General features: G+C 43.3%; 1 protein-coding gene across 2 annotated transcripts; it reads right to left on the bottom strand.

The window, feature by feature from the left end:
• Positions 1-122628: 122628 nt before the first annotated feature.
• On the bottom strand, positions 122629-282818 carry LOC146805523 (interleukin-1 receptor type 2-like). Of its 2 annotated transcripts, none has more exons than XM_085620517.1 (9): positions 282432-282818; positions 274421-274551; positions 256291-256552; positions 199514-199694; positions 182466-182640; positions 163574-163639; positions 160079-160214; positions 133759-133904; positions 122629-123907 (listed from the first exon to the last, which is right to left on the bottom strand). In XM_085620517.1, the coding sequence occupies exons 2-9, from the start codon at positions 274500-274502 to the stop codon at positions 123780-123782; spliced, it is 1176 nt and encodes a 391-aa protein (XP_085476643.1). In that variant the 5' UTR covers positions 274503-274551; positions 282432-282818; the 3' UTR covers positions 122629-123779. The 2 variants fall into 2 exon arrangements, with proteins under 2 accessions (XP_085476643.1, XP_085476644.1); XM_085620518.1 differs by lacking the exon at positions 256291-256552 and adding an exon at positions 207599-207635.
• Between the last annotated feature and the right edge of the window lie 5540 nt (positions 282819-288358).

Genomic DNA, 288358 nt, shown 5'->3' with positions numbered 1-288358 from the left:
TTGGATGTTTGGAGTTCATGTATGGGGGAGGGAGGCTCGAGATGGCTGTGGGGTGTTTGTCTATAGAGAGGGAAGTTGGCGGAAGTGCATTGCGCTATTGAAATGCTTATTCATGAGAGTCCAATGTTGGGGTGACGGTGGGGGTCTATTGCTGTATATTTGGGTTCATGGGACAGGAGCTACATTCTGATTTGTGTGGCTATTCAGATCCTGGGTGGTTGACGAGTGATGGCTGAATATGCACGTATGTCGAAGGTCACGATCGTAACTTGGAATGTCCGAGGGTTAAATGATGCGAGAAAATGTAGGAGAGTGGTGGCCTATTTAGAGCAGCATCAGGTGCAAATCGCATTGTTGCAGGAAACGCATCTTAGCCCCCGGGCTACTTACGCTTTCGCGAGCAAATGGGTGGCGGTGCGGAGCTTCTCTTTGTATTCAGGGTACGCCAGGGGTACGGCGATTCTGATCAAGAAAACGGTGCCATTTGTGCGGCTAGGTGAACATACGGATACTGAAGGGAGATTTGTCCTGTTATGGGGTAGGCTTGGCACTGACACGATCATGATAGTAAATTGTTATGGTCCAAATGTGGATTCGCCTGCTTTTTTCACAATGCTGCGGGGTAAGATACTGAACACCGGTTCCATGCATATCATATGGGGCGGGGATTTTAATGTTACAATGGGCCCAGGGCTGGACAGGTCTGATGGTAGCCCACAATACAACAAGAGTGCGAGGGACGCTATGGCGGGAATAGTGGAGGAAGGGGGACTAATATATAGTTGGAGGTTCGTGCATGCTGGGCTTCGGGAGGGGACACACTTTACAGCGTATGCCAACACTTGGGCCAGGCTTGATTACTGCTTTTTGTCTCGGGATTAGTGGTGGATTTAGGTAGAGTGACGCATTTGCTGAGGTCTTATTCGGATCATTGTCCGGTTCTGGTTCAGGTAGCAGTCCCGGGTTATGGGAGGGCTGCACCAAAGTGGCGTATGCAACCCACGGCACTGTTGGATCCACTGTTCAAGACAGAACTAGGAGAGGAGATAGCGGAGTTTTTTCCCCGCAATAATGGGTCGGTTGATGGTGTTGAGACCATTTGGGAGGCGTTTAAGGTGACGGTCAGGGGATACTACATCTCAAAGAGTTTTGGGGTACTGAAAGCCATAAGAGGCTCGCTCACCAAATTAGAGTCCGAACTTAAGGAGCTAGATATTAGGATGGCCCGGGAGCCGATGGGTCCTATCCACAAGGAATTTAGAGAAAGGCTTACGCAATATGAGCAGGAAGCAGATAGAGAGTCTAAATTCAGGGGCAAATATTGGCAAGCCCGTAGATATTGTGAAGGAGAGAGACCGGGCCGCGCCTTAGCGGAGATAACTAGGCATTCGCGGGGTACTACGCACATATTAGGTAGCATTATGTTGGTTGAGCGATGACCATAGGTAGTTTCTTGGAGCTCCATTCGAACTTGATGAAATACGAGATGCGATTATGTCTCTGAGTAATGGTAAGGCGTCAGGTCTGGATGGGCTACCAGCGGAATTTTATAAATGCTATATAGATGTCATGGCCCCAGTGCTTCGGGAGGTGTATGAGGAATCCCTGGAGGTAGGAGTGTTGCCGGGGTCAATGAGGGAGGTGGTGATTACCTCCCTGCTGAAACCAGGTAAGGACCCGGCGGACTGCGACTCGTATAGGCCGCTCTCTCTGATAAATTACGACGCCAAGATATTGGCGAAGGTGCTGGCCACTAGACTCTCTCTGCTTATGACTAAGATTGCCCTTCCAGACCAGGCGGGGTTCGTCCCGGGGAGATCTACTGCTAGTAATTTGCGAACGCTATTCTCTTTGATTCACACGATAGCGCCGGAACTGCCTGTTGCGGCCGTATTTCTTGATGCTACCAAGGCATTTGACTCGGTTGAGTGGAGTTACTTGTTTGCTCTTCTTTACAGGATGAGGTTTCCCAAAATCTTCGTTGCGTGGATAAAATTGCTCTACACTGACCCGAAAGCGAGAGTGCTAATTAATGGTGAGATGTCAGACCAGATCCCACTAACCAGGGGTACCAGGCAGGGGTGTCCACTATCCCCATTGTTATTTGCTATAGCGATCGAACCTCTGGCATGCCGCATCCGACAGTTGCACAAGCAGAGTGCCTTTAAATGTTTCCAACGTCAGATAGATGTGTCCCTATATGCGGATGATTTAACGCTGTATGTGGTGGATCCGCAGAATAACCTCAATCCACTGCTCCGAGAATTTTTGGTGTTTGGGCGACTATCTGGAATCAGATCAACTGGAAGAAGTCACAGTTTTTTCCCCTGACGCTTGCGGTGGGCCGATTCTCATTGGACTACCCGATCGAATGGTGTGATTCGGATCTTAGATATTTAGGGCTTCAGATTTCAAAGGTTCGTGAGGAGACGTTGCGCTTGAATTATGGTACTGCCATAACTAAGTTGGCAGAGGATGTAACTCGTTGGATATCGTTATCAGTTACCATGGCTGGCAGGGCCTCGTTGATCAAAATGGTGGTGTTACCTCGCTTTTTATACTTCTTCCAGAACATTCCGTACTATCCAGGTGCGTTTTTTATCGGACATTACGCTCCGATCTACTGCGACTGTTCTGGGCTGGTAAGCAACCTCGACTGGCGTGGTCGATTATCACCCAGCCGTATAGCAGTGGGGGATTTGATGTTCCTGATTTTCTAGCGTATTATTTGAGTGCGCAAGCCCACTTCGCTTACCATTGGTTTGCACCCACGGCATTCATGCCGCAGCTGGCGGTGGAGGACTGGATAGTTCGACCTCTGCCACTGAAAGGCATTATTCAGTGCCCCGTAAGTGTACTTGAAACACCACGCACTACGGTTACGTGCACGGTCGATGCGTGGCAGCGAGTCCTACACAGGATGGCACTCAGTTTTTTGTATGCACCGACCTTGCCGCTAGTTTATCATCCGGACTTGTCTTTGTTGCAGGAAGGAGGGTTCCAGGGGTTATGTGCTAAGATAAAAGTCTGACATTGGGGCGACCTCTTTGTGAACGGTCAGTTCAAAACGAGAGAGCAATTGTTCCGGGGATATCAACCTACTCCGCTGGATGTCTTTTATTATATCCGGCTGTGGCAGGGTCTGAGGACGGTTTTACCACATTTTCCAGAGGAACCTGAAATAGTAAGGCCTTTGCAAGTTCTGCTTACCTCTACGGATGGCAGGCACTTAGTCTCTCAACTGTACAGTAGTATTCGAGAGCACAGTGGGAGAGTAGAATGTACAGCGCTCAAGCGGTGGAGTGTTGATTTGGGCAGGGACATAGCGGAGGCACAGTGGTCGTATTGTTGTGAGCTCACTTCCCAGATATCCTCCAGCTGTAGATTGCGGATTATTCATTACAAGTTTTTGCAGAGATTGTACTGCACATCTGTTAGAAAGCTTAGATTTCACCTATCGGACAATGATAAATGTAAGAGATGCCACTCGGAAGGAGCTGATTTTTTACACCTGGCTTGGATGTGTCCAAGGGTGGCTGATTACTGGACGCAAGTATTCACTGCGCTGACGGCTATGTTGGGTGATACGATTGAGAGGGACCCGCTCATGATGTTACTGGGCTATACTATGCCGATACCTAAGGTGAATCGGAAATTTGGGAACATAGCACTGTTGCTGGCAAAGCGGAGGGTTGCATGTAGGTGGGGTATGTTATGTTATGTTATGTTAGGTGCCATTTGTAAAGCGCACTAACGCCGAAGCTTCCTGGCGCTGCTAGACAGGGAAGGAGAAAACGGAATACAGAGCAACCTAACATAGGGGTGGGAAGAGATGGGTCTTTAAGAGTTTTCTGAATGAAAGAAGAGAGAGGGAAGATTTGATAGACAGAGGGAGGGAGTTCCAAAAAGTGGGGGCCAAATGAGAGAAGCGGCGACCACCAAATTTCTTGGTTTTGTTTTTAGGGATAATTAGTAAGTCATTGCGGGCAGAACGAAGATTGCGTGTGGGGCGGTAGGGTCGGATGAGGGAGTTGAGAAACCCTGGACTGGGGCAGTGAAGACATTTAAAGGTGAGACATGCCACCTTAAAGGCGACCCTTTGATTCATTGGGAGCCAATGGAGGCTGTGAAGCAGGGGTTTAGCGGATTGCCATCTAGGTAATCCGTGGATCAAGCGGGCTGCCTGATTTTGTACGACCTGAAGGCGGTTAAGCAGATAGAGTGGGAGACCGTGGTAAATAGAGTTGGAAAAATCAAGACGAGAGAGTACAAGTGAGGTGACAGATTGAGTGAGTGCCGCAGAGGGGAGAAGGTGACGGACTTTACGAATCCTCCGAAGTTGGAACATGCATGATGAAATTACTGCTCCAACTTGGGCTTTGAGGGAAAGTTCAACGTCGATAATTACACCCAGACTTTTTATTGCTTTAGCTGGGGTAGGAGGGGGACCAAGCTCCGGCGGCCAGAACTGAGGGCCCCAATGAGTGTGGCTTAGGCCGGGGAGAAGGAGCTCAGTTTTTCCTGGGTTCAATTTTAATTGATTCTGGTCCATCCAGAGTTGTATGTGGATCATTACTGCGTGAGTCTAGCAAAATATAAAGCAGCAATCCTTTGCATATCTCTGCTATAAGTCTCACCATATTCCTGAAAGTATGCATGCATGTGTCTGTTTCTTTTGCAAGAAGCATCATATTTAAAATAAACATACCAATAGATGTATGCCTGTATTTGTCTAGCATCTTCAGATGCATAACACATATGAGAATACATGTGCAAATAGAGACATACCTCAGTCACAACACTATAGAGACCTTAAAACTTGACAGACCTCTTTACAATTGAAACAGACACTGAAAATTATGCAGTATATTTGAAGTGTACCTTTCAACACACTCATACAAAGTAGCCTAGTCACTAATCCCTCTGGAAACAATCCATTTGAGGAGGGATTGAATCAGTGGCCGGAGATACAAATTAAATAGAAGCGGAGAGAGGGAGGAGCCCTGGGGGACTCCACAGGGCGTAGAAGATTTTTTGGCCGTATAAGGGCCCAGGCGAACTGCCTGTGTTCTTCCAGTAAGGAAGGATCTGACCCATTCGAGAGCAGGGCCTCGGATGCCAGCCTGCCCGACATGGTGGAGAAGGATGTTATGGTCCACCGTGTCGAACGCGGCGGACAAACGGTAGGGGTCGAGCACCGAATTTTAAGGAATGGGTAGAGGATTTACTGTATTGCCAGGAACAGAACACAATATACGCTGACACACAACCATTGAATAGCAGGGCTCAGGACAAATGGGATCCGTTTAGAACGTACTTGGCAGCACAATCCAGCTCTGCTGGAGGGGATAGGCAGGTAACAGCGGGTGCAGTACCGACAGACATAGAGCCCAGTTAGGAGTGGTCATTGAGGCTTTGCAGTGGTGAGGAAGCGAGGTGTCGTAGTGGAAACTGTAGCGCTGAAATGTACTGCCTGTGGTGGGACTTAAGGCAGTGACGTCACTCACATTGTGATGGGGTAGGAGATTGCTTTTGTTTGCCGAGCTCAGGGGCTGACGGGAGAGCAGAAGAGGTACATGGATCTGGTATGAATGGCTCCTTATGGGACATGGGAGATAGGCCGCAAAGGCGGGTAATGTGGAAGTACGCCACGCAGGCATCGTGAAATGGCACATTGTAGGTCGGCCCTCTCCTGCCGCTTTCTCTCGGGGCTACTGATCGGGGGGCTGCTCACAGGCGTATGGCCTACCTGGCTCAGGGACCTGAGTTGGGGGATATTATAATTGTTTGCCCATCGTGACTATTACACTTCTGGACTTCTGTAGGATGGTATGCTTCTGTACATCCAAACCCCAAGTTCGATGTTTGCCGCTGGCACGCAGAGTAGAGGTGCCTAATGGACAAGTGGCTCATCTCGTTGCCCTGGATTGCAGTGCATTGCGCAGATTCGATATCGGGAATGTTCTGTAGGTACTTGCCGCCGGACCTCCGGGTTGTCGGTCAATTGGCTGTGTAAAGGGTGGATAGTGCCATCGGGGAAGAGTCATTTGTAGCCGGCCCGTGTGGTTGTAGGCACGAGGCTGTAAGACTGTGTAATGCTGAAATAAAGGTTTTGGAACTTTAAAATAAAAAAAAAAAAAAGAAAGGGTCATTTTTCACTGCGATATTGAGGTGTGACCACGTTGCGCTTTGCAGCGTTTCCTGTCGCGGGCACTAGGCCAACCCGCACAAGTGAGGTACCGTCTTTCTTGGAAGACTTTGGGGAACGCGGAGTGGGTGGAAATTTGTGGATCCACGCAGATTCCGGAACTTTCCACCACAGAAATGTGGAGAAAATGTGTTTTTTAAACAATTTTTTAGGTTTGCAAGGGATTCTGGGTAACAGACCGTGGTGGCAGGCAGTCAAGTCACCCCATCCTGGATTCCCCTCGGTGTCTGCTTTTAAAAAATGTATAGGTTTGCTAGGTTTCCCAAGTTGCCCGTGGAGCTAGGGTTCAAAAACTACAGCTAGGCACTTTGCCAAAAAAGGGTCATTTTTCACTGCGAAATTGAGGTGTGACCACGTTGCGTTTTGCGCCGTTTCATGTTGCGGGCACTAGGCCGACCCACACAAGTGATGTACCATTTTTCTTGTAAGACTTTGCGGAACGCGGGGTGGGGGGAAATTTGTGGATCCACGCAGATTCCGCAACTTTCCACCACGGAAATGTGGGAAAAATGTGTTTTTTTGGACAATTTTTTAGGTTTGCAAGGGATTCTGGCTGACAGACCCTGGTGGGAGGCAGTCCAGTCACCCCATCCTGGATTCCCCTGGGTGTCTACTTTTCAAAAATGTATAGGTTTGCTAGGTTTTCCAAGGTGCCCGCAGAGCTAGGGTTCAAAAACTACAGCTAGGCACTTTGCCAAAAAAGGGTCATTTTTCACTGCGAAATTGAGGTGTGACCACGTTGCGTTTTGCGCCGTTTCCTGTCGCGGGCACTAGGCCGACCCGCACAAGTGAGGTACAATTTTTCTCGTAAGACTTTGGGGAAAGCGGGGCGGGTGGAAATTTGTGGATCCATGCAGATTCCGGAACTTTCCACCATAGAAATGTGGGGAAATGTGTTTTTTTTGGGCAATTTTTTAGGTTTGCAAGGGATTCTGGGTAACAGACCCTGGTGGGAGGCAGTCAAGTCGCCCGATCCTGAATTCCCATGGGTGTCTACTTTTCAAAAATGTATAGGTTAGCTGAGTTTCCGAAGGTGCCCGCAGAGCTAGGGTGCAAAAAATACAGCTAGGCGCTTTGCCAAAAAAGGGTCATTTTTCACTGTGATATTGAGGTGTGACCACGTTGCGTTTTGCACCATTTCCTGTTGCGGGCACTAGGCCGACCCGCACAAGTGAGGTACCATTTTTCTCGTAAGACTTTGGGGAAAGCGGGGCGGGTGGAAATTTGTGGATCCACGCAGATTCCGGAACTTTCCACCACAGAAATGTGGGGAAATGTGTTTTTTGGGGCAATTTTTAAGGTTTGCAAGGGATTCTGGGTAACAGACCCTGGTGGGAGGCAGTCAAGTCGCCCCATCCTGAATTCCCCTGGGTGTCTACTTTTCAAAAATGTATAGGTTTGCTAGGTTTCCAAAGGTGCCCGCAGAGCTAGGGTTCAAAAACTACAGCTAGGAGCTTTGCCAAAAAAGGGTCATTTTTCACTGCGAAATTGAGGTGTGACCACGTTGCGTTTTGTGCCGTTTCCTGTCGCGGGCACTAGGCCGACCCACACTAGTGAGGTACCATTTTTCTCTTAAGCCTTTGGGGAACGCGGGGTGGGTGGAAATTTGTGGATCCAGGCAGATTCCAGAACTTTCCACCACAGAAATGTGGGGAAAATGTGGGTTTTTTTACAACTTTTTAGGTTTGCAAGGGATTTTGGGTAACAGAACATGGTGGGAGGCAGTCAAGTCACCCCAACCAGGATTCCCCTGGGTGTCTACTTTTCAAAAATGTATAGGTTTGCTAGGTTTCCCAAGGTGCCCGCAGAGCTAGGGTTCAAAAACTACAGCTAGGCACTTTGCCAAAAAAGGGTCATTTTTCACTGCGAAATTGAGGTGTGACCACGTTGCGTTTTGTGCAGTTTCCTGTCGTGGGCACTAGGCCGAACCACACAAGTGAGGTACTGTTTTTCTCAAAAGACTTTGGGGAACGTGGGGTGGGTGGAAATTTGTGGATCCACGCAGATTCCGGAACTTTCCACCATAGAAATGTGGGGAAAATGTGTTTTTGTTGACAATTTTTTAGGGTTGCAAGGGATTCTGGGTAACAGACCCTGGTGGGAGGCAGTCAAGTCACCCCATCCTGGATTACCCTGGGTGTCTACTTTTCAAAAATGTATAGGTTAGCTAAGTTTCCCAAGGTGCCCGCAGAGCTAGGGTCCAAAAACTACAGCTAGGCACTTTGCCAAAAAAGGGCCATTTTTCACTGCAAAATTGAGGTGTTACCACGTTGCGTTTTGCGCCGTTTCCTGTCACGGGTACTAGGCAGACCCGCACAAGTGAGGTACCGTTTTTCTCAAAAGACTTTGGGGAACGTGGGGGGGGTGGAAATTTGTGGATCCATGCAGATTCCGGAACCTTCCACCACAGAAATGTGGGGAAAATTTGTTTTTTTTTACAATTTTTTAGGTTTGCAAGGGATTCTGGGTAACAGACCCTGGTGGGAGGCAGTCAAGTCACCCCATCCTGGATTCACCTGGGTGTCTAGTTTTCAAAAATGTATAGGTTTGCTAGGTTTCCCAAGGTGCCCGCAGAGCTAGGGTTCAAAAACTACATTTAGTCGCTTTGCCCAAAAAGGGTCATTTTTCACTGCGAGGTGTGACCACGTTGCGTTTTGTGCCGTTTCCTGTCGCGGGCACTAGCCCGACCCACACTAGTGAGGTACCATTTTTCTCGTAAGCCTTTGGGGAACGCGGGGTGGGTGGAAATTTGTGGATCCATGCAGATTCCAGAACTTTCCACCACAGAAATGTGGGGAAAATGTGTTTTGTTTTTTTTGACAATTTTTTAGGTTTGCGAGGGATTTTGGGTAACAGAACATGGTGGGAGGCAGTCAAGTCACTCCATCCAGGATTCCCCTGGGTGTCTAGTTTTCAAAAATGTGTAGGTTTGCAACATTTCACTAGGTGCCGGCAGAGCTAGTGTTCAACAACTATAGCTAGACACTGCGCAAATAAAGGGTCCTTTTTCATTGTGAAAATGTGGTGTGTTCACGTTGGGTTTTGAGCCGTTTCCTGTCGTGGGCACTATGCCTACACACACAATTGAGGTACCATTTTTATTGGGAGACTTGGGGTAATTCAGATGTGTAAAGCAACTGTTATTACCTATTGATTTTTGATGCATTTCTGCCTTCCAAATGAAAGACATTGTGTAAAAAAGAAGTCATTTTGAAAAATGACCGATAATTCTCATGCTAGTATGAGTATTCCCAATTTCGAAAATGTGCAAACATGTACTGTTTCTAAACTCTATAATTTGTTACCATTTCAGAAATACATAGGTGTCTTTCATACCGATTTTTCCATGTATACATTTTCCCACAATAATTGCTATATACCCGGAACATAATAAAAAACCATTGCAAAATGCTGCTCTGTTTTTGACTCTGGGTTCGTCGGGTTCTTGGTGAACCTACATGTCCTATATATCCCCACAACCAGGAACGTCTAGCGGAGGTAAAGGTGTATTGATTTCAAAGAGCTGTCATAATTAGAAGAAGTTACAGGTGAAAACATTGACACAAAAGGCTGTTTTTTTCAACTAATATTTAATTTGTCCTATATTTATCTGTTAGTTTCTATAAAGAAACCTTAATGGATCTACACAAATGACCCCTTGCTGAATTAAGAATTTTATCTACTTTTCTAAAATGTATAGCTTTCCAGGATCCATTATTGCTTTCACACCCATTTCTACCATCAACTGGAAGGAGGTTGAAAGCACAAAAAATAGCAAAAATAGGCTATGTCCCAGAAAAATGCCAAAAGTGTGTAAAAAATGTTGGTTTTCTGACAAAATTCTGTCATTCCCAAAAGCTGGGGAAATGGTGATTTCAGCCCCACAAACCCTTTTTTGATACCATTTGCAGAGAAAAACCCAGACGCTTTTATTTGCAGCCCGTTTTTCCCATTTTTCACAAAAAAAAAATATATATTTGCTGAATTTTGGCTAATTTCTGGGAACCCTCCAGGGGAATCCACAAACCCTGGGTACCTTTAGGATCCCCATGATGTTGGAAGAGAAGGACGCAAATTTGGCGTGGATACCTAATGTGGTCAAAAAGTTACAGGGGCCTAAGCGCACACTACCCCAAAAATAGCCCAAAAATGGCTTAGCACGGGGAGGGGTTTAAACTTTTCCGTGTCTCTGATTACTCTTGTTGTGGACTGATATGAGAATAATAACGAAAAGGTGTTTCTGATTCCCACAATCCCACCAAGTCGCTTGTTCTGGGTTGTCTAATCATTGGTATCTTCGAATTGATATGGAGAACGAATGAGACACTGATGCAAGTCGGATAGGGGTTCGGGGTACTGAGGTGAGTTTTTTGGTACACCACAATTCACCGAGGTCCTGGTTCCTGTGCATAGTTCTGTGCATGAGCAGAATCCCTGCAAAATGGCACCTAACGATCTTCTTGCTTCTAAATACTTACTGACGCATGATAACCACACAAACCTGGCAATAAGAATTGTGTCTGGAGCAGTGGGTGTCACGTACTTGACGTTCAATGAGGGCGACACAGTCCCCATTGCTTACAAGTCACACTTGGACACTTCGGCTGAAATGCGCTTTTCCACGGTCGAAAAAGTCTTGACTGCAGTGCAGATGGCGATTCTGAAAGTGAGAGCGCTGTCGCAAGGGAAACGCATGTTGGTTGTCGCACTGTATCCTGCCCTAGAGGCAGTGACGAAAGCCAGTGTACCGAATTCAAAAGCTTTGCATCCACGTTGGATACAATGGGCCACTTCTTTGACGTCTCCGGTTGTCATTTACATCTTTGATGCCTTGTTGCAGACTCAGGAGTATTTGCAGTATGAATTTGTTCATCCAGCTCCTCTGTCCTTGCGCCCTCTTGAGGAATACCATTGTATCATTTACACTGATGGTTCGGCGCAACCGGTGACGGGATCTAAGCACGCATATTCAGCGGCCTGCACAATAGTGGCTGGTACTTTCGTGAATTGTGAATTCAAGTCTGATGTCCTGCACAGGCAGACATTAGGGGACTGTACCGCCCAGTTGGCAGAGCTTCGTGCTCTGGTGCTCGCACTGGAGTTTGCTGCTCCTTATGTGGCTGCTCTTATACTGAGTGACTCTTTTTACTGTGTTCAGTCTTACAACGACAATTTATTCTTTTGGTCTCAAAATGAATACCGTGATTCCAAAGGTAGCACAATCAAGCATAAAATGCTTTGGGTTCGAGTTGCAGAACTTAAACAAGGTCTGCTGCTCGTGAATGTAATTCATACTCTTGGGCACCAGCGTGTAGGTGTCCACGCTGTTGGCAACAGTTTAGCTGACAAGGCAGTGAAAACAGCAGTGGCAGCATATCTAGTAGCAGCAGTTACAAGATCCAAAACTAAGTTGATGATGACATCTTGGCAGCAAGTGCTGCAACGGAGAAGGGTGATAATTGCCCTCGGGTTTTCCCTTCTAAATACTCTTATCATTTAAGTCCTGATAAAGTTCCCTATGTGAGAATAAACGACGTTGGTGACAGATTGATTCCCAACGTGGACTGCAGACTTGCCTTGATAACAGCCACCCACGAAGGTATGGCTTCTGCCCATGCCGGCGTTTCGGCGACTGTTACTATCTTACAATAACGTTACTGGTGGCGTGGATTGTATAAACAGACTTGTGCTTATGTCCTTAATTGTGAGATTTGCCAAACAGATTAAACCTTCAACTGCTGCGCGTCCACCTCAGACACAGTTGTACATATCTAATAAACCACTCGGTTGTGTTTATTTAGATCACTGCGGTCCTTTCTTCTCTCATACTGCGTATAAGTACATCTTAGTTGCAGTGGATTCGTGCGCACGTTTTGCGATGGGTCTGGCCACAATGGAGTGCTGATGCTCGAACTGTGATTTGGGTGTCTTTGTGGGACTTTTTGCATGTGGTACCCTCCATTCAGACCAGGGTCCAGCATTCTCCTCTAAGGCGTACAAGGATGCCATGAGATCTTTGGGGGTCCAAGTCAAATTTTCGTCTCCATATCGGCCTGAGGGCAATAGTGTTGTGGAGCGAATGAACCATGACTTAAAGCAGTCCCTGACAGCTAGGGTTTTAGGTACTGGCAGGAACTGGTTGGCCCTTTTGTGTGACGTTCAACGTGCACTTAATAATCTCCCTAGAAGGTCTCTGGGTGGGCGGACCCCATACGAAATGGTCTTTGGCATAAAGATGTTTGTCCTGGACCTTGATGGTTTAGACATAGCGGCGTCGGCCGCACCCTTTGACGTAGATGATCATTCTGCTGTATTACAGAATCTACAAGAGACCAGAGACAGTCTTGCAAAGGAACACTTGCCTGTCACAACTGATGCTATGCTTCAGATTCCGGTAGTTGGCTGGCTAGCTCGAGTTGGTGACCTGGTCCGTGAGAAGGTGGAGAACAAGAAGGAGTTCAGCCCTTCTTATCATGCTCCAGTACCAATGCTTACTGTGAAGGGTACAAGGACAGTCATTTTACCTCCACTTCCTGGTCGCAAGGATAACAGATACATCTCCATTGACAATGTCAAACTACAACGAGTGGCCGATTCTTCTTAGTATGACTCCAGTGGTCTCTTGTCCAGCAATGCTGAGAAAATCTGTTTTGGCTCTGACGACTACCAACAGGCCTGACATAGCCATCGAGATGCATACAGTTACTAATCCTTTATTGCCTCCACCAGTTGGTGGTCCAGTTGAAGATACTGAGTATACTTATCCCACAGATGTGTAGTTGCCTGGTTTACAATCAAGTGCAGTTGACCAGTGACGTTTTTCATTTGACACTAACTCTATGACTTCCAATGCCCCATCGAATATTTCTATTTTTGCTGCTTGGTTTAAAAGACATTTTTTAATTTCTCCTTGGACATACATTTGGCTGGTTCTGATATCTATTTTTTTGTTTATGTCAATTGGATTTGTGGTTGTATTTTTTCATCTAGTAAATGGACACTATCTCACCAAAAGATCTACAATTAGATTAATTGATGAAACTTTGGCACCCCACTCCTCATGAAGAGGGACCAGACTTTTGTTAATATTACTGCTTGGCCTGTGTTAGATGGGATTGTATGGGATGCTGTTAAAATTCAAATTCATGGTCGCACAGAGGTGATTAATGTCCCCAATGTACTTCATGTTTCTATGGGGAATGTTGTAAAACTAAACATACGCTCTGATGATTGGGATGTCCAAGCCGTTGAGGCTCTTTTTTCTGATTTGAAATAATATGCTGCTTTTGATGCTGAAGATTTGTATTTAGACACAGCAAATTATGCAGAGTTGTTTTGTTACCAACACTATGGCAATCATTTCCTGCATAAAGCAAATACATTTAGGAATATCGTCAATTATACTCAATGGGAACATTGTCCGGCACAAATTGAAGGCAGCTCCAAAACTCTAGTTAAAAAATGTACATATTTTACTGATTTCAGTGTATCTGAACCTGAAGCCTTTTATGTTAAAATGGCTGCTGAGTCAGCTTCCAAAGTCAGACTGACCCACACTAAATTATTATATTTGAAGTCCTTTATGGACGACTTAGCTATAGGGGGCTATGAGCTGTGGAAAGATACCATTGACCTTAAATCTGTTTGGGGTTCTAAAGCATGGAAGGTACAAGGCAACGAGGCAATGCATCATGCATGCCTTATCCCAAACCACATGCTGTTTTTGAATTTTACCATTTTCCAGACCACCTGCTTTGGATTGGCTACTTCTAAAAGATGAATTACCCTACTATTCCTGATCTGGGCGCTTATCCCAAATGGGATAATCACACGGATCTGCCCCTTGATGAATTGCAGTCCTTTATTATGGTAAATAGACATAATATCGAAAAAATAATATCGAACAACAAGAATATCGAAGTTAAAATATCGAGATAACATTAATATCGAAGTGTAGAATATCGAAGTAAGTAATATCGTGTTCTTAGTGTTTAGTAAAATATCGAAGTATGAAATATCGATGTAGTAATATCGTTTGAAGATAATATCGATTGAATAGTTTTTTTAGAAATATCGAAATATAATATATATATTGTTTAAAATGTGTATTTAGTCTATATTGAATAAGTAAATTGTTTAATCATATATGTATAAATACTTTATTAATGTTTAAAATATAATTAATAGTGTTAAGTAATTTATTGTATGATATGTTTTAGGAGCGGGATGTTGGGTTATTAGGGGATAAGGGTGGGGAGTGTTTTAAAAATATTAGTGTAAAATCAGATAATAATTTAAAAATATTAAATAATAAATAATTATGAATAGTAAATTGTAATGAAATTTCTAAATTAAATATTTATAATTTAGAAAAAAATAAAGAAATTATAAACATTTTTTAGGAGCGGGATGTTGGGTTATTAGGGGATAAGGGTGGGGAGTGTTTTAAAAATATTAGTGTAAAATCAGATAATAATTTAAAAATATTAAATAATAAATAATTATGAATAGTAAATTGTAAAGAAAATTCTAAATTAAATATTTATAATTTAGAAAATAAAAAAGAAATTATATATATTTTTTAGGAGCGGGATGTTGGGTTATTAGGGGAGAAGGGTGGGGAGTGTTTTAAAAATGTTATTGTAAAATCAGATAATAATGTAAAAATATTTAATATTTAAGATTTCTAAATTTCGAAATTTCAATAAAAATTCGAAATTATATAATTTAAAATTATAATGAAATTTTAATTTTGTTTTATGAGTGGGGTGTAGGGTTATTAGTGTATAAGGGTGGGGAGTGTATTAAAAAGATTACTGTAAAATTGGATAATAAGTTATAAATATTAATACTAAAGAATTAGAAATGTTAACATTTTAATTTAATTTTGTCAATGTTTTAAAAAAAAATTCAAATTAATTTCGAAATTATTTTTTTGTTTCATGGTTGGGAATTTGGGTTATTAGGGTGTAAGGGTGTGGATTGTATTTTAATAATTATTACAAAATTATAGAGTAATAAAAAAATATTTAATTGGGAATAATTCAAATATGTGAACATTTTATGTCAAAATCGAATTATATAATTTTAATTGGAAGTTATAATTTCAATATTTATGTTGTATTTATGGGTGGGATGTGGGTATATTAGGGGAGAAGGGTGGGGAGTAATTTTTAAAAATAATAGTGTAAACATAGATCATAAACAATTCAATTTATTAGTAAATATTGTGAAATCTTAAATTTAAAATAAAAATTATAATTAAATAATTGTATATTTGCAATTTTTATGGAAAACATATTGTACATATTTTTTTTGGAATTATGGTGAATATGGGATAGGGGTGGGTATTGTAACTATAGTATTTTTAATTGTAATAGTTTTTAAATGATATCTCATAGTTAATAAATGTAGATTATTAATATTTTAAGTGATCTTATAACCAGCACCTTCTCTCAGTTTGATCTTTCTGGAGCGGGAATATTACATTTAATTGGGTTAGTGTCCAGCACCTTCCCTGAGTTTATGTTAACTGGAGTGTGAATAGTAAATTATATAGGGTTACTGTCCAGCACCTTCATTGACTTTATTTTAACAGGAGTGGGAATAGTAAATTATATAGGGTTACTGTCCAGCACCTTCTCTGAATTTATGTTAACTGGAGTGGGAATAGTAAATTATATAGGGTTACTGTCCAGCACCTTCATTGACTTTATTTTAACAGGAGTGGGAATAGTAAATTATATAGGGTTACTGTCCAGCACCTTCTCTGAATTTATGTTAACTGGAGTGGGAATAGTAAATTATATAGGGTTACTGTCCACCACCTTCCATGACTTTATGTTAACTGGAGTGGGAATAGTAAATTATATACAGTTAGTGTCCAGCATCTTCCCTGAGTTTATGATAACTGGAGTGGGAATAGTAAATTATTTAGGGTTAGTGTCCAGCACCTTTCCTGACTTTATGTTAACTGGAGTGGGAATAGTAAATTATATAGGGTTACTGTCCAGCACCTTTCTTGAGTTTATGTTAACTGGAGTGGGAATAGTAAATTATATAGGGTTACTGTCCAGCACCTTTCCTGAGTTTATGTTAACTGGAGTGGGAATAGTAAATTATATAGGGTTACTGTCCAGCACCTTTCCTGACTTAATGTTAACTGGAGTGGGAATAGTAAATTATATAGGGTTACTGTCCAGCACCTTCCTTGACTTTATGTTAACTGGAGTGGGAGTAGTAAATTATATAGGGTTACTGGCCAGCACCTTTCCTGAGTTTATGTTAACTGGAGTGGGAATAGTAAATTATATAGGGTTAGTGTCCAGCATCTTCTCTGACTTTATGTTAACTGGAGTGGGAATAGTAAATTATATAGGGTTACTTTCCACCACCTTCTCAGAATGTATGTTAACAGGAGTGGGAATAGTAAATTATATAGGGTTACTGTCCAGCATTTTCCCTGAATTTATGTTAACTGGAGTGGGAATAGTAAATTATATAGGGTTACTGTCCAGCACCTTCCTTGACTTTATGTTAACTGGAGTGGGAATAGTAAATTATATAGGGTTACTGTCCAGCACCTTTTCTGACTTTATGTTAACTGGAGTGTGAATAGTAAATTATATAGGGTTAGTGTCCAGCAGTTTTCCTGACTTTAATGTAGGTGAAATGGGAATAGTAATTTGTATAGGGTTAGTGTGCTGAATGTATATGTATTGTGTTAATGAAGTATGTTTTTGGATGTAATGTTGGAAAAAAATGTGATTATTAACATTTAAAAAAAATTAAATTAGCTACATTATATATGTGAGAGTTATAAATTATGAAATCCAATGACACATTTTATATTTTTATATAAGCTTTATTTTTGTTGAAGAAAGTAGACAGAATTTTATTTTTTTATTTACAGAATGGAGTATACATTAGTAGAGATACAGCAAATATGCATTCATTTGTGTCTTTTAGCAATGTTTTAAGGAAAATAAAATGTATTGATATTATCACATTTTATAACAGAAGTATTGATAATTACAAAAAAACATACATAACATTTATTACTTTTTAACATTGTTTGCAAATAAACATATTCTTACAGTATTCATATAATAATGTTTTTGTTGGCTATATACATAAAAAATATCATTGCATATTTAATTTCTGAAGAATATTGTTTCATTTTTATTTTGTTGTTGTACATAATTAGTACATGACAAAAAGTATATTTTTATGCTATGTATTTTTAATGATGATTAATAATATTATTGTAGGAAATGTTAATATTATTAATTTTTATATTTTATAATTATATGAAAACAAATTTTTGTAACGTACATTTTGTAAATAAATGTTAAATAATAAAAACATTTTCTTATTGTTTGTACAGTTGTGAAAAAAAATTACTGTATTATAATCATAATAATAATGTATTTATAATTATTATGAATATAATTTTTGAAGGTATTGTTTATTAGAAAATAATTTTCAAAAAATTTAGATACATTTATGTTATATTTATATATGATTATAATGTTTTTATGTATTTACACTGATTTAAGTAGGGATTTTCATTTGAATGGGATTATTTTGTAACCGCTTCATGTTATTTTGGGTCATTTTGGACTGAGGAAGCTCGCGGTTGGAAGCTGCGTCGCGTTGAGCAAGGTAAGGGGTGTTTTAAGTATTAAGTGTTATTAAATACTTATGTTTAGGGTAGTTAGGATGTTTATAGTGTATTGATAGATAATTTAAAATGTTTTGGGTGTTTTTGACGTGTTAGTAATGATTTAGTTACGTCTGGTTGTTTACTGGTTGTGACGTAGTTTTCGAAGTAAATATTGTGATTAAATATGTGTTGTTTTGAAATGATGTAATTGTATTTATTAAATGTATTTGGGTGTGATTGTGTGGGTGGGTATGTTTTGTTCTGTTTTTCAGGTAAATGTTGATCGATGTTTTTTCGAAGACCAAGACGCGTTTTTTTTTTTTTTAAAGTGTGTGTTACTTGATTTAAGTAATATTGTTAACACACTTTTTAACTTTTTACGGGATTTCATGGAGCGTTTATTTTGATTTTTCAATTCTTTTCGGGTTTTTGAGGGTTTGGATATTATGATGGAAAGAGAGACGTTATTTTTTTTTTTTTAAAGTGTGTTTTACTTAATGAAACTAATAAAGTTATCACACTGTTTTTTTCACCGGGATTTCCAGGAGCGTTTGTTACAATTTTGACCTATTTTTCGGGTTTTTGAATGTTTCACGTTTTTGGATTTGTCGAGGATGGATTTACATTGGATGTGTTGATTTTTTCATTTTACTTGGTGGAATTCATCTTGTATGGCTACATCAATGGTAAGTTATATTTTGTTATAATTTGGGTGGGAAATGTTATTATAGTTTATTGTTATATATATTATATTTACAGAAATAATATTTAATTGTACATATATATTTCCTATAGGAAAATGAAATGTATCTGACAATTATATATTATTTAGGAAAATATAGTATTAATATATGATTGCAATTGTTTATTGTATTGACCTATTTCATTTATTAGCTGTGTGTATGTTAATTATAAAATGCTTTTGGCTATTAGTGATAGGTAGTCTAGGCCACTTGTTGATGGGTATAGGTTTACTTGACTTTGTAGTAGATCAAACATTTGTTTGGTTTGTTTAGTTAATTTAGGACCTATTTGAGTAACAGATTGTTGCATCCGTGATTCTTGGTAGCTTTGTTCTTTTTGTAGAGATTCCAGGAGTTTTTGTAGGGTAGGTTTCCCTCTGCTTGTAGTTGCTTGGAAGGCATTATGCCATCCTTCAACACTATTGTTTGTTTTGGATTGTTTATTTAAGGTACTCAGGTATACATTCCACCAAGGAATGTGGAACTTTGGTTGTCTTCTATGTCCTGATCGATGTAATCTTCCCACCCAGGTGTCCTCAAAGTAGTCTAGGAGTTGGCTTAATTTGTCTTCGTTCTTTTTGTAATAGGGACTTTCTATTAGAATATTATAGTGTTCTGCTACATCTGTTACAGGTACGTATGCTAGTGCTATTAGTTTTTTAACCTGGTAGGCAAAAGTACTATCTGTAGCATATTGTACACTTAGGGTGGACTTTTGCAGATGTCTCCATAGACTCTGGTTAAAATGATAATAGCAACCTTGGATTGCTGTGTGTGGATAATTTTTTAGTATTGAATTGATCATGGCTAATTCGAAATCAATAATTATTTTTTGTGGGAAATAATTATTGGTTTCTTCTTTAATTTTGGTTAATATTTCTATGTATGTTGTTTGCTGTTTATTTGGTAAGAGGGCATAGATGAATGGAATGTTAGAATGTTTGTACAATCCATGCACTGTGTACAGCTGGTAAAATGGTTTTGGACAAACTTTAAAAGTTCCATCCATCATCCAAGTGTCACAGTGTTGTAATTTCACTAAATTGTTTGCAGTAGCAAACATAATTATTCTTTTATCAGGAGATTTGTTGTCAAAAAAAATAAATGGTTCATTAGTGTGAGTTATGCTTAATTCTGGGGGAATGATTACTGTCTCAAATGTTTTAGGGGTAGGTAAAGTTTTGGTAGTTAGTTTTTTTTGTCTAGCTATAGTTCTTTTTAAACAATCAATTGGGGGTAATTGTGCTGATGCATGGTGTGGTATTTTTATTAATTGTTCTTTGAGTATTTGGGTGGTGGGTTTATCAGTGCTAGTACTTGCTTCTTTAATGTTTTCAAGAGCATTTCTAACTTCTATCTCTGTAATATCGGGGGGGTGATTATGTTCTTTTACAGAAAGAACAGTGGTTTCTTTTGTAATAGCTCTACCATAGCATTTGTTTGAGTAGTATTTGCTACATTTCCAAAACATTTTCAGACCACTTTGCTTTTCTTGTGTATATACATAACCCATATAACATAACAACATTTTATTTTTTTGAGACGTTATAAATTCAGCACCTTCAGTCATGTTGTTCTGTATTATGCTAGGGGAGATGAAAAAATATTTTGTAAATATAAACAATGTTATAGATATTTTAAATATATTTACATTTTAGTGAATATACTTACAATGTTTAATTTGATGTGTTGAAAGATGTTAATTAGCTGACTTCAAGCTTTCAGTTTAATCTTGGAGATAGATTATCTGTTGATAAGAGAAAAAAAAATTGTTAATAGTTGGATACATTTTTTTGAATGTGCTACTGTTTTAAGGGGGAAAGTAACATTCTGGCTGCGTATTTTAGGCTGTTTAATGATTGAGGTTTATATACTTACTTATTTCTTTGGTCCAGTAGGTGATTGCGTAGAAGGTAGTTTTGGATGGTTCAGTGGTTTTCTGTAGAGGAGAGAAATAAGGAATAAATATTTTTTAGAATTATTTTTTTAAATTAATAGTTGTAGGTGGGTAGGAAAAAGTAAAACAATACTTACATTGATTAATATTAGAGTTGTGGGGGTGTCCAAAATATTTCTGTCTTTTTAGAAGGTATCTATAGAGGAGAAATGAATGTAATTAAATGAAGTGTAGTACATTCATTTATAGAAATAGTTTCAGCTGTAGCATTCTAGCTTAGTTGCTTTATAAATAGAGTTTAACTTACTTTCTGTAGTTGTTAAATTTTCTTTTGGACTGTAATTCTTCTTTCAGGAAACAGTTGAGTAGAGTTTCGTCTTATTTCTTCTTTTCAGTTTGTAGTGTGAAAGAGATGTTGAAATGTAGTGTTTTTATAGTGTGCAATTAATTAGTTGCTTCATTTCATTGGTTTAATTTGAAATGTGAGCATGTCATTGGTCCACCTTAATTTTTTTTTTATTTTCTGGCTGTTTGTTTCCTTGTAAGGAAAACGCTAATTAGCAACTTATTAGTAGTAAGTTATTGTTTATTTGTAGTATTAAATGCTTTAAAGATATTTTTAAATGTGGTTTAATGCATGTATAATAATTATAAAATTATTTATGTAGTGAAATGTATTCATATTGTTTATGGAATGTTTATTTTTAAATGTATGTCTTTGAATGAAAATTTTAATGTTATTTACGTGTTTTATTATGTATTACAATGTTAATGTATGTGTTGTGCTTAAAGTATATTTTCTTCATAGTTTTTTAGATAGTCGATATTGTGAAATAATCTATATTTTGGTTGTCTATATTTCTGGTTTCGATAATTTTGTCATTTACATAGTCATTTAAGAGTAGACGATAATTTTGTTAACGATATTTTTAAATTCGATATAATGATATACGATATTTTGTAAAGACGATATTGTGTACTCGATATTTTAGTATTTTCTTAAATAAGTATGGTGAGTCGATAATATTGTAGTCGATAATTTAGCAACGATATTTTAAGTAGTCGATATTTTGGTAATCGATATTATGTCAGTGATCCCTTTATTATACATCCTTCAATATTTCCCAGTTAGATCCTGAGGGATGGTTAGTATGGCAGAAGAGTTTGGATTCTTGTCAACATCATTTTCTGGGTTTGCTCCCCGGTTATACTACACAGGTTAGAGTGGACCTCCGATTTGAATCTTCCCATTCAAGTTATGTCAAACATGGCTGCAACATTCCACCTTGGCGGCAGTTAAACAACATTTATCCAAATTAAATGACAAAGTAAATTTGAATGATTTTGTTAGAGGTCCTGTGGGTGGCAGGTCCAAAAGATGGGTGTATGCTGTTTACAACGAAGTTTGGAAACTATCTCAAATTGAAGCTGCTTCTAGATTAAGGGCTATTGATCAGGCCAATTTAGAAAAAGTGCTAGCTGTCGTCGATAATAGCATTAACACCCTTTCTTCCAGAATTGACACGTTAGATAATATTGTTTCATCTGTTGTGGATATTGTACAAGATGATATGTCTGTTTTATACCATGGTCAAAATCAATTGCGTTCTATAATGCAGTTTGCATGGACTTTACAAACATTGAAGGCTGGAAAAGTTCCCTGGGACTACATGAACACATCATCTTTATTCCTGCCGTTTAATCTGACTGATAAACAACAGTTCATGTCCATGAAGGATGCAACATACTCATTATTGCATATTGAAAAGTTAGAACCTTTACCATTCTCTGTGGCCAAATCGAACTCAGCTGTGCAGCTTATCCATGGATTAATCACATTACCATATCCATTGTTTAAGTTCAGTTCATGTATGAAACACTATTCCTTAGGCAGGTTTGAACCATTGGGTACCGCTTTCCTGCATGAAGTTTGGCCGCTCCCATTTACATACAGGTGCCTGAGAGAGGGTAAAGAGATTTACTTAAAAGGAGAGGAATGCACTTCCACACCTGATCACTCTGTAGTCTGTTGGAACAACCAATTGCACGGCGCATGCAACGTTCAAGCACCAAATTTATCTTGCATTCTGAAGGGAAATCCTGTGCCAGCGATTACACCCACTTTCGCGTTATTAGCTAGCGGTAGTTATTTACTTCCGTACATTGTAACTGTCTCACAACGAGTAGTCTGTTGTAAGAATGTCCTTTTCCCACCCCCGCATGGGAGACTAGATGTATCCATCTGGCCTTCCATACCAACCTTGAAAGCAGAGTTCAACAAGATGAGCAGAATAAGGGCTCTATTGTCTCAAAAAGAAGTGGCCCTGACTTCCTCCAGTGAAATGTTTGTCCTTCACGTAGCAAACACCCGCACCGAGGTGCATGCGCTTTTAAATACTGATCTCCCTCTTCATTTCGGTGCTCTGATTCATACAATATTCAATGCCTCGTCAACAACTGGCTTGGTGTATTTTTTCAAAATTGTGGGCTCCGGCCTTGTGACCTCCTTCCAAACAATATTTAGTGTGATACCGTCATTTTTTCATTCTATTTTTTCCAGCATCTTCGGCGGGCTTCCGTTGATTCTCGCTTTGACTGCTGGTGTACTGCTGTTGGTTTGCTTGCTCCGCAATGGCTGCATGATCTGTATCACACGACAGCCTGCCCCGGGTGCTTCAACTGTGCAACCGGATGCTTGAATCCTATGGAACATTACCACTGGCCACTTTGAGCGTAGACTATGGATTATCCTTCCGGTTTTCTTACTTTACTTGCGTGCAACCTATTTTCCATTGCCTAGATTGTCCATTCGAATGGGCTCTGGATTTGTGCCTTTCGAACACGGCGTCTCCTGCCCTGGATTATGATCGACTAATGAGTCTCTTAGTGGCTCATGAGTTGGACTGTTCTGGTATCGGGATTATGGCCTGTGGAGCGGCGCATGGAGTCCTAGGGAATTGGGATATATATGCGGTTGCATATGACTTCCTAGCGCGAAGTTATCTTGAAGAACACGCAGGTTGTCCTCTGAACGTACTAGAGGCTCCGGTTATCGAGGAACATGTATGTTCATTTCTTTTACTTGACTGGATGGCTGACTCTTTTACTGACCATTACAATGCCCTCCTCTTGGAGGCAGTTGCAACTTATTGTGCCTACACATTGATGGATTAAATTCACAGTAGTCCTTCTTCCGCACATCCTAATTTTGAATTTTCCTTTGTACTCCACATTGGGCGGTCTTCCGCCCCTGAGAGATGTTTTAGTTTTTATTTTTTCCCAACAAATTTTTCGAACTTTCACTACCAATCATAAGGCTTGGCAATTTATGAACTTGGTTCTGTCTCACTCGAACTTGAACTCTGCATTCCAAAATTGCTTCCCTGTTCTGTTCGTGGTCTGATCAAGGGAGGGTGTAGTAGACACAGGGTTTTACGTACACACATTGCTATGTCAGCATAAGCGTTTTAGAAGCTAAACGCCATCTTGCCACTTTGCTGCTTTTGAACACGACACTACAGGTAGCTGTTATTACAAGTAAAATTGCTTGCTTGCTTTTTCTTCACATGAGAACGGCCTGTTGTTCACATCTCTAGACGTGCACCGCGACCTTAGTCTGAACACTGTGTGCAGAAGCCGTCAAGGTCAAATAACAATTTATGCTGTTGAATTCAGGTTGATCGGCCCAAGCTCTAGACACAACATGCACACAGCTGCAAATATCTGAAACTCGAGTGCCTTTAATATTGCACTTTGCATGCATGATTAGAACTTGGAGAGAACCTTTCTAGACACAGAGAGCAGAGCTGAACCTGTGATGTGATTCACCTAAGCTGATCTTAGAGATATGGGGTTCCCCATTCAAACCTAGAGACCTTCTATTAGTTTATAAAAATAGTATAAAACTAGTTCACTAGCCAAGGGAGGGTGGTTCACAAAGTATTATAGGATTTTTTTCTACTATCATTTTTAATATGATTTCTCCCTTCATTTTCTATGGTATTGTAACAATGCTAATAGTTTGTATTTTTAATCATTTGCCTGTTTATATTAGCCAAAGTACTGCACCTTAGAGCATGTAGTTAAAAATAAACATTTTAAAATTTTCCGTGTCTCTGATTACTTTTGCTGTGGACTGATATGAGAATAATAACGAAAAGGTGTTTCTGATTCCCACCATTCATGAGAGTACTCTAAGTCGTTTGTTCTGGGTTGTCTAATAATTGGTAGCTTCGAAATGATATGGAGAATGAATGAGAAACTGATGTTAGTCAGATAGGGGTTCGGGGTACTGAGGTGAGTTTTTTGGTACACCACAATTCTCTGAGGTCCTGGTATCCCCTGCATAGTTCTGTGCATGAGCAGAATCCCTGCAACACCTCCATGTGATCGGAGGTGACTTCAATGACGTTATTAACAGTGGACCAATCTGGGACGGGCAGAGAACCAAGGGATACCACGCCACTTGCATGATACGCCAATACCCTAGGGCTCACTGACCTATGGAGATACTGTCACCCCGACACACGCCAATACTCCTACCATTCTGGGGCGCATAACGTATTCTCCAGGCTGGATTACGTTTTTGTCCCTGGGGACAAAATAAAAATAGTGGGGCAGGCAGAGTACCTCGCTAGGGGACTGTCAGACCATTTCCCTCTGCTAATCCGATTGGGGATGCAGGAACAAGATTGATGCCTTGAGTGGCTCCTCAATGCATGGGATCTTCGGGAGGGCAGAATACTTTGATGTATCAGGGCAGATATGGAGATGTACTTCAATGAAAATGAGGCCTCAGTCACATCTGGGGTAAAAGTATGGGAGGCTTATAAGACCGTCCTACGGGACAAAGTCCAAAACTGGATCACCTGGGAGAAAATGAATAGGTGCAAACAGCTAGAGGAACCACAGCAGAACACAATGGCTCTTGAAAGGCGGATCATAATAGCAGGAGACCCTGGGCTCACCCAAGGGCTGAGCACTATGTGCCAAGAATATAAAAACCTGGCCATGGACAATGCAAAAAACTAGAGACTGGCGATGCTACATCGACTTTATGAGGTCAGAGACAAGGCAGGGAAACTGCTGGCATGGCTCCACAAGAAACAGATGCAGGCCAGGTGGCCCCTGAAGTAAAGGATGATAAGAGAGAAACCCATGCCACAGACACCCAGATCGCCTCAGCATTTGCTGACTATTACAAATTCTTCTACGAAGCACACCCCTTGGAGAATAGTGCTGAGATAGTCCGGTACTTGGAATGCATCCCGATCCCGGTGCTGAGTGATGAGGGAATGGCAGAATTAGAAGCCGACCTGACAATAACAGAAATTCAGGAAGCAGTAGCTAAGTTCCGACCTGGAAAAAACCCCAGTCCTAGTGGCCTACAGGTTGAACTATATAAAAGATGCATAGATCTGCTAGGGCCACACCTATTACGCCTTTTTCAGGATGCACAGAGGGAGCAAATTCTACCTAGAGACCTACGGTCTGCCACAATTGTAGTGGTACACAAGGAGAGAAAACCACGAGACCGCTCTCGCTATTAAACACCGAAGTGAAAACCCTGGCCACGATTCTAGCTACACAACTCCTAAAGCACATAACTACCCTGGTGCATGGCAATCCCTTGGGGTTCATGCCTGGCCGCGCCACTAGATTTAACCTGCGTAGAGGACACAACTGGCTGGTGAAGGGCAGGGACTGTTCCACACCCTAACCATGTCTCTCTTTAGATGCAGAAAAATTGTTCGACGCTGTACACTGGCCGTTCCTTGACCACTCACTTATTAAATTTGGCATTGGACCTAAATTCTATAACTGATTCGAATTGCTCTACAGAGCACCTGTGTCCACCGCCCAAGTGAATGCAGTGACTTTGCAGACTTTCCCCATTGGTCTGGGTATGAGGCAGAAATGCCTGCTTTCCCCGCTCCTCTTTGCACCTACCCTGGAGTCACTGGTGTGCACAATCAGTTGCCACCCACAAATATGAGGCTTCCAAATGGATGGCAAGAGAAGATCTCCCTCTATGCAGATGACATACTCCTTCATGTTACAGAACCCGAGACTACTGTACCCACTCTGTTTGACACCACAGAGAAATATGGGAGGTAATCGGGATATAGAATTAATTGGCATAAATCGAAGATATATGACCCTAATGATATACCACCTGAGCTGCCTTTGCCTGGTGAACTGGGTACTGTTCCTGATGGATTTCAATACCTGGGTATATTTATCACCCCACATAGAGAAATATGTAGACAAAGAAACCTGGGTAGGACAATAGCAAATTTTAAAAGGGATGCAGAGAGATGGCGAGACATTCCGCTCACTTTAATGGGAAGGACATTTCTCTTTAAAATGATTAAGTTGCCACAACCAATATACGCCCTCCAAAACACAAATCACCAACTCCGACTGGCGGTGTTTACTGGAATAGTGCAAGAAATTCGGACACTTCTATGGCAGGGAGGGAACCCATGAATAGCTCTAAAAACATTGCAACATAACACATATTACAGTGGCATAGTGTTGCCAGACATAGAGGCATATTACTGGTCCGCACACCTCACCCCCATCAATGACTGGATCCATAAATCATATGACCACCCCACATATAGGCTAGAGAGGGAGGTGATAGGGCCCAAAAAAACACCTACACTACTGATTTGGTGGCAAAGGGAACTGCACATTGCTGCCGACAACACTAGTCATCCTAGAGGCTTAGGATAGAGCCGCATATACTATTGGCTGGGCAAAATTATTCACAAAAAATACGCCTGTGTGGACGGGAGGATGGTTCCGGGAATCGGGAAAACTAAAAGTCTTTGAGAAGTGGGACCGGTTTGGTATCTCCCTGCTTGGTGATGTGATTGAAAAAGAAGATCTGAAAACCTGGCCTGCTCTAAAAACGGAATACGGGCTACATAAATCCCAATTCTTCAAGTACATGCAACTACGCCATGCATGACGCTCAGCAGGATTATCATGCTCTGGGCTCCCTGAATATGCCCCTCTCGAAGGGAGACAACTACAAGAAGACCTGGTAAAAAAGGAGATCTCCTCTATATGCAAAACAATAAGCAATACCATGCCGGATGGCCTTGGGAAATTACATGAGAGATGGGTGGAAAATGTGGGACGCCTGGAAGACATAGACTGGAAGGCCACCCTGACGCACCCTAGAGAACTGGCCTTCAAAACATGATTGCAACTGGTCCAATACAACATGTTACACAGGATCTATTATGATAGAGACAAACTGTATAAGATGGGGAGGGCCGACTCGGCACTCTGTCTTAAATGGAAGATAATAAAAGGAGACTTCGACCATTCAATATGGGTTTGCACTAACATCCAATTGTACTAGAAGAAAATAGTGGAGGAGTTGGGAAAGATAATGAAAACACCCATACTGTCGAAGGACGATGTTCCCTGGGGCGTGCACGATTCTAGAAGGGTCCACCTCCAGGCAGCTCCAAATCTGATTGACGTTATGACACAGATGGTTAGAGTGGCCAGGCGGGGGAAAGGGTGTTGGGTAGGGATCAGCAGGGAAGGAGATCTGTAATAAAGATACCAGGCACGTTAACTAAATGGAAATCTGACACTAGTTTACCATTACTTTACTACTAGCTAAATATAATCACCTGAATCTTGCCTGCTGTATTGCCAAACATTTATTGGAATAGGAAAGCTATGAATAAATAACATAGAGAGATTACAAGCCTTGCAAAATCATCGATATGCAACGATATGCTGCAATGTCCAAAAATGTGCAATGTCCAAGAGTTCCAACTAGTAAAACAAGTATGCAGCCTTTGTGCTCATAAACGTAGTCAAGAAAATGTTCATGCCAAACCAAAATAGGAACTAGTATGCTCTTACCCCGTACTTGCCGAGTATTGACTTCTCCAGCTCACCGAGATTGTCCGGGTAGTCTTCTGCTGCCTGAAGTTATTTACCGTGACATCGGGAGCCGCCGCAGGAGGCGCCGCAGCAAACGCTTCCATTGTCCAAGCGAGGGAATAATTTAGTGTAGTCAAGGGAGCGGTCTCCTTTTATAGGGGAGACCCGCCCAAGACGGTCGCGGCAGTTCAAGGACATTCTGGAAGGGGCGTGTTATAAGGATACGGAGCCAGCAATGCCAGTAACAGTTTGAGATCCTGAATGCACAAAACCAAAATAAATAAAATTATGAAATAAGGACACTAAAAATGTACAAATACCTGGGCACAACCAAAGTTTGTTTATGTTCCTTCAGATCCATGTAACAGACATCCTTAGACATATTGACGTGCAGTGCTATGCATTGTAGCAGTGTCTTTTTGGCAGGACCACCAATACCGGGCCAATGGGGTGGCACAGTGCATTTTGCCACAGGGTCTGTGCACGTACCTGCCGCACTTGGTGTGTTTTGTGGCAGTGCCCCTAGAGCCGCAGCCCATAGCCATGACAGTACTCCCCCCTCCCAAGCGGACTCTAGGGGCGGGTTTGCAAGGGTAGGAGTCATGAAAACGTCGCACCAACCGAGGCGCATGGATATGCTCCGCAGGTTCCCAGGAATCATGATCAGGTCCATAACCCTTCCAAGAGACTAAATACCATAAACGGGAATTGAGTCTGCGAGAATCCAGAATACGATGGACTTCGAATTCTTCTTGCCTATCAATCAACAAAGGACCAGGCGGGGAGGAGCACGTCTGGGTAGCTGGTTTTAGTAAGGAGGTATGAAAAACAGGGTGTATTCATAGCTGAGGAGGCAATTGCAGCTTAGAAAGCCCTACTTTGTCTCCCACTGTATATTGCGGGTCGGGACGACGATGTTTATCAGCTGCCTTTTTATATATGTCCTTTGCAGTGCCCAACCGTTGAATTATTTGAGAATGAATCTTTTGAATTTGTTTAACTCCAGCTGTGACGGATGGAACCAAACTTTGTCTATCTGGAAGAAGTACAGGAAAATAGGTGGGGTGAAAACCATAAGTGGAGTAGAATGGAGAGGTGCACAAGGATGTATGGTGAGCTGCATTGTGCGCAATTTCTACCAACCATAGCAATTGAACGCATGATTCTTTTGCTGACGTAACATAACACCGTAGGTATTGCTTTAAGGTCTGGTTGAGTCTCTCAGTTTGGCCATCGGTCTGAGGATGATAACTGGTGGACAGATTTGTAGAGCTCTGCACCATTGAGACCAAAACGTTGCAGTAAATTGAGTTCCACAGTCGGAAATTATTTTCTTTGGGATTCCATGTAAACGTACAACGTGAAAGAGGAGAAAATTGGCCAGTTCACTGGATGTGGGTAGTTTCTTGCATGACACAAAATGCCCTAATTTTGAGAAACTGTCTATTATGACCAGGATGCATGTATGGCCTTGATCGCACGGTAAATCTGTAATAAAGTCTATGGACCAGTGTTCCCATGGTCTTTGTGGAGTTGGCAAGGGCATTAATAAACCTCTTGGCTTTCCATGCTCACTTTTGTTGCGAGCACAAACCTCGCAATCAGCAACCCATTTCAAGATATCATGTGGTAATTTGGGCCTTCAAAAATTCTGCTGAACTGCTGTTGTAGTTTTTAATTTACCAGGGTGTCCAGAACATGGATGATTGTGATGCCAATCAAAGACTGTCTTTCGTAATTGTTCTGTGGGTAAAAACAAGGCTGTTTCATGAAAAGGTAAATCTTGAATTATTTGTCTATTAGCACCTTGTGCTAACCAGGTTTTCCAAGTGTGAACAGGAAAATGATCTCGTACTTCGTCTAGAAAATCTTCAGTTGAAATCAGACAAAGAACCTTTTCTGGGTCAATTATAGCTTGTGGTTTTTCCATCAAAGGTATAAGAGTTGAGTCTTGACAAGTTAAAGCATCAGCTTTTTTATTCTCTATTCCTGGACGAAATGTAACCAGAAAATCATATTCCGAGAAAAAGAGGATCCACCGCAACAGACGTGGAGTTAGTACCCGAGCTGTTTTCATAAACTGTAAATTCGGAAGGTCTGTGAATACAATAATTGTATGTCGTGCTCCCAGTAAATGATGTCTCCACTCTTTAAAGGCTTCTTTTATTGCCAACAGTTCTTTCTCAGCAATAGTATAATTCTTTTCAGCTGACAACAACTTTTTAGTCATAAAGGCCACAGGATTTAGTTGTCTGGTGCTTACACTCCCTTGTGATAAGATAGCACCAAGTGCTGTATCTGAGGCATTGGCTTCCACGATATATGGTTGCTCAGGATTCAGATGAACAAGAACAGGAGCGGAAGTAAAAGCCATTTTAAGCTGATCGAATGCTTTCTAAGCTTCTAGACCCCAGCGAAATGGGACGTTTTTTTCACAAAAGATCGGTAATAGGTGCAATTGTTTGTGAAAAATGGTTGATAAATCGTCTATAAAAATTCGTGAAGCCCAGGAAACTCTGAACATCTCGTACTGTTTTTGGGCTTGGCCAATTGAGAACTGCGTGGATCTTTCTTTGTGCCATTTGGAAGCCTCCAGGAGTTAATATGACACCTAGAAATTCAACTTGAGTAACATGGAAATCGCATTTGCTCAATTTGCAGTAAAGGCCATTTTGCTGTAATTTTTCTAGAATTGTTAAGACATGTTGTTCATGAAGTGCATGGGAGTTGGAATAAATTAAGATGTTGTCTATATAGACAATAACAAATTTGTCTAGGAACTCTTGTAAAATATCATTAAGAAAAAATTGAAAAGCCGCTGCGGCATTGCAAAGATCAAACGACATTACGGTATAGTCAAAAAGGCCATACCTGGTTTTAAATGCCGTTTTCTATTAATCTTCGGCACTAATGCATACAAGATGGTAAGCACCCTTTAGATCTAGTTTTGTGTACAACACGGCTGATTTTACTTGATCCAAGAGAACAGGGTTGAGAGGAAGAGGATATTTATTTTTTACTGTGATTTTGTTCAGTGCTCTGTAGTCAATGCACGGGCGAAGATCGCCATTGGCTTTTGGTACAGAAAATAGTAGAGAAGCTGCTGAGGATTAGGACGGTCAAATGAAACCGTTGGCTAGATATTTATCTAAATATTCTCTTAGATGATTGTTTTCTTTTTCGGTCAAAGCATACATTCGACAATTTGGGATTACAGCACCAGGCTTTAACTTGATTTGGCAATGATATGCCCGATGAAGAAGTAGGGTATATGCTTGTTTTTCGTTGAACACACCTCCGAAACATTCATATTGGGGGGGCAAAGTAGTTTCTTTTTCTTCTGCTGTTTGCCACAACATGACTTTGGTCTTCTAACTCATCTGAGGACACAACACATTTTGTTTACATAATTCCGAGAGACCAGTAATTTTTCTTTGGACCCAGTCTATTAGTGGATTATGAAATTGTAACCATGACATTCCTTGAATAAATCTGTACTGAGGGGCGTCAATGAGATTAAATGAGATTTTTTCTACATGTCGCATAGTAGCGACAGTAAACTCCAATTGCGTGATCTTGGTTTGTTTGGTAATGGCTCCTGAAGTTAGTACACGTCCATCTACAGTTTGAACTATTTCTGCTTTCAGCTTTAACATACATGGCAATAATAATTCCTGTGCTAAAGTGGAGTCCACAAAATTGCCAGTTGCTCCGGAATCGAGGAGTACAGTGATTGAATGTTTGGTTTTTCGTGAAACTACTAGAAGCATATCCAGAATGAAATGAGCTACGTGCTTACTAGTGGAAAAATTTATAGAGGGGATTTGCCAAGCACTCAAAAGATCCCCCTCTCTTTTTTTGAGGCTCCTAGTTTTCCGTTGGAGTTACAGTTCTGTTAATTGTTTTTGTTGGTTGGGTACTTTTATTCCGTGGTTTGATTGGACACTCTCTAACAAAATGCCCCTTTTTGTCACAATAGAGACATAGTCCGTTTTTTTGACGTGTTTATTTCTCATCTTTCGTTAGAGCCGGGTGTACTGACCCAATTTCCATGGGTTCACTGTGGTTGTCCTGAGATGGAATGCTAAAGGCTGGCTTACTGCGTTTGAAAGGATACCAACTACGTTCGAAATGCCTTCCATTTCGTTCAGCCAATCTATGGTCAAGACGCAAGGTCAGATTGATAAGTTCAGTACAACCCTTTGGCTGAGGATCTATCTGTGCTAGGCCATCTTTTAGTTCATCTCGTAAGCCCTGATAGTATATTGCGGCCCTTTTTTCCTCTGGCCGTTTGGTTTCTGATATGAGACGGTTAAAATGTGTCAAATAAGTTACCAAATCACAATTGCCCTGCTGTAACTCTAACAATTCTTTGTCTGCCGAAAGAGTCGCTGCCCTCCTTACAAACACTTTTTCAAATTCATTAACAAAGGCATTTCAGTTATATAAAATAGCATTGTCCTCACGAACTAAAGGGACAGCCCAGGAGGCTGCATCACCAATTAAATAAGAGATCAGAAATGCTACTCTAGATTGTGAGGTTCCGTGTGAGACGGGACGGCACTTTTTGAGTAGTGACGAATATGGATGAGTTTGGTATCTACGAACCGCAAATGACGAGCATAGTGGGTGTACGAAGTTTCGCTATGCAGCCACGTATGGTTCGTCTCGTTTTTGGGTTTGTTCATCCGAACCCTCGGGTTCCATTTTAGATACAGCATCCATTTTGTTTCTTGCCCTCAGGTAGTCAGCGAACGGGCTTTGTCCGCTTCGTGACCCTGGAACTCTCAAGCTTACACGAAGGACACGTGTTCCTTTGAGGTGACTTTTACGATAAGGGAAATGACACGACTAAGGCAGATGGCCCCGCTCGAGGCTCATCTTGCCGCTCCGGTCTATTGTTTCAGCCACGCATACATTAGACACGAGGTCTTTGATCCTTCTATCAAGTTTCCTTATTGCCCCTAACACTCTTTTTCTAACCTGTTGTCCATCCTTGTCCTTTCCTTGCAGCTGTTTTCTGTCCTTCCTCTTAATGTGTTTATGGTTGGGATGGAATGTGTTTGTTGTGGAGGAAATATGTTTTTACAGTTGGGAACCGGCAAGACTGGTGTAATTATGTTCCGGCACCCTGAAACATGAACGCGACCCTTTTGAAGTTTATTGTGGGAACTGAGTTGTAACCTTTGTTCGCCATACTGTGCTATGGCAAAAACTTGTATAAAAGGAGCGACCCACTTCTACGAATTTGAAGCAGTCTCCGAGAACCTACACGTTGTGTACTTCTTGTGACCTCTGTATCCCTGCAGTAAATAAACGCTGATCTCTGACGTCGCTGGAAGTGTCCCGTGTCTCTGTGTTTGGTACGCCAGAACAGGTAACCCACGAAGGTTTCAGGTGTTGTTCCCTGGCACCGCTGGGTCTTAGAAATAACCCAGTCCTTCAGTTGGCGCCCAACGTGGGGCCGACATCAACGGTACCGGTCCAAAGCCCGACGATCGTGAGGAACTTCGTGTGAAATCTCCGAGGGAAGGTGCACCCCGCTTCATCGATCCAGTTGTCGAAATAAGTGGCCCGACGTCTTTTCCCGCGAAGATCCCCGCCTCCTGACGGCTGCGACGGACCGATGCCCTGACTGTCGACCTGTTTCGGCGCCTGGCGTAGTCCTTTGTACGGCGAGACGATCGACGGGCCTTCCTGGTGACGCCAGTGTTCTCTCAGTTAAGTATTTGTGGGTCGCTCCCAGTATTGCTTTGTTGTTTGCATGGTTCCATAGCATTCGTGGTTCTTAGTTGTTGGGTTTTATTTGACGATTGCAATTGCCAAAAACCGAGGGTCTTGCATTTTTTTGCGAGGACATCGTACTTCGATAGCCCTTGAAGTTTGTATACTTGGCTAGTGTGCACGATGCCTGGCCGTAGTACTTTGTTTGGGTTTCTCAAATGTTGTACCATGGATTCCCGGCTGGAGGATTCGTGTCCGATACCTCCGGTTGGAACTCCGATTTATGAGCTCTATAGTCGTCATGGCGTGGGTCCTATCATATATAATGAATATTGGGTCCGTTACACTAAAAACGATGGCGTCCTTAGTTGGCCATCTCATGGTAGTTTCGAGGCTGCCGTTCTGGATAATTTGGAAGCTAAATTGTTTAAGAAGAAAGCTAGGCCGGCCATGTTTGATTCCTTCCGGTTATGGCGGAAAGAGGCCAAACAGAAAGAAATCAAACAGAATAAGAAAAATAAAAAAGAAGGTGTTATTACGGTGATGCGAAATGCAGAACAGTATCAGTTAGACAAAGACGAGAAAGAGCAGGAAGTGAGTGCTCGGCTTCACCATATGGCAGTGGATAAGTGTTATCCGGTGCTACCTTCTAATAACGACAGAGTAGGAGAAGATGCGGTGGAAGACTCGCTCTTGTCTTATCTGTTGAAATCGCCACCTCCCTATGCTCCCGATGTTATGGGTCCCGTACATCCACCCCTTCCCCAACCTGCTGTTGTGGCGGCTGCTGGTCAGCCCGCCGTTCCTCCCGCTCTCCCAAATCCCCTTGTGCCACAGATCGTGCATCCTCCCGTTCCGCTTTCTCTTCCTACTGCGCCTTTCCAAGTGCCTGTTGTTCCCGCTACTCCTGCTGCCGCGTCGGCTTCTACTATTTCCACCCCTATTGTTGCTGCGTCTGCATCCTCTTCCTCTTCTCCTTCTGTTCGTAGTCGTCTCCTGACCGCTGTTGCCTCCCTTTATTCTCCGTTTTTTGGGCCGATACTTGGCTCGACTCTCTCAGATGTCGCTCAAAGACGTAGTCAGCTTCCTGATGGTAGGGAACGTGACTCATTGGTGAAAACGGCACGTAGATGGATTCGTAACCCTGTTAAATACACCCCACGTGTAGTGTTTGAAACGTTTTCCCAGTTTAATGTGCCCACGCAACGATTTGTGTTCGAAGAATTGTGTAAGGCATTGAAAGAGGAGTGGGACGATGATATGGCCGATGATATACCACCTGAGGTTTCGGAGCTACAGCGTCAGTTCGTCACGGGTGTGATAGTAGGTGATAAGGTTCGAGAGGCCCTGGAACGCTTGTTATCCTTTCGATGTACAGTGCAACCTCGTGCGTTGTTTAAAGACGCGACCGCAGAATGGATGGCACACCCTGGCCAATATCCTATGCGAGAAGTTCCCCCAGTATGGATGCCAGGTGATCCTACTGCTGTCCCTGTTGTCCCAGGCCGTTTCCAGCGAGTGTGGATACACCTCCCTTGGAAACGATCGGAAGTTTTGCAAGTGAAGCAATCTTTGCCTGATCCCCGTAAGAATCCCGCAGGTTACTATAAGGAGTTATCCCAATTGGTGGATGCCACTGTGATGAACTTGGCTGATATCGACATGTTGTTTGGCAATGTGGTGCCTCAGCCGATTTGGGCGAAAATTCGTCACGAGAATCATGTAGCCGAGTTAGGCGGTGACTGGGCTGCCCTTACGCCGGCGGACGCTCTGCAAGTCGGTGGGGCTAAGCCTGAACAGCTTATTGCGGATTTACCTCAATTGGGCATCAGGAAATGTTGTGGGTCTGCAAGTAAAATGTAACTCAATTTGGGTAAGGAAAATCTGGATTTTAGGGGGGTGTCCAGAGAAGCGCTCTGGTACTGCTAAAGGAATTTGAGGGGTAACAGTTACAGATATGGAAGTCGGATTTAACCCCCCACCTGCAGCCCCATGCCCTACAGTATGAACTACACTTGGGAATTTACCCAAAGGGACAGGTTATGTTCTGCTTTTTCTCTGAGTTCAATCTTTTGTTGTAAGATTGAAACGTTCTCTGCCAAAGCTGTGGTCCGTGCCTTAAAATCTGCTAATTCGTGTTGTGCCTGCCCTAAAGCCTTAAGTATATCGTCTAAAGTCACCATTATAAAAAGGGGTAAGTCAGGAGGAAGCATTTGCCTGGGCTCATTATTCTGTCAAAGGACGACATTCCCTGGGGCTTGCAGGATGCTAGAAGGGTCCACCTCCAGGCAGCTCAAAATCTGATTGTCGTTATGACACAGATGCTCAGTGTGGTCAGGCGGGGAAAGGATGTTGGGTAGGGATCAGCAGGGAAGGAGATCTGTAATAAAGATACCAGACATGTTAACCAAATGGGAATCTGACACTAGTTTACCAATACTTTACTACTAGCTAAATATAATCACCTGAATCTTACCTGCTGTATTGCCAAACGTTTATTGGAATAGGAAAGCTATGAATAAATAACATAGAGAGATTACAAGCCTTGCATAATCATCAGTATTCTTCAGTAATTTTCAACATGAGTGAAATAGTTATACCTACCTAGGTTTTATTCTCTTGACTCCATCTAAATATGCCAACTTTGTATGCTTTCCTGATTGCGATGAAATGCGGGACCTGCCACCCAACTTTATACAAGAAGTAAAGTCTTATGATATTCTCAGTGTTTTACGTCCCAAGAGGTTTCTCCTAATTAGTGTGATCTTTCCAAAGTGCTTGCTCAAATGTTCAAGGATTCTTAACTGTTCAAAGATCTATACGATATGCTGCAATGTCCAAAAATGCACAATGTCCAAGAGTTCCAACTAGTAATACAAGTATGCAGCGTTTGTGCCCAAAAACTTAGTTAAGAAAATGTTCATGCCAACCCAAAAGAAGAACTAGTATGATCTTACCCCATAGTTGCCGAGTATTGACTTCTCCATCTCACCGAGATTCTCCGTGTAGTCTTCTGCTGCCTGAAGTTATTTACAGCGACATCGGGAGCCGCAGCGGGAGCCGCCACAGCAAACGCTTCCGTTGTCCAAGCGAGGGAATAACAAGCACATATTCAAGGGCGCGGTCTCCTTTGATAGGGAAGACCTCCCAAGATGGTCGCGGCAGTTCGAGGACGTTCTGGAAGGGGCGTGGCATAAGGAGACAGAGCCAGCAATGCCAGTAACAGTTTGGGATCCTGAATGCACAAAATCAAATTGAAAAAAATTGTGAAATAAGGACAATAAAAATGTACAAATACCTGGGCACAACCAAAGTTTGTTTTTGTTCCTTCAGCGCCATGTAACAGACATCCTTAGACATATTGGCGTGCAGTGGGATGCATTGTAGCAGTGTCTTTTTCGCAGGACCACCAATACCGGGTCAATGGGGTAGCACAGTGCATTTTACCACAGGGTCTGTGCACATACCTGCCGCACTTGGTGTGTTTTGTGGCAGTGCCCCTAGAGCCGCAGCCCATAGCCATGACAGATACCTCTAGACCCCGGTTTCATCCTGCTGGACATACCGAGCGAAGTTGACATAAATAGGGCCCAGTTGACTTTTGTGGCATTAGGTTTTATCGTGGCCAAGAGAGATGTGGCAAGATGGTGGAGTGTGGTGGAGATGCCCACAATGAAGGAGAGGCATGGACCTCTATATGGCCGCTGAACGCACAACTTAAAATAGCAGGGGCTGTTCGCGTAAATTTCACAAGATATGGGACCCATGGAGACATTACTATGGGCAAGACCTACTAGACAATACACCAGTAAATACAGCTCCTAATACACAACACATTGAGGTCATGGCTCAGGGTGTGCATTGACAGGCTAGTTAACCATATGTAAAATGTCCTACAAACATATAGATGGGGTGCAATGTCGGGGTTATTTTATTGTGGAGATAAATGTAGTCACTCAATTTTCACTGTCGACATCACAAATACATGGTCCTACTGGAATATACCTCATGTGAAGCAAGTTATTGTTTTTGCTGTTATTATGTTCTTTTTTCAGTATTCAAGATGCAAAGTAAGAAAACTGAACAATAAAAATATTTGTAAACAAAAGAGTTTAACTGTGGCACTATGAGCTAGCTGAATAGGCCGCCATTTACGGTTTATATTGGAAGAATCAGTCTCTGTATTACGAAGTTTGGTTGTTCTAAATACACAGTCCTACTAGATTAGTAGGAACAGTATAACATAGTGCCACCAACGTTCTAGGTTTGGTACCTGCTTAATGGGTCTTCTGAGTATTTTACTTGTGTGTGCCCAAAACACCATTATTTCTGCTATACAGAGACATCCGTGGTGGTGAGGGTTTTATTCCGCTTCAGCTAAATAGGAAGCACCTATTTATGTCGGTAGTTCAGTCAAGCTTGATTATTTAAAATGATTGCCCCTATAATGTTTTCCTTTCTTTGAATTCCATTAATTAAATATGGTGCAACCAGTAGTCATTCAAATAAATTGCAGGGAATCAGTAACTACACACTTAACTACACATGGGCTTCCCAATACTGGTGTGGAAGGTACCTTAGTGATCGTGGCACATGAAGCGTACAGATGTGAGGTATTTTTTTATTTCTTGGTTGATTTTCCTGCAGTCAGTGCCAATACTCAAACATTTCTCTCATACAATGAGGTTGCAGTTCCAGCTTCATACAGACCTTAATATTATTTAGAAATTCCTTTATCATTCCAGGAACATCGAAATTGGTTCCAATGCGCCCTCCCACACACAGTACACAATGACAGACTGGGTTCTCTCTGTAGTGATGGGTGACCTGGTCAACCTTAGCTGGCTATACGCCTTATCCTAATGCACAACAATTACAACAGAATGACACGATTTCTCTTTTAAACCATTTAGTTCAACTTTATCGACTTCTAATGCAGTATGTTCTGCAGTCCATCACTATTGCGGCCGGAAGGTCTCCTTAAGCTGGACATGCTCAATTGGCTATTGGCTATTGGCTATGGCTGCAATTAGTCCTCTCACTATTAATTCTATTATAGGTAAAATTCCTACCAAACAGAAGAAAATTCCATTTTGGATTGCACAAAAAACAAATCAGCTTGAGGCAGTGCTTCCTCATACGGAGCACCATGATAAATTCTGAATTCTCACGATGTGTCTTCCACTTGGTATGGTTCCCTCTGTGGAGGAGTGTAATACGTGGGGCACTGTTTTTGAAGCTATATATACCATTACCCACAGTACTTCACCCATTGCTGTTTTACCTGAAGTCCTTAAACAGATTCAAGATGAACATGGACCGGCCTCGGCAATTCGACTTGGGGATGAAACTCATGGACAACTTTCCCACAGTGTCCTCAATTATTTTAAGTAATAATAAGGGGGAGGCAGCTGTCTTGGTGATGCGCTAACATCTCATTACAGTTCCAGTAGCAGACCAGGAATGTTTTCTGAAACCTATGACCTCTATAGGTCATGACAGTCTGGGAACAATACCTAATAAGCCACAACGTAAAGTCAAATCTGACGCCAAAGTTCCCAAGCAGACACCAAAGTCTTCTGAAAAGCGCTGGGATAAAAATATAGCTAAAACAAGAAACCTGAAGTGAATCTCCACAACCAGAGTCCTCCGGAAAGTTATAATTTACGTAACAGAGATACAATTTAACAGCATGCTAGATATCAGTTTTCTGATACACTTCCTTCTCGTTTTGTTCAGGACACTGCAGATGGTCAGAGAGAGTGAGATAAGGTGACCGCAGACAGGATGATTATGTGAGAGTGAAAATGGACTCACACAGCACTTCTGATGTCCTCATAAAAAGGAAGAGAAACATTCACAACAAAATGCACCATTCAAAAAGAAGAAAGTATATTCTCTGCGAAGGGTTTTGGAAAACAGGATTTTTGGCGCTCAGGCAGGTAAACCGTAAGGTACAGTGAGAAAGGAAGAACAATGGCTTCATGGTGCAAACAGGTCAGGGGAAGACCCAAAACCCGTGTGTAAGGTGTGGGCTACAAACCCATGCCAAAACAATTATAAACAAATCCTGTGCACACGTTTACGATACATTAGACATTCACAGTATAGTAAGAGTAGTTCAACACTTGTCGTTCTGTGAATGTTGTTTTTAATTCAAGTTGAGTTCATCAATACAAAGAGCGCCAGCCGACACGTGTTTCGTCAACAGGTAGAAACCTGTGACTCTTCAGGGCTGGGAACAATACAATGACAATAATCAAAACATGCGACAAGGAAAAAGGTGCCATGAGATCAATAAGAACGGTGAGGCGAAAACAAATCACACGTCAATGATTAGTGACGAAAAAAACATTACACACAAATATTAATGGCGGTGGAGATCCTAACTGAAGAAAACATAAAAAGAGAAAAGAACAAGGAGTTTTAAAAGGATGGGGTATAAGGTTCACAGAGAAAGAAAAGGTGATGAGCCAGGAGCTGTGACAAACAGTGGCATGGCACTTAAGTGAAGGATGCATTGTCATTGTGCACAGGACTTGTTCAAAAAGAAGAAAGTGGCCGTAATTAATGCTAAATATGCTACAAATTCTCAGAACTCTTCTTCAGAACAAGACAAGGGCGAGGACCCTGCTCGACAGCACAGCAGAGGTCACCATATTTCACCAAACTCTTCAAGAGTGTCTAGTGGTGAGATCAACTAATGACAACGTTCAAGTAGAAACTCCAGATCGACTTACAAATTGAGGGTGATATACAGCATACTGTTAAAGTAATATTTTGGCAGAATTTAACTAAAGACTACGACATTCTCCTGGTTGAGACTGATTGGCCTCCTGAGTTTGTTATAATTGTCCTCCTTGAGTTTGTCATAAAAGCCCAGCAAGACGAATTTGTAATCATGCCTTCTTTTGCCATTATTGTTACCAAAGATGTAAAAACAGCTTAGGCCACAGAATGGGCTCTGTTTTCTGTCAAAGCATAGTGCCTGAAAGTAGTGACTTAACCTCCTTCATAGCGCTATGGCACAGAGAAGTTGTCTGTAGGCTTCCACAAGGGTATAAGAACAGTCCAGGTCTGTTTGCTGCCCGAATAACATCAATTCTACAAGGAATTGATTCAGATGAATTCTCATACGTTGATGACATTTACCTCACAGATGATGAATTTAACACCATTTGGCCAGGGTAGATCTCAGAATAATAGGATTTGCTTTACATGGTTCAAACTCCTGTCCTGAAGGAATGTCCATTGACTCACGGGAAACCCATATTTGTGATGATTCCTGTTCCATCTTTAGAGGTTTTCACTAAGGCCAGTGTTCCTAATGCGAAAACTTTACATCCAAGGTGGATCCAGTGGGCCACTTCCTTGACAGATTATGTTTATGATTCTGCCTTCCAGACACAGGAGTACCTCCAGTATTAATAAGAATACCCTGGGTCTAGTGAAATTGTGCCTCCAGAGCAATATGATTTTATAATCTATGCTGATGGGTCAGCCCACCTTGCGGATTGTACTAAGTACATATATTCAGTAGCATGTGCTGCAGTGAAAGGTGCCATGAAAGATGGTGTACAAACAACATATACAGAAACTTAAGTTGACTATGCCACTCAGTTGGCTGACTCGAAAGCTTTGGTCCTGCCACTGCAGAATACGGATCCCGAATCCCCTACACTTACAGAATGTGATTCCTATTACTGTGTTCAGGCCGTTAATGATAATTTACCCCACTGGCAGTTAAATTAATTCACTGATACTAAAGGAAAGGCTATCAAGCATAAATTGCTTTGAGACAAAGTGGCAGCACTTAAGGATGCTCTGCCACGGACTTTTCGGCATAATCAAATAGTTCACCCAACCCAACAGTGAGACTACCAACATCCGACCGTCCCAGGACCTCTGCGACAGACTCAGTGCTTTCTTCCATTTCAAAATCAAGAGCATCTATGACAACTTCGACGACAACAAACTCCATGCAGAACCCTCACCCACCATTCCCCACAACACGCAGCCGACACTTAACAGCTGGACTTCAGCATTGAGGACACCCTGAAGACTATGAAGTCAACCCACTCTGGGGCCCCCACAGGTGCCTGCCCCCACCACATCCACCACAGAGCCACAGACATCATCGCCCCGAGTTTCGACGAATCATCAACCGCTCCTTCAAGACCGCCTCTTTCCCCGATGACTGAAAACATGCCGAGATCAACCCTCTCCTGAAAAAACCCTCGGCGGACCCAACCGACCTCAGGAACTACAGACCGATCTCCTTACTCCAGTACCCAGTGAAAGTCATTGAAAAAGATATCAACAGTCAACTCACCTTCATAGAAGAAAACAACATCCGCAACTACTCCCAATCAGTCTTCAGAAAGAATCACAGCACCGAAACAGCCCTTCTCGCCGAGACAGACGACATCCGCTCCCTCCTCGACAGAGCAGAGGCTGTAGCCCTCATCATCCTGGACCCCTCCGCTGCCTTCGACACAATCTCACACTGCACCCTAGCCCACCGACTCCACGATGCAGGTATCCGGAACAAGGCCCTTGACTGGATCTACGCATTCCTCTCCGTCAGAACGCAGCGGTTCATACTCCCCCCTTTCCTCTCAGAACCCAGAGCGACCACCTGCAGAGTGCTCAAGGATCCTCCATCAGTCCCACCCTATTCAAAATCTACATGGCCCCGCTTGCATCCATCATCAGATCACACAGACTCAACATCGTTTCATACGCCGACGACACCCAACTCATCCTCTCCCTATTCAATGAGCCCAACATCTCCAAACACAACTTTCAAGAAGGAATGGAAGCGGTCGCCAAGTGGATGAAGAACAGCTGCCGACAACTATACATGGACAAGCCAAAGTACTCATCATGGGCCCACACCCCGACACCTGGAACGACACCTGGTGGCCCCCCGCCCTCAGGAACCCACCCTCCCCCATGAACAACATGCAAAACCTCGGAATCATCCTGGACTCTGAACTCAAAATGGACCACCAGACCACCGCTGTCACCTCTTCCTGCTAGCACACCCTACACCTCCTCTAAAAGACCATCAAATGGATTCCCGTCAAACACAGGAAAATAGTCACCAACGCCCTCATCAGCAGCAGACTGGACTACGGCATCGCACTCTACACTGGGATCAAAAAGAACCTCACCCGCAAACTCCAGAACGCCCAGAATGCTGCTGCCAGACTAGACCTCAACCTACCGCACCACTGCCACATCAGCCAACACCTACAGACACTACAAAGGCTCCCCGTCGAGAAGAGAAACACCTTCAAGCTCCTCTCCCATGCCAACAAAGCCCTCCACAACACCGGACCATCCTACAAGAACCACCACCTCTCGTTCCAAGGACCCCAAAGAACCCTCTGCTCAGCCCAACTCTCTCTTGCGACAGAACCCCGCACCATGAAGACCAGAACAGGAGGACGTTCCTTCTCCTTCCTCGTGGCCAAGGCATGGAACACCCTCCCTCTCCACCTCCAACAGACACCTTCACATGCCAAGTTTTTGAAAGAATTCAAGACCTGGCTCTTAGACAAAGCACTGTAACATCCTGGGGCCGCGTACCTCCCCCACCAGTGCCTTGAGACCCTTTTCGGGTGAATAGTCACGCTTAACAAACCCGTGATTGATTGGCTGATTAAATCCCTATGCATTTGGACCCAGCGATCAGCTGACGCTCAAACTGTTATTAGAGATTTGCAAGTCTTTGTTGGTACACTTGGAGCAGCAGCATTTCATTTGGACCTGGGACCGGCTTTCACTGCTAAGGTTTACCAAGATACTATGGGCACCCTGGGTGTATTATTCCATTCCCTATCATCCTGACCAAAATTCGATAGTGGAATTAAAAGAACCATGACTTAAAGCAGTCCTTAACAGCTAGAGTATTAGGTTCAGGTTGTAGTTGAATCCATCACCTCTATGGAGTAGAGAGAGCATTAAATAATCTATCTAGAAGGTCTTTGGGTGACCGGACTCCCTTCAAAATTCTCTTTGGGGTCCAGTTGCATGTTTCAGAGCTTGATAATTCCGGCACAGTTGCTGGAGATGCGCCTTTAGACATAAATGAACATTTTGTTGTCTTGCAGGAGTTACAGGACTTCCGAGATGAGCACTCCAATTTGAACTCATGTTCTGCCTCTGATGAAGTGAAGGAGCAACAAGTGGTTGCTGGCTGGATTCCTAAAGTTGGGGATCTAGTCCGAGAGAAGATTGCAGATAAAAATGTTTTACCAGTCCTACCATGCACAGGTACCTGTCCTTTCTGTTAAAGGTACTCAAACTGTGATTTTGCCACCACTCACTAGTTGCAAATACAACAAACTTAAATTGATTTGATCAGTCTACACCATGTAGCCAGTCCTACACAACAGGCCACAGGCATTTCTGGGTAGTTCCTTCGCATCTCACCCTACCCTGCATGAAATCCCTTTACATGCATTGAGCAGACCAAATGTTTCTGCATCCCAGCTGGAGTCTACAGATGCTGAACTTTCCATCATATCAATTGATGATGATAACACAGGATGTGTTTCTAACCTGAGTTTGCCATTTTTCACTGCCGCTCTTTGTAATGAAGTTACATATTATCAACCACCTTTGAAGGTGCCTACCTGCTCTCCTTTGCCCGCTGAGGTTACTGTTTTCACTCAGCCTGCCTCAGGTTATTCTGTTGACATTGATGATTTTTCTGCTGACTCTTCACATACCTTTATCCATGATATATATGCACTTTTTCTTTGGCTGAGACAGAATTATCTGATTCCTCCATTGTTGGAAATTTCTTTCTTTAACTACTTTTAAACTACTTTTCCTTTTTCTCTAGATTGGATTGGATTTATAACAGTTTTCTTTGTGCTTCCAAATGGACACTATCTACCAGATTGTACTTTACCAAAACTTGTAGCTGGGGTGATTATTCTGCATTCTTTTTCACATAAGGTCGGAAGAGACTTGTCTCTGGTAAACATTAGTGCAATTCCTGTCCATAATGGTATTGTTTGGTATAAAGTTCCCTATGACATTTTTGGTACAACTGAAAACTTGCAAATGCCAAATGTTTTTAAAGTTGCTATGCATGACTTTCTCTCCTCAGGTTCCATTCCTAATAAATGGGATGTTATTACTGTTTCTAATATGCTTCTGACTTGGAATCGTACACTGTATTTTAGAATGAGGATATGTATTTGAATTCTGCAAATTATGGTGAAATGTTTTGTTACTATCATAATGCACATTGCTTTTTGCACAGAGCTAGTACACCACGTGCTGTTTTCAATTATACACAGTGGGAACATTGCCTGACATCACCTGAGTGTAGTTCTAAAACGGATTTTAAAACGTTCCCTTATTTCCTGGGCCTGTCCCTACAGATCCTATTTCTTATTATTATTATAAACTAACATCTCTGCCTGTGAAGAAAATTGTGCTCGACTAAACAAAATGTATTTATTCCAATTCATTTATTTCTCAACTAGTGATACACTGTTATAAATATTGGAAAGACAATATTACGCTTAAATCTGTTTGGTTAACATGACACTGGTAGGTCCAGGGCACTGATGCTTTAGTTTGGGCTTGTCAGATCCCTTGCCCAATTATTTTCCTAAACAAAACAGTACAACAGACCTTGCCTTGGCTTGACTAATATTAAAAATGCAAATGCACCAAGCATTCCCTCTGATGCAATTTTTTATGGGTGGCAACAGTTAACTAATTTCACAGAACAACAGCTCAATTAAATTTTGCTACATGAAACATACAATTAATCCCTTTCTAGTTCAGAGGGGTGATTATTATGGCCCGTTGACATCAATGGCTACAACACCTGCTTTTTGAACTCTTCCAATGGGTTTACAGCAAGCAGGCCAGACCCCGCATATTCAGTCGCAACATTTGGGAGTCATTGCTACCTATAGTGTAGGTAGAAAGGTTATGCCAGCAATGGTTAGAATATTTCACATTGTCCGCAGTTAAAGATCACTTATTAGTCCTCTCTGATAATATGGATTTACAAGATTTTTTATTAGGTCTCAGAGGGCCTCATCCTAAACGTTTTATGTATGCCACATAAAATGAAATTTGGAAAACTTCTCAAAAAGAAGCTGCTGAAAGGTTGACACAAATTGATAAGGAACATCTTGAAAAAGCATTGACTGTTGACGTGGGATGATCACATTGTCCACCCTCAAATATTGATTCAATAATATTGTTTCATTTGAATTTGATATTATACAGAATGACATGTCTATGCTTCAACATGGTCAAAGTCAGTTAATTTTGCTTTTTACAGTTAAGTTGGACATTGCAGGTATTGAAATCGAATCGAGTGCAATGGAAATATTTATATGCAGCTGAATTGTTTCTGCCTCATAATTTGACTTGTATGCGGAAAATCATGGCAGAAAAGTAATTCACTTACAAAATGCTTTTTACCATAGCTGAAACCCCACCAGTCACATAGCTGATTCACTGATTCATTGCTTTACCAATATTAATGTTTAATTTCACCTCTTGCTTGAACAACTTTCCAGTGGGCAGCTATGAAGAAACAGGTGCACATTGTTTACATTGAGCTTGGTTTTTGCCCTTTCAGTACAAATGTATGCACAACAACAAAGAGGTTTTTGTTCATCTATAAGACTGTGGACCTTCTTTAGGACACTCCTTCATGTGCAGGGAAATAACATTTCATAGAGTGTGTAATGCCTTCATGGATAAGCTTGGGTGTTATTTCAAGGGTGTTCCTGTGCGGTTGATAAAGTCCAAATTGTTGTTACTTTCCACTGGCAGCTGATTAATTTTAATTGATCAGAGCTGTTCAGGGATGAAACCAGGTGTCCCTTATGTAGTCACCGTTTCCAAGGTTGTGACTTGCTATCTGAATGTTTTATTTCCTCCTACACATTCTCTTGGGTAACTAACCTTGTGGCCAACTGTCCCTCTTTCCCTAATTAACTTTGATAAATTGAGCAGACTGAAAGCCTTATTATTTCAAAAAGGTGTGGCATTAACATCTGCCTGAGAAACTTTTGATCTCCAAGTTGCCCGTTCCTCAGCTAAAGTGCAATCACCGTTGTGCACTCAGTTACCACAGCATTTTGGTGAACCTATACACTGTATTTGTAATACTTCTTTCACCGCTGGAGTGGCACACTTTTAATAAGTGATTGGGCATGGATTTGTTTATACATTTCAGACTATGCTTGGAGTTATCCCGTCCTTTATACATTTGTCATTTTTTAGCATTTTTGGAGGAATTCCAAATGTGCTGTTTCTTCTAGTCACTATTTTGGTTACATTTTTGTTTCCCCACAATGGCTGTCCCACATCAAGACCTGAAGGTAATGGAACTGTCACACATTCTCCTGTGTCGTGAACAGATGATACAATATTTCATAGAGTCCTTGTTGTTGGAACTGACTGAGAACTGGTCTTTGTCTTTCAAGGAAGTGTGGTTTCGGGGAGTGCAGCCTGTGTTTCACTGCCTCTGGTGCTTTTTAGAGTGTGCAATAGACTTATGCCTTGCCATGCAATTGTGCCAGTTTCCAGACATAAATCAGCTTGTGGGTCCTTTGTGGTTGCACCAGTTGTGTTGTCCTCTGATTCCGCTCCCTTTGCTGCAAGATGCTTGTTATAAGCCTTTGCCGGATGCTCTTTCGACTTCTGGTCCCTCTACAGAGGTTACACTCCTGCCGCAGTTACAATAGACTTCTGTTGACTAGGCTGGAGATAACTCTCTTTGCAACTTGGAACTTGCTCAACTGCCTCTATTGATGTGGTCTCTGCGGATGCGGGTTCCGTCCCTGACCCTGGCGACCTTTCCAGATCTGAGTTGAGCATGTTGGAGATGCCACATCTCAATTTGGATGCCTCCTAGATATTTTAATTGATTTTTTAATGAAATTCTTTTTTGCATTATTTATTAGTTTGCATGGTTTTTAATTGGCCCTTTTTTGTAGCTTTCAGGATCTGCTTGTCTTTTTTTTTAATTTAAACCGTGTCCTTGCTGAAGTCAGTGAGAGGTGCACTTCCACCCGGAATCACAAAGGAAAGCTGCTGTATGATGCCGTCCCTCTGTCCTCGAACTTCATCTTGAAAAGGTAGATAGCTGCACACTCAGAGGTGCATCTGTGGATGTACTGTGCCTGGCTTCCTGACATACAGCACCAAGGTATTGAGTTAGGTCACTCCAACAGGCCTGGCAGATGGGTACCCCTATATGCTCTCTTTAGCATAGAGTCTAGCAATAGATAGGAGTAACTTTAGCAACATTATGAACAATTACCATGATTGAACTGTTTGTATTTTTCTCTATTCTAATAATGCTTATTATAATGATGTGTCTCATCTTTCTTACAATTGCAGTGCATGTTTTAGTTACAAAGATCATAGCTCTTCAATTAACGTTTGAAAATGCAATATTGTATCTTTTCTTTGTGAACACTTTGGGCATGCATGAGTGACAAATGAAAGGGTTAGATCTGATACCACAATTTCCTTGGGAATCTAGGAGTCATGTTCTAGGTTACTGACAACATCTATAACACTGTAGGTTGAGGAGTTTAGATGTGGTACTGTGAGCTAGCTGAATAGACCAATATTTACTGATTAGATATGAAGACTCAGTCTCTGTATCATGAAGATTTGATGTTCTACATACACAGTCTTTCAAGATTAGTAGGACATGTATAACAGGTGAAACGATTTGCCTGTTGTCTGTTTGAGGGGCTGGTGTCTTGGAATCATCAAACTCATTGATTCATTAGCCATTGTAATGAGATATGTGGTGGGAGACTGCAAGTTTAAAACCTTGCTTTGAAAAGATAGGGCTGGATATTTACGCTGGATATTTATAGAATAGTCTATATGATAGTGGGTGAGCCTAGCACAGTCCTCAAAAGTATTAAACTGTAATAAAATGTAGTGATCAATTATAATAATAAAGAAAAGTAATGAAAGATGGTTTGTTTTGAGATAGGAACCTTATGGAAAGGCTCAAGAATTGGGTTAAATAAAACATGTTCCTTGTGCCTCAAGAGAAAATGTATTCTGTGATATAGTGTAAAGTTGAGTGAGCATTCTGAAAACTGACACCAAATAACTCTAGAATTGACAAAGATAAATGATGCACTATAAATAGGGCTCCTAGTTTTAAGATGTTTATTTTTTTACATATCCCTCTATGTTTTCAAATTTATTTTCTTGCTAATTTTATATGTATTTATCAATATTTATTTTGGGCTTTGTGGAAAAAATGAAGCTGAAACTGGTATATTTCCACATTTATTCAACCAATATATATGCACTCATGCTTGAATGCCTGCCAGTTTTCAGTGATATGAAAACCCACAGAAGATAAATCAGTGCACTTATATAGAAATATGCAAATTTCAGTATCAACCGTGTGCTTATCTATTGCTATTTAAGCATCTTTTTAAATTCCTTTCTTTTTAACCCCCTTACCTATCAATTCACAAAGCTGTTGGCCTGGCAGTCATGGCAGAGAGCATTTAGGATCACTCAAAAGTCAACCCATTTTCCATTTTTATCGACATTTAAAAAAAATACAGACAAGAAATAAATGTTTTTCTGTCTGTATTTATGAGTAAAAATCTGTAAAAACTGAAAACAGGGAGCCTTAAATATACGTAAGTCAACTTGGGTAAGTAGAAAGGAGAGACTCCCTGGATATAAGGGAGACTCCTCAGATTAAGGTGAACATGTTTTATGAGTGGATTTATAGGAAAATTTACATACAATAGAGAATTTGAAAACCTAACTAGCCATAGGACCAAGTAGGCAAATGCTTGGAAGGTATTTAGTTGATGGTGGGATTATGTATTATCACCATTGTTTCGATATGTTTTTGCTATCATTATCATTGCCCTCTTCAAGGAAAGACATTATTCAGATGCCAATACACAAAATGGGATTCAAAGAATGATCCTCCCAAAATCAGGCATTTAGCTTTGTTGAGTTTGATTAGTAAATTGTTGCCCTCTGCAGGTAAGAATTGAGGAAGAAGGTAAACAAAATATGCCGTATTACAAAATGTCATACTAGATTTAGAAAAAGCATGTCTGTAATGCACAATAAAGTGGCACAGGTTTTAAGGCTGATAAATCACTACAGAAAAGGTGTCAGCCCTTATTGAGCATCTGTGGACTTTCCCACTGCTTTTTAAAAGTTAAGCAGTGGCTGACTATGGTATAAGCTAACTACTTGACATGTCCACTGTCCCTTTTTAAGAATTTAGCTAAATAGGCTTCAACATGAAATGTGGGCCTTAACACTGGTAATTTGGCTAAGTGAAACAATACAGTGGCTTCAAATTTTAGGCTGGATTGAGGCACAGGTGTATATTGGCACCACCTGTGATTCATCTCTTTAAATCATGTTTTGTGAGGAAATGATCATGGTAAAAACATTTGCAACCAAGTCTTGATTGCAAACATAAGCCTGCCATAAATTAAGAAGACAGAATAAGCATGTGTGGTGTAACAAAAATATGACTGCAACATTCCTTAAATATACTTCGAACTTGTTGTAGAACCGATACATTAGAAATAACAATGGACATACTAAAATCTTGAGCCTTGGTGAAGGAAAAGATTATGAGAAGTGGCAATTGGATGGTGTTATTCATTGTGGTGTCCAGTACTATATATAGTTGAGTGTGAAATTTGGCTATACATTAAATTAGGTGACTCATCAGTAGAGAAAGAAGAGAAGTGCTGTTGCTGTGAAGATGTTAAACAGATTATATTATAGGGGTGGAGGAAATACATATATTTGTCTTATAACAGCTTATAATGAATCATTAATTCACATTTTATATATGGAGCACCAGTCTGAATGTCTGCAAATGAGGCTCAATGTAATGAAGGGGTTATTATGGGAACGTAGTTTGGAACTGAAGGCTTCAACCTCTTTTTAGCTATCGCTCAGTAAATCAATTTTATACCAGCTAAGATCAACGTAACCTGTGCTGTAATATTGCGGATTTTGAAAAGTGATGCATGATCAACAAGGAAGCCTTTAGTCTTTAATTAATAAAAAAGTCTTGGATCTGCTACAATATAGATCGTAGAGATATAGTGGGATAAAGGAGAGAAAGCATGCTCTTTTGTTTGTGAAAGGAGCAGAAACAAGTTAATAATTAAATTAAAAAGCAGCTGAATCCAAATGTGTAGCATGAAGATTTTCCATCAATAAGAGAAGCAGCATCTTTGGCACAGAAAGTTTTGTACAATAAAAACAGTATCTTATGGAAAAACATAGAAAAGAAAAGTGAACTAAGCATATAGTCAAGTACAAGTCTATTAGTAACTATGTACAGATTATGTGTGTAATTGTTTTATAGAATAAGAATTCGATGCTATAGACAAGTACTTTTAATTTATAAGAGATTATAAATGTTTTTACAAACTAAAGGAAACTTGATTTAAAAGTGGACTGGACAGTGATAGGCTAGGCTACAGAAATTTGAGGAAGAACTTATGAGAACTAACTTTCCAAAAATCAGGAAACGTTTGAAGGCAATTGCGAAAAATATATTGTCATATCTGTAACAAGCAGTGCATCCAGTTTTGGCCTGCAGCCAGATTCTGAATGCAGTGGGAATGGTGTCAAATAACAAGCATTCTACCACAGTTGAAATATGTCAATTTTTCTTCTTCTTCCAAATGTTCTCAGCTCAACCTAAGGGCCTTATTGTGACTTTGGTGGTACTCCAGCAGCTCGGCCACCACGCTGTCCACTGGAGGACTCATGGGAGAGCCTACACCATGACAGTGCCTGCAGCACATTTGTGCATGGTGTGGCATGTATGAGTACATTTAGCATGTGGATTTGAAGCTTGTGAAACATATCACAGTAATATTTCTAATACACTGAAGTGTGCAATAATCATTCACCTTTGTTAATTACTGCTCTTGCTGTCCTTTGTCAAGTGTTACATGTTCAAACTGAGAACATGAGATAGCTATGCTGCAGTGCCCATAAATGAGTGCCTTCTTACAGTGAATCTAGATCATTTGCTGAAAAAGGTGGTTATTGGTGCATCACAACGGGCCGCTTATATTTAAGGTGGCTCTCTAGATGATCACAATGCTTCTTCAGCCAATCAATGGCTCTTATTGCTCCATTGATTGTGGGTGAATTCAAGACTAGTCACACCACCTGGTTAAACATGACTAACACATGGAGGAGAGAGTGAGAGAGGAGAAAACCGTGCATTAATATTAGCTGGAAAGGGGAGACAGCACACTTTCTGGCCACCACAATCCCAATTTGGCACTCAAAAGACCTGAGTCTACCTACATCCTCAGGGCTGGACTGGCCATTGCGAGCATCAGATGTTTTTCCTTGGAGGCTGAAAGGGTGGGGGCTGGTTTTGCAGCTGTAGGCGGTGTCCGTTACTGGGAGCCAGTTTTGCAGCATTTGCTGCAATGTCGGCCCCGTATTAAAAGCAGCAGTGCTCCACCCTTGCAATGCCCCCCACCCTCTGGAATGGGACGGGGGCGCTCTTCTGTGAAATTCCCAGGGCTCCTTTGGGTTCCCAGTCCTGCCCTGTACCTCCTGGGAAACCAACATAGGTAGTGTCCTATTATACTTTTACATAGTCTCTTCTCCATCCCACATGCACACAACGTTTTACACTTGAGGGGAAATAGTGGGCTCAGCCATGACACACTACACAAATGTATTTAGCAAGGTGAGCCAATGGGCTATCTACCCACTTTGTGGTGCCGATAAAAAAGCTGTTGCACCATCACTATCATATGCCAGTCACACTAAGGTATGGCATGGTCATAGAGATGTCAGTCACACATGTTAAAAGGAGTTCCACTTATGCTTGATATCATAATCCAACAGAGTGTTGAACTCTGCTGTGAGGTAGGTAGCCCAAAAACCAGGTAATGCACTTGCCTGGGAAATATGACATAGGTCAGCTTTGCATAAAACCTGCTGGGTCCTAACACATCTTTACAAGTTGAATATTTCATTCATAACTAAGGGCCTGAATGTAAAACAATTTTGAGGTAGATAACTTTGCGATTCACAAAATCACAGGGTTTTCAACTGCAAAAGAGTGCCACGAAATGCACAAAACCCCTTTAATGATCCAGAGAAGACACAAAGTTGTAAAAAGGGTGTTGTGATCTATTACAAGTCGCAAACAAGAGGGGGCATGAAGGGAGTATTCCCTACTATGAAGATGTTGCAATGGAATGTATGTATCAATACTCCAACCTGATACTGACAACTCAAAGGGGAAACTGTTTCTTTGGATATTATGCAGGGCAGTCTTGGGGAAACTACTGCCTGCTCCCCAGATGTGTTTCCAAATAGGAAATATTTTTTAACAGCATCATCTGCACTTTCAAAGGAAAGGAGCTGCTTTCCAACAAAAATATATTTCCCGTTTGAGAAAGCTAATGCATGGATGGTGGAGGACACCACCCCAGCTTGTGCAGACATTCATAGAGAGTTTCAAATTGCGACATTCCTAATAATTATTCATTAGGCACGCCCTTTTGTAACCTTTTGCAAATATGATATTGGCAATATGACCTATTTTTACATAGGTTGCAGTGCAAAGTGTATACCCAGTTTGCACATCCTGGATTGCAAATAAGTCTTTATACATCTGGCTATGAATTCTAAAGAATGTGCACATAATTCATCTTTGCAAGTTTGCATTGTGTTGAGTTTTGCTGTGCACAATGTCATGGTGTTGGAGAAAATGACTAAGGTCCTGATTCTGAGTCAGAAAAAGCAAAATTACAGCATGTGATTTTGCTCTGCCTATTTCTTAATTGGTAGATTTTCCACACAAATTGTTTTTCAGGTGTGGGAGACCAGAACTAGCCTTATTCCCTGTTTCTTTTATTTCTGACATGGGGGAGTACAGAATGGACCTTCTGCCACAAATCACCTTCCCTCCCTTACTTCTAATTACCTCCCTTACCCCTCACAACACCCAGCGTTACTTGCATACATTTGCCACCAGCTAGGAGCAGGTGAAATATGCATGCTTTCAATCCTGTAGAATTGGGAATTCAATGTGGTTTTATGTTTGGAAAAATTGGTCCCTCACAGTAATTTCTAATTCTATGGGGTTGAACTCTGAATTGGAAGGGACTAGGTGGATGTACCTCAAAGTAAAGTACCACTTTAAGCATTAATTACATTGCCACAAAAGTTCTGATGTCTATGCAGATGAGCTGAAATGAAAAACTTTGCAAACAACGTCTTCCCTTGACCTGTGTAGAAGTTGCAAAAAAACTAAAACTTCGAAACTCTGCACATGGTTTCAAATGGGACATTGCTATTCCTATTGAATTTGAGTATTCTACTGGCCGGCCAGGGAGACTGGTGAAAGCAAAGTCATGGAGGATGTGTTTGTGAGTCTTAATGAAGACTCTGATAATAGTTCACACAGAGAAGAGTTATAAACAAGCTTGGCAGCCTTAAGATATCGGAAGGGAGGCAAACTGTGTGGGATGTGCTAAGTGGCTGGCAGAAGAGTGTTGGGATACTAACAAGATTATGCATGGAAATGTTTTATTCATTCTTATTGGACTCACTCGTGCAATGATGATGGGTCCTACCATTAAAAGCTATGCCTCCCCCACAAAGGGACTCCACGTCTTGGGTTTGGACATAGCAATTTACTTCATATCAAACAAGGGACAATGGGTACAACAACAACCATTACAGCATAGCACATTGCACCATGTACAAATTAGCAAAATTCACAGCAGCCATTAACACGATAAATCCAAATTGCACATTTCCTATTTACATCCCTTTTTCAGGCAGACTAGAACAGAAAGACCAGAGGACATGAGGTAAACATTAAACATCAAACACCCCTGACACCTCCAGAAACCGCATAGTGTGTGGCTGCTGCTGGGCAATCCCTTTGACTATTGGTCACACCCCAAGTAATCTCCATGGTACCCAAGGTAGAGCTAGAAGTGTAGGGCCACCAGTAGTTCAGTCCTTCTTTTCACCATCAACACCCCTGAAAGGTTTCTCTTGAAGGCGGCAACCATCTAGGCAATCTTGTGATCTCAAGAATGCCAGTGCCATTCATCTGCTTACAATGGGCCGCCTAGCTATTTAAGTGTGGGAAATTGGGAACGATTCCTCACTGACATCTGTGGCGCTGCAACTCAGTGGACACATAAAGGGCCAGAAAGTGCCTCCCCTCCTGTAAAAGCCCCGGTGCATCCCCCCTCATCATATTGTCTACCTATGACCACTTGCATTCATTACATCTTTCCTCCTCCCACATCCAACCCCCCAGGATGGAGCGACTAATGATGCCCACCAGCAAATGGTGATGGGCTCTTTGATATAGCCGCAGGGAATTCCAGTCCATCTTTCTTAGCTTGCCTGTGTCAGAATTCAAATCACTCTCTGGTAATTACCAGAAAGTTCAACGCCTGCTCCCAACTGATTAGGATCACAAGTAACCTAAAACGCATCTTGACTTGCTTTGACCACGTCCTCTGGAGCAAAACAAGTCTCTGTGGCACAGGGAGATTCAGAACCGTAATCACTACGGAGAGCGAGAGAAAGTCAGATCAGCTGCACTCTCCCGCTGTTGATACTCACACACACAAGAAACTGATAAGTCAGGGTTCTACCAAGGAAACATCAAATTTCCTATTGTGTCAGGATGTTAGATATTGCCTCTTCTCTGTCCTAAACATTTGGAATATCCAAAGATGTTGGAGTAGATGCCTTACTCACTTGTCCGGACATGCTTCATCATTGGCGTCTATCTGTGGTAAATATTTAATTACCTGTACTATTTTTGATGCGGTAAAATCTAGTAAGAATAACTCAGTAAAATAAGAGGCAGAATCCGTGGTATTAGAGGTTCTGAAAGGCTTTATTCCTCTATAAAGGAATTATGGTTCGAACCATAGGCATCAAATTCCATCACCACGAGGGTTCAGGAAGGGAAGGCAATACATTATTGACAGGTAATCATATATATATGAAATAAATTGCAATAAGACAGATGCAGGAGGCGTAACAGCTGATAAGACAGATAAGAATACACATACGTAATGAAAAAAGGCGTACATATAGGCGTAAACTAGAAACGTCATAAAACATGATGTCACAAATGGGTGGATCCATAAGAGAATCCTGCAATGTCAACAGAAATACTTGGCAGAGATGCACATGCAGTCGCATGACGTGTGATTGACGTGCAACTAGAGGGTGAAGGGGACTTGACATTTAGCTCTACATGTGGAGACAGAAGTCTGGGGGGTCAAGTCAACCTAATCCCAAATCATATCTAATATCTTATGTTTAAAGAACTGTGTTATCCAAAAGGAAAGGTCTCTCGGATGGAATCTATTCTATACTGACTGTTAGTGCGTGTACAAGCGTCTAAGTGTCTACATGAGATGCAAGGGGGCAGGAATCTTCTATGGTAACAGGGGCTATGAATTACTTGCATGAGGACAGTAGAGCCGGGCCCTTTGCTCGGTAGCTGAAAGAATGTTTACCTAAACTACTAGACAGGAATGCATTGGATGAGGAGCGGAGCAGATAATCTTGAAGGTGAAATACAGTTTTTGGCAGGCAACAGGCCGAGTCAGGCACCGTTAGCCGCGCAGGGAGTAGGACAAAGTTCATGGATACAGATGCGAGCTCAGACTGGAGCTGTCAGAGGTAGAAGGCAGGAAAAGGCTTGATGGCAGAATTCAGGGCCTACTCGCCTGAACTGTAAAATGGTGAAAGTGAACCACATAAAGTCGGTGGCCTTTGATACTTAGGAACGGAATATCCGACCCATTCATGGCGGATCTGAAAGAGGACATGTTAACGGTGGACGCACATGTATTTGCGTCTTCATAACTGGAACTGGAGGGAACATACATGTACTTATAGCATATACATGGAGCCGTTGGGGTCTAAGATAGGGGACATAACTGATCATAAAATTCATATTTCCTCATTCCCTCCTTGTCCCCTACGGACCCTTAGGAGATATCGATCTTCATCAATCCATCAATCTGTTCATATAGCATCATTTGTTCTTCTTTCTTCTTCCGGGATCTTGAGCGAAAACTTGGATGTGGAATACACGATGTGGCACACAGACCACAAATCGCTGGCCCACATTGTAGACATAAGCAGCAACTGAATAGTATGAGAAAGCCAATACCTAGGAAGGATAGGATCCTCCATCCCCAGGCTGACAACACGCTCCAGAACCAACCGGACCAAGTCCAGGTGCCTGGACTCTGGTGTATCTGGCTTACAATCTTATGAAGGCGAGTTATGGCTTTATATACGGACGGTGAGTTTTCTGGTATGAAAACACAGCAACTTGATCCGATGACCCTACAAGCTCCGCCCCTATCGGCCAGGATGACGTCAAGGACAAGACGATTTTGAAGAACAACAATCCGGATCGCAGACTGCTCCTCTGTTAAGTTGCCTAAGGCGGAAGTAGTTTCATTTACTACTGCTTCAAGGGTTCTAGTTAATCTACGTATCAGCTTACTATTAGTGACTGTACCTATATAGGGAAAGAAACCTTTATTGAAATCTGTGTATTGTTCCCATGCCGTTTCAGTGTAATCGACAATCGGGAGATCTCTCTGTTGTCTATTGTGTACTAAATGGGTATTTCTGTGATAATCAGGAGGGGCTAGGAAAACAGGTGGCAGAAGGAATGCGATGTAACAGGTACCATCCCAATCGAGAGGTAAACGTATATATGCAGTCTGGCCACATATGAAGTAGGAATGACGAGAAGCTCTAAATGTAGACTTGCCTTGATCACTAAATTCTATCACAGTGGTACATTTACTATGGCCCATGTGTATTGAACCATTCTTTCTTACACATAATTCACCTTTAACTGGAAATACTGACATAGCTGGCAAGATTGGTGTAGCTTCGGATTCAACATTCAGAATCATGAGGTTAAGTGTAAAATTACCTAATCCATATACTTCATTTTCTAGATCAGTTCCTGTTCTTTTGGGAAGTCCCTCCTTGTTAGGGTAGCAGACTTTAAGTAAAACTAGGTTCAGGTTTCCCCATACCCAGTTGTCTTGATAAACTACTGAATTTGAATCTAGGGAATTAATCAAACTAAACCATGCTCCACAGGAGCCATTGTGTGTGAACGGATACGGAAAGAGAGGCAAAACTCCCTTATAGTTCTGATAGGGAGGGAGTCGGCCACATATCCAACAATTGGTAGCATTGCTGGTCTGATGAGAATGATGTAACATACTAATGAAAGTGTTGTTGCGCAGCGCAAATCTATAAGACAACTCATGCGGAGGTAATTCGCTAAAAGAATGTTCAGCAGTAACATTGTAAGCACGTTTAGAAATGGGGTAATACATATGTAGCAATACACTGGTGATGATGATCAGAAAACTTAGAAAAAACAAAATTAATAATGTCACTATGCAGTGACTACGAAGTGTTTTACAGTGCGCATGCTTTTTAAGCTGTATCTGTCGATTTCTCTCTCTATTTCGGTCTAGAGGATACATGTCAGAGACAAATTCAACCGATTCACCTTGGAGAGGACTTAAACAATCAAATTGTCTGACTTGCTAGACCTTAGTTTCAGTTTATAGAGTTCGTTTTCCGTCTGTTCAACCAAGGGGAGCTTTGAGTCTGTCTGTGAGGGAATGCAGGGCTGAGTGTTCACATCGGACGGTAGTCCATAAAATTTCTTGATATGGCTCGAGTGCAACCACCCTTTACGTCCCTCAATCTTCACGGCTGTCCTTGTAGTTAGCAAGACAAGTTTGGGCGACTGCCACCTAGGCTCCAGCTGGGTCTTCCGGTCGAAATTCCTCACAAGAACCAGGTCACCTGGAACCACGTCATGGGGCTTCACCTCAGTGTTATCGGGAAAAGCTGCAGCTACCTGTGAACGACAAGATTGTAGTGCAGACATCAAGGAAGCCAGGTAATCTGTCAGCATATTACAGTCAACATCAGTTATTTTACGAGGTATAGGCGTCCCCCACATATTTGGTGGTCTACCGAAGATCACCTCATACGGGGATAACCCTGTTCGAGAATGTGCTACCATTCTCATGTAAAAGAGTGCAACTGGTAAGGCTACTATCCAATCAACACCTTTTTCTCTACATATTTTGGACAATCTAATTTTCAGAGTTTGATTATGACGTTCCACGAGACCTGCTGCCTCGGCATGTCGGACACAGTGGAATTTCCATTGGTAACCTAACAAAAGTGAAACGTGTTTCATTAGTTCGGATGAGAATGGCTGGCCATTATCTGAGTATACAACACGTGGTAAACCGTACCGTGGGAAGAATTCTCGAACTAACTGTTTGGCAGTAGTCGGGGCAGTGTAATCTGAAACCGGGTAGGCTTCTGTCCAACGGGAAAGAGCACAAACAACTACGAGAACATATTTGAATCCTCGACATCGTTCCATCTGGATATAATCCATCTGGAGGACTTCAAAAGGATGATCAGGAGGTTGAAATCCACTCTGTTCTACGGGAATGCTTTTACCTGGGTTGAACTGACAACATATCATACAGGTAGGAACTTTTTGTTTTGCTGCTGCTCGTAAATGTTTGTTGAACCAGATGTGTTGAATGCTGTCTAGCATAGCTTTCTCTCCTAGGTGCGCTGGACTATGTATTGTGTTAATGATGACTTGAACCATGGAGTCGGGAAGAAACCATATAGATTTTTCCTTCGTCATCCATCCATGATCCGTTTGGATCCCTCCTAATTCAGTCCATTTCTTTATTTCTTCTGGTGTAGCATGTGTCTGTATGTCAATTACATCAAGGGCGGGATCCTTAACTGTCATGCAATGTGTTGGTGTCGGAACTATTGTCTTTGTCGTGTCAGTTGTGTGAGTTTGAGCAGTCTGTTTAGCTGTTCTGTCAGCTAGGTCGTTACCCTGAGAAATGATATCGGTAACTTTCGTATGGGCTTTGCATTTCATAATAGATATTGCAGTGGGTAGATGAATTGCATCTAATAAAGCTTGAATGAGGGGTCCGTGTTGGATGTGGGCACCGTGAGAAGTTAAATAACCTCTCTCTCGCCACAGTACGCCGAAGTCATGGACGACTCCGAATGCATAACGTGAATCTGTGTATATGTTGACTTTCTTATTTGTGGCTTGAATACAGGCTTGTGTCAGAGAGATGAGCTCTGCTGCTTGAGCTGACAAAGTGTTAATACAATTTGTTGCGATGACTTCAGTGTCTGTTGTGACTGCATACGCGGCCACTAACTCTCCTGTATTTGTTCTCATGCATGAACCATCTACATACAACGTCAGGTCTGGATCTGACAATGGGATATCTGTCAAGTCTTGTCTGGGTTTCGTCGTGATAGTAATGACTTCAATACAATCATGTGCTAAAGGGTCTGTTCCGTTTACTGGCAAAAGTGTGGCAGGATTTAATGTACTACAACGTCTAATTTCTATGTGTGGCTGAAACAATGTAAATTCGTAACCAGTAAGTCTTGCTATAGTCAAGTGTTGTGTTTGCGTTCGGTTCAAAAGAACCTCTACTGCATGTGGTACTTGTACTGTCAATTGATGTCCTAATACTATGGCATCGCTTTGTCTTATTGCTAAAGCTGTTGCTGCCACTGATTTCAGGCACGCAGGAAGAGCCTGGGCTACAGGATCTAATGTACTAGAAAAATAAGCACATGGTTTGTGTGATCCTGCTTGTTCCTGAGTGAGTACTGACAAGGCAGTACCTTCGCGTTCTGTAACAAAGAGTGTAAAATGTTTACTGTAACATGGTGTTGCTAAAACAGGTGCTTGACATAAAGCTTTTTTTAAGCTTTCAAAGGCATGTGTATGTTCTTGAGTCCAAGGGAGGACAGTCGATGTGGCTGCCTCCTGTGTTGTCAACTGAATGAGTGGTTTTGCTAGAAATGCGTATTGAGGGATCCACTGCCTACAGTATGAAGTGAGGCCTATAAAAGCCCGCACCTCCTTTTGTGTCTTGGGTGGTGGCATGTTAGCAATCAACTGGATGCGGTCGGGTGTAAGCTGTCTTCCCTCCTCGGACAGCAAGTGCCCAAGGTAAACAACTTGCTGGACACAGAATTGCAGCTTAGAAGGGGACACCTTATGCCCCTTGTCGGCTAGAAATTGTAAAACCGTCAGTGATGCTTTTTCACATTCAGGTTCGCTTCGAGCAGTGATCAGCAGATCATCGACATATTGAAGCAGGGCAGTGTTAACTGGCATGTGGATACTGTCAAGTTCTCGTTTTAGTGCTTGGCTATAGATGCTGGGGCTTTCTGTGAATCCTTGAGGTACGCGTGTGAATTTAAAACTTCGTCCATTTAAACTGAACCCGAACAAGTATTGACTTTCCGGATCGATTGGGACGCTAAAGAAGGCATTCTTGAGGTCAATTACAGTAAAGAACGTTGCTCCTGAATCAATAGCTGTAAGTAATAAAGAGATATCCGGGACCACGGGGTATTGTGGTACAATGCATTTATTTAATTCGCGCAGATCAATAACTAATCGATATACTGGCGGAGCTTTTGGATCCGTTCTTTTAAGAATCGGAATTATCGGGGAATTACATACATTTGAGTCGGTTTCCACAACCACTCCTTGTGCAATGAGCTCGTCTATGATTTGCAGTAAAGCCACTACAGCATCTGGTGGTAACTTGTATTGTCGCATTCGTGGTAGTACCACTCCTGTTTTTAGTGTGACTCGATATGGTGTAATGTTCATGCAACCAACATCAGTGGGGCCTTGTGCCCATAAATGTGTAGGGAAATTCTGCAGCCGGTGATCCATGTCTCTGGACACGTAGTGTACTTTGAAGTCACGTAAAAATAATCTTACTCCTTCCGGAGAACAACATATTATAGCTCCTAGAGCTTTCAACGTTTTTATACCTAACAGGTTTTCTGGACATGATTTAGTAAGCAATAAATCTGTAGTTCGTGTCAATGGACCAACTGTAAGTGGAAGGGGTTGCGATACTTCATTAATGATAGGCTTTCCTGAGAATCCAAGGGAAATATTCTGTGAGCCTGAGAGGGGTGCCCCTGGAACTTCACTGCGTCGTATAGTTGTTCTGCTTGCCCCTGTATCAAGTAAAAACTTTCTGTCTTCCCCTAATAGTTCACTATGTACATAAGGTCCCTCTTGATCTACAGGAACCTCGATAAGGGGTAAGCCAACTTCCCTCTCTAGGCTATTTCATGTGTATCGCTGATAATCGGGATAATCTGCTTGTGCATACTGATACATCTGTTGCGTTGTTGCTTGTGTGGCAGCAATAGGCTGCTGCTGTGATGTGGTTACGATCTGTTGTGGAGCTGCCTGCTGCGGAGCTGGCCTAGATTGTGCATGCTGAGGGATTTGTTGTTGGTTCTGATCCTATCTAGGTGGACGTGGTCTCTCCTGGGTTTTACCCGTGGCGATATTATGTTTCAGAACTGCACAATCGTGTATATAATGACCTGACTGTTTACAATAGTTGCATGTCCCTTTTACAGGACCTGCGGAATCACCCTTTTTATGACCGTCAGCTGGAACTGACTGAGCAACAAGCATTTTCATTTTCGTGTCTTTCATACGTCTTTGTTCATGTTCTTGTTCTTCTCTAATTCTATTGTGATGATATTGTAACATTTGTAACATCTGTGACGGGGTGTTACCTTGCCATGTACTCTCGAATTTCAATACTCTATTCTTAACTTGGGGCAAGGAATTTTCAACTAATTTTGTCACAAACAGATGTGGATATGACTCGCTACTTGCTTTTATGCCACTATTTATACCAAAAAATTTTTCAAATCGGGAATAGAAATCACTAGTGTCTTCATCTTGCTTTTGTTTACAGGCTGAGATTGCACCCCAGTCTTCCTTTTTCGTACTTAATAAACGTGGCAGTACCTGCACTAGTAATCCTGGTAGTGCTGTAGTCTTTTCCCCAAGCCCTGAACCTGGAGCTCGGGCCTTTTCTTCGGTTTCTAATGCTGTCCAATCTATCTTTTGGTCTCCCACCTCCCAATCCTTTTCTTTGAGTTTTTCGTAAACACCAGCAGGCATTAATACTTTTAATATTTTCATAATGTCAGGATAGGTATACTCTCCCATGAGTAACATGTCTTTTATCTCACGGTGGAAACCCGCTGGGTCTTTGTCATGGCTAGGTACTACTTTCTTCATCTCTAATAATTCAATTTTAGTTATAGGTGTGTACACAAACACTCGTTTGAAATTATCGTCATCAATTCTGATAGGGTGTACTTCGCGTAAGGGATTCTGTCTGTCCATGTAATACGTTGTTCTTTCCTTGATGGGAACTGAGACATGTTCTGGGCATACGAAAACAATATACTGGTTTCGAAATTCTAGAATTTCTTTAATTAAATCAGTACCTGAACCTCTCCATCTATTCGTGAGTAATTCTGTCAATATGTCAGGTAGGGGACCAGGATCGGAGTGTTGGCTTTTATATAATATAAGGAGTTGTTGAATCATGTATATACCAGCTAAACGCTGTTCGTCTGGGGTAAGGTTCAAAAACGTGTGTGCTAGCGCATCATCACTGTATTTTCCGGGACTATCAGCCCATAGTACTGCTGACCTGGCTAATTCTTGTTCATCCATATGATCGAGCATATGATACCCCCTTCGGTCTTGGAGTAATTTATCAGCGGCTTGAAATAGGTGTTCAAGAGACCTTATATTTAACATAGGGGTTTGGAAATTTTTGTTACATTCTGGGCGTATCGGACGTATTGGATCATTAAAGCATCTAGGATTATTAAGGGATCTTCCTCTACCTACATAAGCCATCGTTTCTAATTGTCCTGCGGCCATTTCTGATTCTTGCTCCTCCTCTCCCTCTGATTCAGTTCCCGCTGTCCCTAATCGGTCTTTATGTATTCGTTCTACTTCTTTGCGGATCTTTCGGTACATGGCGACTATACACGCCTGTCTATCATGTTTCCCGTCTGATATATTCTGACCCCATTTGGCGAGTTTCTGCATAGTATCATGATCTACCTCAGGCCTGTCTTGGTTCCTGATCACGCAGTTTATGAAGAAGCGTAACAGTTGTCTCTGTACATCTACTTTCTGGTATTCCATGGTTTCGTTAATACTTTCAGGGCCTCGCCCTGATTGGACAAAGTGATATATATTGTCTAGATGCTCAACCATTCCTGGTATCGTCATTAAATACATTGTAGCTCGTCGTATGCGTAGTGATGACAGTAGCAGTCTGTCCTTCTTACCTGGCACGGGATCATATCTACAATCCACAAGATGGTCTTTAAACATATCGGAAGTTGCTAGTTGGGGTGTACGTTGGCATGCTAATTCTCTAAGGGTCAATTTATTTCCTCGCGGTGGCGTGGCAAAAATGTCTGTCGTACCTCCTGTAGCACCATCTGAGGTGCTGGGCACGAAAGGATTTGTTGGATGTAAGATAGAAATTGTAGATGCGGGAAAAGCGGTAGAAACGGACGGATCTGTGGGGGGAATGTGCGTAGGAGTTTGTTGTCGCGGGGATACAGACGGATGATCTTGGCGTTGAACACCATCGGCAAGCGGTGTGTGTGGTGTGGTATTAACATATTCGGGAGCTACATCGTCTAAATAGGAAGAAAGGAAAACATCTTTTGCGGTTTTGGGATGTGCTTTTATCGGGAGCAATGGAGGTGGCAAGTCTTTCGGTATTTCCGGGGTGGCCTTAGGTAGACCTTCGGCCAGAAGAGGATACATACCATTCATAAGGGTGTTTCTTTGTCTGTCTACTTGTTCTGCTTTTACTCTGGTACCTTCCTCAATTAATATATTTTCTCGGGCTTTATTTGAATTCTCCCTACTTTTCTCTTCCTGTCTGAGCGCTTTTTCTGTACGTCTATATGATTCTTTACGCCATAATTCAATGGCATCTTTCTGTGACTGTCTGGCTTTCTTTTTCCATAATTCTTCTTCTACTCTCATGATGCAATCTGCATCCCATGTCCCAGCTGCGGGCCACCTCTGACTTTCTGGTAAATCCTTGGTATAGTCCACCCATAAATCAAGAAATAATACGGCGTCTAGGCCATGCTTATGATACATAAAGTACCCTGGGGTGTCCCTAGGTGGAATGGGAACAGCTTCTTCGAGTACCCCTTTTCTAGTTTTGATCTGTCTTAATTTTGAAAAGAGCGGCATTTTTAGACCTTGTTACTTAATCTTGAACACACTTAATATAATAAACACAATAATGAACAATCATTCACACCACAATATGTAGAATATGTAGAACGTATTAAAACATTTAACATTTAACATTTAACGAACAATGATAACTAATAGAAAACTAGTTACTGACATAATACTAACACTAGATAATACTGAATTATATCCAAGACATACTAGATATACTGCTAAACAGTACAGATACACTGCTGAAACAGTGCAGACCGGATTTTTGTACCCAAACCCGTCTTGACCGGCACAAACTATGTGCACGTTTAAATGCCTCCCCGGCAACGGTACTCACCGGGTAGCACGGAACGGAAGGCCTCGGAACTGAACTGGACTGGACCGGACTGGACTCGACTCGACGCGGAACTTCGGAACCTGGTGGGCCTCTGTATACCTCGGATCTTGCTCTCTCAGCTAGGCTCTGGTCGGGATACTTCGCACTTCTCACCGCCTCGTCTGGGTGTTGATCGCAGCCTCAGTCACCCCCGCTTGGCCGGAGGGAGATACAGGAAATCCTGCGGGTACGCGTTGTTGTCCGTCCAGCTGTGGCAGGAGACCGGGCCTGCAACGCACCTCCGGCGCGTGAGATGAGAAAGTGTCCCTGTTCGGGCGCCAATTTATGTGGTAAATATTTAATTACCTGTACTATTTTTGATGCGGTAAAATCTAGTAAGAATAACTCAGTAAAATAAGAGGCAGAATCCGTGGTATTAGAGGTTCTGAAAGGCTTTATTCCTCTATAAAGGAATTATGGTTCGAACCATAGGCATCAAATTCCATCACCACGAGGGTTCAGGAAGGGAAGGCAATACATTATTGACAGGTAATCATATATATATGAAATAAATTGCAATAAGACAGATGCAGGAGGCGTAACAGCTGATAAGACAGATAAGAATACACATACGTAATGAAAAAAGGCGTACATATAGGCGTAAACTAGAAACGTCATAAAACATGATGTCACAAATGGGTGGATCCATAAGAGAATCCTGCAATGTCAGCAGAAATACTTGGCAGAGATGCGCGCGCAGTCGCATGACGTGTGATTGACGTGCAACTAGAGGGTGAAGGGGACTTGACATTTAGCTCTACATGTGGAGACAGAAGTCTGGGGGGTCAAGTCAACCTAATCCCAAATCATATCTAATATCTTATGTTTAAAGAACTGTGTTATCCAAAAGGAAAGGTCTCTCGGATGGAATCTATTCTATACTGACTGTTAGTGCGTGTACAAGCGTCTAAGTGTCTACATGAGATGCGAGGGGGCAGGAATCTTCTATGGTAACAGGGGCTATGAATTACTTGCATGAGTACAGTAGAGCCGGGCCCTTTGCTCGGTAGCTGAAAGAATGTTTACCTAAACTACTAGACAGGAATGCATTGGATGAGGAGCGGAGCAGATAATCTTGAAGGTGAAATACAGTTTTTGGCAGGCAACAGGCCGAGTCAGGCACCGTTAGCCGCGCAGGGAGTAGGACAAAGTTCATGGATACAGATGCGAGCTCAGACTGGAGCTGTCAGAGGTAGAAGGCAGGAAAAGGCTTGATGGCAGAATTCAGGGCCTACTCGCCTGAACTGTAAAATGGTGAAAGTGAACCACATAAAGTCGGTGGCCTTTGATACTTAGGAACGGAATATCCGACCCATTCATGGCGGATCTGAAAGAGGACATGTTAACGGTGGACGCACATGTATTTGCGTCTTCATAACTGGAACTGGAGGGAACATACATGTACTTATAGCATATACATGGAGCCGTTGGGGTCTAAGATAGGGGACATAACTGATCATAAAATTCATATTTCCTCATATCCACAACCGGGTAAGATGGTACTACGGAATCATGGCTGTGCGATATGGACTGGTGCCACAGGGCCGAACAAGTGGTCCATGAAAGTCGGGGATGCCCCCGCAAATGAGAGAAAATATGGAGGGGGCCTGGACGCAGTACAGAGGCCCGAGCACGGGGTCCTGAGGTGTGTCTTGCATGTTCTCCTATGAGAGGTGGGCAGAGGGATACGTCTAATATTGTAGTGATGTATGCAGCAAGTTTCTGAGTTCGATATCCTGGGGGCTACGGGCCTGATATGCTTATCTGCTAACCCGCAACTGTATGTCTATGTATGCTATGTCTCTGAAGCTTGTTTTGTGTTTATTAAAAATAAAAAGACTTTAAAAAAAATATATTTAAAAGTAAAATATATGCATTTGCCCAGAGTCTACCTGGGTAGTACCATCTTACCCGGGTGTGGATAGGCGCCGATAATGTAGCATGTAACGGCAAGTGAGTGTGTTGTCTACTCCAATATCTTTGGATATTCCAAACTTTTAGGACAAAGCAGAGGCAATATCTAACATGCTGACACAATAGGAAATGTGATGTTTCCTTGGTAGAACCCTTGACTTATCAGTTGCTTGTGTGTGTGAGTATCGACAGTGGGAGAATGCAACTGATCTGAGTTCAGGGGGCCTCCACAGCCCCAAGAGCCACAAAAGATAAGCGAATAAGAGTGAAGGTCACTAACCGACCAGATCCTACACTGAGGAATAGCAGAGGGCCTTGCATTTGATGAAGACGTGATATAGTCTATCCTATCAACACCGTCCTAACTCCCTGACAAAAACCAACCAAGACACCAGTGATTGGGAATCTATCACCAAATTGAAGTGGACCCAATTAAAAACCCTTCTGCATTGAGCTATCATGACCGAATACCTTCTGGGCAATATAGCCCTGAACGGTCTAATAGTCTCCAATGCTCCCCGGACCTTCTGAATGACCCAGAATTCAGACGTAGATAGTCCCTCATATCATGGAAGTGCATGAGGGACTGGCTAGTTCTGATCATACAAACAGCAAGGAGGCTATCAGACACCCTCTTGGTGGAGATTTAGACAATGGAGAACCACAAATGACCATCACCACATACAAGAAAAAACTAGAGGAGAACAACAAAATCATCAACGAACATAAGGAGTACCTGACACAATCTAAAATCAACAACTTCCAAAAAGATCTCAAGCGCTTCACCTTTGAGGGAGCCTTCCCCTATTCAAAAACGGATAATAACCCCAGGGAGACAGACAAGTCAGATTTTTTGTAAACTGATAGTACAGGACTGGAAAATACTCCAGCGACTCCTCAGGAGATGGATCGAACCAAACATGGAATGTGAAAAAAAAGGACACCCTTAGGAGTAATAAACCTGAGTCCAGTAGCCTTCACAGAGACCCAATTGAGAATACTCAACAAACGACTTGGTTTTGTCCCATCAGCAAGGTCCTATGTATTCAACTTGAGGATTGAACCAGCAGAGTTCTTCAGAAGACTGAGACTCTCCATCTTCTTCACAGACAAAACATACTACCCAAGGAGGAGGAAAAGAACACAGGTTTGAGAAGAAAATCCAACTTCAACCCACCAAACCATACGATGCCACCAGGTGTACTGGCATTTGAACAAGCTGTGGCCCTGGAGGTCGACAAACTGAGGGATGACAATAGGCACGTGTTCAACAACTTCACACCAGCAGAACACAGCACCATTCAAGAGATTGATAACATGAGAGACATCGTCATAAAACCAGCGGATAAAGGGGGAGTTACACTGGTGAAGCCACTGGAGATGTACTGCAGCAAGTGCAATAGACTCCTAAATGACCCCAAGAATTACAAGGTACTACAGCGAGAACACACGTAAGTGATCGCAGAAGACATCCGAACCCTGGTAAATGGAGAGAGATTGGATTACAGTACAGGAGGCGGGATTCCTGAAAAAGGAGAATCCATGAATACCCTACTTCTACCTATTGCTCTAGATACATAACAACAAAAACTCATCCCCGGGAACACCAACTGTCTCAGTCATCAGATCTATTTTGGAAACCCTATCGAAGTTCACCGACCATTTACTGAGACCATTGGTACAGAAGATTTCTTCCTATCTGAAGGATACATAGAAATGCTGGTATTACTCCAGGACCACAGATTTAAAGAAGGAACTGACATCTTCATCACACTCGAGGTTGAGGCCTTATAGACGAGTGTACCACAAGAGGCATCCCTAAAGGTAATAGAAACCTTACTGAGAGGAGAAGAGGGGAACTCGATCACACCCAAAAGGTTCATCCTGGACTATGCACACATGGCTCTAACAAGGAACTTTTTCCAGTTTGAAGGTGACTTCTTCCTACAGATCCACGGAACATCTATGGGGAGCACTTTTGCCCAGAGCATAGCCTGCCTGTATGTACACGACTTTAAAATTAAAAACATCTATAACAACAACCCAAACAAGGCAAGCATATAGATATGGAGAAGATTCATATACAATATATTTGTAATATAGAGGGGATCTGAAGCAGAAGCAACAAAATTCGTAGAATGGCTGGACACACGAGATGAGTTTCTGAATTTCACTATGACTATGAGCAAAAAGTCCATCACATTCCTAGATCTGAGAATATGGCCTGAAAACAAGGAGTTGAAAACTGAGGTTTTTTACAAGCCAACTGACACAAACAACCTACTCCGCTATGATAGCATCAATCCAAAAGCCCTCAGGGACAACTTACCAGTGGGTCAGTTCCTCAGACTACAAAGAAACTGCACAGAAAAACAGACAGACATATGAGAATCATGCAGAAAAATTGGCTAACAAACTGGATTAGAAATCATACCCTAAGCGCTAGTTAAGAGAGCCAAGAGAGTCACTCTTAGTGACACACTAAGCCTCAAAACAACAGACTAGTGTGTGTCGCTACATATGGTACACAAGCCAATACAGTGAAAAAAATGACACTGCTACACTGGAATACTTTAAATTCCACTTCCCTGAGATTGGAAAGACCTATGTTTGCTTTTAAGAGGGGAAAGTCACTCAGAGACCTCGAAGTACACACCCGACCCAGACAGACTACCAATGGAGACCGCCCAGTACTTGCTATGTGGAACTAACCTGAGGTGACAGGTCACTACCCTTGTGGAAACTGCAATATCTGTCCCTTGACAAAGGCAAACAAAGAAGTTGACCCTGGACTACGTACCCCATGGGTACTTAAAAAACATACATATTGTAACAGTAGCAATGTTGGGTATATCATCACATGTAAATGCCAATTAAGATACGTGGGCATGACCACACGAAAAATCAAAACACGTATGAACGAACACAGGAGCACATTTAGATGTGAGAAAACCATTACTAAACTGATGCTCCACTTCCACACGACAGGACACACAGAAAAGGATTTTATGTGGACAGTATTTGAGAAATTACCAACCACTGACAATTAAAAACAACTACTGAAGCTGCAACAAGATCTATTTACGGTCTATCAAGTGCCACAAGTGGATTAAATGAGGAAACCCCTTGGACATCACTGTCATAGCCCTTGCTTGTTGGGTGACCTATGCATTCAGAAATACATCTTCTATTTTCTGTAGGACCCCCTACGTCTATAAACGTTTAGGATACTGGACTAGACAGAGTCGGGGATTATAGTGAACAAGAATCCAACAAAATACATTCCCCCACAGATACACTTAACGGGTCCGTATAACACTCAGGAGTACCCTAGGAGTCCCGCTGCTGGAAATGTATTTCTTAGATTTCCAAAACCCTGAACAAGGAATACAAACCATGCACTGCATTTGTCCACCACATGTGTGCCCCCAACAAAAAAAGAAAAAAAATCACCAGATTTTCATAATCAAAAAAGATTTTGTCGGGGGCCATGGCTGAGCCGCGAAGCGCAATGGCCACAGCTTAGTGAGGCTCTATGACTCCTGATCCTCCCCCATCTATCCGTGACACTTATTCGTGGCCCAGAAGTGGAATTCTTGTGTCGGAAGGCATCTGGTACCAGGTCCTGTGGTGGCGAGCTCTGGGCATCGACCAGTGGCCCGGAAAAAGGCACGAGGGGATGGCGTGCAGGCCCAGATACCCTGGCGTCTCGACCCACAACCAACGGATTGCACCACCAATTGACAACTTTCACGCCCGGAGGCCGTCCGGCATTCCCCGCCCAGGGAGAAGTTTGCTGCGGAGTGTTCCGGGCCCCTGGGAGTGGGACACACCAAGTCGGCAGCCTGTTGAATAAAAGAAAGGCGGGACCGCGCGTAGACACAGGAGTGGCGTATGGGCGCTTGCGCTCCACCTGGGTGTCTTGCGGGTCCCGCGTCTGCCAGGCCGCTTGGCTTGGAATCCCACCAGACTGCAGGCCATCGCTCCAGGACAGATTAGGGGTGCAACAGAAGGGTGGCTCCACATTGAGAGGAGAGGCGCCCGCTTCACCTGCAGTCACACACCAACCGTAATGGGACATACGTGGCCGGCTTCTGCACCAGGACTGCCACCAGTACGTGAGTGCAAGGCCCAGTGTGAGCCTCATTTAATTGCAATTCCCCTGATTGCGCAGCTGCCAGTTCACTTCATGGGCAATGGGACAGGTGCAAAAAACAGTGCGTGCCTCTCCAGAGGGCACTGACACTGGGACCTACTGCCCTGCAAACACCACTGACGTTCCCCTTGGGCACAACGCGTCATTGCCACTGCAACCAAGGCCTCTTCAGGTGCGGGCAGAGACAACCCTACCAGGGGCCAGACGGGTATGCAAGGTACGTGATCCAACCGCAAGTGCTTGCTTAGCATCTTCCTGAATACAAGACTAACCCCTTGAGATCTCCGGTGGCCTGAGCAGGGTGGCAGTGCTGCCCTCACCGCCAAAAGTGACTTCAGACCGCTGGCCTTGCCACATCCTCTTCGCACTGGCGCTGCGGGGATAACAGTTCAAGGCGCAATGTAGTCAACCAGAGGCAACAAACCAGTGCAGCAGAACAGGCTGGACCAATACAATCTCCCTAAAACATCAATGCCTGATCCTTCACCTATGGGCAAGAGCGGAGGAACACAGGGAGACGTAGACCCGGAACCCACACTCAAAGACGTCCTGGAAGCGATTGGGGGAATCAGGACATCGCTGGAACACAAGATGGATGCGATCACCGTGGAAGTCAACCTACTCCGGGCATACCTGAATAAAAATAGGGAACGAGTCAAACAGGTGGAGCTCACGAGTACGAGCCTCACGGAGGACACTTTCCAGCTGCAAACAGACGTCAAAGAGCTGCAAACTTTTCGGAAATTTGCGGAAACCAAACTCGATGATTATGAAGTGCGTTTACGGTGCAACAATGTATGAATTTTAGGGGACCTGGAAAAATCAGAGGGACAAGTACAGATCTCTTCGTGAAATACCTCATCCTTAACCACCTGCAACCCAAGGGGCTTGGGAAATTCTTTGTTATCGAGAGGGCCCACAGAGTCCCTGGAGGTCAGCCGAAACCTGGGGCCCCTCCTCATCCATTCTTGGCCAGAGTCCTCAACTTCCGAGACAGGGACGTGATAGTCCAACATGCCAGAACGGGCACACCCCTTTGGTACGACAATGCGGATACAACCTTCTTTCCTGACTTTACCCAGCTGGTCCAGAGGCAGAGACGCTCCTTTCTGGGTATCAAGAAGACCCTGAGAGACAAAGGCTACAAGTACGCCATGTTGTTCCCAGGCAGGCTTCGAGTGGAGGCTGACGGTAGTCCGTACAATATTTGGGATAACATCAGTGGGATGGGGTAGGTGTGGGCCAGCGGGTGAGGGTAGTGGTGACATCCACTTGTGGGCTTGTCTGGCCGTGACATGGGATTGGGACCTGCGCTGAAATGCACCGTAAGACATTTATATAAGACAAGACCTTCTTCAAGTATAATATTGAGTACCATTCTGACTCGCACTTCAGGGCTTTGCATGTTGGAAATATCTGAAATGGGGAAGGGGGAGGGGAGCACCGCGCACCCAGCTTTTCTACATTTAGTTAACTTGTGGGGCGACAGACACTCTGCAAGTTGGATCATGGGCAGTTTGAAACCCAGAGTGCAGGAATGCAGGGAGGGGGGTGGTTGGGAAGGGTTTTTAAAGTTGCTAAATTTTAAAGGTTATCTAGTAATTGTGTTATTGACAACATCAAAATGTGACGCAGTACAGGAGCAGTATAATCATATGAATCCAGATGGGTACACAGTGGGATATGGGGGTTAAGATCCTCAGTTGGAACGTCAATGGGCTGGGTGAAAAAATCAAACGTAGCATGGTTCGTCAGTGTAGGAGAGTAGGATCTGCTTCACATGGGTACCCCCACTTTTTGCTGGTGTCTCACTGTTTTTCGACCTTATTCTGGCTGTGGCCCTGCTAATCAGGACCACAGCCTAGCTGCTTCCTCTCTAAAATGGTTTGCATGTACATTAGGTACATAGCTAATTGGATTCTGGAGTGCCTTATAAGCCCTTAGTATATGGTATACTATGTACCTAAGGCATAGGTACCTCAGAGGCCTACCAGGGGCTGCAGCATGTATTATGCCACCCCTGGGAAGCACTCCAAAATGACACCACAGGTCTGCTACTGCAACCTGAGTAAGGGTGTGCTTGCACCCCTTACTGTGGTATAGGCTACCTATATCACTACCCTATACAGACACATACAAACCTATAAGCCACTCCTATGGCAGGCCTTGACAATCCTGAAGGCAGAGTGCTTGGTTTTATGTGAGAGGGTGCCCAAGCATGAGCTGAGCCCCTCTGCAGCTTTCGGAAATACTTCCTTATGGCTGTTCTGTGATACAGCCATACCATATACTCTTAAGTGCATTATAACCTCGCGGTAAATGCTTACTTTGGAATACTACACCCCCGCCAATTCTGCTGGCGGGGGTAGCATTCCACCCTTCTAGAGGGAGAGACATGTCCACACTGGCTAAACCCGGTAGAACTTTCCTGAGCCCTGGCATCACAAAATGGATGCCTCTGCCACAGACACGGGTATGGCCTCTTGCTGCTGACCGAAACTCTGGCATGGGAGGCCTGGACAATAAGTTTCCTGTCGAGGGGAGGTGTAACCACCTCCCTAGACAGGCTGATGTGTATTGGGGATGGGCGGGAGCACTCTCTGGTGCTTTGAAGTCCTGCACTGGGGGCACACTTGGTGTCCCTGTGCATAGTCCAGTTCAAACCGGTTGCAGTGGCTACCTGCCCCTGCTCTGGTGCAAAACTGGACAAAGAAAATGGGTGTAACCACCCCTCTTTCCAAGCCCACCCATAGGTGGGGCCTTAGAGTTAGTCCATCACCTAAACTTACTATAAGTATGGGAATCCAGTCCCTATGACTTTGGATTACCCTGGATGAAACTCTACAACATATATCCTGGACCTTCAATGTTCTATCCTGACTAGAAGACTGAAGAAATCTCCCTTGGGGTCAAGGAGTGACTCCTCTGCTTGGCAGGCACCAAAGAAGCAACTGACCGGTCTGCATCGCTGAAGCTCCCACCAAATGCCAAAGTCTTTGCATCACCAGAGGTGGATTTCCAAACTTCCCCGAGGCTATCCTGAGTCCACAGCAAAGCTGAGGCCCGTGGCTATCGTGGGTGACGTGGAACCATGACCCCGGGACACCGTGAACTTTTGCAGCAACACTATCTTCCTGGACGTCCTTGAAGTTGTGCTTTGGGCTCCGAGTAGCCCCAGCCTTGAGCACCTCCTGCACCAAAGATTGTTGGCCTCCACTCCATAAATGACCCATGGGCCAGCTTCAAGTGTGACCACTTGAGGCTCCTTCGCGATCACTAGCCCGTTGGCTAGCAGGTCCCCATGAAGGCAACTCCTTTTCTGATTGGGCTTACCTGGTTGCTCCAGACATGCCCTGACTTACCTTTGCCTGGTGAGTCCCTCAGACCTTGCTGGTCTGCACCGCAGTCCTTTCTCTAAATTCCAGTGACTTGCCGTTGTCAAGGCTTGTTGGGTCCTTTCTGGTCGCCGACACCGCAGCACTCAACAGACTTTGTGGGAGAGCTCGAATCTGGCTCGTGGACTTCGTCAATGCCTCCCGGACCTCGTGGCTGAAGAGTCAAGAACCCATCAACTCCCCTGAAGCACCCGACATCTGTGGGCATTGGTCCATCCTGCCCTTGGTCACTGGCTAGTGACCCAGACTCTGTCCCCTCTGCTTTCAGGTTCCTTACATCCCAGATCCAGGCTTGGATCTCTCCGGACACTTCTCTTCACGGCAGCAGCAGTTCCTTGCAGGCTCCCATTGAAATCGACGATGCGACCCAAAAGACACCTATGCACCCGGCTTCCCTGGGTGAGCTAACTCGAGTACTCCGGTACTCTCGTGGGCGCTAGCCCTAGAACTTCCTAAGTCCATAGAGGGATTGGTCCTGTCTCGATTAGAAGTGTCCCTAGTCTTTACATTTCCAACCGCAAGATTGCCCATAGAAGATAACGGGAACTCGCGGTTGTGTTTACACACTGCATACAGTCCCAGTGGGTCCCCTGTGTCACTACCTTGTGTGGTTCCTTGGGGTCCCAGCGATTCTACAGGCTATAGGCCTAGTGTCTATTCCAGTCGTAGTTCTTGTAACACTTTTTTGGTATATGGTTTGGTACACCCCTAGGGCCCAAACGTGTATTTGTGCTATTACTGGTGATTGCTATCTTGAAACTAAGTACTTCGAACTCCAGTCTTATAAAGGGACTAGAGGGGTGGTTTTATCTTAAATACATATATTTTAAATATATACCTGGTGTGGTTGTCTTTTCATTTGATCATTCAAGAGATTATAGACTGGTAAAACAAGTTGCTTTACATTCCTTCAAGACTTAGCCTGAAGGCTGCTCTCCATGGCTACCACTAGGATAGCTTTCAATAAAGGTTGTCTTTAACCTATCGCCATAAGGGGTTGTTTGGACTGATACACAGTGCCCACTAGAAGTAGTGGACAGCATATATCAGGCCACCTTCTCACAGTCAGTACATCAAGAGACAGGCCCCTGACGTCATCCTCTTACAGAAGACCTATCTTATTGGGAACCCATGTAAGGCAATGAATGGGGGGGCTAAAAACTAGCGGCACATGCAGGCTTCACAACCGGGTCACGAGGAGTGGCATCTTAATCAAGAACTCGTTCCTTTTCACATCCACATGGTCCGATAACCGGGGCATGTACATAGGAATCTCAGGTCTCTGGGAGGGTAGGGTCGTCACATTTGTTTTAGTGTATGTTCCCCCTGGCTTTCACAGTGGTACGTTTAAAGACCCGGGTGTGATTCTCTTGTCGCTCTCGGAGTGCCTCCTCATGATGGCGGGGTACTTTAACGCTGAAGTTTCTGGAGCACTGGATCGTCACCCCCACCGGGACATTAGACCTGCACAGCGGTGGCTGCCTGACTTCCTTGAGGCCATGGGACTGGTGGATGGGTGAAGGATACACAACCCAGACAGGGTCCAATATACCTTCTTGTCGAGTGCCCATCGTAGCCTCGCCCGCATCGAATATGTCCTAGGCAGGGGAATCTCTGATCACTCGCCGATCTGGGTACAAGTAGTCCTTGGCCAAATCGCGGGTAAGAAGAAAGACAAACAGAAAGACATGGCGCAGGCAGAAGACGAATTACTTAGATTGGAAGAAGAGTTAGAGCTGACAGTAACCCCTGAGAAATTGCACCTCTTGCATCTAAAACGAGACAAATGCAAGGCCATAGCAACAGACAGAGCTAGGGCTCAAGGGAGGGAAACTCAAAGCAGAATTTACGAACAAGTAGATAAGGCAGGTAAGTTAATTGCATGGTTAGATAGGAAGGAGTGGGCCAGCCATCTTGTACCTGAGCTACACAAAGAAGGTATCGACCCAATCACTGACCCACAAGAAATCGCTGACCGATCTGCCGAACACTATCAGATGGTGTACCGCACGAAAGGGCAGTACACAGAAGAAGACAACTGTGCATTAATCCACGTTATTTCGCTTCCCACCCTCACACATGAATACCTCAAGTCTGATTTTTCGGATGATGAAATAGCTCAGGCGATACGGGCAATCCATTCGGGAAAAGCCTTGGGTCCCAATGGCATACCAATTGAGCTATACAAGCTTAGACCAGATAGGATAGCTCCATAACTTCGATCAATGTTCATAGAAAGCAAGGAAACAAGCATTGGCATAGCCAATAGGTCTCGCATTTGGACCTTATAAGTGTTTAGCCATGCAACACTTGATGTTGTTGCACCAAGGATATTGTGCTGGATAACTAAACACGTATAAGGTCCCAAAGGCGAGACCTATTGGCTATGCCAATGCTTGTTTTATAATGTGCTTTCAGTTCTCTTTGTACCTTTATAGATTCAAAACAACAAGTCCCAGATTGCAACCAGGCTAATGACCTAATCATGGGGCAACTTCAGAACTCTAATGTCCTTCTTTCGCTAGGTAAAGCTTAATTAAATGAACCAAATTGTGCAATCTGTAAAACGCAGATCCTATTTGCCGTTCTCACATAGTCTATCTTACAGGTTTACAGAATGCACAAGTGTTGCAGCCCCTTCTATGACCATTAGTGCTGTTACTATAGTTAATGAGAAAAGAGTTTAATGTATTTCGGTGCAGAATTATTTTTTAGCCCTGATTAGAACGCAAACTAGCTAACACAGATAATACTAAACATAAAAGTTGTATTTAATTGCCCTTAGCGCCATATTGTCTCTCTCTCCTATGCTGGATCAGACCTGTCAAGCATGTAAAGCCGTCAGTCGATGGAAAATGATGGTCCTTCTTCTATGTATGTGGAATATCCCAGTTTGTTTTTCAAAATCTAGTGGCCCTAAGTGAGACTTAACAATAACTAAGTTGCTTTTATATAGTATCTACTGACTGTCTTGGGGTTCCTTAGTAGTTAAAGAAGCGTATGTTACTATAAGCGACAGCAACGAAACCAAATTTAAACATTAGAATAATAAAAAGCTCACAGGTGACATACCTGTGATTCTGGGATCGCCAAAGGATCCATAGATTACAGTTAATGGATTACATTAAATACGTAGGAAAATAGAGCTTACATTGGCATTTCTTAACATTAGCGGCAGCACAGTATGGCCTGCATAAGAGTTCTAAACAGAACCCGGTTAGCTGCAGTGTGTCTTCCCTGCTGCTGAGATAGAGTAACTTGGATTTTTGGTTCCGGTTGATTAGCGGCACTCGTAATACACCTTACAGGTGCCTATGTGTTATCTGTTTCCAGAGAAAGCCGCCCTAACCTGCTGTCGGCAACAGGAGGTCACATATTTTCTTTAGACACTACGAGGAATTAACCATGCCCTTTGTAAAACATACTTAGCAGTGTACGTCTTATGGGACACATTAACAGTGCATTTTAAAAGAAAGCGGTGATCTCTTTCCCACAAGCTATAGTATGTTATTGCAGAAGGGTGCCTTTTACTTGGGGAGAGCAGTTATCACACTACTGCAAGTGAACCACAACAATAGGCGAGGCTGCCTGCTCCCGGACCCTGCTCTAGGGTGTGCTGTTCATCTACAACTCCTCCCCCACCACAGCCTGAGGGATAACATCCACGTCTACAGAAAAGGAAGGCGTGCGAGCCTATGCCCGCCCCCGATTGTGCGTTTCGATTAGAGGAGGCATGAACTGTCACGTCACTGGCCGTTTAAAGCACCAGAAAACCGTTGAAATCACATGAAACATCGCCCACCACAGAGTTAACCACAGAGGACGAAACTTGTGCGATTAGGGGCAGGCTGCAGCTCTACCCATCAGTTACCAAGGGTGGGCTGGAGCTCAAAGAAAGCGAGAGTAGGGTGGCACTCGCTGGGAAAAATAAGAACTGGAATTTTTCGGCAATGTAAACTCCATTAAAGGCGGTGTTAGTACCAGGGAAAATGCTGAAAGGGTGGGGACACCTCCGGCATCAGAGAGCGGCGATTAAAAAAAAGCCCACTAGAAAATTAGAAAGAATTGTAGGACATTAAGAGTGCGGGGTAAGGGGCAGGATATAGGCCGCATTACCCTACCCCATGCCTGTCTTCTTATGGCCTTTGGAGTCTCACCAAACTTTGAAAGTTGTGGTAACGACGCCACTGTCTGCGGTGGGCAGGAGGCCAGGACAGCAAGGAAGCAGAACTTCAAGTTTCCCTGGGGCATCCATGAGTAGTTCGCCCAGTCCAAATTGTAACGCTGCATTCTGGGACTTGCAGTCCTGTTTGTTCCATTACAAATTCAGGACTATAAGTTCCAGAATGCGAAGCAAAAACATAACTAAGTGAAAATGAGAAACGTCATCACGAGCGTGTAAAGAGATAGTAATCTTCCAAATGACAAAGGAAAGGGGTGCTTCTAATGCCCAATAAAGAGCTTTTAAAGAATGCAAACTTTAGGAGTTGAAAGGTTTCCAATGACCCCCAACAAGACTTCAAACAAAACACAAAATTACCTATAGTTACATGGACGGCAATAAAGGAGAGGAGGTTGAGGTTTAGAACAAGTATTGGCCGCGCGCGAGCGGCCGCGAGACGCGATATGTGGTGGGGGAGGGGGAGAAGCGGGAGTTGTGTGCGCATGTGCGTCATCGCGATCGCTCTGAAAGCGAAAGTGATCGCGATGACGCACGAGTTTTCAAAGTGCTGCTGAAGGCTAGCGGTAGGCCAGCCAGCAGCACTTTGAAAACTCACATACTGGGCTCAGCGAGACCTAAAGAGGGCTCTCCCTATGGATCAAAGGATAGCCAACATAGTAGTCATTCACAAAGAGGGTAAAACCAAAACCAGCTGTGCCTCATATAGGCCCATATCCCTACTCAACGCAGAACCCAAGATCCTCGCAAAACTACAGGCGATCGGGTTGGTAAAAGTGATGGGGAACAACCTTTACAACGCAACTTTTACAACGCACTACACTTACAACGCATTTTTTACAACGCAAAATCCATTACAACGCATTCCATTACAACGCATGACACTACAACGCATTTTTAAAAACTACCTTTACAACGCATTCCATTACATCGCATACTACCTTTACAACGCATACCATTACAACGCATAATATTACACTACACTATCCAACACTTACCCTACTGTTGCACCCCCTGGAGTTAGAATAGTAATTTTTACCCCTATACTATCCAACACTTACCCTACTGTTGCACCCCCTGGAGTTAGAATAGTAATTTTTACCCCTATACTATCCAACACTTACCCTACTGTTGCACCCCCTGGAGTTAGAATAGTAATTTTTACCACTATACTATCCAACACTTACCCTACTGTTGCACCCCCTGGAGTTAGAATAGTAATTTTTACCCCTATACTATCCAACACTTACCCTACTGTTGCACCCCCTGGAGTTAGAATAGTAATTTTTACCCCTATACTATCCAACACCTACCCTACTGTTGCACCCCCTGGAGTTAGAATAGTAATTTTTACCCCTATACTATCCAACACTTACCCTACTGTTGCACCCCCTGGAGTTAGAATAGTAATTTTTACCCCTATACTATCCAACACTTACCCTACTGTTGCACCCCCTGGAGTTAGAATAGTAATTTTTACCCCTATACTATCCAACACTTACCCTACTGTTGCACCCCCTGGAGTTAGAATAGTAATTTTTACCCCTATACTATCCAACACTTACCCTACTGTTGCACCCCCTGGAGTTAGAATAGTAATTTTTACCCCTATACTATCTAATACTTACCTTAAATGCAATTTAAAATTATGCGTTGTAATGGTATGCGTTGTAAAGGTAGTATGCGTTGTAATGGAATGCGTTGTAAAGGTAGTTTTAAAAAATGCGTTGTAGTGTCATGCGTTGTAATGGAATGCGTTGTAATGGATTTTGCGTTGTAAAAAATGCGTTGTAAAGGTATGCGTTGTAATAGCATGCGTTGTAACGTCATACATCCAAAAGTGATAGATAGCTTAGTATATCCTGACCAGTCAGGCTTCATGCCACATCGCAACACAGCCTTAAATCTGCGCAGGGTACATGGAGTATTGGGCAGAGCAGCAACTATCCAGGAACCAGCAGTACTGCTTTCATTAAACGCCACCATGGCGTTTGACATGCTGCGACCCTTGACCCTTCCAGGTAGGTGGCTCCCCATCCGCACAGCACCGCCTGTGTGTCCCTGCCTCAACTGCCGCTGCTGAGGAAGTTCGAGGCCCTCCTCCACCCGCAGGCTACCACCTGCGCCTCATCCCTGGTGGTCAGTGGTAGGCCGAAGGTTTGCTCATCTTCCACTGTATTGCCTGTATTTCTCATTGCTCTCGTTGTACTGCCTGTATTTTTTCATTGCTCCCGTAATGCCTGCATTTTCATCGTTGTGTCTGTGACTGCTGTTGTCTGTCTCCCCCGCTGCCTGTATGTGGTCTGTGCCCGTCCTCTCCCTCTGTTCCCCTCACTGCCCCATGTCTCTCTTTTTGCCTTCTGTTGCTTAGCTGCCCCTGCATTTCTGTGACCTTTTTGCTTTCTGTGTCACTCGTTTCCCCCTGATTTTTATGACCTTTTTTGCCTTCTGTTCAACTCGTTTCCCCCCAATTTTTGTGACCAGTTTGCCCTTTCTTGCAACCTTTTTGCCTTCTGTGCCACTCGTTTCCCCCGATTTTTGTGACCTTTTTGCCCTTTCTTGTGACCTTTTTGCCTTCTGTGCCACTCGTTTCTCCCCGATTTTTGTGACCTTTTTGCACTTTCTTGTGACCTTTTTGCCTTCTGTGCTACTCGTTTCCCCCTCAATTGTTGTGCCCTTTTGCCTTCTGTTTCCTTTGTCGCCCCTCACCACCCCCGACGCTGTGTCCCCTGCAGCCCCGCCCCCTGACTGCCCATTTGCTGCTCCGCCTCCCAGTTGCTTTTCCCTCCCACCTCCCCATATATACTGGCCGCTGTGCGTCCGCGCGCAGCGTGCGTGCCGCTGGTGCGCCGAAGGCGCACCTAAGGCAAGCCCATCTGCGCCCATCCGCGCCTGGACCGCGCCCAGCACAAGAACCCCTGGCCCCCGCACCCGCCACTACGACACCAGCACTCTGCACGCTCTCAACCCCAGACGGACCCGCACCTGCTTCAAGACCGCCCCAAAACGCACACACGGTCCCTTCACCTGCCAGAACTGCAGCTACACCAGCCACAGAGCCGACGAATCACCCGCCAAGAAAGACCTCAACCACCTCCGATGCATACTGCTGAACACCCGCTCCGCACGCAAACATGCCGTCGAGCTCTGGGACCTGCTCAACACAACCTCCCCGGACGTCGCCTTCCTGACAGAGACCTGGTCGAACAAGTCCTCCGCACCCGACATCGCCATAGCCATTCCAGACGGCTACAAGATCACCCGCAGAGACCGCACCAATGGAGTCAGAGGAGGAATCGCCATCGTCCACAAGAACAGCATCAGGGTCTCGACCAGCACCGACGACGCGCTCAGCACTGCCGAACACATGCCTTTCCAGATCCACACAGACACCAACTCCACCCTCAGAGGCAATCTCGTCTACTGACCCCCTGGACCACGCCCCCAGTTCAGTGACTCCATCACCAACTTCATCAGCACGCATGCCCTGACCTCCACCGACTACATCCTCCTCGGAGACCTGAACTTTCACCCTGAGAATAACAACGACAACAACTCCACAACCCTGATCGATAACCTCACCATCCTCAGACTGAGACAACTCGTCACAACGCCCACCCACTCTGCCGGCCACACGCTTGACCAGGTCTTCTCCTCAAGCCCGCATGTCTCCGTCAGCCACACCACCGAACTCCACTGGACCGACCACCGCTGCATCCACTTCACCTTCCAGAAACCCACCACACACCACCACACCCAACAGCTCCCCCGCCGCCGCTGGAGCAAAATCACCGAAGAACAACTACATGCAAACCTCGCTTTCAGCCCACCCACTGAACCCTCCAACACCTACAACGCTGCCCACAACCTCAGACGCTGGATCGAGGACTGCACCAACACCCTCGCCCCACTGAAGAAACCCCCCCACACAGAGACACCAGCAAGAGGGCCTGCTGGTTCACCCCAGAACTCCTAGCCTCCAGGCAAGCCTGCCGGAAACTAGAGAAGAAATGGCACAGTGAACAAACTCCGCACAGCCACGCAGCACATAAGGACGCCGTCCGCAACCACCACCACCTCATCAGGGCTGCCAAGAAGATCTCCTTCAAAGACCGCCTCGACAACAACGCACATGACAGCAAGAAGTTCTTCAACATCGTGAAAGAACTCTCCAACCCCAGCTCCAACACCAACGACGTCTGGCCGTCGCAAGCCCTGTGCGACTCCCTTGTTACCTTCTTCCACTACAAGATTGCAGACATCCCCGACAGCTTCAACACCCAGACAGCCCCAACAGACAGCAATACAACAGACCCTCCGCACTCCATCGACCACGTCCCCTTGCTAGCCTGGACCAGCATGGGCGTCGATGACACCATCAAGACCATAAGCACAATCCACCCCGGCTCTCCGTCAGACCCATTCCCGCACCACATCTTCAACAAAGCAAGCAGCTCCATCGCACCCCACCTGTGCAACGTCATCAATCTCTCCCTCGAGACCACGACCTTCCCAGAGAGCTGGAAACACGCCGAGATCAACGCCCTACTCAAAAAACCCAAGGCAGACTCAAGATACCTAAAGAACTCCCGGCCCATCTCTCTGCTCCCCTTCCCGGCCAAGGTCATTAAGAAAATCGTCAACAGATAGCTAACCCGATACCTCGAAGAGAACCGAATGCTGGACCTTAGCCAGTCTGGGTTCCGCAGCATCCACAGCACCGAGACCGCCCTCATCGCCGCCACCGACGACATCAGGACCCTGCTAGACAACGGGGAGACCGCAGCACTCATCCTCCTAGACCTCTTTGCCGCCTTCAACACTGTCTGCCACCGCACACAACGTGCACACCTCCACACCGCAGGGATCTGAGACAGGACTCTGGAATGGACCACCTCCTTCCTCTCCAGCAGAACCCAGAGCATCCGCCTCCCCCTTCTGTTCCAAAGCCTTCGAGATCATCTGCGGCGTACCCCAGGGATCCTCCCTCAGCCTGACACTGTTTAACATTTACATGGCCCCGCTCGCACACGTCACCCGACAGCACGACCTCAACATAATCTCCTATGCCGACGACACTCAACTGACCCTCTCCCTCACCAAGGACCCCATCACCGCCAAAGCCAACCTCCACGAAGGAATGAAGGCCGTCACTGAGTGGATGAAGATCAGCCGTCTGAAGCTGAACTCGGACAAGATGGAGGTCCTCATCCTCAGCTCTAACCCATCAGCCTGGGACGACTCCTGGTGGCCAACGGCACTGGGGGCAGCCCCGAACCCCACCGACAACGCATGCAACCTGGGAATCATCCTTGACTCAACGCTCTCAATGACCAAGCAAGTCAACGCCGTCTCCTCCTCCTGCTTCAACACCCTCCGCATGCTCCAAAAGATCTACAGATGGATCCCGACAGACACAAGAAAGACAATCACCCAGGCTCTCGTCAGCAGCAGACTCGACTATGGAAACGCCCTCTACGCGGGAGCCCCGACTAAGCTCATCAATCGACTACAACGCATCCAAAACGTCTCGGCACGACTGATCCTTGATGTACCACGACACCGCCACATCACCCCCCACCTGAGAAACCTGCACTGGCTCCCCGTCAACAGGAGAATATCCTTCAAGCTCCTCATCCACGCACACAAGGCAATCCACAAGACCGGCCCAGCCTACCTCAACAGACGGCTCTCCTTCTACACCCCCAACCGCAAGCTACACTCCGCCGACCTCTCACTCACCACCGTCCCGCGTGTCCGAAAAACAACCACCGGCAGGAGATCCTTCTCCCACCTCGCCGCCAAGAAATGGAACACCCTCCCACTGAGCCTACGACAGACCCAAGATCTGCTGACCTTCAGGAGGATAATGAAGACCTGGCTGTTCGATCAGTAGCAGCCCCACCTCCCCCCCAGCGCCTTGAGACCCTCGCGGGTATGTAGTGCACTTAACAAATGACTGATTGATTGATTGATTGGAGTGGCCATACCTCTTTGCAGTGCTCGGCAAGTTGGGATTCAGGCCCAAATTTGTGAGCTGGATCCGATTAATATACTCAAAACCAATGGCTCAAGTGGTGGTGAACAACCGCAAATCAGCAGTATTTCAATTAAGCCCTGGTACACGCCAGGGGTGTCCCGTGTCCCCGCTCCTATTTGCTCTGGCCCTGGACCCACTGGCGGCGTGAATCTGCAGGGATCCAGTTATTCACGGTATGCATTGGCCCCCGGACTGGGAAAATAAGATATCACTATATGCAGATGACATTCTGTTATTTCGGACTTCCCCGAGAGCCTCCTTAATATGTTTGTTAGATATCCTAGCAGTGTTTGGCAGATTTTCCGGATTCATTATAAACTGGACCAAGTTGTTTGTTTATGTCCTACGAGCAGAACCGCACGTCCTCCCGAGGAACTTCCCGATCCAGATAACGACAGATGTCTTCCGATACCTTGGCATTTTTATATCATTAAGCCCCACGCTCCACTTCGCCCATAATCTCCTGCCACCAATACAGAGATTGAAAAGAGACATAAGGAACTGGAAGTCCTTGCCCCTCTCATTGTTGGGTAAAGCTGCCCTTTTCAAAATGATGGCCCTGCCCCGCTTCCTTTACGCCCTCCAGAACTCGCTGGATCCGGTTCCCAAATCATATTTTCAGGAAGTAGAAAGTCTTCAGAGAGATCTCTTGTGGGACGGCAAACCCCGAATTGCCTTAACCAAGCTCACCCCAAATTGGTATTACGGTGGCATCAGCCTCCCGGATATTAAAAAATATTATTGGTCGACCCAAGTGGCGGCCATAAATCAGGGGACCTATGGTCGCCTCGACGACCCGGGTTACGCCATGGACAGATGGCTTCTCCCAGGGGGAGACTAAGGTAGAGCACTCTATTCTAGACCCCGTAAATACCCTCTAACAGGACCAACCGCACACTCGGTCCATATATGGCATGTGGTGAACAAACATCTGGGCTAAGACCGCAGACTCACCCAGGCAACCCCCCTGTGGAACTCTGATAAAATTGGGGAACCTGTGGCAAACCAGGGGCTTTGATAAATGGTACCTTATAGGAATTTCCCAGATTAAAGATCTCTGGGTTAAAGATGAAATCCTTCCGTTTGCCTCCCTCCAACAACAATATAGCCTGGCGGACACTGAACGCTATAGATATCTCCAAATCCAACATGCCCTCCAGACTCATCTTACTAGGAAGTCCTCCCTACCCAATGCCTCTCCTTTGGAAGATAGAATACTTGATAGCCACCTGCCCGAAAAAGCCATCTCATTGATCTATAAAAAATTAATTAATAACATGGAAGACCCACTCCAATCTCTCAAGGAGAAATGGATAAGAGACGGCTTTGAGCTAGATGAAGAGGACTGGCAAGACGCAGTCTCCTTCCCAAGGGAGGTGGCAATCCAGGCCAGACTAAGACTAGTGCAACTCAAAATTCTCCACAGGATATACATAACTGGTCCAGGATTGGTCCGTATGGGTAGGGCTGACAGTGGGGAGTGCAGACGTAGATGTGGGAAAGACGGCACTTTCATCCATACAATATGGGAATGTGAACACATGCAAACCTACTGGCAGGCCATTTTCCGCACACTAAGTGAGGTACTCCAAATCGACTTGCATCCGGAGGCAGGCAGGTGCCTCCTGAACATTTGGGAACCTACTTACCTCACCTTCCACACTAAGCAATGGGCAACACTAGCAGTAATGATCGCAAAAAGGAACATAGCATGAAACTGGGGAGCCCTCCAATCACCCAAAATAGAAAAATGGAAGGAAGATCTAGGCTGGTGCATGTTCCGGGAGAAGTCAGTCTATATAGCCAGAGGGTGTCCCAAAAAATGGAGCAGGGTTTGGGGGCTCTGGAACTCGTACAAGGGAGATAGCAGCACCCCACTGGCACCTTTGAATAAAGACGAGAACCTGACACCCCCCTAATTGTGGCATATTGTGCATTGTGACATGAATCTCTGTAACCCAATACGGATGCTTGAAAAGTATACTGTCTCCATATCATGTTTTGATATGGTTTGTTATGTCGATAATAATTAATAAAAAGAAATTTAAAATTTTTTTTAAAAGATTTTGTCCGCTGAGTTAACATCATTCCCACAAAGGCCAGGCGCAAGAGGAAAGAATAAGAATTTTTAAACATGGAAACGAACAGTAATTATATTTTTTCTCGTATCTGAACAAACCTTTAGTGACCCATCCGCAAAAACAAAGATTCCAGCCCACAACACATCATGGCTGTGAGAAGTTGGCCTGATATATGCTGTCCGCTAGTTATTGGGGCCGTGTGCAGTGTGTGAACACAGCCGCAAGCTCCTGTTAGCTTCTATGGGGAAAGTCGCGGTTAGATTTTTAAAGATTAGAGACACTTAGAATTGAGTCAGGACCAAACCCTTTGGGACTTAGGACACGGGAGCACCGGAGTACTCGTGTTACCTCACCCTGGGTAGCCGGGTGTGTATGTGTCTTATGGTGTCGGGTCGCCTCATCGATTTTAATGGGAGCTGGCGAAATAGTGCTGCTGCCGTGACGATGCAAAGTGTCCGAAGAGATCCAAGCCTGGATAGAAGATGAGAAGAACCTGAAAGCAGAAAGGACAGAGTCTGATGGACAGATGCCCACTGATGACAGGTGATTTCAGATGAAAGAGGTGAAGATTGACTCTTCAGCCATGAGGACCAGGAGGCGTCGAGGACAACCAGGAGCTGGATTCGAGCTGTCCCACAAAGGATGTCGAGTGCTGCAGCGTTGGTGCCCGGATTGGACACAACAAGCCTTGGCAACAGCAACCCACGCAGAAGCGAGAAAGATGCTTCGGTGCAGACCAGCAAGGTCTGTGGGACTCACCACTTGGTAGGGAGTCGGGGCAAGTCTTGAGCAACCAGGGAAGCCCAAGGAAATTCAAAGTTAGCCCCTCAGGGACCCACCAGTCAACGGAGCAGGGATCGCAAAGGGACCTCAAGATGAAACACAAAATGGCGGCCCATGGGTCACTCAGAATGACTAGGCCAACAATCTTCAGTGAATTCAGTGCTCGAGGTGGGCGCTACAAATCAACCCCAGCACGACTTCAGGAGACGTCGAGAAGTCAATGCACTTGCAAAAGTGCACGGTGACCAGGAGTTCTGGTTCCACACTACTCACGAGGGCTGCGGGTTTCAGCTTTACTGGGGACTTGGGTCGTCCTGTGAGATGTCTGGAAATCCTCTTCCTGGGCTGCAAATACTTCAGAGTCCAGCGGGAGCTTCAGAAATACAGACTGGCAAATTGCATTATTGGTGCCTGCCAAGCAGGGGAGTCACTCCTTGACCCCAAGGGAGATTTCTTCAGTCCTCTGGTCTTTAGCAGAGCGTCGAAGGTCCAGGCTTTGGCTTCAGAGTTTCGTCCAGGGTAATCTAAAGTTCTGGTTACAGAGGTTCCTTACTTATACCTAAGGAAGGGGTTCAACTAGCTCTGGGGACCCACCTATGGGAGGGTTTGGAAAGAGGGGTGGCTGCACCCATTTCCTCTGTCCAGTTTCGCACCAGAGCAGAGGCTGGTAGCCCCTGAACCGGTTTGAGCTGGACTATGCACAGGGACACCAAATGTGCCCCCAGTGCAGGACTTCAAAGCACTCAGAGAGTGCTCCCACCCAGCCCCAATACACATAATCCTGTCTGGGAGGTGGTTACACCTCCCTGTGACAGGAAACCTACTGTGCAGACCTCCCTTGCCAGAGTTTCAGTCAGCAGTAGGAGGCCAGAATTGTGTCTGTGGCTGCAGCATCCATTTTGTGATGCCAGGGCTCTATTAAGTTTCTACCGGGTATACCAGTGCTGCCATGTCTCTCCCTCTAGAAGGGTGGGATCATACTCCCACACCAGTTACTGGTGTGGGGGTATATGATTCCAAGGTGTTTGACACCAAACACGACATGTTTCCGTTCAGCCAGTCCAAAGTTAGCATTTACCGTTTGGTTATAATGCACTTAAGAGTATATGGTCAGGCTGCACTACAAACAGCATCAGAGAAGGCTCCCCGAATGCTGCAGAGGGGCTCTGCTCATGCAGGGGCACCCTCTCACATAAGGACCAAGCACTCTGCCTTCAGGATTGATAAGGCCTGCCATAGGAGTGACTTATAGGTTTATATGTGTGTATATATATATATAGTGATATAGGTAACCTATATCACAGTAAGGGGTGCAAGCACCACCGTACCCAGGCTGCAGTAGCAGACCTGTGGTGTAATTTTGGGTGGCTTTCCAGAGGTGGCATAATACATGCTTCAGCCCCTGGTAGGCCTCTGGGGTACCTATGCCCTTGGCACATAGTATACCATATACTAGGGACTTATGAGGGCACTCCAGATCCAATCTGAACTGTACCTAAAGTAAATGCAAATTATTTAGAGAGGAAGCAGCTAGGCTGAGGCCTTAAATAGCAGGGTCCCAGCCGGACTAAAGTCGAAAAACAGTGAAACACCAGCACAAAGTGGGGGTACACATGTGAAGCAGATCCTACTCTCCTACAATGGCGCTAAAAAACAAACCAGAATAGTGAACCAGCAATATACTAGGTAACATAATGTGTCTATACATATCCCGCCTCGTAATTCCCTGCGACAAAAAAATAAATAGGTCATGGTTTTCAGCAAAGAGGGAAATGAAGTCCTGAATTCGGGACTCAATTTTCCAGCATGACTGCGGTGTCACGCGGTCGCAGTACTATGATGCGGCAGACACGAGGGAGAGAGCACATCCAAACGGACCACCATCGCTACACCAGTCATCTTGCAAAAAATATGGTCACGGCGGCATCTCTCAACATACCGCCAGCCCATGGAGAGATTGTGAGAAGTTCGCCCCCGTTGGGCAGGAGAGCTTCTGCCATCTGGAACACGCGCAAGAAAGATTTGACTTAGAAATGGAACACGAATGACACAAGTGAGAGATGGCTGAGTGGATGCCTCGATGTCGTTATGTAGGGACACAACTCCGGGGCAATGTAATTGTGAGTGAGCGTACTGTCTAAAAATATTATATTAGACGCGTCTTGGACACAGTATGGGTACGAGTGAGGATATCTCACAAAACGGGCAATATGACGCAAGGCGAGGGGTGTAAAAGCCTAAGAGCTTACTTGTTTTGAAGCTCCCCTTTAAGAACTATAGGGTATGGGTGTGCAAAAGAAGAAATAAGATATAGAAAACAAGAAGCACATTTGTAAGAGCCGGAATCCACACAGCCTGAAAGCCAACATCAGAACATGTAAGAGTGCATGACATAGAAGCGATCAGCCAGCCAGAGGTATAATGGAGGTAGGCTCTCCACAACCTCCTGATTTACTTGCGGCATTCAGTCAAAATGGAGGTGTACTCTCCTCGACCTTTTGAGTTACTATAAGAGCGGTGAGGGGCTACCTCCCCCCAAAGATATAAAACAGAAAGAAAGAATAGAAAAAAGAAAAAAAGAATAGATGTAAACCTAACCATTTACCAACCACCATAAACTCAATGCTAATTCTTTTCTCTTAAGTGTGTGACTAGAAGATGGCACCACCCGCACGAACCACATTACCGTGTAAAAACAATCTAGAGGGTAAGAGCAATCAGGTTGAGTATGAAAGACACAGTATGCAAGTGGTCAAAAGTAAACTCACAACATAGACTGTGCACCCTACACTCGAGTCACTAAAATATTGGGACCTAGATTGTACAATATGCCACATCATAGGAAAGGAATCCTCAATTCAGAAAATTATGGATATGTAGCCATATCAATAAACACCTCACATTCACCATGGGCGCACAAAACTGGAAGTGTTTATAAAAAGAAGAAAAGAAAGGAAGACTGTTGTCAGATTTGATGATCATAGATTAATGGTACTTGTAAACTCAAGAAGATGGTCCAACATTAGAGATGTTTGAGACGCATGAACTAAGTCAGGATGGATGACTGAAGTAAAGGTCGCCTCTCTTTTCTTCCTGTCTAACAGAAAATCCTCTGAAGCAAAAACTGAGACAGGTGAGAGCATTAGGCTTCACAAGTGTGCATGGTGTGCGTGCACAAGACAGAGCAGGGATACACCAAACACAGCCCTGACAAAGGCCCCAGACCTGATCGGGCTCCTAGAGAGGGCCGAAACATGTTGGTACAAAAACAAGGGTATAATTGAATAATTTAATTCAATAAAACCCAAAAAACTCACATTTTTATCTATACCTCAGGTACCCTCCTAATAAAAAAAAACCTTTGAGGTATTTTTAAAGCATCAATCTTCTGGATCCCTGCTTATCCAATTTTGTTTGATCTATGACAAGAACTCCCATTCCACCTATGGTTGAGTCCGTCCAGGTAGTACCATCGTATCCGGGTGTGGATAGGCACCGATGATGAAGCATGTCACAACAAGTGAGTGAGGGGTCTACACTCCAATATCTTTGGATATTCCAAACTTTTAGGACATCACAGAGGCAATATCTAACATCCTGACACAATAGAAAATGTTGTGTTTCCTTGGTAGAACCCTTGACTCATCAGTTGCTTGTGTGTGTGAGAGATTCAGGACCGTGTATAGGCAAAGTCTCGAAATTAAAGAGAATCAATAAGACAGCAAAAATATGAACACAAGCTTCCTTTTAAAAAAATAACTACTTTAGTTTGTAGGCCTGGAACATCATGGAACATTTTAATTTCTCCGCATGTGTCTGAGTTTTTTCTGTGGTTCTGTGGTTGTAATTGTGCTGTTTATCAACACTTATTACCGTACAGGATGTACCAAGAATGCTGGGGTCTTGTCATAGCTCCTGCGCTACTTCTCGGCCTTTTCTGGTTGATAACATTGAATTCAAAATCCATGGGTTTGATTCACAAAGGAAGTGCAAAACCACTTTTGGAATTCTCAAAAGTGGTTTGGCACTTGTATAAAGATTTACTCACACAACGATTTTTGTATTAGTTCATCTACTCAGAGGGGAGAAGAGAGGGCAGTAATCGGGTGCTCCAGGCTGGAATATTGAGAATTTGTGCAAACCCACAAACTTTATAGATATTCAGACTCCCCTCTGTGTGAACAAGTTCATGACAAGAGAAGCATTAAATGTCATTTCAAAGTGGAAAGGAGCCAGGAACAGCCTCAATATGTGTGAGGCTGCCAGTGAAACGGTTTCTTCATAGTGAGAAATTCTTTCAACCTGATAATGAAAGACAAAGAACTTGTCCAGCAGATTTTCATATGAGTGAATATACATGAGAATGTCTGCTTCTGCAAAAATTAAATTCACAAACGTTTTTCAGATGCACATCTGGAAAATTGTATCTGTCTTAGGTTTCCAAATATACTTCTTTATCACACTTCTAACAACGAAACCCAATGAAGAAACAAATGTGTTAGGCAATTACACACCCATCCCCAAATAAGTATACGTTGGGATGCTGATTGGACTAAAGGATAACCTTCATCTTCAATTACATCTTGAAGGCAACCACCAGCTTCATAACCGTCAACTTTAGGCCTCTAGGAGTGACTGGAGTAATCCTAAAATATGTCAAGGAAGGGCTGGATGATGACAAAAGTACTCTGATCCTACCAGAAGCGTATAATACAGGTGGTATACTACTGTTCTACAAACACAAGTGAAATGTGCAGGAATCTTGGACATCTCGTCACAGGTGATCGTCAATTAAACTGAACAAATGATGTATGCAAAAAATTTGGTATGAAAAATATTAGTTATTGATCAACAAACATAGGGATATCCCTGACTAATCCACACCTACCCAGGACCTAAGGCACCTGGCTAACAGCGTCAACCCCAATGATTTTTGATTCTCAGGAAGAGGAAGGTCGATAGTGATCACGCTTCTCATGCAAATATAATGCATTCCCTATGGGATATATCACAAAGATTGCAAGGCTAATACCAGCATTGTTGGAGCAAACTCCCGATCTTACTAATTGAAATTTAACTATCTAATCCAGTTCCAAGTCCACGATCACCCTCTCTGGGTCAGACCTCTTCCTCATCACCTTGGGGCCCAATCTAAGCATGAGTTTATGTCAGTTTCCTTTGCCAGCCCCTAGATCAATTAATTAAGTAAGAGTGTATGTTATGGGCTGTGATTCCTTCATAAAATCCTGCTTCTCTATGCCACAGCCCTAAAAGACAAGCTTGAGCATTGGTCATAACTTAATTAGACCTCTGTGACGCATTAATCTTACCAACGAAACAATCAAATCAAGCCCAGCCACATCAAATTATAGCAAAGACGCTAAGGAAATCATGGGTCTTCAACAATGGACCTTGCTTAAATGGTGCTTTAAGCTTCACGTTGGCTCACAGCAATCCAGCACACTACACTGAAAATGCTTAGCGTCATTCGGAAAGCATTCTTACCTGCAATAAATCACTCTTCGCTACACATTGATAAGACAATCAAACCAGAAATCAAACACAAATCTCCACCAAACCTTAATAATAATTTTGTGCAGGTGGTAGACTTCTCCAGGTCAGTGTTCAAGCAGGGTTCAATACACATCTCACCTCACGCATACAACCCAGCAACCTGAACTTCTGTAAAGAACCAAGCTTTTCAACGTTTGTTTATTCTTGAAACAACGACCTCAATATTCATATACTGTTCTATAGCCACCTCTGCTTTATGATCTGTAACCAGAGCAACAGTCTTCAGCTCTTGCAGCAGCTCCTGACACCATTTGACACTATGTCCGAGTCATTAAATAAATGGTAACCATTCCAATTGCACTACCTTGTTTCAGGGACATCTTAAGGATTTTGGAGGCCCTTGGCCAAACATATTTTGGGGGCCCTCTTTGAAACAGATTTTAATTTATGATTCAATTTCAGCTCTTTCATGCACTCTTTGGCCAGGTCAGTGACAGTGCACAGCTACAGTGGTCCAAATTCTGATTTTGTTTTCATCTAATAATCAGGGTTAGTTATGTGTGTTTTTAACAGTAGCAACTCACTAATATTATTACAAATAATCTCTGTGACCATCTCACATTTCTCATATGTGAAGTCCTGTTTTGATCTAAAATAAACTTTTATTTTTATGGTTGTTGCATGGTGGTGTAAAACATAAACAGCACATTTCACTGCAAAATGACTGTAACAGACCACAAGACATCACCATTCAAAAAAATATATATATTAAAGGAAAATGGCATTTAAAAACAATTTGCTTAAGAATTATTTGAAGTTATCAGGGCAATCCTCTCTGCAGAACAGAGCCTGCTCAATCGGGGGGCCACCTAAAATGCTAGGACCCTCGGCCAGTTCCCACTTTGCCCATGACTTAAAATGTCTTTGCCTTATTTATTTATTTTGAAGTTTTAGAAAGCGTGAACATGAGCTGTCCGGGTATCAGAACGCTGTACATACAGCCATCAAGCCATACAATAATGGGAAAAGAGTAAAACAGGTGACACTCTTGGAAGGAATAATCATGAAGTTACATAAATACTGTATGTCGTTAAGCATATCCATTCTGAGATACACTGGAGTCCACCCAACGTTAGCCATGCTGAAGCTGAAGAAGGATCACTCTTGGAGAAGTAATCTATGCATCAAAAGCTTTTTGGCTTCTTTTTTGAAGTAGACAGAAGAGTTCCAAATTCTGGGGGCAATGCCAGAGAATGAGTGATTGTATGTTTTTTTTTTTAACTTCTGAGGTTATAATGAAAGTGAGTCAATGCTTCTTAGGGAGTGCCTGCCTCCTGCTAACTCAGGTTTTTTAGCCAAGCGGAGGGCCATGTGCGTCATGCAGGTAATCTTTAAATGGATTTTAGCTGCAAACGGGAGCCAATTAAGATGTTTTAAGTCCAGAGTGTTGCGGTCTATTCTCCTAGAACCTGGTATAAATCTGGCCGCTTGAGTTCAATGTGGCCTTTAACAGGTCCAACTTTACTTTGGAAATGGTCAGCAAGAGTGGCACTTTTGTGTCTAGGAGATGACCATATATTGACCATATATTGTACAGCTAATTGAAGATCCAAAGGGTGCAAGAACGGTTTGATTTTTCTTATGATTTTAATTTGGTGGTTAGCTCCTCTGATGGTTGCACTAATATGATATTTCATGTTAAGATGTTTGTCCAAGAGTAATGCCTAGAGATAGAGTAGAGTCAATAATTTGGGGGTAACAGTTGAGAGCTGTGAGTTGCTTGATCCAATCTTCTACGGGGGTCAAGAGATTTTAGGGGGCAATCAAACGTAATTCAGTTTTTAGGGTGTTGAGCAAGAGGTGATTGGGGGTCAGCCATTGTTGAGTTTTCAGCAGAGTGCAGTTAAGCGTTTTGATATCTTCAGGAAACAAAATTTTCAAATACAGTTTTGTATCATCAACAAACATGTGTTATTTGAATGGTTGAGTTCTTCAAAATGTCCATAAGAGATTCCATGAACAAGATGAATAGCGTGGGTGAGAGTGTGAAGCCTTGAGGTACTCCAATTGTTACTGATGTAATGTCTGATAAGGATTGGCTGATTCTGATTCTCTGAGTTCTGTTTTGAAGGAATGAAGCAAACCATTGTAAAACAGAACCAGAAAGCCCCATCATATTTTCGAGGTGGTTAATCATGCAGTCATATTTAACCATACCAATTGCTGATGAGAGATCAAGAAGTCTAAGTAGACAGGAATCATTCTGATCAAGCAGTCTCAGAGCATCATCAACAATATGTGTCAGAGCCATTTCCGTGCTATGACCAGTTCTGAAATCCGAATGGTACTGGTCTAGAAGCTGGAATCTTTCAATGTGCTTGCAGAGCTGGAGGTGTACACATTGCTAGATTTGGGATGTTGGAGATAGGGCGAGAATTGTTGGGGTCGGACTTGTCGGTATTATGTTTTTTTAAAATTGGGTTGACATGTCCTATCTTTAAGTTATCAGGGACAATGCCCTGGGAAAGAGATGTTTTGATGGTCTTCATCAGTTCAGTGAAATACCACTCTCTTACTACTTACTATTTTATTTACCTTTACCTGTGACTAGAACATAAAGTCCCAGTTTGCAATGTAGTACCTAAGTGCACAGAGTTCAGGCACATCCTCATGTTCTTCAGCTTCTTCTGTGTGATGTCTCTTGCTGATTGACTCCTTTTTCACCAGGACACTTGTCTTCCATTCCTCCTCATCCTTGATACCTCCCAAGATGCTCAAAGTGATACTGGGTGTGTCGATAGGCTTATGTTCCCACTTCTGTATTCCTGGTAGGTCAAGCAAAATACCCAAGGTATTTTCAAAAGGACATATTCTGGCAATAAAGAAGTCCAAGTACTTTGAATATAGCAAACGTGAGAGTTGTTACTTGTTTCTGAACCGTACTGATAGAGTTCTCCTCCCTTGGCATGATTACAAGTCATGAGGAGCGAGCAAAATTAGTTGCTTGCATGTTTAAATTTCACTCTGCCTGAATATTAGTGGTTAGATTTTTCATAACCCATATTTACCTGGTGTGAAAGTGCCCTGACTCAATTTTTTCAGCCACAAAAATTGCATGAGCATCTGACTGCAGCAGCAGCCAAGTCTCATGCTGCCTTATTCTTTCTAACTAGGGGGAGCATTGTATGCTTTCACCTAACACACAAAAAACCAAAAAATAGGGAATTCTGTGTGGTTTCATGGTTGAAAAAATCAGCCCTTATGGTAATTCCTCATTTCATGGGGGTACCTAAATTACTCCTATCCTATGTAATTCCTCCTTTCTCACATCCAATGCCTGAATTTCCACCTCCCACCTCAGATTTACCAAATCTCCTGGTACTGAGGATGATACAGACACCTCGTTATAAGGCCCATGCTGTTGCTAGGGTTAGTGATGTTGCTACTGATGGGGTAATTGATTGACAGGCTCTAAAAGTGAAGAAAATGCCAATGTAAATTAAAGCAAATTGACGAAATATTCACAGTAGATCAATACTCCAATTGACAATAAACATCAAATAAATCAAATAACAATATAAACCACAAGATTGAGATGAAAATTGAAGGAATGAAAATAAATGCCCTGTGACTAGGGAACGGTTGACTGAGTAGGTTTACTACTTTCTTCTGCGCTGTCTTATGCAACACTACTAATGTGAGATCGAGTTGTCACCTACCCAGTTAAGCCAGTTAGGCAACTATAGCATCTACCTTGGTTAACATCTGGGAATTGGTACATCCGTGTCTGTTTAAATACGATTGTGCAATCATGTTTTCAGTCTTCACTGTCACAACAGGCCACTTTAGCTCTTCTTTGAATGATAGAGGCCTCACCTCCTCCAACCCCATCCTCTTTGATATCATCCTGGCCAAGTGTGCTGGGTGTTGGCTGAAGCTGTGCTGGTGACAAGTGGTATGACCCCACCAATGGTGTCATTTGTTGTCACCCCGCCAAATACTTTTCTGTAAATACTGTCAACTTAGCCACCATTGGAAGTTTTCAAAATAAATCAAGAATGATATTTAGGAATGTCAACATATCAAAGTAACTAAGTGAGAAACAAATATTTTGAAATGTATTGCAGCCTTTGAGACTATCGGTTTGAAAGCCAAAAATGTTTTGCAATTAGAAATGTTTAGAGTATTTACCCATTCTGCAAGATATCATAACCCTCTACCCCAATACTAATGCTAGCCCCGTCACTTAACTCATACTGTAAAATAACTTAACCATAACCAATGCCACCTAAGACTAACCTATCATTGACTTCAGGCTGTGAAATACCAAAACAACCTAACTCAAATGCTAACCTTCTCCCTTACCCGTTCCCTAAATCTAACTCTAGGAAGACTCCTTCACTATTCCTAAACCAAATATTATATTTACAATACAACTAGACCTTAAACAAACCTTATTTTAGAATGCTTTTGGGACTCAGGAGTTTTCCCATACGTTTTGATGTCATCCTAGTTCCAAAATGATTTCTCCAATGGGTGCAGATCTTTCATTACTCCAATGGATCAATATTTTTGGGAACAATTTAAGACCCTATATTTCGCCAGACGATATTTAGGCATGATATTCTGGTAACATCATCAGACATAGACAGTTTTAGGATTTTGCTATTAAAGTGCCAATGACATAATCAATGCAGAGATTTTAAAAAGGTACCTAGCAGTAAACAAAATTATAAAGTGAAGACCTAGCCAAACATGGTATGGGTGTCCATCTCGACCACAAAGCACAGAGGCAATCCAAAAGTGAATAGGCGCATAAAGGACAGAGTAATTACACAACAAATGTGTTTCATGCGATTTAATTCCATACTGAGCTAGCAACAATTACCAATAGCTCTTTCCCATACAGTATGATTGTGCCTACACTGCTCCTCCTGGTTGGCAAGAGGTCATGTCCTTCCTCACATGCAAAGCTCATGCAGTAATAGGGAGCCTCACATTAATGAAATAGTTTAACTCCTAGCAATGTGACTGACGAAACTTTTTCTTCTATTACTTGTGTCTATTATTGTCTTTGATGTGAGTTAAACCTGAATAGCCAGACCTGATTAAGGAAACATTTTCGAGGTGTGGTTTCCAGAAGTTCGACCAGTGTTTTCTTGTCTTATTCCTGGAAATGCAGAAGTAACACCTAATTCTGGAGTAAGAGACAACTCCTCATAGACAATGCTTTGCGATTGTGACCTAGGAGTCGTAATGTACAATAAAACTGATTCGTCTGTGAGTGAAAGATATATTACAAGCCCATTTCCTTCTTTATTAGAAAACAATACAAGGTTGTTGTGACATGGTTTAAGTTTTTTTCACCATATCACACTGGTTGTGAAACATGTGCAGCCACTATACTGAGCTCACAGATTAAGCAAACATGTATATATCTTTTTAATGAGGTTGCTTGTTTTGCTGCTGCAGAACTGGCATTTTAGGTCATTCAGAATGTTTATTCAGCAACTGTGTTCTGACTCAGGCTAAACTGTACTTAGAAACGATGGGCTCCATTACCTACAGCAGCAAAAACCAAATATTTAGCTGTTAAATCAGCAATAAGTCACTAAACGTCACTTGAAAAATGACAATGGAAGCCAATTGAGATATTGTGCACGGTTTTAAGGTGTAAGGGTAAAAGGGCAAATTGAGTCCTGTGGAAAAACACAGAAAGGTTTGCTGTGATTGGCCACCGGAGAATGGGATTAGTGAACTGAGGAAAGGTAGAAGATTGAGCCCACACAACATTGCTGCTGTTTTAGAAAAGTCCACACAACTGGTTGAGGAGACAATTTTGGCACATCCTCGCATCACACAGCCTTTTGAAGGGACCCTGCAAATGCCTCTGACTATGCGTTTTTTTGAGAGTCTAAACTGACATTACCAATATATCCTCTGCGGACAGCTTATTTAGTGCATATGCCATTTAGGTATTCTGATATTTTCGGGGGTTAAAGTTACACTTACTGGTTTTATAGCCTTGAAGCTTCATAGTGCAAGCTTGTCCCCAGAGTCACACTGTTTGATTCAAAGATGACAAAGTTGTATGGCTTCAGGGACCACAATTGTACTTTGGCTGGGCTGTAGTTTAACCTCATCGCTGCTCATGACGGAACCACTCCGTCATGAGCCACGGGCGCCGTGTGCTCATGACGGAGTGGTTCCGTCATGCTGCGGCCGTTGGCGGCCGCTCCGCCCACGCGGCGCTGATTCCCCGCCTGTGCGGGCGATTAGCGCGAGTGGGCGGAGTCGTGAAGGAACCACTCCGTCATGAGCACAGCTCGCCCGTGACTCATGGCGGCGTGGTTCCGTCATGAGCATGGCGGCGCCGCGCTGCCCCCAAACCCCCCCAGCGCCGCGGCAAAATTCGTGCCGCGGCGAAGGGGTTAAAAGCATCACAGTTTCCCATATCATCAGCACTCCTGGACCTGAAAATAAAACATCTTGAAGAAAGAAGACTCTGCTTAACTGCTGGAAGAAGACCCGGGTGTGGCGTCTCCTGCTATCATGTAGAGCCTGGAACTGTTTTCCAAGAGTGAGCTAGTTGGCCTGCTGTTACCTGCAACAAGGACACAAAATGCAGAAGGGCGCCTCACTCCAAGTTGGCACAGCTAACCATTGAAGATGGCGGTGCAGGAGCCCAGAATGGAGAGAGACCCGGTACCAAGAAGTCTGCTGTGAGGAACTAAAAGCTGCAGGAGTAACAAATAGAAACTTTCTCAATAGTTGAAGAATCGCAAGACAGTAATTCTTTACATCTCTGTAGGACTGGGACAAGGTGTTGAGGCTTTCCCAGGGAGGTTGCATGCTCCACAGGCAAGAAAGTCAGCTTTGCCCCACTTAGAGCTTTTTGCAGTGTTGAGAACTGGTTCAACAAGACCTTGCAGTCTTCTTCACTACAGCCGAAGAAACATGGGACTGGCCTGAAAGCGTAGGGCACCACACATCGCCCAGTAGGCAGAGCAACACTACTGGCACTAAACTGGGTATCCGTAGGAACCGACGGAGACCCCAGAGGCAGATCAAGAAACGCCAGTTGAGACTCAGGGCAACCCCTAATCTGGAGCAAAGACTGCAGAAAAGACCAGAGGCCCTACAAACGGCAGCAGCTATGCGGAGGATCCCAGACAGCAGAGACACAGACGCGTCTTCAGAGCGATCCATGAACGAGGGCAGTCTGACAACGTTGTGGCCACCGGGCGAGGACTCGCAGACGTTGCCAGAAGTGACGCCCCAAACAGCAGATGATATTGCATGAAAACCGAAAAACTGTAACAGAAGCCTGTACACAGATTTTATTGCCTACACATGTAACACATTGACCCTATATGCGTAGGCATAGCACTACAGTGAGTGGTCTCAACTGCACAGATCGAGACGTTAGCTGTAGACGTATTTGCATTTTCCTCGTTACAAAATCCTCCCCCCTCCCCTCCCCCTCCTTTCCTCACTCAATTCTCCCCCTCCCCACTTTACCGGGAAGGGATCAGCAATGTAGAAAAGACAGTGCATAGTGAGTATAATTGAGTGTTGATAGTGGCCAGTTGTGGCGGTACCGGTATGCTGACGGTATGCGGCTCAAGCCATACAATTGGATTTCCGGTTAAACGAGGTTCGTCCCTACTACTCGGACGTCCTCCCCCCCACTCTTCAGATTGAGTGTATGATACAATTCAAGATTGCATTATTGTGTACACGCGAACCAATTAGGTTGTGTTAGTACGGCCACTGGACCACCAGGACCACTACCTTAAGAATTGGAATTGATCCACAAACCACAGAGGGGGTACTGCAAAGACCTTTCACCTTGCCCTGGGTCGCCCCACCCCGTCCTGATGAAGACCCGAGTCCAAGTCCAGACTGCGCACCGTCAAAAGGTGTGCTCAGTGAGAAAGTTGGGTAAATATAATCAAACAACCACAGAAATATCACTTACATAAAACAAACAAACAAAGGTTAAGGTCATGTGATACTTAGGTAATGTAATAAGAACGTATTTTATTATTAAAAAAAACAAATATTCACTGAAAGAAACAAAGGTTATGGTGACACTATAGTTAGTTCTTGCAATAATATCTTACTTTGCATTAAAAACCCTCAGAGATTCACAGAAAAAACAATGGTTGAAGAAACGTTTTAGTTACGAAGGTACTAAAAATTTAGAATGAATATGATACCCTGCACGCATTTACAACGGGTGTCATCACCCCACATTTTTTAATCCGCAAAATCTTTTACAATGCAGGGCTTTACAACGCAATCTATTACAACACATTGTCCATTACAACGCAATTTATTATTTTAGCTCCACCACGGCGTTGTAATGGGGAATGTGTTGTAATGGTTTGCAGTGTAAAGCCCTGCATAGTAAAAGATTTTGCGGAATAAAAAATGTGGGGTAAGGACATGCGTTGTAACGCAGTCATTGTAAAAGATGTTTACCATTTAGAATACATTAAAAAAACTAGAAATTAATTGGACTTGAGTATCTTGAGGGAGTGTCCTCTCTGTGAAGAGATGCATTGGCTTGAGGGGTAAATTGAATAGCACTAGGTAGGGTGAGGTCATCAGTGATGTCATTTGAGATGTCATCAATGATGTCATCAATGATGCCATTGAGCATACCAATAGTAATGTAATATGTTAGGTCAAAAGCAGTGCAGGGCGGGGGTGCAGGGTAAAGTTAGCTGAGAAACTATAACTGATGAATTTCAATGTTTTTTGTTTTAAAATTTAAGTTTTTATAATACTACAAGGCCTAACTATGACATCACTTTACCTCTTGGTTTTGTCAGTGAATTTCTAGCTTTAATTAATGGAACCCACATTTTTAGTACTATACCTAACTTTAAAATTATTTTAATCTTGTTTCTTCCTGAGAATATACCTACTGGCTGTCGCCAGTAGGTAGTTATAGTTGGGACCATGTTTCCAAAGGAAAAATGTTTTTTTACTTGCCCATATCTTTGGCACCCTTTGATGAATCTTTATGAAATCTTCCAAAGAAAGTGCCCCCATGAATCTTGTTGTGCAAGGAAAATTTCAAAGGAGGGGGGGGTAAAAAAAAGTGTGTTTCCCATGTCAATTCCCTTAGGAGCTTTAGACATGACTACAGCCCGAACCACTGTATGGAATTACATCTAATTGGCAGAAAGGTGGATTTGGGTTCACAGATCATGCTTTCAGTTATTTTGTGTAAATCCTTTCAGTAGTTGTTGAGAAATATAAGGTAATTCAAATTAGGATATCTGCAATTGCGACTAATTCGCAAATAATAACAAGCTCGTGCAAGGAAATGCAAAGCTCTGATTGGCTGGCAAAACTTCAACCAGGAAAGTTGTCAGCCATTTTGAGACTTGACTTCAGTCAAGTCCCACAAAAAAGCAGAAAAGAAAAGAGGGGAGAGTAGGAAGACCCTGACCCTCAAGCCTTGGTCTTGAACCCCACCACAGCATAAAAGCATTTTTTTAATTAACATGGTTTTTGCTAAATATTTGCGAATATTGCCAGGAATTAAAAAGAAACAAGAGTAGGATCCTGCAATTGTTTTAATTGTCGTCCCCGGGTGGGCGAGGGCCCAGGGGCATGCTATGTTTAATCAAATATAGAGGGGGGTGCATGGGGCCCCCTCCAAGGGCTTAAAATGCTCCGGGGACCACCATCTCCACAGGGCTCATTTTAATAGTAAGCTGCGGGCTGCGCGGACCCCTGGGCCCCGAGGACCACCACCTCCCTGTGACTGTCTTTTATTTTAAGACGAAGGGGGGGGCCAAGGCTGCAAATTAAATATGATATGGGCGCCACGTGGACCCTCCGAGCCCTGGGGACCACCACCTCCCCGGGGATACAAATAAAATGCTTAGGGTGGTCCATGTGCCCCCCAGCTCGTTGGACCCCCACCTCCCCGCTGCTGATCAATACCTCCTTACCACTCATACTCACCCCTACTGCCACCAAGCAACTGTGCCCCTCTAATGCCCCTCTCTCGTCTCCTCTGTCTTTGCCATCACACCCTGTGCCACCAAAACACCAGAACTTCAGTTCACCCTGGCATACACCTTCCTAGAGCTTTCTCTCCCCGTAGGTGATGCACTTCTACTCCAAATCTGCTCCCCCCCGAAAGCCTCATCTACAAGCTGCTACCAGCCACCGTGTCACCAATAGAAAATGGTGCTGGTAGCAGAAAATGGCTGCATATATACCCCTGGGCTACATTATAGCTCAAATGAAGCTTAAACCCCATAGCAGTTGCTGGACTGCTCCATTTCCCAACTAACCTGAGGGTTCAGACCTCCCTGTGGTCGGCTGCCTCCCAAAAACTAATTTTGAGCGTTCTCTCATGTTTTTGTCTGTGATTTGTTTCATAATCCTTAGTATATTATCTCTCATCTTGTGTTAATTGCCTGTTTCACTGCATGCAAATATTCTTTCTCTGCATACGCTAAATTAATCTCTCACTTCTACATCTATTGCCTTTTCTCCATCCCGTGACATACCTGTGCTTCACTGTTTCATACTTCTAATTTGTCTCTTAACTCTATAGCTCTAACATAACTAACCATTGTGCCACCGATATCTCTTTCTCTGACTCCCCTGCTTTCATCTCTCTGTCTAAACAGGATCTTGGATATTTCCTCTTGATGTTCCTCCTTGTGCAGCTGGAGTCGTAGGTGGTAATTAGGACTGTGCCCAACCCTCCGCTTTCACTTCTATAGATCTTAATGAAGTGCAGTTTAGAAGAAAAATAGGAGAAAGAATCAAACTATTTGTGAATTTCTTTCATCTTCTCTCCTAATAGCTGCTCCCTCCGCACCTAGGTAGATGGGAGGGATAGGATGTCAACCTAACCCCCACCCCTACACACACTTTACTCTCTCTCATGGTACAAAGCTGATGATCCACTGCAGCAAGGGAGAGGTCAATGAGGCCCCTCATTACGCCACATGACCTCATATTACACTAGGCTCTCCAGAGATAGCTGCGTAGCCACCTCCTAGTGGCCTTCTTTTTCCCGTTACTCAAACTCATAGACAGTACGCAGAAAGCCTGACAACCAAAAGGATCAGCTTTCAATTACATCCTGCAGCTTGTGGGGTAGTGAAAACATGCATGTTAGAAATTGGGTTATGGGTTGAGGGGGTGTTAACACCATTCAAGCAGAAACCCCAATCCTTGTCAGGATGAACCACAAAGATCACTAAATTAACCTGTGTTTAACCCTCTGGTAGCTTGGCACAAAAGCAGTAATGCTTAACTTGGAGGCACTGTGTTAAGTATTCATGCAGCACACTAACAATAATGAAGTGACAACACTACACAAGATATATCCCACACCAGTTTCGAAAAATAAAGTTTAGTAAATAAACTGAGACCAGACATGATGTTTCTACCTGTTCCCAAACAAAAGGCATCACTTTTAAATATTTTAGTGTAAACCAAAGTAGTCCTAGGTGATAGGTAGGCCTTGCAGTAGTGAAAAACAAATTTAGGAGTTTTTCACTACCAGGACATGTCTTAGACCATATCTGTCTCAGATTATACAATGAGCATTTGCACTTTAATCCCCATAATGCCCTTTGCTTTTCTGGTTGCACTTGCACCTAACCCTTATACTGTCTAAAGCAACTGCTATGGGATGTAGGGGTAAGCCTCTACGGGGAAGGTAGAGGTTTTCTAGGCATGCTTGCTCTAGGTATAAAGAAGTCCTATTAAAACTAACTTCCGCTGGCCAACTCACAAGCCGGTGTGTGCATTTATATTCCAACCTACACATTGCTATAGGCAATTACTCTGGCGTAATTGCACTTAAGGACCCACGTAGTCTTGAGCATCTTGGGGGGAGGTACAAGTGGGGAAAGACACTAGCACTTTCTAGAAACCACTCTCTCCCTATACAAATGGACGGTTTTATATTATGGCTGTTCAGCAGCCAACTTAGACCTTACCATGAGCAAGTACACTGTAATTGATGCTCTCCCTGAGCTATTGTAAATTCTGTGCATTTGCTGCTACCAGTGCATACATTTTTATGGGGCCAACAATCTTGAGTAGTAGGGTTGGTAGAGATGTTCCTCTCCGCACTTTGCCTAAATAATGCATGGGCAAGAGGGTATTGAATGTATCATTTTAAATGGTCTTACAGATTATAAAGTTTGTTATGCACTCTTTTATGTAGACGGCTCGGATGTGAATGTTTTATGGATTTTATAATGTGTTTTACTGAGCATTACATTGCAATGGTTTTTATTAATTAAGCAATAAAGAAATTAATCATTTAAAAAAAAATCAATACTAAGGCATGTAAAACTGATAAGTACATGTCCAGCTTTTTAAATACACTGCACCCTAGCTTAAGGGCTGTTTGGTGCCTATCTTAGGGGTGACATATGTATTAAAAAGGAAAGCTTAGGATTGGCGAAAGGTTATTTTTGCAAAGCCGATTGACAGTTTAAAAATTTACATAGACTGCAATGGCAGGCATAAGACATTGTTTAAAGGCTGACATAGGTGGACGGCACAATGAGTGCTGCAGGCACCCTAGTAGCATTGAATTTACAGGCCCTGGGTACATATAGTACCATTTTACCATAGACTCACAAGTAAATTATATCTGTCAATTCAGTGTAATCCGATTTTACCATGTTTAGGAGAGGGAGCACAAGCACCGTAGCACTGGTTAGCAGTGGTGCAGTGCAGAGAGTCATAAGGCCAACAAAAACAAATGTCAGCAAAGAAGAGGGGAGAAGGCAAAATGTTTGGGGGAAGGTTACCCTAAGGCTGATAGGTCTAATATGTGCCCCCACCAGCTGGAAGTGGGGAGAACTACCAGCCCTCATGGAAGTTCTCATCACTAAGACAGAAGAATCTGGATGGACCATCAACATTGGAGTAGTCTGACGCAGGACGTTGTTTCAACTTTCAGGAGACTGACCACCTTAACAGTATCGGATTCTCACTCCTCATTTCTATGAGCCATATGTGGGACCTGTGGTCTGTATGGTCTCAACTTCTTCAGTGCCCAGACCACAGCAAATACTTCTAGTTCAACAGCAGTCACCTTCTACTGATGAAGGATATGGGTTGGTCTAGACCATCCTCATTTACCTGTGATAGTACTGCTGTGCACATGGCCTCCATGAGGGTTTCCAAGGCTTCATGGCAGGGCTCTGTCCAGATCTCCTTGAGCTGCTTCCTTGAAATCATTTAAATCGGGGGCAACAATAGTGTCATATCCCTTGACAAACATCCATTAATATCTAGTGAGGCCCAGGAAGGCCCTCACTGCTCTCTGTGTTTTTGGAGGGTGGGGTTCCCAGGCCAGCATAATCTCTAACTTGGCTTGGATGTGCTACTTGACCATGCCCACTTAGTGTCCCAGATACACTACAGAGCCCTGTCCTACCTGGCACATGCAGGTGTTGATAGTTAGGCCTGCCTGTTGCAGAGCCTGGGACACCTCCTGCAAGTGAAACATGTAAACGTCCCAGCTAGAACAAAAGACAAATATGTCATCCAAGTGGGCGGCACAAAAGGCCTCCATCCCAGCCAGGATCCTGTTGACCAGCCTCTGAAAGGTGGCAGGGGTATTCTTCAACCCAAAGGGCATTACTCTAAACTGGAAGTGGCACTCTGGGGTACAGAATGCTGACCTCTCTTTAGCCCCATTCAGTCAGGGCAATCTGCCAGTACCTTGATGTCCAGTCAAAAGTGAGGAGGAACTTGGCAGCTCCCAAACTGTCAATCAGCTTGGGGAATTGAGTGTGCATCAGTTTTTGGGACTGAGTTGAGCCCCCTATAACCTGAGTTCTGGGCTGTTGTGTGGTGGGGTGCTTTGGGTCCCAGAAATTCCATCGCATAACAGAGAAAACCTGTGAAGAAATCATTATTTGCTATTCTGACTCGTTACTATACTAAATTGTCATTGCCACTCATCTTCTTGTTCAAAATGCCATTTAAAGATTGTTTATGTGCAGGAAGGGACACCTTGTGTAAATGTACCTAAAAAAAAGCTCAGTGCCTGAGTTCGAGGGCTAATACCTTTTCAACCATCCTTGTGTGTTTAAACTATATCTTCAGGTTACAGTGATTTGGAGCCAATTGTACCACTTCTTAGCACTAAAAAGAGTCATATTTTTCTATGATGGACATTACAACTAAAGAGGGTTTCTATCCCTGTTCTAGATAGACTTGGCTGCTAGGAAGGATCATTACTGTTCTTTCAAAATTGTATGTGATTGTTATTATTTATATACATATTTTTAATTTAAGCTGTTATTGCAAGCATATGTCATATCAATTAGAAGAAAAAAAAATTCTTTTCTTTTTGTGGAAAGTCCTTGAAAAAATAGAGAATGAACAACCCGCCAGTTTGCCAAGGAGAGACCTACTGGTTTTGTCAATGCTTGTTTTGGATGCATTCGCAATAGTAAAGTATGGAAATAAGATTACAAAATGTGTTGTTTGATTTGTTTTAGTTTATGATGTATTATAAAGGGTACTGCACTGCTAAATGCATTTTTTACCAAGCAGAAAGTGTAATTTCCCACTATGAGCTACATGTACTAAACAGTGCTCATCAGGACACTGTTTACCTTCTGTTCATGACACTGCTTTTGTCACCTCTAAGTCCAGGGCACACAAATACAGTTTTAAGGGTCACGGGCATGCCATAGGTCATAGCTGCACCCTTTGATGACTCCTAAATGACACTGATGATTTATTCACAATCTACATTGCAGTTTACAAACAAAGGCATTTAAAACAAAGATGATTCTACAGCAAGATAATGCACATTGACCTTAAAAACATGCACAAATGGGATCTAAATTTGCAGACATTAAGCAAGATTATTCTCTCTACGTCTTTATTAAATATGTTGTAGAGCAGTGCTTCAGAAACCTTTTAGAACCAGGACCCACTTTTTAGAACAACAAACTATTGCGTCCCACCTACTTGAAATGGCCACTAAATATGCACAGACATACAGTTTAACTGATAGAACTAGATAGCACACAAATTATAATTTGTGGAAATCTGTTTTTGTGGATATTTATCATTTGTACATCACCAAGTAAATTGTTTTGATTTGTTTTTATCCTATTAGAAATTCGGTTTCCAGCGCATCTAAGAATTACAAAGAAATGTGCTTCATTTTGCTTTCCAAACTGCTGAACACATATAGTTCATTTACAGTTATTTACATTTTATTGTGTTGTAAAAAATGAAATGTACAGCCTTTCCTTTCACACTCCATGTACTCCAGCAGAATTGTCACATAATTCACTTCAAAAACACTTCTCACTTTGCACTCATAGCAAGAAAAGTAAACGCCAATACTCAGACATTTGACTTCTGTCTTTGAAGCACGGCAAATGTGACAAAATCTATACACAGAATTCAACTGCAGCCTTATGTATTGCTCAGACTTTCCCACTCTCTAAAAATCGACTTGCGACCCACTAGTGTTTCATAACCCACAGTTTGGGGGAAACTGCTCTAGAGATATGGCTGTATATGGTGTATTGAAGAAGTGCCTTTGCAGTTTGTCGAAGACAGCATTGTAACCCATACTTTAACCAATATCTAGATGGCCTTTGGTTCTGCCCCTTTCTCATCACTGATGTTTTTTTTGTTCATTTTATCTTCCTGCTTCTAGCTGGGTGACTTTCCTCCCTATGCTTTTTTTTAATATCTTTTTATTGAAAACATTCAAGAAGAACAAAGACACATAACAGCAGGATAGTTCCAATCCATCACTATGAGCGCTCCTTATTCATCCTTCCCCTCTCTCTCAGATTCCCTCTGTTTACTCAGTTTCCCTTTCGTTGGGTGGATTTCTAACTGGCTGACAAAGCATCCCTCGGGTCTCATTCCAGCCACCCCAGATTTTGGTCTATTTATGTGGGCAACCTCTGCCCTCGTATTTCTCCCTCTCAGCTTGCATACACCAGTCCATGTCTGTTTCACAGTCTCGGAATGTGGGTCCCACCTCCAACCTTCATTTCTTTGCTATGTTACGCTTGGCTACTATTAGGCCTAGTGTGACCCATATTCATTGCCCAGCTATTAAATTTGTTGTGCCCCAGATATTTAATAAACGAATATAGCATGCTACAACGCATGCTTTTACATTGCGTTCCGTAACAACGCGGTCTTCACAACGACCCGTTGTTACAACGCGATGTCATTTCATCGCAAGTCATTATATCAACTTGCACTCGATGGCGCTCCAACATTAAGAATGGTATAAATTACTATTCCAACTCCACCCTGCGCAACAGTAGGGAAGGTGTTGGAGCCCCATCTAGTGCAAGTCGATCTATTTACTTGTAATGTAATGGCATTGTGTTGTAAGTTGTAACAACGGGTCGTTGTAGCGGCCGCGTTGTTACGGAACGCAATGAACCAACCGTGTTGTTGAGGTTGTTTCCCTTAATAAACAAGATTGAGGTGAGGTCTTTACCTGCTTCCCACACTGTGTCTCCATGCGGGTTACAATCTTCTTCCACTATATCTGGAGAAGCGGGCAGTTCCAACATAGGTGCAAAAAGGTGCCCTCCTGCCCGCAATTCTTGGGACAATGTGTTGACTCGAGTCTGCCCATTTTGACTAGTGTTGTGCATTTATAATATGTCCTACGAAGGATTTTTAGTTGGTTCAATCTAAATCTGGATTGTATGGCCACCTCCTGTGGGGACGCAAGTGCCTCCACCCACTCCTCCTCCGTCAAGTGCCCAAGGTCTTCCAACCACTTGGCCCTTACTTTCTCCAGGGTTGCAGGGGAGTTGTTCTATATTTTCCTTTAAGTTAGAGAGATAGCTTTTTCTGAAAGGTAGTCGTCTAGCAGTCTGTCCTCTAGAGGAGAGGCAGCCATGAGGTCTGTACTGTTCGGGATGGTTCATTGTAGAGCATGTCTTACTTGGATGTAATGAAACGTCCCGGACAGCACTAATTCATAACCTCTCCGAAAGTCAGTAAAAGGCCTAACCTTCCCCTTAAGCTAAAGATCCCCAACTTTTGAGATTCCAATAAGATCCCACTTATCGAAGCCCGGTTGGCTTGTCAGCCATCCCAGCTTCGCTGCATCCCATAGTGGTGTGACCTGATTAGTTTTGTCTCGCCACCCCAAGGCCGCTGACGCTGTATGCTACACCTTGATCGTGGTCAGTGTTGGCGTGGCCACTGGTGCTCCATGTATGCCTCCGTAGATGGCCTTAAGGTAACCCCTCGAACCCATATTATACCGGTCCATTCTATAGGCCGGCTCTTTGTGTGTAGCATGCACCCACTGATTGACCACTACTAGTTGTGCCACCCAGTAGTAATATTGAAGTGCCGGCAGAGCTATTCCTCCGTCATACCAAACTTTAGTTAGTTTGGTCAACGCTATTCTGGGAGCTCCTCCATCCCAAAGGAGGGAGCGTACCTCCGCCTCTACCGCTCGGAATTATGTGGGGGAGACTGGACAAGGCACATTCTGCAAAACATACAAAAAGCGGGGAAGTGGCATAAATTTATACAAGGCGGCTCTCCCTAACAGTGACAAGGGTAAAGACCTCCAATGCTGTACATTGTCTTGTAGGCGAGGGGGGGGGGGGCCAAGTTGCGTTCATAGAATAGTGCAGTGCCCTTAGTGATATAGATTCCTAAATATTAAAATTCCTCTGTAACCACTCTTGCCATACATGTTCTAGGGAGCTTCGGTGGTGAGCCAGAGAGAACCTATATCAGTGTTTAATACCAGTTTATGGTGTACCCCGAACAGTTCTGATACAAAGCAAAAATGTGAAGTACTCTGTGTAAGGATGGGTACGGTTTTGCCAATTATAGGAGGATATCATCTGCATAGAGGGAGATTCTATCCTACCAATCATTAGTCCACCTAAGTCCCTTAATAAGCGAGTCACCTCAAATCCATACCGCTAGTGGCTCCAGGACCAGCGCAAATATCAAAGGAGATAGAGGACAACCATGTCTCTTACCACTCTGCAATTAAGCACTGCTGATCGTCCTCCATTCACCGTTACTTGTGTTAGAGGCTCTGCATATAGAGGGCGAACCCATGTTATGAATTTCCTCCCAAAACCCATCCTCTCATGGACCACAAACAGGCCACTCTATCATATCGAACGCCATCTTCTCGTCTAAGGACACTATGAAGGCGTCTTCTTGAATACTTTCAGCTCTTCCAAGCACCCCCTGAAGACGTCGCAGGTTAAGCATAAAGCCCGATTGGTCGGGGTGGACCAAGTTGTGTAGTATTGGGGCCTGTCGGGTTGCCAGCACTTTCCCCAAAGTTTTAACCTCCACATTTAGCAGGAAGATTGGTCTGTAGGACGCACATCTCTCCTGTGGCTTTCCAGCCTTATCTATCACCACTATGTTGACAAGTCTTTGGTTTTCAGGCAACTTTCCGGTCTTTAGGCTTTGTTGGTACATCCTCATCAGGAAGAGGACCAGTTTGGAAGCTGTAAGTTTATATTGCTCAATCGGTAAGCCGTTTGGGCCTATATCTTTCCCAGCTTTCAGAGCTCGGATTGCTGTACTACTTCACTCTCTGTGAGGTCCGCTTCTAAGTTATCTACTGCCTCCAATGAAGGCACAGCCAGAGTTGCCAACAACTCCCTTGTGGCTCCTTGTGGGGTGTAGGTCGTTGATGTATACAATTGGCTATAGTAGGCCGCCAACGCATCTACTATTCCTAGACGATCGCGGACAAGCTCTCCTTCCTTTAGGACGATCTTAAATACCCATTTGGAGGCCCTTTCTTTTTTGTCCAGCCACGCTAGGAGCCTACCCGCCCTGCCTCCGACTTCATATATTCGATGCAGTGTTGCTTGATGTCTGGCTCTTGCCTCCTCCTCTGCTATATCATTGTATTCTTTTTGTTAAATACCTATCTTGTGTTGTACCTCTGTGGGGTCTAGTCCTAGGAGCTCTGCCTCTAATTTTAGAATTTCTGCTTCTATATATTCCAGCTGTTTTCGCTTTTCTTTTTTATGTCCCAAGATTAGGGAGACCCCCTGACCTCTAATCACCATCTTATAAGCCTCCTACAACAAGTGAGCTGACTTCACCGACCCCTCGTTTTCTTGAGAGTACTTGGTTGTTCCCCTTTGCAGGCCCTCTCAGATTAGAGGCACTTTTAGGTACCATGAATTTAATGCCATTATATTGTCTTTGTGTGGGGGCGTGCTACCGTAGGTGACACAGATCAGGGAGTGGTCAGAGATTCCCCTCAGAAGGTAGGCCAACTCCCCAAACCCAGATAATTGATCAGCTAACCCAAATATGCAGCCTATGCAAGAAAGACTTCTGTGAATGCCCGAGTGGAAGGTGTATTGGTGAGCCGGTGGATTTCTTGTTCGCTATACATCCACCAGGCCAAGTGCTAATAGAATATCTGCCAGGGTCTTCCCATATGAGTCTCCCTGTCTTGCTGGTAGCCGGTCTAGGTCTCCATTGAGTGCTGGTATACAGTCCCCTCCAGCGAGAAGTTCCCCATGTGGGAGCATAACGATGTGTGAACCCAGGTCAGTGAGCATGGATGTATGTAGCCTTGGGGGAATATAGGGGACATGATATTAAGTATTGTGCCCTCCCAATATCCGGATAGCGTTAACAAACCGGCCATGAGTCATGCAAGACTTTTTGTACGGTGAATGGAAAGGTTTTACGCAGCAGGATATCCATGCCTCTCGAACCTCTAGAGTAGCCCGAATGTGCAACTAATTTGTAGCCCGATCTATTGAGCACACAGTAGTTGGTGCCCTTCATGTGGGTTTCTTGTAATAGCATTACCTCTGGTGAGTGGCGTTTGAAATATAGTACCACCACTCCACGTTTGATTTTATCCCCTAGACCGTTCTCATTCCAAGAGAGGATTTTAAAAGGGCTAGCGGGTATTTGCACTGTAGCCATAGTGTTCTGTCTCTGTGGTAATAGAGGTGTTGTCCGGGATTGGCTAGCCTCGGAGGGGGCCCTGGTCTTGACCACAATCAATTAAGTATGCTAGAGAGCTATTGTGAGGGGCGGTTTTTACATGTGTTTCTGGAGCCTCGAGTGAAATCATGTGCAGCTATTTCCTGCTGTGTAAGATCTACGTCATCGGTCAATGTGTCTGGAAAATGTGTGTCTTTTCGTAATGACCTACTAACCAAACTGATATAACTTCCCCCCTCCCTGCAGTGTGGACTTAAAACTGCACACCTCCCAATGTTGCAGAGCGCTTTTGTGTCCCATCCCATACGTCTTAACTTGGGGGGAGCACATCGCAGCCGGCCCGTCACCCGGCACATTCCCCTACTTAGTCTTATAAAAACTTTAAACCAAACACAAACATTCAGTTTGATATCCGATGGGGCTTCAGACCCCTCAATCACTTCTACGCAAGAACAATCTCCCCATCGTTTAGGTTATGGCAATCAGAGTGAGAGATTTTTACCAAGTAGGTAGGCACCCAGGGCATCATCAGTTTTACTGCAGGTTTCCAACCCTCAAGTCCTCAACAGAGTTAGTTAACATATGTGAAGACCTTACGGTGTCTCGGAGTTCACGGAAACCCCGGCAGCAGAGACCTTCTCTCGACCCAGCTGCATCTCTTGGTGCCCCTTCTCCTTGTTTCTTCTCTGTTGCTCTGCAGCCATACGCCTCTGCCCAGATTGTCGCCAGCCATCCAGCCATTCCGAGGCTTCCCCAGGGGAGTCAAAAAACCAAGTTTTTCCCCCTGCCATCGCATGGAGCCTGGCCGGAAACATCATTGCGTACTTGAGGTCTGTCACACAGTATTTTCTTAACTTTCAGAAAAGAACGGAGCAGCCTCTGAACCTTGAGCGTAAAGTCTGGGAAGAAGGTGACTGTGGTGTTTTCATATTTTACTGGGGGGTGGAGCGGGCAGTTTGTAATATAGCATCTCTGTCCCTGTAGTTGAAAATCCTTAGCAGTATTGATGCAGGTGCGCCCCTGATCTTGGAGAGCCTCTGGGAACTGGATGGGCTCTCTCCACCAAATAAAAGTTGGAGAGTCTGTGAGGCTGAATGCGTTGCGTTATCAGGTCCTCCACAAATAGATCTATAGTTGGGCCCTCTGCTCTCTCCGGAACCCCCAAAATTCTCACGTTGTTCCTGCATGAGCATCCCTCAAAGTCTTCCAACTTAGCCTCTAGAGTAGCGGTCGTGGCCAAGAGCCCTTTGACGCGCATCTCCAGCACCCCGGTAGAAGACTGAAGGGTAGTTTTTGAGTCTTCAGTGGTTTTAACACGGTCCCCCAAGTTGCGCAGATCTGCTCCTATTAATATCACCTCAGTGGCGACCATGTCTATCTTGTTTTCCAATGCCAGCCAGACCGCCTTAATTCCCGCCAGTATGTCTTGGAGCGTGAGGGTTTTCTCCTCCTCTGCCGCCTTTTGCTGCTGGTCACCACCTCCATCGTGTGATACATCCGGTTTATGCTCTGCAAATTTGTCTAGTTTTGTTTGGTGCCTCACCTTGGGCCCTTTTCGACCAGACATTTTGCGGAGAAGCCTGGGTTGGTTGTCAGTGTATTCGAAGTCTCTTTGAGGCTCTTTCGGGGACAATTGAGTGAGTCTTAGCGTAGAAGGTACTGCAAGGTATAGTGTCTTTTATCACTGCGACATGAGGTTTGGCTATATCTTAATCTCTCTCCTTAATCTGGCCAGTATCTAGGGTATCATTCGATAGAGAAAAAGGAGGGGGTCCATGGACGGCCGCTCCCTCCTCGCCACCTCAGGGGTTCTTTTCTGCTCCTCCCCTCATTCACTGTGCCCTCTTCAGCAGCCCGGGGGCGGCCCAGCATTGCGCCTCAGGATCTCACCGCCCCAATGCTGCGCAGTAGGCCCGGTCGCATACATCTGGTAGTTGTCTCTGCCATCGCCTAGATTTCTGCCGATGCCCAGATTGCACATGGCTCACCTCTGAGGGCTGGTTTACTGCACCTCTTCTCCCTCTACCGTGATGGCGAGGATCGTCGGCAATTTTGTTGCACGCGGCCACCTACACCACTGCAGTGCGGCAGAGTTCAGGGGCAAGCCCGCCCAGCCAGCCCCCAGGGTCCTCTGCCAGGTATAGGCCCTTCCACCGGGCCACTTCTCGGTCGCCTCCAGCAGTCTCAAAGCAAGTCGAAGCAAGTGGAAATGCTGCCTCGCCGCTCTGATCGGTGCAGGGGTCCTTCCGCTCTCTTATGCTCTGTGGTGGATGGATAATGTGGTGGATTAACAGGGGTTGTGTCGGGCATTTGCTGGAGCTCACTCAAGCTGCAGCCATGTTGCTCAGCTGCTAGCCACGCCCCCTTTCCTCCCTATTCTTGTGTTTTTCTTGCTCAGGGGCATTTTGACTTGATTGGATGAGCTGTATCCTTCTACTCCTGTTGTCAGAGTCTATTTTTTCCATTTTGAATGTTTCTGCTACAGCTGTTTTAGCACTTAATAGGAGTACATGGCCCTGCCTCATTTCCCTTGATTGTTTGCTTCTTTTTTTATTGCCGCACTGTCTACAGCTGCATGTTTACTGTTTTGTTCCACCTTGCCGTTCCCGGTCTTCTTATTGCACTTGTTCTCCTTTTTTCACCCAGTCTCTCCGGCACCTCTCTGTTTCACTGTAATTGTTGCCACTCCTCCCTGGTGTTCTCTCTGCACCCCTTCTGCCCTTTCAAAATCTTCTCTTTCCCATATGTCTCTCTTTCCCCAAGATCTCCTGTCTGATCTGACAACCAAACAGGGACCAGGGACAGTACTCACAGAAGTAATATAAGCATTTCTGTTTGACCTGGTATCCTTGGCGTGGTTTTCCCCCTAACCTTATGCCTTCAGAGTACTGGTTTTGCTGGCCTTAGGACTCTGCACACTTCACCACTGCTAACCAGTGCTAAAGTGCTTGTGCTCTCTACTTAAAACATGGTAGAATTGGACTATACCCAATTGGCATATTTAATGTACTTGTAAGTCCCTAGTGAAGTGGCACTTCTTGTGTCCAGGCACTTTAAACATGTCCCAGGCCTGCCATTGCAGCCTGTGTGTGTGCAGTTTTAAACTGCCATTTCAACCTAGCAAAATAAAACTTTTGCTAGGCCCAAGAGTTACCATTTAATACATATACGTCACCCCTAGGGTAGGCACTGGACAGCCCAGAGGGCAGGATGCAATGTATTTAAAAATAAGGACATATACCTTTAAGTTGTATATGTCCTGGTAGTGAGGAACTCTTAAATTCGGTCTTCACTACTGCAAGGCCTACCTCTCCCGTAGGATAGTGTTCGGGTTACCTTATTACATTTAATAAGCTGTAATTTCCAAATGGGAACAAGTAAGCAGTTCATGTTTGGTGGCCTTGGAATTCTAATTGAAATTGCAATTTTGAAAATGGCATTTTTCTACCTTAGCCATTTGGTGCCTGCAGCCTGTCTCTGGGTCACATGACAGGGTGGAGTTGACAGTTGGTGTTAGAAATGGGGGTCTCTAGTTGGCAGAGATAGGTACCTTTGTCCAAATAGGGACCCTTGCTTCTAGTTCGGGTAAGGGGAATACACACTTTAGATAACCCCTGCTCACCCCCTGGGTAGCTTGGCACAAGCAGACAGGCTTATCCCAAAGGCAATGTGTAAAGTATTTTTACTCAAAACAAACAGTAATACAGTGATAACATCACAAATAGACACCACACCAGTTAAGGAAAAATAAAGTCGGAGGGCGTCGGAGGGCGTCGGAGGGCGTCGGAATTGCGGTGCAGGCCATACGGTGCATCATGCACTTCACAAATGGGGCCCCTGGCATCGGTACAGGTCGCTGTGTCACAGCAGCATCGCTGACGGAATCGGTGACAGGTTTTCTTACTTCTCCTATGTTTCTTCCAGCTCCCAACAGCAGGTACAACCTCCAGAGACCCAAAACTGAAATAGGCACGTCCTGGCAGGTCAGAACTCTCAGCAATAGAGTTCAGGAGAGTTGGAGGTGAAGTCTTAGTGTCCCTGAGACTTCAGAACAGGAGGCCAGCAACCTCAGGCCCTTGGAGATTCTTCTCCTAGCAGGTTCACACCAAAGTTCTAGTCTTTGTCCTTTCTTTGGCATAAACATCAACTGTAGGCCAACCCCACACAGCACACAGCAAAGGGGCAGTGCTCCTCCTCACAGCTCTTCACTCTTCTCCTTGGCAAAGGTTCTTCTTGAAGTGATCCTAAGTTCTGGGGTTTTAAAGTCCACTACTTATACCCCATGTTGTCTTTATTCTTCTTTGTGCCAGGGCCTTGGAGCCCAGTCCAAACCAGTTCTGTCCTCACTGGTGCTGTATGACCATGGGGGGTGGAAACAGCATTGTGCAATGGGGGGTGGAAACAGCATTGTGCAAGGGAGACAGGCCCTATTCAGGTGCAAGGAAAACTCCTCCCACTACTCTAAATGCAGCCAAGGTATATTCAGCTCAGCTCTTGGTCATCCAGGAAGGGCCAGTCACACCCCAATCCCCCCCCACCCCAGTGACTATCTACAGTGAATGCACATTCCCAGCCCTTGTCACTCCAAAACCAGACAGTCAATACACAAAACAGCAGAGGCACACAGAATAGTTGAACAAGAAAATGCCTACTTTCTAAAAAGTGGCATTTTCAAACACACATTTTAAAAACCATCTTCACAAAAAGATGTGTTATTACATTCGGAGTCCAGAGAGCCTAAACTCCATTCCTCTATCTTGTCCTAAAGGGGAATTATATATGTCATAAAGTATCTCCTATGTTATCTTATGGGACAGATAGCTTTTCAATCGTGAAAAACTAAATTGGCAGTATTTCACTGTCAGGACATATCACACACGCCCATACATGTCCTACATTTAACATACATTGCACCCTTCCCATGGGGGTACCTTTGGCCTACCTAAGGAGTACCTTAAATGTAAAAAAAATAGGGAAGGTTGGGTCCTGGCCAGTGGGTGCACTTGCCAGGTCGACATGGCAGTTTAAAACTGTGCGCGCAGACACTGCAATGGCAGATCTGAGGCACATTTTCAGGGCTACTCATGTGGGTGGCACAACCAGTGCTGCAAGCCCACTAGTAGCATTTGATTTACAAGCCCTGGCACACTTAGTGCGCTTTCCCTAAGGCCTTACCAGTAAACCAAATATGCCAATCATGGATAACCATTCACTATAACAAATTGCGCAGACAACATATGCACTTTAGCACTGATTAGCAGTGGTAAAGTGCCCAGAGTCCAAAAGCCAACAAAAACAGGTCAGGAAAAACAGAGGGTAGAAGCAAAAGGTTTGGGGATAACCCTGCAAAAAGGGCCATTTCCAAAAGTTGGGCTTTGTGTATTCCTCCTAGACAGCAACCTACAGCAGAAAGCTTAGGTGTGCCTAGATTGGCTATCACTGGCAGGATGGGAGGGAGGAGCTGGACCCATCCCACTTGCACTTGAGTAGTCCATGTCTTGCTGCAACACAAAGGGCTGTGTACCCCCTGTAGTTAGTCTGGAGCCAGGGCCAGGAAGGCAGGGCAAATGTGCACTTCAAAGGTCTGCCTCTAGAAGCTTCTCCCTACTTCAAATGCACAACTGGGTATAAATACTGGACCTCAGACACCAACTCTTCAGTACACTTCTGGACCTGTGAATACTTTGCCTGGAAGAAGGACTGATGTGCTGCTGAAGGACTGCCAGTCTCTGGAGGATGGCGGCCTTGCTGTGCTGATCTGCTGCCTGCTGCTCTCTTGCCTGGGTGAGAAGGACAGAACCTGTATCTCCCGAACCCAGAACCCTAGCGTGTCTCCAAGGGCTTGTTGGCTGGCCTCCTGATTGGAAAACTCAGGGACACAACAAGCTTGCACCTGCACCTGGACTCTGCCATCTGTGAGTCTACTTTCGAAGATGGGCCTAAGGGGCTCTGCCAGTCTCTGTTTATCCAGTAGAACTGAGGCACCATCTCTGCTGTGTGTCACTACCCCGAGCAGAACTGAAGCCTCGCCGCTGCTTCGTAGATTTAACCCATCGCAAAGACTCGCATCGCTGCCACAGCCTGCAACCTCTTTGGAACCGCTGCTATGTGATGCATCCTCATCGCAGTCCCTCGCATCCCTCGACGGCAGCCTAGATGATGAAGCAGCCCACAGCCCCGTCAGCCCATTTTCTTACAATCCCTCATAGTGAGAACAAACAATCCTAACATAATTACAAACATGCATCAAAGTGCACTACTTCTACCACTAGTTCACTGGGTGGGGGATGTTAGCACTGTCAGTACCTATTGTGTAAGTGATGGAAGGAGTGTGCAACCAACAATCATCAAGAAAACAGGGACATCATAGCCTGAGGTTTTTTTCAGTTTCAAAGTTAAAAGTTGAAAAAATCTTAGTGTCCTTATAACTTTAAATACTATTCACTATGTGCAAGCCTGGTACTGTTGCGTACATCCTTCTAGCTGCCACTGAGGAGCCCATGGCGAAGACCTAAGCATGCCTGAAGTCAGATTTCTTCCAGCCAATCACATGACAAGCATTTCCTCCACCAATCCAAATTCACTATGTTGCTCTATCACAAATATGGTGTCCTCAGCCGAATCAGTGTCCCACCTTCTGAAACTGCTTCAATGTAATACTGGGCAGAAAGCGCCTATTAATAGGAATAATTCTAGACTAGGATATTAGGTCTGGCCAAAAGATCTATCAAGGCTGCAGCAGAGCATTGGATGAAAATGCACTGAGTTACCTTGTCATTGATTGTTTACCTAAATCCATTTGAGGTGACAACCTGATATTTCACTTGTGACAACAAAAAACGACCTATACAGCCCATGTAAACCCAGAGAGATCAATATGAGTGAATAATTCTTGGTACATTTAGCTGGTTGATTAAACTACTCATATATTTTGTATTCCTTCCTGTCTGCTTCACCTCTCTTTTGCTTTTCCCTTTTAAGGTGCCGATTCTGATAGGGGTCGGAATGAACTCCGACCAAGCCGGATCCGGAGTGTTTTCCGACTGAGCCGGAGTCCTGCAGTCCGACCGAGCAAATACGATACGGCCGCATGCTGCCGGACTCAGTTCGGTCGGACTCCCATAGAAGCCAATGGGAGCCGGTCGTACGATGCGTACATGGGCTCCCATTTACTGAATGGGTACGTCTCGCGCAAGGGCACCCACTACAGTGGGTATGCGTCAGTGCCATCCGCACCGTACATGCCTGTGTTTGGGGGACCATTGGGTCTCTCCCTGTGTCCGAGTCGTAGGGCTGCGGGTGACAGGGGGTCCGACGCGGACCCCCATAGGCAACAACCCGGACCTTTTGCGAGCCAGACACTCCGGCTCGCACAGGCTGTCCGACGCGTGCATCGTACTGGCTCGGTCGTAAATCGTATCCATTGCACGCCACGGTTAGCTTCCGACCGAGACTTACGGAGCGGTTCGGACCCGGGAACGACTCGGTCGGTGAATTTCTCATAGCTCGCATCGTACTTGCTCGCTCATACAGCTGTACGAGTCGGGCGGAAAACACACGTACGGCTCATAGTTTTTCCGGCCGGATGGTGTTCGGTGCCCTTCCGACCAGGATCGGAATCGGCCCTCTTCATTTCCTTTGTTTTGCACTTTTTCTAATCAAATCATATTTCTTTTCCACAGACAATACCGACATCAATTTAGGTAATGATATGAATATTACATGACATAATTAGGAAAAGAGGATAATGAATTTATAAAAATGGCCCACTAGAGCAGGATGGTTCATTAAATTTAAATATACCGTTTTTAGCTGACTGATTTGGAACTTTAAAATATCAGACTATAAAATAAATGATATAGAATAGATCACTTGAACTAAGAAAGATTTTATGGTGAGTGAGATTTGGTAAATATCATCTGTAATCGCCAAATAGTATGTTATCCATCTTGATGTTATTTTTGTATACGTGCTTTGCCTATTGATTTGTAAACACTGGGTACCTTTCGAATATATTTGAAGGCACATGCATAATGCCCACCTGGGCTGTTTGTGCTCATACTGTGGTTATAGACATGAATCGGCAAAAGTGACAAAACGAAAATGAATTCTGGCGGTCACAATCTATTTTTTTATGTGATAAAAGTATGTGAGGCCACAGAGCCAATCATTTTAGGAGATTCTAAGTAAATTTTAATGTGTGACCCACCTTGAAGTTTGTCATTTTACTCATGCCAATTATCATAGTCAATAGTAGTTTATGTATGTCTATTGGCATTGTAGGTATGACTTGCTGAACTATTTTTACTCTCCATGCACCTTTAAGAGGGTTTGTGGGATACACATTCTAACCTGATTAAGGTGTAAGTCAAAATGGGTCCTGTTTTGCTAGTACATGAAATAAATGAGTGATTCCAAGAACAACTTCAATTTTTGGGAGTGAAGTTTCTTCAAAACGAAACAATTTAAAGTGTGGCAATATATGTATGTGAGTGTCTGTGAGTGTCTGTGTGTGTGTGTGTGTGTGTGTGTGTGTGTGGGTGTGTGTGTGCGTGTGTGTGTGTGTGTGTGTGTACAATTGCTTTCGTTTACAGTACAAATGAAGATGACTTGGCAAGCCATAAAAAAACATAACAAAATGAAAGTTAACATTTTGTATTATACCGCAACAAAACACAAAGGAAGAAACACAATTCTGTGTATTGATTCTTGAAACTTCACAGTTAAGACAACTACAAGAATCGCGTGAAAGTGAATTCGAAATGTCTATATTTATGTATGTTAATTGCTTCTTTTATTCAGACATCATATAATACTTTAGATACACTTCCTCAGGTGCTTCATAATAAACATTACCAGAAAATGACTGTGACTGTTTACATCTTTAGAGAACTTTATGCCTGTTAAAAGCCCTTCCCACCGAACAGGGTTTGCAAATTGCAACAGCATGGAGTAGGGTCTACAGGTAGGCGTCCAATATAAATGCACTTCTTAAAAACGCATGAACATTTAATCAATCCGAGGGCTTTGCAAGCTGAAGAAAAAGTAGAGCAAATAGCCTAAACTTTTTCCCCAGGCAAAAAAGAGAACTTGTGGATTCTTTCTCCAAAATTCACTACCAAATATATTTTGCTGCTTTTTAAGACATAAAACCCAATTTAATGTGGATCAAATTCTATTTGCACAGTGGTTTAATCCTTAAGCAGCAAAAATAGTGAAAAATATGGGTTAAATCTAGTTTTACGCAGTGCAAAATGATGAATTGTAATATTAGGGTTGTCAATCAGACTTTGCACCAACCCAACAGCAAATGTCTTTGCACCATGGAGTGCAAGTTTACAAATGGCATTCAAACCCAATGACTGGTGCGAAATTGCATTTTCAGTTATTCAGTGCAAATAAATGTAAGTTCTGCAAGCATCTTAGTGCAAGTGTTGTGACGAAATTCCACTGCACGGGTGAAATCTTGCACAATCTGGTAAACAAAAACAAGCCAATATCACCTGCTGCAAGAAAGTGCAGTGAGCTGCGCTGATCCGCAGATCAAAAATTCTAAAGTTTGAATTGTAGCAAGGCCGACTTCGCCTTCCATCCTTCTGAGGTCGGTAAGTTGAGGACCATTAACTTGAGTGATATTCACACGTGTTACAGAGCAAAGACACGACTGAAACGCTTGTTTGAAGCCATATATTAATGTCATTATTTATACATTATATACATACCAGAAATCAATGTAAATTCATTACATTCCTCTGGAACAAAGTCTAAAATGGATTTTTATTTAAAATGGTGAGTTTATTTTTCCTCCAGAACATCAATGTCTTAAATGCTCCTTTCAGCAAAAATGGTCTCATCTCACAAGCACTTGCTACTTATGCAAATATTTCCTGGTGTGAGGGTAAGCTTCCATGCTGTATTGAAAATTCAAAGTCCATTTGAGATGACGGTTCAGCGCGCGGTTAACGCATACCCTTTCTGAGTTCTAGCATGCCTGCACCTGAACGCGAAAATAGCGCCCGCAATCAGGAGCACCGCTGCCACCGGAACTGCTGCAACGTACCAGGAAAAAGAGGACTCTATACAAATGAAAAGAGCAACATTAACATTTGGGGCAATTAAGGGGAAATGCCTAACAGCAAGCAAATCATAACAAGGCATTCACACACACAAAAAAAGAACTTTTTTCAGATTACATTATTTGTCAGGGAGAATCTTGACAAGAGCACACATTATGGTGGTGCTGCTAGATTTGTCGGCAGCTTTTGACACAGTATCTCATTCCATCCTGTTGAACAGATTTAGCAACCTGGACATTCTGGGGAAGGCTCTCACGTAAGTCGAAACTTTTAAGAGGTCAGATCCCAACGGATGTATTTACACCTGCATTTTTCATCACCCATACCACTCAAATTGAGCATGTATCATTTTTCCATTTCATGAAGTTGAAAATCTTGAAAAAGTTCCTTTATCTAGTTCCTTTGGAGACAAGAAAAACTGTAGTCCATGCCACAGTCACCTTCCACCTGGACTATGTGAATAGCCTCTACCTTGGTCTCCCTGCATATTTGATACACAGTTAATTCAAAACTCAGCAGCTAGACTAATTAGGAGAGTCCTGCATCACCATCATATCTCTTCTCATCTGAGATATCTGCTTTGGATCCCTGTTGAACAATGCATTAAATTTAAATCTCTGATGATGGCTTTCAGAGCTTTCCATGGTAAGGCAAATCACTACTTGTTGAACTAACTGTCCTCATACACCCAAGAGAGGGTACTCAGATCAAACAACAGCCGACTGCTTCGTCGTATCCCTAAATTCTTGAAGTCTTGCCGTGGATCACCTCTTTTACTGTTCTCACTGATAAATTATGGAACAGACTTCCACCTAAGCTGCGCGGGGTTGGGTCTCTGACAAACTTCGAAAAGCTACATAAAACCTGGTTATTTGACACTGTTTAGCTTTTATGTTACTTCGAATGGCTTATATTGTTCTGCTTGAGCGCCAAGACGCTTCTGTTGAAAGCAGCCACACACGTCATTGATTGATTGTTGATTGACATTATCTACTGAGGAAACCAAATATGGTGTTCAACACAAAAATATATATTTTTTAATTGTACTATTTAGAAGCACAGCTGCGGGCAAAAATCAAAGATAGAGATATTTACGTAGAGAGCATTTCTCATCTTGCAACCATACTAAAATTTAGATTCAGGGTTGCGTCATTCCCATTGCAAAGTGCTAGTCGAGATTTACAAAGCAATGCAAGGGCCGATTTGCATCACCTTGCATGACTTTGTGGGAAAAAACCAGTAATTCAACATAGCGACTTGCACTGCGTTGCACTACACTGTATCAGGAAGGTATTTACATGCGTGGAGCATGGGTGTTCCTCTGCATCCATTGTACGAAAACAGCCCTAGGCAACCAAATATTTACTTCAAAATGTGTGATATACAAATATAAATATGAAGGCCAAGTCACTCAATAATATAAAAATAAAAAAATACTTTTATTTTTACAAAGGGGATTTAAAACCAATTTCAAAAATAAATTCCACTATCCAAAGTGGGAACGCAAAGCTACACTTCATAGCTTTCAGTCATACAAGCATTCATACCACAATATACCTATATATATTGATACTAATCACTGTCATATGTACAATCTGAGACATTGTACAAATGCTTCATTTCAATATTAGCAGACAGTGTTACATTGAACATGTCAATGGTTATAAAAATATTTTGCATAACAGAACATATGTTGCAATTAAGAAATGAGTGGCTTAGATCATCACTGACTATTTGTGCGATCTAGTCTACACGCATTTCGGCGACACAAGCTCCTTCATGAGGAAAGCCACAATGGAGAAGAAATGCCTGAAAATAGATAGCAACTGTACTTTGCCTATCAATATATTGTTAACAATATATTAAAAAAACAAGGAGAAGGACAAGATTAAAAGAAGTTAGCGGTAGGATTCCCAATCACCAGGACCATTATCCAAAGTGCATCCTTAAGTGAATATTCACCGAAATGTGAAGCCAGATGTGCCTAAGACCTTCACCAAAATTAAAAGAAGAGATTAATATTTACACACACGAAATAAGATTCAAAAGAGAGAACAAAGTATCTATGAATCCTTTGGTCCTTCCCAAGATGAAGAGGTTGTTGGAAGTAGTAAACGTGCTTATAGAATGATCATTCTTACCAACGGAGAGAGCAGGCTTCAGCTTGGGCAGAAACTAGGTGGAAATATTGGCTGAGACAAACTGTTCTAGAGGGACAGTAATAAATATAAAGATTACCAATGATTATCCAGAATACTATTGTAGGTGACAAGGTATTCGGAAGGTTCTTAGGTTAATAGGGAGGAGCAATAGTGTACCTTAATTGAATTGTTCTCAAAGTCCAAATTAGGATGTAATGGATACTTTTCACATATGAAGATAATATATGTGGAAAAAGACTCTGTCTACTTGGTTTCCAAGTAGTTCTGGAATAATAAAGATATGACTCAATTTTAAAGTCATGGCTTAAAATGAATATCTGCAGTATAACGTACATACTAGGATTGTCAAGTGACAAGAGATTAATATTTTTCACAATGTTGGTATTTAGTTACCCTGAATGAATGCTGAACCTCCTTGTGGTTGAATATGGGAGGATATAGTTAATGTTAGTTCTTACGCATATCTATGCCAATGTTCATTGGTTAAACAGAAAAAAACAACTCGATGTAAGTAAAAAGTATCATTGTATCCTTATGCATACAAAGGAGAGCTCATGGAGGGATTAAATATGAATCTATCTGCACGCAAGGTGACATTTTGACATGGTTTGGATCTTCAATATTGATAGAACTTATTGACTAGAAAAGATCTATGGCCGAAGTCTAACTATAATGGGGTAGAATTTATTGTGGGGAACCACAAAAATATGAAATAGAAATGATAATAATATCCAGATGTCTAATTAGATATTAGCAACAATATGTGCCATGAAGAACAAATAATTTGATCATAACATTGGTATTGGTGTTCTAGATGTTTAAATAAGTCAAACAAACATTGTACCATGTGTAAATGATAACCTGGGTAAGGCCCACTAGGAGGTAACAAAGCTAGGTCACAAAGGACATCTAGACCTTGCTGACAGGGCTCTCTGACTCTTAGTACAGCACTTGATATTGCACAGCTTTGGAGGGGATGGTAGTGGGAAGGCACATAGGGTAGTAGGTGAATGGAGTTTTTTTTTACTTCTGGGACAGAGGGGAGAGGCTTTGTCGTGTAAGGTTCCCCCAATACATCACTGCCACGCATAGCAGTTGAAAGCTGGGACATATGATTTGGGTAGGCCATACACACCATTAAATCATAGCGAGGTAACAGTGAATAACAGGCATGTTTTTCATTTCAGGGGTTTGAGTGACATCATAGACGAATCAAGCTTCACTCTAAGGGCCTGATTACGACTTTGGCAGTGCGGCGCCGGGTCTGCCCTGCGGCCATACTTCCAAAGCCATGGTCAGACTGCCCGTAGTTTAGGAGTTTCCTCTTGTCTCGCAGGCTTTGTTTTTTACAGTCCGACGGCTGTGCCTTGAAAATGGGCACCACAATGGGAACGCCAAAAACAGTTCCTGCAGGAACTGGTGTGCATGCACAATGGGGGGCACATTTTGTGCCCCCTTGTGTGCATCCACAGGACACAGAGGCACAAGGGAGCCCTCGTCGGCCACCTTTGTTTCCTCTAAGCCACGGTTTTTATGGCGGTGAAACCACCATGAAAACCGTGGCGGAGAGGAACTTGTAATATGCTTGGCAGGATGGCAGGGGTCTCGCTAAGCATATTATTGCCTTCTGACCACTGCAACACCGCCAGGGAACGGTGGTTCCCTGGCAGCTGCGCCAGGGCAATGGCAATCCGACCGCCCTTGCTGTAATAAGGCAATCAGGGGACCGCCACCGCAGCGCCCCTTCGAGTCTGGCAGACCGTGGATCGCCAAACTAGTAACCAAGGCCAAAGTGTCTATTTGCTGTCACCATCTACAATTCTATGTATAATACATGGGAGTGTGTAATCCCTGTATAAAGGTCTGACTCTACTTTCCTTGTTATACTTGAGTTGTAACACTTCTTGCCACCTACAATAAAGAAATGACGTAACTCCTCACCTTTAGTAATTTATTACAGTTGACTTCTGAGGTCACAACGCCTGACACCAGAGCCAACAGCCAGGATGAAAGTCAGGCCATTACAACTGCAGTTTAAACAATGAAAATGGGCACTGGCATTTCCTTCTTCTGATAATGTTTTTTAAAAAAGAATAAGTGCCTTGCGGAAAGGCGATGTTCATGGCTTTCTGATGCTATAGATCATTGCAGGAAAGATCGAACCTCTGCATGTTACTACACAATCTATATCACAGCATTTTTAACCTACTTATATTAAACTGCTTCTAATATCTTTTAGCAAAAACTACGAACTGTTTTTTTAGTATGTTTAATTTCACAGTACAGATTCTGCTTGAATTATTCCTTTCTGAGTCATAAACAGGAGGGGGACGACTCTTTCACGCCCCCTCCTACTTGCGATTCAAACAGGGACGGGAAAGCCCTTTTACAACCCGGAAATAATTTTCTGACTCGTAAAATGTCTTTAGTTAAAAAAGAAATGACTTTTTGAGGTTGTAAACCCTGTAGTTTTGTGTATTGTCAGGTTTGCAATCACAAAAGCGCTTTGTGCACGATGCCCACAATGCCCTCTGCAGTACATTAAAATTATATTGCAAGTCACCTTGGAGTTCCATAACTTATAAACAAACTCGACCTCATTCCTCTATGTGGTCACGAAAATCCTCTGTGACTTGCAATTATCTTATAATGTAAGACAGTTGGTTAATTAGCCCACATATAATACCTGGAAGCCTACAGTCCCGCGTAAAAATCTGCCTCTAATTTCCTTATTATAGATGTAGCTGCTCAACTGTATTAAGTTATTACACTTCAGATGTGACATCATAATGTCTGCTGACAGAGCCAGTAGCCAAGTTGAATGGCAGGTCACAGAGGATTGTTGCAGTAGCAGTTCAAACAATTAAAACACAAACTGGATATTTTTCTTATGATCTGTGTTTTTTAAAATGAACAATTATCAGCAGAAGGGAGAGATTTATGCCAACAGGTTTATGCTTTGTATATAGCTCATTACAGGAAAGAAAGAATCTCTCAGTTACTACTCATTCTTAAACACGGCTTCTTTTTAAACAGATTTTTATTCCGATTAGGATTACACTACCCTCTGCCGTACGTTAACAGGCGGATCAGAGTTCCTTGCCCTTACAATTGAACTCAGCCTTTGGCCTTGTTCCTCTATGGTCTCAGTACTCTTCTTTGCAATATTCTAATAATGAGCAGCAGGGGGATTCTTACACAGATAATGTGACACTTTAAAGAGCATTAAGGTGACGCCTGTACCCAGTGGCGGCCGGCACAGGTAAGAGCTGTGGACAGGTTGGGACTAAGTCGACAGATGACAGGATAGGTAAAATTAAATAAATAAATAAAACCACTTACCTTGCACTCGCAGCATCGCCTATCTCATCGTCTGTCGACTCCCCCCATCCGCCCTCTGCTCTAACCTGTGCCGGCTGCCACTACCTGAACCAACTAGGACCATGAATCCAGATCTCTACTAGTACCACAACTACAGTTGTACCTGTAAACTAAAATCATGTAAGTTCCCCTGTTCTCCAACATGATGTGACTGGCACACTATGTGGGAGTACGCACTATTTATGAATTGTCCTGTCACCTTCCTGCACTTGCCAGCATCTACTATACTCATCAACCGTTTAATTATAGTGCAACCCCTCTCGCTCTTTTGGGCGAAGGTACATTCTCATTTACTTCCTCTTTGTGCTAATTAGATGTGCATCACTTTGTGATAATTAGATGTGCACCAAGTCCAAGCAAAAGCATCAGGGCCATGTTCACACTTGCAGCATCACAGCATCAGGTGGGTTGGGAGACAGCTCTCCTCAGCTACCTTCCTCAGCCACCTTAGCCTGTCTGGATACACTGAATGCTACCATCATTCTCACCATCCAGCCAATGCTGAAGAAGCTTGGTGCTAGATTAGATGGACCAAACACTTAACGGTGCATTGATTTACCTGCAGCTACATTCACTATGAAGACCCTTTGATTTACATATGTGGTTAATCAGCTGCACATGGTTAAAAAGTCGCTATTGGTGGCTGTTAGAAGTGCTTAATTTGAGCCGGTGGTTTACAGTGCTCGGCACCTCCACTTGATTCTCAATATTGGCACCAACGACAGGCCACCACAAGGTGTTGCTGTCTGCCCAATTTTGAACTGAGCACAACAACAGCATTTACTAATTGAATATACATTAAAAATTAATAATACCTGCCATTTACACCATTCTTATAGCTTCAGGTGACATGAAATAGTCAGAATTATCAGACTTTAAGAGTTCTAAGGTTAGTAGGTATGTTGGTACTGTCATTGGCAGTGCTGACTGGGGCAATGGGTGGTGCAAGCTGCAGTGGCCTCCTCAGAAGGACCCAGGCACATACTTGTTTTAGAAATTAAGCACTGCTTGTTGGTAATACATTCTAACCTCAATTACCATGTCCCCAGGGCTGGGAGGCTTCTTCCTTTAACAGTGGGAATGATCAGAACCTATATCACCTAGAAGACTGCGCTTTGCAAATTCTTTTTGGAAAACGGTTCCTGCAGCAACATGGCCAGACCCATCCCATGTGTTAAAAAGACAAATGTATACATTTGTTTAACTTGATTTGGTGATGGCATTTTCAGTTCAGTTCAATGAAATATCAAATGCTTGAAAAATTGATTCTTGAATAACACTAAGGAAGTGCGAGAGAAAATCATGGCTTATTCCATTGAACAGACAGAAGTCACTGGGTTGGTCCTCATTCCTAGTCACCAGTTAATATTTGAAGTAATTCCTCACGTAGTAGATATTGATCACATGGGGTGTGGTATTCACTGGATGTAGCTGCACCTTCCCATTGTGATTTACGCACCTTAAAGGAGGTATTGTGCATTTTTACTTCTTGTTTTATCTTGCTGTGCTGTGAGGGGTAAAATAATGTATATTGCGGTTATTCTGCAAGGTTTTTTTCTGCCAAAATGTGTGCCGGAATTTTTTTTTGCTTGAGGTAATTCAGCACAAGCTGGAATCCAGATTTGGGCACAAACTACAGTCTGCTGCTGAATCTCAATTCATCAGGCCCTAAAAGGAGGTCCATTGTCATAATAGCAGCACATATAAAAATAATTGCATTGCTGAAGCTCCTGAGTAGGTTTTTGAGCTGGTGATAAAGCTTGCTCCTGAAATATGCCAAGTCTTTGGTTAAGACAGCGGCCCAGAGAACCGAAAGTAGTAATCCAAGGGTCACTCCAGAACTCCGTCCTTTTGGTATGGCCCTAGAAGATGTTATGAGGCAACGTGGGGCTTATAAGATTCCTTGGCTGCGGTCTATGGAAGTCTGTTTGGGTCAGATTGTGTACTTCAATTCGTGGTCTTCCCCTGGCGATGCCGAGTCAATCCCGAACTGTGAGCTAAAATGCGCCTACTGGCGATTTATAGGTAACCAGGCACTACTAAAGAAAACCAACCTGGACGCTTCAGAACATAAAAACTATCGGCCCATCTCGCTGCTACCAGTCCCCGCCAAGATTTTGGAGAAGACTCTATATACCCAACTAAGCACCTACCTGGAGCAACATCACCTGCTTGATGGCTCCCAATATGGTTTCAGGAGTGGCCACTGCTCTGAGACTGCTTTAACATGTGGAGTAAATGACATATGTACCCAAGTACATGCTGGGCATACCTCTCTGTTAATACTTTTGGACCTATCTGCAGCCTTTGATGCCATCTAGCCAACAAGGCTGGTTAACTGTCTTCAAGAAATCGGGGTATCAGGCGTCGCCTTGGAGCTTCTGTCCTCATTTCTCACAGATAGGTCACAAAAAGTAAAGATGGACCAATTTTATTCTGATTCCATTCCGACCTTCTGTGGAGTTCCACAGGGTTCCTCGTTGAGTCTTACTTTATTCAACATTTATGTCTCTCTGTTGGAAAAGGTAATTAGATCTTTCGGACTGGAGGTTCTGACTTATGCTGATGACAAGCAGATAATTGTGTCCATCACAAACAGCATCGAGGCATCTGCAGAAAATTTTAAATGCTACATGCGGGCCGTGGCCGCCTGGATAGTAAACAACTATTTACAACTCAATGGAGACAAAACTGAGGTCCTGGTATTTGGCAGCCAACAATCCATGTGGTCTCACTCCTGGTGGCCTGAAATGCTTGGACCATGCCCCTGCCCTGATGGATCAGCAAAGAATCTTGGTGTTATGGTCGACAATTCACTCTCTTTCGACCCCTAGGTCAACAGAACTGCTTCTACCTGTTTCTGGGTTATCAGGATCCTGAGGAAGATCTTTCCATGTCTTTCTCTCCCTTCTCGAAAGCAGGCAGCTGTTGCCCTGATTGTGTCCAGGCTGGACTATCGTAATGCACTCTACCTGGACATTAACAAGGGATCCATCCATAAACTGCCACTTGTAGAGAATGCAGCAGCGAGACTCGTGATGGATCTTCCTAAATTCCACTCATCTCCACAGAACTTTGGAAATTACATTGGCTTCCTCTAGAAAAGAGAATTCTGTTTAAGGCCCTATGCATTGTCCATAGGGCTCTTAATAATTCTGGTCCTGAAGGAATCAAAAGACTTTTCCGACGGTACGTCCCCACCAAACAGCTGAGGTCTGTCAATAAAAATTGGCTGGTAGTCCCCAGGTTTAGGAGGGCAAGGTGGGGGGCAAGACCCTTTGCCGTTGCCGCTTCTAAGCTCTGGAACACTCTCCCTTAAATGATCTCTTGTCAAGAGTCGCAGCTACCCTTTCGCAAGTCTTTAAAAACATGGCTCTTCGCACTTTAATATCTGAAAACCTCATCCCTACTACTAATGACCGCTGGTTCTATCCCTAGTACCTTGACGCCATTGGGCAGAGTTCAGTCATTCAGGTCTTGTGCTCCTCAAGGGAAGGATCGCTTACTGACACTTTTCTAGAATTTAAAGCAGATTTTTGCATGGAAGCATATTTGGATGAGATCGAACCTCCTCTGGCAAAGACCCTTTTTTTCAATTCCATTTAGGGACTTTTCCCATACGTGTCTTTAATGCCAAATGAAACCATCACCCTGGTGTTGGGGATAGCTCCTGGTTTTTGTGCCTCTTGATTGACGGTACAGTTGAGCATGTTATTTTCTTTTGCCCTGTTTATCAAGCAATTAAAAAGAAGTGGATTTTTCCTGTGTGCTGCAACCTGGGGATAAGAATTTATAGGACTGCATCTAGAATTTTAAGTACCAGTCAGTGTATTGTGTTCTCAGTCTTTCAATTTTTGATGCCTATGTGGAGGTATAGAGAGAAAAATCCACCAAGTTAGTGGGTGTCGTTTTTATGATGAACAATGCCTGTTCTTTTTTTGAGTTGTGTGATTTCAAGGTTAAAGTGATTTTAATTAGTGTTTAACGTTTTATGTTTATGTGATTGTTAGAGAGTATGGAATGATATATGCACCTTGTCAAAGGTTGGGTGGACTAATCCATGAGTTGGAATTCTATGCAAACTCTTTTATTCTCCTCTTTTATTATAGTATGTCTATTTATTCTTTTATGGCCTTGTGCTGAAATAAAGATTTATTAAGTAAGTAAGAAATCCAAGGCCAACGTTCTGTAAATTAACACTTTGAATCTTCCTTCCCGACAGAGAAAATCCGGCTAGTATCAATGAAAAAACATGCAGGGGCAATAGGTAAATACATGCCCCACCACCTGTCATCATGAAAATTATACCTGCTGGTCTTAGTTGAGCAGGAAGCATATGGATTCCATAGTCATTGTTTGCGATGCACGTAAAATCGGTGTTAAAATCCTCTTCTTTCACTTCATCGAAAACAAGCTGCACTTCCATATAATTGCCATCATTTTCAGTTGTTGCCCTAGAGAAGAAAAGACAATATAAATGTTTAATGACCTACATTTAATACATACACAAGGCATGGGTTGGTGTTAGATACATGCATATCATTCTTTGCTTTATGCAAATATATGTTTTTATATTTCAAAATTATGACATATCTTATTAGCGTCTCCTTAGATTTCTGGCTTCCAAATCAAAAGCTGAAACATGCATCAGCTTGCGGTATACACATCTAACTCAATACTAACAAACTTTATGAAGAAAAAGTACCCAGAGGGAGTGTCCCGATACATTCAAACACAGAAAGATGATACCTCATAATCAAATAACTTTGTGCTTAGTTTGGGTGTGTGTTGTGACAGTTCCTGAGCTTAGACAGAGATTCATTCAAGCATTCTATCCATAACTGTTTTGTATACTTATTGTGTCAGCCTAAGTGGGTCAGGTATGCCCAGACGTGGGTCCCTGGCATACTGTGCCACTGGAACCAAGCTGTACCCGTCTGATGGGTCCATAACTAGGGTGATGCCGGTGCTCGGTTGCTTGTGTCCTGGTTCAGGGAGGACTTGGCTTGGCAGTTCGGGTTGGATTCATCTGAATGGAACAGGATCAAGACTGGTTTGCATATAGCTGGGTCCAAACTGAGGTGGCCTGGTTTGCAAATTAACAATGGATTGGGAGGCATCCTGAGTGACTACCAGTGGCAGAGATTAATTCAAGCATTCCATCCATCACTGGTTTATTTACTTACTGTGTCACTCTAAGTGGGGAAGTTATGCTCAGACTTGGGGCCAATGCACACTGTGTCACTGGAACCAAGCCGGCGGATGAGCCCATGACTAGGGCGAAAACAGTCCTAGGTTGTTGTGTTCCTGTGCGAGGAGGACCTGGCTTGGCAGTTTGGGCTGGACTGTTCCGATTAGAGCAAGGTCATGACTGATATAGCTGGAACCAAACCAAGGTGGCGCTGTGTGCAAAATAATAATGGATTGGGATGCAGCCTGAGTGATTACCAGAAGCTGAGATGAATTCAAATATTCTGTCTATCACTGTTTTGTGTACTTCGAGAGCTCGACAGGATGAGGAATGGGACCCGAGGCATGAAGAGTGAGGGAAGAGGATATCCTAAAAAAAGACAGGGTAGATTACCTTTTAGAATTTCCTCATTTGTTCATTTTGCTCATCACTTGATAAGTGAGTAAGAGGGCTGATCAGTGAGAGGTGACAAATGAGTGCAAAATAAAGAGCGTGAAATGAGGAATAGAGAATGAGCGAAGAGGAGCGATGGTTGAGGGATGACAACTGAAGAGTGAATGATGTGGACCAATGCACTAGGACTGAATACGGAGTGAGAAATGTGCCATGGAGACTGAGGGCTGAAGAGAAATGTGGGATGAAAAGTGAGGATGCGGCATGAGGGAAGAGTGAGGAATGAAGGATGGGGAGTAGGGGTGAGGATTGAGGAATAAGGAGTGAGGAGTGAGGGAGGAGGACAGAGGAAAGAGGCCTGAGGATTGTGAAGTGAGGGCTAAAGGATGAGGAATGAAGTTATCCTATAATGGATGCTGCATACATGTGGGATTAATACTCAACATGCAGAGACGTTGACTACATTAAATCTGCTTCTATTTCTTTTGTATAATCTGACTTTATTGGCCAGATCCATCTCTTGCAAGCCATTGCTTGAAATATGCGGTAAATAGCTGTACGCGCGTAACATCCTGAACCCCACTTTATCCTACATCCCTCCATTTATTCACTCTCACGTGTCCCTTTCGTGGTGTGCTTCACTTGCGCGTTTAGCACAAATCCCCTAAAGACCACCCTGTTCTTGCAGCTGGAATGTGAACAGGCGCCAGTGTGGGAGGAAAGACTTTAAGGTGGGCACTTCATGGTGGGCAAGGGAGCAGGAAGGGATGATGAGATAGGGTCAGAGTGTAAACATGGCTGTGTAGCAACCCAAGATATGGTAAGAGGTTAGCTGGTGGTGAGAAGATAATGACAGTGGTGTAGCAAGAGCAAAGAATAGAGATCAAAGAAGCAGGAAAAATGTTATCCTTTTTTTATTGATATTTAATAATAGTGACTCTATATTACTTTTTAGTATTAAAAACAGGACATTAAAGTTAAATAGATAACTGATTACTAAGCAAGAGACATTTGCTTCCTGTATTACACTGAGGTACTAACAGTCTTGAGCAAAGATTTTAGAAGACAGCGTCATTTGGGATTTGAGGTTGCAGTCAAAAATGAAGGTTAAGGGGGTGAGACAGCAGGCTTCTAGATCTTGGGTGTAGCTCAGCAAGTTAAACGTTTAGTGCTGGAATAAACGTAGGTGATAAATTGAGTAAAATAAATGAGACAACAGTAGCAATTCTTATATGACAGACATGTGGTATGAATTGCTTATAAAACGAGTTTCTATTACATTTCTCATCCGATGAGGATTGGTGTGAAGGGCGCTCTTGCCACAGTCAGGCATTCTCTCCCTAGCCCAAAGCCCCTGCCCAAGCTGACCCTTGTTTCGCAAAGCTTCTGATATCATAATGTGCACAACCCCGGCTGCCTTGCAGCTTTTCTGAGACTGGGCTTTTTCTAGATGATTCTCTGTTTGCAAACAGACCGTGGGCGACTGAAAAGGCAATCAACAATGAAGAGATGAATTTAGGCTGAAATCCCAATAATTAGTAGTGTGCATTTTAAAAGATCAGCAATAGAAAGAAAGGTCTGTTAAAAAAAACGTAGGGCGTATTTAGAGTTTGTAGGTTGGGATACTCAGTCACAAATGTGTCAGCTGTCCAATCCGCCATTTTGCAGGAGTATTATATTCTATGATCCTTGTAAAAATGATGGACAGGACATCTGCCACGTTTTGATGGATCCCGTCCGCCACACTCCAACTTAGGCCCTTAGTTGTGATTATTAAGATGATGTTAACATTTCATGTAAGGCCCCCAGTGATGCCGCATTTTATGAATATTCTCAGACTTTTAATGATTTTGAATTAGTGGAAGATCTGAACACCTCGTGCCATTCGATTGCAGACCCTCCCACATTGACGTTTTGTGTAGGAATGTGCAACGTTGCAGATTGTCTCTCACAAACTTCCCATAATTCTCGTGAACACTACAGTTAGAAGAAGTCCGCTAAATATTCTGCATCTGGGGTTTCACATTAAAATAGAGACCCTCACATAGAGGCATATTTACAAGGCGGCGATAATAAATTATCGCTGCTTTTGCGGTCGTTTTTGGCCGAAAAGCGGCGATAATTTTATCGCTAATTAGCAAGGTCACGCTAACGCGTGAAACCTTGCTTTAGCGCCGGGATTCTGAACGCCCAGCTTTGCATCTCTAATGAGATGCAAAGGGGGCGTTCCTGACCTGACATGACAGGAGAAATGTCGCTTTTCCTATCATCAAGCCCCACGCTATGAAGCATAGCGGCAGGAAAAGTAGTGATAACCCCTGTTATCGCTACTTTCCTAACGCCTGCTTCAGGACTGACTTAGCCATGATATCCTATGGAGGGTGGATATCATGGCTAAGTTTGTGAGTCCATATTATCGCTGGGTTTCCAGCGATAATCTCACGTTAGGCAGTTAGCGCTAGGATTTTTATCGCTTTTGAGATAAGTGTTGCTAATAGTACGCTATCTCAGCGATAAAAATCCACGTTAGCCGGCGATAATTATCCTAGCGCTAAGTGCACTTAGCGATAATTATCGCCGGTTGTTGCTGATATTCCCCTTAGTTCCACGAACTATGGTAAACCAATAAAATGTCGCACACCAATAGCCACGTGAGACGGTGCAAACCCGACAGGGGCTCAGGTAGTGAATTATTTGGTAAGGGAAGTACATTTGAGATAACAAAGGGAGAAAGAAATGAGAATAAAAGTCTATAATTCACATTTGTCTGCTCAAATTATGACTCGCTGCTGGCTCTGGTTTGCTGCTATGAAGGGTCCCTCAGTTCTATAACCAAATCCACAAGGATTAACCAATTTAATCAAACTCATAAAAACAACCGCAGAACGATGACACGTTATGTCAGCACAAAATATTTGAAATATGTGATTTGTCAGGTTGGAGCTCTGCAGTTTGTACATGACTCACTGAGCCATCACAGCTTCAGATTTACCGGCTTACGCATGCAGGGTTTTCGGTTTGCATATCCGTTCCCAGTCTCTGCGGATAGCAACTCCGAGCATTCCGTGGTTTGTAAAGATGCACTTTTAAACGTATTAAACTGATTTCAGGACTACTTTCAAACATGCAAGACGGGATACTTTGATTAGGTACGTTTCAGCATAATAGTTGTTTTCCAATGAAGCTGTAAAACTCTACCAATATCAGGGGAGTTTTTATCTGAAACAACCTGGATACTGTTGTCGAAAAGTTAGCCCCCTCTGTATGAATTTGCCGTTAATTTAAACCACTGGCACGCATATACATTCTCTCACATTTCAAACACCTTCACCACGCTACCGCGCATTCTTTTACCACACTTACTGGTACTTTAAATTCCTGTCCCAGTCTAACACTGCCACCTACTGTTCAGAAAGTATACATTAATTCTTAATACATTTTTAATTACATTTGTCCTTTACAGGTTTGATACTATTTTAACATTTTATATTTTTGGCGGGAGACCCTCAAAGCCCCCTTTTTAAAATGACCCTTAAAAATATATATGTAGCGTATGCAGAAACACTGCAACCTACTGTTCAAATGGGTATTAAATCTTGCGTTGTAAAGACGTGCGTGCAAACTGCCTTTATAATGTAAAAAATGCATGGTAAATGTAATCCGAAATAAAAGTTTCTGAGTAAAGGCTGTTTCCCTTTCAGGTGACATGGTTAATTCTTGTCATCGAGGACACAACAGTCTGGTTCCATTTATCTCTTGGTGAAACACTGCAATCTAGAGCTCCAACCCCATTGATTTAATGGCCGTAAACCAACACCACACCTTCCAAAATGCGTCGAGCTAAAATAGAAAGACCAGGACTGGAATGGGATGTGCCGGTGACATGGAGTCATCCGGGAACTTTACTAGTGATGGAAGCGGAACATTTTTTAAATGCAATACATAGCGAACGACTGATCGATAAATAAACCCAAAATCTATTGCCACTACGCAGTGATCCCGAAAGATGGCCGAAATGCAAGCTATGCTTAATTTCAGTTAGAATTTGATGTAGATACCAGAAAACGTTTATGTCCCCTTTATTGGCCGAAATGAAAAGTATTTTGGGGACTGGCAGTCAATTCTTATTCTACCTCATGGATGTTGGGTATTTATTCTGGAAGACCACTAGTTAAATGTGGATGGAAAGATAATAGTAAAGTTTCACCCCATGAGGCAGAACCACCCCAGTACTCACTGAAGAAGGCTGATTCAAATTTGTATATCAGTCTATCATACAAAGAAATATTGTAGTCATACATGTGTGTCCTTAATATGTTTACATAACGATCATTAGACTGGATTTAGGTTTTCTGTTCTCAACACCAAAAGGACCATACTTTTGCCAACAGTATTTAGGACACATCTATGTCAGAAGGTGTTCTGACAACAATATTCTGGTCACACACCTCAGGAGAATTGCAGAGGGCTAGCAGGTTAGGGCTGACATATGCCACGTTGTTCAACAACAGTTAACTAGGAGTGGAGGAATGGAGTTAATGAGGAGAACTGATGTAAAGCTGAGCTGGGGGTCCAGCCTGAACAGGATCTAAGACATCAAAAGTAACCTCCTACATACAAGATATCTGTTGCCTTACACAGCTGGCATGTATCAGTTTTACGCTGTAAAGTCTCAACATACATACGCATACAAACCCGATAAAATTCATTCATTTTTACATTTGCTAAATCCATGTAATCATTACCCTGATGGTGGTGAGAGGTCAACTGTGAGATTGGAAACCTCACTCAAATTTGCCAGTTCAATATATGGGGTCAGTCAGTCCAAATAACTTTGGGGCATATCAGCAAGCCGTCTTCGGCCGAAAAGCGACGATAGTTTTATCGCCTAATTAGCAAGCTCACGCTAACGCGTGAAAACTTGCGTTAGCGTAGGAATTCCTAACGCCCAGCTTAGCATCTCTAATGAGATGCAAAGTGGGCGTTCCTGACCTGACAAGACAGGAGAAATGTCGCTAAGCCCCAAGCTATGAAGCATAGCGGCAAGAAAAGTAGCGATAACCCCTGTTGTCGCTACTTTACTTACGCCTGCTTCAGGACTGACTTAGCCATGAAATCCTATAGAAGGTGGATATCATGGCTAAGTTTGTGAGTCCCTATCATCAAGCTAACGCCACATTGCATGAGATAATCTCACGTTAGGCAGTTAGCGTGAGGATTTTTATCGCTTTTGAGATAAGCGCTGCTAATAGCACGCTATCTCAGCAATAAAAATCCACGCTAGCCGGCGATAATTATCCTAGCGCTAAGTGCGCTTAGCGAAAATTATCGCCGGTTGTTGCTGATATGCCCCTTTATCTCGACGAAAGAGTAACGGCATACAAAGTATTCCACAAAATATACATTCCAATATATTAAAAACAATACAGAATAAAAAGAGACATCTATAAAATCTGGTGGTTATAAAATACAGATAAAAAGGAGAGTAAAATCATAATCAATAAATGGAATTCATCGATATAAGATCAAGAATTAATCAGGTGGCGCTTATCTTACTTATAAGATTCAGACTAGGGAGTTCGACTTCTTGTCTTTATAGCAGCTAAGAGGAACGACGCCAGACAAAAACATACCAAGGGATGCTGTAATTGCTGGAAGTAATAAAGTGCTGGCGGCATAGAGTGAGGAGGAGGCATGAATGGAAATGAGGTGTGAAGTGTATGATAAGTGCAAGCATGTAAAGTTATAAGCCCAAAATAGACCCTTCCTCAAGAATTTTCTGTTTACTTGTTTTGAAATTAACAAATCAGAAAACCTTCCAGGCTGATTGGACACTGACTACGGTCCTCATTTCAAGTAGCTCAGTAAACTGTTCCCTACGCAAAAATCTGGGTATCACAATTTTAAAAGTTGTAGGGCCCGATTCACAGAACAAACTTAAGACAAAATCCTAAACTTAGTACCATTTTGGTATTCACAGAATGCACTTACTACTTCTGGTATTCACAGAATGAACTTACTACTTTTGTGATTCACAGAATAAACTTACTACTTTTGCTATTCACAGAATGGATTTACGACTACTAACTTTACGTCCCCACTCGGGCTGGAAATTCCGGCCCGGAGGCGGAGCTTCCGGCCCGGAGGCGGGGCTTCCGAGCCGGAGGCGGGGCTTCCAGGCCGGAGGTGGAGCTTCCGGCCCAGAGGTTGAGATTTTGGCCATGGTTAAAACTCCACCACTGGCCGGAATCCCCACCTCCGGGCCGGAAGCTCCGCCTCCGGGCCGGAAGCTCCGCCTCCGGGCCGGATATTCCAGCCCGAGTGCGGACGTAAAGTTAGTAGTCGTAAATCCATTCTGTGAATAGCAAAAGTAGTAAGTTTATTCTGTGAATCCCAAAGTAGTAAGTTCATTCTGTGAATACCAGAAGTAGTAAGTGCATTCTGTGAATACCAAAATGGTACTAAGTTTAGGATTTTGTCTTAAGTTAATTCTGTGAATCGGGCCCGTAATGTTTATCGCAGCCATTAATTACCAGATTCAATATATATCACACCAGGGCCAAACTGGCTGTAGAGGGCACCAGGTGTTTCTCCGGTGGGCCGCCAGGGTGGGGGCCAGTCTGGTTTTGGACCACTGGGGGGCCGGTTTTGTTACCGGGGCCGGTTTGGTTTCCAGGGGCCAGGTTGCAGCATAGATGCAATATCCGCCCCCTGTAACGAAAGCAGCTGTAGTGTTTTACACTCACACCACCCCCCCATCAACTCCCTGGCAGCCGACCCAACTCTTAAATTTGAAATTACAACTCTTTCTGAGTTTTTAGAGTCCTAGCATCAGCACTAGCTTCTTCGGGCTCTCTCAGCTAGAAGGCAGCTGGAAAGATAGCAGCTGAGAGCTCTGTTGGAATCAGCCTGCTGCACGACACTATCCAACCGGCTCCCTAACCCGCAGTCCTGCATTTCCTAACTTGCATTTCAGGGCGTTGCTTGGTCAATAATATTAGGGGCGTGTGATCCTGGAGTTCCCCAAAATGTTTCAGAGTGCATCCAACTAAAAAGAACAGGGGTGGCTGGCGGGAAGGGTAAGGGTGAGGTTTGGGATGGCCAGGGTTAAGGACATACGTTCAGAGTTATTTTAAAAAGTAAGGAACATTCTTGGCATCATTAATAAATACATAAAGCCAATGGCTAGTGAAAACAAAGCTATACAAACCTACCCATGCCCATGTCATACAACCCAGCTATGTATCAATTATATACTTACCAATACTATAAGATAAGTGCTTCACAATGCCATGTTTACAAAGAGCCATGTTACAATGCCTCATTCACATGAAACGCACTAGTGTGTATGCCTATTAGCCATCCACTGTGCCACGCCGACACTATATTGCATGCTTGGCTCACTGAATTATTGCATTTTTAAAATAGATGCTAAAAAGGAGGTCCCAGTTCAAATAAACTATTGGCAAAGGAAAGAGGTTTCACTTTTCAGACTTATTGGCTTTGCCAATGGTTTTAGACATGCCGTCTAGCATCTTGATGCTGTACAGCATGGCTAAAGAAGGAAAAGAGCACCAAAAATAAGCATGACGGTAAGAAAGAGCAGTGCGGCGCTGGATGTTAGAAGCACACGGACGGGAATGTAACTGGATGGAACACGTGGGTGGGCACATCATGGAGGAGGGCAGCAGAGATGCACTTCCCTGTTCTGCACTACGGTGGATACTTGATAGGTATGCTGGGTGCAGACCTTGCCAGTACACCAAATTACAAATAATGTGCTGCCCTCGTGCAGCTGCGAACTCATGTCTGCCCTCGGGGTAGCACATTAGTGAAAGGTGGACCTGCTGTTTGAAGCAGCCGGTGTGGGTTTCACAGTGCAGGCGGTAACAGGCCTGGTTTTAAAAGGGGCACATAGATCACTCACTGCATCCTCCTGCTGAGGCACATACGTTGCAGGGGTCACCCTTGGGGTGCACTGACTCTGCACCATCTCTTTGGAGCCTCCTGACTCTATTCTCCGTTGCATTGTGTTCTTAATACGGCGCAGGTGCAGAGGCAAAGGTTTGTTTTTTTAGTGTAGGGCCGCGGCCGCTCGTTAATGATGGAACGGACCCATTTGAACTGTTCTAGGGCTAAATGTGAATGGGGGTGATCTGTATCACAGAAGGGGATGATCTGTATCACAGAAGGGGCTGCACAAGCATCTAGGTCAGGAGCACAGAGAGTGGAAGCATTTTCCTGTTGCGCCCCACGGGACACTTAACGCAATATGGCCACAGCAGTGCCTGCTGTCGAACCTCTGTTGGAAAGATGTCTCCTTCGCAGCTGTTTGGTCACGATCTGTTAAGCTCACTTAACCTTCTGTGTTGATTGCCAAAGAGAGATTGAACCCTGCCAAGTTTGCCAGGTTGAGGAGTGACTAGCTGCTTCAGTTTCGGTCCTTTCCTTGCATTCTGATTCTTTTAGTCTTCTTCACCTCATTATAAAACCAGGACTTGACACAGAATGCAAAAAAAAAAGATTTGACAATAGAAGCGAGCTATGTGTGTGTGTGTGTGTGTGTGTGTCACAGTACCTAGACATACTATTTTATATGGATTGAAGCCAGCTCTCCACTAAGCGCATTAACCAATTAACTAACCTAGTAGCGCTGGGTAAACTCACATCATTACAGCGCTTTAGCATCCTATGTCAAAAAGCAGCTAACTTCACTAAAAACAGCACATTTTCATGCTACACCTTTGGGTCCAGGTTAAAACAGTACCTGTATCCAGGGGCCTAAAATGAATATTGCGCTGTAATGTTTAGATTTGGTGGCATCTTTAGCCCCGTGGCCCATTGCCCGAATACCAAATGTAGGGATTGAGGGGTGACATCATGACTATGCTGGCCTAAGGAAGCACTAAGTGACAGAGCGGTGGGGACGCACAGGCCAGGCTGCTTGGACTATGTCTAACTTGCAGACCGTCCACCCTTACCGATCGCTTCACTACAAAGATTCAATGTCACCCTGTCTCACAACTCCACAATCTGTCATTGCAAAGGGTTCTGTGGGGTCACAATGATGACAGTGTGAATGACAGAGGCCCAGGTGAGATCCATTCTTGATTGGCCCTATGCCCTCAATCCCTGGGCCCCGGGACATCACAAGCTCACCTTTGAGAGGGCTAACACTTACCCTGCTGCATCAAGCTTCAAATAGTAACTTGAGCACAGGACGGCACCAGCATGAGCAAATCAGGATGTGACCCAATACCAAATATATTTGGAGGTGTTCCATCCATACATTCCCGTTAAATATGCCCCCTTCCTTCCTGCTATGTCATTTTAAACTGATTTTTGCAGCATATAATCTCATTAATGCCGCATGGTGCATGTGGCGGCCGACATGGCTCGCTAGTGGGCGGGGGGGGGGCAGGCGTGGGGGGTGTGCGGACGGGGGTCACGATTGCGGTAGGAGGTGAGCATAATAAAAAATAAATTAAAAAAATACCTTACCTTGCTGCCGGGTCATGCATCTCTGCTCCTGCTCTCCTGCTTCCGACTTCAGGAACAGGAAGCAGGCAGCCAGGTGCCCTCCCCTAAGCCAATCACAACGCTGCAATGCAACCAGGGTCTCGAGTGGTGGGCATGTTCTCCATGCAGGCTTTAAAGCAGCCTGCATGGAGAACAGGGAAAGTTGCATGACTGGTTTGGGTGGCACGAGAGGACCGACCAAACAGTCATTGCGCACTTAGGAGGGGGCAAACCACTCCTCCCATCACCTGCTCCGAGAGCAGAGCAGCCCGCCCACCCGCCTGTGCAAAGCAGCACAAACATAAAATGATAATAACTGATAGTTATTATCATTTTATGCTTTTGCTTCTCGCACTGCTTGAAAGCAGTGGGGTGATGCTCCTCCGCCATTGAGGAGGAGCCGCCACTGGCAACAATGTGGAGCAAAGTTCTTGAACACGAGCTAGAGCTTGATAAGAGGAGCCAGAAGAGGCCATGGGAGCCCTGTGATTGAATCAGATGCATCAGGGCCTTCCATTGAAGGGAGCCACAGAGCTGATGCTGTTCGGTAGTGGGGGTACAGATCCCCAGGCTGATGAAACTTGGTGGGCTGGAGTGATGGGCCCTATTCTTGAGCGGTTTGTGCAGCAACCAGCTTTTATTGGTGGATCTTGTCACTGAAGCCGAAGTTGAAGGATCTGAGCCAAGCTCAGGAAAGTGAGGCTGAGGAAAAGGCAAATTATTTTTTCAATGGTTTTAAAATGTTTTTACTCCAATTTCGACCTCATACACTCTTTATGTACCATGGAATGGAGACATAACCCTTAACACTGCCATGCACAGAACACATCCGCAAGTTATATAGCTGAGTGTTTGCCACCTCAATGGTACATTCATATCACGTTATACTCACACTTTGCACTACACCATTAATGCACTATAGAGCAAACTCTTGACATATTCATGCACTCAGCATAGCACCAAGTAATATTGGTGGCTAAGCATGTGTCACCTTAACAACACATTCATACACTCATACCAAGATGCATATCAACCATGTAAAAGAAGATAACTTAAATGTACCACACAGGTATAGCTTTGCATCAAAGCCAGATGATCAGAAAAGATGCCCAGAAATGCAGGGGCATATTTATAACTAAATGGCGCAGCGCTGCAAGCAATTTAGCAGCGCCAAGCTGCCTCATTAAAAAAACACAGGAATGCACCATATTGACAAGAATATGGAGCACCCCTGTGTTTTCCCTAGCACTGGTGCTAAAAAGTTGCCTAGTGCCAATGCAGGCACCTTTGCACCATGGAGCAAGGGTGTCTGCGTTGCAGGAATGATTGTGTTTGTGCAGGAAGGGATACCTTCCTGCACAAAAACAATAATTAATGGAGTTTTGCTCCTTTTCTGTGTGCTGAATTCTGCAGCACAAATTGAAATAGCAAAACACGAGTAGAAATAAAAGTATTTCTCCTCGTTGTGCCACTCTTACGCCTCCTCTTCAAAGTCTTTTTTGTGCCACTCTTACACCTATTTTTCAAAGTCATTAGTTTTTGGCGTTACCTCAGATATACAGATTCTTGTATATCTGGGACTGGGTGTTGCGTGGGTACACCCACAGCAACACCCATTGTATTCCCTTTGCTGCAGAAAACAAACTGCAGTGAGGAGGCCCATAATTAAAAGGGGGTGTTCAGCCACGCAAAGTGGCTGAGCGCCACCATTGCACCATCGGATCGTCGGAAAAGAGATGTTGTAAATAGCTCCCCCATTAGCCACTTGAACCAAGCTCTTGACAACATAAATGAATGTGTCATGCTCCATAAAACTTCATAACAGGATCTAGCAGACATCGATTCAACACAAATATAAATATAACCCATCACTAATCAATGCCCCAGAGCAGGTATTTCCAGAGTAGGTCCTGGAGGGCAGGATCCGCACCAGAGTTCCATGTTAACCAATGACTGCATAAATGAATCCCTTTGAGAATTAATGTATGTACATTTCTTGATTGTAGATTGTCTGAGAATCTGGCATAGATCCATCTTGGATCTATAATTTATATAAAAGTCAAATGCCTATAATTGCAGTGCAGCTATTTTTTGTGGGCTCTAGAGATCAGCTCTAGGACTTGTTCAGGTTGAGCATTAGAGACCTCCTGTATATACTTCAGTTTATACTTACATGTGTATGCACTTTGTGGGCTCTGGAGACCAGCCCTAGGACTTGTCTGCTACCGGTTACAGACTTTTTTTTCTGTTCAACTGCCTCTATTTAACTGTCTTGATAGAAAACGACCAGCAGAGGTCAGTAAAACACCAGAATCACTTTAGCGTTCTCTAGATTCACAGTCCATAGAAATTGACTTCCACGAGCACCCATAGACAATAATATCGTTTTCAAATCTTGTATTTTCAGTGATATGACCACCGAAGGCCCTGATTTTATAATAAAATCCGAGCTTTGGATTATACCATTTCCCGCTGAAAGGCAATATTTCTCACCATGTGTTCCCATACCTGGGATGTCATGCAATTTGGTGCTTACTTTCCCTCCATGTTAAAGAACAGTAGATGTTTCAGCACCCAGGCTAATGTGCTGCATAGCTAAATACATACAAGGTCCTAAAGGCGAGACCGATTGCATTGCAAATTATGTTTTTTTTAGCGTTGCATGGCAACGTTTCCGAATGCGTGGTATTTACATCATGGAATGCTTGATGATCCTGAACTGTGGCAATCTCAACCACTCTTGTTTCAACGTCAATAAAATATGAAAGAACACAGCTTATCTGGTGGGTTCATTATTCTAATGGTGTATGTAATTGATAAGAAATCTATATGCTCTCTTAACGTCCTTTTCGAAAGCTGTGGGCATGTCCTAGACCATGGCTGCGGTCGCGTCCTCAATTGTTTGCTTATGGAAGATGCATTTCAGAAGTGTATTTGTTCACTCAATAACCACAAAACTAAGTAAGCGTGTGACAACAACTTCCTACTCGTGGCAACTTCACTTTTTAACTTCCCCAGAAACCCCAGCCCTCAATGAGTCATAAGATGGCAGTGAAGTGTTTGCACACATCAGGGGAACGGCCGCTCTTGGGTTTCTCTTTTATGTGTACCACTGTTGCTTATAATGTTCACTTGAGATTCTGATGATGTTACTGGAACATGGTACCACCAGCCAGAAATTATTCCCTAAGTTGGGGTTCAGAAGTGCGACTTCCTGTGTCAGAGTTTTCTGGTACGCGTCCTTGTACGGCCTCCAGTATGGATGCATGCACTGGTCGTCAAATGTAAACTTTGAAAGATACATTTTAGTAGAACATAAGAGGCCTCAGCTTCATCAAGAACATAACAGTTCCTCCTACCTTTACACATTGACACTGCCCAACTTTACAATGCTTATCCCAAAGCCTTTGCGTCCCTCAGTCTGCCCGAGGCATTCGCTACTGGCGCCCATAAATGCAAAAGCCTAATGTGATATGAAGGTCTGTGATCTGAGAAATAGAGTTTTTGACTTTGTTGAACTCCCACTGTCATGCATCAGGAATGGAGTTTGCATCTAAAGCACACTCTTCAAATGGCATTTTCTTTTTCATTTCTTAAGCACTGGTAGACAACAATCGATGTCTTGACTGAAATCAGTTGCAAGAGGGCTTTTGCTATCACATATTAACATAAAGAAAACAGCCTGATTTAGAGTTTGTTGATAATGGAAAATCCTCTAATTGCAAGTAGAAATGCTGAATCCAGAGGACAATTCACTAATGCATTTTCCTCCACCGTAGGAATAATATAGTGGAGCCTTGTTGAGTCTTGTTCAGATTAATCAGGCCAAAAATCTTTGAACTCTCATGGGTCTGGAAAAATATTTCAATATCTAATTACTAGATGATGTGTGGTGAGTACATACTTAAGGAAACAGCACATCGACTATTTGCTCGGAGCTAGTGGCACCCGGTACAAGTAAGAGTGGTGTGGCATGGTAGGGTGCGGGGGTAAGTCGGCAGATGAAGCGATAGGTAAAAGTAAATAAAAAAATAAAATAAAACCACTTACCTTGTGCTTGCCGCATCGCCGAGTCAGCAATGCAGCGAGCTCAAGGTAAATATTTTTTTTTTTTTTTTTATTTACTTTTACTTATCCTGTCTGTTGACTTTCCCCCTGCATAACCACCACACCCGCCTCACCTCACCGCTCTAACCCCTGCTGGCCGCCACTGCTCAGAGCCTCTATTTATTTTCAGTCACTATTTGGGCATTATTATTGCACCTGCTAGGCTACCAATAGCTGCAAAGAGGCCTGAAACTGTCAGCACAGCCCATTCCACCTCAAGGCCACGGCCCCAATGCTAACTCTACTCCTGTGCAAATGTGAAATTATACTTTTATGGGGTGATGGGGGATCTGTGAGAGTGGGGTGTGACACAGCTCAGGGTGCCTGACTCAGGGTTAAGGAAGCATTAGGTTCTCGTAAGATTTGTAGGGGTGGGCGGAATTTGCGAAATTCACTTTCGCAAACTATCGTGGAAATGTTAAAAATCTCCGCAAACACGTGGAAATATCGCGAAGACGCGGATGTTTTTTTCCCGCCCGTTCGCGGTATTTTCTGTGTGACCGCGGCTCACCAACTTACCCATGCGGTTGCTCACGGGCGCGACCATCTTGTTTTCACTTGTCCTGCCCGCTCACGTTCGATATGACGTGCCCGCGTCCTCACGCTCTCGCTCGCGGTGGAGAATGACGTGTTCGAGATCTCAATCATCTCATACTCTCGCGGTGCATGATCGCGAGAAGAAAGACGTGATCACGTGACGAATGACGTGATCGCGCGACAAATGACGTTAATGCGGGCGCGAACTGTCGCGAGACAGCGCAAATGGCTACCAACAATCCAACATCTCGTGGAGAACGCCACCGGATCGGGAAAACTTGTCGGCGAACGCGGGGATTCAGGTAAGGTGATCGCGCACATGCGAGAATGTATTTTTTTACAGCGCGAGCAAGAAGAAAATTTCCGGTAAGATGCAGATTGCGGAAATTTTGACATTTTCATGCTCTCCCCAGAATGCAAAAATGTCAAATTATCGCAATTTCTGCGAGCGAAACTGAATTTTCACCCAGGCCTAAAGATTTGTCAGTTAAGTAAGTGACGTTTGTAGTGCTGCTGTCTGTGGTTTGTGTCTTGGCTTTATGTGAGGGAATCGTGGACTCCTGATCTCCAAGACATACATGTTTCAAGTATGAATGAAGAAGTAGTTCTGGTTCCTTGTGTTACTGTGGGATCAGGATTTGATCCCCGACCAGATGCAATTGGGATGGGGGCTGGCTTGTACCGTGGGTGGTGGAGTAGGGAGGGTGCAATTTTTTTTTTTAATTGACTTACCTGTCTAACATGCTGTGCGCATCGTCCTCCCTCGGGAGTCTTCTCTCCTCCTGGAACCTCCAGACCAGGAAACTGCACTACCCAATCCAGGTGCTGCTCTCACAGAATGAGGTTTTGTATTAAACAACAGGAGCAAAAACCCATAAACCACGTTGAGATTTTGGTAGGCACGTGAAATAAACAACAATTTCTCAACTGGTATCATTTAGGCAGGACTCTCAGTAGGTTTTTTGTTAAGAATGTGCGCAAGGCATCATATATTTGGAAACAAATTAAGACAAAGAACAAAGGAGAATTACAGTTGTGACAGCACTGTAGTCAAAACTAATTTGCGTGAACAACCCGAATTGTACTTGGTGCTCAATTGTGTTCGTGACAAGGAACGGCGCAAGGTGTAATAGTGAAAATATATACAGTGGATATTGTGGTTCAAATCAATAATTACCAATTTTTGCAGACAATTTGAGAACATTTTCTTTTGAACTATAGGAGGTAAGCGCCATCAATTACGCTGACAGGTCGACGACGTTTTGATCCAGTGATTTAGGATCATCTTCAGGACCGGGTTGGCATAAATTGGACGGTGCTGGAGTTGCGGAAAACACAATTGAGCACCAAGTACAATTCGGGTTGTTCACGCAAATTAGTTTTGCCTACAGTGCTGTCACAACTGTAATTCTCCTTTGTTCTTTGTCTTAATTTGTTTCCAAATATATGATGCCTTGCGCACATTCTTAACAAAAAACCTACTGAGAGTCTCCTTTTCTTTCATGTAATGTATTACTCATGCTTATCTAACTGTCCTGCCGAACTGATACCAGTTGGGAAACTGTTGTTTATTTCACTCACAGAATGAGAGCAGCACCAGGATTGGATTGAGCAGGCTCTCTCAGCGCTCCTAAGAGCACTGGAGACCTGCGCGTTTGTAACCCAGTTGTCTAAGACAGCTAGGTTAGAGAACTCTAAAAAGTGCATGTGTGGCTGGCCGTCCCAAGACGGCTGGCCAAAGAGACATGCACATTTTAAAGCACACAGCAGCACTGACCCCGCCCAGTCCAGACACTTAGTTCGAGATGGATTGCTGAAAAATAAGTTGGTAATAAATAAACTTTTGGCTTGTTGGGCAATGCTCCTCCGCTCAAATGGAGGAACCACTCCTGTGTTACCACCACAACGATTTCCATATTTAAACCTGTCATTCCAGCCATATTAATGAGTACATGCTCCTCCTGCTTTTAGCAGGTCCATGTGTGCCCATATTTCCATGCAGTATTACAACACCTGGGATAACTGTGGGCATTAACAATTCATCAGTTACAATCCCATTAGCCCGTGTATTTTTTTCTCTGTCTGCAGACTCTCATCAGGCATGGCCTCTGCTGCAGTAGTTCTTTCATCCCGGTTTAGTTTATTTTTTTTTGTTATATCAGACTTTCAACATTTCATCGCCAAAGGTTGTAGTTTGGCAAAAGAGAAAATTTAAAAATAGCAGAAAGAGCCTGGAGAGCATGACTACTTACAAAAAGTGATACAACTGAGATTTATCTGATATGTTGCAGCTTCTTGAGCCAATCCTTCCACTGATGGGATATTCAACTGGTTATATTATTTGCATCAGGTCCCTCCCCATGTCATGATCATCTTTGTTTTTGCAGTGATCCTTCATCAGCACAGATGAGGGACGTTTACTAATTCACAAAAGCAGTCGGTCACTGTCAAGAGCAGAAAAAAATCTACAAATAAAACGTAAGGAACCATACGGCTACATGTTGGCTAAATATAACACGTTATCCCTACTGGTGGGTTAAAGGAAGGCCAAAACAGCAAGGAAGTTAGAGTAAAATAATTTAAAAATTGAAAATGAAATGAATATTAATACAGAAGTGTGCACTCAGAAATGACAAGTCAAGTTACTGACAAGCAGATTTATAGTAGCCTTGGAGGGAGAAGGATTCAAAAGTTTACATCAAACTGTAGTCCCTTCTTATATTTACTTCAGTTATGGTGGACATGGCTTTTCCTGTGAGTTGAGATGATGCCACACACAGTTGGAGACTGATATTACAGCACATAAGTTGGGAGAGTGTATATTAATGGATGAATGAAACCACTCACTCTTTGGCCATTACTTTGGTGATTTGTAAAGACTGATGTTTTGTGAGTGCTTTGATGGCAGCTTGGTAGGCAAAAGTACCATGCCAGAAGATTCTACATTTTCCAATGAGGTGGATCAGTGACTGGTCACAATCTTGAAGAAGTGCTATGGTTGTTCCTCTATGGAAAATCAAGTTAATGTGTATAGGGTCTAATTCCCTCAGTGACTGTTGTGATATCTCCATTTGCTCTATTCAGCAAAGGAAGCTGAGGTGACTTCTTGCAAGTCTTAACAGGGACTGAGCAACAGTAATTATCCTCAACCCTCTGCCACCTTCAATATGGTGGGTCACAGAATTCTATTTAAATGGCTGCAAATCTGAATAGATATGCCTGAACCTGCTTTGGCTTGAATCCGATCCATTCTTTACAAACATAACCAAAAATAAGAATCAATACAGTGTATTGTGTCATATTTTTTGTAATATACATAAATCCATTTATTCTGCATTCCCAGAGACTATTCTTGGCCTTCTGAATCTATCCTTGACCCAAGGAACTATGCCGTCAGTCTTTAAAGAAACAGTGGTTATTCCACCTCAAAGAAGCAAGGTATTGGCCCTCAAAAGTTGGACAACTACAGGCCTATATCCCTTCTTCCCTTTCCTTCCAAATTACTGGAGTCCCATGTTGCCAGATTATTCAGCTCCTTTATAGAGGTAACTAATGTTTTAGACGCCATTCAGCCATGTATTCGTCCGTCCCACTCCACCCAATCTGTCATACTATCCGTTATGGACGATCTAAAAGGAAAGGCGGGAGAGGACTGCACTCAGGCCCTGATTCTCCTGGACCTGTCTGCAGCCCTCGATACCGTCAACCATGATATACTGATGGAGCGTATTGCTGCAGCTGGACTCAGAGGTGCTGCTCTGAGTTGGTTTAAATCCTATTTAGAGGACCGGAGGCAATCAGTGTGGCTTTTGCCCTACAAATCCGGCACTGTAAATATGAGCTGTAGAGTACTGCAGGGCTCCTCTCTATCCCCGCTTCACTTTAATGTTTACATTCGCCCCCCTCATATTTAGACTTCGTCAGATGGGGGGCAAGATCTACAACTATGCTGACGACATGCAGCTGATCTTTTCCATTGACGACTCTACAAACTCGAAGGAGTATCTCAGAAATACCATGATATTTATCAAGAATTGAATGAATAATAATCAATTAAAAGTGAACTCTGAAAAAACAAAAATAATCATCCCCAAAAACAAACTCCTGCACTGGACTCCGGCACACTGGCCCCCGGAGCTAGGCCCTGTACCTACTCCTAAGGCTATGATTAAGAGCCTGGGCAAACAGATCGACTTGGATCTCTCCATGAGCACGCAGATCAGCTCGGTCACCTCTGCATGTATTTTTCAACTCTGGAAAGATTTTTCAGGCGAAAGGCCAGTATAGAAATCACTATTGCTTTGATCTTATCAAAAATTGATTATCCAAATCAATCAATCAATCAATATGAACTTTATTCGGATAAAAACAACATATCCATAAAAGTACAGTTAGAATATAGTACAAGATAAAAGTGCAAGTAATTCAAACACATCAAATAATAAGATTATACTGAATACATGGTATTACGAGTGCGTACCGCCGTTTTTAAAAAGGATCCAACTTTAAAACATAATTCATCATTGTTAATAGCTAGCACCATTCCGTAAGCTACCTTATAGTCAGTAACACATCGTGACTTAAAATACGGAATCAGAAATTTTTTAGTGGGGGATGAGTAATAAGAACAGAAAAATAAAAAATGTAACATTGATTGTTTCAAGGTATTATTACATGGACAGAAAGAGAGTTCGAGGTTAGCCGTGTAGCCAGTGGGAAATGACAGCAGATATTTCATTGTGTCTGTCCTTAACCTGAAAAATAAGCCCCTTTCCCAGCAACCAACAGGTTTTAAAAGATAGTTGGGCATAGCTGAGGTTGCATACTCAATTTGCATATATCTAGCAACTGAAGTTTTATTATATTCAGTTGCTAGTCTTATTTCTTTATAAGAAGCATAGAGTAGTTTTTCTATGATTTTAATGTTGGTGGGGCTCTGATCTAAAGGATTTGAAAACTGGTGTTCCAAATTCAGGCTGTTTAAACTTTTATGGACTCCTACCAGCCACGGTATATCCATCCCTCTGTCACAGTTTAAACAATCCATGATTATCTCTCCGGTCAATTGTCCAGCCGGGTTCTTCCAGATTCTTAGCCAAAACAATGTCGGGCGAGCCTTAATAAAATCTTCTACGTAAGGCAGATGTAGCTCGCTATGGCTAGCGTATGTGGAAGAAAAGAAAGGGGCTCCCAGAATTTTGCGACAAAATCTGTTCTCTTCACGCTGAATAGGTATACAAATAGTGTTCCCCCATACCTCTGCTCCGTATGTAGCGGTTGGTAAGCATTGTAATCTATACATTTTAATGATCTGGCTTTTAGGTCTCTGTGCAAATATGCCAAAAAGGAGACTAATGGGTCGTCTAGCCCAAGATTTAAAAGAGTTTGCCACAGCCGTGATCTGTTGACACAATCGAAGGCTGACATGAGATCCATGAATGCCAGGTACACTGGTGTTTTCTTAGCTATTGTGTATTTGCTAATAATCAAGTGGAGATTGAGGCACTGTTCCACCGTGCCAACCTTGCTCCTAAACCCCAGCTGAGATGGATGCAAAACCTGGCTTTCCTCTGCCCATAAATTGATCCTATTGAATATTACCCTACCCAAAATTTTTAGGGTGTTATCGATCAATGAAATTGGCCTGTAACAACTCGGATTCGTCCGGTCCCCCTTCTTAAAAATTGGGACTATGGTACTATATGACCATGTATCAGGAATAAATGAATCAGTAAGATTATTAAAAACATTTGTAAGAAGTGGTGCCCAAAAATCGGCTTTACTTTTGATTAGATCAATCGGAAGGCCGTCTGGTCCCGGTGCTTTACCCCCTAAACTTTGGGTTATAGCTTCTTCGACCTCAGATAGTTTGATCTGCAGTCCGGTAGTGAATATATATTCTTTTTCAGGTTCGTTAGAGATTGGGGAGGCATAAATCTTACTAAAGTGAGCCTCCCAAGATTCACTGGAAATATTACATCCAACCGGTGAAGAGATGTTACCCACAGATTTCATATCTTTGACTGCCTTCCAAAAGTTCTTGCCGCTTTTCAGTGCATTTGCCTGCAGAAGATTTGCCCAGTGATCGATGATAAGCTCCTCCTTTCTACGTATGATGGCTTTCTTGTAACTTCCCCTGAGTGATGATACAAGAGAGCCTACTCTAGGTTTACTTGCAAGAGCCTTTCTTAATGCTCTATTGGCCGCAGAGCATTCCGTATTAAACCAACCAGGGTCAGGATTAGATGTCCGAATCGGTTTAGACAATATTTTTTTAATCCCGTTACATAACCTTGAAAAAGCGTCAACCACCTCTGTATTGCTTGTGCTAAACATCAGGCATGTGTTGAGCAAATTCAAATGAGATTTTATCATTGTTTCGAATAAGGCGTTGTTATCGATATTCCGCCAAACAATTCTAAGTTTGTCAGTAGATGCCGTTAGATCACATGCCCCAGGCGTGCAATCGTACACTGGGCGGCGAGAAAAACTTAGTATAATACTAATAGGGTTATGATCCCCTTGTATTGTTGGGATTACTTCAGCCCTTAATACATGGTCTTCTAGGGGAGTATTTACAAAAATGTAATCAATAGTGGAGGTGGAGCCTCGATTTCTGTAAATTGGGATTATGCATCCATCAGGTGGGGGTATAGCAGCAATCTGCATAACATTCAAAAAGTTGTGCGAACTTAAAAGATTCTTTAGCTGTTCCCCTCTTTTACTCAATGGTGCATTAGTGGCAGGCCAAACAGCAGAATAAATATCCTTTGGGATTTTGACATTAAAGTCGCCGCCCAGCATATGCCCTTAGTTTGGGTACCACAGTTAGCTAATTGTAATTTTAAAATAAAATTAAACAACAAGGAAAAGTTCACATTGGGCACGGTTTTAAAATCATCATTATAAAAATTAATCAAGTAAATGGAATCCCCCCGAGTATAGAGGGTTGCTTGAAATTTGTCACTATTTGTGGGCAAAATTCTAGAACGACCGCCTGACTTAATATTTATCCAAGTTGAGAGTCCACCGGCAGGTCTGCCTAATATGGGAATTTGGGACAGGGTGTTAAGACATTCAAAACCCTCCATATGCAATTCCTGAGTTGCCCAAGTCTCTTGGAACATGACAATGTCCTGACAATTGATTAGTTCTTTCCAGTCTGGTAAATGTAACTTAGATGCCAGACCGGCTACATTCCAACTCAATATTTTAAGTGTTTGATCATCTTTTCTTAAGGTTGATAAATCGGATTTGGTGGGCTGAGGACTGCTTAAGATTGGTACTGAAGTTAATACATCCATGCTTACTTCATCCATTGCCTGTATAGCAGTCAATCTTGACAGTCCAGGCCAGATAGTAATGAAAATCTATTGGAAGTTGGGATGGAACTATACAAATTACAGGGCGGTGTCTCGAATACGGGTTTGTAAAAGTAACCTAGGGGTAAGGTGCATATGCTAGTATTATGGCCAGTCTGTTCCCTCTGTGATGTCAAAATGGTTTTAGCCACAGATTGCCTCCTAAATTTAATAATAATGCAATCACCCTTAATAGTTTTGGGGGATTTTCCCAACTAACCCACTCGTCGAACCATGATGATGTTTTCAATTAGCGAAGGTCTAAATCTCCTGTGTTTGGTGAGCCAATCAACGCATTTGCAGCGTAATTGCTCCCAAGACTCTGTTTGGTCTTTTCTCAGGGGAGGGATCCCTGCTAAGATCACAATGTATGGGCATGCCTCAGGGGGCAGATTTAATACCACGTTATTACCCTCAATATGATTTGTATGGCTAGGATCAATATCAGCTTCTTGAAGGGTCCTAGCCGGACTATCACTATCACTATGGGGTATGTTAGTGGGTGCATTGGTGGCAAGTGTCGTGTTATTTATCAATTTACCATCATTCGTTTTAATTATATTGTCCAATGGCCTTTTAGCAGCCCTAGTGCCCCTCGTATCGAGACAAGTGCGGATCCTATTACAGGTTACGCAGTTATTGGCTCCCTGAATTGGGGGTTGTGGTACATGAATGTTTTGGTGGAAGGTAGGCATATTATTAATGAAATCCCTTGTGGTTTGCCTACTACTGACACTAGTGAGATCGAGTGTCTTAGCATTAACTTGAGGCACATCATTCGAACACTGTGGTGCAGGATATACTTGTTGAACAGGCAAAAAATTAACAATACGCTCATGTAGTGAGGGAAGAAAATTATCAAGGACAGACTTAATACAATCAGTGATGACAGTGGCTAAGTAACTGGTGTCAATTGCTCTACTTTGATTGTGATTATCAATATAGGGAAACAAACATTCATTCTCAGTCTGAGTTCCGATCGTGTGTGTAGGTAGTTCAATCGGCGGGGCATGCATGAGAGCCTCAAAGTTGTTGTTGTTGAGTGCATCCATGATTTTAAAGTAGAGCGAGAGGAACAGGGACGGGTAGGTTGTTTCCTCTTCGCATTTACTGGCTTCCCAACTTTCCTTTTGCGCTTAGCCTCTAAGATAAGGGTGTTACTTGTTACAGAGTTTGGCTCAGATAGATCAGGTGTAGTGACATCAGAGACCTCTTCACAGGTCAAAACAGGGGCAGCGGGGGCGCATATAGTCAAATCAGTTGCTTCAGCAATGAGCCCGGGGGGTGGTACAAGTTGCCCTAGACCGAGAGACAAGCACCTCTCAGTGAGCTCAATTTCATTGCTCATGATGCTGACAGCCCTCTCCAACATATTTTCGATACACGTTGTGGCCGATTTAGTTGTTGGTGCATTCGTACGCCTCCCCATAGTTTAAACAGGAAAAACAATAATGCTATGTGGGGCTACACAGTTAGTGGAATCAGTATAGGGCGATGGTCTATGCTCACCTAAGGGGTAGCTTCAGCCTCTCCGCAGGTGAAGGAGGTATGGCCCAGTCCAGTCTCCTCTGGGCTCTGACGGGCAAGGACGGGCCCGCCCTTGGCCCGGGCTTCGCCCGGGCACGGCCCGCGCACGTCCCGCGCATCGGTGTTCTCCCGCGCCTTATGAGCGCGTCAGCTATGGTTTCTCCTTCCTCCTGGGAGTGCGGTATTGTGGGCAATGAAGTCCCCAGCAGAGTTTCAGTCCTCCAGGCGTTTTGGCAAGCGCGTCCCGCGCAGCGGTGTTCTCCCGCGCCTTATGAGCGCGTCAGCTGTGGTTTCTCCTCCCTCCTGGGAGTGCGGTATTGTGGGCAATGAAGTCCCCAGCAGAGTTTCAGTCCTCCAGGCGTTTTGGCAAGCACGTCCCGCGCAGTGGTGTTCTCCCGCGCCTTATGAGCACGTCAGCTGTGGTTTCTCCTCCCTCCTGGGAGTGCGGTATTGTTTGGCAATGAAGTCCCCAGCAGAGTTTCAGTCCTCCAGGCGTTTTGGCAAGCGCGTCCCGCACAGCGGTGTTCTCCCGCGCCTTATGAGCGCGTCAGCTGTGGTTTCTCCTCCCTCCTGGGAGTGCGGTATTGTGGGCAATGAAGTCCCCAGCAGAGTTTCAGTCCTCCAGGCGTTTTGGCAAGCGCGTCCCGCGCAGCGGTGTTCTCCCGCGCCTTATGAGCGCGTCAGCTGTGGTTTCTCCTCCCTCCTGGGAGTGCGGTATTGTGGGCAATGAAGTCCCCAGCAGAGTTTCAGTCCTCCAGGCGTTTTGGCAAGCGCGTCCCCATGCAACGTACTTAGGCCTCCTGCAAAACCAGAAACACTGTATGCAGATGATACAAAATCAAGCCGCGAGAATTATCTACAAACAAGACAGACATTATCACATCAGGCCGCTGCTGAAAGAACTCCACTGGCTCGCTGTGGAGCAGCACTCTCTGTTCAAAACAGGATGCATCCTGTTTAAAGCTATACATGGCATAGGTCCCAAATATATATCCTCAAGAATTCATAAATACTCCCCACAGCGCACCGTAAGATCCACGCACATGAATCTATTGGTAGTTCCTCGATTCAGACGCAAACCGACAGGATGGTCACGTTTTTCAATTCAGGGACCCCAATTCTGGAACTCTCTGCCTACATCTCTAAGATTTAGAAACAGACCATTTGCGATTTAGAAAAAAGCTGAAGTCCTGGCTTTTTACCCAAGCGCACAGTTAGATATGGATTTCTTTACCGGTTACTCCAGAATTAAACTTAGCACCAAGAGGCCTGCAGGTGAACGTGCGCTTTAGAAATTCATAATAACATAACATAACATTTTAGTGTAATTGCATTTATATAGCGCTTACTCCAGTACCCAAGAAGGATTAGTGGTGAATTAGTATAGTGAAATATGAAATTAATTTGAGCGGTGGATATTTTAGCATGTTCTTTGGATTGAGGATAGTGGAGGGATAGAAGAGGAAACGCTTTGCATTTATATAGCGCTTGCTACCCTTGATTAGGTTTTGAAGCACTTTTCACCAAAAAGCACGCTGTTTACGGACTCACAATTATATGTCATGCTTAGGGGGTCACATCTTTCTTGCCTTTGATTCAGTATCTCAGTAACACCATGGCTCAGTCTATCAAGCAATGGTAAGTACAATTTCAATGTAACATTTATTACATCCAAACCTACTTACATCTTCATAATCATGCAACCTTCACTTCAAGCATAGACCATGTGTTTCTTTGGCTCAACCTGCATGAACTGAAGCAAAACTGAGATTGTGATACTGGGAGGAAAGAAACCCTAAAGTAGCCCGGGAATTTTCTTCAACTGCAAGCTTTGTACACCCCTCTAGATCACATAAATTTCTAGTTCCATAGATATGTCTTCCTATACCCCTTTAGTCAGAAATTACATACTTACTGATTTAAATGAACACAATGCAACAACCAAAAGGGATGTAAAATGTAAAGTTTTTACTATATGGACCAAAATACTTACACAAATTGTCCCTCTTTCACACGGCCATCTTGGAAGAGCTCATCAATATATGAGTTGTTTGCCAGCCACCAAACCACAGTCTGAGAGTTGCTCCCATGTCCAGTGAACACTTTGCATGGGATGATTAACCTTGAACCTGTTGATGAAATATGCATATTTTATCCATTTGCGTGTTTTTCACCCCAATGAAGGAGTTACTAAAACTCTAAAATAATCTTCATCTTCTCCAAAGTTCTCTATTATTTCAAGAGGCTGAACATCTTGGAAATATTTTTGGCCTGCCTTCGGTGGCATGCTAAAGGATATTAACGGTCATCAACACCGTTATACAGTGAGCTGTAAATACTTTGCAGCATTATTGGGCATAGCAAACAATCTCTTTGTGGTCATGTGGCAAAAAGTATTTTGAATGGCAAAAGTGTACGGGGGCGCATGTTCATTTAAGCACTGAGAAGGACACGTGAGATTTATTTCTGAAATACCAAAATCATGCAAGTTATTTAAGGTAAATTCATGTATCTGCTCTCAGATGTCCACTGCACAATAACCATACCCAGGTGCAGAAAGAACCTACAAGTTTTAATGAGTGTACCCACACTTCTAGCTCCAGAAATCTCATTCATATACCACTCATCACCACCCACACCGCCTGACATATAAAACATTTCAATGCAATGCATTGAATGCTAATCAGTTCTCACTCAACAGAATGACACATTAAAAACATTACAGATATCATTGCCACCCAGAAACGTTGGTACATTCCTCATCTTGGAAACATGGCACACCCCCACCTCCACATACATTCGAAATGTCCTTTTCTCATCAAGATTGGCCCTGCAGACATTGATAGCACACACAAAACCAGATATTGCCTTGAAGTGCTCCAATAATCATTTGGGCCATGGATGCTCCAGGAACCCAACATATCCTCTTCATGAAGACCCTCAGACGGCCTATGTCCATGTCCAAAGCTTACACCTACCACCTGATTGCAGGATCCCTGAAACAAACAGAGCATTCACAGAAGACATCACAGACCTCATCCCTACCACCTTATTTACTATTCCAACAATATCTTTTAAATTATATTCTCCCTTCCCGGAGTCATTGCCACAAGCAGATGAAGGACGGTTTCCTTTACACCCTCAAAACCCAATTCCTCAAATAACGAAATACGAGAGATACTTATAAGAAAGTTAGCATCCTCAACGTGGTCCTCAACTCCATGCCATCCCTCTCCTACCATCTCAATAGTTCTTGACTGGTTTGCTGCATTGGCCAACCCAATCCACATCCTGAACACACACAAGCACCCCAACCAATCACTGTGTTTGATCTAAATTGTGATATTGTACATTCATAAACACCCTTATAAACTCACTTGAGCAAGTAAGTACCACAAGCAGATGCATACAACACCACAACAAATATCAACACGCTCCCAGACTTGTTGCACACCAACGAAGATCCCAACATCAAAACTCATGCCCCACTAAAAACACAATCTACAATACAAAGTCTCTCCCTACCTTGATACATCCAAGAACTTTCTGGCAGCAAAAGATTTCTCTGCAAAAAATAAAAAATAGCACAAAAGGGAAAAGACACCATAGAAGCTTCTAATAAAAACAAATCCCTATTTAAAGCTGCCAAACACTACATCCACCCACATCCTACGAATACAGTTACACTCAATGTACAAATGCATTGCTACTACGTTATTCTACACAGTAATAATATAAAACATAAATCACACCAACGCCAACAAAAAAACATTCAAAATGTTACCAACACCATGCCATAGCATTCAAACGGGTAACATAAAAAACACTTATCATCTCAAAATACTGTGACATCTTCACTTCCCACAAGGTTACCACTTAAGATAACAAAATCATTCCTTCACCTTTCTGATGTCTTTCTAAGTAAACATATTGGCCCATATACCCAACATAATAACTGCTTCCATAATGCATGGCATCTTGCGTGATATATTCAAAACCGGAGACAGCTTGTCAGTCCAGAAAAATCTAGCAATGACTTGAACATCTTCACTCACTATACACCCATCATCTACCTGCAGTTTCTTGGGATGGTAATTGAGAAAGCAGGGGGAAGCTAACTGCAAAAGTAGATCGACATAAGCGACCGTTTACTAGTCTATCAGTCCATTTTCAGGCCACATTGCAGCACTGAAATGAAAACCATCTAAGTCGTCGATGATGTCGACCCCTTCTTCTGGTTCCATTGGATTTCCCTACAAATTTCGACGCCAACAACCTTTTAGTCCTCAAAAATCATCATTCAAGAATTATGGAGTCCAACACCATTGCACAACAGTAGTTTGCGTCCTACCTCACTCACTGCCACAAATTCTAACAGATGGATCAAATCTCAGTGACTTCCAGAACCACCATTTTTCCCCAAAGCACATTCATCTCTCTCATAATAGTTAAGTGAACTGAAAACACCTAATTATTTATGAACTGCTTCTTAGTAAAGGACGTCCACCATCTAAACTATTGACTCACGCTTATCCAAACATAGATGCTCCATGCCCACTTCAAGCTCAGGGTAAAATAACAAAATTTGACCTCAGCATGAACTGCAGCAGAAAAGGTCAATAGAACGACTGGATCAGAAACATTTGTCTGAAGGACTCCAACCCAAACTTTCCAAAACCCCTATACCACTCTGCTTCATCATGAATGGTGACCTCTCCTCATAAACTAACACCACCAAGTAGAATCAGACAGCCTTCACTTCTCCAAAAAATGAACCCTTCAGATCCAACGTCTGGTCTAATCCTCTCCCATTTAGATCATGGCAATACCCTACTTGCGGGTATCCAATATTCAACAATGCCTCTGCTAAGAATCATTTTGTCCACAACTGCTTCTCTCATTGATTAAAAGGTCCTTCAATGCACTTCATCGAAGGGTTCACAGTGGCTACCACTGCAAGCCCATTCCATCTTCAAGACTTGTGCCCTATATACAACCACCTACCTCCATGGAAGGAAAAAAATAACCATTGGAGAAAGTGACCACAACACAAGAAGTACTCGCAAGCTTGGAGGTGAAGTCGTCTAGAGAAGAAATGTCCAAGTGGCAAGTCTTTTTAAGCTCTATTACAAATCAGGAATGACACCCAATTTGGTCCTTTTGCCTTTAAAATATAATTAAAATAGCACTATTCAAGGATCACTCCATCCATTACTTCTATGGGCTCCATCTCTTCCAGCCTGTTCCCTAAGAGTGAAGGAATTCTACCCTCTCTCAACCGTCCCCCCAATATTCTACTCAATCGAATAGGTGCACAATTTAGATCCTCCTGCATATATCGCTGCCTCTTTCTTGTGAGCGAGGTGTGCACTATATGAATATCAATACAAACATATGTATACATACAGCTACATTCAGGTTGATGCAAGAGGATATGCTAGTGACGGCTAGCGCCTGCATGAGCAGCTCCACTCATTCCATGCCTTACCCACAGCTGCCGCGATCGCCTTGTGATTTGGATAGACAATCAGTGGTTGGTCCTTCTTCTCTTGCTCTGCCCAGGGTGAAAAATAAAAATAAATGTTTATCTAAGAGGAACGCTAATTATGATAGAACATCATTTTTAAACTAAGAAATGACAAAAAGAAATTCCTTACAAATTCCTATAAACTTTGCGTCCTATTCGGCTGGGTCCACTTTAGATCACAACAAAAATAGGATAATATTGGCCATGTACACACCAGTTTAACAACAGTTCCCGCATTACATTTTATAATTTGCATTTGAGGTTGCATTGAAAGTTGCATACAATGTGAAGTGCCACATCTATACAAAATACCACAAGGTGACCCACATGGTCTTGGAAAAGGGGTTATCGGCATGTGGGTCAAGCACACATGTGAGTTTCCTGACTATCATGGGATGGAAGAGCAGCAGAAAAGGGAAGGGCTATACAACAAAAAATGTAGAAACAAAGGAACAGGAAAAATAAATCGATAGAACACTAAATGAAAAAAGTATAAGAAATTCAGGTTGTAACTACGAGGAAAAGTGTCCGAAAAATTAAAACAAATCAGTACAAAAAAGTGGACAAATTACAGTCAAAAGATGGCTGCAAATATTGCCATTTACTGTTGGTGCCCTCATGGTTTTCTGTTTTTGTGACAGTGTTGATACAGTCAGTACCACAAAGCATGAGGCCTGGGAATGGATTCTCCACAGGTTGTTCAACCGGAAGAAGAGTTTGGCGGGCGTGACTGGGCATGGGTTGCATATCATTCTGTAAAATAGCCAGTCTGTGAAACCAGAATACAAACCTCTGTTGTGTGGTAGAATTCTCTTTTCCATCCCTCATCTTACACATGCGCCATTGTGTCGTTTTCTGAACATCTCTTTTGCCTTTCATTTTTAAAAGCTTTGTCAAAATCCATAGCTTTAGCTTTTTAAATATTTCGTATCACATTTTTTATTAGCACGATTTGTATCTGTGTGCAGAGCAGCCCTGAGTATTCTATATCATGTGCTTAGTGAAGGCAGACATTCACGACCAGTAAGTGGTGTTTGGTCGAATCTTTCATTTCATTATTTTCTGCCATGTTCCAAAGTATTCCCTGGGGTGAGCCCCTTTCTACTGCCTTATCTTCATTGTTACCTTGACATACGGTACAATTAGCAGACTTAATGCTCTTTCTAGCGAGACCTAAAACAAGTGCATTTGAAGGTAAGGGTGGTATCCTAGCAGCCTTTAACCTCCTTTATGTGAGTCTTCAAATTTTGAATATCAATGGTCATTTTGCAAATGTATAAAGACTTTGGGGCCTATTTAGGAACTTGTCATGCAGTGCGGCGCAGCCAGTCACCTTGCTGCGCTGCACTGCGTGTCAGGGAACGGGCAGGAATGTTGCGTATTTAAGACAATACGGTGCATTCTTGCCGTATTCCCTGCACTGGCACCGTTGCAGCTGCCTAGCACCAACGCAGGCACTGTTGCACCATGGTCTAATCCTCGGTCTGAACTTTGTCATGTATCTTTCAACTTGAATGAGATTTAATAGGCTGACTAATACAGCCTGGTAAAAAAAATTATTGTTTATTTTTCAGCATCCTGCTGCTAGTTCCTGTTTTTTTTGCTTTCCTCCTCCTCCCCCCACCAAAGTGTTCTTTTTGTAATGGGGGGTTCCCAGTCCAATCACCACCCATGGGCCATATTATTAAGGAACGGCGATAACATTATCGCCACTTTAGCGGAAGGAAACTGCTGCTAAAGCAGCAATAATGGGCTTGATAATATTCCCTTGTGAATTCCCATAGAAGCCCAGGTTCTGGTGTGAACCTGGGCTTCTATGGGAATTAACAAGGGCATATTATCAAGCCCATTATCGCCGCTTTAGAGGCAGTTTCCTGCCGCTAAAGTGGCGATAATGTTATCACCGTTCCTTGATAATATGGCCCCATCTTTTTCGCCGTGCATTTTTAGAGGAGTTTTGTTTTCTTTCATTTTCATCAATTAGGTTTTTAGTCTGTGTGACAATTATTTTAAAAGGGGTTTTAGTTATTTTGTTAGATTGAATGAAATTAGTTAAGTTGTTTATAGTCAGCATACGGTAGATCCCTGCGCGAAGCAATCCTCCATGCGACATTGCCGCATGCCACTTTCCTTCTTAAACAGGGATCCCTGGGGAATGCAAAGTAGATGTACTCACTAGAAATATACTGTAACAAGCATTTGCAATGCAATAGGTCTTGCCTTTGCAAGAGTTTAAGCCATTGGCATTGTAAATGAAAATACCTTTTATTTATGTGTTTTCAAAACCATCACATATATAAAAAGCATTGCAATTTCTAATGCATATACCTCAAACTCTCGCAAATGCGAGACCACCTTCACAGTGGCCACACCCCTTTCTTTAGATGCTGCTACCAGAACTCTTGCTAATCTTCTCGATCCTTGGGTCCAACAACCTTAAAACCTGAAAAATACCTATGCACAGTTAAAACATATTTTTTCAAATAAATAAGGTTCTGCTTTACTATTGCAACTGACATGCTTATTTCTGGAAGAATTTGCTACTAGATGCAAGTTTCTTTTTGGGTGCCATAAGTCAAAGGAGCTTCCTGGGAATTGGAGGGTATGCCGAATAATCACTGCTGTGAAATGAAATGAACACTTGTTCACTATGGGGAGAGAGCGGGTGACTACTTTTCCCCTAACAAGTTGCCAGAACAGTGCACCCAATCAAAAGAGTTTCACTAACTCATCTAACTAGATGTACGGCATGGGCATCTAGGCGTATTACGGTCTGTTGTTCATCCTACATTACCAAAGGCCCTTACACCAGCAGAACCCCCCATCCTGCAGATCCGGGAGTATATTTATCAACATTTAAAGCAATGCAACGCAGTCAGACAACTTGCTGCATTGCATTGCGTGAAGTGGAGACAGCAGAAATGCACCATACCTACAAAGATATGGTGTATTTCTTCTGTCTCCGGGCGCTGGCACACTTGTGGCAGTCTAGCGCCAATGCAGGCCCCCTTGCACCATGCTGCAAGGGTGCCTGCGTTACAAGTGGGATTGTTTGTGCACGAAGGGACTCTTTTCTCCACAAAAACAATCCTTTGAGGCATTTTCCTCTTTCTATGTGTGCAACAGAATGAAGGACGCACAGAAAGAGGAAGTAACAAGAGGAAATAAAGTTATTTCTCCTTGTTACACCTCGGTCATGGAGGTTCAGCATTTTGACACAATCCTAGGTTTAAAGACTTTAGTAAATTTGGGATTGTGTCAAAACCATGGGTGGATGCATGGACGCCCACACCACCCAAAGAACATCTCTGTGCCACAATGTAACGCAAGGCAACCTGATGTGTGACATCATCAACGCCCATCTTTTCCTCAACATCACAGTAACGACAGGAGAGGCACACAGTGTGGTGACAGTATATTCATAGAAAAGAAGATATCACTCCCCAGAAGTGATCGGCATTTACCAAATCACAATTACAATCTTTTTTTTATTAATTCAAGTAGTGTATATTGGGGGTCATATAATGCTCTCAACCATAAAATGTAAAGGCTTTCAACCAAAGGGAGCTCCAAGTTTATGGGAGCTCTCTTTGGGGCCTGCAAACAGCCATATTGGGTGGGTGAAAACATTTGAGTACAATACTGAGAAACAGAAAAGCTGGACCATCAGCTCCCTTTACCAATCTTTGTTAAGTCATCCTGGAAGTGCATGACGGTGTGAGTAAATGAGGTTTTAGTACAGTGCACAGTATGGACTGATTCGCCTGTACGGCCATGGGGGACATTAGGGTATGCCTTTGGTTAAGACAGAGTACTGGGGCCTGATGCCCCGCTACCCCGTGCACTAGCACCACATTCTATTATTGATGAAAACGGTTTGGGTATGAACAGAATTAAAACTCCATACCATTCTATTGTTGGCCTCTCTGCAGAAACTGCCAAAGGAGTGCCAGATTTCTTACAATTGTTGTAGTGGAAATTGAAGGAAATAGTGTGGAACGGGAGTTTGAGTAATAATTATACAACAGACGATGCAGCACGTAAAAGGGCTGTGGTACTGGAATTTTACAGTGCGGTGTAAGGAACTGTTCCGAAGAAAGGAGCAGTGGAAAGAACCATAAAGCAAGTCATTAGCAGAATGATTACAAATTATTCAACCCCCAATACAACTGTTAACAACACATTGATGCTTTTGTTTGTAGGCTGAAGAGACACCGAAATACGCTGGCTGCACCCACTGGTTTTGTGGAAACAGCTGATGAGACTTCAAAAACAGATATTCCACATGGTGAACTCAGGAACAAAAACCCAAAACTGTCCAGAGCACAAAAAGAAGAAAACACCTAAGTTGTAACAATGAAAATTGTAATCATGTTTTACAAAGTATGTGAACTGACCTTTAAAAAATAAACAGTTGCAGTCAAAGACGATTCAATTTATGGAGCTAATAGAGCACCCGATAAATGGGACAGCGAACTAACCACGCCCCTTGGCTATCTGCACCTCTCCTCAGCTTGAACCGGTCTAATAGATACACCAGAAGTACCATATTTAGCGCTGTAAACAAACATGTGCTTCTGCAATATTTACAAACGTTTGGCTCTTGATAAAGACATTGACTACCTGGGGACTAGGGCATTGCCCAGCAGCCCTTATGCACCCCAGCATGCCCATAACTTGGCTTTCAGTGCTAAAGAGTACAACACTTTATAAGATGTGCGCACGTAGAAAAGTCACAACAATTTCACATCCGAGTAGACAGCCACTTAACGTGAGAACAGTTGTTCGACAACAGTGCAAAAACGCAACTCACCCTGTCAGGAAGGAACAACAAAGGCGCTCGTGTACACACTCAACTCGCAGGGCAGTGCGAGATTCACACTTGAGGGCCACTCTCCGAGCCTGCCTTTCTCAATGACAAGTCATCGAACGCGGCGTAATCGAAAACACTCATCGAAATCTCCACCTGCACAAACCCCTGGAGATAGTTATACGGGTCTTCACAGATGGCTCTGTCTGCACGAGGCTCCGATTGCGGAAGCCGTATTCACCAAACACGCTTTCCTGGCTGGTGTCTAAGACAGAGTGTCCTGGTGTCGCTCATGAAGGGCCTGGGCAGCAGGTGGCCTCGCGTTAAGCTGCAGCGGTAGATATGGGTGGATTCCTCACAGCAGTGAATTCCAGTGACTGGATCCCACCTCAGAGAAGGCCAAAACCTTGCCACGCACGCTGCAGGTTTTGTACCTCTCCACTGTGCTTTAAAAAGTCAGTATCAATTTCTGGAAAAGTATGCATGTTTTGTTATGTTTTCCATCACAGTTCCAGTTTATGGCACAAATGTGCGTTGATTACATTAAGTTAGGCACATTTCACAGCACGCTCAGGGCCTTCCCGGTTACAGAAATGTAAAACCATTAATAAAGGCAATTCCCTGTTTTTTGTGTCTGGAACTATGCCTATAGGGACATTCCGAGCAGCAACACAGATACTTTGCGTCCTTCTCAAACACCATGGGATAACAAGCAAGGATAACGGCAACACAGCGGGCTCGTGGAGGAGGCGGGGCTTTTGGTCTGCTTGGTGGGGGGGACAGAAACACATGAGAGCGACAAAGCGAGATTAAACAGCGACGTAGTGTGTTATGTTGAGGGCCCTAGGCCCACATGATGGTGAAAGACTCACACGGACACCGTGGCTATCGTAAGTCAACTGGCCTCGAGCACGTGCACTCGGGCCCTTTTATTAGCAGGGTCACGTCACTCGTGACGCCGGTGATGGATGGGTGTGGGGTGTGTGTGCCCACTCCCATAGGGGAGTGGTTACTACAACCAGTGCCTGTCGAGACACTAGAACGTGTCTCGCAGGACACAACATTCCTCCCAAATTTTAATAAAAACAAAAGTTCCCTAGTCCAACCTGTAGGGAGAAATAACAAGAAAATATACACCACAGGGTCCCTCAGTTTCTCAGGTCAAGCACCTCGAAGACAACTGACTAGGACTGGGCTGTCCTCGCACATCACTTTCCTTTCTGCTTTCTCCTTTGTGGGGAGCTCCGATCGATCACCAGGTGGCGCAGGCACTTCTCACTCTGCTGCGGCAGCAGTCTCCATGCTGCCGGCCTTGCTGTCCTGTGCGCGCTGTGGACTCACGTCAGCGCGCGGTGCGGTGAGGTGATCAGCAGGTGGTCCCCGTTTGCATCTTGGGGATAGCGCTGCATGCCGTGTGGGACGTTGGGATGCACTAACGCTGGCGGGAGGAGCGGGGGCTGCTGCCCGGGCTGATGTGCTCCTCCTCTCACCTTCATGCGAGGCAGTCGCTGTCGGAAGGCCTTGCTGTGGTTGGCAGTGTCTGGGGCCCACACGGGTACGATCGGCGCCATGCTGCGTGTCAAGTCTCCCTAGACAACGGTGAGTGCATGCACAGCAGGCGCAGCTCGCGGTGTCTTGTGTGAATCGCGGGCACTGCTTGGAGGACACTTGCCTGTGGGTGCGTCCACTGTCCTCTTCTCCGTGCATGCGGCAGCGGCCTGTTCACGGGGTCAACTTCGTGTCGCAGAGACGCTGATGTGACACAGCCCCTCCAGGGCACTCCAGGTGTCCCCCTCCCCAGGTGGTCATCGGCTGGTGAGGCGGCTGTGCGGGGATGCGTGGGCTTTGGCCATCTCCCTTCGGGCCGCTCGACGTTCCGGGCTACTCTGGGTGTGGGGCTGCCACCTGTTTCGGCAACACACTTCCCCCACCAAGAGAAGAGTAGTATCAGCGGTGCACGTGGGTCAGACACCCTCGTCGCCAAATGTTATGTTGAGGGCCCTAGGCCCACATGATGGTGAAAGACTCACACGGACACCGTGGCTATCGTAAGTCAACTGGCCTCGAGCACGTGCACTCGGGCCCTTTTATTAGCCGGGTCAGGTCACTCGTGACGCCGCTGATGGATGGGTGTGGGGTGTGTGTGCCCACTCCCACAGGGGAGTGGTTACTACAACCAGTGCCTGTCGAGACACTAGAACGTGTCTAGCAGGACACAACAGTAGTGGGTGGGGATTGAGATAATGCCGGCAGCCCGGATTAAAGTGAAACCAGGAGCCCGTGTTGTTATTGAAAATGGCGCCCATGTGCTGTCTACAGTAGGAGAAACTCATTAATAAAAATAGTGCCCACAGACTAAAGAAGGCGTACAGTGTAACAGCCGAAGTAAAGGGGCCTGTCGCCTTTGGAGGTGACAAATGAAGACAAGGCGGAACTAAGGAGGGACTAGCAAGCCTCTTTATGAATCAGACGCCAGCATTTAGGAAGGACACTGACACAAGCCAGTGACAAAGATGGGTAAAGAGTGGGCGGAGCTTCTCTTCCATACTCCACTACAGCAGTCTCGCTGAATAGCGCATGCACGCTTACTCAGGCTCCACCTAAAAAGGTAAGTAGAATTCCACGATTGTCCACCAGTAAATCTATGTCACCGATGTCACTTAGTGTACATCCTCACTCTTTACAAGATGTATCAAAAGGAAAGTGTGAATATCCAGTAATGGCAAACTCCACTCATATGTAAGGAAAAATAGCATTTCGAAGATATCATGTTCTAATCTAGCTTAATTTTAATTGGCTGCTAAAATAAACCTTTCTTGAAATAGTCTTATCTGGTTATTACACACAGTAATAATGGTGTACGTTATGTATGTTTTGAAAAGGTTGTTCACTCTCTATGTTGTTGCTTAAATCTCTAACAATTACAGTGGTAAGTCTTGAGTGTGGCTAAACTACCCCCTGCTCTTCTTCAATATTACAAATGCCCTTGCTGTTGTCAAGCCTCCACTCCAGCCAGCTCTACACACCTTTCCTCTCTTCTGTCACTGGTACCCTTTCTATGCTTCCCTTAGTGGTGCTCTGCTTCTCCTCCGTCCACTCTAAACACTACCATGCCATTCCGTCACGCTTTCACCTCTGCCATGATTTTCACCCTACCTCACTTCCTCTCTAATGCTGCCCTTTAGGTCACAACGCTACTCCCACAATCCTCCTCTACTGCTGCTATTTCTGGCGCTGATTCTCGATCCATCCTTACAATAGTTACACAACAGTGAAGCCACAACCTCCAGTCAGGGGCGGCTCCTCCACTAGGGCAGAGGAGCGTCGCCCCACTCCTTTCTCGCAGTGCGAGAAAGCCAAAACATAAAATGGCAATAACTTTAGGTATTACCATTTTATGTTTGCTTTCTGCATTGGGGGCAGGCGGGTGAGCGGGGTTCCTCTGCTCTTTGAGCAGGGCAGGGGAGGAGTGGTTGGCCCACTCCTGAGTGCGCAAAGACTGTTTGGTCAGCCCTCTCAGGGCACCCAAACCAGTCATGCACACTCTGCGCTTCTCCATGCAAGCTGCATTGCAGCCTGCATGGGGAACATGCCCACCCCACTAGCCCCTGGCGTGGCGCCATCCCGACCAATCACAATGCTGCCTGCAGCATTGTGATTGGCTTAGGGGAGGGAGCCTGGCTGCCAGCTTCCTGTTCCTTTTGGAGGCAGGAGAGCAGGAGCAGAAAAGAAGTGGGACTCGCAGGAAAGGTGCGTTTAATTTTATTTTGGTTTTATTCTTTTTTCTTCCGCACTACCCTCCGCAAATCCCCCCGTGACCCCTGACATCCGACCCCCCACCCATGAGCCATGCCGGCCGCTACTGCCTCCAGTCTCTAACCTACAACCTCACTTCCAAAATAAACATATTTTCCCAAATGCAGCATATTTAGACAGTTTAGTACCAGCAGTAAACATATTTTATGATAATCAGGCCCTTTCAGTAGCATTGGCCACGGAGGGAAGGTGTACAGAAAGGGCCTTATTTAGAGAAGGATAGTAGTGTGTAATCTTAAGGAGAAACCTCATTTTATCCCTAAGTGTAATTTAATTCTCTGGAAAAAGTGGTAAGGTAATTTCATCCATAATTGTAATTGAATCCTTTTAAAAACTGTGGTAATATAACTTCACTCTTAAGTGAAATGAAACCCTCTGAAAAACAGTGGTAGCAAAATGTCATTCATATTCTCCGGAAAACAATGGAAACATCATTTCCTCCACAAGTGTAATGTAATCCTCTGAAAAACTGTGGTATTGCAATTCATCCATAATTATCATTTAATCCTCTGATAATAAAATATAATGTAATTTCATTGGCAAGTGCATTTTCCACAGGAGGGTTTTCTTGTGGCGAAATTACATTTACCATGTCAGGTCATGTCAATGTCAATGCCCGGGCAAGACAATCTAATTAGACCCTGCTCTAAAAGGTTGAAACGTTTTTAATAAGGTGCTTTTTTTATGTGCGAAAAGATTTCTTCAAAGTTTTTTTTTCAGATTTACATTTTGCTGCATAAGAATTTGCGACACGTATTATTATTATTATTAACGACAGATATGTATAGAGTGCTATTATATAGCCTGAACACAATAAAGCCTCCTATTCCACAACAGTTGGCTTTAATAGCAGGAACTTTAGGTCTCTCATTTTGGGAAGAGCCAAGGGGCATATCAGCAAGGCTAGGCGATAGAATTATCGCCGCTCTTGCGGCCGTTTTTGGCGGAAAAGCGTCGATAATTTTATCGCCTAATTAGCAAGCTCACGCTAACGCGTGAAAACTTGCGTTAGCGTAGGAATTCCTAACGCCCAGCTTTGCATCTCTAATGAGATGCAAAGTGGGCATTCCTGACCTGACATGACAGGAGAAATGTCGCTAAGCGACATTTCTCCTATCATCAAGCCCCACGCTATGAAGCATAGCGGCAGGAAAAGTAACGATAACCCCTGTTATCGCTACTTTCCTTACGCCTGCTTCAGGACTGACTTAGCCATGATATCCTATGGAAGGTGGATATCATGGCTAAGTTTGTGAGTCCCTATCATCAAGCTAACGCCACATTGCATGAGATTATCGCTGGGTTTCCAGCGATAATCTCACGTTAGGCAGTTAGCGTGAGGATTTTTATCGCTTTTGAGATATGCGTTGCTAATAGCACACTATCTCAGCGATAAAAATCCACGCTAGCCGGCGATAATTATCCTAGCGCTAAGTGTGCTTAGCGATAATTATTGCTGGTTGTTGCTGATATGCCCCCAAGTTTTTTAATTCTTTCTAAAACTAAGCATATTGGCTCTAAGGGGGGCTGGTAGTTTGCTCCATAACTGTGCTTTCTTGACCTGAAAGGATCTTCCACCCGATCTTGCTTTTCTAAACCTTGGCACGCATACCAATGTGGCCAATGAGGATGCCTGTAAGAACTGAATTCCCTTTATAATAACAAAGAGCCTGTTCCTTTCATAGAGAAGCAGACTATACACAGTGCTTTAAAAAACAGTTCTCTCCCTTACTGGTAGCCAGCAAAGCTCCCTCAAGGTGCCCGAGGCTGAGTCATATCTTAATTTATTCAAGGAATGTTTAGATGCTAGAATTTAAATCCTGCTCTTGATCAGGTAGTCTGGTGTGCACCTAGTAGGATTGAGTTCCAATAATCAATTCTGCATAATACAGTGCATTGTACACTAGTTTCCTAGATGGATGGGGTATCATTGGAACAAGTTTCTTAAGATTCCTCAGCAGTCTAAAACAAGTGTCAGACATATTATTGATTTGCGTCTCCATAGATAGTTTTTCATTCACCCCTACTCCCAGATTTCGTACTGACTGAACTGTTTTAAGATTCTCAGGACTAGTCCAAGGCCAGAAATTGGTTGGGAGTGAGTGTGGCACTTCAGAGGGAGAGCAACACAAGGACTCAGTTTTACTTTCATTAAACTTCAATGTATTTCTCCTAAACCATCTTGCCATCTCTTTTATGCAGGCATGTAGCCCTTCTATCTGGCTCTGGCTGTTATTGTCTAAGGATAGGATTAGCTGGGTGTCGTCCACGTAATTTGCGATCAAAACCCATGAGATCTCATCAAAGTCAATAGGGGGCGTAACTGTGCATTGAATATTACATGCTGAGATTTATACTGTAACAATGTAGCTGTATTCTATGAACATTTTTCCCGGGTCACATGTTTCATAAGTCCTTTTGTGATCAATTGAGTTAATTTTACTAATTCATAACTCTGAAATATTATCCCTGAAGTAGGCTTTTCTTCCGATATACCGATTGAGTTTTCCAACAAAGTTTGTGAGTGAATTTGGAAATTGGCTGCCCTTTCTAGTTTGGCCCACCTGGAGGTGCTAGTGATCCATTTGTTAGCAGATCTCTACATGTATTGTGAAACATCAACATAATAGTTAAGTAGTCATGTTTTTTAACCCCTTCCATGCCCATGACGGAACGGTTCCGTCATGAGCATCGGTTGCGCTGTGCTCATGACGGAACCGTTCCGTCATGGCCCCGCCCGCGCTCTGACTCTTCAGCACCGCGGGGGAATTCCCGCAGCGCTGAAGGGGTTAAGTGAGAGCTGCGTAAATACTACAGGAATATCGTATACACAAAAAACTGTCTGCAAATAGTTAACTTCTCCACTAAATGATTGAGTTATCCAACCATTCTCACATGATAAGCAGTGTGCGGTCTCATGGGGGTGCTATTCCTTGCCCTATGGCTTTTACAGTAAAAAAGACAATTGTAGTCTGGCTTACACAGCGCATGAGCTGTGCTGCGAGACATATTGTTCAGTGGGCTTGCAACCCATCCAGAGCATACCACTTGTTTTCGTTGTCACGCTAATGTGCAATATTTCAATTGATTAACTCCCATATTCTTCCTTTCCTTACTTGTGTCAGCTCCTCCCTGGAATAATGACCAAGTACATGTGTTCTTCCTCGTCTTTGTTCTTCCTCTGCTTGTTGCTACGCACTATGGGGCAGATGAATCATGCTTTTTAGGTCTCGTCTGAGACAACGCTTTAGCGCTGCTCTGGCGAGACTTATAGTAAGCGAGTTTTGGAAGTGCAAACAGTGGCTTTTCAGGCCGCCAAATACAGTGCATGTGCGCCGTCCGGGCGCGCGCACCATTTGGCAGCCTGAAAAGCACTGCCTGATCACTTGCTTTGATGTCCTCAGTGAGCCGCTTGTTGTTGTCTACGTCTTTTTTTTTTACCCCTCCCTGACGCACACGTCAGACCCTGCCGACAAATGTAGGAGACGGTCGTGGTTGGGGGCGTGGCCCCCTCCACTCCCTCCTCGCCTTGTTGTTGTTCACATTTGTTGCATCCCAGCATGGTGAGCTTTATATTATGAGGCGTGCATTTCTTTTGTTTGGCGCTGCATTAAAAATAGCAACTGGCGCTGTGCCCTCTCTCAGGTGCTCCCTTTCCCCAGCAATGTTTTCAGTGCGATGTCTGCTCCACATACTTTAAGCAGCACTGCCGGCGCCGCTGCTTTCCCCCGTAATCCAGACTTGTTCCAGGCACTTCGCCTGTAACCTCACCCCGGAGCACGAGAGGGCGGGGGAAGAACCGGGAGTGCTGCGAGAGAAGGAGCAGACATTAGCCCTATCCGTCCGTCTTTGGAAATATTCAGCTTTCTTTAACTTTAAGACTCAGCGCGGCGCCCACTGCAGGACACTGCGCATTCACTCCACCACTTCCCTATCTAGGTGCCCTCTTGCTGCCCTGGGACCGATCGAGCCCTCTTTGTCCAACCCGCTCTTATCTAGATTAATTGATTGATATCTGCCCTCTGCACGTTTCCTGCCCATGCTCTGCCACTTTCTTGAAAGGGTTCACTAACTAGAGTTGGGAGGGTCCTCGGTATAAAACAAGCGCTGGGGCTGCTCTGTGTGTGAAACCGCCACCAATCCTCTCTCAATTAAAGTGCCCGGACTGACCTTAGACTTAGAGCTGCTTCTGATAAAATGGCGTTTGCCGAGCTCTAAATGAGAACATGCGGAGGCTTTGTATATGGAGCTTGGTTTGAGTGAAACAACATCTAATTAGCGGCAGTAATGGGGTCCAGAAAGTCAGCAATTATAGCAGAGTGCGACATTTACTCTACGAGAGGGGATTCCGGTGATGTCTTCAAGTGGTTAACCCTGTCCTGTGAACCGACCAGATAACTGTGAGAACATAGTCGAGCCTTCGCAAAACCGAACGATACTTTTTCTATAATTACTCATTTAATAGTTGTTTTTATAGAGCTCACATTCCATCCAGTTGTGTGTCAAGGTGCTATAGCTGCCATCTTACTTGTATAGATCGTGATGGAAAAAGCGCAGCGCTTGCTGAGTACCTGTAACAAGAGAAATGACGAAATAAACCTCATGTTACACTCGAGCGCACTGTGTACCCTGATGCAAAGCATAACATCCATTGCACACCGACAGAGCACACAGCTGGGCACAGAAAAAAAATGGGGTTATGTATTTTAAATGTAATAATCGTAGAGCAAAAGAGCAAGTGATGGCTTTGTGATTTTTAATATATAATATTGAACATGGTAAATAAACTGCCATGCCCGTCCACTCCATCTGAGTTCACCTGCGCCATGTACTCGCAGCGCCAAAATATTTCTGGCTGGTGGTGGGTGCTTTAAAAAAGTAGAAGCAGACAATTATGATGATTTGAATGTGGCAGTAGGTAGCGTTTCGACTTTGACGAGAAATACTAGTTTCAAACCTGCTCTTGGGGGTTAATGCAGCCTTGGACCCCCGACCATAATACTGTGTGGGCCCAATTCGCGAATGGCAGGCTTGAAAGCGTGGGGTGTGCGTGTCAGGGGAGTCACCCCCTTCTTGCTTGTTTACTTTGTCTCTGGTTCCCCTCAGGCATCCAGACTCTGCCTCTCTGCGGACTTCTCTGGGTGACACCTGGTGACCCCTGCTTGTGGACATAGGTTTGTCTAAATGAGGTACATCATGCCACTGGCACGCTGGTCCTACGCCTCGCTGCTCCTCAAACCTGCTTTGCCAATTTTCTGTTCGAAATTATGAGCTAAAACACCGAATAAGTGCTTTAGCCCGATTTCTTAACATAACACCACTAAAGCTGACATTCATCAATAGATTGTGATAAAATAACTGGACTGAAGTGTAAGAAGCGGACACGTTGTGGGGCTGTGGCTCTTGAAAAGTGGGGGAAATTGTCTTGCGTTATCTATTTCTAATACAATACATTTGAAGTGTCTGATTAAAAATGGGCAGCGGCCGAGAAGATGTGTTTATCTTTTTTCTTTTTAGCTTACTCATTGCACTGTGTTTAGATTTCTCTTTTCAGATTTCCTCTTCCCAAGTACTTGTTTAGTTTTGCAGGCCGTGGCGTGCTCCTTAAAGCACTGTTTGCTTTACCCCTCCTGCTTCGCTCGCCCCCCAGATAGCACACACGCAACCTTCCCCTTAATGAGGTGGCAACGCCTCTTCAGTACTCACTCCTTCTCTGCTGCATTTGCTGCTCTGGCTGACTGCCTCCCTCCGCCCCAGGGGTCTCCCCCCGCCGCCAGGGAACAAATCTGCCTGCACTATGTAAGTAGCATTAACCACACTCAAATGTTACAGAAATAATGAACAATAAATATGTTCTGCTCCCCCTCTTAAAATAGTTGTTTGACCAGATCGGAGTAAATCAATTTGTTCAGCATCTGTTGGCGCCTCATTTACATTTATTAACAATGTCCTTTCGGGATGCAGCTTCAAGTGTGGAACAAACTCCTGGTCCCATACCTGCAGTCGAACTTCAGAGGCGGGTTAGTTCTTGCCTTTCCTTTCCCCCTACTAGTTATTATTTAATATTTACATGACATCGTTTGCGTGATTTACATGCCGAATATTTTCAATGTTCACTTGGTGCACGGACTCTGTGAGGCAAGCCCGGCTTCTCAACACTCGGCTCTGACTCCCTCTATTAACTTGTCGACCACCTCTGATGTTATACTGTTTACACCCCCGATCCCCTCCCCACTACTATCCCCCACTTCACCTCGGAATCCAGTGTGGTATGCTCTCAAAGGTAGAAGCCTGCCTGCAGCCCTCTGCCCCTCCACCCCCCCCTGCTCCCCCAGCAGTGTGCACGTTCAGTGCCAGTCCGCAACGCTCTGCCCCCAGCGGCATGCACGTTCAGTACCAGCCTGCAGCCCGCTGTCCCACAGCAGCGTGGAAGCTCACTGGCAGCCCGCAGCCCTCTCCGCCTCCACCCCCAGCAGTGTGCACGCTCAGTGCCAGCCTGCAGCCCTTTGCCCCCAGCAGTGTGCACTTTCAGTGCTACCCGCAACCCTCGGCCCCCAGTGGCATGCACGTTCAGTGCCAGCCTGCAGTCCTCCTTCTCCAGTGGTGTTCCACATTCAATACCGTGACAGCCTGCAGCCCTCTGCCCCTCTTACCCAAGTGGTGTACACGCTTAGTGCAGCCCGCAGTCCTCTGCCCCCCCAGAGGTGTGCCCGCTCAGTGGTAGCCCACAGCCTCTGCCCCCTTCACACATCTACAAACTATTCAAACGTTTCACACCACTCCAGACTTCTTGGCGCATCATTCGGTCTTCTTCCGAAACCAAGGTGTGAACGCTTTTCAAACACATTCAGCTGAAAGGGTGCCACGGCAACACTGATAACTATCTTAATTAGGAGGCTAACTTTCAGTTTATAGTAGGATTGCTGTTTCCTTTCACTGCAGATTCCTTTTTTTTTTTATCCTTTCTTTTTTTCTAAAACAACATCTAAAGTTAATTCAATGCCTTTGCTAGCTTTCGTTTTACATTTTGCTTACACACACATTTACATGTAAAAATGCAAGTGCAGAATGCTTTACTCTCTATTTTGCTCGCATAGTAAACATGAACTCACCATAACAAGCATTTGAGCTTGAACTATTGGCACTGTAAATGGCAATGCCTTTTATTTATGTGTGGGTTTTTAAAACATAAATAAAAGGCATTGTCATTTACAATGCCAATAGCTCAAACTCGTATAAATGCGAGACGTATTGCATTGCAAATGCTTGTTTGCTTTAGCAAACGGGCGGATTCGCAGAATCTGCCCGTTTGCTAACGCAAAAATTGCTTGTCTGATGCAGCAAACCTAATTTTGCGATTCGGTAACACAAAATGGGTTTGCGATTCGGAATTAGGAAGGGGAGTGTTTAGGGTGTCCCTTCCTAATGCCGAATCGCATCGGTACGCAGGAATGTTTTGTGACTGCAATTGCGGTTGAAAAACATTTGCATATTACCACCAACTTCAAGTAGGTGGTAACCCATTCACAAATGGGAAAGGATCCCCAAGGGACCCCTTCCCCTTTGTGAATGTTTGTGAAGCCATTTTTAAAAGCAGGCAGTGGTCCCAGGGACAACTGCTTGCTCTTAAAAAATGAAAAGAAAACTTTAAATCTTTCATTTTCTAAAGCATTTCATTTTCCTTTAAGGAAAACGGGCTGCTTTACGAAAAAATAGATTGCTTTATTGAAAAGCAATCACGGACATGGTGGTCTGCTGATCTCAGCAGGTCACCATCCCCGTGATTTTTGCGATTCCTGGGGGGGTCGCAAATTGCGACCTACCTCATCAATATTCATGAGGTAGGTCATTTGTGACCCCCTAGGAATCGCAAAAGGTGTACTATACACCATCATACATTGCATTTTGCAATTCTCTAATTGCAAATCCTTGTGATACATCTTGCCCCATTTGTTTTATTTTATAAGCGCTTCGGTATTATTTCTGAGCATGCAATGTGCTTCCCTACTTTTAGCACAGGCGTCCAGATTCTTATTTATGTTGCTTTCACCCTATCTGCTATCTCTATTGACGCGTTAGTTACTTACACCCACAACTGTACTACTTCAATACTTTACTAGTCGTTCCCTGGGCTGTGAGACGTATTGTTCAGTGGGCTTACAACGGATCCAGAGCATACCACTTGTTTTCATTGTCACTCTAATTTGCAATATTTTGATTGATTAACTAACTCCTGTCGGCTTCCCTTCCTTTCTTGTGTTAGCTCCTCCTTGGATTAATAACCAAGTACATGTGTTCTTCCTCGTCTTTGTTCTTCCTCTTCTTGTTGCAACGCTCAATTTTTTTATTTTATAAGCGTCTCAGTATTATTCCTGAGCATGCAATGTGCTTTCCCACTTTTAACAACGAAGTACAGATTCTTATTTATGTTGCTTTCACCCTACCTGCCATCTCTATTGACACTTTAGTTACTTATACCCACAACTGTACTTTACTAGTCGTTCCCTGTCAGTCTTTCACAGGGGAACTTCACCAGAGCTGGCGGTGGATGAGCCACTACAGATACATGGCTGACCTGCTATTATTTCTAGGAGAGTTAACTCTGCACCTTTGTGGAACAGCTGGTAAAGGCAGAGTAATCCCCACCATTTAGGATTTAACTATACAGAGAAGACATAATAGGGCAGATATAGGGCCAGATGTGGGAATGGTAATCCTGACATTTTCTGTTACCGTCTTCCTATGAATCAGGCCCCAAATATTCTCTTTATCTCTTGCCTGTAAATGTAAATTGATACTTGTATAGCGCACTACTCACCCGCAAGGGTCTCAAGGCACTTGTACGAATACCGCTGTGGAACCCATCCTGGCTTTCCCTGTGAGGCGTCCACTCCTGGGCACCCCCAAGGTGGAGGCCAGGCATCCTTAGCGTTGTGGGGGCCGCTGTGGAGATTAAGCAAGCTATTGCCCAGAGTTGCAGAGTGGGACTCCATGATTGGAATAGGCACAGAGGCAAGAATTATCAGGTCCGTGGAATCTTTGAGACCAAGACCCGCCGAGGCAGAGAATTGAACCCTGGTCCCGGGCTAGACCTCTGCATCAGGGTCTGCCGCTCTAATCATTGAGCCACACTTCTCCCTCATTGTTTATTGTTTGTTTGTGAACTGTTGATGTGCTACTGTTTGAACATGTAATTTGTTTTTATTGTACTTGCTCTGTTTTGCATGCCACCAAATTCTCCTTAATTAAGGGCACTTCTTTATTAGACATATAGGTCCTCATTTAGAGTTTGGGTGGAACTGGAAATCCTCCCATTTTGGAGGAAACTCTAAACACAGAGAACTATTTGCCAACTAAATATCCTCCATCTTTGGAACCGTATTGTGGCGCAAATCCAACAAGTGGATTGTATTCCCTAGACTTTCCTCCAGAAATTAGGGGATTTCCAGCCTTTGAGAACGATTCACAATTTAAGAGTTTGTAAAAAACGAATCCTTCTCGTACTCATAAATGGTTTTGCAAATCGGCCCTCCAAATGCCTTTTGTGTGTGGCCCCTAAATACATAACTGCCTATTAGTAAAGATTAAACAGAGGGAAAAATCACAAAGAGGGTACCATCCTTTCTATTTGTACTAATTTCAGATGAATATTCCCTGAATATATTGGGGAGAGGAGTTGGCCTAACGGCTAGAGCGGTCGACCTCGAATCTGGGGAACTGGGTTAGAGTCTCTGCAATGACGCTGAACATCCTGGGATTCTGGGCAAATCACTTAATCTCCCCATGCCTAACAAAAATGAATGTGTCCTCATGTAACGCAACTGGTGCTATGTAAAGTGCTCTGATGCCCAATTCGGGTCAAGTTGGCGCTATATAAAACTCTTTAAACTAAATTCCCATATTATATTTTTTGGGGTTCATTCACCAAGGAATTAAGAGTGTGTAAAACAGTACTAAAGGAGAACTATTTTACATACTCATGAATGCTTTTGTGAAGTGGCTCCTCGCATGACGCTGACCTTATTCACAATCCTTTCTTTTAGGACTCAATTTAATGGAAGTTTGAGAAGTCACACCTATGTCAAAAGTGAGTCACGCCTAATTTACAAGTACGTCACGCCTATTCATAGAAAAATAATTGCAAGAGGCGTTAGCCACTGTACATCATTACTATGCACATTGTACAACATTACCTACATTTAAAACCCATAATTAGTAGTTATTTACCAACAGTCTGGAGCAAAATGATCCTGGTGGCTCTGTACTCTTTCCCTGTGTGTTCAAAGGTCATTTCACACGTATAATATCCTTCATCTTCCGCAGACACATCTTCAATCTGGAGATATGTTGTGCCTTCAGTGTACTGGAATTTGGTACTCAGATTTGGCAAAACTGCGTTCTCCTGTAAGAAAAAGAAATTCCAATTTCAGCTCATGAAGAACGCTCATACATTTTTAAATTTGCGATGACGAATATTTTTCTTTTTGCGTTAATTTTAATTCCTGAACTAAACCACGGGGTCTCCACTTCTGACACTGAGTAAAATACACCCATATGAAATAGCCAATTAGGAAATATTGCAAGCCACGAGATTCATTTTTAGCATGTTTGTAAATGTATTTATAGGTCTTCATAATAAGTCATGCTTTTATTCCACAGCTAAGAACCCGAATTTCATCTCCTTCATCTACCTCACCTCCCACTGCTTCAGGAACGCTTATTGACATATGTTTTCTTCATTTTTTTTATAGTAGCCAATATGTCATCCTTTTTGTTCCTCTCAGTCTGTAGGAGATACAGAGACAGGTAGTCAGGTATTTACAGGTAGTCAGGTATTTGTGTTTTTTTTAACTTTTGGGATGGATTGCAAGAGGCTTGTGTCGAGGGTGCTGGGGATGGTGGAAGGATGGTTAGTATTTTTGGATTATATAAAGAGGTTAAAGACAGGATAGTGTTTAAGGCGGTGGGCCATGGTGAGAAGGACACCACACTGTGATTTTTAGACATTTGGGTGGGGGGAGGTGGCCAGAGTGCAGTGGGGTGGATGGCAGGAGACCAGATATCTATAGCTTCCGAAGTACAACTTCTGGGAGGACCCTGGCGGAAGTGAGGCCATGTTGTGCATAGCAACCCAAGGCTCCTCTGAGCTGTTCATCTTTAGGAGCAGCGAGGTAGGGAGAGAAAGAAGAACATTTGGGGGCAACATACAGCATAGAATTGTTCATGGTTTATCGGCAATATTTGTGAAATTTTCTTAGTGTTCCGAGTGATATAATTAGCAACCCACACTATCTTATGCCACCTGGAGTCCCTCGATGGAAAACAAGGCTTTTATTGACAACTAACCATAGGTAATTCTATACGTAATTTGATTCCTTGAAGAGAAAACCTGATATCTGTATGTCCTACCTCTTCTACCCAGTAGCCGGAATTTTAAGACGAGTTTAAGGCAAGTTAGATGGTGGCCTTAGAAGTTAGGTATCTGACTGCCCCACCAGTTCCCTGTACCAGTGGACAGCCTCCAGAAATAAAGCCTGCCATGAACTCCACTGTGGTATCAGCTCATGTTTCTGGGAGTCACCCAGTGAGAAGGTTGGGGGCCATTATTACAGATAGAAGCTGACGGGAGTGCTGTACTGAGGTTTGCAGCAGATGCCTGGAGTATCAGAAGGTAAAGTTACAGAGAAGGTTGTGTTGATGCAGTGGGTTCCTTTCTACTGTGGTGTTTAGTGTTCAGGGAGCAATGCTAACTCTGCCTATAGTGGCAATGAATCTGGCAAAGTATGGGCACAAAGACCCTGAAACACAAATACAAAGCTCTTCATGACCTGGGACCTGCCTACATCAACCATCGACTGAACATCCACAAACCCTCTAAACACCTGCGCTCCTCTTTACTCGCCCTCGCACACAACCCCTGCATCTGCTGCAGCCACAGCAGTGGACATTCCCTCTCCTACATCGATGCCAAGACCTGCAACGGCCTTCCCCTCCAGCTCCGTACAGCCCCCTCACTGGCAGACTTCAGACAGAAACTCAATACCTGGCTCTTCGACTGAGACACAGCGCCCAGATACCCCCAGGGGTGACAGTGTTGTGCTTTACAAATGCTGTTTGATTGATTGATTGGCACTGAGTGGTGACTGAAAAGAGAATGGGTTTCCATCTCACAGTCATATGACTGAAGCTAAGCCGACTTGAACTTTTTCGGAATGTTAAATCATATTGTATCAGCTGTAAAGAATAATGTCATAATGTCCCTTCAGCAGGAGGTTAAACATCAATTTATAATAAGGACTTCCTCTATGTCTATATCATGCCCATTCTTTACAAGATGGACAAAGACGTCATTGCTAGACATAGGGTGCACAGTGCACTGCTTTATATATCAACAACAATGGTCCATACCAGTTCCTTTTGGTGTAAATCATTCTTTTGTTTATTGAACAATAAGATGCATTTCAGCTTCATAGGACACAGACTGCTGGAATTAAACAGTATTTACATTTCTGCTTCACTTCACCTATGTGTCACCCCATTATGTGAAACAATTTTCAGTACTCATGATCGAATGCATGTCAACTAACCCAATATTAATATATTCATAACAAACTACATATCTAAAATAACTCAATTTATACACTAGGAGTTGGTGATAATTGCCATTCAACTTTAGAACTATATGTCTTCCCTGAGACTGTGGTGACAATTTGTGATTCATGTGTTATAAGATTGTCTCTGGTGATTTCCTTAACACTCGCCCAACCCCGTCTTTCAGTCTAACCTGACTGTCCTCCCATATTCTGTAGCCTACAAGGGAATGGCTACTTTACCTCTCATCAAGCAGCAAGTCCACCAAGGAAGGGGGTAGTTGACTGAAATACATTTTCCGTTTTGGGACTAAAGGACTCATGATAAGCCAGATGGATGTTACCAGTAACTCTCTAAATATGACTTACTTTAGGGCTAGCTGAACAAAAGCTTCTGTTAGTGGTACCTGCATAACCTGTGACCAGTGGCTTTCACATTTTCTCTGGTTCACTTCTGATCCCTATCTCTTCAGCCTCCTGCTTTCAACTTCAGACTCTCCTAAGAGCCTGATTTGTATGATGGTGGTATGGATACGCCGTCGCTGTTGCAATGGGGTATCCGTACCGCCAACATAATGCGCCCTCCACCTGATTTAAATACTGGCTAACTATAGGTTTGACTAATACATCACCGCCATAGTCAAACCTCTCCGACTGCCAAAAGGAGTAAGGGCTGTGGGAGAAATGGCTATATGTCCTCTCACCCAATCAGGAAGGTAAAACATATACCCATTTCTGTACTGTCCATCACCGCCAGGCAAACCCTGGCGGTGAGGGGCAATAAAAAGCTAATAATGCTTCCCACATTTTGAGACATGACTCCCATGGTGAGGAGAGCATTACATTTTTTATTTTCAAAAAGAAAATCTTTTTGGGGGATTTTCTTTTTGAAAATATAAAAAGAAAACTGTTTGGTGCAGAGCTGCGTCATGCTTACAGAGCCCTGCCCCAAACAGCGAAGTGCATTGGCACGAACCTGCGTATTGGCGGTTCCTGCCAATGTATTATAAATGACCACCTGCTTGGTAGTCATTTATAAATTTGGCGGTGGTCCCTCCACCATGGTGACAGAGTAATCAACTCTGTCCGCCTGGTGGAACATCGGGCCATCCACCAAATTATAAATCTGGCACTTAGTCATTATTTTTACCGCAACAACGGCCTCAATATTCTAATGATGACATTACAAGAACTTCATTTCTGACTGGCACTTTGCCATTCGGCACAGCAGCATTCATCCAGGCATCTGCCACACAGACAATCAGGAGAATAACTCTGAGAATTGCAACTGCCAAATGAGAAACAATCTAGTGATGCAATGAAGACAGTCAAGACTCATCAGGACTGAAACAGCATTGGGTGTTCCAGTATTACTCCTGCTATGACAGGTACTCCCTTGCAAGCACTTTTATTGGAATCCTTGTGGGCGCTACTCAGGGATCAAATGTCTTATTAAAATGAGAAGCTAAATTCAGGCCACAGGGAGAAGCAGCATCTAGAGGAAAAAGCCACCTGCTGAAGTCAGAGGCATCAGAAAACAAGCATTTGCAATGCAATAGGTCTCGCATTATTAAAGTTGAAACTATTGGTGTTGCATTATTTAGCAATGGTAATAGCTCAAACTTTAATAATGCGAGACCTATTGCATTGCAAATGCATGTTATTAATTATCACATATAAGAGGACCTCAAAAACACATGACTTCAGGATGTGTTCTGTACAAAACCTTCTCCTGTGTTTCAGTTAATATAAATATAATGTTGTTCTTGTGTAATAGGAACCAAGTCCACACTTAGAGAGTGCACATAATGACTGATTTGCCTCTGAAATTCACTATAGACAATGTTGTCAGTGTGTGGGGTAGAATGAGTGTTTCTAAATTGATGTTTGAAAAGTATCACTTTAAAAAAACTACTTACAATGCACTGATATAATCTGATATACTAAGGCAAAATGGTTCTGCATATTAATGAAATACACTTTTTTAATTTTGAAGAGACCTTACATATTTTTACACTTTTGCTACACAACGGCTTTGAAAACAAAGGTGTTCCTAAAGTTAAGAGGTGCAGGACAACCTAGTTACTTCCTTTCCTTAACTTAAATTAACCTTTAAATAAAGACTTGTCTGTTTATTTAATATTTTTTAATGTCAGTGTTGAGTCGAGTGGACTGCTGTCCAGTGCTGCTGTTGATCAGGGGGCCAGATATAAAGTTCAGGAGTGCCGCCGTACTTTGACTGTCATAGATCTATAGTAACCGCAAATAAATCTTGCCAATTACTGCTATTTTATTGTATAAGCTTCAGGGATAGTAACTACTTACAAAATAATCTCTAAATTTCCTATGTTAAAATGGACGTGTTTTAGGTGCACACGTCATTGCAGTAGTTGAACTCAATAAAGTAACATGACATAACATGTGTATTTGTAGCATGTGTATTTGTAAAGCGCAAGGTCACCCTTAGGTATCTTGGCTCTGAATAACAGATGTTTCTTGTTGCCCAACTCAATGGTACTTATTGTATCGACCTCAGATGGATGATAGGCTGAGTGGACTCGCTGGGATTCGAACCTGTGACCATGAGCTCGAACACAGGCTCCTTCAGTGGACTCATTAGTCCCCAGAGCCCCCAGATCCAGAGGAAGATGTGTGGCACAGCGGCCAGGGTGACTGACTCCGGAACCCAGGGGCTCACGGTTCAATCGCCAGCGGCAGATTAGCCCAGCACCATGTGACTCTGGGCAATAGCTTGCTTAATCTTCCCGACGGCCCCCAGTGCCTAGAGACCCTTACGGGTGATTGTTCGCACTTCACAAATGTGGATTATTATTATTATTATTGTTATTATAATATGCAAATGTTTACAACACATTTTACTCCTGGGGTGTGGGTGGTGGCGTTGCAGGATAACCAAGAACGTAAAGGCTTTATTGTCACAAAAACTAAGAAAAATAGTAGGTGACAACTGGATTGTCTGAATTCAACTAAAAGACCTGGAAATTACTGGACTTTGCATCCCATTGCATACTCTTTTTTCTCAATGCGCCATTACAGAAAGGGACCAATCCTTTGCAAGTCATAATTGCCCCACCCCAAAGGGCCTGCACCCCCAAACCACTAACACATGCTGCTGTCTGTAAAGTGACATGTGCAATTCCAAACTCCTTCCCATCTTTTTGAGGGTCATTCATCTGCGATGTGGAGCTCAGATCACTATTGCACTGTGAGCTACGGGAACCACGTCGTGGCGTGCCATGGAGAATGGATCACTGAGAAAAGATAAAAGGGGCAACTGGAATGCTTGATTTCATCTCAGCCACCACTAATTAGCCTCGGTCACATTCCATCCAATCACTGTGGCTGACTGTGTCTTTACAAGCAGGGACTAACCATATGCAAATGAGCCCTGTCGGAAAGTGTAAAATATAATTGCAACATTAGTCATTTTACCCGTGGCTCTCCAATAAAATGAATTGTCGCATTCACAGAACCGGTTTCTCTGTTGAACAGACACAACGTCAAAAATGTCTTCCACGTTAGTTACCTTTTAAAGAGTTAAAAAATTCAGTTGAGGCGCACATTAATATGCTTGGCGCGTTCCCAGTTTGCTTTAACTCTCTCGATCGGGACGTGATGGCAGCCTGCCGGTGATACCATCAGTCAGTCTGAAATGTGCTTTGCTGAAACGGGCTAATGGGAAGCCAGACATGCAAATATGTTCTTTGAGATGCATACCTACTCCTGTTACAGAACCAGGAGATTTGGAGCTTACATATCGGAAGATTAGTTGATATTCTCCCTGCATGTGGAAATGTCACTTCTCCCCCGAATGCTAAAAGCAGGCGCTCTAAAAATCTAAGACAGGCTGGCGCGGTGCGCGTGCAACCATGTCAGATGTTGCTAATTCGACAGCTTTTCATCAGCTGGGAAGGAAAATAGAACACAATGCTTTTCACAAAAAAAAGACAATGCAGTACACTCAAAATCCACGGATTCATCACTGTGATGCGTCTATCGGTGTCAAATGTGTCAACAGCGAACATGGTTGTTGCGTTTGAGCGTATTATTCGGCTGTTGACAATAGGTGACATCTACCATAATACTTCATTCAATTTGCGTTTACTTTATTTTGTGTTCACGTAATCAACGTCATAAAAGACATCACTAATCGAAGTGCATTGTTCACTTATTTTGCCAATCCTATTTTCGTTCTCGCACCTACATGCCTTTGTTCTCACATAGGAGCAAAAGAAAGAATGGGGGATGTACCTCACTGTTCGTACTTCTGGAAGGGTGTTCTAAGGCTAGGTTTTTGTGTTTGCATTTCTGAGAGCGCTCAACTCGGGTGAGACGGCTCGGAGCATGTTAAAACTGCCCTCGCGCAGGACCAGACAGGCATGGGACTGCAATTATATTTCACAATAGCCTTTCCATGGTTCTTGGCTCCATTTATCTTTAGAGACACTGGGAGACAGATTAGGCATAGGGGAGCAGATTAGCCACAGGGCGACCTGTATTTTCAGACACAAGACGGAGTGTGAAAAACTGACACCCGGTGTCACCCATTCTTCACTTCGAGGAAAACAAGCGGCACTGAAAGCGATCGCGATTGCTATTTTAAAAAACACACACGCCCGCGAGTGGTGTGCGCGTTCGCGCGCGCGCCACAGCGAACATGTGTTTTTAATTATCGCGCCCTTGTCTGGGCACGATAATTGAAATCACATGGCCTTTGGTGCGCGTAGTAGACACCAATAGGCCATGGGCGGAGCAATGCGTCCGCCTTTGGCCTATTGCATGCCGTCTTTGAGAAAAACACGCACTCAAAGGCCAATCGCGGATGCTAAAAGGAATAGTACACTCACGAGTGTGTGCGATTCCAGGCTCCGTTTCTAAACCCCCTACAAAAGGGCTCTCGCCTGCGCGAGCAGTGCTCTGCACTGCAACACAGGGCGCGAGCCCTAAAAAGAAAGTCATAGCTTCACAGAAAAATGCTTCAAGTGAATCCCTATGCCTGATGTGGTGAAGGGATACTGTGCAGGATGGGTCAAAATGTTTAAAGTCAAGTTGTGTAACAGATCATGAAGGAAAAGTGGTGCTGAATTGATACAACAACAGGCAAAAAAAAGCACTGTCTTGTAGTGAACACAATGGTCAAAATGAACATAACTTATTTATTTTGGAACTTTGCTTTGGAATGATGTGTTTAAGGTATGCTTGTCCACCTGGTAAGAACTAAGGCAGCTGGCCTATGACAAAGATGATCTTTTTCTCTTGCATGGATTGGCTGCAGAGCCACAGGGGTGGTAGAGGCCTACCTCTACCTGCCCCATTGCGGCACGCCTGCTGTACTGAGAGTTCCCTGCCATGTCGGGGATGAATTTTCACACACAGTTCACTCACTGAGAAAGCGAGACAACTTTAGGTGAAAATGCATGCCAAGCGGCCTGTCACTTCATGGGGGCACATTCGGCACATTTTTTTGTTTTTTAGAAACAAACGCCAAAGCAGGGCTTCATTTCTGAAATACAAAAAAAAATGTCACTTATCCTAGGGAATTTTCTCCCTTTGCTTTGAGATCTTTCTTTTCATTTTCCTGCCCAGGTTCGCAAAGCCTTGAATGGCAGACAGGGGACGACAAATAGAATGCCTGATTGTTTTCCCTAAATAGGGCTTGCCTCCTGATGTTCAAACAGTGGCAGTCCTGGTCTGTTGCAGATGAGTCACTGGTCAAAGGTTTCAACAGTGAAGGCAGCTCCCCACTTCCAAATGAGGCGGATGATCCTCAGGTTTGGCAGAGAGGGAGCTCAATCAATTTTTGATGGTCCTGCTTTTTCACCAAACCCTAAGTGACCCCAAACCCTATTATGGGAGGTTCAGAGAGTTTGAAATAGTATTTGTGCTTCCACTGAGTGCTGAAGTTTGTGACAAAATAGAGAAATGGCAGGTGAAGAGAAACTCTTCTTATTAGCACCAGGACTATTGTGCTGTAGTCCAAAGTCCCATTAATGGCTAAAGACAACTTCTATTGTGTTTATTCCTTGGCAGATCATGGTACAGCAGTGTTTTGTATGTAATACATGTTCTGCAGCTGTACAAGCTACACGTTCTGGAAGCATTCTCTTGAGCATATGTATACTAATTTCATTAAATACAGTCCGCAGTACAGTGTGAACATGTACTTGTGTGTCAGGAATAATTTGACCAAGAGGTGTGTTTGTGTCCAATTGTCCTACTGAAATAGACAAGTAGGTGATGTCTGCTGTATTTGTCCCCTCTGTTGGATGTTGGAGCATGATCATTGGTGAGTGTGCAAGAGCATTGTGTTCTGTGTGATCTAGAGCAATAAAGTCAATAACATACATGACTGTGTAATGCAATTGTTTGTGCTTGTTTGCTACAGTCAATGTTTATGCAATATACCTGGTTTGAGCAGCTTTATGCAAGATATGCCTTAAGAATGGAGTGTATAAATCTGTTTAGCTTAGTAAGCAGTGAAGAGTCTGAAGGGTTGCTGTCCACTGTGAAAATAAAAGCTGTACTCTCTAAAGTTTACTGTATTGGAGATTTTTCTTCAATCTTCAGGATGAAAATTTGCATAATCTTGGAGCAGATACTAAATGTCACTAAATACATGGCATTAAACCATTACAAAATGAAAATTGGGAAAATGCATAGAACAGAATGAAACTCATGTTACCATACAGCCATAACATCAAAAATATTATTAATAAAAATTGGAATATCATGAGGAACAATTAAAAACTCCAAAGTGTCTATAGTAATTAGGGATTATGGTAGCTGAAGTTCACAGAAAGATGTGTACCAACTGACATCAGGGCCGGACTAGCTGTAGCGGGCACCGGGCATTTCCCGATGGGCCGGAAGGGTGGGGTCCAGTTTTACACTGGTCGGGCCGTTTTTAGGTCAAGGATTCGAGACCTCTTGTGTATACATTAGTATAAAATTATATGTGTATGTACTTTGTGGGCTCTGGATATCAGCCCTAGGACTTGTTTGCTTCCGCTTAGGGACTTTTTTTCTGTTCAACTGCCTCTATTTAACTGTCTTGATAGAAAACGACTAGTAGAGGTCAGTGAAATACCAGAGTTGCTTTCTGCTGAGGCAGTTTCTGTTTTTAAATTTTTCTGGCAACTGCCTCTATTCAACTTTCTTGCTAGAAAACGACCAGCAGAGGTAAGTAAAATACCAGAATCACTTGCGCTAGATTCCAGTCCATAGAAATTGTCTTCCACGAGCACCCGTAGAAAATAATATTTTTTTCAAATCTTGTATTTTCAGTGATATGACCACCGAAGGCCCTGATTTTTTTAATGAAAAACAGAGCTTTGGACTATACCATCTCCCGCTGAAAGACAATATTTCTCTCCATGTGTTCCCATACCTGGCGTGTCACGCAGTTTGGTGCTTACTTTCCTTCCATGTTAAAGAACAGTAGATGTTTCAGCACCCAATGTGCTGCATAGCTAAATACATATAAGGTCCCAAAAGCGAGACCGATTGCATTGCAAATGCTTGTTGTTACTTGGGGCTGGTTTTGCAATCCCAGTGCAGCCCTGACTGACATGCCCATGTCGGAGAGCCTATGTCGGACAATATTCCAGGATATTAATTCAACGGATTATTGAACATAAATCCTGCAAGATCCTGACAAGACATCCGCAGTGCCACATCATTTTATAGAAGCAGGACATTCTTGGAAACAGTTACGCTCTCAGTTCTGTGAAATTATTAAATCATAACGGTGGGGGCAACTGTTACTCAAATATTATTACAGCGTAGGTACGGTGGATTTGTAAACTACAAAAACTTCATGCTGACAGGACACACTAGAGACTGAATTTCAATTGCTTTCTTCAATATTTTCGATTCAATTTCACAAACCACAATTGGAAAAGAAAGACTAAGTGCAGGTTACAGGAAGTAGAAACTGCTTAAAGAAAACACGTGTTTATTAAAGTTAGCAATTATCAGATTGGAGTACTACATAGCACGTGGTGATGGAACCTTGTACCGCAAATGTATTGACAGACTCTGGCTTACAGTACGAATTGTTTGGTAATTGCTCTAATACAAGCTAATTAGTTTAAGTTCTACAACCCATTTTATTGAATGAAACATTGAATACGCTTTTTGCCTCACTGTGATTTGTCATTTAAATATTCTCTTATCGAAGTGACATGGGCCCTGAAATATGCAAAGGAATATAATTTTGAAAAATGATTATCTGTTAAGGTGTAAATCATAACATGTCTGTTGAGGAGTTAATTCACCTGAAAATGTGCAGCTATGTGACTGGGTGGAAAGCCCCTTGGAAATAAGGAACTGAGAAAGACCCAGATGTGGTGAGAGTTCAGAAGGAGAATCTGTCCCAATGATCTTGTGTAAGGATGAAGAACTTTAAATGGAATATGATGGCAGCTGCACATTTTTCTAAAAGGGAAAAGATCTCTCACCATGGTAAAATTCTTCAGGCAGAGGAGCCTAGCGCGCATCCAAGATGGTCGCGTGAGCACAGGGCTCCCCGGACCCTTGCTGCTCCTCGGAATTTATCCTGAGAATATCCTGATGTGGTTTATGGAATCTGGGAGATGAAGACCAGCTGAGCACGTATCTCTTTTCAGAAATTGAATCGGACCTGGGAATCCTGAGTTATCATTGTTCGAACTTTTGGGACCCACCCGACGGAGGTGCCCGGGGCGAAGGTGAACCGTGGAGCCGTGTTGTAATTGAACAACAGCGGCTGCAGCGCGGTGCCAGGGGCCGCTCGACCACTTTCGGTTTCACTTTCGGTCTTCAGGGGGCTGGCCGTCGGACGCGCTTGAGGTGGCGGGGTGTTTCCTTGGCCTCTGCGCGAGGCTTTGTCTCCACCTGCCACTGGAGTGCCTATCGCCTTGGGTCCCCCCGCACCGCCATATTGTGGTCTCGGGTGAGGCGCTAGTCTGCGGTGCCGGTGCCTCCGCTACTCTTGATCGGCGGTCCCCATCGGTGTCCGTGACCACATGGGGGGCAAGGGGGGCCCCGAGGGGCGTAAGACTAAGGCCTCCCTCCGCGGGGGATCGGTCCAGACCAACAACATGGACCGCTACACTCAGGGCAGAGGTTCCCCTGGTGCGGCCGGCCCCCCCCCGGACGCCGCCGGTGGTGGCACGTCCGTCTCTCCGGAGCTTTCCCTACAGGACATCATGGGCGCCATTGATGGCATCAGGGAAACCATCGCCACGCAATACGAGGCCCTGGCCCGTAAAATCGACACGGTGGCAATTGATGTCACCTTAATTCGGGCAGATCTCTCCAAAACAAACGAGAGGGTTCAGGCTCTCGATGCGCGGACCTCCACCCTTGGTGCGGATGTGTCGGACCTGCAGGCCGCGCTTGGTGACATCAAGGTGGTCAACGATCAGATGGCCCGGCGGCTGGAGGACTTCGAGGGACGGGCCCGACGCAACAACATCCGTGTCATAGGCGTACCGGAGTCCTCCGACAACCGCCCGGTTGACCTCCTGGTCGAGGAACTCATCCTCCAACAGTTGACCCCTGCTGGCCTAAGTAAGTTCTTTGCCGTGGAGCGGGCCCATCGAGTTCCGGGCGGTCGGCCACGGCCGGGGGCCCCCCCGAGGCCTATCGTGGCCAAACTGTTTTATTACAGAGACCGAGATGCGATTCTGCAGGCCTCACGTGTCCATGGCCCGGTTCGTCATGAGAACTCATCCATTAACTTTTATCCGGACTTTACCCAACTGGTCCAGAAACAGCGGATGGGATTCCAGGGAGTGAAACGTCGTCTCCGTGAACTGGGCCTAAAGTACTCTATGCTCTACCCTGCAAAAATCCGAGTGGAACATGAGGATCGGACTGCCTTTTTTGACTCTCCTGTGGCCGTGAGTGACTGGCTGGACTCGCTGCCAGACAGAGGTGGCCGTCCCGGGCCCTCTGCAGGCGCCGAAGGTGACGGGTCCCCTTTGGAGTGACTTTTGGTCCTTGATTTTGCCATTTTGCACTGTTCAGCTGGGTTTTACCTCTTTGGTTCATTTTGTCTTACTAGGACCTGTGTGGGGGGCGGGCGGGGACGGGTCCCTTTCCTCCTCCGGGGTCTTTTCGTAGAATGGGGTTAGTTGGGCGACAGGCACACTGCAAGTTGGGGGGGTTTTTTGGCCCGCAGGGGTGCAGGGTGGGGGGAGTTGGATTTGGGGGGGGGTTGGGGGGAAGGAGGGGTTGTTTTGCTGTGTGTTTTTTGTTTGCAGGGCGAGGTATTGATTTTTGTCCAACTTCGGGAACTGTGCTACCGGCTGGGGGACCTTTGATCTATTGGAGGGGATGGGGGGGGACGGGTTGAGGCTGCTGTCATGGAACGTCAATGGGTTGGGGGACCGTATCAAACGGGGTGTAGTACTGCAGTATTTGCGTCGTCTGACTCCTGATGTGGTGTTTATCCAGGAGACGCATCTGGTTGGTAATGTCTGTCATGCAATGAACAGGGGGGGATACCGCCTCGTGGCTCACTCTGGTTTCACAACGGGTTCCAGGGGGGTGGGCATTCTCCTGCGATCCTCACTTTTGTTGGAGATCACCAGGGTAGTCTCAGATGACAGAGGGCGCTATGTGTGTCTGACTGGGAGGTGGGAGGGGCATCCCCTTGCCCTGGTCTCAGTTTACGTCCCCCCGGGCCTCCAGAACTCCACCTTCGCGGACTTGGGTCGACTGCTGCTTGAACTTCCGGACAGTCTTTTGCTTATGGGCGGGGACTTTAATTCGGTGGTTTCGGGTGACCTGGATCGTCACCCGCCCAGGGCCCTCCCCGCTTCCCAGGCATGGCTAGGTGGGCTGTTGGAGACCTTCGGCCTGGTGGATAGTTGGCGATTAATGCATCCGACCCAATGTCAGTACACCTTTCACTCTGGGGCGCATGGGAGTCTTTCTAGGTTAGACTATTTCCTTATGCCCGCGGCGCAGACTGGTCGGATTCGAGAGGTCAGGCACCTGGCGAGGGGTATCTCCGATCATTCCCCGCTGTGGCTGCTCTTTGACACCGAGTCGCGGTCTGCAGGGCGGATCGCTCCCATTAACCCGTGGTACCTGCGAGACCCTACGACTCGCGACAGCCTGGTTAAGGCTATGGACCAATACTTCCTTGAAAACGAGGGGTCGGTGTCGTCAGCAATGTCCCTGTGGGAAGCCTTTAAAACCGTAATCCGCGGAAACGCCCTCTCCCAGATAGTGGTGGCTAAGAGGCTCAAGAGTGAGGCAGTGGTGAAGCTGGAGACTGACATCTCGGGGCTGGAGTCGGCCTTGGAGGCGGGTGTCACTCCGGACGGGCTTCATGCCCTCAGCCTGAAACAGTTTGAATACAGGTCTCTTGTCACTGACGCTGCCAAAACGATGTATAGGGAGCAGCAGGGTCGATTGTATGACGCCGGGGACAAGGCGGGAAAGTTGATTGCGTGGCTGGATAAGAAGGAGAGAGTGAATCGTGTGGTCCCGGAGCTGCGTGTCTCGGATGGAGTGTGTGTGACTGAGCCTGGTGAGATTGTGGAATGTTTCGCCGACCACCTCCGGGCCGTGTACTCCCCGGTGACTGATAGGGATGAGGAAGACTCTTGCCTTCTACTGAGGGATATTGCTTTGCCCTGCCTGTCCGTCGACGACCGTGAGCAGCTGGACGCCCCCTTGTCGGTAGATGAAATAGCAACTGCGATTCGATCCCTTCGCTCGGGCAAGGCTATGGGTCCCAACGGTCTACCTATCGAATTATATAAGTTGCGCCCGGATAAACTTGCGCCCTTCCTCCGTCGTATGTTTCAGGAGTCCCTTGAGGCGGGTTCCCTTCCTGCCGACCAGCGACTGGCCACGATAGTCGTGATCCCCAAGGAAGGTAAGCCGCGAGACCGCTGTGCCTCCTACAGGCCTATCTCACTGCTAAACGCAGAGCCTAAAATCCTGGCTAAAGTCCTTGCCAATCGTTTGTTGAGCGTCATCTGCGATCTGATTCATCCTGATCAATGCGGCTTCATCCCTCATCGCAACACCGCCCTTAACTTGCGGCGTCTTCACGGCGCCCTCGCCAGGGCGGAGTACCTCTCCGAACCGGCCGTGCTGGTTTCTTTAGACGCCACGATGGCCTTTGACACCATCGAGTGGCCATTCCTCTGGGCGGTCTTGACCAAATTCGGCTTTGGGAAGGGATTTCTTGGCTGGGTGAAGCTTCTCTACACGGGACCCATGGCTCAGGTGGTGGTTAATGGGCGGGTCTCTCGGCCCTTCGCTCTCGGTAGGGGTACGAGGCAGGGGTGCCCGTTGTCCCCTCTGCTTTTTGCTCTCGCCCTGGAGCCACTCGCTGCTTGGCTCCGCTGGGAGCCCTCGATCAGAGGGATCCGGTGGGCCCCGGGCTTCGAGGATCGGGTCTCGTTGAATGCGGACGATATTCTCCTGTATCTTACCTCGCCGCGGCAGTCGCTTAACGTTCTCTTTGATGTTCTGACTTCCTTTGGGAGAAATTCGGGTCTAACGATTAACTGGTCTAAATCCTGTGTCTATCCTATCTCCGGTGGCCCTCCTCTCTTGCCGCCTCGGCTTCCGATCCAATTATCTCTGTCCGGCTTTAAATACCTGGGGATATACGTCTCGTTGGACCCGGTGGCTCGCTATGAGCAAAATCTCCTGCTTCCACTTCGGCGTTTGAGGGAGGACACGGCTCGGTGGTGTAAGCTGCCCTTGTCCCCGCTGGGTCGGGCAGCACTGTTTAAAATGATGTCCCTTCCCAGATTCCTCTATGCACTTCAGAACTCCTTCGACGTCATTCCAGTGGCCTACTTTCGGGAGGTGGAGAGCCTGCAGAGGAGACTGGTGTGGGACGGACGGGCGCGTATCGCCCTGGCCAAGCTTACTCTCCCCTGGTACGACGGGGGCATCGCGCTTCCCGACATTCGCAGGTATTGTTGGGCCTCACAGCTATCGGCCATTAACCATGCCACGTATGCGCCTGGCTTGAATCCGGCGTATGAGATGGATAAATTCTTGCTTCCCGGCGGAAATTATAACAGGGCGCTTTACTCCCGCTCGGCTGGACGGACCCTGACGGGCCCTACTAAGATTGCGGTACGGATCTGGAAGGCGGCCAATGTAGCCATGGGCTGGAGTGAGCGACTAACATGTGCTACTCCTCTATTTGCCTCCGACCGACTGGGAAGCCTCTGGACAACGAAAGGGTTTGACCGTTGGGACACGATTGGTATTAGTAGAGTGGGAGACTTATGGATGAAGGGCGCGGTTAAGACCTTCGCGGCGCTCCAGAGCGAATACGAACTCAAGGAAAGGGAGTTCTTCCGCTACGCCCAGGTTCGACATGCCCTGCTCTCTGTCTTTGGGGAGGGGACCAAGATCCCGGCCTCTTCGCCCCTCGAGGACCGCATTCTCGATGGTCATGTTCCCGACAGTACTATCTCTTTAATTTATAAAAAACGTATTAATAATCGGGCTGACCTCTTGGTGCGCCTTCGGGAGACGTGGACCGGGGATGGGGTGGAATTAGACGACGAGGACTGGCAGTCCGCACTGTCGTCCCCCAAGGAAGTAGCCATTCCAGCCCGTCTCCGCCTGGTCCAGCTAAAGATTCTCCACCGGGTGTATGTGACGGGTCCCCGTTTGGTCTCGATGGGTTTTTCTGAAGATGGGCTCTGTAAGCGGGGCTGTGGGCTCAGTGCCACCTTTCTCCATATCCTTTGGGAGTGCCGCGAGGTGGCGGAATACTGGCGTCGGGTTCATGTGGTCATGGGACAAGTCACCGGGGTTGCGCTGCTGCCGGAGGTGCGTCGCTGTGTCCTGAATGTGTGGGAGCCCAATGATTATAACGCGGCTCAGACTCGGTGGGCGGCCCTGGGAAACATGATTGCCAAGAGGGATATAGCGCAGCTTTGGGGCTCCCAGCGGCCTCCCACCGTGTCCGTATGGAAGGAGAACATGGACTGGTGTATGTTCAGGGAGAAGACTGTGTATGTGGCCCGTGGTAAACCCGGGGCATGGGGTAGAATCTGGGGGCAATGGAACGCGTATCGTGGGGGTATTTGTACGCCCCCCCTAGTGGACACCGATATTGCCTTGTCCCCCTGACCCTTGCTGGTTCCTTGCAACTTTTGTAATGACCGAATACAGATGTTCCTCTCCCGTGACCCCCCCCCGACCTCTCAGTACTCCTTCCTCTTGATAGCTATTTGAAGGTCTGTAGTAGAGTCCCCCGGATGTAGCCTGACCCACGCTTTTTGCCCTGATGCCTCGCCTTGTGTTTTTTAGTTGTTATTTATGTTAAATTTATGTCTCCTGCTTTCTTCGAACTATCCGGAGCCATTTACGGGGCTGGGCCCCAGGAGTCGACTACTGCCTTAAATAATGTATGATCCTTTCTGAATCTAGCGGCCGGCCCTGGTGGTTGTAGGCCCATGCTTGTAACCGATTTACTGTCCAATAAAAATTTTCAAGAAAAAAAAAAAAAAAATTCTTCAGGCAGAAGTTACAGGGACAGATGTACTTCTCTCACCCAACACATACATGTCCCATTGGGTTATACAACATACTATTAAACGTGTTCCACAGTGACAGTGGCTCTGGTGCCTTAGTGGGCCAATTGGCATGAAACACAATCATAAGAGTACAGAGTAAGAGTTTTACCTTGTACCACTTCAGTTTCCAGTTCGCATCCATCATGATAAAATCATTGAGGTTGGGGCAAAAAATGTGCCCGCTTGTTAAAGTGAAGACATTTTGCACATAGGCAAGTTCAGCAAAGGAGTCCGCTGGGCTTGTAACAACTGTCAGTGCAAGGACGGCTTCCAAGCAGTAAGATGAGTTCCTAAAAGCAGAGATTGAATGCAGCAAGTTAAATTTCTGGTTAGAGAATAAGAAAGCAAATATATATATATATATTCACTGAAAAAAACGTAGGTTTCAGGCCTGATATAGTTAGGAATTAGTATTTAAAAAACCTGTGAAATTCACTGAAAAAACCATAGGTTTTAGGCCTGATATAGTTAGGAATTAGCATTTAAAAAACCTTAGAAATTCACTGAAACAACAATAGGTTTTAGGGGTGTTATAGTTAGCTGGACATTTCACTCGAACAAAACCATTGAAGTTCCTCCGATATAGTTAGTTGTACTAACTACATCTTGCGCGCCCGCAATCCACTGCTGATGATGTCACATATTACATCATTAATGACATGGTCAGTGACATCACTGATGACATCACTGATGACATCATCCAGAGAATGTGGTTTGGTCCGTTATTTAAATATGTATTATATATATAGCAATTTGCATTGAAGAATGAGTGGATATATAAATATAAATATCTGGATGGAGGATTTAGTAGCAGTATGATTGACTGTTTACTCGACTAATTTATAGTGTCTCACTACATATATTGGATAGTGACTAAACTGTGTGAATATCTGTCTCACTTTGTCAGTTGTTGTGTAAACTGCTGCACTATTTGATTACCTGCTACGTGAAAGTCTATATTATTTATTGATTAGTTAACTGACTATTTGTATCGGAGAGTGAATGTGTGCGTGGTTCGGTGGGGGGTTGTGACTGCCCAAAGATGTGTGAATAGTTGATTCAGTAGGTATATGAAGTTAAAACTACATGTTATAACAGTTGTTTGGGTGATTGAATATCTTTATGGGTGTGGCGATGAGCAAATATATGTCTCTGTGGTACATGTCCAACAAACTAGAAAAATAAAAGCAAGTGTATGTGTCAGTTGTTGTATATAAATAAGTATACATAAGACACAGTGATTGTATGAGTGACTGTATGGATAACTGTATAGTTGTAATAGTGATTTTAAAACACACTAAGTATGAGCTATTATCTATATGAATAGATGAAGTGGTGTTTTTATAAGTGTATAGCTAAGTAAAAGTAAGTATGATCCATTGTTTGCATAAGTGAGTAGGATGACTTCATAAGTGATTATGATGTGTGCTGGTGTGTAATGTCGATATAGGTGTATAAGTATGTTTGATAGTGTTCTATTGATAAACACCAATCAGGTTTCAGAGCTGGTCACAGCACTGCATCAGCCATGACACACATTATTGATGATGCGTTACAAATCCTTGACCAGAATGGATCATGCTTGCTCATCCTGCTAGACCTCTCCTCAGCCTTTGATACGGTCAAACACCAGAAACTAATAGATCTCCTGGAGCATAGAATGGGTCTGTCAGGCACATTGGTAAAATGGTTTACCTCCTTCCTCCATAACCGTACACAAAAATTCAAGGTCAACAACACGCTCTCCAATTCCTCTCCTGTAACACTTGGGGTGCCGCAAGGGTCCTCACTGTCGCCGACTTTATTTAACTTGTTCATGGAACCTCTCACTGAAATCCTACAGGCATCCAATGTACAATTTCATATGTATGCGGACGACACACAACTATATCTCAAGATCAACTCCCTAGAAGACATTAAGATGCTTAGCTCCACTCTCAAGAACACCCAGTCTTGGCTATCAGAAAATCATCTCAAACTGAACGCACTAAAAACAGAATTCCTCCTCATAGCACCACCGGTCAAAGTCCCTTTAATGCATGACTTGGTCAAACAGCTTACCGCCTTCAACGTTCAACCAACTATCGTGGACTCAGCAAAATCCTTGGGGATTACTCTTGACAGCAACCTCACGATGCAAAAACACATCAGTAACACTACAAAGGGAGCTAATTTCCAGATAAATACACTGAGGAAGCTGAAACCCTTTCCTGCCAGTCGAGGACTTCAAGCTGGCAGTACAAGCTCTGGTTATCCCTTGTGTGGAGTACGGAAGTGTCTCCTTATGTGGCCTCCCTAAAGCTGCAACAGCGCCCTCAAGAGCGTCTATCAATGCTGCAGCAAGACTCATCACCGGCTCAAAAAGAAGTGCACACATTTTCCCGGACTTAAAAACCTTGAACTGGCTACCATTCGAAGCTAGAATCCACCATGACTCATAAAGCCTTACATCACAGCACTCCCAGCTACCTCGCGCAGAAACTGACGATCTCTGGTGGTCTAAGGTCCTCTAGGAGTGCTGAAAACATTTTATTGAAACCACAAAGGTTCAACAAAAAGAAAACCTATAAACGATCCTTCTCAGGGATGGCGCCCAAAATATGGAACGCTCTTCCCCCTGAAACCAGACTGAATGCCTCTACCGCTTCTTTCAAAAAAGAAGTTAAAGTGTTTCTCATGGCAAAATTTACATGAGCACTATCTACTCAGGCCCGAGTTCTTTAGATCCTGTTATAATATACACTACCATGTTTAATCCTCCTACTATATTTGCACGAATTGTGGTTTTATATGATTGTTACTTGCATACTTTTGTTTGTTCAACTTACAGTTGGTTGTTATGTAAAGCGCTCTGATATCCGCAAGGATCTTGTTCGCGCTCTATAAAACTTTCAAAATAAAATAAATAAATAAATAAATTGATCATTGACAGCAAGTATGAGTGAATCTATAGGGAAGTGATTAGATGTGCGTATAGATCTAGGAATCACTGAGTGAGTGTTTAGAAACTTGTATTGGTGTGTCAATGGTTTTAAATCTGGCACTCTATTTTACAGTGAGTGATGAAAGGTTATACTAGTGTATGATGAGGTGTATCTGATTGTCACGTGGATGATGTCATCAGTGATGTCATCAGTGATGTCATTTGAGATGTCATCAGTGATGTCACTGACCATGTCATGAATGATGTAATATGTGACATCATCAGTAGTGTATTGCGGGCGCGCAAGATGTAGTTAGTACAACAAACTATTTTGGAGGAATTTCTTTTTTTTTTTTTTTTTTTTAATAAGTTTTTTATTAGACAACTTCATTACATACAATAAATACAAATCAGAATTAGAATGCAAGAATATGCAATACTACAGATAATAATTCAATTTCTGAGTACCTCCAAAAGATAATAGTGAGAGGGAAAAGATACAAAAAATGCAATTCAAATATTTTGCTCAATAACAAAAACAAAAATATCCCGCAGCACTCGATACTAAACATAAACTAGAACCTATTTTTCCAAGAAATAATTGGCCTCCAAATCTGAGCACCACGTTGTTTAGCCTTTTTGCCTTTAACTGTGTAGATTGCCATTTCTTGATTTGCTATGCCCAAAAAGCGAGTTATCCAGACTTGGAAATTAGGAGGATCTATGTCTTTCCATCTAGTAGCTAATATTAGTCTATATACTGCCATACCCAAGAATAGACTCATCTCTTCCTCCTTAGTATGATTCAAAGTATTGTCATATCCAATCACAAATAAAGTAGGAGACATCAGAACTTTGTGGGAAAAGACCTCTTCCCAAAAATCTGAGATTTTAGTTTTAAGTATTGTCAATTTATTACACTCAGAAAACATATGTATTAAATCTGCCGGGCCTATCCCACAGCGCGGACATTTATCGTCTGATCGTTTACCCCATGTGAACAGTTTAGCAGGTGTAAAATATAAATTGTATACAGTCTTATAAGATTGTGCTTTAAGCGTTGCTGTGAGAAAAATCTTATCGGCGAGGGAGAGAATCTTATCTAAATCTAAATTTGGATTGTTCAATTTTGAAGCCCAGCATCTTTCAGTTCTTTCCATATCATCTTGGCTTTGTTCCATCAGTAGCCTATATATTATACTTATACTGGAATTTTTTCCCCCCCCTCTATCAATATTTTCGAGGAGAGGAACAGTCTTCAATGAAGTTAGTGCAGCCTTTGCATTAAGAATAGAGTTTATTTGAATATATTTAAAAAAATCAGATATCGGGATATTAAATTTACGTTGTAAATTGGAGAATCTCGAGCTAGACGAATCATCCAGGAAATCCCCCACTGATAATATCCCCAGAGCCGCCCATCTTTTAGCAATAACATCATCGATTTGTGGGGAGAAAAGGGAAGAGTGCCATAAAGGTGTGTATCTATTTATTTTTGTTATATGACAATGTTTACAGATTTTCCTCCAAGCAATCGATGCGGTAACTATAATTTTAAATTTCACCTTCTTAAGTTTACTAAGTAAAGGGGAATATGCAGGGAGCAAAAAGACAACTTCATACGTACAATGGTTCTCTAAAGATATAATTAATATGTTATCCTTTCATTGCTATAAGGAATGTACCTCGGAAATTAAGTTTTGGTCATTATGGGGAAGTTAAGGATATGTACCTGGAATGTGGCAGGGCTAAATGATAGGGGTAAGAGGGCCACCATATATCAATTTGTTAAACAAACATCCTATGATATCCTATGCTTTCAGGAGACTCATATCGCATGGAAAGATAGGGATTTATTAAGAATGTCAGGTTACAATTTGCTGGCAAACACTACGCAAACTACTAAAACCGGTGGGGTGGCAATTTTTGCTAGAGGGTTCTTGGGTCAGGCTAAACGTAAATTAGTGGATGATTTTGGGAGGTGGGTTATAATTGAATTAGACTTAGGAATAACAATTTGCTCGATTTATGCTCCTAATTTTGATGACTCACGAATAATTGAAGAGCTAGAGCTTGAGCTGGCTACATGGCCTAAGATGTTGGTATTCTGTGGGGATTTTAATATTTCTCTAAATCATATGGGAATACCATATAATCAATACATGGCAACCTACACAGGCAGGAAACCTAATGTTTTTAGGGCGCTTTCTCAACTCAAAAGTAGTCTTGATTTAATAGATATTTGGGCTCTAAAACAACAACTAGATCCCGGATACACCTACTTTTCATGTCCGCATAACAAATATGTACGGATCGATTATATGTGGGTAGACAGTGAGTTGGCACGCGAAGTAGAAATTGACAAAAGCCCTAAATTACTTTCTGATCACAACATGCTCATTCTCACTATTAACTCATCTAAAATATATAAACCCCCTTTTAATTGGACCTTTGATAGAAAACTTTTGTTAAGCGAAGAATATATTGAGCATATTAAGATTTGGGCACAGGGCTATTTCGACTGCAACCGATATAGTACAACAAGGAATATGGTGTGGGACGGCTTTAAGGCCTGTCTCAGGGGGGAAACTATGAGCTACGTCACTAATTTGAGGAGGAAGGCAGCCCTGGTCAATCAGCAACTAATGACGGATCTAGCCAAGGCAGAGCAGGAACATATAGATACTATAAATAATGCAGTTAATAGCCAAGATTCACTACGTAAGCTATTAATATTAAAAACAGAGATCAATAGCAAGCTTAACCAGAAAGCCGCGGAAATTTTCCAATCTAATCGGAACAAATTATATGAAGACGGGGAAAGGGTCGGAAAGCAACTAGCCCTTCGCACCCGCCAAAAGCATTCATTCAACAAAATTAACACTATTCATGCAAACGATACGTCTTATACAGAATCCGATAAAATATTAGATGTATTCAAGAGTTATTATGGAGAGCTTTATAAAAATGAAGATTCTCTTGAAGCGGATAAATTTCAAGAGAGACTATGTGACTGGGCTCCGAGTAACCTTCTAGATGCAAATAGTAGAGCAGAGCTAGAAAAGGATATTACCCAAGAGGAGGTACAAAGGGCGATAAAAGATCTTGCACCTGGCAAGGCAGCCGGCCCCGATAAGATTCCTATAGATCTGTATAAAAGCTTGGGACCAATAATTTTACCCTATATTCTAGATCTCTGTATAGGGATACAGACGAATGGAACCACTCCGGAGTCTTGGAGAGAGACTAATATATTGATATTTCTTAAAAAGGGCAAGACGCCAATTTACCCTTCATCATATCGACCCATCTCGTTAATTAATTCAGATACAAAAATTTATGCAAAAGTCTTGGCCAATCGGCTCAGGGGGGTGGTTGAACATCTGGTCTCTCCGTGGCAACATGGGTTTATTCCCCATAAGGGAACCACGGACCACACCCGTAGGGTGATTTCACTTTTCGATATCATGACGGTAACGGGAGGCCAGATGTCCATGATCCTCCTTGACGCCGAGAAGGCTTTTGATCGAGTTTCCTGGAGATATCTTTGGGCAATAATGGATTCTAATAACTTTGGGCCAGGGTTTATCAAAGCAATCCAAGCCATGTATCAAGATCCGGTAGCAAAAGTTTTAACGATGGGCTTAGAATCGAGACAATTTAAAATTCAACGGGGGACTAGACAGGGATGTCCATGTTCCCCAATATTATTTGCCCTATACATAAATCCCCTGATTGAGAAATTATTGGCAAATGCGGCTTTAACACCAATCAAAACAGGCATCTATGAAACCAAGGTACTGGCCTATGCCGATGATGTGGCGATTGTGACACCCGATCCATATGAGGCATTAGAAGAAATCGAAAAAATAACTCGGTTATTTGGTGATATGTCTGGATACTCTCTGAATACTGGGAAAACTGCTGTTATATGTACTAAAAATACCTTATTTAATGACCCCCGTAGGACATCGAGCGCTATATATTTGGGAGTTTGTATATCCCCCCAGGTGGAGAATATCAACAAACTCAACTATGACCCCCTGCTAGCAAGTATTAAAAAGGAGTTACTGAGGGTCAATAGTCTTAACCTTTCAATCATAGGAAGAACTAATTTTGTCAAAATGAATATTTTTCCAAAGATCCTGTACCTATTTCGTGCGATTCCCATCTTAGCTGAGGACAAAATCACTAAAATCTTCGAAACCCTAATTTCTAAATTTATCTGGGGATACGGCAAGATCAGAAGGTCCTCGAAATTTCTTTCCCTCCCGCAGCAAAGAGGGGGTCTTGGACTCCCCAATATAACCTTATATTCCTGGACTTGCCTTTTACAAGGGATGTTCCCGCTACTCAATGCCAGCCCTTGGCCCGTTAACACAGCAACTATATCTATCCCATCTATATATGAGTTGGCTGTTGACAAGAACGCAAAAGGCTTATTACTACGACAAATTGAACCATTTTGGAGGAATTTCAATGGTTGTGTTAGAGTGAAATGTCCAGCTAACTATAACACCCCTAAAACCTATTGTTTTTTCAGTGAATTTCTAAGGTTTTTTAAATGCTAAATCCTACCTATATCAGGCCTGAAACCTATGTTTTCTTCAGTGAATTTCACAGGTGTTTTAAATGCTAATCCCTAACTATATCAGGCCTGAAACCTATGGTTTTTTCAGTGAATTTCAAAGGTTTATTAAATGCTAATTCCTAACTATATCAGGCCTGAAACCTATGGTTTTTTCAGTGAAAGGTTTTGTAAATGACAATTTTTAATGTATTAATTGTTATACTGATTTTTTTTATACTGATTTACTACATTGTTTAAACTGTTTATTTTTAGATATTTTATTTTTTTAATTACATGATACATTACAATACAAAATATACTTTCTCAGAATGAATTACTTTAGTTTAAATACTTTACAAATAGGCAATAGACTTTTAAGTACAGTAGTTACAGTTGTTGCAATGGGCAACACAATTTCAAACACAAAGCAACATTGAGCTCAATGTGAATTTCTAGTCAAATGCAATTAGAACTTTATGGATTACTTTTCTAACCACAGGATTGGATGCTAGATTCAGTCCTTGGACATCTCCTGTAAACAGTTGAGTAAATCCGTTTTGGTTACAGTAGTGATTTTTAAGGATTATTATTGTATTTTAAAAGTTGACACTTAGAAACATTTTCACATAGAATCACCAATGTTATCCTATGGCAGTAAATTCACTTAGCAGGTAAGTACTGTTATCGTTACTTTTCCTTACCCAGGGGTGGATCCTGGATCCAGCACAGGTGAATCTCCTGTAAACAGTTGAAAGAATGTGTTTAAGTCATACAGACGATTTTTTAGGAATATTGTTAGTTTGTGAAAATAGACACTTAGAAACTTTTCTACTTAAAAGCACACAATGGCTTCCTATGGAAGGAAATACAAGTTACTGTTAAGAACGCTTAAAATTACTTTTCAGCGTCAGTGCTGGTCTAAAAGATGCAGCACTGGGTTCTCTCCTGATAACAGGTGAGTAAATCGGAATTCGTAGTTTAGCTGATTTTAGAGGAATATTTCTAAGTTTCAAAAATGGACACTTAGAAACCTTTCTGCTGAAAACCACACAATGGATTCCTGAGGAAGGAAATACAAGTTACTGGTAAGTACGCTTAGAATTATTTTTCAGGGTCAGTGCTGGGCTAAAAGATGCGGCCCTGGGTTCTCTCCTGATAACAGGTGAGTAAATCGGAATTCGTAGTTCTGCTGATTTTAGAGGAATATTTGTACTTAGAAACGTTTCTGCTGAAAACCACACAATGGATTCCTATGGAAAGAAATACAAGTTACTGGTAAGTACGCTTAGAATTACTTTTCAGGGTCAGTGCTGGTCTAAAAGATGCAGCACTGTGTTCTCTCCTGATAACAGGTGAGTAAATCGGAATTCGTAGTTCGGCTGATTTTAGAGGAAGATTTGTATGTTTAAAAAATGGACACTTTGAAACTTTTCTGCTGAAAACCACACAATGGATTCCCATGGAAAGAAACACAAGTCACTGGTAAGTACACTTAGAATTACTTTTCAGGGTCAGTGCTGGTCTAAAAGATTCAGCACTGGGTTCTCTCCTGATAACAGGTGAGTAAATCAGAATTCGTAGTTCGGCGGATTTTAGAGGAATATTTGTAAGTTTCAAAAATCGACACGCAGAAACTTTTCTGCTGAAAACCCCACAATGGATTCCTATGGAAAGAAATGCAAGTTACTGGTAAGTACGCTTAGAATTATTTTTCAGGGTCAGTGCTGGTCTAAAAGATGCAGCCCTGGGTTCTCTCCTGATAACAGGTGAGTAAATTGGAATTCGTAGTTCGGCTGATTTTAGAGAAATATTTGTACAATGGTAAAGGAAGGGAGCGGGGCCTGAGGTGACGTGTGCAAACACGCCCTGTGGCGCGTTTTAAGTTGGGGAATTAATTCCTCTTCAATCCTGTGGTCAGGAGGTGTTCAGAGGCCACGCCCCTTTTTACAACACTCTGCAACGCAGCTCCGTGGCGCTTACTGGAGGTACCTGATGGGCTAGTTGGTCCCAAGGGGACCTCTCGATTGAAGAGGAATGAATTCCCCAACTTAAAACGCGCCACAGGGCGTATTTGTACAGTATCACCTCAGGCCGCCCCCTGTCTTCACCACTGTGCAAACGAGCCCCGTGGCGCGTTTTAAGTTGGGGGATTAAGTCCCCTTGAATCCTGAGGTCCCCTAGCGGCCAACTAGGCCACCAGGTACCTCCAGTAAGCGCCACGGAGCTGCATTGCAGAGAGGTGTAAAAAGGGACGAGGCCTCATTACACCTCTCTGCAACACAGCCGCCTGGCGCATACTGGAGGTTCCTGGTGGGCTAGTTGGCCCCCAGGGACCCCCAGTATTCAAGGGGAATTAGTTCCACCCCTGCAAACGCTCAAGGGGGCGCATTTGCAGAGTGGTGTAAGGAGGGGGCGTGGCCTCCGGCCCGATCCCATTTTTTTTTCCTTCTTTTTTTCAGAAGGGGGGCTGTGTAGCCCCCTTTGTTTTCTATTTTTTTGGCCCTGGGGACCCCATCCCCCAGGGCCTGACTCCAATTTTTATATTTGAAAAAAAAATCGGGAAGGGGGCTGTGTGACTCCCTCCCGAGGCCATAATTTGCCCCAGGGACCCCATCCCCGGGCCATGGGCCTTTTAAAAAAAATATTTGATGGAGGAGGGCTGCGTAGCCCCCCTCCTGGGCCACTTCTGCCCCCGGGGACCCCATCCCCCGGGGCCTAGCCTCTCGTTGGAGACCGTGGGGGGGTCCCCAATCCCCCCCACGGTCCCAGCTGTCTCCCCGCCTCCTGCGGAAGCCAGCATTGCTTTTCCACATGGGGAGCAGCTAACATTCTGCTCCCCATGTGGAAAAGCAATCTGCTTTGCTTCATTGAAGCGAGAGCAGGTTTCCCTGCTCTCGCTTCAATGAAGCAAAGCAGTTTGCAATGGCAGGGTGGGAGCCATGAGGCTCCCGCCCTGCCATTGCAAACAGCAGTGTTCCGGGGGTGGGCACCCCGGGATACTGCAGGAGCCGGCCCTGGGGGGGTGGTGGTCCCCAGGGCCAATACAAGGCTCCAGGAGGGGAGCCGTATGGCCCCCCTCCAACATGTAAAAGTTGCCCCAGGGGGTGGCGGTCCCCGGGGCTGGGGGGCCTGAGAGCCCCCCACATCAAATTGCTTTAAGCCCTGGGGGTGGCGGTCCCCAGGGCTGGGGGGGCTGTGAGCCCCCCCACCTATGGTAATGAAGCCCGGGGGGTGGCGGTCCCCAGGACTGCGGGGCGCCGTGAGCCCCCTGCATATACAATCTTGGAGCCCCTGGGGGTGGCGGTCCCCGGGGCAGTGTGGGGGGGATTGGGACCCCCCCACACTTTTTTTTATAATTATGCCCCCGGGATTTGGCCCCGGGGGAAAATTAGAATATTCAGCGCGGGAGCCCGCGCTGAATTTTATTTTTTATTTTTGGCCGAAATTCGCGCTGGATGCGTGAATCTCGCCGATTTTTTTTTTGTAATTCTTTTTTTGGCCCTGGGGGTCCTTGTTGGACCCCCTGAGCAGGCCTAGGGGGTCAGGGTGTTTCTACCCTGCCCCCTTGTCGCGTTTTTCGCAATTGTTTTTTAGGTTTCTTGTGCCTCGGTTCTACCGAGAGACAAGATGGCTGCCAACACTTCCTGATCTGGAGTGTTGACAGCCAATTAGAATACAGCTCGTGCACGGCAGGGTGCACCCTGGGTGTGGGGAGGGTGCGCGGATCCTCCGAGGCCATAGATATATCTATCTTTTTAACTCTAATTTTCTCAGGAACTACTGAACGGATTTACACCATTTAAGCAAAAGGCATGAGTCTGAACTGAGGACTACCTCTTTGCCAAATTTGGTGTAATTCCTTTCAGCAGTTCGAGCTGTAGCTGCGTCAACAGGTCCTATGGAAAAATGCATGGGGAAAACGCGTTTCGGGGCCCCCCTTTTTTCTCAGCCCCCGCTCGACGAATCACTGTGAATAGGAGCAGACCGGAGCTGGCCAAAAGTTTGGAAAATTTCGCGAAGATACGTCAATCGGCGCCAACGTTATTCCAAATAGAATGTTGAGGATTTCCTATGGAAAATAGGTCCTAACTATATCTACCTACTGGCGACCGCCAGTAGGTAATATATATATATATATATATATATATATATATATATATATATATTCACTGAAAAAAACATTGGTTTCAGGCACGTTATAGTTAGGAATTCCCATTTAAAAAACCTTAGAAAGTCACTGAAAAAAACATAGGTTTCAGGGGCGTTATAGTTAGCTGGGCTTTTCACTCGTACAAAACCATTGAAATTCCCCCGTTATAGTTAGTTCAGCTAACTATAACTCGTGCGCCCGCAATGCACTGCTGATGACGTCACATATTACATCACTCATGACATGGTCAGTGACATCACTCATGACATCACTGATGACATCATCCAGTGAATGTGTGTTTTTCTGAAAATTACATATGTTTTATATATGTATATCTCAAGGTCGATGGAAGAATAAATGGGTATATAAGTGTCTAAATGGATGATTTGTTTTTGAAAAATTGATTGTATAACTGACTGATTAAGTGTATCTTAGTGAATACATGGCTTAGTGAGTAATGTTTAAATATGTAAATATCTGTATCAGTCTCTCACTTTGTGTATAAGTGGCTGCATGGGTTGGTGAGTAGCTACATGAGTGTCTATATAGGTTAATAGTTGGTTTTTTGAGTATCAGTATGAGTGTCTGAGTGTCTGTATGGTTCGGTGGGGGTATTACGTAGTGCATAGGTGCATGAATGAGTGACTCACTGTTTGTATGTGCTGAAGACAGCATGTGTGCAGGACTGTATGGGTGGATGAGTGTGTGCATGGGTGTGTTAGTGAGTGAATGACTGTCTCAATAGTGTCTTTATGAGCAACTACATATGTTTTAAACTAGTATATGTGACTATTGGTGTATATAAGTGAGTATATGTGAGAGTGAGAGATTGAAAGAGTTCCTGTATGAATAAGTATGTGTTTCTATAAGTGATTGTTTAAAAGACTAAATGTGTGTAAGTTTCTGTAGAAGTAAGTGTGTTGGTGTGTGTATAACTGTATATGCAAGTAAATGGATGTTTGATTCTTTATTAGCATGAGTGACTATGTGTGTGAGTAACTCTATGGATGAGTGGCGTTGTGTAACAGGATGTATAGGTAGATGAGTACATATGATGAGTGAGTACATGTATGAGTGACTGTATAGGACTGTTGGTGAATGAGTGGATGTGTATGTGGATCTTAGAATTACTGAATAGGTTGTTGTAACTGATATTGGTATGTCCATTCTTTTGAAAATTTTAGTTTCTATTTTTGAATGTGTATATCAAAGGTTATATTAGGGGGAGAGGAGGTCTGCCACTCTATCACAAGGATGATGTCATCAGTGATGTCATTTGATATGTCATCAGTGATGTCATGAGTGATGTCACTGACCATGTCATGAGTGATGTAATATGTGACGTCATCAGCAGTGCATTGCGGACGCGCGAGTTATAGTTAGCTGAACTAACTATAACGGGGGAATTTCAATGGTTTTGTACGAGTGAAAGGTCCAGCTAACTATAACGCCCCTGAAACCTATGGTTTTTCAGTGAATTTCTAAGGTTTTTTAAATGCTAATTCCTCACTATAACGTGCCTGAAGCCTATGATTTTTTCAGTTAATTTGAAAGGGTTTTTAAATGCTAATTTCTAACTATGCCTACAGAGATAGGACATGTGAAGAAAGAAGAAAAAACGCACAGAAAGAAAAAAAAGAAATGCAGAAAGAAGCAACAGAAGTCCTCAAAGACGAAGAAAAGTGCAGGAAGATGGATAACGTGCAGAAAGAACAAACAGAAGAGCAGAAAGAAGCTTTGTTGCAAAATCATCCTGTACCCTCCACTTTTTCAGACGGATACTGGTGGTAACTGAGTCTGACTAACCAGTCCTAGAGCCAGTGCTATGTTAAAAGACACTCAGAATACAGTGAAAACACCTACATACACTAGGGAACACTATGCGTTGGGGTCCCCCTGTGATCAACATGACCTCCTCTGTAAGCCCCTAGTATATAATAGGGCAGGGGATTAAAACTACCTCTTAAAACGCGCCACAGGGCGTGTTTGCACACGTCACCTCAGGCTTGTTTGCAGGCCTCGTCCCTTCCCTTCACCACTGTGTAAACACGCCCTGTGGCCGTTTTTAGTTGGGAGATTAAGTTCATTTGAATCCTGAGGGTCCCTAGGGTCCAACTAGCCCACCAGGTACCTCCAGTAAGCGCCACAGAGCTGCGTTGCAGAGAGGTGTAAAAAGTGGCACAGCCTGGACCACCTCTCTGCAACGTAGCTCAGTGGCGCTTACTGGAAGCACCTGGTGGCCTAGGAGGGCCCCAGGGGCACTCAGGATTGAAGGGGAATTATTTCCCCAACTTAAAACGCGCCATAGGGCGTGTTTGCACACGTCACCTCAGGGCCCCGTCACCTCCCTTCCCCACTGTGTAAACACGCCCTGTGGCCGTTCTAAGTTGAGAGATTAAGTCTCCTTGAATCCTAAGGGTCCCTAGGATCAAACAAGCCCACTAGGTACCTCCAGTAAGCGCCACAGAGCTGCGTTGCATAGAGGTGTAAAAAGGGGCGTGGCCTCAGAATGCCTGTCTGCAACACAGCTCCCTGGCGCATACTGGAAATACCTGTTGGGCTAGTTTGCTCTCAGGGACCCTCAGTATTGAGGGGGAATTAATTCCACTACTTACAACTGGACAGGAGGCGCGTTTGCAGAGTGCTGCAAGGAGGGGGCGTGGCCTCCGGCGCGATGCCGGTCTTTTATTTATTTAATTTGTTTAAGAAGGAGGGCTGTGTGGCCCCCTTCTTTTTCTAATTTACTGGCCCTGGGGACCCCATCCCCCAGAGCCTGCACCCTAATTTGTTTTGTTAAAAAAAAAATATTTGGCCCTCCCAAGGCCCCGGGGACCCCAACCCCTGGGTCATGGCCTTTTTTTAAATAAAATTATTTAGGAGGGGGCTGTGTTGCCCCCCTCCTCAGGCCACTTATGGCCCCGGGGACCCCATCCCCCGGTGCCGGCCTTTGTTTTTTATTATTTTAAAAATATATATATTTATAGAAACACCTAGGACATGCTGGACAAACCGTACATACCTATCACCATGACGATTTGCGTGATATTCATTAAAAGGCGACTATGCATAGAATGAATCCACATGGAATGTATTTACACCGCTAGTGAAGCTCTGACGTGTCTGACGCCCTACCGTGCCTAATCCCGGCGCCCCCGCCGGTGGGTACTCTCCAAGTAGACACCCTTGTCGTTTATTTATACACACATGGGTAGCTATTGATGGGCACATTTAATATACACGCACACCAAGCCATTCAAAGGGGATTCGACAAAAATTCGACCAAACTATGCAATAAACCCCCCTTACGGTTAATAAAATACACATCCACCGCCAGATGTGTAATACTTTTTGTTTTATTTACTCTCTGGAAAGGAGACAAACCTCACTTGAGAGTCACAGCGTGCTCCTGGCTGAGCCCAATGCTGTGTTACACCCATCAGTGCCCGCCGAGTGCCTCACACCTCTGTGTTGTATTCCACCATCTAGTGCGTATGGTATGACACTCTCTAGCCCATGTGCACTGTAACACCACCCCGTGAATATGTCATGCCACACTTGCCTTCGCACAGGTTATATAGCCCCATCTAACGTGCCTTCCTCGATGCCTATGTTATAACGCACAGCGCTATGCCATGCATATTACAATCTGGGATCCATATCTTTGTCACAGTGCATATGCAACGTTACACTCCCCAGCACATATTTTATATTACAACTTTAGAGACTAGTTAGGTTACACAACACTGCCCTGTGCAAATTACACTCCAAGGCGCATATCGCATAGCACGTGCTAGTGCCTGTGCTATCTCGCGCTCTCCAATGAATCTGTCATTGCGCACAATGTATTGCATATTATATTTCACGCCCTGGTTCATCTTATATCACACTTTTTGGTGCATAGTTTATACCATATACTATATCTAGTTTTCATTTTCAATCATGCTCTCAGGACTATGTTCTATATAACACTGCGTCCACCTACCCTTTTCGTGGGCACTACATTTTGCGATGGGGGGTGGAGGGTCAGGGGGTGTTTCTGCCAAGTGAGCCCGGAGTCACAGTCACAAACGCCCTCTTCTTCCTGAATAAAAGTGAGATTATGCTGCATGCTTGTTCATATTTTAAGTAGTTCGCACAGACACACATTTTAAAAACAATAAAGTTCCTAATACCCACCTTCTCTGAACAGTTAGCTTGCAGCCCCATCCACCTCCTCCCTATCCTCTGTTGTCTGAATCCATGGACTAGCCTCCTCCCTCCTGCCATGCATGGTCTGAGGTGCTGCCACTGCCCTCCATTTAGCATGATGTACCAGTCCACTCCTCCCGCCCTCCATTACCCAATTCTATGGCCCATCATTGACCTCCTGCTTAGCCTCCGTGCTTAGCTTGCTGCCCCTATTCTCCTTCTCCCTGCCCTCCGATGTCTTTGTGCATGCCCCTACTCCATCCTTTTTGTCCACCATGTTCCATGGACCTGCCACTCCTATCTACTCTGAGTGTTCTGTTGAGCTGCCACTCCCCTCCCACCTGCCTAGCATTCTCAGATGACGGTAACCTGTCCCTGCCACCTCCGCCCTGCCTGTCCACATGCCATGCCCCTATCCCCTTCCTCCTGTCCTCCATGGTCCATTTTACTGCCACACCCTTCTGCCCTCCCTGGTCTGTTGTGCTGCAACTGCTCCTCCTGCCTGCCCCGCGTGCTCTGTTGTGAGGATTCTTCCCCTGAACTCTCTTGTTTGTGCCTAGGTCCTGACCCTCCCTTCTATCCTCCATGGTCCTTTGTGCATGCCCCTGCACCCTCCTTCTTGCCCATCATAGCCATTGTGCTGCCACTAACCCTCCCGCTTGCCATGCATGGTCTTCTGTGCTGCCATGGCCCCTCCCACCTTCCCTGTGTGGTCAGCTAGCTGCCCCTGACCCCCTCCCACCTTCCCTCCATGGTCTGTGTGTATGCCATCATAGTCTCATTGTTGCTCTCCATGGTGTGTCTTGTTTCTAGTGCCCATCCTGCCTGACCTCCATGATCATCTTGCTGCTCCTGCCCTGCCCCCTTGCCCCCAGCTCTCCGTTTCCATGTGCAGATCCCTATTCCCTCCCTCCTGGCTTGTCTGTTCCATTGTAATGCCCCTGATCCGTCCTTCCTGCCCTTTATGGTCTGTTATGCTGCAGCTTTCTCTCCTGTCTGTCCATTATGGTCAGCTAGCTACCATTGCCTCTTTCCCCTCTGTTCTCTGTTGTCCATGTGCATGGTCCTGTCCCCTCCCTATTGCTTTCTATGGATTGTTGTGCTGCACTCCCGTCCCGCATGCGCTGTGTGGTGTATTGTGCTGCTGCAAACCCTGATGCCTGCCCTGTATGGTCTGTTTGGTGCACCTCTCCATGTCCCTCCTGTCCTCTGTTATCTGAGTCCATGTCCCTACCCCAATTCCTCCTGCCTACCATGATCCAATGTACCATACTTGCGAACATTTTGAACTTGGTAAGAGGGAGATTTTGAAAAAAAACTGGGGTATTGATTTTCCCCTTTGAGTTACATTGAAAAAGAGGAGATTGTAGACAGGAGACAGATCAAATAAAGCCCATTTGAGCTTAAAAACATTGGACGTTTCCTGGCTGAAACGGGTCTGTTGGCATGTATGGTTGTACTACCACTGCCTCTTCCTTCTGCCCACAATGGTCTATTATATTGCCACAGCCTCTCTTGCCAGTCCTGTATTGTTGGTTTGTTGCCCCTGCCCCCCTTTCCACTGCCCTCCATAGTCTGTTGTACTGCCACTGCCCTTCCTGCCTGCCCAGTGTGGTCAAATTGTTGCCTCTGCGCTCTCCTACCTGCCTTCAATTTTCAGAGTTTGTGCCCCTGGCCTCTGCCTCTCAACAGTATCCCAATGAACAACTAGATTGCTAACATTCTATATTTATTACAAAAGTGTGGAACGCCTGACGTCATCTTGATGTAATCAAAACTGTAATACCTAGAGTATTTCCTTTAGAAATTACATATATGAGAGGGTCTTATTTGCATCAAAATTATGGTTAGTGCTCTAAAAAACTAAAATGAGGACATATTTTCTGAGTTTTCAAATAGCGACAAAGAACTTTTAAATTATTTGTAATCTTTATGTTTTTTTATCCAGTTGACCACTTGATTAAATGTTGCACCTAGGGGAGAGGATGTGGTGTTACTTCCCGAGCTGCAGACTTTGCAACTGGGAAACCAGGTTGGAGTTTCTGCTTCAGCACAACATTCTGTGATTCTGGTCAAATCACTTAATCTCCCCATGTCTACAACCAAAATGAATTTGATCATGTATGATGTAACCAATGCCCATGTAAAGCACTCCAATACCTGACAAGTCTGCACTATATAAAACTGCAAATACACAAAAAATAAGTATTTTGCACACTTCTGTAATTGGGCTACATGTGGGCTACATCTGGGTGATATTTGTGCTGCATTTGGGCTCTTTTGTCTCTGGTGGCCATCTTGGGAGATTTATTTGTTATGAAGTTTCCTAATTTCCTCATTTACTGCAGTCTCCTCAGTAGGAAATGCTTTCAGTTTTTTACTTTGATTCCATCAAGAAGGTATTCAGATATGTCACACATTTGCCATAAATTCTGAATGTTAGCACTCATTAGATCACTATAGTAAAGCTACTGCTCACCACGGAAGTCTGCTGCTGGTATTAAAAGTGCATGTTTCAGTTTGCATATCAGAATTTTTTAATGAAATAGAAGAGGATTTGAGAAGTCACTCAAAATGTGCCCTAATCTTTCTTTCTTCAGCACTAATCATAATTTCTATGGCAAAATAAACCCCCTCATTGTGTTCCTTTTTAAATTAAATGTTTTAAGTGTTACCAGTTTATTCCAATCAAGATGGCTTCAGGTGTGCCATACGTTTGTCATAAGTAAGACAGTAAGCGCTCTAGTTGTTCGTAAGAATACTCTGGGACATTCTGTCATTGGGCTATACTTGGGCTACATCTGGGTGATATTTGGGCTACATTTGGGCTCTTTTGTCTCTGGTGGCCATCTTGGGAGATTTATTTGTTATGAAGTTTCCTAATTTCCTCATTTACTGCAGTCTCCTCAGTGGGAATACTTTCAGTTTTTTATTTTGGTTCCATCAAGAAGGCATTCAGATGTGTCACACATTTGCCATAAATTCTGAATGTTAGCACTCTAGTTGCTCATTAGATCACTGTAGTAAAACTACTGCTCACCAGGGAAGTCTGCTGCTGGTATTCAAAGTGCATGTTTCAGTCTGCATGTCAGAATTTGTTTATGAAATAGAAGAGGATTTGAGAAGTCAAAATGTGCCCTAGTTTTTCTTTCTGCAGAACTAATCATAATTTCTATGGCAAAATGAACCCCCTCATTTTGTTCCTTTGTAAATTAAATGTTTTAAGTGTTACCACTTTATTCCAATCAAGATGGCTTCAGGTGTGCCATACTTTTGTCACAACCTTCAGCTGTCCCGCATGCCCTTTCTTGCTTAACACCATTAACAGCCACACGACCTCAGGAGATGCCCCGACCCGACAAAACCATTTCAAACAGGAATATATACACACGGCACTGATAAATTTGTGTTCACTTCCTAAACACAGATATGAAGTAGCAGACTTCATAATCAATTACAAACTAGATATCCTCTTCATATCTGAGACATGGGGAGATCCTTCATCCGGCCCAGATTTCTGTACCGCCTCCCCAGACGGTTTTTGCGTACTACGACAGGACAGAAATAATAAATCAGGAGGTGGTCTGGCGAATATATACAGAGACAGATACTCGGTAAGAACTGAGACTCTCCCCAGTATGACCTGTGAAGCATTAACCTTCTCCATAAACATTAATAACTCCTATACTTTCAGAGGAATCCTCTTATACCGCCCCCCAGGCTCACGATCAGGATTTCTAACCTCTCTAGACAGCCTGTTGGAACCCGTAGCAGGGGAAAAAGACTTCACCTTTCTAGGTGATTTTAATTTCCATTTGGAAAATCTTGACGATAAAGACACATCTACCCTACTCACTGAGCTAGAGGCGATTTCCCTTCGACAATTGATCACCGGTCCTACACACAGAGCCGGTCACACGTTAGACAGGCTCTTCACTAGTAACACCAACTTATCCATTATTAAAACATTACCCCTGACCTGGACTGATCACTGGGCAGTGTTATTTAACATCCAGGCAAAAAAAAACTCCCCTTCATCTATTCCTAGCAGGCCTAAACAATTTAGAGCCTGGAGCCAAATAAATCAGCAGCTCCTTAACGCTCAACTGTCAGCATCCAACTACGAGCCCACAGCCAATCCTACACTAGCCTCCTCTAAATACTCCAACTGGCTAAACAATGCATTTAAAGTACTGATACCCCTCATAAATCTGTCAAAAAACAGAACCTCTCCTTCAGCACCTTGGTTCTTCGAAATCCTTAGACTAGAAAGACAACGCTGCAGGAACCTCGAGAGACACTGGCACAGAGATTATAACATCTCTGATAAAACACGCTATAAAGAGGCAATCCACCAATACAAACAGCTCCTAATCACCGAGAAAAGTAAATACTGCACCAATCAAATAGAAGGAGCCCAAGACTCCAATAAGAGTCTCTTTCAAGTAGTTCTTAAACTATCAGGATCTACAGTAAATCCCCTGCCCGCTCCTACCCAAGACCTACGCAAAGCTTTGGCCAGTGCATTTCAAGATAAAGTCAGCAAAATATACGACAATTTCACCACGCAAGCAAAAGACGACCACCTAATCTTTCCTAGAAATAACAATAACTCCCCTTCTTTTTCGCACTTTCATCAAGTCTCAACTAAATTAATAAAAGATCACATCCAAACAATAAAATCGGGCTCCCCAACAGACCCTTGCCCTCCCTCGGTATTAAAACTCATTCCTGACCTACTAGCACCTAACCTTACAGACATCTGCAACGCCATGTTTAACACAGGTATCTATCCCACAGCCTGGAAAAGGGCAACCATCAAACCTCTGTTGAAGAAGCAGCATCTAGACCCATTAGACACCAAAAATTACCGACCTATTACAAACCTCCCTTTCCCAGCTAACATTTTTGAAAAAGTAATGAATACGCAACTGGCCGACTACATTGAAGAAAACAATCTTTTGGATGAGACACAATTTGGCTTTAGAAGGGGCCATGGGACGGAAACTGCCCTTATTAAGGCAGCAGATGAAATCAGAGCCACTCGGGATCATGGTGGATCAGCAATTTTGATATTGCTGGATTTATCAGCGGCCTTTGACACGGTCGACCATGCCACTCTGATCGACCGTGTCTCAAACTTAGGTGTTAAATCTAAAGCAAAGGAACTTTTGGCCTCCTTCCTATCCAATCGCTCTCAGCTGGTGAGTCTCTGCAAATTTAACTCTCCTCCATTTACCCTCCCTTGCGGAGTGCCACAAGGATCATCCTTGAGTCCGACACTATTTAATATCTATGTGTCGGACCTGGCCAAGGTAATTAAAACCCATGGGATCAGGCTGACAACCTACGCCGATGACACACAGCTGGTGCTTACAATTAACAACGACGGAGAAGCAATTGCAGCTAATTTCCAAACTGGCATGCTTGCCATCAGTTCCTGGATGGCTGAGAGCTGCCTAAAGCTGAACTCCGACAAAACGGAGGTAGTGATATTTGGCAAACTACATCCAGCTTGTCCTCTACCTGGTGGCCGACCATTTTGGGACCTCCACCTATTCCTGTACCTAAGGCTAGAAACCTAGGGGTTATATTTGATGACAAGCTATCCTTCTTAGCCCATACAAACACCATTGTCTCATCATCTTTTTAAATTCTCAGAATGATTAAAAAACTACTTCCGTTCCTTCCCCCAAATGCAGGAAAAACACTGGTTAGCATGCTAGTATTTTCAAAAATTGACTATTGTAATAGCCTGTTTATGAATGCCCAAAAAACGATCATCAAGAGATTGCAGATGGTGTAGAACGCCGCCGCCAGACTGATAACAGGCACCCTTAAGTACAACTCAATCTCCCCGGTGGTTCGGAATCTGCACTGGCTACCAATATCAAGCCGCATCAAGTTTAAGGCCCTCTGTATTGCCTTTAAGGCCATTCACAACACAGGACCAGACTTTTTGAAAAAAGCCTTTCGTGCCCATGTGCCTCATCGAACCCAATGCTCTTCAACTGCCAACTTGCTAAAGGTCCCCCGCACATATAAGGCATCCTGGGGTGACAAGATTTTCACCATTGCCACTACCAGGTTATGGAACTCTCTTCCCCAACACCAAAAAACATGCCCAACACTATCTATTTTCAGGAAACTCATAAAAACGTGGCTTTTCAATCAATGAGCATTTCAATAACACCTACTCCACGCAGTCCGTAGCGCCGAGACACCCACGGGTATTTGCGCGCTCTATAAATTGCTTAAATAAAATAAATAAGTAAGACTGTTAGCGCTCTAGTTGTTCGTTAGAACACTCTCGGACATTCTATCATTGGGCTATACTTGGGCTACATCTGGGTGATATTTGGGCTACATTTGGGCTCTTTTGTCTCTGGTGGCCATTTTGGGAGACTTATTTGTTATGATGTTTCCTAATTTCCTCATTTACTACAGTCTCCTCAGTAGGAAATACTTTCAGTTTTTTGCTTTGATTCCATCAAGAAGGCCTTCAGATGTGTCACACATTTACCATAAATTCTGAATGTTAGCACTCTAGTTGCTTATTAGATCACTGTAGTAAAGCTACTGCTCACCAGGGAAGTCTGCTGCTGGTATTGAAAGTGCATGTTTCAGTCTGCATGTCAGAATTTTTTAATGAAATAGAAGAGGATTTGAGAAGTCACTCAAAATGTGCCCTAATTTTTCTTTCTGCAGCACTAATCATACTTTCTGTGGCAAACTGAACCCCCTGATTTTGTTCCTTTTTAGATTAAATGTTTTAAGAGTTACCACTTTATTCCAACCAAGATGGCTTCAGGTGTGCCATACGTTTGTCATAAGTAGGACTGTTAGCGCTCTAGTTGTTCTTTAGAACACTCTGGGAAGCTGCAGTAGAACACAAAGAAATCAACTGACAGTCTCTGCCCTTGTTGGATGTACCTGTTTTACTGAGAATGTCAGACTTCATTCTCACATGACTGAGAAAGATAATGTGAATTTTTCAGAAAATATGCTCTCAGTTTAGCTTATAGATCACCTTCCAAATCTCTGTGGGAAAAGCATGAGAAAATAGTTTTCTCTCAAACATGATTCATGATATCACAGCAGAAGGCTTTTTCACATGGTAAAATCACCTTAGAACACACCACAATTCCTAAAATGAGTATTGTACCATCAACAAATGATTTATAATGTAACTAAAGTCTTAAAACCTTCTATTAACTGCAATGCTTTGTAATGAGGTGCTATCATGTATATTGGTCCCAAGATGGCTGCCAACACTTCTTGGATGAAGTGCTGACAGCCAATCAGATCTCACGATGAGATGTGTGGTTAGGCTCCGCCCAGATATATATGTGATTTTACTTTTGATTTTCTCAGGAACTACTGAACGGATTTACACCATTTAAGCAAAAGGCACGAGTCTGAACTGAGGACTACCTCTTTGCCAAATTTGGTGTAATTCCGTTCAGCACTTCGGGCTGTAGCTGTGTCAACAGGTCCTATGGGAAAATGCATGGGGAAAACGCGTTTTGGGACCCCCATTTTTTCTCGGCCTCCGCTTGACGAATCACCGTGAAATTTTCAGGATAGGAGCGGACCCGAGCGGGCCAAATGTTTGGAAACTTTCGCGAAGATTCATCAATCGACGCCAACGTTATTCCAAATAGAATGTTGCGGATTTCCTAACTATAACTTCCTACTGGCGACTGCCAGTAGGTAATATATATATATATATATATGTCCGTCAAACCAGAGTTGCCCTTGCAACAGAGACGCACTCCTCCAGCCGGTGATTTAACACAAACCTTTTTATTGTTTCAGAACAGGCATTTTCATTCCAAATTCTTTTCATCCCCCAGCCTGACGCGTTTCAAAGCTTCATGCTTTTTCTTCAGAGGCTTTTGGACTGCAAGTGGTATTTTGGCTCCCACAGTTCCCTGCGTTGTCAGCTTTTATTGGCCTCCGGTGTGCCTGCTTCAGTGCTAAATACTATTGCACGCCGGAACTTGTGGTTCAGCTCAAAATTAATTAATAAACTCCAGTGCTTTTCGTGCAGTTCAAATGCAATTCAAGGATCATTAAAACCCTCCAGTGGGCTTCAGAAGGCAAAGTCCTGTTCTGTAATTAGAAACCAGCTGCGCCGATCAAGTTTCCCCAAATAGTTTAGGAAAGTCGGACCCTTTTGAATCCGTAGGGTGGTGCGTTTCTCTCACGGCTGGGCTAGCCGTGTATTTAGTCAAACCAGAGTTGCCCTTGCAACAGAGACGCACTCCTCCAGCCGGTGATTTAACACAAACCTTTTTATTGTTTCAGAACAGGCATTTTCATTCCAAATTCTTTTCATCCCCCAGCCTGACGCGTTTCAAAGCTTCATGCTTTTTCTTCAGAGGCTTTTGGACTGCAAGTGGTATTTTGGCTCCCACAGTTCCCTGCGTTGTCAGCTTTTATTGGCCTCCGGTGTGCCTGCTTCAGTGCTAAATACTATTGCACGCCGGAACTTGTGGTTCAGCTCAAAATTAATTAATAAACTCCAGTGCTTTTCGTGCAGTTCAAATGCAATTCAAGGATCATTAAAACCCTCCAGTGGGCTTCAGAAGGCAAAGTCCTGTTCTGTAATTAGAAACCAGCTGCGCCGATCAAGTTTCCCCAAATAGTTTAGGAAAGTCGGACCCTTTTGAATCCGTAGGGTGGTGCGTTTCTCTCACGGCTGGGCTAGCCGTGTATTTAGTCAAACCAGAGTTGCCCTTGCTACAGAGACGCACTCCTCCAGCCGGTGATTTAACACAAACCTTTTTATTGTTTCAGAACAGGCATTTTCATTCCAAATTCTTTTCATCCCCCAGCCTGACGCGTTTCAAAGCTTCATGCTTTTTCTTCAGAGGCTTTTGGACTGCAAGTGGTATTTTGGCTCCCACAGTTCCCTGCGTTGTCAGCTTTTATTGGCCTCCGGTGTGCCTGCTTCAGTGCTAAATACTATTGCACGCCGGAACTTGTGGTTCAGCTCAAAATTAATTAATAAACTCCAGTGCTTTTCGTGCAGTTCAAATGCAATTCAAGGATCATTAAAACCCTCCAGTGGGCTTCAGAAGGCAAAGTCCTGTTCTGTAATTAGAAACCAGCTGCGCCGATCAAGTTTCCCCAAATAGTTTAGGAAAGTCGGACCCTTTTGAATCCGTAGGGTGGTGCGTTTCTCTCACGGCTGGGCTAGCCGTGTATTTAGTCAAACCAGAGTTGCCCTTGCAACAGAGACGCACTCCTCCAGCCGGTGATTTAACACAAACCTTTTTATTGTTTCAGAACAGGCATTTTCATTCCAAATTCTTTTCATCCCCCAGCCTGACGCGTTTCAAAGCTTCATGCTTTTTCTTCAGAGGCTTTTGGACTGCAAGTGGTATTTTGGCTCCCACAGTTCCCTGCGTTGTCAGCTTTTATTGGCCTCCGGTGTGCCTGCTTCAGTGCTAAATACTATTGCACGCCGGAACTTGCCGTTCAGCTCAAAATTAATTAATAAACTCCAGTGCTTTTCGTGCAGTTCAAATGCAATTCAAGGATCATTAAAACCCTCCAGTGGGCTTCAGAAGGCAAAGTCCTGTTCTGTAATTAGAAACCAGCTGCGCCGATCAAGTTTCCCCAAATAGTTTAGGAAAGTCGGACCCTTTTGAATCCGTAGGGTGGTGCGTTTCTCTCACGGCTGGGCTAGCCGTGTATTTAGTCAAACCAGAGTTGCCCTTGCAACAGAGACGCACTCCTCCAGCCGGTGATTTAACACAAACCTTTTTATTGTTTCAGAACAGGCCTTTTCATTCCAAATTCTTTTCATCCCCCAGCCTGACGCGTTTCAAAGCTTCATGCTTTTTCTTCAGAGGCTTTTGGACTGCAAGTGGTATTTTGGCTCCCACAGTTCCCTGCGTTGTCAGCTTTTATTGGCCTCCGGTGTGCCTGCTTCAGTGCTAAATACTATTGCACGCCGGAACTTGTGGTTCAGCTCAAAATTAATTAATAAACTCCAGTGCTTTTCGTGCAGTTCAAATGCAATTCAAGGATCATTAAAACCCTCCAGTGGGCTTCAGAAGGCAAAGTCCTGTTCTGTAATTAGAAACCAGCTGCGCCCATCAAGTTTCCCCAAATAGTTTAGGAAAGTCGGACCCTTTTGAATCCGTAGGGTGGTGCGTTTCTCTCACGGCTGGGCTAGCCGTGTATTTAGTCAAACCAGAGTTGCCCTTGCAACAGAGACGCACTCCTCCAGCCGGTGATTTAACACAAACCTTTTTATTGTTTCAGAACAGGCATTTTCATTCCAAATTCTTTTCATCCCCCAGCCTGACGCGTTTCAAAGCTTCATGCTTTTTCTTCAGAGGCTTTTGGACTGCAAGTGGTATTTTGGCTCCCACAGTTCCCTGCGTTGTCAGCTTTTATTGGCCTCCGGTGTGCCTGCTTCAGTGCTAAATACTATTGCACGCCGGAACTTGTGGTTCAGCTCAAAATTAATTAATAAACTCCAGTGCTTTTCGTGCAGTTCAAATGCAATTCAAGGATCATTAAAACCCTCCAGTGGGCTTCAGAAGGCAAAGTCCTGTTCTGTAATTAGAAACCAGCTGCGCCGATCAAGTTTCCCCAAATAGTTTAGGAAAGTCGGACCCTTTTGAATCCGTAGGGTGGTGCGTTTCTCTCACGGCTGGGCTAGCCGTGTATTTAGTCAAACCAGAGTTGCCCTTGCAACAGAGACGCACTCCTCCAGCCGGTGATTTAACACAAACCTTTTTATTGTTTCAGAACAGGCATTTTCATTCCAAATTCTTTTCATCCCCCAGCCTGACGCGTTTCAAAGCTTCATGCTTTTTCTTCAGAGGCTTTTGGACTGCAAGTGGTATTTTGGCTCCCACAGTTCCCTGCGTTGTCAGCTTTTATTGGCCTCCGGTGTGCCTGCTTCAGTGCTAAATACTATTGCACGCCGGAACTTGTGGTTCAGCTCAAAATTAATTAATAAACTCCAGTGCTTTTGTGCAGTTCAAATGCAATTCAAGGATCATTAAAACCCTCCAGTGGGCTTCAGAAGGCAAAGTCCTGTTCTGTAATTAGAAACCAGCTGCGCCGATCAAGTTTCCCCAAATAGTTTAGGAAAGTCGGACCCTTTTGAATCCGTAGGGTGGTGCGTTTCTCTCACGGCTGGGCTAGCCGTGTATTTAGTCAAACCAGAGTTGCCCTTGCAACAGAGACGCACTCCTCCAGCCGGTGATTTAACACAAACCTTTTTATTGTTTCAGAACAGGCATTTTCATTCCAAATTCTTTTCATCCCCCAGCCTGACGCGTTTCAAAGCTTCATGCTTTTTCTTCAGAGGCTTTTGGACTGCAAGTGGTATTTTGGCTCCCACAGTTCCCTGCGTTGTCAGCTTTTATTGGCCTCCGGTGTGCCTGCTTCAGTGCTAAATACTATTGCACGCCGGAACTTGTGGTTCAGCTCAAAATTAATTAATAAACTCCAGTGCTTTTCGTGCAGTTCAAATGCAATTCAAGGATCATTAAAACCCTCCAGTGGGCTTCAGAAGGCAAAGTCCTGTTCTGTAATTAGAAACCAGCTGCGCCGATCAAGTTTCCCCAAATAGTTTAGGAAAGTCGGACCCTTTTGAATCCGTAGGGTGGTGCGTTTCTCTCACGGCTGGGCTAGCCGTGTATTTAGTCAAACCAGAGTTGCCCTTGCTACAGAGACGCACTCCTCCAGACGGTGATTTAACACAAACCTTTTTATTGTTTCAGAACAGGCATTTTCATTCCAAATTCTTTTCATCCCCCAGCCTGACGCGTTTCAAAGCTTCATGCTTTTTCTTCAGAGGCTTTTGGACTGCAAGTGGTAATTTGGCTCCCACAGTTCCCTGCGTTGTCAGCTTTTATTGGCCTCCGGTGTGCCTGCTTCAGTGCTAAATACTATTGCACGCCGGAACTTGTGGTTCAGCTCAAAATTAATTAATAAACTCCAGTGCTTTTCGTGCAGTTCAAATGCAATTCAAGGATCATTAAAACCCTCCAGTGGGCTTCAGAAGGCAAAGTCCTGTTCTGTAATTAGAAACCAGCTGCGCCGATCAAGTTTCCCCAAATAGTTTAGGAAAGTCGGACCCTTTTGAATCCGTAGGGTGGTGCGTTTCTCTCACGGCTGGGCTAGCCGTGTATTTAGTCAAACCAGAGTTGCCCTTGCAACAGAGACGCACTCCTCCAGCCGGTGATTTAACACAAACCTTTTTATTGTTTCAGAACAGGCATTTTCATTCCAAATTCTTTTCATCCCCCAGCCTGACGCGTTTCAAAGCTTCATGCTTTTTCTTCAGAGGCTTTTGGACTGCAAGTGGTATTTTGGCTCCCACAGTTCCCTGCGTTGTCAGCTTTTATTGGCCTCCGGTGTGCCTGCTTCAGTGCTAAATACTATTGCACGCCGGAACTTGTGGTTCAGCTCAAAATTAATTAATAAACTCCAGTGCTTTTCGTGCAGTTCAAATGCAATTCAAGGATCATTAAAACCCTCCAGTGGGCTTCAGAAGGCAAAGTCCTGTTCTGTAATTAGAAACCAGCTGCGCCGATCAAGTTTCCCCAAATAGTTTAGGAAAGTCGGACCCTTTTAAATCCGTAGGGTGGTGCGTTTCTCTCACGGCTGGGCTAGCCGTGTATTTAGTCAAACCAGAGTTGCCCTTGCAACAGAGAAGCACTCCTCCAGCCGATGATTTAACACAAACCTTTTTATTGTTTCAGAACAGGCATTTTCATTCCAAATTCTTTTCATCCCCCAGCCTGACGCGTTTCAAAGCTTCATGCTTTTTCTTCAGAGGCTTTTGGACTGCAAGTGGTATTTTGGCTCCCACAGTTCCCTGCGTTGTCAGCTTTTATTGGCCTCCGGTGTGCCTGCTTCAGTGCTAAATACTATTGCATGCCGGAACTTGTGGTTCAGCTCAAAATTAATTAATAAACTCCAGTGCTTTTCGTGCAGTTCAAATGCAATTCAAGGATCATTAAAACCCTCCAGTGGGCTTCAGAAGGCAAAGTCCTGTTCTGTAATTAGAAACCAGCTGCGCCGATCAAGTTTCCCCAAATAGTTTAGGGAAGTCGGACCCTTTTGAATCCGTAGGGTGGTGCGTTTCTCTCACGGCTGGGCTAGCCGTGTATTTAGTCAAACCAGAGTTGCCCTTGCAACAGAGACGCACTCCTCCAGCCGGTGATTTAACACAAACCTTTTTATTGTTTCAGAACAGGCATTTTCATTCCAAATTCTTTTCATCCCCCAGCCTGACGCGTTTCAAAGCTTCATGCTTTTTCTTCAGAGGCTTTTGGACTGCAAGTGGTATTTTGGCTCCCACAGTTCCCTGCGTTGTCAGCTTTTATTGGCCTCCGGTGTGCCTGCTTCAGTGCTAAATACTATTGCACGCCGGAACTTGTGGTTCAGCTCAAAATTAATTAATAAACTCCAGTGCTTTTCGTGCAGTTCAAATGCAATTCAAGGATCATTAAAACCCTCCAGTGGGCTTCAGAAGGCAAAGTCCTGTTCTGTAATTAGAAACCAGCTGCGCCGATCAAGTTTCCCCAAATAGTTTAGGAAAGTCGGACCCTTTTGAATCCGTAGGGTGGTGCGTTTCTCTCACGGCTGGGCTAGCCGTGTATTTAGTCAAACCAGAGTTGCCCTTGCAACAGAGACGCACTCCTCCAGCCGGTGATTTAACACAAACCTTTTTATTGTTTCAGAACAGGCATTTTCATTCCAAATTCTTTTCATCCCCCAGCCTGACGCGTTTCAAAGCTTCATGCTTTTTCTTCAGAGGCTTTTGGACTGCAAGTGGTATTTTGGCTCCCACAGTTCCCTGCGTTGTCAGCTTTTATTGGCCTCCGGTGTGCCTGCTTCAGTGCTAAATACTATTGCACGCCGGAACTTGTGGTTCAGCTCAAAATTAATTAATAAACTCCAGTGCTTTTCGTGCAGTTCAAATGCAATTCAAGGATCATTAAAACCCTCCAGTGGGCTTCAGAAGGCAAAGTCCTGTTCTGTAATTAGAAACCAGCTGTGCCGATCAAGTTTCCCCAAATAGTTTAGGGAAGTCGGACCCTTTTGAATCCGTAGGGTGGTGCGTTTCTCTCACGGCTGGGCTAGCCGTGTATTTAGTCAAACCAGAGTTGCCCTTGCATATAGATATATATATAATGGAAAAGAGCATGCACATGAAGGCTGTTGGATTTAAGGTCATTTTATTCCATAAAGCCTCTTCCGACCCGGCAAACAAGTGAGACACGTTTCGGCTGGCGCAGCAACCTTTCTCAATCTAAATATATATATATATAGATATATATATATATATATATATATATATATATATATATATATTCAGTGAAAAAACCATAGGTTTCACACACGTTATAGTTAGGAATTAGCATTTAAAAAACCTTAGAAATTCAGTGAAAAAACCATAGGTTTCACACATGTTATAGTTAGCTGGACATTTTACTCGTAAAAAACCAATGAAATTGCCCCGTTATAGTTAGTTCAGCTAACTATAACTCGCGCGCCCGCAATGCACTGCTGATGACGTCACATATTACATCACTCATGACATGGTCAGTGACATCACTCATGACATCACTGATGACATCTCAAATGACATCACTGATGACATCACTGATGACATAATCCTTGTGATAGAGTGGCAGACCTCCTCTCACCCTAATATAACCTTTGATACACACATTCAAAAATAGAGACTAAAATTTTCAAAAAAAAAGGACATACCAATAACAGTTACAACAACCTCTTCAGTAATTCTAAGATCCACATACACATCCACTCATTCACCAACAGTCCAATACAGTCACTCATACATGTACTCACTCATCATATGTACTCATACACCTATACATCCTGTTACATTATGCCACTCATCCATAGAGTTACTCACACACATAGTCACTCATGCTAATAAAGAATCAAACATACATTCACCTGCATATACAGTTATACACACACCACCACACTTACTTCTACAGAAACTTACACATACTTAGTCTTTTAAACAATCACTTATAGAAACACATACTTATTCATACAGGAACTCTTTCAATCTCTCCCTCTCACATATACTCACATATATACACCAATAGTCACATATACTAGTTTAAAACATATGTAGTTACTCCTGAAGACACTATTGAGACAGTCATTCACTCACTAACACACCCATACACACACTCATCCACCCATACAGTCCTGCACACATGCTGTGTTCAACACATACAAACAGTGAGTCACTCATTCATGCACCTATGCACTACGTAATACCCCCCACCGAACCATGCAGACACTCAGACTGATACTCAAAAAAACAACTAATAACCTATATAGACACCCATGTAGCTACTCACCAACCCATGCAGCCACTTATACACAAAGTGAGAGACTGTCACAGATATTTATATGTTTAAACATTACTCACTAAGCCATGTATTCACTATGATACACTTAATCAGTCAGTTACACAATCAATTTTTCAAAAACAAATCATCCATTTAGACACTTATATACCCATTTATTCTTCCATCGACCTTGAGATATACATGTATAAAACATATTTAATTTTCAGAAAAACACACATTCACTGGATGATGTCATCAGTGATGTCATCAGTGATGTCATTTGAGATGTCATCAGTGATGTCATGACTGATGTCACTGACCATGTCATGAGTGATGTAATATGTGACGTCATCAGCAGTGCATTGCGGGCGCGCGAGTTATAGTTAGCTGAACTAACTATAACGGGGCAATTTCATTGGTTTTTTACGAGTAAAATGTCCAGCTAACTATAACATGTGTGAAACCTATGTTTTTTTCACTGAATTTCTAAGGTTTTTTAAATGCTAATTCCTAACTATAACGTGTGTGAAACCTATGGTTTTTTCACTGAATTTCTAAGGTTTTTTAAATGCTAATTCCTAACTATAACGTGTGTGAAACCTATGGTTTTTTTCAGTGAAAAAAATTACAAAAATGAATCTGTTCTGGACGTTCATCGTATCGTCCTCCTTTTCCTGTAGGAAACAGCTGGGGAAAACATCGAGCTTCCAAGCTCTCCTCCCATACACTCACGGGAGTTCCTTTTGCTTTCTTCATCTGAAAGAGATCAATATTGTCTCCCATAACTTCTTTCGAATGGAGAGGATGTATGCTAAAATGTTCATAAATTTCTTCTTCCTTTGACTTGTCCACTTTTTCAATTTGTCCAGTTGGTGTTTCTGTGTCTCCTTGTAAATCTTCTTCTTCTTCTTCTTCTACTATATAAATTGATTCATACCATTTGTTATTTTTTTTCAAATACAAATTTGCTCTTTGTACTTTCCGCACATCTACCAGCTCCTGCCAAATCTTCTTATTCTTTGTAGGGACACCATTAACCAGAATAATTAATGGTTCAGTTTCCAAAGTATCCGCATCAATAGTTTCCATATTTTTTTTCAAATCCAAGGGCAAATACACCACTCTACCTTTTAAACCTCTCAGTAAATCTGAAGGAGGTAATTTACCAGTTTTGGGCTCCATACGTACTATGGTCTGGAACGGATGAACACATTGAATGAGTATAGACTCATATGTATTTAATTCAGAAAGTTCAGCAGGAATAGCATCCAATTCTAAATTATTATGTACAGCTCTGGTCGGCATTCTATTTTCCTCTAACTTGTTGTAGCAGTATTTACAAATACGCTGATCTTCACCCAATTCAAAACAATTTTCAAGAAATATATATGTGGCAAAATCCATCCACTTATAATTATCTTCATTTTCACTCTTTCTGTAGAGATCAACATTCCTAGTTTGTTTTCTATAATGAGTTCTGCGGCAACAAATACAAGTAACATTTGGTCTTTCATTAGAGACTATTGCAAATTTTGTTATGTGATCATTAAATGTCTTACTTACACAAGGTTCTACATTCTCTTCCACTTCTGCCTCATTTACTGTGTCCTTCTCTGCACTGTTTTGTTCAGGACCAAAGTAACAAAACTGAATTTCATCAACAACCTTCTCTACATCTGATACCGTTCCTCGGAACAGAGCCCTATTCAATTCATTTAACTTTATTGCTGGACTTTTGGCAAAATACAACCGTCTCACAAACTTTCTCATTTCAGTATGATGAACAGCCAGCATCCTAAAATGATGGAAAACACTATTGCACACTTTTCTAGATAGACAAGCAAGAGAATGACCCTGCAAACCAGTATTCTCTCTCACTCTGCATGGATCCAGACTTTGAAGCACCTTAATCTTTTGTTTTACACTTTTTTTACTATATTCTCTTAGAAACTCTCGAAATCTGTCAATAGATTCCTGACGCACAGTGCAAATACTACTACAATTCCAAGTGTACACTGGGGCTTTAGGACGTCTCCCCATTGCCTCATCTGTCATCACTTGTACCTCATCTCTTGGAACCATTATCTCCTTCTCCATTATGCAACCATTTTTTACTTCGTATGAACGACCTCTGGTGTCAACTGCATGCAGCAAACTATTACTTTGAAAATAGCTCTCTTCATTAAAAAAAGGTTCACTACTTGAACTATGCATCCACTTTCCTAAAAACACTTTACAAAAGTTTGTTCTGTTCACTACTCTTTTGCTTTTGCTTTGTGATTTCAGTACATTAACCATTTTATCTAATGTACGCATCCTATTCAAAATTAATATGAATAGTTTCCTTTTTAATTCTAATGCTTTTGCTGCAATGGCTTCAATTTCTTTTTTTCTCTTGTAATATTTAGCCTTTTGCTTATATTTCTTTATATCCTTTATCAAATTGGACATAACTCTTCTCTGAAACATTTTTCTACGTATCTCTTTAAATGCTGTTTTTCTGTTTATGTTAAACTTTTCAATTGCAGAAGGTATATTTGCATTAACTAAATCCTCAATTTTTTGCTGTTCTGTAGGTTTTGTTACATTTTTCCGACAACAGACATTTTGTACATTTTTCTTTGTTTTGAATAATTTGTTTATAAATTGTTTTTTTTGCTTACCAGAAGATTTTTTCTTTTTCCCAACATCAGCATCTTCTACTAACTTTGGTCCTCCAGTTGTCTTCAAATATAGTTTTTTTTTTAGCGTTTTTTGAACTCGAGATTTTGTAGGCATCTTAAATTTTGTTCACTGTTCTTCAGCAATACCTGAAAAAAACTAAAAAAAAAATCCTTTATTGTATTTAAATATATTACTACATTTCTTTTCACAATAGTCACAAAACGAAATTTCTTTGCCAATTTGAATGCACACAAACTGCTCTTTTTTTTGGGCAAGTGAAAATCTGTTTTACAAACTGTCACATTATGAAACCAAGCTGGTTTTTCAGACCACCACCGTGTGTATTCTCTGTGACTGCCTACACTCCAGCAGGGGCAACCAGCCTTAGTGATGCTGAATGTATTTGCATTACAGACTTAAACCTGAAAACCCCACTCGCTTCTAATTACTGTGCATGACTATACATGGCAAGCACATGGGTGTGTGCTAAGCCTCTGCTTCTTCCCCCAAAAATTCGCTCCTCTTTTCCATCTACTGCAACTGTGAAATCACCAGAGCAAGACGCAATAAATTTCTGCCTATAATTCTTCTATGCACACAGAGTCATGTTTTCACATTAGTGCCAAAACGAAATTTCTTTGCCAATTTGAAAGCACACTTACTGCTCTTTTTTTTCGGGCCAAGTGAAAATCTCTTTTTACGCTTTGAAATCACTTTTACAGACTGACACATTCTGAAACCTTTTTTTTTAATTTATTTAAATGCACATGTCCAAGCTGTTTTTTTTTCAGACCACCACCGTGTGTATTCTCTGTGACTGCCTACACTCCAGCAGGGGCAACCAGCCTTAGTGATGCTGAATGTATTTGCATTACAGACTTAAACCTGAAAACCCCACTGGCTTCTAATTACTGTGCATGACTATACATGGCAAGCACATGGGTGTGTGCTAAACCTCTGCTTCTTCCCCCAAAAATTCGCTCCTCTTTTCCATCTACTGCAACTGTGAAATCACCAGAGCAAGACGCAATAAATTTCTGCCTATAATTCTTCTATGCACACAGAGTCATGTTTTCACATTAGTCCCAAAACGAAATTTCTTTGCCAATTTGAAAGCACACTTACTGCTCTTTTTTTTCGGGCCAAGTGAAAATCTCTTTTTACACTTTGAAATCACTTTTACAGACTGACACATTCTGAAACCTTTTTTTTAAATTTATTTAAATGCACATGTCCAAGCTGTTTTTTTTTCAGACCACCACCGTGTGTATTCTCTGTGACTGCCTACACTCCAGCAGGGGCAACCAGCCTTAGTGATGCTGAATGTATTTGCATTACAGACTTAAACCTGAAAACCCCACTCGCTTCTAATTACTGTGCATGACTATACATGGCAAGCACATGGGTGTGTGCTAAACCTCTGCTTCTTCCCCCAAAAATTCGCTCCTCTTTTCCATCTACTGCAACTGTGAAATCACCAGAGCAAGACGCAATAAATTTCTGCCTATAATTCTTCTATGCACACAGAGTCATGTTTTCACATTAGTCCCAAAACGAAATTTCTTTGCCAATTTGAAAGCACACTTACTGCTCTTTTTTTTTCGGGCCAAGTGAAAATCTCTTTTTACACTTTGAAATCACTTTTACAGACTGACACATTCTGAAACCTTTTTTTTAAATTTATTTAAATGCACATGTCCAAGCTGTTTTTTTTTCAGACCACCACCGTGTGTATTCTCTGTGACTGCCTACACTCCAGCAGGGGCAACCAGCCTTAGTGATGCTGAATGTATTTGCATTACAGACTTAAACCTGAAAACCCCACTGGCTTCTAATTACTGTGCATGACTATACATGGGAAGCACATGGGTGTGTGCTAAACCTCTGCTTCTTCCCCCAAAAATTCACTCCTCTTTTCCATCTACTGCAACTGTGAAATCACCAGAGCAAGACGCAATAAATTTCTGCCTATAATTCTTCTATGCACACAGAGTCATGTTTTCACATTAGTGCCAAAACGAAATTTCTTTGCCAATTTGAAAGCACACTTACTGCTCTTTTTTTTTCGGGCCAAGTGAAAATCTCTTTTTACGCTTTGAAATCACTTTTACAGACTGACACATTCTGAAACCTTTTTTTTAAATTTATTTAAATGCTCATGTCCAAGCTGGTTTTTTTTCAGACCACCACCGTGTGTATTCTCTGTGACTGCCTACACTCCAGCAGAGGCAACCAGCCTTAGTGATGCTGAATGTATTTGCATTACAGACTTAAACCTGAAAACCCCACTCGCTTCTAATTACTGTGCATGACTATACATGGCAAGCACATGGGTGTGTGCTAAGCCTCTGCTTCTCCCCCCAAAAATTCGCTCCTCTTTTCCATCTACTGCAACTGTGAAATCACCAGAGCAAGACGCAATAAATTTCTGCCTATAATTCTTCTATGCACACAGAGTCATGTTTTCACATTAGTGCCAAAACGAAATTTCTTTGCCAATTTGAAAGCACACTTACTGCTCTTTTTTTTTCGGACCAAGTGAAAATCTCTTTTACAGACTGACACATTATGAAACCACCATGTGTAACTACAACAAAAACAATTCCCATTTCTATTATTCATTTCTTAAGTTACCACATACATCCCCTCTCAAACTGTAAACTCACCTTTAAAATTAGTTAGTTGTGAAAGAAATGTGACACTCAAACAGCAGATTATCAGAGCCAGGATCTCTGTTGTGTTCACCTCTCTCCTCTCAGCAGAACCAGATAATGGCAAACTTTCCCTCTATTTTTCCACACATATACATGTAAGTTTCAAATCTCAGTGCTTCCCCCTTTTTTTCAAATGTAATGACACATTTCTATTGGTTGAAAACCAACCCTTTTCCAAAAGTACCCTGCCCCCAACTTGACTTCTGCCTAGTACCCTTCCCCCAACTTGACTTCTGCCTGCTACCATAGCAACAGCTCATGGAACACTGCTGTGTGCAGTTAGGTCAGAAGTTCGACACACAATGTTTCAATTCCACAGAGCAAGAGTGCTTGACTTTTCAATCCTAACAGCAAATCCATAGTACTGTTCTTTGGTTACACATTTTTTTGTACCAATACAAAACATGCTTCTATTAATTTTCACATACAGCCTAGTTTTTTTTCTAGAATGGTATGAAACAGCCAATCAGTTCTTTTTGTTTTGTAAAAAATATGTATGCCTCCATTTCCAAACTGTCTTTCTTTTCATATTGCCATTCTACTGAAAGACACCTCCTGAGTGCATCCAGTTCTCCTTTGAAGATGTTCACAGTGTGGATTGTAGGGCACAGCTATGTCTTCTGGAGTGAAAAGTTTGCAGAGAAAACAGATATGGTGAGAGACCTTGCTTTGCCAAATGTAGACATTAAATGGATTGGTCAGAGAGGGTTAAAGTGGCACCAATTGATGCCATTGGTGAAATCCTTCATTCAAATCCAACACCCTGACCTCATAATAGTGCACTGTGGTGGCAATGACCTAGGCACTTTGACTGGGGTAGGTCTGGAAATGCTTATGAAGGACACCTTTGCACAACTGTTTACACTTTTCCCTAAAACTGCCTTTGTGTTTTCCAACATATGCCAAAGGCAAAAATGGAACTGGTCCAATCATTTCTGTCCACAGATTGACAAAGCAAGAAAGCACGTCAACAAATCTGTTTCTGCTTTCCTCCGTGACTATGGTATGGGTGCCATTTACCACAACAACTTGCGTTACGACATGCAAGACATTTATAGAGGAGATGGTGTGCACTTCAATGATGAAGGGAACATAGTCTTCCTCTTGAACCTTAGACTCTGCATCGGTACTTACTTGTAGGTACCACTAAAAAAATGACTCCATAAACACAACAGCTCTTTTTAGAGCTCCCTAATTTCTAAACTCTTAAATCTGATTTTCATTTATTTATTTTTTTTTTTTTACCGTACGCTTACGGTCAGCTTACCGTACGCGTACCCCATGATTTTTTTTAAAATCAATAAATGTTTTTTTTGTACTTTTCTGTCCTTCTTTGACCCCCTTACAAATGTTAGGGGGTCTGTAACTCTCCTCATTGCCCCCTTTCCTTGTTTTCACTCTTTATTTTCAGAGTGAAATACACAAAATGGCGGCCGCCGCTTTCTGGTTTCGGCCGATTCGAATGTTTACTAAGATCTAAGAGCCAATCAGAATCGCGCTCGCGCACGCCACCGTACGCTTACCGTAAGCGTACGGTAAGCGTACCGTAAGCTGGCTCAGATATATATATTGATTTAAAGGCTATTTTCTCAGAATCTACTGAACAGATTTACACCAAACCTACAAAAGGCACTTCCTTGACCTAGGGACTACCTCTCTGCCAAATTTTGAGTAATTCTGTTCAGCCGTCCGGGCTGTAGCTCGTTCTAAAGGTCCTATGGAAAAATGCATGGGAAAAACGCGTTTTGGGACCCCCCTTTTATCTCAGCCCCCGCTTGACGGATCCCCCCGAGACTTTCAGGTAAGGAGCGGAGCGTAGCGCCCCACCTATTTTGAGAAATTCGCGAGGATTCGTCGACCGGCGCCAAAGTTATTCAAAATAGAATGTTGAGGTTTTCCTATGGAAACGTGGTCCTGAACTAACTATAACGGGGCAATTTCATTGGTTTTTTACGAGTAAAATGTCCAGCTAACTATAACATGTGTGAAACCTATGGTTTTTTCACTGAATTTCTAAGGTTTTTTAAATGCTAATTCCTAACTATAACGTGTGTGAAACCTATGGTTTTTTCACTGAATTTCTAAGGTTTTTTAAATGCTAATTCCTAACTATAACGTGTGTGAAACCTATGGTTTTTTCAGTGAATTTCTAAGGTTTTTTAAATGCTAATTCCTAACTATAACGTGTGTGAAACCCATGGTTTTTTCAGTGAATTTGCAAGGTTTTTTAAATGCTAATTCCTAACTATAACGTGTATGAAACCCATGGTTTTTTCAGTGAATTTGCAAGGTTTTTTAAATGCTATTTTTTTTTTTTATTCTTCATTTTTTTCAAACATATTTTTAATTTAATTTTCTTACCTTTTATAAAGACTATGCTTAATTTTTTAAAATCCTTAAATATTTTTTTTATATATAATTTTTAAAATAAACATGTAAAATTTAATTCTAGATTTTTTTTTTTTTTTTTTTTTTTTTTATACTACGCGTACCGTAAGCTCACGGTAAGCGTACGGTTTACGCAACGTCCGTAATCTATCTACGCTGCTTGCGTATAGTTACGTACTTTGCGTAGCCGCGCGTACTGCGCGTGGGACGCGTGCGCGCTTACGCAACACGCGCACGTTACGCGGAAGTGCCGGGGAGTGACTGTTATGCGCATGTGCGGAAGCGCGTGTCTTTTTTACGCGCATGCGTACTTTTTACCGTAAGCGTACCGTAAGCGTACCGTAAGCGTACGGTAGGTCATGTGATCTTGAAACACAACTTTTGATTGGTTGAAACTACTTTCAGTTCTAGAACTCTCCTACACCACACCCATTCCCCTCATTTCTGCTTGTGATCCCTTAGGAGAAGGAGCTGGTTTGTCTTTGGGATACGATGGCAGAACAGCAGAGCCCTTCTGAGAGTGAGGCTAGCACCAGCAGCACTGTCTTGAGGCAGAGAGCGAGGAAAGTAAAGCCTTCTTATGTTTGGGATTATTTTACTTTTCCAGAAGGCCAGCAAAAGGTGAATGCACCCTTAGTTACTTGCAAGCTGTGTAAGCGTGTACTTTCTAGAGGTAATCCTGACAGGAAGTATTCCTTTGGGAATCACACCATGATGAGGCACCTCCAGGATGTACACAGAAGGACACATGGTCATCTTTTTGGAGGTAACTCTTCAGAAAGACGAGCCAGTACATCCACAGCAGCTCAGCCTGGACCATCATCTGCAGGGCTGACTCCTTCTTCTGCAGGTCAGGTGAGCCCTTCATCTGTGGGGGGAGAATCTCCTTTTGCTGGCCCTCTGGAAATTAATCCTCGGTTTGCGAGGGTTGAAGTACGGTGCGCCACTTGTCACGATCTAATTACTTATAGGGAGACCAGTGTTTCCCTGGTGAACAGTAAAATAGATCAGCACACTTGTCGTACCGTCTAATATTCCCAATCTTTCTTTCCTCTGTCCCTGCATGAACACAACGGTTCTTTTAAGAGCCAACCTTATCTTTCATCTTTTTTTTACATGTTTTTAAAAACTTTTTTTTATTTTTTTTTTACCGTACGCGTACGGTAAGCGTACCTTTTTTTTATTTTTTAAAAAAAAACACTAAAAATAATTTATCACATTACAAGGTCTTTGAGAGACTACAATTATTACTATTGACTTACCATACTCACTCAAAAAAATATTTATTCATTTGTTTTTTTAAAAAATAGTTTTTAAAATGGTTGTAGTTTACGAAAATTTTCTATATCGATCTGGAAAAAAAGAAAAAAGTATTAATATTTTTAAACCATTTTATAATACAGTACACATATTTACATTTTTTACCAAAAAATATTTTTGCCTTATTTTTGCTGTTTTCAGAATATATTGCATTTCACTATAAATTGTGAAAGCAATTGCATTCATCATTTTACAGCGGGCAAAAAAAAATAACAATCTCAAAGATTGTATTAAAAAAGCCCAGAATCTCTTCTCACTTAAACTTATCATTACAGAAATGCATATTATTCTAAAAAAATATCATCTAAAAACAATACTTTTTTCTTTAAAATACCGTCTGATATTTTTGTTTCAGAAGTACAATCACAATATTATATCTCAAATAACTCCAAAATACATCTGATTTTATTTCCTTTAGGCCAAATAGTATTTTTTTTTTTTCCCTGGAATAAATTTCCAAGGGAAAACCATTAAAATTCTAAAGTTTAATCTGTCCAGATCTCACCGATTCTCTGTAACATTTTGGTTCACGAAAATTTTTTGAATAATTTATTTAGTCCACAATAGAATTGCTTACTTTTCCACATGGCCAAATAGTAATTTTTTAAATCATTTTTGAAAAAATTTCCAATGGCAGTCCAATAACATTCCAAAATTTAAAATGTGCAGAAGTTACCGATAATCTCTAAATTATTGGTTTTTCAAAATTGCATTAAAAATTAAAAAAGTCCACATTACAATTGGTTATCTTTCCTTTAGGCCAAATGATAATTTTAAAAATCTTTTTTCTACAAAATTGCAATGGTAATCCAGTAAAATGGTAAAATTATTTTGTCCAGATCTTGCCAAGTCTCTCTAAAATTTAGGTTTCAGGAAGATTAGATAGGAATTTGCTAAATCAAAAGGCAAACGTTGTTTGAAAATCAATTGGGAATCATTACACAGTGTCCAGCCTTTTTCACATTTTAGATAAACTGTGTAATGTCCAGAAGTAACAGTAGGTCCATCATGGAAAATTATTGCAACAGTTACAAAAGTTTTTCCTGAAATTGATAATTGCTGTCCTGTAAACTTCTTTATTAAAGTATCCAATTTTGATCCATCAGCTCTACATCGTTGCATCATTAAAATTACATACTGTCCGTATTCCCTTAAAATTAATGTTGATAACATGTCAGAATTACACTCACCACATTTCATGCTTTGATTAGCATCTTTAACTAAGTTTGCAAAAGTGACTGTTTTACTCTCTGGCAATGTCAAATAAATAAACCTTTCATTATCAACAATAGAACCACTTATATTATAACAATTATCACAACTATGTTCCCATTTATAAGAGAGACCAAAAAAAATGTCAATGGGAACTCCTTCTTCTTCCACTACCTGAAGAAAATACATCAAAAATTCGTGAGCATCTTGCTGTTCATTTTGAGAAAACTGTGTTCGTCCTGAACATACATCTAAAAGTTTTCTAATATCAGTAGCACTTTCTATTTGAGTTTTATCTTTACTCAGCTTTTGAAAAAGGAGACTGAGCTCTGAACAGAATCTTTTTCCCTGATTTACTATTATCTGCTCTTGCAAACTTTCCAGATAAAATGCAACATTCAGCACTACATTAGCGTAGCAGTTGACACCAGAGCTATTTTCAAAATGACATCCTACAACCTGTTCTTCATTTTCCTTATTCTTTTTGCTTGCAATTACATCACTCCTCTTTTTTTTCCTCCTCTCTACATCTTCATTACAGATATTCTCATTTCTCCTTTTACGAGAAACTACACGTTTCTCCAACACAGGATACTGACCTAAATGAGGAGCATAGCTTCTTCTTAATCTATTATACTCCTTTACACAGTTTGTATCAGCACTAACTTTTGAGTCATCAAAGTCTATCATGAATAAACCTGATAATGTTTTGACTCGTGACAAAGCTACATATGCCATACCTTCTTTGAACACAGTTGAACCAATGTTCACAAATGCACAATCTACAGTCAATCCTTGAGACTTGTGAATAGTTACAGCATATGCTAGTGAAAACGGAAACTGCTTCCTACGTACATATAAGTCTTTCACAAGCATGAAACGAACTGAACAACGACAAATGTCTTTAACTTCCTCTATCTGATCAAATTTTATTTTTAAACATTCAATTCCATCTTTTTTCTGATAATTAATAAAACCCACAACTCTTCCCATCGCTCCATTTACTAAGCCTTTTTCAACATCCAAATTTCTCCTTAAAAACACTCTACAGTTCATGCAAACATATAGATTTTTTTCTAATCCTGCTGTTTTGGAGATGTTCTTCTCTAGTGCGTCCAATTTATTTTTCAGTTTGCCTGTTACTGTGACAGTAATTCTTCCATCCTCAATTTTGTCCACTGCTTCCAATTTCCTGATGTCTTCCTTTTCCAATTTCAAAAGCTCCTCATTAAATATTGAGCATTCACGTAGAGTTGGCATTAAGCAGATGACACTTTTGTTTTCTGCAATATTCTTGTATATTTTCTCTGCAACTATTTCTTCCTTTGGAAATAAGTTATGTAACAGCCGACTCTGTAATGCTTTTTTCCCAACTTCTGTGAGTAGTCCAATCCTGATATCTTTCAGAATACTTCCATATTCTTCATCGTTTGCTTGCCTCATATTAGTTGTAAGTTCCTTGTACTCAAAGAAGGACCAAATATTTGTATTTCCAATGCTTCCCAATGACTTCTTCGTGTCTTCATGTGTCACAGTATTAAACACTGGTTGTCCTTTAACTGGAGTAAGTTGCAAAAGATCCCCAAAAACTATGACGTGTTTTCCACCAAATAACACGTCATAGTCTGTCTTCAAAATTTGCTGCATTCTTAAATGCACAAAGGCAAGCATTAAGTTTGATACCATGCTCACCTCATCAATAATGAGAACTTGCATCTTCTTCAATACTCTTGAAACTTCCAAGGATGCTTCTCCAGTTAGCTTGTTGAATTGTATTTTGTTCTCATGCTCCACTGGTAACATTAGCAAACGATGTAAGGTGATTCCTTTTATGTTATATGCTGCTAACCCAGTTGGAGCAGTAACCACACAAGACAAAGTAGAATCCGTTTTTTGCTTTAGGTAGCTTCTGATGACTTTAATTAGGAAACTTTTTCCAGTGCCAGCTTGTCCGCTTACATACATCCTGATTGGATGAAATGATGTGCATGAGCACTCTTTTTTTCATGTAGAAATCCGTGATCAATTTTGTTTTTGATCTCTTCATAAATTTGTTGCTGCTCTTGATTCAGTTGTCTTTCCAAATTTTCTAAGTCTATAAATTCTTCTTGAGCTTGATTCATAGCCGTTTCCACTTCATTCATGGCTATTGATGCTTCATTTTCAACGATTGGTTGTCCTAGGGGATCTTGACTGTATGTTCCTGAACTTTGGCTGTCCTGAGAACTGTCTCTAGCTATTTCTGCTGCAATTGTAGTTTCCTGTTCAATTTCTTCATTTAACATTTGCAGATAAGTTGAGAATGTACTGCATTGTATGCTGTCTTTGCAAGCATTAAAAGAATCTTCATAGCTCTGGAATTCTCCCAGTAGTTCATCCTCTGTACGCCATGGTTTAAACAACTGTAAAACAGCCAAGTAGTAAAATTCTTTCTTGTCGGTAGTGTCGCAACTCAGCTTCCGGTGATTTATCAAACTTCCTTTGGTTTGCTTCACCAAACATCCTTCTTCACCAACAACTTTATATTTTCCACTGTTGATGTCTTCTGCAGCTTTCCGTGAATAAATGTAGTTCTGCAACACTTCATAGAGACACATGTTCTCCAGATGATGACTTCTCTTGGGATAATATGTGTCCAACATGTTTGTTTTCAATATGTCTGTACTTTCTGGGTCATTCTCAGCCAAATATTCAATTTCTCCAACAGATTTCAGTACCCGATTTCTCATTGCTGCAAGGCCTAAACTTGCCCAAATTATTCTTCTTGACTTCGAGTAGAGACTTGCAGAAGATAACCTATCTGAACATTCGTAGGATCCAATTTCTCGATGCGATAACATCTTCAAACTGAAACTGTACAGCTTCTTACTGACAGTCTTCTCGTGAGAAATCTCTTCCCACATTTCCTTCAATTCTGTTTTTTCTGATTTCGTAATGTAAGACGTTACATATCGAGCAACAGCAATGGAATTGTCAGCAACATACTGTATATCCATGTTAGCGTTCCACATGGATAAAATGACTGGGTTGTAGTCATTTATATTTTTTGATTCTTCTTTTCTTTTAAGGTTGTAGGTATTCTTAGGTGATTTTCTTGTGATAGTATGTCTCACAGCTGACATAAAACTGTTGACTCTTCCATTTGTAAGAACAGGTCTAGGAAATCCAAATCGACATTTAGTGTAGTATTTTTCTTTGCTCTTGTATTTCCGTCGACAGTATTTTCCACACCGATGACTTTGGAAACGTAGAACTTGCTCCTTTAACTTGTTCTCTTCTGTGCTTTTAGGTATAGCACATGTTGCATATTCTTCAATGTAAGATAACACTGCTTCATCAGTATCTGTTCCAAACTTTGGGGCATCCTTGATCCACAGCAGCATATGAATATGAGGAGCACCTCTTGCCTGGTACTCTTTTCTCCAAAATAAATCCACTACTTCTCCAAGGGGTGGATTTTTTTTATTGCAGATGAAGGACATCATAGCCTCAAATCTATGATTGAAATATCTGCAAACATTAACCGGATCCAATGAGCACAGTTCTCCTGCTGTCTTGTATTCGATGTTTTCAATGTTTGAATTGGCCTCTCGTAGAAAATCCAGTAAATCATCCCAAGCGTACTCGGCGCAGCTTAGGGTAAGGAACCATGTTGATGTTCCTAAATTGCGTAACATGCATTTTAGTTCACCATGGCGTCGGTACCAATATTCATTTGTCCCACGCTGACAAGCCATCAGATTGATCAGTTGTGTTTCCAAATGATCATCTCGGTGCTGCACTTTCTCCATAAAATCCTTAGCAGACAGATTTTGTAAATGTACTCCACTTTTTAAAATGTGATTTACTGCATAAGACAGTGCAGACAAGTCGCTTTCAAATAAAAGATGGAACAAATAAGGGATACTTTGTCGAAATCTGGGATCTTCAGCATATAGTCTTGTAGTCCGATACTCAGAAGCTGGAATCTGTTCCGGACGTTCATCGTATCGTCCTCCTTTTCCTTTAGGAAACAGCTGGGGAAAACATCGAGCTTCCAAGCTCTCCTCCCATACACTCACGGGATTTCCTTTTGCTTTCTTCATCTGAAAGAGATCAATATTGTCTCCCATAACTTCTTTCGAATGGAGAGGATGTATGCTAAAATGTTCATAAATTTCTTCTTCCTTTGACTTGTCCACTTTTTCAATTTGTCCAGTTGGTGTTTCTGTGTCTCCTTGTAAATCTTCTTCTTCTTCTTCTTCTACTATATAAATTGATTCATACCATTTGTTATTTTTTTTCAAATACAAATTTGCTCTTTGTACTTTCCGCACATCTACCAGCTCCTGCCAAATCTTCTTATTCTTTGTAGGGACACCATTAACCAGAATAATTAATGGTTCAGTTTCCAAAGTATCCGCATCAATAGTTTCCATATTTTTTTTCAAATCCAAGGGCAAATACACCACTCTACCTTTTAAACCTCTCAGTAAATCTGAAGGAGGTAATTTACCAGTTTTGGGCTCCATACGTACTATGGTCTGGAACGGATGAACACATTGAATGAGTATAGACTCATATGTATTTAATTCAGAAAGTTCAGCAGGAATAGCATCCAATTCTAAATTATTATGTACAGCTCTGGTCGGCATTCTATTTTCCTCTAACTTGTTGTAGCAGTATTTACAAATACGCTGATCTTCACCCAATTCAAAACAATTTTCAAGAAATATATATGTGGCAAAATCCATCCACTTATAATTATCTTCATTTTCACTCTTTCTGTAGAGATCAACATTCCTAGTTTGTTTTCTATAATGAGTTCTGCGGCAACAAATACAAGTAACATTTGGTCTTTCATTAGAGACTATTGCAAATTTTGTTATGTGATCATTAAATGTCTTACTTACACAAGGTTCTACATTCTCTTCCACTTCTGCCTCATTTACTGTGTCCTTCTCTGCACTGTTTTGTTCAGGACCAAAGTAACAAAACTGAATTTCATCAACAACCTTCTCTACATCTGATACCGTTCCTCGGAACAGAGCCCTATTCAATTCATTTAACTTTATTGCTGGACTTTTGGCAAAATACAACCGTCTCACAAACTTTCTCATTTCAGTATGATGAACAGCCAGCATCCTAAAATGATGGAAAACACTATTGCACACTTTTCTAGATAGACAAGCAAGAGAATGACCCTGCAAACCAGTATTCTCTCTCACTCTGCATGGATCCAGACTTTGAAGCACCTTAATCTTTTGTTTTACACTTTTTTTACTATATTCTCTTAGAAACTCTCGAAATCTGTCAATAGATTCCTGACGCACAGTGCAAATACTACTACAATTCCAAGTGTACACTGGGGCTTTAGGACGTCTCCCCATTGCCTCATCTGCCATCACTTGTACCTCATCTCTTGGAACCATTATCTCCTTCTCCATTATGCAACCATTTTTTACTTCGTATGAACGACCTCTGGTGTCAACTGCATGCAGCAAACTATTACTTTGAAAATAGCTCTCTTCATTAAAAAAAGGTTCACTACGTGAACTATGCATCCACTTTCCTAAAAACACTTTACAAAAGTTTGTTCTGTTCACTACTCTTTTGCTTTTGCTTTGTGATTTCAGTACATTAACCATTTTATCTAATGTACGCATCCTATTCAAAATTAATATGAATAGTTTCCTTTTTAATTCTAATGCTTTTGCTGCAATGGCTTCAATTTCTTTTTTTCTCTTGTAATATTTAGCCTTTTGCTTATATTTCTTTATATCCTTTATCAAATTGGACATAACTCTTCTCTGAAACATTTTTCTACGTATCTCTTTAAATGCTGTTTTTCTGTTTATGTTAAACTTTTCAATTGCAGAAGGTATATTTGCATTAACTAAATCCTCAATTTTTTGCTGTTCTGTAGGTTTTGTTACATTTTTCCGACAACAGACATTTTGTACATTTTTCTTTGTTTTGAATAATTTGTTTATAAATTGTTTTTTTTGCTTACCAGAAGATTTTTTCTTTTTCCCAACATCAGCATCTTCTACTAACTTTGGTCCTCCAGTTGTCTTCAAATATAGTTTTTTTTTTAGCGTTTTTTGAACTCGAGATTTTGTAGACATCTTAAATTTTGTTCACTGTTCTTCAGCAATACCTGAAAAAAACTAAAAAAAAAATCCTTTATTGTATTTAAATATATTACTACATTTCTTTTCACAATAGTCACAAAACGAAATTTCTTTGCCAATTTGAATGCACACAAACTGCTCTTTTTTTTGGGCAAGTGAAAATCTGTTTTACAAACTGTCACATTATGAAACCAAGCTGTTTTTTCAGACCACCACCGTGTGTATTCTCTGTGACTGCCTACACTCCAGCAGGGGCAACCAGCCTTAGTGATGCTGAATGTATTTGCATTACAGACTTAAACCTGAAAACCCCACTCGCTTCTAATTACTGTGCATGACTATACATGGCAAGCACATGGGTGTGTGCTAAGCCTCTGCTTCTTCCCCCAAAAATTCGCTCCTCTTTTCCATCTACTGCAACTGTGAAATCACCAGAGCAAGACGCAATAAATTTCTGCCTATAATTCTTCTATGCACACAGAGTCATGTTTTCACATTAGTGCCAAAACGAAATTTCTTTGCCAATTTGAAAGCACACTTACTGCTCTTTTTTTTCGGGCCAAGTGAAAATCTCTTTTTACGCTTTGAAATCACTTTTACAGACTGACACATTCTGAAACCTTTTTTTTAAATTTATTTAAATGCACATGTCCAAGCTGTTTTTTTTTCAGACCACCACCGTGTGTATTCTCTGTGACTGCCTACACTCCAGCAGGGGCAACCAGCCTTAGTGATGCTGAATGTATTTGCATTACAGACTTAAACCTGAAAACCCCACTGGCTTCTAATTACTGTGCATGACTATACATGGCAAGCACATGGGTGTGTGCTAAACCTCTGCTTCTTCCCCCAAAAATTCGCTCCTCTTTTCCATCTACTGCAACTGTGAAATCACCAGAGCAAGACGCAATAAATTTCTGCCTATAATTCTTCTATGCACACAGAGTCATGTTTTCACATTAGTCCCAAAACGAAATTTCTTTGCCAATTTGAAAGCACACTTACTGCTCTTTTTTTTCGGGCCAAGTGAAAATCTCTTTTTACACTTTGAAATCACTTTTACAGACTGACACATTCTGAAACCTTTTTTTAAATTTATTTAAATGCACATGTCCAAGCTGTTTTTTTTTCAGATCACCACCGTGTGTATTCTCTGTGACTGCCTACACTCCAGCAGGGGCAACCAGCCTTAGTGATGCTGAATGTATTTGCATTACAGACTTAAACCTGAAAACCCCACTCGCTTCTAATTACTGTGCATGACTATACATGGCAAGCACATGGGTGTGTGCTAAACCTCTGCTTCTTCCCCCAAAAATTCGCTCCTCTTTTCCATCTACTGCAACTGTGAAATCACCAGAGCAAGACGCAATAAATTTCTGCCTATAATTCTTCTATGCACACAGAGTCATGTTTTCACATTAGTCCCAAAACGAAATTTCTTTGCCAATTTGAAAGCACACTTACTGCTCTTTTTTTTTCGGGCCAAGTGAAAATCTCTTTTTACGCTTTGAAATCACTTTTACAGACTGACACATTCTGAAACCTTTTTTTTAAATTTATTTAAATGCACATGTCCAACCTGTTTTTTTTTCAGACCACCACCGTGTGTATTCTCTGTGACTGCCTACACTCCAGCAGGAGCAACCAGCCTTAGTGATGCTGAATGTATTTGCATTACAGACTTAAACCTGAAAACCCCACTCGCTTCTAATTACTGTGCATGACTATACATGGCAAGCACATGGGTGTGTGCTAAACCTCTGCTTCTTCCCCCAAAAATTCGCTCCTCTTTTCCATCTACTGCAACTGTGAAATCACCAGAGCAAGACGCAATAAATTTCTGCCTATAATTCTTCTATGCACACAGAGTCATGTTTTCACATTAGTCCCAAAACGAAATTTCTTTGCCAATTTGAAAGCACACTTACTACTGTTTTTTTTTCGGGCCAAGTGAAAATCTCTTTTTATGCTTTGAAATCACTTTTACAGACTGACACATTCTGAAACCTTTTTTTTTTAATTTATTTAAATGCACATGTCCAAGCTGTTTTTTTTTCAGACCACCACCGTGTGTATTCTCTGTGACTGCCTACACTCCAGCAGAGGCAACCAGCCTTAGTGATGCTGAATGTATTTGCATTACAGACTTAAACCTGAAAACCCCACTCGCTTCTAATTACTGTGCATGACTATACATGGCAAGCACATGGGTGTGTGCTAAGCCTCTGCTTCTCCCCCCAAAAATTCGCTCCTCTTTTCCATCTACTGCAACTGTGAAATCACCAGAGCAAGACGCAATAAATTTCTGCCTATAATTCTTCTATGCACACAGAGTCATGTTTTCACATTAGTCCCAAAACGAAATTTCTTTGCCAATTTGAAAGCACACTTACTGCTCTTTTTTTTTTGAGCCAAGTGAAAATCTCTTTTACAGACTGACACATTATGAAACCACCATGTGTAACTACAACAAAAACAATTCCCATTTCTATTATTCATTTCTTAAGTTACCACATACATCCCCTCTCAAACTGTAAACTCACCTTTAAAATTAGTTAGTTGTGAAAGAAATGTGACACTCAAACAGCAGATTATCAGAGCCAGGATCTCTGTTGTGTTCACCTCTCTCCTCTCAGCAGAACCAGATAATGGCAAACTTTCCCTCTATTTTTCCACACATATACATGTAAGTTTCAAATCTCAGTGCTTCCCCCTTTTTTTCAAATGTAATGACACATTTCTATTGGTTGAAAACCAACCCTTTTCCAAAAGTACTCTGCCCCCAACTTGACTTCTGCCTAGTACCCTTCCCCCAACTTGACTTCTGCCTGCTACCATAGCAACAGCTCATGGAACACTGCTGTGTGCAGTTAGGTCAGAAGTTCGACACACAATGTTTCAATTCCACAGAGCAAGAGTGCTTGACTTTTCAATCCTAACAGCAAATCCATAGTACTGTTCTTTGGTTACACATTTTTTTGTACCAATACAAAACATGCTTCTATTAATTTTCACATACAGCCTAGTTTTTTTTCTAGAATGGTATGAAACAGCCAATCAGTTCTTTTTGTTTTGTAAAAAATATGTATGCCTCCATTTACAAACTGTCTTTCTTTTCATATTGCCATTCTACTGAAAGACACCTCCTGAGTGCATACAGTTCTCCTTTGAAGATGTTCACAGTGTGGATTGTAGGGCACAGCTATGTCTTCTGGAGTGAAAAGTTTGCAGAGAAAACAGATATGGTGAGAGACCTTGCTTTGCCAAATGTAGACATTAAATGGATTGGTCAGAGAGGGTTAAAGTGGCACCAATTGATGCCATTGGTGAAATCCTTCATTCAAATCCAACACCCTGACCTCATAATAGTGCACTGTGGTGGCAATGACCTAGGCACTTTGACTGGGGTAGGTCTGGAAATGCTTATGAAGGACACCTTTGCACAACTGTTTACACTTTTCCCTAAAACTGCCTTTGTGTTTTCCAACATATGCCAAAGGCAAAAATGGAACTGGTCCAATCATTTCTGTCCACAGATTGACAAAGCAAGAAAGCACGTCAACAAATCTGTTTCTGCTTTCCTCCGTGACTATGGTATGGGTGCCATTTACCACAACAACTTGCGTTACGACATGCAAGACATTTATAGAGGAGATGGTGTGCACTTCAATGATGAAGGGAACAGAGTCTTCCTCTTGAACCTTAGACTCTGCATCGGTACTTACTTGTAGGTACCACTAAAAAAATGACTCCATAAACACAACAGCTCTTTTTAGAGCTCCCTAATTTCTAAACTCTTAAATCTGATTTTCATTTATTTATTATTTTTTTTTTACCGTACGCTTACGGTCAGCTTACCGTACGCGTACCCCGTGATTTTTTTTAAAATCAATAAATGTTTTTTTTGTACTTTTCTGTCCTTCTTTGACCCCCTTACAAATGTTAGGGGGTCTGTAACTCTCCTCATTGCCCCCTTTCCTTGTTTTCACTCTTTATTTTCAGAGTGAAATACACAAAATGGCGGCCGCCGCTTTCTGGTTTCGGCCGATTCGAATGTTTACTAAGATCTAAGAGCCAATCAGAATCGCGCTCGCGCACGCCACCGTACGCTTACCGTAAGCGTACGGTAAGCGTACCGTAAGCTGGCTCAGATATATATATTGATTTAAAGGCTATTTTCTCAGAATCTACTGAACAGATTTACACCAAACCTACAAAAGGCACTTCCTTGACCTAGGGACTACCTCTCTGCCAAATTTTGAGTAATTCTGTTCAGCCGTTCGGGCTGTAGCTCGTTCTAAAGGTCCTATGGAAAAATGCATGGGAAAAACGCGTTTTGGGACCCCCCTTTTATCTCAGCCCCCGCTTGACGGATCCCCCCGAGACTTTCAGGTAAGGAGCGGAGCGTAGCGCCCCACCTATTTTGAGAAATTCGCGAGGATTCGTCGACCGGCGCCAAAGTTATTCAAAATAGAATGTTGAGGTTTTCCTATGGAAACGTGGTCCTAACTATAACTACCTACTGGCTATCGCCAGTAGGTAATATATATATATATATATATATATATATATATATATATATATATATATATATATATATATATATATATATATATATATATATATATATATATATATATTACCTACTGGCGATAGCCAGTAGGTAGTTATAGTTAGGACCACGTTTCCATAGGAAAACCTCAACATTCTATTTTGAATAACTTTGGCGCCGGTCGACGAATCCTCGCGAATTTCTCAAAATAGGTGGGGCGCTACGCTCCGCTCCTACCCTGAAAGTCTCGGGGGGATTCGTCAAGCGGGGGCTGAGATAAAAGGGGGGTCCCAAAACGCGTTTTTCCCATGCATTTTTCCATAGGACCTTTAGAACGAGCTACAGCCCGAACGGCTGAACAGAATTACTCAAAATTTGGCAGAGAGGTAGTCCCTAGGTCAAGGAAGTGCCTTTTGTAGGTTTGGTGTAAATCTGTTCAGTAGATTCTGAGAAAATAGCCTTTAAATCAATATATATATCTGAGCCAGCTTACGGTACGCTTACCGTACGCTTACGGTAAGCGTACGGCGGCGTGCGCGAGCGCGATTCTGATTGGCTCTTAGATCTTAGTAAACATTCGAATCGGCCGAAACCAGGAAGCGGCGGCCGCCATTTTGTCTCTCGCACTGAGAGAGATTTTTAAAATCTGAAGCCCAAAAACATGTAAAGGGGCTGTTTTGACAACTCCCTCCCACATAGTCATGTTGAGGGAGTCCCCAAACATCCCCCAAGTGCAAAAACGGTTTTATTTTTTTTTCGGCAATTTCGCGGGGTACGCTTACCGTACGCTTACGGTAAGCGTACGGTAAAAAAATAAAAATAAAAAAAACACTATCCACAATTACCCCACCCCCTGTGCTTTTGGTGGCCGAAGGCCACCAAATGTGCTGGGCTTATTACAATGGAAAAAAACACTATCCACACTTACCCCACCCCCTGTGCTTTTGGTGGCCGTAGGCCACCAAATGTACAGGGCTTATTATAAGGGAAAAAAACTTAGCATTTAAAAAACCGTACTAATTCACTGAAAAAACCATAGGTTTCACACACGTTATAGTTAGGAATTAGCATTTAAAAAACCTTGCAAATTCACTGAAAAAACCATAGGTTTCACACATGTTATAGTTAGTGGAAATTTTACTCGTAAAAAACCAGTGAAATTGCCCCGTTATAGTTAGCGCAGGCAACTATAACTCACGCGACCGCAATCCTCTGCTGATGACATATGTGTCTTTATGAAAAAAAAATATTTGTAATATATGTATAGCTAAAAATGTATGGAAGAAGACATGGGCAAATAAGTGTCTAAATACAGTATTAGCATCAGCAGAGGATTGTGGTCGCGTGAGTTATAGTTGCCTGCGCTAACTATAACGGGGCAATTTCACTGGTTTTTTACGAGTAAAATTTCCACTAACTATAACATGTGTGAAACCTATGGTTTTTTCAGTGAATTTTATATATATATATATATATAAATGGTAAGGAAATAATCTGATTTTAGACGTTGTTTCTTATTTGTTAATGTAATCATGAAGTAGTTTACCCAGCAGGTTTAGGAATTAGGAGGACAGAAAGATCAATTTCAAGAGAGGACGAACAGTCTCGCCATGCATTGCACGTTATGTAAAAGGGGAGCAGCAAGAGGGAGCAATGCCATGAAGAGATATTTAAAAGGATGTGTGATGTGTGGTTGTTAGGTCAAGAGTGGGTTTTGGAATTTACAAATCTCTATAAGCCTGTAGCCACGGCCCGTGCAGGTAAGAGTGGTGGGGCCGGGTGAGGTTGGGGGAGTATTTTGACAGACGACCACGGGGGAAAATTAATTATTTATTTAATTTTCCTTCGTGGTCGTCTGTCAAATCACCCCACCCCCAAACCCAGCCCCACCACCAATACCTGCATGGGCCACGGCTGTTTGCCTGATTGGGTAGATTTGTAAAATGTTTGGGAGCTTAGATCTGTCACAGTGAAGCAAGCTATTAGACAATATTGACGTCTCAGCAGTCAACCATGCCTTTGAGCACAAGGTTTTCTGAATAGCTACAGGTATTTTAGCATGGAAACCTGCGGCCACTTGTGGCACCTCTTTCTCTCCGTTTCCAGCTCACCTCCCTTTTTCAGATGGAAAACTCCACCAACTAGATGGACGTTTCTACAAAAGTGCAACCCCACATTGAAATCTTGAAGCAAAAAAGTCACTTTAACTCTGATAGGTTTACCTATCAGCAAAAAGAGCTGACACCAAATCCCCTTTTGAGGACCTTACACAGATAAGAAGGCTTAGTAAACAGTTTAGATCTCTGTTGGGGCTTATTTACAAGCCCCTTGCACCACCTTGCACTGCCATTTCATCACTTTTTTTGACGCAACGACGGTGCTGCATTGGCTCCATATTTACATGAATGCAGATACATCACTTTTTTACAGGCTGTGTCGGTTTTTACCTGTGTAAAAATCACCTGCGCCCGCTTAGATTTTAATTTGTGCAAGTTAGGTATTCTGTCGGCAATATCCTATCTTGAAACTGATGCAGTGGTAATTACCACTTTTTCTTCTTGAAGCATCTTGCCACTGGGCTGCCAATGCTTCACAATCCCCACGCCTGCCACACCCAGGCGTAGGGATGACGCATTGGCTGTGCCCAAGGGACCACACCAGCTGTAGTGACTTGATTGCAACATGCAATCAATTCACAAGGTTAGTGGGTCATCTATAGTAAGTATGTGCATGTAATGTCACAATTTGTGACATTAAGTGCTGATGTCACACATACAAGTGGGCACTATGCCCACTTGTATGCATCACATCCAGAACCAATATGTTCGAGTGCAAGGTGACTTTGTCACCTTTTCACGTTCCAACACATTGGTCCCCATTCAGTAGGCGGTGTCAGATAAAACCAACGCATCGCATCTATATTTTGATGCATTTAAAAAAAAAAGATTTTACAGAGTTTTATATAACGCAAACTTTTTTTTGTTAGGCACAGGGAGATTAAGTGATTTGCCCAGAACCACAGGATGTTCAGCGTCATTGCCGGTTTCCCAGATTCGAGGTCGACTGCCCTAGCCATTAGAGTTGTGTCAGTTTTCACACCAACTCAGGCAAAGCACTAAAAACCCTGCGCCATAAAATACTGGCAGCACATGAATGTTGAAAAGAATGAGGAAATGCTGGAAAACTTTAAAAACTAGGTCTGGGTGGTGAACTCCGCTCCATTCGTGGAGTTTGCAAAGTTTTCTGCACTCCACGCTCTGTGGAGCTCGCGGAGCGTAGAAGACACCACTCTGCGTAGTGCAGCAGAGTTTCTTCCCCTCTTGCACTCGCAAACGGTAAGTTTGCTAGCACGAGCTGCTGCTTGGGTAGAATTTCTACCAAAGTGGCAGAAAGAACAGCACAAACATCAGTTCGCAATGCACTCTGCCACTTGCGGAACTCCGCAGAGTTTTTTTGTAACTTCGCGCAGTTCCGTGAGGCAAAACTACGCACAGGCCTGTATAAAACACCAGGTATGACAGAATAAATTGTGCCTGATTGTTGAAGGATGTATTTTGTCTTATGAAATAAATCTGTGTCATATGTGCATACAAATTGCAATATATATTTACATAAAACATATGACATGAAATATTAATGCTCAAAAATGTTGAATAGAAATGCTAAATTCATGATGCTTCAGGAGGGTGACAGTATGAGGCACATGGACGAAAGGCAATTAAACATGCTGGTGGCCACAGCAGACCAGGGGCCGTATGATGGAAGTGCCCCAGGGGTGCAAAGGCATTTGCACCCGCTTTGCATGCCCTGAGGCACTTTGGTATTACAGAAGAGGCCGCAGATGCTTGTGCATCCCCTTCTGTAATCCTGATAGCGTTGGTGCATGTAAAGCACCAGTGCTATCTTCAGAGCTCATTCCCTCATTTGCATGGGAGCAAAGCCCCATACAAATGAGAAAACGCCTTTGCTTATGCGCCTGCACCGTAATATAGATGTGGGCGCAGAGGCAAAGAAGCTGTCAAGAGAACGAACGACAGTGCACCACCTAGATGGTAGCCCTCTGGAGGGGGTGAAGGGGGTCTCATGTACACCCTAGACATCCCCTTGCAGTTGGGTACAGTCACTCACTCCACCCACCTCCACGGAGATCTCTAATCCCCCTTAAAATTGCAGGTGGAAACACGGAGTGGCTTCAAAGCAGCTGCTTTGTTTTTTTACATGAATGCTCTGTCCTCAGTGCAGTGCATTCCATGTAATAGGGAGCACTTTCCCTGTTTGCGCCAGGTGCTCCTGTTTTAAGGTGCACCGGGCGCAACCAGGGAAAGTGTGTGGTTTACATAATAGGGCTGCATTAGTCCACAGTGATAATCAGAAAGGTCTGTTCAGTTGTCCAAGAGTCAGCTATGCAGATCACTATTGAAGAGAGAGAGGAAAAAGAGAGACCAAGGTATAACCTCAGTCTGTGATGGTGCCTTATATGAGCCACCAGATTAAAGGATGGCCCAGGGAGAGGGACTGGCCACTGAGTAAAGGAGCCACTGAGAATGCAGGATGGAGGTGTTTAGTACCACAGCCAGATTCCTCCACTGTGGACCTCTACAATTTCATGACCTGTAGGACTCTTCTCAGAAACCCTGACAGCAGCTCACTGAGGTTATCCTCATTGAGTGGGTTCCTTGTTAGCATGTATAATAATAACTGATGTGCATTACCTCAAAATGCAGTGATAGTGTCCGGTGTCCTCTATCGATGACGGAAAGAACCAAAGACCATCATTTTTTGCCTGGATTCGAGGATCTTCTTGTGGGACCAGCGTTTGAGAATTATTTCTGTACCATGTCAGGTTGAGTGACAGGCTGGAAGCTCTGGCAGAACCCAAGAGTAGATACAGGAAAGCAGGATATCTCAGGACAGTTGGTTCTCCACTTTGGACAAAGTAGCTGTCAAAATGCATGATGCGGTTCAAACACGTTTCTAAATTAAAGACAGAAAATATTAAGGTACATCAACCTTCTTGATAAATTAACAGTAGCAAATACCAATGTACTTCATCTTAAATAAGCTGGATCCAAAGCATCTTCTCAAGGCAAGGTAAAAGCTTGAAAATAAATTATAAGTGAGTCCTTTTATGCCTGAATGGCACTTTGCAGTACAGCTTATGCTCCACACAGCATGATGAACATTATAGAGAGGTAGTATGGCAATATGTTGAGGTTGATAATATCGACCTACACAACTATCACAAACACTATATTGATTACCACTACTTCATCAAAGTAAGAACATAATTATTATTCTTAATTCACATCTCCTTGTCTACACTTACTTTGTGATGGAGTAGCTAGGCTGATTTTGTCGATGTTTGTCATGCAACATATCTCGTGTGGTATAGTAGTGTTATATAGATAACGACATTCGTTGATGCAGCTTATAAAAATGCAGGGGCATATCATCAAGGGCAATATTGCCACTTTAATGGCACTTTTTGCTGCTAAAGCGGCAATATTTTTATCGCCCTATCAGCAAGCTGTCGCTATCAGCTGTTAGCAACAGTTTACTGGCAATAGCGCCCCTTGTCAGCACGCTTCCCATTGCATCACTAATGAGATGCAAAGGAGGCGTGCCTGACAAGACTCCCTTGGGAAAATATTGCTAACCCAGCTTCGTCATATTGACACGGAGGGTTAGCGATATTTAAAATCACGTTAAGTATGCCTTAACGCAGGAATTTAACGTCTGTTAAATTCCTGACTAAGGCATACCTAACATGGGGGGTGGATTGTGTGGCTAACACCACAGGCCATATCATCTAGGATATCGCCGTTTTCCACCATGAAAAAGGGCGATATCCCCACTATCTCTTGAATTTTTATCGCCTCGCGATGCGCGTTGTTGATAACGTGCTAACCGGGCGATAAATTCCAGAGATAGCCGGCGATATATATGCAAGCGCTAAGCGCGCTTTGCGATATTTATCACCGTACCTTGATAATATGCCCCGTCATTACTACATCTATCAAACAACTCAAAATGGCCAATATTGAAATCCGTTGAGACACCAATTTGTTCTGGCTCCTTTTTTATTTAAAATCTATGTTTATAAAGGTTGGGCAGGGCCGAGTTCTTGATACCAGTCATTATCACTTTAGCTTCACTACCATCCTCATTACCCAATATTCAGGTGGTTTGCTGTGACAATGTAATAGAATGGCAGCATTATTTAAAATAAACATATATTGAAGCTTATGTGAAAGGATGATAAATTATTCCGTTTATAGGTAGCATCCAGTTGCGAAAGGATAACCATAGGAAAACACATAATCATACAGGCATGCCGGACCTCCTCCCCTGTCCACTATTTCCCTTCACCCTCTTTTTCTGCTCCAACTTTAACCCCTCCAGTGCCCATGACGAGCTGGACTCGTCATGGAGCACAGTCGCGCTGTGCCAATGACGAGTCCAGCTCGTCATGAGGCATTCCCTGGGGAATCCCTCTGATGCGGGCACCAGAGGGATTCCCTTTATCCAGCTCCCGAGGCCACCCCCCCCCCCCCCCCCTCTTCACTGTAATGACGATCGGCGCGCACGTCACGCCGACGTCATTACAGTGAAAGTGAAACTGAAATGAGCCAAGAGGCTCAGGGGGCTTAGATAGCCCCCTTAGCACGTATAAAGATAGGAGAGGTATTGTTGGAAAGGGGAGAATCTCCCCTTTCCAATGGTACCCCTCCCCAGTGGATCCCTGCTTGGGGATCGCCCCAGGAGGGCGATCCCCAAGCAGGGATCCACCCACTAGACACCAGGGAGGGGGGAGCTGTCCCTTGGGCAAGGGTCTTTGCTCCCCCCTGGTTATTTTGGTGCAATTTAGTCTTTTTGCCCCCCCCCCCCGGGAGGCAGATGGGGGCATTAGCCTCCAATCTGCCACCCCGGGGGGGCAAAAAGCCCGCTAGACACCAGGGAATAAAAAAAAAAAAATAGGGGTGGGGGCTGCCCAAAACGGGCCGGCCCATGCCCCTCCCCAATTATTACAGTCTTTCTGCCCCCCGTGGGGCAGATGGGGCAATGGCCCCTAATCTGCCCCTTAGAGGGGGGCGGAAAGCCCACTTGACGCCAGGGATTTTTTTCACGCAATTTTCTTTAGGGTGATGGATTTTATTTAGGGTGGAGGCTGCCCGAAACGGACACGCCAATGCCCCTACCCCCGCCACCATTACAGCCTTTCTGCCCCCCGGGGGGCATATGGGGCAGTAGCCCCCAATCTGCCCCCCCCAGAGGTGCAGAAAGCCCACTATCCACCAGGGATTTTTTTGTGCAATTGTTTTTAGGGTGTGGGCTGCCCGAAACGGGCACGCCAATGCCCCCACCCTCCCCCCCCACAAAAATGACACTCTTTCTGCCCCCCAGGAGGCAGATGGGAGCTGTCGCCCCCAATCTGCCCCCCCCTGGGGGGCGCAGAAAGCCCACTAGAAACCATGGATTTTTTTGTTTTATTAGTGTAGGGGTAGGGGCTCCCCAAAATGGGCATGACAATACCCCCACCCCACCCCCAGAGAAACTCCAGTCTTTCTGCCCCCCTGGGAGGGTAGTTGGCGGCAGCGGCCCCATATCTGCCCCCTGGGGGGGGCACAAAGCCCACTAGGCGCCAGCGAGTACGCAGGCTTTTTTTATGTGTGGGGGTGGGGGCTGCCCAAAATGGTCATACCAATGCCCCCACCCCCACAAAAAATATCCACAGTCTTTCTAGGGGCATATCGGGATGAAACCCCCTTCCCCGATTCCCCCCCAGGGTGGCAAAAAGCCCACTGGGCTCCGGCTTTTTTTTAGCAATGTGCATACCTGTGGATTTTGGGCCCTAGCGCAGTTGGCACGTAGGCAAACCTAGCAAACCTGTACATTTTTTAAAACTAGACACCGAGGGGATTCCAGGATGGGGTGACTTGACTGGCTCTCACCAGGTTCTGTTACCCAGAGTCCATTGCAAACCTAAAAATGGGTCCAAAATAACAAATTTTCCTCACATTTCTGTGGTGAAACGTTCTGGAATCTGCGTGGGTCCACAAAATTCCACCCACCCCGCATTCCCCAAAGTCTTCCGAGAAAAATGGTGCCTCACTTGCATGGGTAGGCCTAGTGCCCGCGTCAGGCAAGGGCCCAAAACCAATTGAGGAGACATCAAAATTACCTATCACAAAACAACCTGGTTTTGCAAAGGGGGTCCCATGAGTTTTTGGCCCCGGGGAACGCTGGGTGGTGGGGAATTTGTGTCAGCCCGGTGATGCCACAACTTTCCCACACAAAAATGTGTGAAAAAGGTGATTTTTTCAGCTACATTTGAGGTTTGCAGGGCATTCTGGGTAAGAAAACGTTGGGGGATCCATGCAAGCCATACCTCCCTGGAATCCCCATGGTGTCTAGTTTTCAGAAATGTAGGGTGTGGTAGGTTTCCCTAGGTGGCCACCGAGCACCGGGCCAAAAACCCAAGTGACCCCCCTTGCAAAACCAGGTCGTTTTGAGATAGGCAATTTTCATGTCGCCTCACTACGTTTTGGACCCTTGCCTGTTGCGGGTACTTGGTCCTCCCACACGAGTAAGGCACCGTTTTTATTGGGAGAGCCGGGGGAACACTGAGTGGTAGGAAATTTGTGTCAGCCCAGTGATGCCACAACTTTCCCACACAAAAATGTGTCAAAAGGTGATTTATTCAGCTAAATTTGAGGTTTGCAGGGCATTCTGGGTAAGGAAACGTTGGTTGATCCACGCAAGCAATACCTCCCTGGAATCCCCCGGATGTCTAGTTTTCAGAAATGTGTGGGTTTGGTAGGTTTCCTTAGGTGGCCGCCGAGCACCGGGCCAAAAACCCAAGTGACCCCCTTGCAAAACCAGGTCGTTTTGAGATAGGCAATTTTCATGTCGCCTCACTACGTTGTGGGCCCTTGCCTGTCGTGGGTACTTGGGCCTCCCACATGAGTGAGGCACTGTTTTTATTGGGAGACCCGGGGAAACGCTGGGTGGTGGGGAATTTTTGTCAGCCCGGTGATGCCACAACTTTCCCACACAAAAATGTGTGAAAAAGGTGATTTTTTCAGCTAAATTTGAGGTTTGCAGGGCATTCTGGGTAAGGAAACGTTGGGGGATCCATGCAAGCCATACCTCCCTGGAATCCCCTGGGTGTCTAGTTTCAGAAATGTGTGGTTTTGGTAGGTTTCCCTAGGTGGCCGCCGAGCACCAGGCCAAAAACCCAAGTGACCCCCCTTGCAAAACCAGCTAGTTTTGAGATAAGCAATTTTCATGTCGCCTCACTACGTTTTGGGCCCTTGCCTGTCGCGAGTACTTGGGCCTCCCACACTAGTGAGGCACCGTTTTTATCAGGAGACCCGGGGGAACGCTGGGTGGTAGGAAATTTGTGTCAGCCCGGTGATGCCACAACATTCCCACACAAAAATGTGTGAAAAAGGTGATTCTTTCAGCTAAATTTGAGGTTTGCAGGGCATTCTGGGTAAGGAAACTTTGGGGGATCCACGCAAGCCATACCTCCCTGGAATCCCCCGGGTGTCTAGTTTTCAGAAATGTGTGGGTTTGGTAGGTTTCCCTAGGTGGCCGCCGAGCACCGGGCCAAAAACCCAAGAGACCCCCCTTGCAAAACCAGGTCGTTTTGAGGTAGGCAATTTTCATGTCGCCTCAATACGTTTTGGGCCCTTGCCTGTCATGGGTATTTGGGCCTCCCACACGAGTGAGCACCGTTTTTATCGGGAGACCTGGGGGAACGCTGGGTGGTGGGGAATTTGTGTCAGCCCGGTGATGCCACAACTTTCCCACACAAAAATGTGTGAAAAGGTGATTTTGTCAGCTAAATTTGAGGTTTGCAGGGCATTCTGGGTAAGGAAACGTTGGGGGATCCATGCAAGCCATACCTCCCTGGAATCCCCTGGGTGTCTAGTTTTCAGAAATGTGTGGTTTTGGTAGGTTTCCCTAGGTGGCCGCCGAGCACCGGGCCAAAAACCCAAGTGACCCCCCTTGCAAAACCAGCTCGTTTTGAGATAGGCAATTTTCATGTCGCCTCACTACGTTTTGGGCCCTTGCCTGTCGCGAGTACTTGGGCCTCCCACACGAGTGAGGCACCACTTTTATCAGGAGACCCGGGGGAACGCTGGGTGGTAGGAAATTTGTGTCAGCCCGGTGATGCCACAACTTTCCCACATAAAAATGTGTGAAAAAGGTGATTCTTTCAGCTAAATTTGAGGTTTGCAGGGCATTCTGGGTAAGGAAACTTTGGGGGATCCACGCAAGCCATACCTCCCTGGAATCCCCCGGGTGTCTAGTTTTCAGAAATGTGTGGGTTTGGTAGGTTTCCCTAGGTGGCCGCCGAGCACCGGGCCAAAAACCCAAGAGACCCCCCTTGCAAAACCAGGTCGTTTTGAGGTAGGCAATTTTCATGTCGCCTCAATTCGTTTTGGGCCCTTGCCTGTCACGGGTATTTGGGCCTCCCACACGAGTGAGCACCGTTTTTATCGGGAGACCCGGGGGAACGCTGGGTAGTAGGAAATTTGTGTCAGCCCAGTGATGCCACAACTTTCCCACACAAAAATGTGTGAAAAAGGTGATTTTTTCAGCTAAATTTGAGGTTTGCAGGGCATTCTGGGTAAGGAAACTTTGGGGGATCCACGCAAGACATACCTCCCTGGAATCCCCAGGGTGTCTAGTTTTCAGAAATGTGTGGGTTTGGTAGGTTTCCCTAGGTGGCCGCCGAGCACCGGGCCAAAAACCCAAGTGACCCCCCCCCTTGCAAAACCAGGTCGTTTTGAGATAGCCAATTTTCATGTCGCCTCACTATGTTTTGGGCCCTTGCCTGTCGCGGGTACTTGGGCCTCCCACACGAGTGAGGCACCGTTTTTATCGGGAGACCCGGGGGAACGCTGGGTGGTAGGAAATTTGTGTCAGCCCGGTGATGCCACAACTTTCCCACACAAAAATATGTGAAAAAGGTGATTTTTTCAGCTAAATTTGAGGTTTGCAGGGCATTCTGGGTAAGGAAACGTTGGGGGATCCACGCAAGCCATACCTCCCTCGAATCCCCAGGGTGTCTAGTTTTCGGAAATGTGTAGGTTGAGTAGGTTTCCCAAGGTGCCAGCAGAGCTAGGGTTTAAAAACTACAGCTAGGCATTTTGCCAAAAAAAGTTCATTTTTCACTGCGAAATTGAGGTGTGTCCACGATGTGTTTTGCGCCGTTACCTGTCGCGTGCACTAGGCCGACCCACACAAGTGAGGTACCATTTTTCTCGGAAGACTTTGGGGAACACGGGGTGAGGGGAAATTTGTGGATCCACGCAGATTCCAGACCTTTCCACCACAGAAATGTGGGGAAAATGTGTATTTTTTGGCAATTTTTTAGGTTTGCAGGGGATTCGGGGTAACAGAACCTGGTGGCAGGCAGTCAAGTCACCCCATCTTAGATTCCCCTGGGTGTCTAGGTTTCAAAAATGTATAGGCTTGCTAGGTTTCCCTAGGTGCCGGCAGAGCTATGGTTCAAAAACTACAGCTAGGCACTTTGCCAAAAAAGGGTCATTTTTCACAGCGAAATTGAGGTGTGTCCACGTTGCGTTTTGCACCGTTTCCTGACGCGGGCACTAGGCCGACCCACACAAGTGAGGTACCATTTTTCTCGGAAGACTTTGGGGAATGCGGGGTGGGTGGAAATTTGTGGATTCATGCAGATTCCAGAACTTTCCACCAGAGAAATGTGGGGAAAATGTGGGTTTTTTGGCAATATTTTAGGTTTGCAAGGGATTCTGGGTAACAGAACCTGGTGGGAGGCAGTCAAGTCACCCCATCCTGGATTCTCCTGGGTGTCTAGTTTTCAAAAATGTATAGGTTTACTAGGTTTCCCTAGGTGCCGGGACGAGATATGGTTAAAAAACTACAGCTAGGCACTTTGCCAAAGAAAGGTCATTTTTCGCTACAAAATTGAGGTGTGTCCACGTTATGTTTTGCACCGTTTCCTGTCGTGGGCACTAGGCTGACCCACACAAGTTAGGTACCATTTTTCTCGGAAGACTTTGGGGAATGCGGGGTGGGTGGAAATTTGTGGATCCACGAAGATTCCAGAACTTTCCATCAGAGAAATGTTGGGAAAATGCGTTTTTTTTGGCAATTTTTTAGGTTTGCAAGGGATTCTGTGTAACAGAACCTGGTGGGAGGCAGTCAAGTCACCCCATCCTGGATTCCCCTGGGTGTCTAGTTTTCAAAAATGTATAGGCTTGCTAGGTTTCCCTAGGTGCCGGCAGAGCTATGGTTCAAAACCTACAGCTAGGCACTTTGCCAAAAAAGGGTCATTTTTCACAGCGAAATTGAGGTTTGTCCACGTTGCGTTTTGTGCTGTTTCCTGTCGCGGGCACTAGGCCTACCCACACAAGTGAGGTACCATTTTTCTCGGAAGACTTTGGGGAACACTGGGTGGGTGGAAATTTGGGGATCCAAGTAGATTCCAGAACTTTGTACCACAGAAATATGGGGAAAATGTGTTTTTTTTGGCAATTTTTGAGGTTTGCAAGGGATTCTGGGTAACAGAACCTGGTGGGAGGCAGTCAAGTCACCCCGTCCTGGATTCCCCTGAGTGTCTAGTTTTCAAACATGTATAGATTTGCTAGGTTTCCCTAGGTGCCGGCAGAGCTATGGTTCAAAAACTACAGCTAGGCACTTTTCCAAAAAAGGGTCATTTTTCGCTACGAAATTGAGGTGTGTCCATGTTACGTTTTGCGCCATTTCCTGTCGCGGCACTAGGCTGACCCACACAAGTGAGGTGCCAATTTTTTACGGAAGACTTTGGGGAACGCGGGGTGGGTGGAATTTTTTTTTTTTTTTAAACAGACTTTATTGGGTCACATAACAGAATACAGTCAATCCCTTTCCCCATTACTCCGCCCTCCAGCCAATTCAGAGCGTAGAGCAGTGACCAGTCCACCAAACTGATCATAACTGTACAGCATTCACCCCATCAACAGCTATGGTACGAGGTAGTCCATCCACAGGATTAATCCACAGCGAGTGTGCGATATAACCAATATGCCACCCGCCCCATCCCCCAGCAACCCCCCCAACATACCCCCCACCCTAATCACCCACCCAAGCATGTCGCCAGTATCTATCATAATTACATGCGTATCAAAGCCTCCCCTGCCACTTGTCAGATCCGCCTCCCACATACCACAGCAGAAATTGCCTCACGAGCATAGGGGGAAGCCTGTTACAGGGTTCTCAAGGGGCCGGGGTCTCATCATCCTCCACCGGATCCCCCCCGTCCCCCACAGCCGAGCGCTTGAACAATTCCAGGAGTGCCAACCATGCCCGGGCCCATTCTTGCGATCTCTCATTTCCACTACGTCTAGCCAGACATAATCTATAAGTCCCCTCACTTCCCGCCCATTTCTCCATTTCCCTAGTCCAACGCAAGAAACTAGGTCCCTGCCTCGCCTTCCAATGGGAAGTAATCTCCCGCTTGGCCAGGACCAGCCCCAGGTCAATAAACCTACTGGTGACCTTAGTCTTTGCAGTGTGCGGAAACCCATGCAGTAAGCAGACCTCCGGGCCCACCTCCAAATCCCTCTCTGTCACCGTCAGGAGTACCGTCGCCACTTCCTGCCAAAATCCTGACACCTGTGCGGGGTGGGTGGAAATTTGTGGATCCACGCAGATTCCAGAACTTTCCACCAGATAAATGTGGGGAAAAAGTGTTTTTTTGGCAATTTTTTAGGTTTCCAAGGGATTCTGGGTAACAAAACCTGGTGGGAGGCAGTCAAGTCACCCCATCCTGGATTCCCCTGGGTGTCTAGTTTTCAAAAATGTATAGGTTTGTTAGGTTTCCCTAGGTGCCGGCAGAGCTAGGGTTAAAAAACTACAGCTAGGCACTTTGCTAAAAAAGGGTAATTTTGCATTGTGAAAATGTGGTGTTGTCACGTTGGGTTTTGAGCCATTTCCTGTAGTGGGCACAATGCCTACCCCTACAAGTGAGGTACCGTTTTTATCGGGAGACTTATGGTAATTCAGATTTGTAAAGGAACTGTTATTACCTATTGACTTTCGATGCATTTCTGCCTTCCAAATGAAAGACATTGTGTAAAAAAGAAGTCATTCTAAAAAATGACTGACAATTCTCATGCTAGTATGAGTATTCCCAATTTCGGAAATGTGCAAATATCTACTGCTTCTAAACTCTATATTTTGTTCCCATTTCCGAAATACATAGGTGTCTTTCATACCGATTTTTCCATGTACACATTTTTACAGAATAATTACTATATACCCGGTACATAATAAAAAACCATTGCAAGTTGCTGCTCAGTTTTTGGCTCTGGGTTTGTCGGTTTCTTGGTGAACTTAAAAGTCCTGTATAACCCCACAACCAGTAATGTCCAGCGGATGTAACGGTATATTGCTTTCAAAGAGCTGTCATAATTAGAAGAAGTTACAGGTGAAAATGTTGACACAAATGGCTTTTTTATTTAACAAATTTTCAATTTATCCTATATTTAACTGTTAGTTTCTATAAAAAACCTTGATGGATCTTCACAAATGACCCCTTGCTGAATTCAGAATTTTGTCTACTTCTCTAAAATGTATAGCTTTCCAGGATCCATTATTGCTTTTGTACCCATTTCTACCATTAACTGGAAGGAGGTTGAAAGCACAAAAAATAGCAAAAATAGGCTATGTCCCAGAAAAATGCCAAAACAGTGTAAAAAATGTTGGGTTTCTGAAAAAAGTCTGGTATCCCCTAAAAGCTGGGAAAATGGTGATTTCAGCCCCACAAACCCTTTTTTGATAACACTTGCAGGGAAAAACCCAGAAGCTTTCATTTGCAGCCCGTTTTTCCCATTTTCCCCCCAAAAAACTAAATTTTGCTGTATTTTGGCTCATTTCTGTGACCCCTCCAGGGGAATCCACAAACCCTGAGTACCTTCAGAAGCCCCATTATGTTGGAAGAAAAGGACGCCAATTTGGCGTGGATACCTTCTGTGGTCAAAAAGTTACAGGGGCCTCAGCACGCACTACCCCAAATAGCCAAAAAAGGGCGTGACACAGGAGGGGGAAAAGGCCTGGTAGCGAAGGGGTTAATTGTCACAGAGATACACAGCTCATCACCAGTTGAACTCAAAACACTTAAGGGCATATTTACACAGAATTGGCATAGGGCAGCACCGCACATCATTTTTCTGCGCTGTCCTACGACAATTCAAAAGGACAGGAATGCACAGTATTCAGCCCTTTCAGTCAGTGCACCATTGTGCAAGGGTGTCTGTGTTGTTGCCATCACTATTTTCGCCCAGCAAGGGGCACCTTCCTGCACAAACACAATCATGAGAGGCATTTCCCTCTTTCTTTGTGTGCTGCAGAATCAGCACACGTGAAAAGAGGAAAAAACTAGGAGAAATGTAAAAATGTCTCCTCATTACGTCTGCTCTAGGGAGGCGCAAGCTTTTGCCGCTGCCCCAAGTTTACCTGAAGTTGAAAATCTGGAGCAGCGTCAAATTTCATGGATGTTGAGTGGGACCACCCACATCAACACCCATGGAATGCCTCTTTCACGCAGAGTAAGTCAAGGCAGCGACTTTCGCTGCCTTGCCTTACTCCATATTTACAAGGCCATGAAATGCCACGCAGGGTGTCTTTATGCAACCTTGTAGCTATGGCTAAACTCTGTGCACCACCAGAACTTCACAAAATGTGGCATTCCGGCGGCGCAAAGGGCTTGTAAATATTCCCTTCATTTATCTGCTCATTTTGCCACTTGCAAGTAAATTAACTTGATACATAAATCTTCTAAAATTAAATTGTACAAGTACAGAGATGTTTTTAGTGTGCTCATCAATGGTTGGCCCAGGTCTACTCAAAAGGGCACTTCACTTGTTAGGGTAGAGTAGTAAAGAACATTGGAGAAAGTAAGAGCCCCCATTGATGTAAAAGGGTTCGCTGTCTGACGTTCAGCTTTGGAGGCTTGCAATTTAAACTCCACTCCTACATGTCACAGAAGCACAATATTTACTGCACTAGCACAATATATCTATTGTGTGCCTCATCCTTATTAATGTAAAATGAAGCACCAAACATACTGCTGGAGTGTATTCACTGTAGAAATTAGTCATCCATATAAGAGTACGCTTTAATATTTTCATTGCAATGTTCTAAATTGTAGTTCTCATTTACACTTGCAATTGTGTATTTAAAGTTATACTGCCTATACTGAAATTGCATTTCTAAAGTACTCATGTATTCATTTACTAGTGTTTTGCATTTATTCTGTAATTGTATGTGCACACGTAATTATGTATTCGAAGTGCATTGCAAAATGTCTCGTTAAGTTAGCCTAACCAAACGCCTTAAGTATTTAGTCTTCAATGTTTAACCTTCAACATGAAAGCTTTGCTTGTGCTGCAATGTTCTTTCTTTGCACGCGCATTCACACGATCTCATACCTAGTGAAAGGTATATTGTGTGATAGAGATAGTGAGGTCCAGGAGGAGAGCCTTCGGTAAGAATGAGAGGTGCTAACGAACTAAGAGAAGACATCTTCTTATTCATGTCTCATCAGGATTAGAGAGACACCCAAGGCCGTCCTGATTTTCAAATACGTATGATGGGAAATTCGAGTGAAGCTGCCAATTTCTACTGTTAGAAGGTTGAAAAGTACAGGAGTCGATTACTTGAAATCTCTCGAATGTTCTGTGGGTTTCATTGGTGTTTACACTTTAGTCTTTGGAGCAGATTCCCTTTAGACTCTGAGGGTACAGACCTCTGCTATATTCTCATTGTGTGGCTTTATGCTATGCATTGTCTTGATTTAGAAAACTTTTACTGAAGGCTCCACTATGCTGACACCTTCTTGCTTTCCCTGATTTAACTAGATTTACCTAGCTTCCAACTTTAGCTCAGGACTAGTTTAGGCGCCTCTAGATTTCTTCATGCATAGAGAGGAGGATTGAAACCTGTACACTGATCATCAGATTCTATGTCTTATCTTTAGTATTGCTGCAACTTAAAATCTTGTATGCCTTATGCTACTAAGACTTAATTTCATTAGGCATTTTGGCTTACCTGTGGTGATTCTGTATCTTTATAATGTGTCCTTGAGATTCATATATATCAGTTTGGGCCTTGATTTGTAATAAAACTCATTTAACTTATTGATTCCTGCTTCTTAATGTATGTCCAAATGGGCTACACTTTAAATCGAATTGTTTGAGTGATGTTAACGCCCCTTTACCTCTCAGGCAAATAAAAAAATGAACTGCAGAATAAAAGGCCCAGTACTCCAGCAGCATCAATCATAAAGAGAAGATTTTCGAGTTTTTGAGCATTGAAAATGTTATTCAATTATTTGAATTTTGCTACACACGTTGGCCTTCTCTATCCATGAAGCCCTTGAGTGTATGCCATTGTGGTGTGATTCTTAGTGCTCTAATCTAGAGGATATTGCCTTCTTTGAGGAATCCATTTTAATCTAATGATTTGGTGAGGTTCAAGGCTTTCTCTTAAGGGTAGCCAGGGCATATGCTACCCCTACTTTGCATATTGGTACTCTTGGCACTGCCCTGGCTATTCCTAATTTCGAAGTTTCAGAAATAGAAAGTAAAGAGGCTCTAGGAGCATTGTTTATTTTGCACTCCTTGCCTACCCCAAAGAAACAAGATGAATTAGAAGGTTGTTGGGGGTCTAGGGTGAAATGAGAGGTGAGTGATGTGCTCTCATCGTGGTTTAATGAATTCATGATACCTTTTTCACTACCTCTGACACTTTGGTGAATCGTCATCCATGGTAATAGTACATCGGTTATATCGCAAACTATCAGGACAGAAATATTGTCTTACAAAACTATCATGGCCATGATATTGACAACCAAAATATTGTGAAGGTAGTTACATATAGGTAGGTATAGATTTATAAAATTAACTCTATATTTATGTATCTTGAGGCAGCCGCGGTCGGTAGTAGGAGTAACTGCAGGGCGGTGACGTGGGGAGGGGGAGGGGCTGGGTGGGGGTAGCAAACTATGGATTACGGAGGTTTACAGGTAAGTTAACATATACATTAATAAAACGAATTTCGTTTCGTGCACTGCATCGCGTTTGGGGATGCAGTGCACGCAACGAAATTTGTTTTATTAATTTATATGTTAACTTACCTGTAAACCTCCGTAATCCATAGTTTACTACCCTCTACCCTGCCCCTCCCCCTCCCCACGTCACCGCCCTTCAGTTACTCCTACTACCAACCGCGGCTGTCTTGAGGATGTAAATATCATCAAGCTACATATATGTGGAGTTAAGTATAGTGAACCTATTTTTACCTACATATATTTACCTTCGCAATATTTTGGTAGTCGATGTTGAGATCACAATATATTTCTAAGACAAGATTTTGTCCACAATATTGTAGTACTATACCGTTTCATCACAGAATTCACCTCATAAAAAACTCAATAGTGCTTAAGTGATTCTTCGTATACTGTAGATTTCAAAGTCCGCTCTATCATTTGTACATACCATCGGCCACAACATAAATGCGATTGTCGGACTTCGGGCCTGATTTAAAACCTGGCGGATGTATTACTCCGTCACAACAGTGACGAATATCTTGTCTGCCAAAATGTAAATCCCATTATATCCTATGGGATTATATTTCCAAAGACAGGATATCCGTCACCATTGTGATGGAGTAACCCGCTCCCCAAGATTTTCTTCCTTTTACATATTTCAAATGGGTAACTGTACTCATTACATTACAATATTACACATACTAGCAATCTGTAAGTCGCAATTGTAAACTACAGCACTCTGATGTTCCCATGTATGCATCAAACACAATATTATAACAATTGATGATGGAGGTGGGAGTTAAAGCTAAGTAAAGGTTCTCTGGTTGTAACTAAGCTTCAGTTATTATCACAGGGCCTACCTTCACCATCACTTAAGGAAAGCAGAAATGGGTAGTAAATATTAGCCTGAATGAGGGTCCTGAATATTGACTTTACGTTTGGGATATCATGTATTATATTATACATGATCTAAGTTAGTTTTGTATGGTTGTGAATTAGTTGTGAATGCCACCATTAATTGTGAATGTCACTCTTCTGGGTTTTCTGCTACTATAGCCCTATCAACTAGAAATGCTCTTAAACCAAAGATTTCTCATGAAATGTTATAGTTTTTTTTTCAAAGAAGCATGGGTCTTTTAATGGTGGGGGTGAAGGGGCAGCTGCTGAGCTGTGTTATTTTTGTAACACATGCAGTGGCACCAGACGACAGGGGGGACATGGAACTTTTACTCTCCTTTTCCTCACAGCTGGCTTATAATGCTTGACTTCATGGACAATCAGTAATTGCTTTCACTCGACATGTGTCCGACTGGGAGTAGATGGAAGTGAAAACAAGCACTGCTGGGCAAAAGTCTCAAATATGGGATCTTTATGTTACAAAATATTGTCTGTAGCAAGCACGTTAACCATCAAACTATTATCAAATGGTTCAAGCCTGTGAAAAGAAATTGCACTCAAATGGCTCCATTATTAAGCACTAGAGTGATCTTACCATAAACCAGGAGGATACAGATAGATCTCTGTAGCAGCCTTAAAGTAAAACACAGCCTGTTTGCAGATGTTTTTGACGAGATTATATTTTCACCCAAATAGATGTTTTTAACAAAGTTGTGATTTTGGACACACTTAGGTAAAGGACGTGGGTATCTTTCTCGCTGTACTGGCTTGCCCTTCGGAAGGATATCAGTTATTCTTCGGCTCCCTTGTCAAAGCCCAAAGCATGTTTTTAATTTCGTCTGAAGTTTGTAAACACTGGGAGAATTTGAACATATTAATGGTTTTATTTAGATTTTTTGCCCCTTGACTGGGCAAATGGTGGGGGTGCACTGGGTGGCATTAACCTTTTCCTCTTTTCCCAGTGGGGTGGGAGACTGATCTTTGCTGTGTAATACCCTTCGCCTCAGGACATAGCTTCCATTTGTGCTGCAGGTGCAGTGGCACTGGGGTCTAGAGGCCAAAGGCACCCACTGAAGCTTGATTATTGCTGTACTTCAAAGTTCAAACAGCAGCCGGGGGGCAATTCTAAGGCTGATGCCACACTAGCTACAAACTACTTCCATCTTGTCACACTAGCTATAAACTGCTTCCATCCTGCCTTTTCAAAGGTGTGACGTTTTGTGTTTTTTAATGCCCCTCTCCACTTGCTGAATAGCAATGGGGGGATTGTTTTGCTTCCCAAGAAACCCTTCACGCTCCTTGCCCAAGGGTAGGTGATATTTCAGCCCACAGGCCCTGTGCCTTGCCCAGTAGTGAGGGGAAGCCATTTTTAGAGCTGTAAGCAACTGTTCAGGTAGGAATTGTTCAAAGACGTCCCTGGGAGGCAATGAGCTACTCCGTCTTCTGTAACCCTGGAAATGCTTCTGGCCTGGGAGCAGTGGCAGACTGGCCTACAGGGCAATCAAGCAGCGCCCGATGGGCTGGTCTGACAGGTCAATGTGTGCGTCGTTTTTTGGCTGTTTGTGGGCCTGTTTTATGATCTGCTGGGCCAGTTTTTACTGCTGAACTCCCTCATATTAAAGCATTGCCTGTGGAAATCTCAGATCTATGCAGACTTCCGGACCGTGCAAAATACCTATACAAAGGGTCCTTACAGATGAAAAACTGCCCCAATTGGCAAACAGGGGCTACTTGTTTAGCTATCTGATTTGCTACTTTTATTTTGGTCCCCCTGCCTATTTTCTGTCCCAGTCCAACCCTGAGAAGTGAGGCAGTACAGAGCAGTAGATTGCTGCTGGATGAAATTTCATCAAACTAATATAAAGCACCCAATGACAGAAAGGCATATGAAGCATTAACATCTACCGGGGAGAGGAGTTGGCCTAACGGCTAGGGCGGTCGACCTCGAATCTGGGGAACTGGGTTCGAGTCTCGGCAATGACACTGAACATCCTGTGATTCTGGGCAAATCACTTCATCTCCCCGTGCCTAACAAAATAAAAATGAAAAAAAATGCAACTGGTGCTATGTAAAGCACTCTGATACCCGATTCGGGTCAAGTTCGCACTATATAAAACTCTGTAAAGTTTAAAAATAAATAATCAACTTTCCCGGCTGATCGACTTGTGAGTGAAGAAATTTCTTAAGGCAAAACCAATGCAATTTGCAAAACGTCCAAGTTGGTCATGCCCTCCCGCCTCATAACATTCAATACTTTTGTGCAATCTGCACAAAATTTGGCACACTCAAAGCCTGCCTCTGCAATACCGTTTCCGCCACGTTTGATGCAAATTGCTGATGGGGGCATAGTTATCATTTCTTTACTAGATTCAAACAATTTACGCAACTTCTCCTCCGTCAATGATTTGGCAGTGTGTACCTAATATGTAACGCTGTCCTCAAGTTCATAAAACTCCCCTGGAAGCTGTGTTTTTTAAATTGCCATAAGAATGCAAAGACCCACATCACTAAGGCCATACATGTGTGTGCACCTTAGATGTGGCTGCCCACTGAAGCCTATGTGCGGTTATTCATACATCTTCCAGACCTTGTGGCACGGTGGATGAATGCACCCACTGCAGGAATTTGTATTTGACCTCATGGTCACAGATTTAAATCCCTGTGGGTCCACTCAGCATTTCATGCTCCTGAGATCGATAAAATGAGTATCATTGAGTTAGGTAAAAATAAACATTTGCAATTTCAGCATCAAGATACCCTCCTGGGTGAACATGTGCTTTACAACTACATATGGTATGTGCAGCAGAGGCTGATCCTGCAGCTTCGAGCAAAATTCATGCTTAAATAGTATATATACTTATACCATTCAGAAACCTTGGGGCCTATTTACGGGCCCCAGTGCATCGCTCTTGCACCACGTAGCACGGTGCGAGAGTGACGCTACTCAAAAAAGAGATTAAAGCAACACAGCGCAGATTGCTGCACTGCTTTACTCTGCGCCATGGGCATTGCGTGAGTGTTCCCATGCAACTCCCATGGTTTATGATGCATTCCCAGACTTACCAGAACCGGTAAACCTGGAAATGAGCCAAAAAGATACGCCGCCCCAGGTGAGGGGTAACGAGGAGAAATATCTTTGTTTCTCCTCGTTACTTCCTCTTTCTATGTGTGCTGCATTCTGTCTTACAGGATTGATTTTGTGCAGGAAGGGACACCCTCCTGCACAAAAACAGTCCTGCCTACAATGCAGGCGCCCGTGAACCATGGTGCAAGTGTGTCTGTGTTGGCGCTAGGCAGCAAAAATGGCGCTAGTGCAGGGACAAGAACAGAATGCCTCATATTCTTTTAAATACGCTGCATTCCTGCCCTTGCCCTGTAATGCTTTGCTGCGTTATTTTGCCATAAATATGGCCCTAGGTCTCCCTGTTCACTGACTGAACAGGGGTATGTGAGACTAGAGGCTGCTTTCTCACTTATGAACTTGTTGTAAGCACTTGCACTTTATTAAAACCATTTGTGTTGCAGTTACAGTTTATCTGTGTGTGGTCTCTGCACAGCGTCTAAATCAATGCAAATTACTTTACCTTTACCTATTAAGTAATGTTTATCTGGGTATGGGCAGAGGTATGGATTTCCCTCCTCCTGTCAGTGTGGCTTCCTTTCCTCTTCAGTGTGGGCTTCCCCTCCTGTTATCGTGGCATCCTCCTCTCCTGTGTGAGTTACCATCTCTACCACTCAATGTGGATTCTTCTCACCCTTCCTGTTGGTCCCTCTGGACCACACCCTGTGTATTAAGTATTGTGAGATAATTAAGCATTATAAAGACCATGCATTAGTATGTGAGAGCAGTGATCCCTTACCTGCATTTTCCAGGCGCTGAACCCTGAAGGCAGACACACGAAGTAGCCAAAAGGCAATCACCACAGATGCTGACTGCAACATCCTCCCTCAGCTCCACGTCCTATTGTCAATACAGGATGAGCCACAGCACCTGCAACCAAGATGGAAATTAAGTGTTTAAATTTTTTTAAAGAGGGGATTTGATAGCGAGGACCCATTTCAATAAACTGGGGTACACTGTGCCACAGCAGCAGGGATGTACATACCTGCCAACTCACACTGTACCACTGTGTGACACACGATATCGGCTCCCATCACATGGTCTCCCGTTGAGGAGCCAATTTCACGCGGTGGCAAAGAAAATGAGCTGAAAGCCGCTGCAAATAGTGGTTTTCCAGTTCATTTTCTGAGGCTTTGAACTGCTGATGTCCATTCAGGGGTGTGAAACCACTCAGGACATCGCCACCAGCCTCAGCAAGCTTCTTTTTTCATTTTGGGTGGAGGGGGCTTGGGGCAGGGTGGGGTTCAAAAGTTCTTCATAGGTTCTTATGGCACGGGCCCCTTCAAGAACCCACACCCCCTCCTCACACAATGAGATTGTTCTTCAGATTGGCAGATATGGATGTAGCTACAGTAGCACTGGGGCCCAGGAACTAGAGGGAACTACTGCAGCCCAATTAACAGTTGTTTTTACTACCGAACCAGAGGATGCAGACCCATCATCTTTTCTTCCCTTAGGGTATATGTCAAATCAAATCAAATCAAAATCAGCTTTATTCGGTGCAACAAATCTCCCCATAAAAGAATACTATTATAAAAACATTCCTACATTTACATTGTCATTTCTAGGTCATACAAATACAGGGAAAATCATTTTTAAATAAATTTAGGAGATGTTTAAAATCCATGGAGCAGTTATAAAACATGCTTAGAGGGCTAGAGCCAATAAAGCATTATCGGCAAATCAGGGGACATTACATCCAGTCTTGGGTGGTGAAGTGCTGGTGCATAAAGGTACATAGTGATATCTAAAGTGCGGAGTGCCACATCTTAACAAGAGTACATAATTAAAAACAGTACTAGGGGTAGTCATCTAGGTTTTCATATATCAATGCAACCAGATGTGAATAATCTTTTCTTTTCCTAAATGCAAGTTGTACGAAACGAATTACAAAATTTATGATTTTCACATTTTCTAGACAATACAAAGTTAAAATCATATTTATAAATAAAAAGCATATTAGATAAAAAAAGGGGTTTTAAAACTGATTTCCGGATGCCCTTGTAAAAACTATAAAAAAGAATAAAGTGCATTGTGGATTGTATAGATTTTCCGTCACATGGGCAGTTTGGCAGTTTGTGTCACCATTTTTCCACTCTGGGGAAAGCAACTAAGTAGTGTAGTGTACCCATCCTTAACCTTGTTAGATAGAATCTCTGTTGTACGTTTCTCACCAATATTAAATATGGCTGTAAGCCCCTCACGAGCGGTCGTTCACAATATGAAATGACTCTATGTTTTTGGCTAGCGGTCCATTCTCTTTCATTTTCCATTATTTTTAAGTATTTCAACTTCAGTTCCTTTTTACTAAACTCCTGTATAGAAAGGGGGTCTTTCCCATCAATGTCAACTTTACAGTATTTTAAAAGATTGAGAATGTACTCCAGTCATGCTATCTTTCTACTTAAATCGAGGGCTAAACAGTCCATAATTAATTCTTTTGTGAATTTTGTTTCGTCTTTTGACCAAATACCATGTCAAAAGGTGAGACCGGCAACATTTATTATATCATTATATCACTAATATACGGGACTGATAGTTCTTAATGGATTGTATCCATAAGGACTGAATCTTTCATCTCTGCAGCCTGCATTAGTTTCTTCCATGCCCCTTCACGGATCTCCCTTTTTCTTTCTTTCAGGGTATTTTTATAGATTTTCCTCGAACTGCAAATCCTTGCACTATCTCTTGGCATTTGCTTTAGGGCCAATTTCAGTTCCCCATTCAACTTTGAACATTCGTGGTTAAACCATCTAGGGTTAGGGTGACAAACCTTCTTCTGTCTTTTGCTAGTTAAGTCGCTGGCAATTTCAGTTGTAATTTTATTAAAGCAGTTGTTATCGCCAAACTCGGGGCAGAACTATCCAGGCAGGTTTCTAGATCCCTTTGTATTTTTTCTTTAAGGTTTGTCATAAATATAACCGGATTCACTCCTGACCATTGTATTGACTCTTATTCCCCTGTGTAACAATATCGTTTTCCACTCTCTTACCTTGTTCTTCTTGTGTCAGATTTAGTCTTAATGACACTATTAGGGGGTGATGGTTGCTAAGAAGGCTGATATTAATCATCACTTTTTCCACCAATTCACTGCAGTTTGCTGATACAATAAAATGGTCTATATTTGAAGATGGCCTTGCTCCCACAAAAGTTTGTATATTAGTTTCCCCTTCCCCAGTGGTGGGTTCCAGGATCACTAAATCATATTTATGCACCGCATTAGTGATGGATTCCCCATACAAGTCGTGGGAAAAATGGGGGATCCTATCTCCTAGATGGTCACAATATCAGCAGGGCTCTCCTGTTTCGTAAACGCATTTAACACAATTAAAGTCCCCTGCCCATATTAATACATAGTCACCACCTACACCCTGCAGGAAGTGATCCATATCATTTTCCAGTAGCCCAATAACTTTGCTCTTTGATTTATCAAATACATTATTATAGAAATGTATTATGATTATGACCTGCTTTCCTTTTGAGTGCAAAAGCAAGAACTGATAATATTCAGATAAGATAGCGTTTTCTTTAAAATCAGGGGCGATGTAGTAGCAATTAGTGTAGCTAAACCTCCTTTAGCTCTTCCCATCCTGGATGGGCTAGCATTGAAACTGACAGTTTGGTAGCCACTTACAAAAAAGGGTACCCTGCACCAAGTTTCTTGGAGTAAGACTAACGCGCACCCATCTAGCGTTTTCAACCAGACCACATTGTTAATTTTATTTTTGATCCCTGCAACACTCCATGTCATGAGGTTTAGTGATTCACTTAGGTGTATACTAGGGCCAGATTTCCTCATGTTACCAGTAAGAGTATGTTTAATGTTGCTGGGCATGTGTTTATCCAAATCACCTTTTTGCGATGATACAGTTAAATCATCAATCTTGAAGTTTGTCGCCAGGTTACAAGTATCATCATCGCCCTCATTACTATGCAGGGTGTCATCCATAAAATGTACCACCTTTTGTGAGGTCATGTTAACATCTACCACACTATTTTTAATGGTATAATACATTTTCATGACAGGTGACCCAGCCAAGTCTTTTCTAAGTCAATCTATTTCACTGCATCTTCTCAATGCTGCATATCTATTATGCAGTGGTATAGATTGTGGTAAGCGGTGACTCATATTTGCGTGGGTATTGCTATAACTTGGCCTATAAAAGTATCCCAGTGGGACAGCCATTATATGGTTAACATTATCAGGGCAATGCCCGTTGTCATCGTTTGATAAAGCGTTTAACAAATCACCCACCAAATCACTACTTCGAAAGGTTACAACTATACAATCCCCCCGACATGATTTTCTGGATTTGCCCACCCAGTTCACTCTCCTTAACATGATGATGGCCTGGTGCAATGTATTCACCCCAATGTTGGCATTTACAGAAATCCAGTGAACTACTTGATTGTTCAGAGACTATATATGTTTCCCTCTGGTTTACCGCTAGATTTGGGACATTGTTTAAAATAATAACGTATGGAGTCGCCTGTGGGGGAAGATTTAATGGACCCTGAGACCTATTATAGTCTTCTGTTATTCTGATTGTCCTGGGTAATTGTGGATTTTGCAGCACCCTTGTAGGGGGTGGGATGCCATCTTTATATGGCGTTAGTCCGCGTGCGATTTGTGATGTCAAGGCATCCTTTACGGTCACAGCAGTAGTGTTCTCTCTTTGATTAATAGAGCGGTTAGTAATTTGGCCTCTATTTTCTCTGACACTTTCCGTTGGGTTAGGAACTGACTTAGTTGGCTTAGTGGTATTGATTACCTTATTCGTGGATTTAGAGAGTAAAATTTCAATAACCATTTACGTTAAAAAAGCCATATCTTTCTGTATTAGTTTAATTTCTGACATTAAGCGTCGTCCATAAAATGAACCACCTTTTGTGAGGTCATGTTAACATCTACCACACTATTTTTAATGGTATAATACATTTTCATGACAGGTGACCCAGCCAAGTCTTTTCTAAGTCAATCTATTTCACTGCATCTTCTCAATGCTGCATATCTATTATGCAGTGGTATAGATTGTGGTAAGCGGTGACTCATATTTGCGTGGGTATTGCTATGACTTGGCCTATAAAAGAATCCCAGTGGGACAGCCATTATATGGTTAACATTATCAGGGAAATGCCCGTTGTCATCGTTTGATAAAGCGTTTAACAAATCAACCACCAAATCACTACTTCGAAAGGTTACAACTATACAATCCCCCCAACATGATTTTCTGGATTTGCCCACCCAATTCACTCTCCTTAACATGATGATGGCCTGGTGCAATGTATTCACCCCAACATTGGTGTTTACAGAAATCCAGTGAACTACTTGATTTCTCAGAGACTATATATGTTCCCCTCTGGTTTACCGCTAGATTTGGGACATTGTTTAAAATAATAACGTATGGAGTCGCCTGTGGGGGGAAGATTTAATGGACCCTGAGTCTTATTATAGTCTTCTGTGATTCTGATTGTCCTGGGTAATTGTGGATTTTGCAGCACCCTTGTAGGGGGTGGGATGCCATCTTTATATGGCATTAGTCCGGGTGCGATTTGTAATATCAAGGCGTCCTTTACGGTCACAGCAGTAGTGTTCTCACTTTGATTAATAGAGCGGTTAGTAATTTGGCCTCTATTTTCTTTGACACTTTCCGTTGGGTTAGGAACTGACTTAGTTGGCTTAGTGGTACTGATTACCTTATTCGTGGATTTAGAGGGTAAAATTTCAATAACCATTTCCGTCAAAAAAGCCATATCTTTCTTTATTAGTTAAACTTCTGACATTAAGCGTCTTTCTACACTGTCCAATTGGAGCTATTTTTCCCCCTTCTCGTCCCTGGGTTATTTTCTCCCTTTTTTGGTTTAGATTTAGATTTAGTTTTGATCCGTGTTGGTAACTGCTCCACAGGGCTGTTTACAATTCGCAAAGCTTCTTTCTTTTTTTTTGCGGAAGGGGATATTGGGAGCGTGTATATGTCACTCTTACCACACCACTGCACAAAACAGTGTAGAAAGCAAACAGATGTTTACAATGTGACCTACGAAGCACTTCAGGATATGAGCATCTCAAGAGCCACTCTATCAAAGACACCTGGGGCTGTATTGCACATACAGTGCAGTTTCCTTGATTGCAACGGCACACTATTTAAAATGTGCACTGGGCGCAGTTAAGGAAAATGCCTAGTATTGGGGTGCATGCGCTGCCTCCAGGGTAGCCACAAACTCACGCTGACCCAGGGCAGCTGTGAACTCACGCTGCCCCCAGGGCAGCCGCAAACTCGCGCTGCCTCCTCGCAGCGAATTCCAGTGAAAATCGGAGTGGCTGCTTTGAAGCCGCTCCGTGTTTTCACAGTGCAGGCGGCAACCCATCCACACTTTGAAAGAGGATTAGAGATCCCCTTGCAGGCGAGTGCAGGACTGCACTCCCCTGCAAGGGGATGTCTGGGGAGTCCATTGGCCCCACTTTCCACCCTCCAGAGGGCTGCAGTCGGGGCGCACTGACATTGTGCCACCTTTTAGGTGGCGCACTGTCGGTTCGTCACTTGAGAGCTTCTTTGCCTCTGCGCCCATGTCTGTAATACGGGACGGGTGCAGAGGAAAAGGGATTCCCTCATTTGCATGGGGCACACCCCCATGCAAATGAGGGAACGCCCTCAGAAGATAGCGCTGGTGCTTTATGTGCGTCAGCACTATCGGTATTACAGAAGGGGTTGCACACGCATCTGCGGCCCCTTCATTAATACCAAAGTGCCCCGGCCGTGCAAAGCGGGCGCCACTAATAGTGACGCTTTTTCCTTACCTGTAGGAGCATGACATTCGTTTCTACTTGTATGGTTGGTGGTATCATCTGTCATGATCCATCATTGACAACATGGGTTTCACCAGGGTTGGACTGATCTATAGGGCAATCAGACACTGCCTGGTGGGCTGGTCTGAAAGGTCACTCAGTGAGCCTGTTTTTGACTTTTTGTGGGCCTGTTCTTCCATGAGGTGGGACGGTTGTTACTGTGGCTTTCCTACATAATAAACCAAACGTTGTCTGTAGTGGCTCAAATCCATGCAGTCTTCCATACCGTGCAAAACACTTGTACAGTGTATTTTTACCTGCTCAACACTGGCCCAGTTTGCAAACTTGGGCCACTTTTTTTAGCTATCTAATTTACAAAATGGAGCCACTTTTATTCTGGCTCCCGGGCCTATTTTCTGTCTCATTCCAACCCTGTGTTCACATCATTACTCCACAGTCAGTATGCATGGTTAGTGTGACACATGGCATTCCTGCGTGGCAATGGCTGCAGGACATAACAGAAGCCCTGCAAATTTCTTGCACACATTTCCCTGATTTTTAGATTTCTTTCTCCATATTCGATCTGATATTGCAATTTGTGCTTTTTTTAAGTCGTTTACTTTAATTTTCATGTGAAAACTATGAGTATTATGTGTATTTTGCATAAGTTTTGTGGTGGCACAAAAATCTGTAGTTCAGGACGTTTTTGGTCGCAAAGTTTTTTGTTTTTGTTTTACCATCAGTTTGCAACAAAAATGGAGGCGATCAACAATCAAAATTCAAAATCTGGCCGAAAAAAATGCTTCAAGCTCAATACAAGTTTGCAACTCTCCTCTACAATAAATAAATACACGAATAGGGCAGACAAACACCAGGGGTATTAAAAAATATGCCATTAAGCACAGTTAATGAAATAACTCTGGGAATTGCAAGTAACTGTGCAAGGATTCTACGCCAGATTAAGCTCTTGTCATAAACATTTACTGCCCTTGTTGCAATGTGCCTTATGCCAGTGAGAAAGGATCAGAACCGGGCACCCTAAAAGCAAATGGTGGGGCACACATTCCCCTGGCGCTACCACCAGAAGCGTACCAGCCAAGGGCACGCTTCTTTCAACTAGTCGCAAGTTAATGTATACTAGTGGATACCTAGCTGCAACATTTATAAACATGGTAAAACATCAATTGTGAATCTTTTACCTGCTCTGCATTGCAGGACAACATTATTTCTAATATGTCTTTAATTCATCATCTCGATTGATATATGTTTTTCGTTTTTTTCTCTGTCCACTTGAAACTTTCTTTTTAGTAACAGTATTAGATCCAGAAACGAGAAATGCCAAGTTGGCAACTTTCCCGAAAAACAATTGAAAGAAAGATGCAAGGGTCAGGGTCTATACATGTCAGTTATATGTGGGAATACTGGAAATAGGCCCATGAAATGCATGGCACAATTTACCTGTAAGATGGACCTCTTAAAATACCCTCACAGAACCAACAGGCTCCTGGCAGGCAATGCTGCTTCCCTGGGTCCCAGGAAATGGAGGAACAACCCTCAAAGTCTCAAACAGATGCTGCAAATTGAAAATCTCCTAGACATCCCTCAAACCCAGGGGAGGAGATGTTGCCTAATGGCAAGATATGCCAACATCCTGCAATTTCGGGCAAAAGGCTCATTTTCCCCTGCTATAAAAAAGTTAAAGCATGTATCTGTAAAGTAGTCTGGTGCTCTTAGGCCAAGCTAAGTAAAAATGCAACAACAAAAAAACCATATATATAAACACACACACACACGCGCGCACACAAATAAAACGACCAAAAACCCACTGTTTTCAATCACTACCACACTAAAGTTTCTTTTCCTTCTCTACTATTTCTGTATTTTGTAACGCATTACAACGTCCCAGTGTTTCAGCGCTATATTAATTTAAAAAGGAATAAAATAATAAAACGATGCCCCCTACCTTGACTGTATGTTCGTCGCCTGTGATCTGCTACAGTGTCCAATGAAAGTCTCAGGCAGAGGTTGTCCTTGTCACAGCTTTGACCTCTTGTCTGCCTGCTCTTGGTAGATATGGTAGCTTTATACCCTATTGGACGCGCTTCCCACCAAGCTGCTCCTTCCGTGACCCTGTGTATGTTTTTCTTCCGTGGCACACAATGGCTGCAGTTTTTCATGTGTGTGACACTTTCGGGTAGGCGAGGAATCGCCTTCGGCAGCGCTCGCCTCGACTTTTTATCTCCTCGGCCAGGAGTGGAACTTCCTCGCCTATTTCCCAATTTGCCCGGCATCAGAAAATAAACAGCGCTCGATTGACACACCTTTTCCCCTCCCCGAGGCAGCGCGCATCCCCGCATCCTTGTTGCCTCAATGAGGAAATGACTTGAAAGTAAAGAAGTCAGTTTCCTTATTTGAGACGCGATGACCCAAGCATTTCCAGATGACTTGTAAGGCGAGTTCCTGATGTACCCTAAAAAGGGAAGAAACACATAGAGTTAATGCAAAGCTGATCTGCGTTCACCGCGGAGCGTTCGATTGTAAATACATCAGGTTTATCTCTACTGTTTGCTTGTTGACATGACACACATTCTGTTACAATGGTGGTTCTGGTCACACGTTAATTAGCAGGAAACCCGACTGCTCTTGTAGTATTTGCATTGTTATACCAAGGGCAGAACGTTGTGGACTTAACAGGGTGTGTGCGGATAAAGGGAGAAAAGGCATCACTCCTTGCAGTAAAGCACAGATGTCAAAATGGTCCTAGGTCATGAGGACGGAAGGGTATTTTCAACCACTCTTGATTTTCAGGCAAAACTATTAATCATTCTGACATTTTGTCGCATATGAATAGAGCTGCAGATTCCTAGATGGGGACATCCACCCCACAGACCATGAACACGGCCACTTGAATTGTGCGATTGTGTGGCTGCAGCAATTTTCACATAATTATACATTTGCCACATTTGCCACATGATCCATCATGTGCTGCATAAACTGCAGATAAAAAAATGTTGTTTCTATCTCAAACTGTTCAAAAGTTATTAAATATGCAGCGACACATGTTGCCGCGCGGTGGAAGGCCCTACAAAATTGGTCTGGTCACTTTTCTGTTGCTTGTTACTATATTTTGGGCGTTAAACTGGCACTAAAATAGTGCAACTAATGCCCAAAGATTGTTAACAAGTTCAAAATTGACAAAACAATGAAGTCATACTATCAAAAAATGTTCCACAAAATGCCACATAATGTGGCATTTTTTGCTGCATGGTTTACTCAACCCTGCCGCAACTTTTGGCCCTCCACTGCCGCATAATTCCAGTGGCCCTTCCCATGAGTCAAGCTGGCAGCCATGGTAAGAGTAGCATGAGAGAGAGCGAGAGAGAGAGAGAGAGTAAAATAGAGAAGCGTGTATGCGTTTCTAGGTGGAAACAGGGACAGACTGACCATTTGGACAGCGGGCTGCAGACTAGGGGGCTGCATTTAGAGAAGAACGGGCTGCCATGACAAAATCAAAACTTCTTGGCCCCATTCTTCGTGTATCCTTCTGCAGTGTCCGCAGATTCGAACATTTTTTGTCAGAGCAGATTTTTGTTTTGAGTCCAGCCCTGGTAGAGGGCATTTATGATGAGTTAACTAAACCATTCCTTTACTCTGAAAAAGGTAGTAACAAACCGCTCAGGCGTACAAAGTTTGATAATTATAATAATTTAATAACCACTAAAACAACCTGGGTCTGGTGCTAAATCAAAAGACTAAACCAGGAGACAGTATATCTACCTACTCCGACATCTCTTTAAGAGAGAACCCTTCTTGGACAGGACCCATCAATCACAAAAGGTGGTGAAATATCATCATTTGGGTCTGTATATCTCAATGTGACGAACCAAGTCTTGACATAACGACTAGGTAACGTCCAGAGAGAATGCAACAAAGGAGGGTTGTCAGATCTGAAACAATGTCAAAGCGACAGTATATCCAAAAGTTGTAAAGGGGATCCTAAAGTGAGCAGCACTAAATAATAATGGTGAAAATAAAGATGGCTAGAGGAACCCAAATGTGCTTTATTCAGTAGAGTGCCCCTGTCATAATTAAAAAGCAATATGGCAATTTAGCACAAATATTTTGTCATTATGCTAATGTCCATAGCAGTATGGTCGACATGTTTCTGCCCATTGTGATCTACGAGTATCAGGGCTTTCTTCAGGACCTTAGATGCTGATGTGGTTAAGTGAAAAAACGTGACAAAGTAATTTCATTGAAAAAAATACTTAAGTAAAGGAGTTCTACCGCACCGGTCAATTCAAAAGATATCAAAACCGGATACCTAGGAAGACAGAAAGGAATGGTTGGTAATAACAATCTACCTGGTATTCTTAGATTTAGCAAACGGTCATCTCTGTTCAATGACTCAAAAGAAAGCATTCGGTGATGTTAAAGAGCACTTAATCGATGAATTAAATTGCACTTACCCATAATCATTGGGTGATGCCCTCACCTCAACCTGGTCCTTACTCAGGGAAAGGGGGCCCCGCTCTATTTGAAAGGAAGACAAAATCAGGCTACTAGTTATAATGCCTAAAGTATAGCCTCCCAATAAACGTGGCTAAACAACGAGACATAGTTCGTGCACTGTCAAAAGGGATGGGAAACATGGTCATGAACTGAACCCTAAATTTTTAGCTATGTGGTATACTAGAGAAACAGATTATTTAATCTAATGAAATCACATTCACTGACTAGCAATAGTGTTCATGGAATGCAGCGTTCAAAATTGCCCACGATGGAATATCAGCCTCTCTCACATCTAATAACTTAAGTAGTCAGCACATGACCGTACATGTAGCCAAAGTCTAGTACTCTAAATAATTGGAGAGAAAGGGTACTAGCGCTAAACTTACCTCTCCGTCGGTACCCCAGGGCGGTCTTTGAGTAAAGACCGGAGGTATCGGCGAGAAGGTTTATGCGCTCTTTATGGGCGAAGGAACTCAATTGGTTGCCGGTTCGTCTTGCGAAAAGGTGGCCAGATTAGCGCCTGTTCCGATTTCAAACCCAGACGCATGTGTAGAAAGATAACACTAGCTTCTAAAAAGACCTCGTTATTGTACGCATGTGTGGGACACTGCCGGTTCGTCTTTCCGGAAAAGGTGGACAGAAAAGTGCCTGTTCCGAGTTCAGCCCCAGACGCATGTGTGGAAAAATAACACTAGTTTCTAGAAAAACCTCGTTATTATATGCATGTGCGGGACACAGCCGCTAGTTAACAGCGGTATATGAACCTCCGTGTTTCCTAGATAGAAAACAAACAAACGTACGCATGCGTGTAGGGGGGGATACAATATTAGATGAGCTATACTACTGTCCTTAGTATAACTGCACCCCTCAAACAGAGGGTAACAGAGACTAGAGAGACAGAACTACAGAAAGGGGCACAGGATCATGCTCTATCTGGTTGTAATACGCTCAAGATAGCGCTGGAACTACAACAACAGCCAAGGAATGTCGTCATTCAGCCCCATGATGTCCGAACGTAATTGATGTACCCATCGTTGTTCTCTGCGTAGCAGAAAACGTTGGACATCTGTCATGTGTGAAGGAATCTGGGGTTGTTCTAAGATAACCCAGTGTAAATCAGTTTCTTTGTGGCCTACTGCAATAAAGTGATTTGTGAGTTTCGTCGCACTTTTCTTACACCGTATAGTGCTTTTGTGTTCCGATATTCTTAACTTGATCTTACGGGATGTCATACCCACATAGTTCTTCCCACATGGGCATTTTATCAGATAAATCACTCTTTCACTATTGCAATTGGTGTGTTTATTCAGGACCCAGGGTCTATTCGTCCCAATGTCTACCTCTGTTGTATGCGAGGTTTGGGGGCACACTGAACAGGTACCACAGGGGAAATGGCCTTTCACAGGGGGTAAGCCCCATAATGTAGTATTATCAGGATTTCTCATTACTCTGGGACGTGTGTGTACCAACTGGTCTTTTATGTTGGAGCTCCTCTTAAAAGCAAAGAGGGGGGGAGGCAAAACTTTTCCTTCAATTTTGAGCACTTTCCAGTTCTTTAGGATGCTCTTCTTCAAGGCGTTGGAGTAACAACAAAACGTGTTGACACATGTAATTCTCTCATCTTCATCAGTAGGATTACGAATCCTCTTCTCTAGAAGAGCCTCCCTATGATTTTCGTACAAAGTTTGATGCCAACCTACAAGCAAATTAATATTACTTTTAAAGGATTTCCATGAAACTGTATGAATAAACACCTCTTTCTATCTTCCTCAATATTCTTAGACATTTACACTGACTTTTGCCAAAAATGTTATGTCCATTCCTTCTCTATTTTCTGAGGACATTGGACTTCATATGGCCAGCATAATAAACAATGGATTTTGTCTGGTTTGATAAAAACGAATTTATAGACATTATTAGACGCCAATAAGAAAATTAGAGATGGTGATGTTAGAATTTTTTTTCCAGAATGCATCTGGAATGAGCTGGAAATGTCTCTAGATACTGTTACAATTGTGATACCCCACTTGCATTAGTGAGGGGGATCTACACAATGGGAAGCTGCAGAAGGCTGGCAACTGGAGATATGCGGTCATTTCAGGGTTTCTTAATTTGATGTGGTTATACATATGGAATTCCTCAAGACATCACCACAAGAGACCTCAAGACTCCCCAGATTGCAATAACTGGTCCTGTTGTTAGCAGAGTGTGAGTGCTGAAATGGCAGTGTGTAATTCTGCATAGCTGTCCTGGAATCTACACACCAGAGCAGGTTAGCCTTCATTTTAGGCATGGATGTCACAGTTTCTGGCAGGCACGTTGGATGGATGATGCAACACTGTGACATGCATGCAAAAAAAAGCTGAATCATAGACATCTGAAAGACTAGTCAGCATGGGGAAAAACTGCGTGACATATCAGGAGAATAAGGACATGGAAAGAAACAAGGCTAAGAGAATGTCTTCCTACTCAGCCAACAAGCGGCTCTGGCTTGCTCAGATTAAATTAACCGCTGCAAGTTACTTTTCCTGAAAGCTGTCTCCTTAATTCATGCACATCCTTTGCAGTACGAGAGACATTCTAAATTATAGTACTTATGAATTAAGTTAAGACAATAAAGTTTACTTTTGTCTCTACACTTACAAATTTATATCTAACAGGATTGTAGTGAGCACGTCCGACTTTAGGGCAGTGCGACCGGTGCAGTCGAACTGGGCTCTGGCCTGTGGAGGGGTGCTGCCCTCAGGGGGTGTGCTGTGTTTAGCAATAAATTATGATTGGAGAGATGAGGAGCAATTTTTCCCAGTGGTAGTGAGAGAATCGGAGGAGGGTGTGGGGGGCACCACAAATTATTATCAAACAGGGCACTGCCAGTGGTAAAGCCGGCCATGGTGGTGAGTTTTTAATGTATAACTTCTCCTCCTGTGTAACACCATGAGAACTATCACAGCACTTGGATTAAAATGAATCATAATATGGGCTCTGAAGAAGGCTACATGTCATAACAGAATCAAAACAGTGTAGACAGCAATAAATTAAATCTCATTGTCAGGTTTTTTTAATTGGAGGCTTTAATGTTACTTGGCTTGTTCTTACATGGGACGAATCATTTAGAGCTGATGAGGCATGCGTTTGTTGGGTAAATAGAAAATGGTTTGAAAAACATTTTTAAACTCTCAACTCCTTAGAGTTGTGATTAATTCTAGTGACATTTGTGTGTCTTTTGCGTTTTGTGATCATTTTGTTTCACATGTTGGTTTAAATAATGTAAAATATTAAATCAAAAATGTTTTTAGATTACAATGGTGTTGCTCGCCTCACTGTGACTTGGATGTACTGCACAATAAAAGGAGAATATTACAAATAACCAATTTTAAA

The sequence above is a fragment of the Triturus cristatus genome, chromosome 8 (assembly GCF_964204655.1).
Source record: "Triturus cristatus chromosome 8, aTriCri1.1, whole genome shotgun sequence".
NCBI lineage: Eukaryota > Metazoa > Chordata > Amphibia > Caudata > Salamandridae > Triturus > Triturus cristatus.
Note: the sequence above shows the minus strand (reverse complement) of the source record. Positions and strands in the feature narration are given on the sequence as shown.

Coding starts and splice junctions, on each gene's coding strand:
- LOC146805523 (XM_085620517.1), bottom strand. CDS start 274,502: ATGTTGCAGTCAGCATCTGTGGTGATTGCCTTTTGGCTACTTCGTGTG. Junction 163,640..182,465: donor CATTTTGCTCCAGACTGTTG/GTAAATAACTAC, acceptor CACCCTGGGCAG/AGCAAGAGAAGAAGGACCAA. Junction 123,908..133,758: donor TGCTCAACTAAGACCAGCAG/GTATAATTTTCA, acceptor TCATTTGTATAG/AGTCCTCTTTTTCCTGGTAC.